At 39.7% G+C, this 279,137-nt stretch overlaps 21 protein-coding genes and 1 long non-coding RNA gene across 48 annotated transcripts; 12 read left to right on the top strand and 10 right to left on the bottom strand.

Moving 5' to 3' along the window:
• The first annotated feature begins 9,881 nt into the window (after positions 1-9,881).
• Positions 9,882-26,089, top strand: LOC103696139 (CDP-diacylglycerol--serine O-phosphatidyltransferase 1). Of its 8 annotated transcripts, none has more exons than XM_026800971.2 (15): positions 9,882-10,049; positions 11,466-11,655; positions 14,246-14,311; positions 14,603-14,662; positions 15,371-15,461; positions 15,962-16,016; positions 16,117-16,196; positions 16,318-16,434; positions 16,527-16,611; positions 23,044-23,135; positions 23,836-23,912; positions 24,024-24,089; positions 24,328-24,416; positions 24,580-24,700; positions 25,256-26,089. In XM_026800971.2, exons 2-15 carry the CDS (start codon positions 11,492-11,494, stop codon positions 25,263-25,265), a joined length of 1,173 nt encoding a protein of 390 aa, XP_026656772.1. In that variant the 5' UTR covers positions 9,882-10,049; positions 11,466-11,491; the 3' UTR covers positions 25,266-26,089. The 8 variants fall into 8 exon arrangements, with proteins under 8 accessions (XP_026656772.1, XP_008775898.1, XP_026656775.1 ...); XM_026800979.2 differs by lacking the exon at positions 9,882-10,049 and adding exons at positions 12,047-12,187; positions 12,400-12,493 and having other exon boundaries at positions 11,480-11,655; positions 23,836-24,089; XM_008777676.4 differs by having other exon boundaries at positions 23,836-24,089.
• Positions 26,090-29,468: 3,379 nt separating this feature from the next.
• On the top strand, positions 29,469-31,742 carry LOC103696170 (alpha-1,3-arabinosyltransferase XAT3-like). The gene is made up of 3 exons (XM_008777713.4): positions 29,469-29,762; positions 29,850-29,921; positions 30,312-31,742. The coding sequence occupies exons 1-3, from the start codon at positions 29,588-29,590 to the stop codon at positions 31,517-31,519; spliced, it is 1,455 nt and encodes a 484-aa protein (XP_008775935.1). The 5' UTR covers positions 29,469-29,587; the 3' UTR covers positions 31,520-31,742.
• Positions 31,743-34,557: 2,815 nt separating this feature from the next.
• On the bottom strand, positions 34,558-37,388 carry LOC103696188 (alpha-1,3-arabinosyltransferase XAT3-like). The gene is made up of 3 exons (XM_008777727.4): positions 36,640-37,388; positions 36,470-36,544; positions 34,558-36,051 (listed from the first exon to the last, which is right to left on the bottom strand). The coding sequence occupies exons 1-3, from the start codon at positions 36,779-36,781 to the stop codon at positions 34,889-34,891; spliced, it is 1,380 nt and encodes a 459-aa protein (XP_008775949.2). The 5' UTR covers positions 36,782-37,388; the 3' UTR covers positions 34,558-34,888.
• A 5,501-nt stretch (positions 37,389-42,889) lies between these two features.
• LOC103696198 (alpha-1,3-arabinosyltransferase XAT3-like) lies at positions 42,890-46,400 on the bottom strand. Of its 2 annotated transcripts, XM_008777736.4 has the most exons (7): positions 45,975-46,400; positions 45,752-45,826; positions 45,580-45,630; positions 45,163-45,285; positions 44,878-45,033; positions 44,647-44,787; positions 42,890-44,323 (listed from the first exon to the last, which is right to left on the bottom strand). In XM_008777736.4, exons 1-7 carry the CDS (start codon positions 46,114-46,116, stop codon positions 43,152-43,154), a joined length of 1,860 nt encoding a protein of 619 aa, XP_008775958.2. In that variant the 5' UTR covers positions 46,117-46,400; the 3' UTR covers positions 42,890-43,151. The 2 variants fall into 2 exon arrangements, with proteins under 2 accessions (XP_008775958.2, XP_008775964.2); XM_008777742.4 differs by lacking the exons at positions 44,647-44,787; positions 44,878-45,033 and having other exon boundaries at positions 45,975-46,390.
• A 2,725-nt stretch (positions 46,401-49,125) lies between these two features.
• LOC113461232 (beta-1,2-xylosyltransferase XYXT1-like) lies at positions 49,126-52,541 on the bottom strand. Its single transcript, XM_039128650.1, has 5 exons — positions 51,939-52,541; positions 51,704-51,784; positions 51,100-51,273; positions 50,746-50,895; positions 49,126-50,492 (listed from the first exon to the last, which is right to left on the bottom strand). The coding sequence occupies exons 1-5, from the start codon at positions 52,078-52,080 to the stop codon at positions 49,306-49,308; spliced, it is 1,734 nt and encodes a 577-aa protein (XP_038984578.1). The 5' UTR covers positions 52,081-52,541; the 3' UTR covers positions 49,126-49,305.
• A 9,218-nt stretch (positions 52,542-61,759) lies between these two features.
• LOC103696231 (beta-1,2-xylosyltransferase XYXT1-like) lies at positions 61,760-64,843 on the bottom strand. Its single transcript, XM_008777777.4, has 5 exons — positions 64,389-64,843; positions 64,190-64,267; positions 63,785-63,949; positions 63,430-63,555; positions 61,760-63,190 (listed from the first exon to the last, which is right to left on the bottom strand). The coding sequence occupies exons 1-5, from the start codon at positions 64,516-64,518 to the stop codon at positions 62,004-62,006; spliced, it is 1,686 nt and encodes a 561-aa protein (XP_008775999.2). The 5' UTR covers positions 64,519-64,843; the 3' UTR covers positions 61,760-62,003.
• A 3,080-nt stretch (positions 64,844-67,923) lies between these two features.
• LOC103696210 (alpha-1,3-arabinosyltransferase XAT3-like) lies at positions 67,924-71,235 on the bottom strand. 3 transcript variants are annotated; one of them, XM_026800597.2, is made up of 5 exons: positions 70,880-71,230; positions 70,636-70,731; positions 70,236-70,400; positions 69,446-69,568; positions 67,924-69,275 (listed from the first exon to the last, which is right to left on the bottom strand). In XM_026800597.2, exons 1-5 carry the CDS (start codon positions 71,019-71,021, stop codon positions 68,092-68,094), a joined length of 1,710 nt encoding a protein of 569 aa, XP_026656398.2. In that variant the 5' UTR covers positions 71,022-71,230; the 3' UTR covers positions 67,924-68,091. The 3 variants fall into 3 exon arrangements, with proteins under 3 accessions (XP_026656398.2, XP_008775973.2, XP_026656403.2); XM_008777751.4 differs by having other exon boundaries at positions 70,236-70,406; positions 70,880-71,226; XM_026800602.2 differs by lacking the exon at positions 70,236-70,400 and having other exon boundaries at positions 70,880-71,235.
• A 6,038-nt stretch (positions 71,236-77,273) lies between these two features.
• On the bottom strand, positions 77,274-80,636 carry LOC103697726 (alpha-1,3-arabinosyltransferase XAT3-like). 2 transcript variants are annotated; one of them, XM_017840514.2, is made up of 3 exons: positions 80,360-80,636; positions 80,090-80,167; positions 77,274-78,594 (listed from the first exon to the last, which is right to left on the bottom strand). In XM_017840514.2, exons 1-3 carry the CDS (start codon positions 80,499-80,501, stop codon positions 77,399-77,401), a joined length of 1,416 nt encoding a protein of 471 aa, XP_017696003.2. In that variant the 5' UTR covers positions 80,502-80,636; the 3' UTR covers positions 77,274-77,398. The 2 variants fall into 2 exon arrangements, with proteins under 2 accessions (XP_017696003.2, XP_008777867.2); XM_008779645.3 differs by having other exon boundaries at positions 80,090-80,164.
• A 7,444-nt stretch (positions 80,637-88,080) lies between these two features.
• On the top strand, positions 88,081-95,826 carry LOC103696248 (beta-1,2-xylosyltransferase XYXT1-like). The gene is made up of 10 exons (XM_039128508.1): positions 88,081-88,430; positions 88,541-88,615; positions 93,030-93,098; positions 93,185-93,250; positions 93,343-93,405; positions 93,499-93,564; positions 93,828-93,884; positions 93,964-94,035; positions 94,129-94,191; positions 94,649-95,826. The coding sequence occupies exons 1-10, from the start codon at positions 88,301-88,303 to the stop codon at positions 95,824-95,826; spliced, it is 1,839 nt and encodes a 612-aa protein (XP_038984436.1). The 5' UTR covers positions 88,081-88,300.
• A 56-nt stretch (positions 95,827-95,882) lies between these two features.
• LOC103696254 (leucine--tRNA ligase, chloroplastic/mitochondrial) lies at positions 95,883-127,048 on the bottom strand. Of its 2 annotated transcripts, XM_026801006.2 has the most exons (20): positions 126,667-127,048; positions 124,108-124,252; positions 123,974-124,030; positions 122,101-122,220; positions 121,770-121,874; positions 121,386-121,609; positions 121,196-121,262; positions 120,973-121,127; positions 119,163-119,424; positions 118,867-119,061; positions 113,435-113,514; positions 108,547-108,609; positions 108,370-108,451; positions 106,851-106,928; positions 106,676-106,777; positions 106,394-106,566; positions 106,122-106,299; positions 102,956-103,033; positions 99,197-99,328; positions 95,883-96,237 (listed from the first exon to the last, which is right to left on the bottom strand). In XM_026801006.2, the coding sequence occupies exons 1-20, from the start codon at positions 126,987-126,989 to the stop codon at positions 96,004-96,006; spliced, it is 2,853 nt and encodes a 950-aa protein (XP_026656807.2). In that variant the 5' UTR covers positions 126,990-127,048; the 3' UTR covers positions 95,883-96,003. The 2 variants fall into 2 exon arrangements, with proteins under 2 accessions (XP_026656807.2, XP_026656809.2); XM_026801008.2 differs by lacking the exons at positions 95,883-96,237; positions 99,197-99,328 and adding an exon at positions 100,535-100,792.
• A 2,519-nt stretch (positions 127,049-129,567) lies between these two features.
• On the top strand, positions 129,568-137,086 carry LOC103696267 (protein DETOXIFICATION 16-like). Of its 2 annotated transcripts, none has more exons than XM_039128649.1 (9): positions 129,568-129,993; positions 131,289-131,833; positions 133,029-133,115; positions 134,174-134,230; positions 134,308-134,546; positions 135,291-135,409; positions 135,506-135,592; positions 135,915-136,559; positions 136,687-137,086. In XM_039128649.1, exons 1-8 carry the CDS (start codon positions 129,652-129,654, stop codon positions 135,969-135,971), a joined length of 1,533 nt encoding a protein of 510 aa, XP_038984577.1. In that variant the 5' UTR covers positions 129,568-129,651; the 3' UTR covers positions 135,972-136,559; positions 136,687-137,086. The 2 variants fall into 2 exon arrangements, with proteins under 2 accessions (XP_038984577.1, XP_008776058.2); XM_008777836.3 differs by having other exon boundaries at positions 136,652-137,086.
• A 1,169-nt stretch (positions 137,087-138,255) lies between these two features.
• On the top strand, positions 138,256-151,476 carry LOC113461235. 7 transcript variants are annotated; one of them, XR_005512677.1, is made up of 6 exons: positions 138,883-140,721; positions 140,806-140,952; positions 141,024-141,152; positions 148,773-148,944; positions 149,303-149,407; positions 149,492-151,270. XR_005512677.1 is itself a non-coding variant. In XM_039128648.1 (4 exons), the coding sequence occupies exons 1-4, from the start codon at positions 139,789-139,791 to the stop codon at positions 148,797-148,799; spliced, it is 1,236 nt and encodes a 411-aa protein (XP_038984576.1). In that variant the 5' UTR covers positions 138,883-139,788; the 3' UTR covers positions 148,800-149,208. The 7 variants fall into 7 exon arrangements, 3 of the variants coding, with proteins under 3 accessions (XP_038984576.1, XP_038984574.1, XP_038984575.1); XR_005512678.1 differs by lacking the exons at positions 138,883-140,721; positions 148,773-148,944; positions 149,303-149,407; positions 149,492-151,270 and adding exons at positions 138,256-138,491; positions 138,806-138,876; positions 146,921-147,316; XR_005512676.1 differs by lacking the exons at positions 149,303-149,407; positions 149,492-151,270 and adding an exon at positions 151,281-151,476.
• A 1,091-nt stretch (positions 151,477-152,567) lies between these two features.
• LOC103722859 (protein DETOXIFICATION 16-like) lies at positions 152,568-158,399 on the top strand. Of its 2 annotated transcripts, XM_039128644.1 has the most exons (8): positions 152,568-153,316; positions 154,479-155,023; positions 155,181-155,267; positions 155,480-155,536; positions 155,615-155,853; positions 156,014-156,132; positions 156,275-156,361; positions 157,680-158,398. In XM_039128644.1, exons 1-8 carry the CDS (start codon positions 152,822-152,824, stop codon positions 157,737-157,739), a joined length of 1,689 nt encoding a protein of 562 aa, XP_038984572.1. In that variant the 5' UTR covers positions 152,568-152,821; the 3' UTR covers positions 157,740-158,398. The 2 variants fall into 2 exon arrangements, with proteins under 2 accessions (XP_038984572.1, XP_038984573.1); XM_039128645.1 differs by lacking the exon at positions 155,181-155,267 and having other exon boundaries at positions 157,680-158,399.
• Positions 158,400-162,349: 3,950 nt separating this feature from the next.
• Positions 162,350-175,410, top strand: LOC103722860. Of its 5 annotated transcripts, XR_003382799.2 has the most exons (9): positions 162,365-162,588; positions 162,903-162,974; positions 170,374-171,101; positions 171,188-171,334; positions 171,406-171,529; positions 172,328-172,579; positions 172,663-172,749; positions 172,829-173,128; positions 175,013-175,410. XR_003382799.2 is itself a non-coding variant. In XM_026799877.2 (8 exons), the coding sequence occupies exons 5-8, from the start codon at positions 171,512-171,514 to the stop codon at positions 172,991-172,993; spliced, it is 522 nt and encodes a 173-aa protein (XP_026655678.2). In that variant the 5' UTR covers positions 162,365-162,588; positions 162,903-162,974; positions 171,007-171,101; positions 171,188-171,334; positions 171,406-171,511; the 3' UTR covers positions 172,994-173,232. The 5 variants fall into 5 exon arrangements, 3 of the variants coding, with proteins under 3 accessions (XP_026655678.2, XP_008811780.2, XP_008811781.2); XR_003382800.2 differs by lacking the exon at positions 175,013-175,410 and having other exon boundaries at positions 162,350-162,588; positions 171,406-171,509; positions 172,829-173,232; XM_026799877.2 differs by lacking the exon at positions 175,013-175,410 and having other exon boundaries at positions 171,007-171,101; positions 172,829-173,232.
• Positions 175,411-182,634: 7,224 nt separating this feature from the next.
• Positions 182,635-189,867, top strand: LOC103722862 (protein DETOXIFICATION 16-like). The gene is made up of 6 exons (XM_039128507.1): positions 182,635-182,783; positions 182,889-182,999; positions 188,894-189,022; positions 189,158-189,244; positions 189,486-189,542; positions 189,621-189,867. The coding sequence occupies exons 1-6, from the start codon at positions 182,635-182,637 to the stop codon at positions 189,865-189,867; spliced, it is 780 nt and encodes a 259-aa protein (XP_038984435.1).
• Positions 189,868-193,261: 3,394 nt separating this feature from the next.
• LOC103722861 (protein DETOXIFICATION 16-like) lies at positions 193,262-197,930 on the top strand. The gene is given in 9 exon segments (XM_008813561.4): positions 193,262-193,563; positions 194,524-195,068; positions 195,228-195,314; positions 195,531-195,587; positions 195,666-195,904; positions 196,062-196,180; positions 196,317-196,381; positions 196,383-196,401; positions 197,752-197,930. Coding segments are annotated over 9 exon segments (1,428 nt in total). The 5' UTR covers positions 193,262-193,326; the 3' UTR covers positions 197,812-197,930.
• Positions 197,931-212,309: 14,379 nt separating this feature from the next.
• LOC103722864 (protein DETOXIFICATION 16-like) lies at positions 212,310-219,777 on the top strand. 2 transcript variants are annotated; one of them, XM_039128642.1, is made up of 8 exons: positions 212,310-212,513; positions 217,370-217,914; positions 218,188-218,274; positions 218,422-218,478; positions 218,577-218,815; positions 218,980-219,098; positions 219,209-219,295; positions 219,630-219,777. In XM_039128642.1, exons 1-8 carry the CDS (start codon positions 212,322-212,324, stop codon positions 219,696-219,698), a joined length of 1,395 nt encoding a protein of 464 aa, XP_038984570.1. In that variant the 5' UTR covers positions 212,310-212,321; the 3' UTR covers positions 219,699-219,777. The 2 variants fall into 2 exon arrangements, with proteins under 2 accessions (XP_038984570.1, XP_038984571.1); XM_039128643.1 differs by lacking the exons at positions 218,188-218,274; positions 218,422-218,478.
• A 917-nt stretch (positions 219,778-220,694) lies between these two features.
• LOC103722863 lies at positions 220,695-224,275 on the bottom strand. The gene is made up of 4 exons (XM_008813562.3): positions 224,016-224,275; positions 223,758-223,940; positions 223,613-223,672; positions 220,695-221,277 (listed from the first exon to the last, which is right to left on the bottom strand). Exons 1-4 carry the CDS (start codon positions 224,217-224,219, stop codon positions 220,996-220,998), a joined length of 729 nt encoding a protein of 242 aa, XP_008811784.2. The 5' UTR covers positions 224,220-224,275; the 3' UTR covers positions 220,695-220,995.
• Positions 224,276-234,643: 10,368 nt separating this feature from the next.
• Positions 234,644-238,979, top strand: LOC103722866 (ATP synthase subunit beta, mitochondrial-like). Its single transcript, XM_008813564.4, has 9 exons — positions 234,644-235,257; positions 236,015-236,090; positions 236,210-236,298; positions 236,475-236,592; positions 236,677-236,780; positions 236,883-237,041; positions 237,140-237,364; positions 237,465-237,776; positions 238,574-238,979. Exons 1-9 carry the CDS (start codon positions 234,790-234,792, stop codon positions 238,685-238,687), a joined length of 1,665 nt encoding a protein of 554 aa, XP_008811786.2. The 5' UTR covers positions 234,644-234,789; the 3' UTR covers positions 238,688-238,979.
• Positions 238,980-242,043: 3,064 nt separating this feature from the next.
• Positions 242,044-253,611, top strand: LOC103722867 (fruit protein pKIWI502). The gene is made up of 5 exons (XM_008813565.4): positions 242,044-242,737; positions 250,153-250,252; positions 250,373-250,468; positions 250,564-250,644; positions 253,274-253,611. Exons 1-5 carry the CDS (start codon positions 242,181-242,183, stop codon positions 253,334-253,336), a joined length of 897 nt encoding a protein of 298 aa, XP_008811787.2. The 5' UTR covers positions 242,044-242,180; the 3' UTR covers positions 253,337-253,611.
• LOC120111509 lies at positions 248,378-249,464 on the bottom strand. Its single transcript, XR_005512672.1, has 2 exons — positions 249,298-249,464; positions 248,378-248,828 (listed from the first exon to the last, which is right to left on the bottom strand). It is a non-coding gene; the product is annotated as an uncharacterized LOC120111509 (long non-coding RNA).
• Positions 253,612-256,241: 2,630 nt separating the features above from the next.
• On the bottom strand, positions 256,242-266,289 carry LOC103722868 (NKAP family protein UM04995). Of its 2 annotated transcripts, none has more exons than XM_008813566.4 (3): positions 266,189-266,289; positions 262,053-262,132; positions 256,242-257,703 (listed from the first exon to the last, which is right to left on the bottom strand). In XM_008813566.4, the coding sequence occupies exon 3, from the start codon at positions 257,639-257,641 to the stop codon at positions 256,784-256,786; it is 858 nt and encodes a 285-aa protein (XP_008811788.1). In that variant the 5' UTR covers positions 257,642-257,703; positions 262,053-262,132; positions 266,189-266,289; the 3' UTR covers positions 256,242-256,783. The 2 variants fall into 2 exon arrangements, with proteins under 2 accessions (XP_008811788.1, XP_008811789.1); XM_008813567.4 differs by having other exon boundaries at positions 256,242-257,669.
• Positions 266,290-279,137: the final 12,848 nt, after the last annotated feature.

Below are 279,137 nucleotides of genomic sequence, written 5' to 3'. Positions count from 1 at the left end.
AATCAACTGCTATAGCCATTGGTTTAAAGTTCATTGATTGACCACAATTTTTATTTTATTCCATAAAATAGGAAACCTCTCAACTTTAGGCAATATAACGATAGAGGAATATTTTGAATGATTGAAATCAAAAATTCCTTTTGATACGTTGGTAACTTAATCATGACAGATATTATTCAAACGCGAGCTTCTCAAATTTTACTTGACATAAGTGTAAAGGAAAAGATCAGAAAGTCGTAAATATACTTTTATATTCAGTTAGGAACGATGATTTCAGCAGTAATCATGGACAATGAGAATAGAATCCGAGCTTTATGCCTTAGATATGCCTCGTTAGTTATGCCTCATTCCCAAATGCTGTATGGTGGACATAAAAGTTAATACACGCTTTACGCCTGCGGTATGCTGAACCAAATGCGGCAAACTTTTTGATTAATATTTTTGAGTTACTAAGGCATTTATTCAAACTAATATGAAAATATCAACTCAGACATTTTATATTAAGTGTTACATCACCAAAAGAGAGTAAATTATATAATCTAGAGTAAGTAAAACTTGTTATCGTGAGCAAATCTTACTTTGCCAGAGTTAGAACCAGAATCCTTGGCAGAGTTAGAAGTGAAATCGGCATGAGAAGCTGAGGCCAAGGCAGAGACTCAGCCAGAGGCAGAGCCATCAGAGTCCGGGAGCTATCACATTTAAGATTATCTCCTATTCTTCTTCTCCCGCTCGACCTCTTAGTCTTCTTCACTGCCTTCTTGTTTTTCTTCTTTTCTCCATCAGAGCTGTCATCACCACTCGTCCGCATCCAAGTAAAACAACAGTGGCTAATTCAGAATAGCTTCAACCCTGATATATAGTGAACAGTAGGATAACATATTCCCACTATATACCCATCTTGTAACAAGTGAATTCTCGTTGAGTCTCTCAGAGCCAGAGCTGGAGTTGGAGTTAGAGCTGTTACATTTGAACTTATCAGGAATACTATCTTTCTTATCCTAAACGAGTGGCCGTTTCTTGGCCCCCCTTATTATCAAAAAAACAAAAAATCAAAAAAATCCTTCTTATCCTAAGCTTGTTCTACAGGCTTGTGCATGATGTCCCTTGCTGCCCCGTCAACCGACGCGGCAGGGCAGCCCCGCCAGTGATGATGGGCATTAGCTCTGCCATGGAAGTTCGTCACCTTCCAAAACATTAGCAAAAAGGACGGTGATGATGTGAATAACTCTTCAGAACTTGTGATATCGTGTGGTGGGGCACCAATATCCAAGGTTACTTGTAGTAGGCTAGCTTGTGTTTCGAACATTCACGGACTTCGTGTGGAGACACGCTGGTTGTAAGTAGGTGTCATAAATTAATGAGCTAGTACAGTAATTAACAGGAAGAAGGACAGTGCAAAAGTAGGATGGTTTAGATAACCAAGTGGAGGAGAATTATTGATAGGAAGAAGGAAAAACGTACGTAACAATTATGTCTAATGGCTGATATAGGAGCCGGTGTTGTCGAGGGTGTTGCCTCAGTATCCATATCCCTTGAGAGATGAGAGAAGACTGAGGTTATGACAGACACCACCATTCATCAGAGGGAGAGAGGTATCCAAAATTATCTCAGTGATCAAAGCAATGTACGTAAAGTTTAAGATTCATGAATCAAGATTAATGTTATACTCCCTAGCATGAATTTTAGACCCTGCTGGTCCTACCAGGATAGCATAGTTTAGAAACATTGATCTCCTAAACATGATAGGGATGCTACCACCATTCCCTAATCAATAACTCCTCGTCCAAAGTGTGGAATACATTATTGTGTTCAGTTTTTTCATGGGATGCAGTCTAGTTATGTCTATTCAGCAACCCAAACTTTCTTTTCAATGGCATATTCTGCTGAGCTACCAGCATCTCAGCCTCTGATGGTGGAAGGTGGATCACACTCTGCAAGTTTGGACCACATTTGTTTTCCTCCAAATAATTAATGATCACAGATCATATATGTATCGTATGTAGTTAAAGTTCAAAAAAAAAGTGGGATCAGGTACTGTTTCTTTATCTTTCTTTGTAAAGAAAACTTGGTGCTCCAGCTAGAACTTAATCGGTACACTCCCGAGTGACCTCCCAGCTCACGTTGGTCGGCCGGTGGCCTCCTCCGTCCATGCCATGACGAGGGGAAAAGTGCTGGGAATCACTTGGGCTACGTTGCATGTGCCATCCAATTATCTTTGTTGCGAGGGAGCATTGTAAGTTGACTCGAAGATCTATGGAACGTACACTGGACCGGTGATTCCACCGATCATTTGCTTCATGGCTTAAATGATGGCAGGGAACAGAGTGCATCATTGAAACGTTGACTTGTTATTTATCCTGGGGTCGCTGGACCAGAGTCATCGTGTCGGATGGGCCTGTAGATCCGGCACCTTTTTGACTGGGTCCGTGTGCTGTTCCAGGCTGTGCACCGTCGTCCGTCGTCGACATCCGACAGGCGAGCACCTTCCGATGGAGATCCGTCGTTACAAAAATGGTCCTAAGCACGCACCAAGTCCTTGCATGCACCACTGAACTCTCTTTTTTTCAGAGTAGTGAAATCTTTCGCCCTCGCCAACAAACAAGCAGGTCTGGATAAAGCAGCGAAATCCTTCGCCCCCGCCAGCAAACAAGCAGGTCCGGCCATTTTCAGCTGCGAATGTTGCGCTTCCCTCTGGCTATCAATAATTCCATCAGAGCCATATTAACCTAACTAAGGGTGGCAACAATTGGATCGGATTGGGTCGAACGTGGATTGGAAACAAAGCAGAGATAAATTAAGTAGGTTTCAAACAGATTAAACAAGTTTTAAATAGGTTCAATGGGTCATATTATGATCCGACCCAATTATTAAATGAGTCAAAATAGATGAAACAGGCTGAAGATTTAAATATGAACCCAATCATTTAAATAGGCAAGTCTAGACGAGTTGATCGTTTTATGATCCAAATTCATTTATGTCCAACCCAAACCCACTTAAAGCGGGTCGTTCGTGGGTCGAGTCATACTCCTAAACCTAACCCGTTCATTAGCAACAGTTTGGCCATTATAAAGTTAAGATGATGGTCAATAATTGAATGATCAAGTAGTGACTTAATTATGACCGTTAACCAACAAGGAAAACAAAGCAAGAGAGAGAGGTGTACATTCCAATAGATGAATGAAGCTCTTCCCAAGAACTTCTAGAAACCCTAACAAAGTTGCAGCCCCCTATACGTACTAGGGTTGGCAGCTTTACACGTTGGCGATTCTTCTCTCAAGTTGTAAGTGGACCTCCTCCATCTACCAACATCTAAGGTAAGATGCATGATGCCCAAATAATTAGCAATGATTTTATTTTATATATATAAAAGGAAACTCTAAGACCAGTTTGCAAACGAGAAGGGGGGCTTTTATCCCCATATATTCCTAGAATAACGCTCAAATAGGCATTTTATATTTGGTATCCACTCGACTAATTTGCACCTTTTATGAGGAGCACGAAGGGCCCAGGTTATGTTTGAAAATAATTTAAAGAAGGAAAAATTCGACCACCTTTACGAAGTGGGCGCTGCGATTCGAGTACGACTGGAGACTCTGCTTTTCATACATACACACGTGTAGGGGCAAATCTCATGATGCAGGCACGACATGCATGGGTGCACGAATGCCATAATAATGATGTTTGGTGGCTTACGGGCCCCGTTTTCTTCTATGGCTCGCACGTGCCGCTGGACCACCGTGCGGAGGCAGTATGAAGAGTTAAAACCATCCCCAGCTCAGAACATCTCATACGTAACTCTCAATCAAATACTATAATAACTAAAACGACAACGAGAACAATACAATATGATGCTATATAACTACACAACAAACATACCCAGCTTCTAATCTTTGGGACCCATCAGCCTGATCTAGAGGTCACTTTCTTGGGTCCCCAGTTAGGTCTGCAACCTCAGAAAAAAAAAGAGAGGAGGGGGAGGGGGGGCTTTTTGTCGCCGGGTGGCCGCTTTGTCCTCTTGTGGGGGTGTTTGGGCGGGCTAACATTTGACACCACTTTTTGGCCCTGCGTCCTTTTTGTCGTCCTTTTTTACCCCTTCGCTGACCAACCCAACTCCGTCACCCAATTGATTTTTTCCCCTCGTAACATCTAGAATTTTATACCTTATAGTTTATTTATGTGACATATATATATATATATATAGATATGCTAAATTTAGTTAATATCTTTATGGGTGGGCCTCAAGATGGCAAATCGCCAGTTGCCTTTTATGGAAGTATACGTCTCTCTGCCGAGCTCGGCTACCCGTCGGGATAAAGTTTTTATTCTTTCTCCCGATTTTTGGATACCAACAGGATATTGGATCTGAAGTGGATATTCGACCACGTACGTCTTTTCGCCATCTTCTCTCTCTCTCTCTCTCTCTCTCTCTCTCTCTCTCTCTCTCTCTATCTTCTCCTGCAACGATATTATGAGAAACGGGAACCGCGAGCAGAACCCGGGACTTCATTCAGAAGGGGCAAAGTAATAGTAATATCCCTTCTTTTATATTCCACTGTTATTATATTATAGTGGAATGGTTTAGGGATCATTTCCTAGCTTAGATTTTAACCAGATTTTTGGAATAAAAGAGTAGTTAATTATTTGATATTTTCGATAGCAAAGGTAACGAATATGATCCGATGATGCTCGGATGTTAGCTAGAACAAACTAATAATGTTAATAAAGTAATAAAATTCGGTTCAACTATAGCCAAGGTGGACCAAGATTTTAGATAACTACTAGATCTTGTTGGTACCTATTTGTCATGTTCTAGACTTTATAATTGATCCGTCTTTGGCTCAAAAGCTTGAGTGTAATGTCGTGGTCAACAAAAATTTTAATAATTCTCATGTATTGTCACTTTCATGATTTGTTGTATTCTCATGCATCTTGCGACTATAAAATAAATTAATTCACTTTATGTACCAAAACAACTAAAATATAAGCCAACATCTAGATAATGCATGAAATATTGAATAACAATACTCAATTAATTATATGAATTGGAGTTTATCCTGATGGTCATAGCCTGAGCAACCAAAGGTTTAGATGGCCCATCTATATTTGAATTCAAGTAAGTATAATACATATAGATATCTCTCCATTTCTAAAAAAAAATAATAATTATTATTTTTGATAAATGTATGCTAATTTATAATTATAATATAGATTATATATTTGATAAAGTGTATTAACAAGCAAACAAATTAATATATATGAATAATAAAAATATAATAAAATAAAAATAGGTGTGGTTCATGTCCATCACACCAATATAACATTCCGTTAATTTTTTGTAAAAAAAAAATTGTCCAAACCTTGGTGTTTATTTTCCTTTTTTTTCCGAAGTTACCAAATAATAGAACTGATATGGAATATTGAAAAACATATATAGTGAAACGTCTGCCTCCGAGAAAACGAATTTGTGAAACGGGAAACGAAGAGTGGGCCGAATAAAGAGAGGGAGATAGAGATGAGGAGGTTCGTGCGTCAGCTGGCATTGGGTGGCGGGCCGCCGTTTCGCTGGAGTTTCCCGTGCGGTGCACTTGGCGCCGATACACGTGAAGGCGGTTGGGCCCCGCCAGTGCCTCGCCAAAACTACGGAAATATCCCCACATAATTCTACGATTCACAAAATCGCCATTCCCTTTATTTCTCCCCTCCAGTGCATTCATTCCCCAGGTGTTCAAAAGCAAATTGTACTAATCCAGTCATTACATCTCTGCAATGAAAAAAAAGGGCCAATATAAATGGGCAGAAGATTTGGATTAGATATTTCTATTTTTTTCTTTTTTCTTTTTTATTACATGGCATATCCTTTAAATTTTTCAATATCGATAAAGATGTTAGCTTGTTGGCTTGATGGTTGCAATCAAGAGCTAGAATTTTTCTAACGATCGTATCTCTATACCTAGCCGAAAAAAAAGAAAGAAAAATTGAAGTTCTTAATGGCATATCGTCGAGTAATGGGAACTATATAATTAGAATAAATAGATCATCTTCTATTTGCCTGAAAATTAATACTTAACCTAATTATGAATATTCAAAAATATTTATTCACTTAATATGGTTTTAGCTTTTATATCAATACTTGCACATATTTAGTTAATGTTCTACAACGATAATACTTTGTTACATAAATAGTGAATCAATTAAATAATTTATTTTGTAGTATTTTCTGAGGGTGGGGTGGCTTGAAAATTTTATCTTGTAACCGTGATCACAACTGAAAGATATTAAGCTCATAAAATCAACTGACATAATTATTTACATTAATAGAACTACTGATTTAGTATCTTTGAGTATTTTTTAAGATTATATATACACACACATATACATATTTGCTATATTTATTTATAAGGTGCTGGGAAGATGATGAGGATTTTGCAATTGTTATAGTTGTCCTTTAGTTAAACAATGATAGAAACTAACAAAGGTCACTAGCTTCCCAGAACTAAATTATTCAAATTCTTATCTTAATCCGGCTAATAATCCAAAATTTTGTAATATTTTTAAATAACTTGCTCTAAGTTCATGAAGAATTGCTCAAATTGCTGTTATGGTAGCTCGGAGGCTAAAATAGAGTAGTTATCTGTGTTCATGTTTTTGTCGATGCGAAGCAGATGAACGCTTTACTTATTGATGTGTGAGTTAATTTATAGAAAATAAGGAATTATGTTTTATAATATAGGGATGAAGGAAAATATATTTTGTACTATTATTTGATATCCTAATAAACAAGTTGCTGTGTGCGCGGCCGTGCAGCTCTACAATGGGAAGATCAATACTTCCTCGTTAAATTATTTAATAGTAAAGTACGGTTGAAACATCCTCCATCACATCCCGAAGCCATCAACTCTGCTTTCGTTTATCGAGAAAGCCCAGCCATGATGTTATGGCCATCGAAATGCTCCGTGCCTCTCAAGCTCTTGGCCATTTAAAGCTGTTCGAACGTTTATGGGCTTGGATAATATAAGGAAAATTCTGCTTAAGATTGGACGAGGTCAGGTCAATTCCATGATATGATGGCATGCCGGCGACGCACTTAATCCTCCATGACTGCAATCAATCTCACATCGGAGCATTCATGGAGTCCGTGGGGGTATTTCTGGGAGGAAAGTTATCGTTTGAACAGCTTTGGAGCGAAGCTGTACTTTAAGGGATTGTGAAGTGTTTGGTGTCAGGAGCGTGGAAAGATAGGACGGCCTCACGGCCTCACGGCCTCCCTCTCTTTCATTTAATGACCCTCCTCTTTCTGTCTCCCTCCCTCCAAGCTCAACAGACTTCCCAAAATGGCCTCACTGCTTTCTGCCAGTTCGTCGGCCACCCTACGTTGCACCACCGGCTGCTAAAAGTTTATTACTTTCAGAATCATGTATGATTAGTCAATATTTGTTAACTAAATCATGGTTAATAAAGAGAGTAATGTTAGGGGGCTTGAACATGGTGGTAGATAAAAATAAAAAAAAAAGCTTTATGCCCTGAGGTATAAAAGTATTGGTGTGATTCATAGGGTTGCCGTGGTACATTAGGAATAATCCTCGTGTAACAAATAGGAATGGAGATTTTTTAGCACCAAGGTTGGGGTTCAAATATAAAGCATATCTTTTTCTCTTACGTAGGAGTAGAGATCATACAAGAATGATGGATGATATTTTATCTATCTAATATTGCTTTTGGTTTGATAGTGATAGAAACATTTACTTGGTGCTTTTGCTATTTTTAGACGCTTTGTAATCAATCTTTATTGATGAAATATTTGATGACATTCAAGAATATAATTATTCATAATTGATTTGAAGTTTTAAAGTGGCTGCGTGTTATTGTATGCTTAATTTTGTAATAGTACGGCAGTGTCATGATCCGAATTCGGAGCGTGACATTTAAATGGTATTAGAGCGGACCTAGCCTATAATCTATGTGGACTAGAGGATACTGCACCATAGTTCTATTGGGGCTGACCACGGGCCGATCGTGGTGTTTGTGATTAGATTTGAATGGATTTGAACCCTTAGTCCGACGAAGACGTCAGGGCTTAAAACGGAGGAAGTATGTGAGGATCCATACGGGCGTGTGTTTAGTCCCACATCGGTTATTTGCTGGGTAGATCTTGAGTACTTATACAGGATCAAGGAACCTAAATAATATTTTCTGGCTAGCTATTTTGGGTGAGGTCCTGTATTGTAACAATAATTATCCATATTTATGTTTAACGTGCAACACATTGGTCAAATTCTACTTCTAGTATAACCATAATGCTCTATAGATGATATTGACCATTAGTCTTGAATATTTATATTACTCACCAATACCAACCTTTTCATTGTTTCACGTAATATCTTTGAACATCACGTGCTAACAATATTATATCTCTTCTTCAACTGTGCGTATACCTTTATCATAACCAATCTCTTACTATTGTGCCCTAGTACACAACTTGCTGTGTTGATGTTATTTTAACTATCATATCATCCAAAACAACTACAACCATATAATTTTTTATTGGAATACTCTTGCAAGTAATGTTAGTCAATTCTCAACCACAAGCAATGACATCAATGATTGACTCTTCTTGGTCTTTTAAAAAAAGTTTATTATTCTTTTCCTCTTTGATTATTTTTTGCAATTATAATAACTTGACAATGAAGAAAAGGAAGTAATGCATGTCATCCCATTATTTAAACATGTGACCATAACGCTATCAAGTAGTGCATGAGGTATTCTTTGGCATAAAATTTAGAATAAATAGAAAAAATAATAGCGAGTTGGAAGCATGTTTTGCAAACCTTCTTCTCCTCGTGCTTGTCACATCTTCCTCATTCCAAATTCTATGTAATTCCATAATTCATTTGATTCACTTCTGCTGCCACATACGAAACTTGCTACGATTTGGTAGCCCATATTTGTAATTATAATCTTTATTCTTGCTTGAAGATACAAAATAGACGATTAGTCTTGTCAACAATCTTAAATATCACTTTCTTGTCATGCCAAAATATTTTGAAGAGATCATTGAAACGAGTTTGAGAGGACCCTTTGGTGCATAATAGGTTCAGTTAAGTCTGAATAATATGACAATATGGAAAAATAGGGTGATATTGGCTTATTGTCTAAGCGCCCTCTCCTACATATATCTCTTTTTTTCTAATAAGGTACATATTGGCATTTTATTTCAATATATAATTCTATTCTATTGATTACTGATCTTTATATACACCGTTCAATAAGATATAAATTAAATCCTATAAAATTTACCATCTATAATATATGTGATGGCAAATAGAGTACATAAAGTTGCCATCGATCATCATTGATCCATCACCATAAAAGTTTGTAAATCGACATTTAGCAAGTGTAGGTTGTATGAGAATATGCAATCACATAATGTATATTATTTTATTTTTTATCTATTTTTATTCATATTAGATTTTTTTTTCCTGCACCACAGTGCTTGAATTTTTATTTTTTAACACACCTAAAAAATGTCTCCCCACTTTTAGATACACAAGACTAATTGGGTGAGTGATGATGAGAGTATGCGTCGAAAGTTCCACAATTATGTAACATCTAAATTTTCTCCATGTCATCTATGCATGCGAGAGTAATTATAATTTTTTATATCACGTCAGCCACCAACGTGACCACCTTGGTCATGCATGTAACATGTTAGTAGAAGCAAACCACCCCACAAATTAAAAATAGTTAAAGAAAATAAATAAAGTGGTCTCTCATGTAAATACACAAACCTTCAGGGGTAGTTACCTACCCTCTTCTTCCTCTTTTGACCGTCGTACTCTCTTTCTCTGCGCTTTTGGCCTTATAAGCCTCCTGGCACTCGATTTTCTATCCCTCTCCTTCTCTCTCTCGCAAGCGGCGAGGAGGAAAAAAAAAAAAAAACCGAAAGAAAAGAAAAAAAAGTGACGACTTTGATCGAGTAGCACGGTTTCGGCGGCCACGATCTCCACGTCTCGTGATCGTACGGCCAGGACGTGATTGTCGGCTACGTCTATGTGAGTAATTACGAAAGAAATCGGAAAAAAGAACCGCCTTTCCTTCGCTTCTCGTCATTTGATTCATTATTTTTTTTCTTTTTCGCACTTATTATTTTCTCGAATTATAACGTTTTCTCTGCGACCCACTGTTTGTAATCAATTTTCCGTATTTTTTTCCTCAATATTTTGAACTTTTTTTCTACCCTGCCGGTTTTGTCTTGTTAAGCCACTATATGCGATTAGTTCGACTTGTTTTAAGTATTTTTTTCAGTAAAGATTGGTTTTTCCTGATATATTTTCGTTTTTTGAATGGCCGCAGATTTATTTTTGAAGTTTTCTTGGAAAGATCTGTAAAACGATCATATTTTCTTTTTCTTGCGATTGGAAGTTAGACTTTTTTCCCTTGAAGATTGAATCTTTATGGGTTTTTTGTTTGATGCTCTGTTCGTAGATTAGTTTTTGACGAAACCTGGGTGGTTTTCGGTCGTTCTTGTTCGAATGGGCATTCTGGCCTCTGGGTTAGAAGGCTGATGGATAATTAATCTGATCAGTTATGGTTTTGAGGTTTCGATGGGGGAGTGATCAGTTCTTGCTGTAATGATTTAATATTTTCTTTATCTGGTTACTTGCACTCCAATTTGTGCTTTGAATTCTTATGCAGGGTTATGAAACCAAGAATTTCTCTATTGGGTATTTTGTTTCTGGTCACCTGCATTGGTTTTGCTTATAAATCTGCTCAATTTTTCGCGACTAATATTTTTTTTCTTGATTGTCCTTTTATACTTTCATTTTTATTTTGGTGGTTGATTGGTACCCATGACGGCATTTCTTTAGTAGATATTCTTTTTTGCTCAGAATATCTTCTGTGTTGTGCTAAGTATGCTTGCCAAATCTTTGCTCCGAGTCCTGTTGTTATCTTATATTGGATGGTTTGATGTTCCCAGATGCCAAAATTTTCTCACGACTTGAATTAAGTTGTAAACATATGTTTCACCTGCTATTCAGCCGTTAATTTGGTTAACATGCGCTGCTTTTAGTGGATTTCACGGCCTACTTTTTTGGTTATCTACTTAGAGTGCTATGTTGTTGCCCAAATCAGTTGAAATTGTTCTGATGCTCCTCCGCGATCGATTCATCTACCTAGTCAATTTTCTTAATTTTTCATTCATTTTTGGGGTCTTTTAAGCCATCATGGTGTTCATTTAAGATTTCTATTTAATAATTCACGCCCGATTATTGGGATCATCATCATCATCATTATTTCTATTTTTTATTCTTTGAGAAAAGTGATTGTGATACAGATAGTTGGCCAGCATATACTATCATACATGCAGAAAACTTGAACCTACTATAATGGTCCTCGACTTGGAAAATGATCTGTTTCTTGTACCATTCAATGATCAAATTTTCTGTCTCATATCTTACTATTTTCAGAGAGCAGTAGGAAGCGACTGGTGCTCATGGAGGTTAATGGCCAGAGAAAAGCGAGGAGAAAAGACTATATTTCCCGAGAAGATAATAATGCAAATTGTCTGAATGATTTTGGCGAATTTGATCCATGGACAGCATGGGCATACAAGCCTCGCACAATTTCTTTGCTACTTATTGGAACCTGTCTTTTAGTGTTAGTCCCAATTCTTGTTTAGTTGTCAAATTCATTGGGTATTGATATACTGGTGTATCATTTCCTTGACTTATGATTCATGTCCTGTACCCCTCCGATGCTTTTATATTGCTATATGACTTATATGATTCTTGTTAAATATGTGATATTTTTTCTCAAAAAGTTTAATGTGCAATAATTTTAGTGGTTCTTTTTTTTCCTTTTTGTAAAGCCAGTTAAGAACTTGTCAGATGGGTAATGGACCACCACATGCGTAACTGATAGAAGGAAAAATGAACAGTAGTATAACTTTAGAGAGTTAACACAGTGGTTAACTTAATACATGCTTGTTTATGTGCATAACAGAAAATTAATTATACTGACATAGCACAGATATAGCACAGATCTCCAGGAAATATTGGGGACTGCAACTTAGTTTCTGCTGCTTTTTATGAATGAGATGATGGAAGCAAAACCACCATTCTAGTGAAGTGTACAATCTTTTTGAATTGGTGTGCTGCTTCTTCTGTGACTTCAAAATTTCCAGTTTAAGGTGACACACCCACTCCAAAATCTAAGTCTTGCATGAGCATTTGCCGCCCGAGGCTTCCAAACTACTCTTTTATCAACCATTTTTCATTTTTCAACATCATATTGAAGTCCCTATTTCTGCATTCTCTGGGATAACCTTTCAGTTTACTTAGAGAATCATCAAGTAATAAATTTTATATCTTGTTATAATGTATAACACTCGTATATTTGCAGATGATCCTACTTCCTAAAGTCTCTACTTCCCTGATTTTAGATCCAAATATGTTCTTGGAGCAACATCTGATCTTGCTTCTGCTAATGATCCAGGGTACTTATCATCTTATGATGCATGATGTGATATTCTATTATATATATGTACATTGCTTGCATGCATGAACTTATGCATGTGTACATGTATGTTCATGCATGCTTCTATGTATGCATGTATATTTTTAGCTTTTGACTTTCACTTCTCATCCACTTGGTCTTGAGGTGAGGATAAAAGTATCTAGATGGAGAAACCTTTTTGTTTTCTTTCTTCAGATAGACGTGATGGTTTTGAGAATTAAGTGAGGGCACATCTCAGGGCCAAGCAAACAGGTCAGTCATTCAAGTGGCATTGTGACAATGGATTATGATAATTTAACCTTTCTTTTAAGAAAAAAGAAAATTCCCTAAAGGGCAAAAGACATAGGTCACCAAGCAAATGGAACAAATCTTTTGATTTAAAAGGTAAGGTGGATGAATATAATTTGATGATAAGTTTGTGATGATTAACTGTCAGAAAGTGTGCACTTGATATAAAATAGAGCGAAAATGGTAGTGCTTTCAAAACTGTGTCGGCACAAAAAGGACAAGAGAAAGGAGCAAGTTGTCTCAAGAAAATGTGCCCATGCTTGCTCTCAGCAAAACCATCTTGCTGAGCTGTATGAGGGAAGTTTGCTAAGGCAGGTTTACTTGAAAAGATAATAAAATGATCATATTTAGTGAGATTGAATTGAACTCCAAAATTTGATATACAGACTTGATGATTTCTGAAAGTTGATCGTGAATTGTGGTGAGGTCTCTCTTAACCTGTGAAACTTAAAACAGGATGCATGAGACAAAGCTAGGTGAAGCGAGAAAATTACTAACATATAATTACTAATTATACATGTAATCTATTTATACAATATAAATTTGACTTGGCCTATAGTATCTTGCACTCTAGATATACTAATGAAACCCTGATTGGATCATGCTTATGGTATGCTGTACCGATCGGTACCGGACGTACCGTACCCGTACCGATGGATACCGGTATCGGTACGCCAGTGTCGGTACGCCTAGCATACCCCATACGTACCGTACCGACACTCGGTACGCCTATGCTAGTGCGGCACCGGTACGAGGTTCGGTACCGGTACGACGAACCTTGTTCATGCTTGGTGTCCAAAATATGAAACAAGGCAGACTTGGCAACACTCATGATATTATGTCTATATATATATTTTTCGATGGTTTTTTCTAACACTAGTGATATATTTTTGCTTTATAGTGGGCATCTTTTGCGTTCCTCCATCCAGGAGGTCAAATGTGCTGCAGTTGGTGGAGTCTTTTAGTTTTAGGTTTATATAACTTAGTGGAACTGCCTTTCTTTTAATACTCTTATGTCTTGAAGAAGGTTTTACTTTAGCATATCTTGTACAACTAGTTTATTAAATGCTTTTATAGCTTGTGCAAGATTGCTACTCATCATTCTATTTTTCTCTGTTTTAGCTTTTATACATAAGTATCTCATTAACCTCAGCAAGATACATTGTATGACAAACGTTCAACTTGTTATAGTATATTTGCTGAAGTGTATGGAGTGGAAATAAGTTGTCTCTTTGAATTTTCTATTTTTCATTTACTTGAAGGGCTACAAGATTCTTTTTTTTTTTTTTCTTTTGGCTGGTTTTGTTACCTATAATATATTTTTAGGTATAATAAATTAATTTTGTAAAAAATCCTGACAGTTAGTTCATATTTGTTTTCAACTATAAAAATTATTTTTTATAAGAGAAATTGTTGTATCAGTGTTTGCTCCATGTTTTCTCAGTTGGGCAAGTGGAGCACTTGATCCGGAAAGCACTGCATCTGATGATGTTGTTACATCTGTAAAGAGGTATGCTAATTATTTTTCGGCAAAAACTTGGTAATTTCTATGGGAAGTTTAACTTTATTACCTGGATATTCCTATTATATTGATCAGAAACATCTATGAATCATGTGGTTGATCTTTTCTCTCAACTTGCTTGTTCCTCTTCTTTTTAGATTTATATCATCTTCTATTTCATTGATAGACATAGTACTCCCGTATTATCTGTTTTCATGCTTTCTTGTTTTACTATAGAAGATTTTTATCTGCTCTGAGCAAAAGGAAGCCTTGCTGATCCCTCATCTTTGTTCCCTTTAGGGGTGTCTGGGCAATGATTGCAGTCTTTCTAGCTTATTCGTTGCTTCAAGCGCCCTCAACGTGAGTTACAACTTTTCTATTGTTGATTCTAATGATCTGGTCTTTTTTCATAGCCATGATAGGTACTTTCTTAAATGTTTCCTCTGGAGTAGTATATTGTGGAGAAGTTTTACCATGCTTAATGAAGATGGAAAAATATGAAATCAATCTATATGCCTTTTTCTCACTGTCATGTCAATTCTTTGGAAGAATCCACTGTATATATGAGTGCAAAATATGACTTGTGTACTTTCTTTTTAAAAATTTTATTTCCAATATTTGATTTTAAAATGTGAACTAATGCTACTAACGTATGGAAGCAATCATTGGGGTGATTTGATAACTCATGTTAACTAATTGTTATTTTAGGTTTCTTATCTGAGTCAAATTCTGGTTTATGTCTACATTTCTGTCTTAAATTACAGCTCATTTGTGTTTTTCTGTTGGCGGTTACACACTAATATCATAAGATGGTTATGGTTATGGCAGACACAGGCACCATGGGATGTTTGCTTAAATCTGGCAATTGGCTGTTGACATTATTTTCTATCGTATAATATTTGAATTGATCAGGAAAAATTTTTGATTGTGAAAAGGAATAGGAAAACAACTTAAGTATTAGAAAATCTTCCTAGTGTGGCAAAATATGCACGTAAACATTTGGTTTTAGCTATATAACTGGGCCACAAACTGAATTTCTGCCTGGTTAATTACTATTGTGATTTGCAGGGTACTTATCAGGCCGCATCCTGCCATTTGGCGTCTGGTTCATGGGATGGCTGTTGTTTACCTCGTCGCTCTTACCTTTTTGCTTTTCCAGGTTTGTTTCTAGTCATTTAAGCTTACAATCTTGAAGGCCAGACCTGATTCTTTGTGGATGCTCATGCATCTTGCTCTTGTATTTAGCATTGTTGATTTGATATAGTATGTCATACAAGCTTGGCAATGTCAATTTGAATGACTTCTGACTGAACTAAAAGATACTAGGGTAATCTTCTGTTTTTTCTTTTTTCCTTAACTTTTTTCCCTTCACTTTTTTCATTCGCACATACTCATGCCAATTAATACCCCATGTATTGTTACACAATCTATTTTCTATTCTAGAAATCATTATTCCATGTTTAACATTATGCTGCCTCTAGAACGCTTATATTTTATACTATTTTACTAGAAACTATATTACTTTCTCTGACTTCTTGGTAGCTGTTATATTGTGTTTCATTTGCAAGATTATCATTTATTGAACAATGGCTAGTTATTTTGCCTCTGTCCTTATTGAAAAGGTCATTCATTCTTTGAATATTATCTCCTATATTTCAGAACCGTGATGATGCTCGGCAGTTAATGAAATATCTTCACCCTGATCTAGGAGTCGGTAATGAATATCCTTTATGGGATTTTTTTTTTCTGATATAACTGTTGCTTATTTGCAATAGAAGAAATTTTGAACCCTTCATTCATTTACATTTTTACAGAACTACCTGAAAGATCATATGGAACTGATTGCCGTATATATGTACCTGAGAATCCCAAAAGCAGGTTTAACAATGTTTATGTATGAATTCTTCGTTCACCAATCTAATTTTAATTTTTTACTTTCATATTTCCGAATCTCTTCATATTGACATATACTGGGTTTTTGCAAGTTACTGATTTTGGGTTTTACATTTTGCTAGGAAACATTGTTTGATGAGTTTGTTCCTGCTCATATTTTTGGATGGTGGGGAAAAGCTATAATGATACGAAATCAACCCCTTTTGTGGGTTTTGTCAATTGGCTTCGAATTAATGGAGGTCAGTTTTCAAAATATGTCAAGAATAACTAACGAGTGTTTCTTTTTTGGTGTTGGTTGTTCTAAAAGCACACTTGTGCTAATATTTTGCAGCTAACTTTTCGTCATATGTTGCCAAATTTCAACGAATGTTGGTGGGATAGTATCATTCTGGATATCTTAATCTGCAATTGGTTTGGTGAGACCTGAGCTAGCCAGCTACTGTTACTTTAGTCTTCCTTTAACTTACACATTTATTCTTTGAAGGTTGTACTCATTTTACATCTGTGTTCATTGCATTATATGAACAACGCGAGCTTAAACATGCAAAGGCATCATACATGGATAATTGTGTACATATCTCACGGAGTCTTATTTCCATGTGTTTTATGAGATACTCTGCAATTGCAGTCCCATATTTTGCATCAAGAAGTATGGTATCTGGGTAAATACATTCATGTAAATGAGTATGCATACCCTATCCGCACCCCACTTATTTTGGATGAATACTGCATAACCGCTTGCCGACACCCCTTGATATGCTTTTAGTTCATGCCCCTATTCTCCGGTTTGCTGTTGGCCCTTGATCCTTTTATTCATTCCCTTACCCTCTCTAGCTAGAACAGTTCATCTTTTTGCTCTCCTGCTTCTGTAAATAGGTCCATAGATTATATCTTTGTTCCGCATACCCTTTGAACTAAAGAAAAAAAAAAGAGAAATAGGATTAAGTGGGTCTTTTGTTGGACCTTACCTATAGGATATAAGATTTTCATAAAGTCTCATTAGCTCATCTGTGCACCTCATTTCTTGCGGTCTTCCTCCTTCATCTCTTCTTCTTTTCTTTTGACTCCTCTTCTGAGATCCTCCATTGTCTTGGCCTCTCTCATTCTTGAGAGGCTAGCAAGCCAAGCAAATCTTGAAGGAAGAGAGGAAACCACCATGGTTTGCCCATCGGCCCCATTGCCGAAGCCCACAATCTCTTTCCCACTCTTCCAATTTTAGGTAGTCATATAGGCATGGCAGGCTTGTTCGGCCTTGATATCTCTCTCTCACGGAATTGGAATGTTGGATTTGAAAAACTATTCCAACTATGTATTCTGATTTTTTAAAATCTTCTTCCTTATTTTCCTATTTTATTTCTTTTTGGCATGAGGTCCATTGATTTATGTGCATTTTTGTTTGAGAATTCAGAGAGAAATTCTGAATTTCATTTGTTAAATCAAGTCTCTAAAAAGTGATGGAAGAAGTAGATGAACATAAGTAGTCACGAATTAGTTTATATCTTCTAATGATTACAAAATATTCTCTCACTGAAATATTGCAGCTTTCATTTTAGTTTGCTCCAAATTCTTCTCTAATTGAATATGATTCTTTATACCTAGATAAAATAAGATTGTGACTAAGGTACAATCATGCAATAATTATACCTTGGTTAGCCTTAGATGTAAGGTAATCCTACATTTGCCGCATCATTTGATTCCATTAACACCAACAATGGGCAATTCAATTTGGAGGTGCTTGAATTATGAATGGATCCAAGCCCATTTTTAAATGAAATAAACTTGTGACCTCCAATTAATGAAGGAGAAGAGAGAGAAAAGGCATTGACATTCTCTCTTAATCCCTTCACACTTTTTTTCTTCTTACTTGAACAGATCTTATTTATCTTAATATTTTGTTTGATGGTTTCCTTGATTTTATAGTAAAGTAATTGTTTCAATTAGTTTCGGCAGAATCTTAAATAGCCAACTGATTCTTTTGTAGTATTTAATGACCATTTTTATCACTTCATTTTTGAAATCTTGTACTAGTACTGCAGTCTATTATTTAGACTCCAAAAATGCTGTGCTTGTCCTTGTGGAGTCAATTTGGAACTTGATGATCTGTTGATTCTAATTTGGTTGTGACCTTTTTGAGAGAAAGGGAGGGAGGCAATCTGTGCTAATTATGTAGGTCCTACTACTTGGGATGCACCATCCAAGATTTAAGCCCAGAATATCTGCTTGTTGGTCAAAGCGGTACGATCACCTGGATAATTGCCAGCTTGGAACTTGATGATGCGGCTTTGCTTTGTGCAATCTTTCTTTTGAGAGCCCCATCTTTAACTAAATGAGGCTCCATCCACATTCAACCCATCTAGGGTGGCAATTTTTGACCGGACCTGCCTTGAAATAAATAGGCTTTTGGGTGATGGTTCTTATTAATTGGTTTTGGTATGGCTTAGCTGAAGCCAAATCTATTGTAAATGGGTTCAGATATGGGTTAGGACTTTCCAATTGATGAATCATCATGGGTAGAACAGACCTCTAAGATCCATTCCCAAACCCTTGGGATTGTGGTAATTGTACAATGGTTTATTGCTTGCTCAAGGATAGGTTCAGGTGATTAGGAAGGTTGTATAATTAATGGTCAAAATAATAGAAAATATTGAAAAGAAAAGTTAGGGAAATTGTGCGTTTAACATTTATCATGTTTTCTTCTCCACTTCAATTTTTACTCATTGCTTCTGCACTTTTTCCTTGTTTTAGATGTCAAACCTAAATCTCATATTATTGACAAGCGAAGCGCTATATGGGTTGGCTAGTTGGATATGCATCAATGTAAAATAAATAGATTGGATATGGGCTTATGCGTTTCAACCTGATTATAAATGACTTGGGTCTTGATTGAGGGTTTTCTCTTTTCTGTTTTTTTTGGTCCGAACCTGAGCCAGCGTGCATCTAACACAATTGACTCATTGCCACCGCGACTACCAATTTCTTTGGACTAGACTTCTTTTCTAGATATAATCACCATCTTCTTAAATTGCATATGCCTTTTCCACCCATTTGTTTGTAGGATAGTTCTAGTTTCATATAGTCATCATCGAACACCCAATATAAAGCTGTTGGTCAACTGCTTTTCTTCTGATCTCTGCTGACCAGCAGCTCTTCTCATTGCCTGAATGGCATGGAACTGGTGGCTCGGGTCCACCAGAATTAGCTTTTCTATTTGCCCCCCTTCTCTCTTTTTTCATAGGTGGGGCACGACACTAGAGTGATTAATGTTGCCACCTAATCTAGCAATTCAAACACATTGGCCCTTCTCACTATGGGCCACTAGAGTGATCCAATCTTGCCATGTGAACCAGTGACTAAAATCAATGTCTCCCATGTTATCAAATTATTCTCACCCTTGTTTTCCATCTCACCATTACACCAGTACTTAGGCTGCTCGGATCATTCTATGTACTCAATACTCATAGCCATCCATCCAGGCCTGCATGTGATATACGGATGAATACTTTATTTTTTATTATTTTCTAATTTCTTCTTGTGTTTGGTTGTGGGTATAGAAAAAGTGCACTGACAACCTTCTCTCTATTTTTTTACTTGAAAAATAAACTTCTCTCAATTTTGATAGGAAAATTTTTCTTTTAGGAGTCTGTTGAGCCTAACCCACAGTTTCACTTTGGAAGTAATTTTTTAAAAACCCTAGATAATGACAATATTGGTGGATGACTAACAGTATTAGGAAAAATACTTAGGGCATTTTTGGTTTGGGGGAGATGGACTATGGAATGGGATTGGAAATGAGTGACTTTCATTCTAGCCATTTGGTTGGAGGGAGTCATATAGGGGGGAATGGGAATCCTCAATCCCCTAAAATACAATCCCTACTCTCCCCTAGTATTCAGATCCCATTCTAATTCCGATTCCGATTCCGGTCACGAACTAAATGCATTGGGGTATATGGCCATTCTAATTCTTATTCCAATCCATGCCAATTCTAATTCTGATTTTGAGCCAAACGTGCCCTAAGATGGTTTGAAATCTCATCCAGTATTATAAGAATCAAGCTAATCGAAATCTTTGCCAATATAATAAACTCAATATTAATCATACTATTCTAATATATTTGTTAAGGTATTTAATTATTGAAATTGTTTTGAAATTTTAAAGATTAATTAGCAAATTTTGGCTAATGCAATGATTTTGTGTTGGCCGACATCTTGGGATATATTGATTTATATTGAATGGATACTAAGGGCCAGTGTATCAGCTAATATTAGCGTTAGTAACTGCTCAGCACAGATATATACAGATAACTTTGCCGAGATGAAAATATTTTTTTTGGGACCAACTCTCTTTTATTCTTATTGTGACATGGTGTATCATAATTTGAAATAACAGGAATTGTAATGTCATACATATAGCAGCCAGTTATTTAGTTTCCGAGTTTGTAGAGTAAACCATAATATTTAGAAGACATATAGTTAGTTATATAGTATAATAATTGTTGACTACTATTATTTTCTAAAAAGAATATTTCTATTATACATATGGACGTGCTTTATGACCAAGAAAATAATAATAACTTTGGATGAGCTTTCCTTCTTGTTCACCTGGCTTGTGCTCTTAATTTAAGACTTCATCCTCTTGTACGAGTCTCACCTTGTGCAGGCATTTCTTCATTTAATTTTTCCATCCATGTCTTGGGAACTGGAATACTCTAATATGTTGAGTAATCATTACAACCATTAATAAGTATTTTTGAAGATAATATTTTCGTTTTCATATAAAATAGTGTGAAAATATCCAGTAAGATTAGCATTATTAAACATTATATTGGAAATATATCTCAACCAAATCTAACCTTAAGATGGAAATAGTGGCTGTTATAATGGCCTTTATTAGAGATTATTAGAAGAAAAATTGGATAGCCACTACACCTCTGGAATGCTCAGTAGCAAATTATTAACCATTATGGCAACCTAACACTTATGTTAGATTCTTATGTTAGTACTCTTTCCATAAAATGTTGCAAAACATAAATCAACAATCTTAATTTATTTGTACATTGAATGAGTGCTTGTAGAAGGATTTAGACTTGACAATGGTTTGTAATCACAATAATGAACAAACAGAAAAGAAGATAGTAACTTCTAGAAGGAAATTATTAGGAAAAATATTATTACAAGAACATGTTATTCTTCTTTGCTCTACTAAAGTGAACATTTTTTTTAATTGGTGGAAATCAAAGGGTAAGCTTTTTCTGATTCTGTTGGTAGATTATCCTTTAATTCCTAACTGAGTGGTAAGAGGCAGCAGCTGTGGATAGTGAATTATGAGTGTTCATGGCAGTAGCATGTTCATAAACCAAAGGATTTAGTGACCTTTTGTTTAGAGGATGATGACTTAGCTGGAAAACTATACTAGGTTTCCTTATTTAATTATCTCGAGGAAGGAGGTGGGTCATACATGAAGTGGTCATTGAGATCTGATCTTAGATGGAGATTTCAAATCTTCTCACAAGCCACTGTTCTCCATGATCTCCTTATCTTTGTTTTTAGCTAGAAAGAGCGGAAATGGGAGGGGAATAGAGGAGAAAGAGGTTCCTGATTGTACTTGCATGGTATTACTGGATCTCCTGCATGAATCACCTGTTTTCGGAGCCAGTTGCAGGTGGTACACCTTGAACTACTCAATTCGCAAGCTGTTCCAGGCTTCAAGCACTTTTGGGTTGCTTCACCTGGTTCTAATTCTGAATCAAAGGTAACTGTGCCAAGACCTATTTGGTATGGCATGAACCATTTGTGTCAAACCACTTCAACATTTCGAATTCTGACTACATCATCAGAGTTAGACAACTCAAAGGCTGCACAAAAGTAAGAGTCACTTGATCTAGAACATGAAGGAAAAATGGAAGAAATGGGCTGCACAAATGTTATAGTTACTTAGACTAGAAATAAAAAAATTGGATCTGCTACCTCCATTTTCTATAACAAAAGAAATAAAAAAAAAGGAAGAAACCTAAGAACATGGTGGAAGGAAGATGTTTGTTTTATGTGATTGATGATTTGGATAGGGCTGAGGAGGATGAGCTTAAATGAGAAGCAATTACATGTAAAAACCTCATTAACTTAAATTAAAGAAGTTCGCCACTTGATGTAGCCGTGGATGCACTTTATTCCACTTCAAGGGTTAACAAGTTAAACAGATTAATATTGCTTTTGAACACGTTAAGTTTAATAAGTTGAAGAACCTTTTGGCAACGTCCGGTAGGCAGGGAATTAATATGATTTATGGCACTAAATTGTAAAGATTTTTCAAAAAATCTACAACATGCAAGGCAGGAAATGCCTTTGGAGTGGGACATGCTGGGTAGTGGCTAGCTCAACATGTGCCATATTGTGTCAATCACATGCAGTGCCTCTAGTGAGCAGTATCAGACAAGTGCTGCAAAATGCTGGTATTGGCTTGGCGCAGTATGTTCCTGATGGCATGGGCTGGCATAAGCTGATATTTGAAATCCTAGTGCAAGGGAAACTACGACATGTTAATTGCTTGATAACAGTAGAGGCTTAACATGGGTTATACTTGGTAAAGACTTGGTAATGGAGTTTGAGGAGGTATTTAAAATGACAAGAGTTGAGGTTAGGTGGGTAACTCATATGAGAAAAATAGTAGCTGGAAGTCCTTCTGTGTGATGCCTTACGTGCTTCATTCTGCTAATATGCTTCTCAAGTTCTATTTACTATCTTCTATAATCTAAATTGAGATCTTTCTTTTTTTTAATGTTGTCTTATTTTTATGCACTTCTTGAGATTACTGCTTGTCATGATGGGGTAGCCATTTGCTCCATGGTCCAGGTATATGGGCAGGAATGCGCAGTGTTAGGTACTTTGATGGGAAAACATATGAGTGGGTTGGTATAAGCCGCCAGCCAAATATCATTGGTAAGGTATGTTTTATCATTAGCATTTCACTTCTATTAGGACCTTCATATTTTGTGGTACAACATACGTTCCATTTTGCACCTTGGTTTGTGTAAGATTTGAATGCATATTTTCTCCAGAAAAAGGGAGATAATCTGATGTTGGGGTTTGCCTGAGGTAACACATATTCCAATTTCATTGACCTTCTACCACACTAAAAAGGAATCATGAAAATGTAAAACAAACAGTAAACAATCTACATCAGCATGTTTGCTAGGAAGGCTTAGCTCATGAATTGTGATTGGAATATATATTATATACGTGACAGATCAAGTCCAGCCTGGATCAGGTTGGGATCATTTCCTAACTGTGGTATCGGTGATTAATCTACAAATGGTTCTTATTGAACAATCTCTTATTTTCTTTTGAGATGGCTTGAGGAAATGTAATTCACTTCTCATTTAAATCAAATATTTATTTTGCACTGTTTTCGCTAATCTCTCATGCTTCAGAACATACGGTTTTTAAAAAGGAATGTTTGTGGTGGTTTGTTGAGATTGAGTATCCGTATTTGGTTCATACTCCATCCAACATAGAGTATGAGCTTTTGTTTGCATATCCTGGATCTTCAGAGCTGCAAATATCACGGCAGAACTAAAGCATATGCTATGTATTATATTCCTTTTATCTATTTGGCTGAACTGCATTTTCTTCTTGGCCTTCAAGGTGAAAAGAACACTGGGCCAGTTCACACCTGCACGATGGGACAAAGATGAATGGCACCCTCTGCTCGGGCCTTGGAGGTTCATCCAAGTGCTCAGCCTTTGCATTGTGTTTATGACTGTAGAGCTCAACACCTTTTTTCTCAAATTTTGTCTCTGGATTCCCCCTCGAAATCCTTTGGTTGTGTATAGATTGATTCTGTGGTGGCTAATTGCAATACCAACCATCCGCGAGTATAACACCTACTTGCAAGACAGGTATTCCCATTTCTAACAAATTAGAAGAATGTAGGATTGCAAACTTGAAATTAGTTTGTTTTGTTTGCATATGGATGACAAATAATCTCAAATGTGATTGTATTGGGCTATACTTCAAGGTCCTGGTTTAAATAAACATGAGATATTCTAAAACTATAAAGATTTTTCATCTCTTAGACAAGCATGCTCTCATGTTTTGTGTGGCTGAAAAGCGTTTGTCTTATGATGATGATTTCAGAAAGCCTGTGAAGAAGGTAGGGGCATTCTGTTGGCTTTCCCTAGCAATATGCATAGTGGAGCTTCTTATCTGTATCAAGTTTGGCCATGGTGAGTGCTATCTTCCATATTATTCTTAGTGCATACTTCATTTTGTAGACTGTAGATTTGTTTGAGACTGATTTATTATTATTATTATTGTTGTTGTTGTTGTTCTTATCATTATTTGTTTATTTATTTATTTTGAGGAAACTATTTATTCATTTTTAACCAGGTCTCTTTCCCAACCCAATGCCCCCATGGCTGATAATTTTCTGGACATGTGTGGGTTTGGCCCTCCTGATCTTCCTGCTTGTTTGGTCCTGGCAAATTCGTCGGGCAATGATGAGAAAAAGGTTATGATCACCATTGCAGCGTTCACTTTTATTGATTCTTTTTCCCATCTTCTTCTTAATTTCTCAACGTATATCATGTACATATGAATCACTTTCAAGTTCTGTAAATGCCCTAGTTAGACGGGCAACGAGTCTGGCATGTAGAGGATAAATTTTCCTCTCATTTTCACTTGTGGCAATAGCTTTTTAATGCCAGATTCCTGTCCCTCACCTTTGCTGCTATTTTTTGAAACACTGATTTTGATTTGGTGTAATTTATTTAGTGAAAAACGAGCAAAATGCAAAGTATCTTTTTATGGAATAATCCTTTCATCTTAAATGGTGTCATCATTTCAGTCATCTCTACCTTATGTTCATGCATCCTGCAAGCGCAGTTTATTACTTGAGCTTTGTTCATGATATCTAGTTTAGGCGAAGAAACATTGATTGGTTCATGCTGTTGCATAGCATTTAAAGAAGGCTTATTCTTAAACTTGTGCTATAGCTTACCTGAAACATACAGTCGGTTTTGTTGCGAGGTGTTTCATTTTGAATCAATGATTTGTTCATGTACAGAACATTCTAAAGGGCAGACTTGAGCTCTATTGCCATGACTGATGGAATTTTAGAGTCCATGCTGGTAGCAGCATGTATGCAATTTCTAGAATGTCGGCGAGTGGAGGAATCAAATTTGTAGGGAGGACTGTGTTCAATAATTTAAAAGATATAAATCTTATTCTCTTGTAACTTTTGGTGAAGATATTCTGATGTGCTTTTGGATGAATCATGTTTCAAAAGCATATGGCCTTCGCCGACCTTCTGGAATTTGGTACTTGGAGCGGCTGATGCACTCAAATTGAGTCAGCTTCTGTTCAAGAAAGCAAGATAACCATGTTATGGGAGGACATATGGCTGTGGGAGATGCCTCCCAAGCATATGCTGCAAAGCTTTTCTCAATCAGCAGAGATGAGGTTGTGTCGGCGGCCTGCTTCTTGGAGAAGAATAATGAAAGAGACAGGTGGTATAAATGCACTTTAGATGATTCAACTTGATAGTCCCTTTGTACAGTTCTTCCAGTTACTTTTACTCCTTCAGCATGCATCAACAAGAAGATAATATCAGAGCTGAAAAGGGGGATCTTGAGATCCTCTTCCATCAAAAAAAAGAAAAAAACAAATCTTGGGATGGCTGTTTTCTATGACCATCTTGTTGGCCTTTACATTTTGGCCCAATATTAGAGGATGGCCATTACTAAATGTTGTTTGGAAGGGGATGAATGATGAATTTTATAATTGAAAGCCAGTAGATCCAGTAAAGACCATACTAAATGTTGTGGACAATTGGTTACCATTGTAGCAAAGTTGAAATATTTTAGTAGATCATCATAGCTATTTTTTTTTTTTACCTCAAGAAACTTAGCTATATGTTTCAATCCATCATTTGAACCTTCTTCCCTCTAAAATACAGTTTGGGTTTAGAGAAGAACTGCAAGTTGAGAAACGTTCTGTTGATCCTTCTTCTTTTTTTTTTTTCTTAAACTAGGATGGTGTGAGCCCTGCTAAATATTGCAGGAATCTGGGTCTCTTGTATCTTTATCACCTGCACCTTCAACAAATTTTTTGAAGTTAGATTAAGAAAACATATAGTTTCTGCAGGGAAAAACAGCAACTTGATGTTGAAAACAATGCGTGTCAAGAATTTATATGAATTGCTCATGTAACTCTATGTTTCTACTAATTTACTTGCATTGTTTTAGGATGTCTTTTGTTTCCTTTGTCATCATAATAGACTATTGCATTTTGTCCCCATTCTAAAAATCTAACCATCTGCATCTTATATTGGTTATTCTTACTGTAAGGATCTCTCAAGCTCGACTATTTTGATCTGATGCATACCTGTGTTTGCATTCGAGATAGTCGACAGGGCCGTGGTAAGTGTTTTAACTGGTGAGAGGCTTGGAGTTCATACTCAGTAGGTGCCAATCCGGCTGTTGTTCTCCACAGCAAGGGGAAAAACAAAAAAAATACATTCCAGATGCAAAATTAATAAATTGATCCAGTCTCCGTTAATCAAGATAAGCATGATATTTTCTAGTCTTGACTGCATAATGTTGTTGGGAAATGGGCATTGGACGATGTTTTTTATTGTAATGGGCTTCTATGGGTCTTATTTATGCGAGTTGAAATGCCATTTTCAAAACAAATAATAATAGAGTAAGATCGGATCAAAGCCAAACGGGCATGCACACAATATACTAATATGAGATCAAAAGTTGCCTCTTCATGTGTAACCTTTACTTGTTCTTGGCCAATATAGATAAATATAAAGCCTTTTCATGCTTAGAGAACCTCCTATGTACCATTGCCTTCAGGCAAGTCTAAAGACTTGAAAAACATCTGTAGTTGGAAACGAAGATCATTAATTTGTCCATACTCATCATCATCATCATACTTTGATGCAATCCATGGCGAACCCAGTCATCCATTTCAAGCAGAGAGTGAACAAACACATCACGCAAGCCTGAAAGACTAGAGATTAAAAGTAAGCGGAAAAGGAAGAAGGAAAGCCACTTTCTAAGCACATTTTCCTTCAAGGTTGGCTGCCAGCCGACCTCTACAATTGATTCAGATTGCTAGCTAGTCTTAGCCGTTAACTAATGGTCCCATGGGCCATGGATTAAATGGTAGCAATAATAGCTTGATTCAAGTCATGCTGGAAGGTTGCAATACACACAGCTAATCGTGTTGGCTAAGATGCCAAATACTTAAATAGATTGATGTTTCCATTTTCCAAGTCCTATTTTTTTTTCATGTTTTGCTTTTGATGCAAGTTGGCAAGTCAGCTTCAGTGTCAACATTAATTATAATTTCACAAGTTGTGATGCTTATGCACCGATGGTCATTTTAAACATTTTATATGGATCTCTAGGAAAGCTCATTTTAATTTTCTTTTTCAAGAATGTTAAGGGGTTATATAAATTTCACAAGTTGTGATACTTATGCACCGACAGTCATTTTAAGCATTTATATGGCTCTCTAGGAAAGGTGATTTTAATTTTCTTTTTCTCTTAAAGAAGGTTAGGGGGGTAGACTTATATAAATTTCTCAAGTTGTGATGTTTATGCACCAACGGTCATTTTAAACATTTATATGGCTCTCTAGAAAAGTTCATTTTAATTTTCCTCTTGAGAATTAATGTTAGGGGGTTATATGCAAAAAAAAAAGAGAGGGTAGACTTATATAAATTTCACAAGTTGTAATTCTTATGCAGTATGCACCGACAGCCATTTTAAACATTTATATGGCTCTCTAGGAAAGTTCATTTAAATTTTCTTTTTCTCTTGAGAATTAATATTAGGGGGTTATATGCGAAAAAAAAGGGGAAGTCTACCAGGAATTTGTTAATATTTCAAGACCTTGACATGAGCATTCTCAGTTGCTTCCTATTTTGCAAGCACATGAAAAGTCCATCAAGTTTAGCTGTCCAAGCTTCTACGTGTCAACTCCGCCATCATAATTTGGTTGTTAGAAGACATGGATAAAATAGCGTAGTTCCAAAGGGCCCCTCATCTTTGTATGCCATGTGGTCAAGATGTCTTTATAAGAGATGGCATCGATCGAGCGTCGGCGATGATTTAAAATAAAACTATAGCTAGGTTTGGAAATATCAGGAGCATCTTCCCCTAGTTGATCCTGCATCAATCAAGCTCAGGCTCAATGTTCCAACTTTGAAAATGACAATCCCTTACTTCTGTTAAAAATAGTGTAGTTCCAAAGGGCCCCTCATCTTTGTATGCCATGTGGTCAAGATGTCTTTATAAGAGATGGCATCGATCGAGTGTCGGCGATGATTTAAAATAAAACTATAGCTAGGTTTGGAAATATCAGGAGCATCTTCCCCTAGTTGATCCTGCATCAATCAAGCTCAGGCTCAATGTTCCAACTTTGAAAATGACAATCCCTTACTTCTGTTAAAAATATTTAACAGAATAATAAAAGCCAAACAGCTTATGAATATCACACACGCACTGAATTACTATTGCCATTTAAGTTGAGCTGTCCAAGCTTCTACATGTCAACTCTGCCTAGTTTTTTTAATAGGCAGCATATCTGGAATTCCTATCTAATCTTTCTGAATCTTAATAGGCTGGACTTCATTTTTTTTATAATCTCATTACTTTCTTTAAGCAAAGAACTAGAATTTTCAATAGATTAAACTAACGCTATAATAATATTTATTGATAAAGAAAGATGTTCTTAAAATTCCAGAAGACTAAAACTGTTTCTTTGATAATTTTGTCATTCATAATTAGTGTCCTTGTCAAAGGGTCAAGTCTATCAAAAATGAGACTAAAGTTTTTCGTTTTTGGTTATTCCGAAAATAGTGATGAGAGGACCACGCATTAGAATTACTTGGGTCAACTTGAGCACCCAGGAATCATTACCGAGATATTTGAACTGAAATCTTTCCCTAATGTAAAGCAATGCAATTATTAGACTTAGCCGAATGTCTAAAACGGTAACTAGGTTTTGGACTCTTTCTTCCTTCCTTCCTTTTTCCCCTCCCCCTGTGAGAGAAAGCAGTGGAAACCCACCTCCATTTTACAGAGAGGTTTTGAAACCAGAATGGCAGAATCTATTGCGATCAAAAGAAGTTACAGCTAAGTTAGGGGTAACAAACCTCTTCACTCTTTTGTCTCTTCCTCGTACAAGAGTCTTTTGTTGATTGGACTTAGTTTGTGCAAGAGTTATTAAGAACAATCGGTATGCTATAAACGTTTTGCAACTGGCCTTCACCTTTTCGCCTATGATATGTAGTCTCCTTTCAAAACCAAAAAAAAAAAAACGCCAAAATAAACTAATCGCCTACCTTCCCTTGGTATAAGAACTCCGAAGGTCGAAGACTGCGATGAGGAGGGAGTCGGGAGGAAAAGAGAAACAAGGAGGAAGAGAGATGAAGACTTCAAGGAGTTTTGGCAGGCCAGAGCCCTGGAGGATAGGGAATGCCTTCATCATAGCATCCATGATCCTTTCCCTTTCCATCCTCTCTCTCATCAAGCTTCGCTATTGCTCGTATCCATATGGTCCGTCTCTGTCTCTAGTTCTTTTGAGGGAATTCTTTCTAGTTCTTCTTGAGATCTTTTATATAACTAGAACTATTGCTCTTGCAGGGAAATCACAGGCACCCTCGAAATTAATGGTACCAACAGCAACAAATCTTTTGATGGTCACGGATCTGCAAGGTAGCTTCCATTCCAGATGTACTTAGAGAATGCAATGATATAAGCGCTAGCGCAAGAGAAAGAATGGCAGAGATGACAATAAATACTGACAGTTGACAGCAATCTAAATTTCAACAATTAGCTGCTGTTAGTTGTTCTTTTAGTCAAGGATATTACGTAGACAATCTAATATTTGTCAAAAAGAAGGGTGTGAGTAATTAATCTATGAATTTTTTTTTTTTTTTTGGTGAGGAGTAAATAATCTATGAATTATTCACAAAATCATTGAATTATAACATCCAGCGAAAGGTTCGTCAAAGTTAAGAGACCTTTTCAATAATTCAGACAACCATCGAGAAATGGATGAGGCCTCTTTGTCCTAAAGGTTGTACTGCTAATTTTGATTTGCAGAGGATGAAGATGATGAAGGAAACGGCACCGCGGTCGACATGGGGAAACCGATATGCTACGAGACAAGCAAGAGATCCGATACTTGCGATGCGGAGGGCGATATAAGGGTGCATGGAAGCTCTCGCACTGTGTTTGTCCAACCTATGTCGAGGAGGCAAGAAAGGAAGATCAAGCCTTATGCTCGCAAGAATGATGCCGTAGCCATTGCCAATGTAAAAGAATGGTCATTGAAAGCATCAAACAGCCATCATCTGCCTCCCGAATGCACCACAAACCATACAGTCCCTGCCATGATCTTCTCTGTGGGAGGCTATGCCGGCAACCTCTTCCACGACTTCATCGATGTGTTAGTCCCGCTCTTCATAAGCTCCTATCAGTTCCATGGCGAGGTCCACTTCTTGATCTCCGACTTCAAATCGTGGTGGGTGAGCAAATTCAGCTTGATCTTCAAGCAGCTCTCCAACTACGAGATCATCGACGTGGAGAGCGAGCAAGAGAGTACGGTGCGGTGCTTCCCTCGGGTGATCATGGGGCCGAGCTTCCACAAGGTACTAGGCGTCGATGCTTCGAGGACTCCTACTGGATACTCCATTGTCGATTTCAAAGCGATGCTGAGAGAGGCACTCGGACTGGAACGAGCAACCGCGGCGCCTCCGGAGGATGAATGGGACATAAGGAGGCGGCCAAGGCTGTTGATCCTGTCTCGCCAGAAGACAAGAAAATTCTTGAACGAGAGGGGGATGGCGGACATGGCAATGAGCTTGGGGTTCGACGTGAGGATCGGCCAGCCTGATATTAGCACCGAAGTAGCCAAGTTTGCGAGGCTAGTGAACTCGGCCGATGTGATGATCGGAGTCCATGGCGCCGGGCTCACCAACATGGTTTTCCTCCCTGCAGGGGCTGTGATCATTCAGGTTGTGCCCATGGGCGGCCTGGAATGGCTCGCCAGAGAAACCTTCCAGGATCCCGCAAAGGAATTAGAGCTCAACTACTTCGAGTACAAAATCCAAGCGGATGAGAGCACTCTCAGCGAGCAATACCCCAAGGACCATCCTGTGCTGACGAACCCCTACAAAATCCACAAACAGGGGTGGAATACGCTCAAGTCTGTGTACTTGGACAATCAAAATGTGAGGCCTCACTTGGGCAGGCTTAGGAACACTCTGATGGAAGCTCTCAAGCACCTACCTCACAATGTCACCAGCTAAGTCTTTTGACTGTTGGAACTAGATGATCTCCTCGATCCCCATTCATTTCTCTTTTTTTTCTTCTCTTTTTTTTGGGTTCTTCAATATTGTAATGATTTTGTATTTTCTTGTAAGATGATCGATATGAGTGTATGGTGCAAAGCATCAGAAGATGTTAATTTTACTTTTATACATTATTAGTTAAAAAAATATGGCAAAAGAAGTGATTTCGAGGTTCAATCAACTTTCAATGGTGTAGATAGCCATCAAGCAAAATTTCTTCTGCTTCCATCACTGCCCTGTTTTATTCCTCTCAGACTAATGGAAAAGATACATATTTGTGTCCATGAATGTGGAATATGGGGACTAATACATTTTATGCAGTTGAGACAATATAATTTAAATCTAATTTGAGCAAACAATATGACTAACAATCTAATTCACAATTTTTCATCACTTTCCACCATGAAGGTTATTAATAATGGGATGATATGAACCTACCAAACTAGTAAAAAGAGAATCTGCCTTTAATAAAGGGGATATATTTGGCATCCTTTTCAGTTGGTGTATTGGTGGACATAAACAAAGGATGGTCCAGGAGCATTAACTTACAATAGTTCGCGCATAACTACAAAGAGGAATTGAGATTTGATGCTCAAGCATATAATTTTGAGGGAAGTGATGCTCAAGCATATTTCAAAGTTGATTTCAATATGCTTAACTCGTGCTTAACTGACTTCAATATGATCTGAATTATACACGAACGGCAGATATGTGAAGAATTACAAGTTTTGATTAACATACCAAGGCCGGAGATAAGACTACATATCATGATATGTCACTTTAGAAACAAAGTTGAATGACAAATTTAACCTTTTCTTATATACATATGTATACATAGCGGGAACGGGCTCATTAGGGTTCTAAATGGAGACATCAACCCGAAGGAGAGGAGTGGCAACAATTAACAAGCTGACTGAAGCCGGAGGGGAGTTCAGCTACGGCACTTCATGTTCAAAGGAGCCAAAAGAATTGCAGAACCAATTTTGAGGAAAACATGTAACTGGACATCTTGCATACTTGACATTTGTACAAAACACAAGCTCTAGTCCTTGATTGGTAGAAAAAACCACATCATGGTTCCACATGAACCAACAACCTCATGGTTCACTTTAGACTATTAGGTAACCAAGTTTTCAATAAGCTTATGCCATAAAGCACGATCTAGAATGCAACCACTTGCATGGAATGTTTATCGGTTACCTCAGGTAGGGAGCTTACATCACTTCTACTAGGTGATTGTCGGTGGTTTTGCTTGGACTAACCAAAGATTGCCCATGAAAATATGTTAACTTTTTTTGACTCCAAGAATGGATCATAATGATCTAGTTCTGTCATCCAGAGGGTCGAAAAAGGACATTAAGCATTACCAATAAGCTATTTTGAGCATACAACAAAGCACCATTAATTGCAATATTCTGATCCAATTCTCTCTCTCTCTTATGGCGTAAGCTCTTGGACAAGACGTGCCAACCAACTGATGTAACAATTGTTGCTCTCAACTAATTTTTTTAGCTAAAAATAGTAAATTTCATATTTTTCAAATTAGAGATAAATAAATGATTTTTTTCATGCTTTTAGAAAATAAATTATTGATTGCGACGCACACCATTCTAGTGTCCAAAGTTGATTTGCCCTTCCAACATCACAGCCAGAGGATGCAGAATAATGCAAGATGAGAAAGAATTTAACAGCTGTGCTCTTCAATTTTGCATCCAGCTAATGGAAAGATGCCTTTTGGGCCTTTTGATCTCGTGGTCAAAAGCCCAGCACATTTACACCCCAATATATTACTTCTAAGATTCTTATTGTTTAAAGATGTTCACAAGATTCCATATAGGTATGTATGTATGTATGTATATGCTTCGTGACTTATCCTATATTCTTCTTCTCCAGGAAATCAAAAGCCAAACGACACACGGTGGTTAAAACTCCAGCGGCTGGAGCTACCAATAATTGTCCTGCTACCTAACGGCTTCTGGAAATGACATGCCTTCCCCACCCGGGGATCAATCCTTCTATTTGTCATTATTACACGGTACGGGGGGTGGATCCCAAAAAGTTGACGGCAACCGGCGAGGCGACGCCAAATAACACCGCTCTGCATGGGTGAATCTGCCATGAGGCCACGAAATAAAAAAAAGAATTCAAATAAAGACCGGCCTAATTTTGTGGACTCTAACTTGGCTATTCCATCAAACACTTTTGGAGATGGCCAAGCCAACAACCTGTCTAGTCCCACGCTGGGCGGCCAAGGCTTCCCAGACTTCTCTTTGTTTTATTTTTCCCTTGTTTTTTTCCTCCGTAGAGCCGGGCCTTTAAAGTGTAAAAAAGTACAACCATCATGTTTACATTTGGTTTCCAGCTAAAGATCACCAGTGTAATTGATATTTATTGGTGAGTCGTGTCATTGTGCTGAATGAAATCTATCACCAATGAATTGACTTTTCTTGTGCTTGCCTGGCTATTAGCTAATTTCCCAAGGGAGACTTCAAAGGAAGTGTGTTCATTAAGAAAAGTGGTGTATTATGAAATCCAGAATAACAATATAAACATGCGAGGAGCCCTTTAATGGTTTATTTTTTCAGCTTTGGACCCTTTCTTTCGGAGAGGGATACGGGCTTAACACCTTTTTGTATTTTCTAGGCCGCTTAAGAGTTGAAAGCTAGCCGTAAATTTGCACCTTTCGTAAGCAAGCTTTTAAGTATTATCAAATTTATATCCTTTGCTCTGTTTCGTTCATCAATGCTCTGTTTCAGGATTTTTTATCAGGTTAAATCTCGTAGCTCGGGAAGGTTTAAACTTCATGTGAATGGAGATGGATTGCTTACAATTATTGGCTTGGTCAATCAATCTTTGTCAATGGCCAGCTAATCAAGGAATGGTAGCGGCCATCTCCTTGGTGGGTCAAATTCCGGATGCTTTCAATCATGTTTCCAAGACAGCTAAGCCGACAGCTCATTTGTTCTTGATGGAAAAAGAATCAATAAAAAAAGATGTACAATCTAACCAAGAAATAACCATGCCACTGGATTTATTATTTGTTTCAATTTAAGACAAAAATGTTTCCATCTCTTTTTCCAAAAACACAAAAGAAAAAAGAAAAAAAAACCTCTCAAACATAAAATTTTGTAAGAAGAAAAAGGGTATACATATATAGTGGCGTACTTAGTTCGAGATTCACATTTAGTCCACCACTTTGTAATTTATTGCACCATAGCCTTCTCTCTCTTGCGACACTATTTAAGCACACGACATTCTTGACCACAAAGAATGAATTCAAACATGGAAAAGGGGTTCTCCAAGAGGTTAATGCCACCATGCACTCTTCTACTGCATGAGATTCTCGAGGGCTTTCCACAGAACATCCCTGAACCTGCTCAAATCAAGCTTCACGTTCTGCTTCTCCATGAACGTAGTCTTCACCAGATCCCACCCACGGTTGTGGAATGAGGAGGGGTTCTTGAACACAGGGTGGTTTCTAGGATACAGCTTCATCAGAGTGCTCTCCTGTGCACTAATACTATATTGCAAGTAGTTTAGCTTCATGTCCTTGGCTGGGTCCCCAAAGTCCTTCCTAGCTATTGTTTCCAGCCTGCCCCACGGTACTATTTGGATCACCGTCGCTTGCGGTGGGAGGAACACCATATTGGTGAGCCCAGCTCCATGCACTCCCATCATCACGTCGCAGGAGTTAACTATTTGGGCAAAACGAGTAATATTAGACAGTGAATTGGCCTCGGCAGCAACCACCTCATAGCCCAATTCCTCTGCCATTTGAGCTATCCTCTTAACATTTGTGATCGCCCGTGACTGCTTCCTTGATATGATGAGCAGCCTTGGCTTCTTATGGGGGTATTCTTCAATTCTAGCTACGGTGTCTCTCCCCAACTCGTAGGTGCTTCTCATAAATTGAGTGAAATGGACCATAGAATACCCATGAGGAGCCTTCGTGGGGTCGATGCTTAGCTCCTTGTGGCGTCGGAGACCCACGATCATGTGCTTGAAACAATGAACCTGATCGTCCCTGCCAAATTCGATGAGTTGGTATTTGGAGAGCCCTCGAAACACGGGCAGGTACTTGTCGATCCACCAATGCTTCACGTCGGTCACGATGAATTGGACTTCTCCATTGAATTGGCGAGCAGTTAAGAAGAGGGGAACCAAAAGATCGGTGAAATCATGGAAGAGGTTTCCTGTGTATCCACTGACTGAAAAGACTATAGCAGGGATGCTGTGGTTTATGGTGCATTGTATTGCCTCTTTGCTCGATTTAACCGTCAGTTCTCTAATTTGGTTGAAGTCATTGTCGGCTCCCTTGCGTGGGTAAGGTCTAACTCGCCATAATTCATTTCTTCCACTGGGTTCCACGAGTATAATGGAGGAAGTGTTCTGATGAATTCTAATGTCGCCATCCATTATGCACAGGTCTCCTCGTCGTTCTGAAACATGGCACAATGGCTTCCCTCGATTCATATTCTCTCCCTTCATACCTTCACATGAAGCGAACCAAATTTTTTTTTTTTAAAAAAAAACAAGACATGGGAAGTAATTACTCGAAAAAAAGCTTTGGGGAGCCTAGCATCACCATCCATTTTCGCTCTTTAGAACCTAAATGTTCTGGTTATTTCATCATCATCATTAGGATCATTATGTTTACAGTTGTTGCCATCCGCCACCTTTACCACTATCATCACCACCATTGGCATTTTGTTATCATTATTATCATTGTTACTAGGAATAATGGTTGATATATGTATGCACGACCTCTTTAGATTGCTCGAAAGTGCTTGAAATTTTCTGTTAGATTCATTTGATTTTTCTTATGAGAGTACATAATGAAATCAAACCTCAAGATTGCAACATTAAACACAAAAACCATATGAACAAGTACAGGATTGAGTGGCCTACCCAATTTTGGAGAATCTGCTGTACCTTTGGCTCCAAGATTATTCCGACCTATGGGCTTTAATGGCTCTGAACTCCCTGCAATACCTTTCAGCATTAGCAGCACGCTCAAACAGAGCAATTAAGCAATTGAAAGTAACCCAATGCAGGACCAATGCTGAAGAGAAACTTACTAGTGAGAAAAGGATCTATTTGAGGTTTAGAGACGACAACAAAAGTGGAGAGCACCAAGCATCCGATGATGAACACTGCTAGTCTGAAACTTCGGGACTCGACTCTGCCGGAGCTCCTTGTGGACTTCATCTTGTTTGCCATCTTTGCTGGAGCACCAACCTTCAATCTTCTGAAATATTTTTCCACAATATGTTTACTCTCTGTAGCTATAGGATTCGTTTTCAACTTGTTAATGTCAACAACCTGATTACCATAGTTGACCTACGCACAACCCACACTTCCTTATTCTATAAACTCTTGCTTAGCTTACAGAGAACTGCATGGCTCCTAGGTTTTCCATGAGAGATGATTGCTGGATTCAAGTAGACTAATCCTACCATTTGGGAGGATAAATTCTATGCAGTTAAATTAGGAGGATTCGACCGGTGGATGGATTCAAGTGGATCAGCTGGCCAAGCTTCCCAAAGGTCTAAAGAACATGGGGCCGAAAACTTGGACATAACAACTTCCTGAGTCCTCTAAGCAATCTAGTTGTTAAAGATGATTTTTAGATGAACGTTGGGGAGGACTAATCCTATAATTGATGTTTGAAACACAACAATTCAAAAATATGGAACTCTCTCCGCAATCTCCAGGGTATGATACCCTTTAGCTTCACAGTGACAATGAGAGCACCGGAAAAACCAAATTCAGCTCTACATAAGATAGCCAAAATGATGTATTTGCTCACATTCTAGGCAGGGACAAATTGATAGGAAATACTATTTGCTTCTTAAGAAGAACAAGGTATATGAAATGAAAGAGTTGGAACGTGCGTTGGATATCATTGAAAAATCAAGTAAAAATTAGGATGGTTTCTCTAAGTAACCTAATCATAAAAGATGATTTCGAGTTGTGCATTTGGGAGATTAATCCTATTATTGTTGGCATTTGAAATATAATAATAAAAATTAAAGAAATTTCTCAATTAAGTAAAAATTTAGGTGGTTTTGGTTCGTCAATTATGCTGCCATGCTGGTAAAATGATCTGAGCAAAATAGCAAATCAAGATAATAAATAAATGAGAGTCTAATTTTGCAATGGAGATTGAGGTCCCAAACATCTCTGTCTCATTCATTGGTTTTGTCTCTTTCTGGGAACAACATCACCATCTAATTAATCTGAGGTCTCATCATCTCTTTATGCAATGCAATGATTCCAATATGGGAAAGTCTATCTAATAATTTTCTTATGGCCCTGGAAAAAGGCTGGTGGGGCTCACCCTGTCCTTTGAGATAAGGAGAGAAGAATTCGACCGGAATCAAGCTATAGGGCTGAAAGCCAGAGTATACCCGACAAAGTTAACGGTACCGACAAAGTTAACGGTACCGTCTGAGCGAACTTGCTACGGAATGGAGAAAAGTAAATGGTTGGGAAAGCTTACTGTTAAAATGATGGGATTTTCCCTGGTTACACCTCCAAAAACTAAAAAAGTTTATTTTTTCCCTCTGCAAGGGCCAATGAAGTTGAAACTGCGAGAAATCTTATTGGGATTATGTCTGAATTTAGCCATAGGCACTGGAAGGATGCTTTTCAGAAAGGGAGGGATTTTTTTGCAATTTCTAAAAAGCTAGCTAGAAACATACCTGCGCTTTGAGGATATAGCATGAAAAATGCCGCAAAGAATCTTAAAGTTATTTAGTCTTGTCGTTATTTAAATAATATTAACTTGTTAAGGACTACCGAGATGTTAGAGAATACCGGTTGCTCTCATTATGCAACAAATGTGCATGGTATAACGGTACAATTAAAACTTATTATTTATAACTCCGGTCACGCGCATGCATGTGCATGTGTATGTATGTGTAGGCACATGTATGGATCCATGGAAATAACTTTCCAATCCTTATTCTAATGCTATTTAGCGATCAAGACATAGAGGCCAAAAATATATGCTCCAGTCCCTTGTTTAGGTGGCCATCTATATTTTAGTCCCTCATCCATGTATAAACTAGTGTGCCTAATCAAGAACAGGTGCATATATTTACTTCCTAGAGAGCAGTGAAACCAAAGGTTGCATGTGATGTAATTTTCCTATATACAACTTTTATACTCTTTTTCTAATAAATAAAAATCAAATCTAAAGTCTAAAATCAATAGATTTGGGTTTTACTAGAAAACCGGTCAACTTTTTCTGATAAAATGAGATCTTGATCTATCTAAATAGTTTAGTCCCTTATTGAAATGACTAGTGTCTTCCTATTTACAGATCTAAAAGAATAGCTATCAAGCTACACGTACATGTGATGATGCTTCGAAAAGAAGTCATAGATTAATGATGCATCATGCGATTTATCTTTTTAAAATGATGAATGATTGTTGTATAGACACTATATATGGATGCTAGATCTAGATCTGAATTGGATTCGCGTGGACTTAATCATCCGGCATGCATCGGTGCACCGCTAGATGTGCATGCCTACGAATTTCGTAAGATATTAATAATTATCGCTTGAATTAAATAGACTGCAACCACCAAGTCTGATGGTCGTTCAACTTGTTTGGCAAGGTACCAAACTGGTGGACACCGAGCCACATGACTTGTCCCACATTTTTGCCCTATAACCGGGGCATGTTTCAGGATTTTAATGGATGCCTAACATTTATCTTCAATGGTCCCTGGTTCACCACAGCAAACAAGGACTTGACAGGGATTGAGCCGAGACATGCACATAATTTTATATTGCTTCGAGCTGGAATCTTAGGTGAGGCTTCATTCAACATCTAGATCCAACTCCGGGCCCAGCTAATCTGACAGATCTCCAAAGCAAAGATAGATCCATCGTAAGTCTGTATAAAACTACTGTTCGATAGAAACGCAGTAGAAAGAGTCCATGTGAACGTCGGGTCCTCTACGTCAAGTTGGCAGCTAAACTTCGAATCTTTTCCATACTGTCGACTAGCGAGGAAGGATCGTAAACCCTTTGACGCATATCACGTTCTCTTTGTGATTATAGAAAGAAAACAAGAGAGGGAGAAAGCTCAGTATCTCCTACTGGCATGGGAGAAGAAAGCGACCTAAATTACTGTGGGATACCGAAACACGCAACCAAAGAGCTTCCCCGGGCACAGTCAAGTGGTCCAAATGGAGGAAATGTAGGATTCCTGCAAAAGAGTCCTGTGGAGATGGCGTGAAGACCGTGGCTGGCAAACTAAATACGGCATGTGAAAGCAGTATGAACTTTCGGGGTCCATATTCTTAGAGATCAAATGCTTCTTCTACTGTTTCTTTGGCCAAAAGCAGTAGAGGAATTTCTGGTGTACAGATAAAAAGTGTTGTCTGGTAGCGAGTTGTCGGCAACTGCTTGAACTTGGACAAAATCATTTCAGAAAAACTCATTTTCCAGACGAGTGTGTTCTGGCTCGGCCTAATCTTTACTCGCGATGTTCTTATTATTTCCACAATGACAGGATATATTCTTCGTTTCTGCATTTTTTTGACTTCATGTTTGGCTTGTTAGGGTATCAAGAAACTGCTTGAATGTGGACACAATCATTTAACAAAAGTCATTTTTCTGACACTAGTAATTTGATTTTCAAAGTTGCTTCAATTTCCAAGCCACCGCAATCGGCGGAACATGATAAACAAAGGGAGTAAAAAAAGAGAGTTCTTGGATTGAATTTTTCTGCAGTGTCCATTGCGGACGCTAGGCATGGTCGCCTTTGGTTTGAAAACTTGATGCATGTTATTTGGTCTATATATTACTCCATAAACCAGCACATGAACAGCATGATACTGTCTTGACAAACCAAGCACGGCCTAATATTTACTCGCTATGTTCTTTTTATTTCCACAATGACAAGATTCTTCTTTTCTGCATTCTATTATTGACTTCATGTTTGGCTTGTTAGGGCATCAAAAAAAATTGAAGGGATGCAACTGCTTGAATGTGGACAAAATCATTTAACAAAAGTCATTTTTCAGGCAAGAGTATTTTGAATTCCAAAGTTGTTTCAATTTCAAAGCACCATGGCTAGGAAGCCCCGCAATACGTGGAATATGATAAACAAAGGGAGAAAAAAAAGAGTTTTTGGATTAAATTTTTCTACATTTTTCATTGCGCACACTAGGAATGGTCACTTATTTTTTGAAAACTTGATGCATGCATGCATGTTATTTGGTTTATTACTCCATAAACTAGTGATACCTCAACATGATACTGTATTGACAAACCAATCACAACCTAATATTTACTTGCGATGTTCTTATTATTTCCACAACGGCAAGATTCTTTCTTTTCTGCATTCTATTTTTAAATTCATGTTTGTCTTGTTAGGGCATCAAGAGATTGAAGGGATGCAACTGCTTGAATGCCGACAAAATCATTTAACAAAAGTCATTTTCCAAACAAGAATATTTTGATTTCTAAAGCTACTTCAATTTCAAAGAATTTTGACTAGGAAGCCCCGCAATAAGCGGAACATGATAAACAAAGAGAGCAAAAAAAAATTCTTGAATTGAATTTTTCTACAATGTCATTGCGAACGCTAGGAATAGTTGCTTTTGGTTTGAAAACTTTGATGCATGTTATTTGGTCTATTATTCCATAAACTAGCACATCCTTGACAAATCAATGAAGACCTAATATTTATTTGCGATGTTCTTATCATTTCTACAATGATAAGCTTCTTCTTTCCTACATTCTTTTTTTTTTATTATTTTTACTTCACCTCAAGGCATCCAAGGAATTGAAAGGACACAGCAATAATTGCATATTTTTTACTCCACAAAACTAATAATTATTTGTTACCAAATCGCTTTTGGATGTGATATATGTGTTCTTCCCACATGAAAAATGCCAATATTTCAGCATTTAGTAGTTGGTAGGATGGAGCATCTTCGGAGTTTTTTATGTCAAGAAAAGAGGTAGCTCTCCAGATTTGCCTACAAACGACAAGACCACACCTATCAACACCTCCCCCTCATCGCGTTACGCGTTTGTGAAAGCTTGAAATAAAGGCGTAGCGAGACGCGCCAACCTAAGGGTAGCCTCAACGTGAGAATCCATTCAAAATTATTTCTAGACACTGCCAACCCAACCACCACAACGCGCCTAAAGGCTATGATTGTGCTCATGCTTCCCCTTGGTGGCCAGCTAACATGCACAAATGCAATTAATTGGTGGCATTTGGGGACTACTACTTGCCATGTGATGGGTTCCAATTGCATGTTAACCATAGGAAGGTCCAAATATATAGATACATCCACATGTTATGCAATAGATTATTCGAAGCATATTCTGATACAACGAGCCTTGTCAATTTGCTAATAACCTATGGTTGCACCATCGCAATTCTGGAGAGAAGGGTAAGGTTTGCGACAAAGTTAACAGCAATGTAACCGCACCTCCTAGATGATCCATTTTGCTTGTGTTTATCTGTGTTTTTTTGAAAAAAAAAAATCGATTGAAGAGTTGAATTTGCTCAAAAAAATAAAAGAGTTAGGATTGTTTCTGTTTATCTCCTTTGATTTGTTTTCATTCGCTTGTTTTCTTCCTTTTGTATTCTCTCGTCTTGCTACATCTATCAATGAACTTGAGGTGAATGCTTAAGTAACCAAGGACCATGGTAGGGTCTGTACAACCACCCTGCACTTAAAAATTAATGCGCAGAGAGAGAGAGAGAGAGAGAGAGAGATGGTGCTTTAACTTAAGATAATAATTTAAAACTGCATTATCATGATCTGCCAATAGCAACTGTTTAATTTTCTTTTATTTTTTTTATTTTTTAATCTTTATGATGATGAAACTTGCAGTATTGTAAATCATTCTGGTAGCTAGGGATGCTAATATCAAATTAAAGTATCAAGATTAGAATTACTCGAACCAAACTCATGGAAAACATTTCCAAAGTTCAAACCAAGAATCGTCTCCTAAGACAAAGAGTGGGTGTGATTACTAGGCTGTAACCAAGTTTGCAAATTAAAAATTTTGATTGGATGAAACAATTTTTCATGTCGTCGGCAAACTAATTGAGTAATAATAGAGCGTATCCTATTATTGAATCTGTAATTATACTTCTAAGGAACAACCAAACTGCGGATATGTCGACAAAAGTAAAAAAAAAAAAAATCACCATGCCATGTGATCGAAGAAGACTGAGCCAAAGGAGAGTCGGTGTGTGATCAGAAGGGCATCACCTAATTCAGTCTTGTTAATATAAGACATCAGGATTAATTTATCCCACACCAGAGGCCAAGATTCAAAAAAATAGACAGAAATGAGGAAAAGCTTGCAAAAATATTTTTACAAGGATCATCCAGTATCCTCTACACCTTATTTCTTTAGTTGAATGAAAGGGTGGTCGAACCACCCAGTATCCTCTACAAGAATATTCAAAACAGGAATCATATATCCATCATTACAGCTAAACTTCAAGTTGCAGACATCATCTTTCTTCAGCATAAATGAGAATTAATTGGTGAAAAAAAATATATATGAAGTGAAAGGTGTACAAAGCCTCGAACAAACACCTACTGCATCATGTGCTCGAGGGCCTTCCACAAAACATCCCTGAACCTGTTGACATCCAACTTCACATTCTGTTTGTCCATGAATGTTCCCCTTAGAAGAACCCACCCCTGTTTGTGAAACGATGTGGGGTTCTTGAACACAGGATGGTTTCTTGGATATATCTCTGTCAGGGTGCTCTCTTCTACGCTGATGCTATACTGCACATAGTTCAGCTTCATGGCCTTGGCTCCATGTCCGAAGTCGAACATGGCTATCCCTTCCAGCCCACCCCATGGTACTATCTGGATTATGGTTGCATTCATTGGGAGGAACACCAGATTGGTGAGACCAGCCCCATGCACTCCCATGAGCACATCGCAAGAATTAATGTTTCTTGCAAACTGAGCTACGTTGGTGCTCACACCAGCCTCTTCAACCACCACTTCGTAGCCCAGATCCTGTGCCATTCGAACTATCTCAGGAACATTTGTGAATTTTCGGGTTCGCTGCCTCGATATGATCGTAAGTCTTGGCTTCCTGTGGGGGTGCTCTTCGATCCTGGTCACGGCGTCTCGCTCCAATGAGTAGACGCTTCTCATGAATCGAGCGAAGTCGACCATGGTATAGCCATTAGGATCTTGTGCGGGGTCGATGGTGAACTCCATTTGGGCTCGAAGACCCACAGCCACATGCTTGAAGCAATGAACTCTGTCATCGTTGTCGAAGTCGATGATTTCGTACCGAGAGAGCTTCTGAAACACAGTTAGATACTTCTTCATCCACCAAGGCCTGGTCTCGGTTATGACAAACTGAACCTCCCCATTGAATTCGCTGGCGGTTAAGAAGATGGGGATCATTACATCAGTGAAGTCATGGAAGAGGTTTCCTGTGTACCCACCAACCGAAAACACTAGGGCAGGGACGTTGTGGTTTATGCTGCATTGAGGACCGTCTTTGCTCGATTTTACCATCACTTCTGTGACACGGCTAAGAGCAATCTTGTCTCCCTTGCGAGGGTACGGCCGAATGCGGTATGATTCACTGCTTCTCTCCGTGGATTCCACGGATATAACAGAGGAAGGGTTCCTATGAATTCTGATGTCGCCTTCCAATTCGCATCGGTCTACTCGGTAGTGAGAAAAATCACATAATGGCTTCTTCTCTGAATTCATCATATTCTGACCCCCCACTCCTTCACATTAAGCCAAAAACAAAAAATTAGTCATGATAAGTAATGCTTTCATCTTGATGCAGAAATGGAGCTCCTCAAACCAATGTAAAGTAATGACTTGTTCTATTTTGTGCTAAATTTACATGTTTCTGACCAATGTATTAAATGCTACGAGTTGGTTCTGTTACCCCTCCAAATTGTTTTCTTTTTGGCTTCTATTTTAAGGAGAAAGAGAGGGGCAAAAAAAAAAAAAAACTTGGAGAGCCTAGTAGTTTCCTCCATTTTACGATGGTGCTAGTTATCTTGATTTGAAAGCCAACAAATCTTAATGATGGCCAATGTACCTAATTGCTTGGAATTGCTAGTGTTTTGTTCCTGAGTTGGATCGGCAATGGCAGGATTGGGGTCCCCCTGGGGTCCTGCTTCCCCATCCTTATCACATTCACCAGAATTGGGATCACATGTGGTGGTCTCATTTTCTTTCCCTGTGACATCAAGGAAAAGGTGAGCTATAACAAATAAAAACCACATCGCCTTCAACTTGTCTAGTCCAATGTCAATAGCGATCGATGTACCTAATTGCTCGGCATTGCTAGCATTTTCTACTTGAAGTGAATCATTGATGGTGTAGTTTGAAATTGTTGGGAGTGTAAATTTTCTGTGCAATTCACCTCCATGGGAGTTGGACTCGTCACTTTTCGTGCTTATCTCCTGCATGCTGTTATTGCTCTCTGTAACATGGAGGAGGACAAGGTTCGCTATCATGGTTTAAAAACTTATCATCTCTGGTTTGAGGACTGTGAGCCAAGCTAGACCTATTGAATTCAACAACAATCTAATGTGAGCTGCAAAAGGCATACCTAGTTTATCTGTAGTTCTCAGAGTTTCCTTCTGAGCTGAATTAATTTCACCACCCACTTCATCTTGATGGGCTCTTAAGTCATCACCTTCTATTATTTTCTCCTGAATCTCATTATTGCTCTCTGAAACATGAAAAAAAAAAAAAAATTTAATGGGAGTTCAACATGAGGATTCATCACACAAAACCTCCCTTCATAAAAAAAAAAAAACCCCTCAAAGCCTCCCTAGAGCCATTTAAAATTCACCAGGGAAGCCACATAACTCTCCTCTGTTAATCTATTTCTACATTGAAAATTTCAATTTAAAAGACACAGCTCTGGCAAACAAGCTTAGTCAGACTTAGGCAATCTTTTAAGTTACATATTAATAATTTTTTTTTTGAATGAAAAAAAAAGTATCTAAATGGATTGCCTTACCCATTTCCTGCTTGCTGTGCTCTGTTGCATTGTCTTGTCCTGAAATTTCACCTGAAGAAAGACATCATCGATTCCCAATCTTTGGTAAATCTTAAACATTATTTAATCATCAAACCCCAACAATTCGATGCCAAACATATCATCAGAAGAACTAGTTGTGCAAGCGTCTTACCCAGTCGTTGAGAATGCCCTGTATCTTCGGCCTTGGGGGTGCTTGGAGCCACATGAACACTTGGTTTTGAACCCACTGCAATGTTGTTCAGCATCAAGTAAGTGCTCAAACACAAGAATTTAATCATGGAATTCAACCAAATCCATATCAAAAGCAGCCGATGATATAAAGCTGCGTTCATCAAATTCATAAAGCCATTCATGGCCGAGGTTGAAAAACTTACAGATGGGAAAAGGGATGGATTGAGGTTGAGACACCACAATGAAGGTCATCGAGACGAGGAAGCATCCGATTACAAAAACTACTATTCTGAACCTTTGGGACTCTCGGTTCGAGTTCCTAACCAGCTTGAACTTGTTTGCCATGTTTGGTGTGGCGCGACCTTCAATCTTTCATTACTCGCAGAAAGATGGCAGCGTTTATGAAGAGGGTTAGTGAGGGAGGTGGTGGTTAGGCTGCCGCGTCTACTCTTCTATTCATCTCAGAAGTCGAGTCGTTTCCGCCCTGCTTACTTCATGATTTCCTAATATTTTTTTTTCTTCGTGTTGAAAAGTAATTCGGATTCTTTGGAAACATGGTCATATTGATAAGGACTCCATAATTGACCAATGGAATAACTCGACCACCTACCAACTCTTGCGGTGGCAAGTTATAGATTGGATCCTTGGTTTTCCACCTAGGAGGTGGAATGGAGAGCAGTTGCGAGTCTCATCATTTTATTCTAATATGACCTCCACATGGAATGAATAGCTTGGCATGTGGCTTATACTTGTGAGGAAGAAGACCAAAGTGTTGTCAAGCTCTAAGTTCTTTGTAATTTAGAAGTCCTAACTCCTAAAAATCGGATGGACCCAAGTGGATCACTTGGCCAAGCTTGGCAAAGGCCTCAACATCACTAGCGAATGGAATTAGAGAAGCTAGCTTCTAGGTGCCCTATCTAAACATTTAAGAGGTTCACTTTTCAGAGGACTAATCCTGTCATGTAGCTTTAAAAAGCGGCAAAGTAACAGAATATCTTTATCAGCCATCTGCTATGGCTAATGTGCACAAATTAAGTTGAAGTTCAGATGATTTGGATTGATCAATTGCGCCGGTATGTGACAATCTATATGATCAAAGCAAATGCTCTGTTCCATTTTGGTTATAGTACTATAAGGGTTTACTAAATACAAAATAGTCCGGCAATATATTTTAATTGCCTCACCCATTGGGATGGCTTCTTTTTGTCTCATTGCAGGGGTTTTCTTTTATCCCTAGAGGACCACCAGCTTTCTGTAAGAAAATACCTCTCTCTTTCGTATGATTCCTATGAAGTATAAACTATACCCGGTGCAGTTTCTCTCTAATACTAACAACAGAACTAGTTGTCAAGCATCGCCAGCAAGTTGCAGTACATAGTTGCAATTTTCAATTAAAACTATCAACAAGATGTATAGTCTGAAAATGATCATTATATATTCACATTTGTTTTTGTCATTGTCTATCATCATCATTTTTCTGTCGGGTTGATGATGCCGGGCTTTAATTTATCATAGCCGATCTACAACCGACATATTTATTATATGCATGCTTTGGATCGAAATTACTAGAAAAATTGACTACTTCTTATCTAGGGAGATTGGATGATTAATAAAAAGAATTATTTATGTTGGCCATGTCAAAATAGATGGTATGTCACTTCTTCCATGTCTTAATGTTCAACAAGTGCTTGGCTCAAAAGAGTAAAAAAGTAAAAATAGTACTTCCATTGCAATGCTTTTGCTAGCAATATCTTTGTCATCAATAGGTTGAGTGTGACAACTTATCCTCCCAAGTGCAACAAATGTCTAATAACTACTAGTTGTCATCTTTCATGGTGACACTCCATGCGTTTTGTTGAATAATTTACATATCTCATGAGTTCGGCAAACTGTGGAAAAGTATTGCTATCCTATTTCAACTCCTGCCTGCCATTAAGCTCGAAGGCATCAAATTTTGGGTCTCCATTGGAGACACCCAAAAAGTGGCATGTTTGGTGCTACATGTGGTTAAAACCAATCTTTGCTTCCATCCAGGAATGCTTGCATCGAAACTTAAATGAACAACAAATTACAAATACTATCACTTTAATAATTAGAGAAAGAAATTGAGTTGTATTTTGAGCTAAATACGTACATCTCGAGAGTAACCCAACCTCTCTGTCCTTTTTTTTCTAATTGAAAAAGGACAGGCAAAGTCTCCATCCAGCTTCATCACACAAAGTCCTGGTTGGCAGGCAATTGGACTTAAAAGAGTCCCTTAGCCGACACCCATCCAAGCCTCCAAAACCTACCCCCATAAGGACTCTGAATTTTCCCAGCCAAGTGTCCGTTTGTTTGAAAGGAAGAAGAGTCGGTGCCTAAGGAGGAAAATTTAATGGAAACATGTGCGAAGCCCATCCGGATACAACAAAATTGCGAAAGGTGGTGGGCTCGTTTGTACAGCCAACCCCACACCACGACCTTGGACGTTATCGTAGGAGTCAAAACATGCAGAAAGTTTAAACTAATTCGTTATTCTCTGGCAGTTAAAAGCCATTGCCTACGGTTCCTCCAACACGTCCACATGAATACAAGTAAAAAAAAAAAAAAGTATGTTCTACGTGCATGCCAGGATCCCGAGGAGACAGTTTTACTATCCTTTGTTTAAGGTTTTTCCGGCAACTCTTATGATATTTACTCCATCCACCAACGCACACGTTTGCAATGTGTACGTGGATGCCGCATGATTAGCCACAGATACTGGACTGCCAACCTAGCACAACATGCAATCATGATAATAGAATTCCAATGGCACGTTACAAAGGCTTCCAGCCGTCCGCGTTTCATATAGTGGATCTGCCGATTGCATTGAGTTAGGTAGGAAGTTGACCATTAGATAAATATATAATAAGCTGAATGATGAGAGCTTTATGAATTTTAAACTTGTCAGTTTGTATCTACATGTGGATGGGTTATTCTTCATAATTAGAGTCTCAAAAAGTAATATGTGACAAAAAGAAACTGAAGCTGCTTAATATCATAAAGTACTTAAATCATGATCACCGACACGGGAGAAGGGGTGTAATTGGAACATCACATACAATCAATTAGGCTGTGGCTTCTATTTCTACCCACTTTCTTTCTTTCTACTTTTCTTTCAGAAAAAGGACTTGACCATGTGGCAGCTCCTAAGGACCACTTTATACTGATACATGCATGCCTTATCTCTCCTTTTACTCTCAAAAAGAGTTTTCTTTTTTTTTTTCTTTTTCTTTTTTTTGGATTCCCTCTCTAAATGAGAAAAAGCTCAGTATAGCAACCAATAAGGTCACAGTTAGTGTGGCACCCAGGATTAGACAAACTAACACCAAACAATTGAGGAATTATTTTGTAGTTTCTCAGTATGATTTAGTTCATATATATATAGACTCTCCATGTGCGGCAAGATTACAATTTGTAAATCATCCTTCTTGCCACCCCCTTGGGGAAGAAAAGAATGAGCAGTTGAAGTGAAAACTTTTAAATGTACGATAAACTAAATCTAACTCTTCTGTTCTATCGTTGATGTAGAAGCTTAAGGGCTTTTATCAGAACAGGCCTAAACCTCCTGATATTGAGCTTTACATTTTGCTTCACTAGGTATATTTCCATCATACCATTCCATCCAAGCTTGTGAATTGACGAGGGGTCCTTGAAGACAGCGTGGTCTCTAGGGTACTGATCTATAAGCGTGCTCTCCTCTTCAGTTATATTGTAATCCAAGTACCTCAGTTTCATCTCCTTGGACGGATACTTGAAGTAAGTATTAGCTATCCAATCCAGCCTACCCCAAGGGATTATCTGGATCAGGATTGCGTTCGTCGGAAGGAAGACTAGGTTGGTGAGCCCGGCACCATGAACCCCCATCATCACGTCACATGAGTTCACAACATGCGCAAACCGAGTCACATTGTTGTCGGCCTCCGAGACCACCACCTCAAAGCCCAACTTCTCTGCCATCCGAATTATCTTGTCTAGATTCATGAACTTTCTCGTTCGACTTCTTGCTATGATCAGCAGCCTTGGCTTCTTACCGGGATGTTCACCGATCCTCATCGGGGAACTCCTCTCCAGCGAGTACGCGCTCCTCATAAACCTTGTGAAGTCGACCATGGAATATCCGTTCGGAGCTTTCGAGGGGTCGATGCTCAAGTCGTTGTGGGCTTTCAGACCGACGATCGCATGTTTACAGCAATGCACTCTCTCATCGTTGTCGAAATCAATGATTTCATAGCGAGAGAGCTTCTTTAGTATCGGAAGGTACTTGTAAATCCACCAAACTTTGAAATTGGTCACAACAAGCTGTACTTCTCCATTGTATTGGTAGGAAGTCAGGAAGAGTGGGACGACCACGTCGGTGAAGGCATGGAAGTAGTTTCCAGTGTATCCTGCAATTGAGAAGACGATGGCAGGAACTGTGTGATTAACAGTGCAGCGAGGGGCTGCTTCGTAATTTCCCAATGATTTCACGGATACCTCCCGAACTTCAGCCATGGCCGCCTTGTCTGTCTTGCGACAATAAGGTCTGATCTTCCATGACTCATTTCTTCCCCATGCACCAATTCTAGAGGGTGTCACGTATATCACCGAGGAATTCTTCCCCAAAATCCTCACATCACCGTCCATTTCGCAGACGTCGGATCTCCGGGCCGACGTGTCGCACATCGGCTTCCTCTCAGCCTCCAAATCCTCAATCCGTTCATCTACAAGCAGGAGAAGAAGTCTACAATAGATCAGACAAGGAAGTCATCTTAAAGATCGACAGTCTATACTCCTTGGATACTAAACTCGCCATGAGCGTCTCACTCAGTGAGTCGAGTCGGCTGACTCACTGAGTTCCTCAGCCTTTTTTTCTTTCTTTCTTTCTTTTTTAATATTTCCCCTCCCTCTTTCTTTACAGCAATAATTTGGATCATGGTTCTCGATTAATTGTACTTGAAGGACATAAAAACATACCTTTTTTGATGGAACTGGTGGTAACTGGTCCAGGCAATGAATCAACCATGGTGGTCATGTTCTTCTGGGTCCTACCATCACTATCCGTTTCACAGTGACCTGATTTTGGGTCGCATGGTAAGCTTTTTCCCCATGTCACCTTTTCACCACCTGTAATAATCAACAAGGTCGATCGCAATTGATCTTAGTTACTACAAGCAAGACTTGTTGCATCAGCTAATCAACCCGAGCCGGGTGGTTCACCACGAACAATAATTTTAGCTCAAATGACTTGACCTTTGCAAAATTTTCCATGGTTCGAAAAGAAAAACGGTAGCAGATAAAAGCAAAAAGAAGAAGAGTGGTTTTACTCGCCTAGTTGTTTAGTGCTGTTTGAAAGATCTTCTTTCGCAGGGGGAACATCAGAAGCCGTGGAGGAAGAATTCTGGTGCATCTCGGTAAGATCATTCTTTCCACAAAGACCTGATCTTGGGTTGGCATCGTCGCAGCTTGGCCGGCTCTCATGCGTCGCATTTTCGAGCCCCGCCTCTAAAGATTGAGAGGAAGAAAATGATCACCCAAATTAAGAGACATACATTTCACTAGTTCAATTATTGATTGAGAGGAAAACAATGATCACCCAAATTGAGGACATACATATATACATCTCATTAGTTTAACTCAGACAAGTAAATTTTCAATATTCTTTTTTATTTTATTGTTATCGATATTTTTCAAAAGACCAATTGTGCCCTCTATTGATTCAACACTTTGGGAGCAGAGTCCTCATTGCCAAGTCTAAAAGCTCAGCTGCTTTTGCCTATTCTTTACTCTTCCTCTCCATATTTAGAAATATTTCCACCACGAAGACTTCCTATGAGATCATGCATCCTAATACTACTTTCGTTTAAGCATGCTTAACTGCAATTTTTTTTTCTTAAATTAAAAGAAAAAAAAGAGATATTTGCTTTTATCTTACCTAACTGTGGAGAAGTCATTGCAGTTTCGACCAGAGGGCCGGTTTCCGCTGCATGCTTCGATGATGATTGCCGGGAATTTACTGCAAAAGAGGTTCGAGCGATAAGAACTAAAGATCTGACAATACCACATCTTGTAAGATGCAGATAAATGAGGATCTTTTGCAAGAACAGAGATAAAAAAAATGAAAAGAAAAAAGAGCAAAAAAGCAAAGAGTTGTAGAATGAGAAACTCACAGATGGGAAAATGGACTGCAAAGTTATTGGTCACCGAAATGTAGGTTAACGAGACCAGAAAACACGCGGCGAGCAATCCAAGTCCGAGCTTCTGTGGTTCGAAGCGGCTGAAGCTCCTAACCAGCTTTGCCTCGTACCCCATCTTCCCCTCGCTGCTATCTAGCCTTCAGCAGTCTTCTATCATACACAGAGGAATCCCTTAGTTGCAGTGGAAAAGGCTAGGCTGCAGCAATTCTACGGAGCTCTTAACATGAGTGCGAAGTGGAGCTCACATCTAGCTCTCTTTATTTTTTTAATGGCCGGCAGTCTGATTTATTGATATATAAAGAAGAAAAGGGGTCGCGTCCTATAAACCTCATAATTGATGACCCGGTCCCTGTTTTCCTCTCCCCCCATACGGCTTTCCTAAGGGAAGGCATGGAGCCAAGTGATTCCCTTAGAATGCGTTGGCTGAGAAGAAGCTGCTTCCAAGTTTTCAACTTCTACTTAATTTAATGGCCCCATCGCATGGAAGATATGAACAGCATGTGCCTAAATAGTTCGCAAGGGAAAGGTCCCAAAGGCTTAGAGCTTTGGGGTGGAAAAGCCCGACAAAAAGTAGAACTCACTGCCTCACTAAACGGCCCATAAAGGTTCTAGTGCGTGGAACTCATTTATATCATTAATCAATGTATTTGCTGACTAATTTAAGTCCACAAGATTGACGGTCTATAGTTTCATTGAGATTGTAAGTATTGTACATAGTCAGCTGTTGTTTGTGGAAACAGGGCTTGGCAAAGGACTACGACGAAATTGAAGTCTTTGGCAGGGTAGTTACATAGCTTACTACGAAACGCTGAGGCGGCTTCAAGTTTAGGTGGAGAAAATTAGGCGAGTGTGTTTATCGTGATTGAACTTGCTTGCTCTCTTAGCAAACCTTATGAGCTATTTGCTTATATTCACCAAATATCTTAGTCAAGAGGGGGCGAAGAAATCAAATATTGTCCGAGAAATTCTCTGCTCCTCGATTCTCTTTTTCATGACGGGTTCCGTCTATTCCGCACCCTCGTAATTCAAAGGAGAGAATGCGGATTGGATAGAGAAAACAGTTCAAGCAGAGCTGACCCTAAACAACTATGGGCTGTCACTTTGCGGTGGTGTTCTAGTGTCTTTGGAAAGAAAGAAATGGCCGAACTTCCAAGCTTGAAACTAATTGTCACGTCCTGTGCCTGCCGCGTGGGTCGACTACGTGACACGGCCGCCTGCATCCTGGGGCAGGGCCCTAAAAAATATGATAGGACTAAAAAAACTTATCACAACCTCAATATCTATATACAAAAATAATTTTAATTCATAACAAATAACAAACTTGTACAAAATTATAAGATGCATTCATCCTGCCGGAAACAAGAATGCTATATCTAATCATCTCTTCCACCTATAACAAGTACTACGCAACCTGCAACTCTAAAAAAAATACAATGAAGAATATGAATTTTTCTAGCCCAATAAGAATTCCGAATCACTATACCATAAGTAATAGAAAAATAATCACATGAGTGATACCAGGTAAAATGAATACCATATCAATACTCAGAAAGCTCAAACAATTAACATTCACATAAGCTCTCATTATCATTTTATCAAAGAAGCGCGCGCATGCCCCCGCCCCCCATATATATATATATATATATATATATATATATATATATATATATATATATATATATCAAATATATATCAAATTTAACCAATTGTTCAACAATAATTTCTTATGTCATATCATCCGTTTCTCATTAATTTAATTTTTAAGTTCAATCCAAGACTAACAAAATTCCAACCATAAGCCCGTGAATGCAATCTCACTCATAAGCTCGTGGAGACTATCCCATACGTAAGCCCGTGGAGGCTATCCATGCATAAGCCCATAGACGCTATTTCACGTGTAAGCTTGTGAAGGCCATCCCATGAAAAGGTTAATCCAAACCATATGACACGACCGTATGAGCCCTAGAGATCATGCAAAGCCTAAGATCAACAAAAAAAATCTAAAAACTTCACAATTAATCAATTAATCCAAATAAATAATTCTATCATGTCCAAATAATCAAATTGGTTCAGTTACATGATCTTCAAATGTTCATCGGTATTAAAAAAAAATAAATTAACTAACTAATTGATAACTCTGATACTCGAACTCTATACCTAACCCATCCAAACTATGCATCCTGCGACTCTAAAAAAAAGAGAGGTAGTGTGAGCTTTACAGCCCAGTAAGAATCTCCACACATCTATACCAACACAATAATATAAGTTTAAAAAAATAGCAAAAAATTGTCACACACATCATGAAATCACAAACCAACTATTAATAATACTCGAATAAACAATATACATATGTACATCAAATATCAATAGGAATCCATCCACTTAAGAGTATTATATCATACGTCATCTCATAATTCTTCAATAGTATTTTTAGTGCTTTTCATTTCATTTCTTTTTAACTTGATTTAGATCAATTTTTTTTTTTAATTTTGGGCCAAAGTTCGGTCACATTTTCTACCCGTGCTGGAGCCATCAATAGGTATTACGTTTCTAGCCCATGATGGGACAACTGATAGTATCACATTTTCAGCCTGTGATGGGGCCTTCGATGGTATCAGATTTTTAGCCTATAACAAGGCCTTCAATAGTATCACATTTCTAGCCTATGACGGGGTAACCGATGATAACAAAATTAGCCCAAGTGGAGGAAAGTGTTCGGCGGCGGGCAGCCGCCCATGGTCGGCAACCCCCAGTGATCGACGACCCTTAGCGGTACCAGTGATGCGCCACACCCAGCAATGACCAGCCCAAACAGAAGAAGAAAATACCGAAACAGAGGGGTCTTGTTTATGACTAATCCGGCAACTCGCCGGTCGGATTCAAAGTGGAACAGTGGCCAATGACTGGAAAAAGGAGAGGTAACTCACCTTGTCTCCGGCGAGCTCCTCAGGCCGAATTGATGGTGAAAATCTCAAGTTCCTCCCACAGAATACTTTGAGATTTAAGCCTCTAATGGAGGGACTCATGTTGGTGCATTTTAATATTAAAGTTTAATATTTATATCATTTATGAGGTTCACGTATTTAATGACTCATAAATGGTTTATGTATTTAGGGAGATGAAACGTTTGTGTATTTGGGGAGATGAAGGATTCATGGGAAAATAAATGGAAATAATTTATGAACCGTTTTGAAAAATATATTTGGTGGGGGAGTTATTTTTTGGATTTTTAAGTGCATTTATGTTTATATTATTTTCATAAATTCAGAGTTACAAACTTTCTATATAAACCCTTTTTCTCCTTCATTCCAAAAAATATACAATATCATTTCATTTTACTTAAAAATATTTTAAGAAAGTTCTAGGCAAAGAAGGGTGTTTGTTTGGTGGAGCTTTGGGCTTGACTCACTCCACAAAAAAAGAACATTACCGACTCTTATTTGCCGACGCTTATTCCAAGCGTCGGCAAAAAAATTTTTCCGTCAACATTTGCCGACGCTTTTTAAAAGCGTCGGCTAATGACGACGCTTATAAGCGTCGTCGAAGTTAATATGCAATTGACGACACTTTTAACGACGCTTTTTAGCGTTGTTAAATAACGACGCTTAAAAGCGTCGTCGGAAGCCAAAAAATCACCTCATTTTAGTCCCACATCGGCGGATCTGAAAAAAAAATTTGTTTATATAGCCAAACCCAACCACTCTGCACGGACGGAATGAAGGTACCGATCGGAAAGGTTGTTTGTATTTCTGAATGGAGGAGAAGATGCAGACCGGAAATGGTAATTTTTTTTGCAAATGGAAATTCGCGACGCTTTAAAGCGTCGGGAAAGAGCGACGCTTTAAAGCGTCGCTAAATTGAAATTAGCGACGCTTTTAAAAGCGTCAGAAAATATTTTTTTCCACTGTAGCATAGGCGACGCTTTACCGACGCTTTGAAAAGCGTCGGGAGGGTTTCTACTGACGCTTTTAAGCGTCGTTAATAGCCAAAAAAAAGCGTCGCTAATGTCTAAGTTTCTTGTAGTGACTACTACAGAGTTGTCCTTGCCATATGACGATCATCGGGCTATTGTATCCTGGAGGAGATAAGTCATAGTATTTTCTGTTGCACCGGATTCTAGGCTTTGCCAACTGCAGATGGCTTGAATCTCCTTAAAGAGAGCGAGATATCTGTACCTCAGTTCGATTGGTTTAGTCCTCTTGCTGTATTTCCCCCATCAATTTTAAGAAGATTCAATGGAAATGGAGCTAATCCCTGAGAAGCACAATGGTAATGCTGGAGATCTTAACGAGCCCTTCTGTTTCAAGAGAGCCCACTTCAAGAGATGGAAAAGCAAGGTGCTATTCTATTTGAGTCTTCTCAACGTTTCCTACATTCTCACCGAGAAAAATCCAACCAAGATGTCAACCGATGAGATGACAGATGAAGAGTATCAAGCTCGTCAAAAGAAAGTGGACAAATATACTAGAGATGGGTATTACAAAATTCTCTTGCCGATAATTTCTATGATTATTACAATCCTACTTACTCTTCTGCAAAGAGTATTTGGAAAGCTTTACTGAGCAAGTATGATACTGAAGAACCTAGCGTAAAGAAATATGTAGCAAGTCGATTTTTTTGCTTTCAAATGGTGGATGGAAAATCCATTGCTGAGCAAGCACAAGATTTTCAAATGATCGTTGGAGAGGTTAGATTTGAAGGCATCAAGCTTGGGGATAACCTGATTGTGGCTGGTATTATTGACAAGCTACCACCATCATGGAGAGAATTTCAAAAAACTATATGCCACAAGTACAAGTAGACGTCCTTAGAGACCTTGATCACTCGCATACGAGTGGAGGAAGAAGCTCGAGGCCAAGATGCACTAATTACACAAGAGGGAATGAATATTCCACCACCAAGATAAATTTAATTGCTTCAAATAATGCTCTGCCTAATGATTATTTTCCTAAAAATAGTCATTTGAAGCCAAAGAGAAAAAATATGAAATTTTATGGCAAACCGCATAGTAGGAGAAACCCGAGTCAGAAAAATAGGAACCAAATACCCCCTTCACAAAACCATTCTTTTGGTGCATGTTTTGTTTGTGGCAAAAGTGGGCATATTGCTCGAACTTGCAGATTTTGAAAACATCGGCCTTTTCCTCAGGCTAATGTAGCCGAGGAATCTCTTGTAGCAATGATTATAGACATCTACATGGTTCAATGTGTTGAAGGGTGGTGGGCAGATTCTGGTGCCAATATGCATGTTTGCTATGACTTGGTTCAAAAACTACACTCCCTTCAAGGATGAGAGGACCATTATGCTGGGTGATTCTAGCCAAACAAAAGTCCTTGGAAGTGGTGAGTTTGAGCTGAAATTCACCTCTGGATGTGTGCTACTCTTGAAAGATGTACTTCATGCTCCATCATGAGGAAGAATTTGATGTTGAGTTTTCTACTCAACAAGGTTGGCTTCAAACAAACTATGAAATCTGATCAATATGTAATTAACAAAAATGGGATATTTATGGGCAAAGGATATGCTTGTGATGGTATGTTGAAGTTAAATATTAAGAGTAATAAAGCATCATCTAGTTCCGTTTATATGCTTCCTTCTATAAATTTTTGGCATTCTCATTTATGTCATATAAATAGTAGATACGTGGGAATCATTAGTTTGGGATTAATTCCAAGATTGATAAAAGATTTTGAAAAATGTGAAATTTGTAGTCAAGCAAATATCACAGAGAGGCCTCATAAAAGTGTTGAAAGAAAAACTGAATTGTTAGAACTGGTTCATACTGATTTTTGTGAATTTGAAGAAATTTTAATCCATGAAGAAAATAGATATTTTATCACCTTTATAGATATTTTTTTAAAATATACTTACGTTTACTTATTAAAAAATAAAGGTGATGCTTTTGAAAAATTCAAAGATTTTGTCCAAGAAGTTGAAAATCAATTTGGTCGAAAAATTAAAAAATTTCGAAGTGATAGAGGCTGTGAGTATGAATCTATGCATTTTAACACTTTTGTGCAATCTTTGGAAATTATCCATGAAACTACTCCTCAATACTCTCCTGCATCTAATGGTGCAGCTGAGAGAAAACATAGAACTTTGATTAATTTGACAAATGCCATGTTGATTAACTTAAATGCGCCCTTAAATCTTTAGGGTCAAGCAATTTTGACCGCGTGTTATGTGATGAATAGGGTGCCTCATAAGAAAACCAAACTCACTCCTTTTGAGTTGTGGAAAGGGTATAAGCCAAATTTAGGATATTTGAGGGTCTGGGGCTGTTTGGCTTTTGTAAGGTTAACAGAACCTAAAAGACCAAAACTTGGTGTTAGAGCTATCACTTGTGCTTTTCTTGGATATGCAGCAAACAGTACAGCCTATAAATTTTTGGATATTGAAAATAATGTACTTTTTGAGTCAGGTGATGCTATTTTCAGGAAGATAAATTTTCTTTCAAAACTAAAAATAGTCAGGGTCAATATTTGAGAGAAAATATTTTATATGAGCCTAGTTCTTCTAATTCTTCACAAAACTATGAAAATTTTGAAGTTGAGCTGAGAAGGAGTAAATGAGTTAGAGTTGAAAAAGATTTTGGCCCTGACTATTATGTTTTTAATATGGAGGAAACTCCTTTGACTTTACAAGAAGCTTTAAATTCACCTGATGCTGTGTTTTGGAAAGAGGCTGTTACTAATGAGGTGGATTCTCTAATTTCTAATCAAACTTGGAAATTAGTAGAATTACCACAGGGTTGTATAAATATTGGTTGTAAATGGGTCCTCCAAAAAAAAATTAAAACCTGATGGTTCTATTGACAAATTCAAGGTCAGGCTTGTAGCAAAAGGTTTTAAACAAAAAGCTGATCTTGATTTTTTCGATACATTTTCTCCGGTTACTAGAGATACATCCATTAGTTTATTAATTGTAGTGGCTGCAATTCATAATTGAGTATTCATCAAGTGGATATAAAAACAACTTTTTAAAATATAAAACTAGATGAGAAAATTTACATGGATCAACGTAAAGGCTTTGTAGAGCATAGTCAAGAAAGTAAAGTGTGTAAGCTCAACAAATCCCTATATGGGTTAAAACAAGCTCCTAAGCAGTGACATAAAAAAATTGATTCCTGCATGATTGAAATGACTATAAACCAAATTAATGTGATAAGTGCATATATTATAAATCTTGAGAAAATTCACATGTTATTGTTAGCCTCTATGTGGATGATTTATAAATTTTTGGCTCAAGTTTGCATGTTATAAATGAAACAAAAAATATGCTCAGTAGCTATTTTCAAATGAAAGATTTTGGTGAGGCTAATTTTATTTTGGGAATGAAAATTTCAAAAACTTTTGATGGAATTTTTCTTAATCAGTCACATTATATTGAAAGAATTTTGAAAAAAGTATAACTATTTTGATTGCAAGCATGTTACTACTCCTTTTGATGCAAATATTCATTTATTTCCTATGGAAAATGAGATTGATGTGATTAACCAAAAGGAGTATGCTAGTATTATTGGGAGCTTGCATTATGCGATTGATTGTACTAGACCTGACATTGTATGTACAATGGGAGTACTTAGTAGGTTTACTAGCAAGCCAGGTAGAGAACATTGGCATGTCATTGAGCGAGTTATGAAATATTTATCTGGTACCCAAAATTATGGGTTGTTTTGTAAAAAGTATCATGCTTTACTTCAAGGTTTTAGTGATGAAAATTGGAACACATTATCAGATAATTCTCTCTCTACTAGTAGTTATATTTTTACATTGGGTGGTGGTGCTATATGCTGAAAATCTAAAAAACAAACTATTATTGCTAACTCTACCATGGAGGCTGAACTTATAACTTTAGCTTCAGCAAGTGAGGAAGCAAACTAGTTGAGAGATTTGTTAGATGAAATCCCTTTTTGGGAGAAACTAGTTCCATCTGTGATAATTCATTGTGATAGTACTGCCCCAATTGGTAGAGTGAACAACCGTTATTATAACGATAAATCCAGGCCTATCATGAGAAAATACAGTATTGTGAGATCTTATCTGAGCAGCTGCATAATTAATGTGGATTACATTAAATCTTTTGATAATCTTGCAGATCCACTGACTGAGGCATTGTCAAGAGAAAGGGTTTGGAATATGTCGAGGGGGATGGGGCTGAAGCCTATACAATCAAGAACCACATATGAGGATGCCCAACCTGGAAACCAGAGATCCTGAAAACTAGGTTCAATGGAAAAAAACGAATCATATGGCAGTCGAAAGAAATGCACATTCTTTTTTCATCCCTATGGTGTAGGTGCATTTATCTTGTAATGTTGTGGAGGTTGAGTTTTTCAAAACTTTTAATGAAAATTTGTAGCTCATTTGAGTGGGGTGTCAGTATTACATGAGCACCCTTGACAGATTTCACCTATGTAAGCATGGAAGTGGGGCCGCTTCCTAGGAGACTTGGGCTTATTCTCAAAAATGCTCATGAAACTGGGATAGCATATGGCCATAACATGCTGGCTATTAAAGCTCATGTCAACACCTAGATTATTATGTATGAGCGGTAATTCTTTATATCCCTTAAGTAGCCATAGTTCAAGTCTGAGATCACTACTAGCTCTGGAGTAGAGATTGTTGTTTCACTAAGTGAAGGTTCAATGGAGAGCACACCTTTATGATGCATAATGATCTCTCTTTGCCTAGTAATTTCTCTAAACTTTGGTATTAATATTAAAATGAGTGAGGGAATATCGGTGCATTTTAATATTAAAGTTTAATATTTATATCATTTATGAGGTTCACGTATTTAATGACTCATGAATGGTTTATGTATTTAAGGAGATAAAAGTATTTGGGGAGATGAAGGATTCATGGGGAAATAAATGGGAATAATTCATGAACCGTTTTGAAAAATGTATTTGGTGGGGGAGTTACTTTTAAGATTTTTAAGTGCATTTATGTTTTTATTATTTTCATAAATTCAAAGTTACAAAGTCTCTATATAAACCCTTCTCCCTCTTCATTCCAAAAAATATACAATATCATTTCATTTTACCCATAAAAAAATTTTGAGAGACTTCTTGGAAAAGAAGGGTGTTTCTTTGGTGGAGCTTTGGACTTGACTACTTGCGCAGAGTTGTCCTTGTCATATGACGATCGTCAGGCTATTGTATCCTAGAGGTGATAAGTCATAGTATTTTCTGCTGCATGGGTTTTAGGTTTTGCCAACTGCAGAGGGCTTGAATCTGCTTAAAGAGAGTGAGATATCCGTGCCTTAGTCCGATTGGTTTAGTCCTCTTGTTGTATTTCCCCCATCAACTCCCAAGGATGATGCCAAAGGAGAGGGGAAGGGGATCCCTTAAAAGGATGCAAAAGGGTGACTACTTTCCACTGGGTGTGAAACTGCTTGTGAATTGCTGGGCTTCTAGATTCACGTCATCTAACTCATACGTCCAACTCTAAGCTGTACCACATTTAATACCAGAATGAAAGTATTTTCTTCCATACTGGAACTTGTTCCCTTGCTTAGTGAACCATAACTATCGGATTTGTTTGGAGTGAGAAGGCAAGCTATTTTCTCCTTGTCATCCTCCCTTTTTTAATATATATATAACAGGGTAAGGGGAAGAGAATTAGCCAGGTCTAACACTTGGGAGGACAACCCAGGACTAAAACCTGGACCTTATTTTGTAATTCAAAAGTTCAAGTGCAGGCTGAACCATGTTAGAGAATGCGTGTTGTATCCTGAAAATATGAAACACTTTTGATGACAGCAGAGTCCAATAGATAGTTGAATCAAAATCCTCTGATGAAACGAGAAACCAAAGTTGAAATTGAGAATGTAGCAATACATTTCTTATTGATCAGAAATAAGTGAAGTAGACACCCATCTTTGGTGTAGTTAAAGATGGTCCACGTTCACTCCTGATGCAATTTACAAGCTTTGTCCCTTCTAAAACTTCCCTTCTAGTCAACCTTCTCCTTTGGGACAAATTTGTGGTGAAAAATCAACCGGAAGAAGATATAGTAAAGCTCCAACTTTCCTCTACTATTGATGGAGGAGCTCAAGGGCTTTCAAGAGAACAGGTTTAAACCTCTCCATATCAAGCTTCACATTTTGCTTATATAGGTATATTTCCCCCATAGCTGTCCATCCAAGCTTGTGAACTGACATGGGGTCCTTGAACACAGGGTGGTCCTTAGGATACAGATCTATCAGAGTGCTCTCCTCTTCACTGATACTGTATTCCAAGTACTTCAGCTTCCTGTCCTTGGAAGGGTCCCCATAGTCAATCTTAGCTATCGCTTCCAACCCTCCAAAAGGGACTATTTGGATCAACACCGCATTCGTTGGAAGGAAAATGAGATTGGTGAGCCCAGCCCCATGCACTCCCATCATCACATCACATGAGTTCACAATTTGCGAAAACTGAGCGACGTTCGACTCGAATCTGGCCTCTGCAACCACCACCTCGTAGCCCAACTCTGTGGCCTTCTGAACGATCTCTTCCAGATTGGCGAATCTTCGAGTCAATCCCCTTGATATGACCAGCAGCCTAGGCTTCCTTTCCGGAAGCTCTGCCACCTTTATTGCTAGATCTTTCTTGAGCGAATAAGCACTCCTCAAGAATTCTGAGAAGTCCGACATGGAGTACCCATTTGGAGCTCTCGAGGGGTCGATGCTCAAATCCTTGTGGCTGTGGAGGCCAACGATCGCATGCGGGTAGCAATGCACTCGATCATCGTTGTCGAAATCTATAATTTCATATCTCGAGAGCTTGTTGAGAATCAGGCGATACTTGTTGACCCACCAAAGGTGCATGTGGTTTATGAGGAGTTGAACTTCTCCATCAAATTGTCTCGAAGTTATGAACAGAGGAATCAGCACGTCATTGAAGTCATGGTAGTAGTTTCCGTTGTAGCCACCATTGAAGAACACGATGCCAGGTACGTTATGATAAACCGTGCACCGAGGAGCTTCAAGACCGTTCGATAATTTGACGGAGACCTCCTTGATATTTGCCATTAAGCTGCGGTCTCCTTTGCGAGCATAAGCTTTAATCTGCCATGATTGATTTGATTCCGGATTGTCTCTTTGGTTCGAAGTAACAAACACCACAGAGGAGGACTTTCCATGGATTCTAACATCACCGTTCGCTTCGCAGACATCAGATCTCTGTTCAGAAAAATCACAAATCGGCTTCTTTTGAGGCTCCACATTCTCTCTTCTTCCACCTTGGCACAAGGAAAGCAGCTCATGTTATTATATGCCGAACAAGGCTTAACCATCTAAGATGCTGAATCATATACAGCGTTTCATCGAGTTATTTGACAGTTTTTTCAGTTACCTGGCATGACCAGCCTACTGGTACTGGATATATATATATATATATATATATATATATATATATATAGATAGATAGATATGCATGCGAAAAAGAAGAGTTGCTGGGATCCAATAACTATCAACATACCGAGTTGCTTGGGGTTGATGATGACCTCTTTCTTCATTGGATCACCAATTGTAGGAGATGAATTTTTGTCGGGGACCTTATAATCACCATGCTTTTCATGTCGATCCTCTATCCTGTTTTCGCTCCCTGTAACAGAACATTAGGCTTCTCCTTTTATTTATCTGTCTAATATAAAATTTGATCTATCCATTCAAACTTACAAAACCAACTAGATCGCATACTATGAACTACTTCGAATCCAATCAGATGTCCTGAACATGGATTAAATTTATCACCTGGCTATCCTCCAAGGAGACCCAACTAGCAAATCTTTAAAGCTTTTAAACTAATTATAGGTTCAAATCATTTGGCTCACCTAGTTTTTGAATATTCCTTGCATCTTGTCTTCCAGAGGGAGGATCACTTTTTGCAGGTAACGAGTTCGATTGCGTTCTCGTTACATCATTTTTGTTGCAGAGATTTGATCTCGGGTCTGAAGAACTGCAGCTTGGCTTGTGCTCCTGTCTGGCTTTTCCCGGTCCTGCATACTCCCAATAATCGCTGTAGGATAAGCCATATATGGAAACTAAAAGCCCAACAAATCTAACTACTTAAATCATAACCAGAGCATAACCCATCCAACTTAATGATCAAACCAACAGCTCATTCTGGTTATATATTTATGCTATATCTGCATAAATTTCAAGGCCTATACGAACCGGAGGTTCAATTCGAGCAATGAAAAACAATGATTCCCAAGGAACTCATAAGCTTTTCTTACCTGATTCTCGAGAGCTCATCTTGTCTTCCACCACTGGAGTTTTATGAACTCCATATATTGATGTTAACCGGGAATCAGCTGGAAAACCAATAAGATTTACAAGTTTTAGCTAGTTAAAGACTTCTATATTATTACAACTTATTGATTCAGACTTTGACATTATTAAGTTGAAAACAGAGAGAGAGTGAGAGACGCTTACCATTAAGGAAAGGAATCACAACAGGATCAGACATGGAAATGTAGAATATCAAGGCCACAAAGCATCCAACAAACAGTCCTACACCGAGCTTCTGGGGCTCGACTCGGCTGAAGTTCCTAGAAGACTTCATCTTGAACCCTGTCTTCTGATATCGCTAACTCTTGATCGTTTAGCTGGACAACGCCACCTTTCTCACGGAGGAAGCCGGAGGAAGCTGACACCAGGCTCTCGCTCTTATTGCTTTCGTGCTATTTTTAGGCAAGCTTTCATGGCTTGTTATGGCCTCCTTAAAGGTATATTTTAATAGGAGCCATCAGTTTTTACTTCCACAACGTGTTGTTTGGTTTGGACTTTGGAGGTGGACTGGATCCAAGATAGACCACTTGAGGATGGCTTCGTTATGGATGTAGTTGAAAGTTTTTTCTTCCAGTTGTATATGTTTGGTGGCTTGTGGGAACTCACGAATGAAGCAAATTAATACAGACAGCTTGGCTCTTTAAGCAACATGGCGATGCTTCTTCTCCCTCATTTAAGTATCACTATTTATTATTTACTGATGAGCATCCAAGTGATGGATCTCTTCCTCCCCCGGTCTTTAAATTAAAAATCCTAGCAGGTTACGTGCTTGACCTGTCACTTGTGCTAGCTTGATACAGTAGGGCTTTTCCTTTCTTTTTTTTCTTCTCAAAAAAGGTTTTTTAATTTCATATGAGTTTTTTTATTCTTAAAGCAAGATGGAGTGAAATAATGGCCTAAATTTTTGAAAGTGATTTAGATGGTTCGATGGTTTATTTGTTTGCCTATGGACTGCTGAAGACTTACCCTAGGCACTTCTTAAGATCTATGTCATTTCCAAGATGGTGCTTCTATGTATGTCCCATACATGAGAGTTTTGGGTGTTAATTTGGTAGGGACCAAGATGGATGGACGTCAGGTTCTTGATGCATGACAATGACCATCGGATCAATTCATTGTCCAATTATTGCTTCAGTTAATGTCGATGGACCAACTACTGAAGAGCCCTGTTGTCTTCTTTTCTAAAAACGTTTGAGAGCAAAGCTCCAAGGAAATTAAACCTCGTTGATTCCAAGGCCAACGCCAGGAGCAGAAGCAACCATCTGCCTTCTTTTTCTTGTAATGGATTGTATGCTGTTTCCAACCACTTGATCTTAAATTCTTCGTTGAGTGATAAAGAAAGTAATGAACGGCTCATTATCTGGTCCCAAGCAGCTGTCGAGGTATATATAAATTTGTCGCACATAAAGCCCAGTGTGCGAAAGTACACATGAAATTCTTCTTATGCCGAAGCAACGGATAGGAAAAGTATTACTTGGTTGGCTCGTGACATAGTGCTAATAGTGCTGTTTGGACGCTTAGAGAAAGGAATTATCCAGCTAACGAGCCAAATATCACTCAAAAGGAAGGAATGACTTATTTAATCAATGAACGGGGAAAAAAAAAAAAAAGTACTTAACCAGATTAAAATTATTTTAGAGAAGGATAGCATAATATTAGTATAATTTTAGAAATCACTTAACAACTTGTATCGCGTATAATATTTTTTTTATTAACATAATTCTGTATCAATTTATATTATTTTTTTTATTAACATAATTTTGTTAGAGTAATTTTAGGGATCACATAACAATTTGTATCGGTCACTAATATTTTTCATTGTTAGACTATATTATTTTTTTGTATGGAGCTTCTATACAAATATATATAATTTTTGAGATATACCGAGAAAAAAATAAAATTATTATTATTTTTTATAAATATTTTAATATATAATTTTAACCGTCTAAATTCTCTCTCTCTCTCTCTCTCTCCCCTCTTTTATTTTTTCCACTGCTTCATCGTACCAGAGTGCTAACCAAATAGTAGGGTAGAGTACTAACAATAATTTTTTTTTTTTTTAGGTAGTTAGGAAGTGAATTCCAATAGTTAATGCTGTTCAAGGAATGATTAGGTATTTAGACACAGCCAAAGGAGGTGATGGATCGACGTGCATAAAAAATGGTGCGCGGAGGTCCACACAAGAGGCCTACCATGGGGAGGGAGTGGTTCGTGTTCAGGTGTACGGCGGCTGGAACGAAATGGAAAGGTTTTGGTGGCTCCGCCGGGTAATCGGGCATCCTGTTTGACGAGCACAGCAGCGGAATGGGAAGGCATGTTGTTCGGTGAGCGGCAGGCGACGCAGGGAATGTGTTCGATGAAATGTTCGAGAGAGATGTAACTTCACCGGAGTTCGGTAGTAGTCTTGGCATTTCTCGGTGGCTGGCAGTAGGTTGAGATGGGCCTCGAGCCGGTGGGGGTCATGCCATGACGTACCCAATATTTATACTATGGTGGTAAACCCACACTCCATTCTTGTTCCTATTTGCCTTGAATTTACTTGGTTTTCGTTTGGTAGGATAACCATATAAGCGGACCTTTTGGAATGTGGACGTTTTCCACATGTTGATGTCTCTATATAATGTTAAAAAAAAAGATTTGGTTAAGTTAGGGAGATTAAATAGCTGGGAGGTGAGCCCATCATTTGCCTGTGCGGTGCAACTGCTGCCCCGGCTAGGAACATTGCAATTTATCTTAGAAAGAACTGAGACAACGATAGATTTTTTGGCCCAAAACACCGTTGTTTTTTTCTCTCCACGGATGCCAAACAAACAACAATCGGCAATCGATCCCAGGCCTTCCTGTACCTGCTCTGATCCTTTTCTTTCGCCATGTGGTCCATGAAAAAAGTGCAGTAGGTCGTCTTCAAAATTTGAGGGGCTTCAACTTATGGCAAACCGCATATGAAGTAGAATGGTGGTTTATAGTATCATTACTGCAGTGACAAAAGGGAGCATCCTCCATCATCTCTCAATGTGTAACCTATTTTTTAGAGCCAGCCATAGGAAGAACTTTGTTTTCTCTGGGGCTTCAATGATTCATGGAAAAAAGTCCACTTGATCTCACAAATTTGTACAAAGATTTTATTGTGAACAGTTGATCTGAAGTTAAAACAGCAGTGAGTTAGTTTATGATGAAAGTTGGAGAGGGGAGATCAAAGATAGCAAATTACTGAGTTCTGCTCTCTTTTCATCATTTAGGTTGATTCAAAAAGAGACATCCTGCTTTGTTCTCTTTTTACATTGTGAGGACACTGTGGCATTGGATCTGGTAGTTTCTGATTATAGCTGTGGAAATTGAAGGCAGAGGGGGTATTGTTCACCCAAGAATCCTCCCAAAATCTGCTCATTTCACTGTTGCCTTCCCAGTTTTCTTCTCGAGTAATTTCCTCAACATATCCGCGAATCCTCATTTGACTCTATTACAACATCGTTATGGTGTTTTAGCTATAATTGAGATCTAAACCCTAGGGACATTGGGGGCAGCACATCAAGAAACACAAGTGGTTCACTAGCTAGAAGCTTCAAAAGACCAGGTGAGGGAAGGCATGGGAATTAATGTGACAATTTTTTATTATGACTAACACAAAGTTAAACTTGTGTTTTGTCGGGGAATTTATGATATACAAAAGATATCAATATGTAAGTATGTAAATAAAGATATTTATATTTGCAATTAACCTATAAAAAGAGGGATTGTATATATATAAAAAAAAGAGAGAGAGAAACTCTGTCTTTCTTGAAAACGAACAAAACAGTGAGACAATAATTAAAATACTAAAGATACAGCCGATGCCTTTATTCTATTGTTAATGGAGGAGCTCGAGGGCTTTCAGCAGAACAGGTCTAAACCTTCTCAAATCAAGCTTCACATTTTGTTCAACTAGGTATACTTTCCCCATAGCAAGCCATCCACGCCTGTGAAATGACATGGGATCTTTGAACACAGGGTGGTCTCTAGGGTACAGATCTATAAGAGTGCTCTCTTTTTCACTGATGCTATACTCCATGTACTGCAGCTTCATGTTCCCGGCTGGGTCCCCATAGTCATACCTAGCTATCTTTTCCAACCTACCCCAGGGGACTACCTGGATAAACACTGCACCCATTGGAAGGAACAACATATTTGTGAGCCCGGCCCCATGCACGCCCATCATCACATCGCACGAGTTGATGATGTGTGCAAACTCGGCAACTTGAGTCTCAAACTTGGCCTCTGCTCTCAGCACCTCGTAGCCCAACTCCTCTGCCATTTTAACAACTTCCTCGACATTCGTAAGCCTTCTAGTTCGATGTCTATCTATGATTGCAAGCCTTGGCTTCCTCTCGGGATGTAATCCCATCTTGATGGGCGAGTCTCGATCGAGGGAGTAGGCGCTGCTCACAAATTTTGTGAAGTCGACCATGGAATACCCATTTGGAGCTCTCGAGGGGTCGATGGCCATATCTTCATGGCTTTCGAGGCCGACGATAGCATGGGGGTAGCAGCGAACTTGATCATCGTTGTCGAAATCGATAATCTCATATCGAGTGAGCTTTTGCAGGATATGGCGGTACTTGTGCACCCACCAGAGCTGTGTGTTGGTTATGAGCAACTGGACTTCTCCATTAAATTGTCTCGAAGTTATGAAGAGAGGAATCAGTGCGTCATTGAAGTCGTGGTATACGTTTCCAGTGTACCCACCAACTGCGAATACAATGGCGGGGACGCTGTGATGGAGGGTGCAACGAGGGGCATCGATACTGCTCGACAGTTTAACGGACACTACCCTGATTTTCTCCATTATGGTTTTGTCGAACTTACGAGCGTAAGTCCTGAGTCGCCACGACTCATTTGGTTCTGGATCGCCCATCTGATTGGAAGCAACGAACACCACGGAGGAGGACTTCCCATGAATCCTGACGTCTCCTTCCATTCTACAGATATCAGATCTTGCGCTAGAAAAATCGCACATTGGCTTCCTTTGAGGCTTGACAGCCTCACTGCTTTCACCTTCACAAAGAGAGAGAAGAACCCACATTAGACACTGGCAGTGGGAACCAGAAGTTGTGTTATGACAGCTTCTTCAGCTATTTTCGCTGAAATAGCATATTGGATATTTATAAATGCCAGTTTAAGCAGTTGCGACTCTGAGATTCAATGTAGAAAGGAAACCAACATACCTAGTTGCTTGGGATTCATGATATTTTCTTTCTGAGTTGAATCACCAGTAGTAGAAGAATTTTTGTCTGGGACCCTGCTGCCGCCATCCTTTTCATGCTGATCCTCTCTGATGTTTTCGTTCCCTGTAACAAAGAAGAATAGGTTTCGTGATTAGACACCAGGAGCTCAGGTTGATTGCGGCAGGGAACAACGCATTTTCGATGAGTCTATCCTAGTGGCAGAGCTGCTCGCGGCGTGGGAGGGTCTCGTATATTCTAGTGTATACTTGGGGGCCCAGCGGATATTCTTGGTCAGGTGCGGACGTGCCAGGCCAGATCTACACCCACTAGTCAGGGATGTCTGTCATCTTCTGGGCAGTCTTGATTCTTTTTGGGTCGCACATGTTTTTCGGGAGGCGAACAGTGCAGTGGACTGAGTCATCTCCTCCGCAGCTCATCATTCTGGAGCCTATATATGAGATGGCAGTGGCCCCATCCCACAGAGCCTCAATCGTGTTTTGTCTTTTAATTTCTCATGGCATACTCACATCTATGTGTAAGTGGACCCCCCCTCCAAAAAAAAAAGAAAAAAAGAAAAAAAGAAAAATAAAAATAGAAGAATAGGTTTCCCTTTGAAGCGAGCTACTGGAAAACAGCTAGGGTTGTACGATGCCAACTACTGGAAATCCAAACTGTGTGCTCAATTATTGATTTGCAGCTGGGATTACTTGCTGATGGAGCCTAGTCAACTCGCACATCTTTTAAGTTTTAACCTGTGATATTAGTATGAAAACTCTAATCATTGGCTCACCGAGTTGCTGGGCGCTAATTGCATCTTGCCTTCCAGAGGAAGCATCATGAATCATAGATGATGAATTCCGTCGCACATTAATAGCATCATTCTCCTCGAAGAGATCTGATCCTGGATGCGAAGCATCACTGCTTAGTTTATTCTCCTCTGCAGCATTTCGCGGTCCTGCATCTTCTCAATGATTACAATATGATCGGTCATGTTGTCGATCAAAGAACCCAATAGATCTTAAGAGATGAACAAAGATTGTATAATCTAGTGGAAGGATCAAACTCAAAAAGACTCATCATGGTCATGCTCACTTTTAACTAAACGAGTTTCGAGAGCTATACGAATCAGAGGATCAATTCAGGCAACGATAAATAGTAGTTGCCAATTTCATGTCATATTCTGGTCTTACCTACTTGCGGCGAATTCATCTTGTGCTCCACCATGGGACTAGAAGGAACTCCACGAGCTGGCGCTGCTCGGGGCTCAACTGTAAAGCCAACTGGACCTACAAGAATTTTAACGCAATGCTAAATTTAAATTCTCATGCAGCTTGTTTCATATGGTTTGCAAATCCACCAATCTCGCATAGCTAGCAGCTGCTGAATCCATGGCTACAGACAGTGAGATTATCAGTTTGGTCGAAAGCGACTTACCGGTCGGTAGAGGAGTTACATAACGATCGGACATGGACATGTAGATCATCAAGGCAAGAAAGCATCCAATGAGCAATCCGAAACTAAGCGATCGGGGTTCGATTCGACCTATGTTCCTAACAAACTCCTTCTCATTCCCCATCTTCTAGATATCAGTGGCTCTATGCAATCTCCTCCTTAACACCTTAGTCGCAGACGAAGATAGCAGAAAGCTGGCACCACCCGGCTCTCTTTATTGCTTTCCTTTGTGGCTGCTAAGGCCAACTAGCTAGTATTTCTAATGGGGAAGTGAGGGAAGGAGCATTGCAATTGACTAGAATATTTCCACATTCAATTTTGTCCTTGAGACCTCTTGTTTAGTTTTAGAGAGTGACGGGATCCAAACTCCACGACTTTGGAGTGATTCTCAAGGAATATTAACCAGTTGGCGACTTCAAATGAGACGGCAAGGCTGTCTTGGTCATCCTTGCGTGAAAAAAATTAAGTATGCAGCATTTATACATGCTTCACATGCCACTCGAAAATATGATTGTGGTCTAGGAGTATTTTATTGACTAAAAGCTAGATGACGTGAAGTCACGGCATAAATTGCAGGTTGTACCCATGCAAGATTTATGTGAATGCCGTTTTTTATCCAAAAAAAAAAAAGAAGCGATAGCATAAATTTGAAAACGATTTAGCATGGTTTTATAGCACTCCTCGGACCTATCCCTTCTTAGAAATGAGATAACAGAGCTTTTCATTGTCTTAACGAAGGAGGAAGAGCATGTTTCTTCCTTTTCTCAACGGATAAAAATAATAATAAAAGAATAAGAAAACAGGAACTTTTCGAGTGGTTGGGGTTGCAAGGATGCGGCAAAATCTTGTAGTCAAAAGTCTGAATGAACAGATTGGTTGCATGGTTATGGTCGCAAGTTGCAGCAATTCAATAATTAATTTATAGTAAAGAAGTATAATGATTAGGCACCTTAGACCAATCCAGAAGTCAACTTTTCCCTCGCCGACTTCGCTAGATAATCTACAGAGTTACTTTAAGGCCACCTATGCTTTTAATTTTTATAAAAAAGTACGAGTCATTGACGTCTGAGAATGCCTTCTTAACCTCCCACAGTTTGCAAAACAGAGCTATCGGTCAGCCTTTGCAGCCTTCCGCTATTGAGAGGATGGTTCATTCTCAAACCTTGAAAAAGATACACCATCAACCATGTAAATGAAAAGCCTCTGCTTTTCAACGGTTTCGATCATCTATATCTCATTCTTTATGTAATTGCATATCAGCAGCAGCAGTGCCAGTGTGCCAAACATGCTAAATTTCCAAGATATTGCACCTGTCTTCTGTTGCGAGGTCTTGTTTAAAAGCTCAAGAGGTGCTCCATCACAAAGTCATTCATATAAGTATTCTATGAGATAATTGGTGGGTCTTCCACCATTATTCTCTGAAAAAGAAGGAAGTCATTAAATTTAATTAGAAGAATAATGTTTCTTAGAGTATGCACTCCACAAGCCATATTTCATATTTGATGATGTCCTCAACGAAGAAATTCTACGTTAGCCATGTGGAGTATAGGTGGGTGAAGGAAGGCACGATTCATGAGCTTTTGATTCTTATAACAAGAATTAGTATCCACTAGCTTCTTTTTTATACTTTATATTTATTAATGGTCTTTCCCTAGTGATCTATCAAAGACCCTGTTCTAAGCTACTAGAAAAAACTCTAGATCTCATTGCCCACTGGTTGTGTCCAAGTGTCAGGTTCTAGAAAGCAGTCCTTTAATATGTTACTGTAACAACTATTAAGTGAAAATAGTGCATCAACCCTACAAGTATAGGGTTACCCTCTCCGGGAAGAACACATGGGATGTTCCCTTCTAAGGGAAAGGAAGCTCCATGTTCAAGTTCAACACGTAATCATTCCAAAGACTCGCTCAACGTTAACAAAACTGTGATGATATATTAATGGCATTCTAGATCTTGTGGGAACCTGTCCACAGCCCTCCCTGGACTACACATGTTCAACTTCTCCTTGTTCCCACTAAGATAAGGTTGGAACCATTGACTTTATATGTATGTAAAAAGAATGATTACAGAAAATTAATAATATCTGGCTTTTGGAAGATGTTAGGAGATCTGGTATGATGGTATTTACAAAGCGTCCAATCTCCTCCTCCTCCTCCCCTTGCATTCCTTGCAAACCGTAGATATCTTGTGCTTGCAGCGGATATCCCGGCATGAAATTTCAAATGGTTTCTAAGATAATTATCCAATTGGAAGTTGAAACAGAGTTCTTTTTTCTTATCGATTAATGAACAAGATTGCTTAAAAAGTGGCAAGCACGTAGTCATCATGTAGCGTCCATACCATCTTTTTTCTTTTTATTTTTTCTTTTGACGATGTTGGTAGAATGTAGTGTCAATAACTTATTGAAGAGACATGAAGAGAGATTTTTTTGCCATGAGATTGGCAGAATGATTTGCTTCTTCTAAGACACCTTGGTGATTGGGGTTATACTGGAATAAGTGGTGATGAATTTTATCAACTTATTATGCCAAAGAAATTTTTGTAACTCGCTTTATTCCAAGGGTAGATCGAGGAGATATTTCAGGAAGTTATAGAATTCACTCCTTCCCACTTAATCCGAAAGAAGGATAAAACTATTCCATTGCCAAGGTAGAACAAATGAAGTGCAGGTTAGAAGGGATCTATGGTAGTTTATTTTAAGCTACTTTGCCTCCAATGCATCAATATGCATGCTTGAACCAAATAAAATCTAATAACTCGATACAACTTTCTTCAGATGTCTAATAATTGGTCATGCATTCCCATGGAAAAAATAGGTGTATGCATGCATGTGTGCAGGCACATGGGTGTAGCAAAAAGGGACAAAATTTAACAAAAAAGCAGACAAAAGCGCACATGAAACGGGGATGAATATTTCTTTTTTTTTAAGAGATTAATAGTTTCTTAGCAAATATTAATAGTTAAGTACAATTTCATACATATAGATAGTTACAACGTACACATGCACAGCCAAATGGAACAAAAAATTGGAGAGAAAACTAAGTGTCAGATAAAAAGGCACAAAAGTAGATCTTCTTGAGGGATTAATAAAAAGAAAGAAAGGGAGGGTAGAGGGCTTCAAGGTAGTTACCCATCCAGTAATATTTCGTTAAATATCGGTACTAAAAAAATAAAAGGTACCTAGTAAAAAATGGGAAGCATTGTATTGATTAAAAGATTTTTCTTGTTTGTTTAGAAAAAAGAAATAAACGGGGTTTTTCTAGAGAATATTTAAGGAACCTGCTAGTTGCTCAAAATAATAATAATAAAAAAGATAAGTAAAATTGTTATATTTGATTTTTCATCTACCATTTTAAAGTTATGCTATTTTTTCTATTAAATTGTTAAGATTCTATCAGAAAACCCAAATGTTTAGATAGATGGATCCAAGAGTACGAAAGCACCACAAGAGTTCTTAACCTATCTAATGTGAGACTATTATTCCTCAATACCTCCTCTCATGTGTAGAGCTCGAGACACAAAACTTAGATTAGTAGGTGAGAGTGTGGAAGTTTTGGTAGGCAAAAAGGACCGGTGGGCTCTGATATTATGTTAAGATCCTATCTAAACACCCGTGTTTTTAGATAGGATCTAAACATAAATATCAAAAAAAGAATGATCGGGTAGAGAAACATTTTATTCATGCACACCCATAAGAAAACATTTGATTAATGCTTCAAAATTAAGTTTCTGACGAACTAATACTTCTATGTAAAAATTGCGAGGACCCAATTACTACATTCTATCAAATTTTTAAGTCATGATATCAACCGTTACAAGATTAGGAATAATCGAGTCAGTTCCAATGAAATTAGCATTGGAATGAACAAAATTTGAACCAAGCAATCTCTATCCTCGTTCACTTCCCTGCTGATATGAGAGATCCGAAAAAAGATTAGACCATCATAACCCAAATATCAGCAAGAAGACGGCGACATATTCTATCTATCTTCTACCTTATCCCGGTCATAACTGTTCCAAAGTCACCCTTGAACTGGATATGAAAACCAATACTTTAGTATTTTTTTTTGGACTAAATGGTTGTTAACCAGCATGCACCTAATTGAATTAATAAAATGAGAACATTCTAGATTCTGGTGTTTTTTTTGAGAATCTTTGTAAATGCTCCACTACTTCTTCTTACAAGCATCAATATTTTCTATCCTGATTATTAAACACTTGGTTTGAAACCATTTAGCTTCTTTTTTTTGCATCTGTTCCTCTTATCTCCGGATAATGTAACTTATTTCTGCTCCTCATCTCTATTGTAAATATGATTAATCTTCGGGTGGCTCCTTTTCCCTCCCCTTTACATTAAAATAAAAAATAAAAATAAATTGAGAGAGGGGTGGAACCCACCTAAGAGCCCACCCTGTACAAACAAGTCAGAACAAATTGTAACAGCAATCCTGATAAGCCAAATGGGACCAAAACAAAGCAACTAGATATGAAAACCAATACTTTAGTGTTTTTTTTTTTTGGACTAAGTGGTTGCTAGCCACCGTTCACCTAATTGAATTAATAAAATGAGAGAGGGGTGAACCCAACTAAGAGCCCACCCTGTACAAACAAGTCAGAACAAATTGTAACATCAATCCTCATAAGCCAAATGGGACCAAAACAGAGCAACCCCACTAGAAAACAAGATCCTCTGGTGGATCTGTGGATTTGGGGAATATCGAATTGATCCAAGGTTGTCTCTTTGGAAGAAACTGCAAGGAATCGTTTAGTTGGCTAACAAGATTGGCCTTAAGCAATATTTCATACAGGTTGATGGGACACAAAGCTCCAGTTTGGATTCTGGCGGCATTCGGCATACACCTCATACCCTGGTCCCAGGTCACAAATCTCATGCATGCACTCATTATGCCACTGCAGCGAATCAACAGGGACCAGGCACCAACCACATTTTATTCACTGGCAAGGTGGCGCCAATAAAAAAACCCTACGTGGATGCCATGCATGATAACATGAAAGATGCTCATTTCATACCTCAATGCAATGATGGTAACTCAAAAGGATATAGTGCAAGGTGTTTAGAATCCATGACCTCTAGATGGAGCAAGATACCTATTCCATGAATAGGTGTTTGACATGTCTATACTATTTCTTTTTATATGCAATGTTCAGAGAAAGCATCAATTGTTATGAGAAGTTCAGAATCTCATCGACTTCAGTAGACTGTAGGAAGTTTTCTGAGTTATGCTGATACTGCTGATTTACTAACAATTGCATAATTTGTCTTTCCTATCGTATCGAGAAAAATAATGAGAAAACTAAAAGAGCAATGTAATGGGGCACCAATTCAGTCGCAGGAGGAAAAAAAAAAAGAAGAAGATGATTGGTGCAATAACCCGGTTCTTGGGCTTGTGGGCTGGCCCAGAGTGGCCAGGCCTGAACCGCCCTAACTTGCCAGCCTGGGCTTGTGGGCCGGCCCGAATAGGCTAGGCCCAAAGCCGACCAGTGCTCGGCCTATAGGAAAATTTTATTATTATTAAAATTATATTATTTCTTGCTGTTTTTAAACTTATATTATTATTGTTTGGTGTGGATGCGTATGGATTATTACTATGTTGTAAAGCTCACGACCCCTTTCTCTTTCTCTTTTTCAGAGTTGCAGGTTGCATAATACATGGCTATGGTTGAAATTGTAGGTAGACGGATGATTAGATAGAGCATCACCGATACTGGTTAAAATTTTGTAATTGAATCAATTTTGTTGTTTGGTATGAATTAATATTATTGTTGATTACGAATATTGAGGTTGTACTATATTTTTAGGCATTGCATGCTCTCTAGAGCTCTGTTCTAGAGAATGTGTGGCCGTGTCATGTGCCGGACTTGGGTGCTGAGTTTGGGGCGTGACAATTGGTGTGGCTCACAGTCTAATACATGCGGGGTTGGTTGAGTTTCCAAGCCAACGTCATGAGGGTACGAGGAATATTAATTTTTGTGTGACTGATGGATGTCCTGAAGCATTTTTTCCCTTGATATGTATATAATACTTTCCAACGAGAACTTAATATCATTTACAAAATGGACACATAATTTCTTCTTCAAACCCAACCATGGTTCATGAAGACCTCTCAGATTAGCCAGTCATCACTATAAAAGAACAAAAACAAGCCACTCCTTGCACCATTGAACATATGTGTGTGTAGATGTCAAGGAAGGCCCGGTCCTGAAAGAGACGGAAGCTTTTCAGATATTCAGACAATCGGATTTTGTCACAAAAGAATGTGTTTCTTCTAATACACTGTTCGAACAAACATGATTCCTGATGATCTAAAAGCCAACCCAACTAAGTCATGCCCTCAACATTCATCAGATACCGAGCTAGAAAACGAAGCAATTTAATTTCTTTGTATGCAAACATAGTTCGAATCGGCAAACGATGAGAAACTGTAAGCGAATGGATGAATAAGAAGAGAAAAATATTCTATGACCAATGCGTCCAGATTCTTATTGATGGAGGAAATCAAGAGCTTGCAACAAGACACCCTTGAACCTGACCACATCAAGCTTTACATTTTGTTTGACCAAATATATAGCCCTCAGAGCAAGCCATCCTTGGTTCCGAATTGAGGCAGGGTCTTTAAACACTGCATGGTCTCTAGGATACTGCTGTATAAGTGTGCTCTCCTCTTCACTAATAGTATACTGCAAGTACCTCAGCTTCATGTCCAACGACGGCACTCCAAAATCAGCCCGAGCTATCTTTTCCAATCCACCCAAAGGAACTACTTGAATCACTACTGCATTAGTTGGAAGGAATACAAGGTTCGTAAGTCCAGCTCCATGAACTCCCATCATTACATCGCATGAGTTCACTAGCTGTGCAAAATCAACCAAGCTGGATGATGAATTGGCCTCTGCTACAACTACTTCAAAGCCCAATCCTTCTGCCATTTCAACAATTTCCTTTACATTTGTGAACGACCGCGTCCGCTTCCTTGAGATTATTAGAAGTCTAGGCTTCTTATCTTGATCGGGGCCTAGCTTGATTGCGCTTTGTCTCTCCACTGCAAAAGAACTTCTCATAAATTGTGCAAAGTCAATCATAGTTTGGCCATTTGGAGCTTTCAAGGGATCAATGCTCATCTCCTTGTGAAATCTAAGACCTACGATTGCATGAGGGTAGCAACGAACTGTGTCATCCTTGTTGAAGTCGATGATTTCGTAATGAGAGAGCTGTTTTAGGATTGGTTGGTACTTTGTAATCCAGTTTGGCACAATTTCACTGATAAGAAACTGAACTTCTCCATGGTATTGGCTGGATGTTATGAAAAGAGGAATGAGTACATCAGTGAAGTCATGGAAGGGGTTTCCCATATATCCACCAGTTGAGAAGATGATTGCAGGAACAGTGTGATTGACTGCACATGCAGGGACTTGTTCATAGGCAGCCAAAGATTTCACAGACATTTCACCGACACGAGACAGTATGAAGCCGTCGTGCTTTCGAGCATGAGGCTTTATCCGCCATGATTCATGTGTTTCTGAAGTGTTGCTATTGGAAGATACCAATAAGAAAATGGAGGAAGAATTCCCATGGATCCTAATATCACCATCCATCTCACAAACATCTGATCTTCGGCTAGAAAAGTCACAGAGTGGCATCCTCTCTTGTTTCTTCTTTACATTTTGGTTTCTTGCATCTTCACACAGAAAAAAAAATGATCAAGTCAATCAAACATGCTAATTTGCAGTTTTAAACCATATTTCTCCAATTTAATGGTCAATGAACTGAGTCTACCCCATTTAATTCCATCCGAATTACAATTTGTTGTATTTTCTTCAAAATCCAAGTATCCAGATATCAGTTGAACTTGTCAGACCGCTTAAAAAATTAGTAGATGACTAAAGATACATAACCAATTGTTTTTAAAAGAATAACCAAATGGTGTCCTGAAACAGAAACCAAAGCAGTGCCTACCTGGTGTCCTCTGAGAAATATCACAGACAGGGACTAGTGGTATTTGAGTTAGGTCCCCCTTTCTATGCTCTTAACATCTGAGAAACTGCTTGAATTTGGGAACATTTCGAATAGAACATTTAGTTGGATATATTATAGCTTATTCTATTCTAGCCAATTAAATGATCAGTTTATGAGAGTGACTAATAGATGACCAAGTTCGGGTCCTGACAGGCTAATCCAGTCCAGTTCTCTTAGTGCTGTTTTTTATGGCTCTCTGGTCAAGTCTGAGAAAGTGTCAAGGGATAAGCTGCTTGTGTGGATTCAGTCTTGGTTGAGAAAATCTTGAGTTTCTCTCTTAGGTCACCATTAGGAGAAAGAGTGTAGGTTAGTGTTAGCTGTGATAATAGAAAGCATTTGGCATCTGATCACCAACTCTTACCAATATCTGGCCTAACAACTTTAATTAATCTCTTCTAATACCAAAATGCTCAAAGTATGGGCTTATATAAAATAAAATGATGATTATTACCCCACATCCCAACAATGGTACTCAAAATAAAAATAAAAACTCAAACTCTGTGCCATATGGAACCAGGGGATTAGTTCGATTCGCTGGGTCAATTTGATAAAGCACTAATCACCTCATGAGGCACGGCAATGAACCAGTTTCTTGGTACCTGGTTGGGGCCTCAAAGTGTTTTCCTAATAGAATTGCTTACTCCATAGATATTCTCGCAATCTCTTTTGTTTACCCATCTTTTGCATGAGAAAAAAAAAAAGGAAAACAGGGGAAAAAATCCTCTAATGTTGTCAAAGAAGTTTTATTTGTTATGATTTTTTTTTCTAAATAATTGAAGTCAGCCAACTTTTAAAAGAAATACATACTCCTAAATTTCAGAATCAAAATATTGTGATGTAATGTCATGCTGAAAATTATCATGATATAAGATCACCCGGTAACTTGTAACTTATGTTTTTCATCTTGTCATTAGATAGGCATGCAAATCTTTTCACTACATTTTTTCTTGTAAAAACTATTTTCCATATGAAAGAAAAGAGTGAGTTCTTCAAGCAAGAACTCGAAACATCAAGCTCGACAAGCTTGATTACTCGCTTGGAAACAATTATAATGCATCGATTTCAGTCTTGATGATTGGGAGACTCCATACCTACCAACTTTCAATGTTTTCAGCAAATATCTTCATGGTCTACGAGATATCGAATGATCGGCTTACCTGGCTGATGAAGACCAATTTTATCTTCCTCCATGATATCTGGTGGGACAGCATGAATTGGCCTCCAGAGACTCACTGCTGAACAAAAAGAAAAGGATTAAAAAGATTAATCATGACATGAGTCATTAATTCATATTTAAGGGAGAAATGGTTAGTTATTATTCATGAAAACTTTAACACCACCCAATTTAGCACCTATGACAGTATGACTTCTCATGCCAGGCCACGGGTGTGAGTTGCGAAATATAAAGACAGGCTAGAGGAACTTACAAGAAGGGAAAGGAATAACAAAGAGTTTGGAGACTGCAAAGAGGGTCATCAAGACCAGAAGGCATCCCACGAGCAATGCTAAACCAAGCTTTTGGGGTTCTCTTCGACTGAAGCTTTTTGACAACCTTGTATGGTGCCCCATCTCCTGGGTACTGAGGACTTTAATCTTTCAACCGCTCTTGGAAGTTCTTTGATATTCCTCAGAAAGAGTATATTGAAGCAGAGACAAATGGTCAGGCCTCCAAACCTCGATGCCTATATAACTCAGGTTGTGCCTTTGGCCGGCCTCATAGCAAAACTGAGGAATAGAAGACAACAACAAGGTCTTTTTTGACATTGGGCACTAGTTGCTTACGCTTGTTTCCTAATTATGTTTTTCCTAATTTTGTTTGATTAAGTGAAATGGATGACTAGGACCTTTGTAGTTGACAGGCAGAATCTTCTTTTGAATTCTTGTTTTGCTAAGAGGATGGACAGGATCCAAGGTTCTACAGCAAATGAAGAGCAAGTCCTCAAGATATTTCCGACAGTCGACTAAATAATTGGTGGGATCCAGCCTAAATTATGGTCTCTAAGACATAAGATAAAAAAATTAGAGAATCCATCTGTTGAATGGTTGTGATTGCAATACAGGGTCAGTCAACAGCTAAAGCAGACTTGGGAGTCATATTCAGGTGCTTTCGACCATCCAGCTTGCACCAAAAATTGGATTATGCATTACAGAGATATAAACTAAAACCATGTCAGAGGAAAATGGCACAAGAATCTGATGCAAAAATTATCGCCTACTCGATGGAAATTGGTAGAAAATAGACTATATAGAGCTTTCTAACCATCTAAGTGGTGGGTTTCTTCAGTGTACCATTCAGCAAAATCCAGTCAGCTTTTCCTTAATACAAGGAAAGAAGGAAAGAAGACTTCTTCAGGTTTCAATTTTGGTCTGAAATCATAGCATAGACCTACTGTGAAATTACTTTGTGAGCCAAGTCTAGCTTGTATCCATATTTATGAAACTGTAGGATTTTAATCTATTCAACCAAGAGACCATTTCCACTGTCATGATTTCCGATTAAATTGCTATTAGTAGATTATCTGTTGTTGTCTTAGCACAATAATTAGAATCTGCAAGGGCATTCCAGTTGATGGTGTTCCCACCATTACAAAAGTTCCCCTTCCCCACCCCACCTCCTGCCCCTTCAATGAAATAAAATAAAAAAAGTTTAATGCGGTAAGTCTTCATAAGATTACGTAGATGGGTTGTTTACCCATTCTTCCCCTCATGACTAATCTCCCTCAACAACTCATGCTGAGTTTATTTTCCTCTTCTGCAGTGGAAGATAAACACGACACACAATGACCGACCCACCAACCACTGAATTCTCACCAGAACAACATTTATTTGACATGAAATAGAAATTTTGAGTGAGAAAACTGTATCTATCAGTGTCAGCTATTGGAGATGGTGACATACCAACAGTAATTCAGCCTCCATGTTGTCAGTAGATGTAGAACTGAGAAATCTTGTGGCAGAAGATGAATAATTCACTATTCAATATTTAAAATTCAAAAGAACAAAGATAAAACAAGAAATATTTTCTGTGGACTGATGCATCCACTTATTTTGTACATTGATCAAATTATACACAATCTAGGATCTTAATATGCATCAAATGAAGGCTTAAACATACTCATTTTCATGCATTAGATTCTGAAAGCATGGCTAAGAAAATCAAATATAGAAATTTCTTAAATGAAAATGAAAGAACTTCTGTACTTAACATAATCAAATATAATTAACCGGCCAGGAAACTCTAGCAGATATGAAGTATTAGTGAAAGAAGTTCCAGAATAAAACAGAAATCTGGGTCTAAATGCAATATTAGGTATATGATACTTACAGAATTGACAATACAAGTTATTTCTAATGATGTGACTTTGATCTTCTTCTGATTAGTTTGGTTGTTTTTTATTTGTCTTTTTTGGGGTGGTACCATGGGGAGGCTCTACCTGGAATTAGGTTACCACTCTGCCTTATTTATCTTCACAATCTAATTGGCAATGATCAAGTAACAAGTTCCCATTACCGAAACGCAATAGTGGATGCATGCATCAAGATCTCCCTGGTGTGTAATATTTGATGCATGTCCACCTTAAATACAGGGAAGGATTTGCGATCGGACATCTGCTATAATTTTCTAGCTGCGTTCAGATTAGGTCAGTCCTTTAGCTTAAGAACTTTTTATCATATCTTTCACACCACCTATAGAAAGGATCCACAATAGAGACCTGACTTTAAACACCTGCTTTTACATTTAGACTTGTTCAAGTCTTTCCTACTTGCAATGATGTCATCTGAATAAATTTTAATTGAGAAAAAAAATGTGATGATACTACAATATATAGATTTCAAATATGAGTATCCAATATACACTAAGGTCCTGCCACCTTTTAGGGAACAACCTCCAAAGATTTGAACATGGAACCTCCTCCAAATGGATGGGTACAAAATACTTGGAAATTGCCCAGTTCACATCATTCAGCCCTTCCCATACCTATATCCAAGGATGAGCTCCCACTATATCTAACTTCACTTAGACCACATGTTGGTGGGTGGACAGTGAGCAATGAGGAATAACAGGGTGATGAAATACGATACTCAAAGAAACCCCAAAATATTGCTATGTCCGCGGTCGGCCTTTATATGTATGTAGAATTTCAGTGGAACTTCTTGATGCCTGAGCTATTTTTACAAAATACGAAGGAAAAAAAATTTGACTGCAATCAGAGCCTTTTAGATGCATAACTAACATTAATTATTGCATTGCCTACTCCATCAATGGCCTATGATTTCATGTTTTCTTCTGAAAAATTGTTTTTCGTTTTGGTGCTAAGTATGAAAGAAGCATTTGTCCTGATTTTTTTTTTCATTGGGAATGTAGCACAGCTATAAAACAGTAATAGCACAAGAACCTCAGATTCATTACAGTCGCATCGGTGGAAATTTCTTGCATAACTTTTAAACAGTGGACGTCTGTATCAAAAAGCGCATTTCACAGTGAACTATCCCAATATTTGATTTCAATAGAAAGTTTCATTTCTCCATTGCTTATTATGGAACTGTTCTAAATTGTCAGGTATTCCAAAGAATTTTCACAAGGAGGACCGATGGAAATTTGAACATAATTCCACGATACAACTGTAGGAAAACTAGAAACAGTGGCAGCATGTTCCTCAAATAATTTGCATACAAGTTAAATAATTATAAAGATCAAAGCTGTAAACATACTGATACAAGAACATAGCAGCATATGTAGCAGAGCATAGGAAGAATCCATTTTTACAATGAAGAAAAGTTTACCGTGTGAGAAACAAGTACCTCTTCTTCTTCTACCATAAAAAACAAGTCAAATTTCTTCCCTTTTTGCATACAATTTCCCCTCATTCTTCTTTGATTATATCTCAAATTTCACCATGAGCTCCATTTACTTTGAAACATTCACTAATCTAACCTGAAAAAATAAAAGCAAGCAACACTCCCATCATGAAACTAGGTGTAATACCATAAAAATATCTTTGTTACACCCAAAAAAATGATATTAGATCTCCAAAAACAAGTTCCAGCAGTTTCAATACAGAAAGCAAAATCCATGTTAACTATTAATAATTAACACATGCAAAGCCAATCAGTGAAAGATTAATCGAAACACTTCTTTCTAAATTAGAGAGACAGATCAATAACAATGGCACGTTACTTGTTGTTTAACTTTCCAACATCAGAAAATGGGATAAAAGGTTCAACAACCGAAAAAAGACGCAGAAGAGAATCGAAATTAAAGAGAATTAGGGTTTGGAAATGGGTGAGCGAGACCGGGAGTTGTCCTGAGGAGCATCGAACGGGAAGCTAGGGTTTCCGAGCCTGCCATGGGTTCCATGTTCGGAAGTTGGCGGGACGGGAGAACGCGGACTCTACCAATATACATATAAACTGTAAAAACACGGAGGTATAGCATTTACGTTTAGATAGGGTGTTACGTGCAAAGTTTATACTTCAAGTTCCACGTGCTATCGGCGCAGTGTTCACCGACTTTAGTTCAAACTTATTACACGAACCTTTTTACGAATAACTTTCTGTCGAACATAGATATGACAAAGAAGGCCCTAGTGTAGCACAATCCCGAGCTTTTGTGGCCTCTGCGGTTTTTTAAAGTTTGAACCAGCAAACATGGACCCTTGCCACCCTGCCACCAAAAGGAGGTTGGCAAATTAAGCCATTTAAGTGTTTGTAATATCTGCTGTTAAACACAAACACCTTTGAGTAGACGATGGACTCCAAAAATGGCTGAAGAAATGTCTTTGGTCATCGACTCCATGTGTGATTCACAGAAGAATGCATGATACATGAACTGTCTTGGATGCACTCCTGTCTACCATTGGGAAAACCAACTTTCATAGTTATTGATTGTAATCTAAACATTTTAGTCTTTCTCATACAATATTACTTACCTCGCTTTCATAGTTATATAGAAAGTTCATAAAAGTGTACTTTCTTAAGAAAGCGATGATAAAAGCATGTCATGTAGACATGGAGTCACTACTGGGAGTTGGAACACATACACAGAGTGCAATTGGGTGCAAGGTCATGTCTAATCCCAAAATGTGTCTCCAAAGGAAACCATGATATACTTTGATATAATTTTCTTTTAAAAGCACAGGGACCACTAATTGCAATCTCACAAAGCAGTATGACCACATGCTCTTAGAGACAAGACAATCTTCTCTTTATGACCAGAGGCTTCCATACAGATATCTCCAGCCAACCTCTAGTTGTAGCGCTTAACCTAACGACATCATTGTTTGTTAGCAAAAAATTATGATTCCCATATTAAGATATATTTGTCAAGATGCATTGATTTATTCTTCTTTCTATTGAAGATGATAATGCACAATAAATAAATATTTTTAAAAAAAAACATTTCATACCTTAAATGATAACTATTTTTTATTTGCTTATGTAATCATTTACTTTTTACCTTGATTAAGTCAAACACCTGCAAGTTAAGCGAGCTCAAATCTTGAGTTGTTTATTTCTCAAGGAAGCATTCTGTGAGCTAATTTCGAAGCCAAACATTCCCCTCGCAAACAAACAACTGGCCAGTTTGCCGACCCCAAGATAGCCTGAGCCAATTGGTTACCAGTTGTATCTTTATCACTTGAGTTAATTCCAATAGATTCATCAAGTTAGCTCTTTTTTAAAAAAATGGAAATCATATATGCTTATCATACAGAAAATATTGCATACAACCATGCTTACTTAAATGACGCATGGGCTCTGGATCAGTTCATGAATCATCCTGATTCTACTGCAGTGATTGACTGGATTGATTGCACCCGGTGCTTAAGATCTCAAAATTTCCCACTGCTTAGAGATTTGGCAATTCGAACGAGTTCTATAGATTTGGATGGATGATTCACATCTTCCCCTGCTTGCTCCACAGAAAACAAATCTGTGAGCTCCAACCTAGCATCTCTTCATAAGCTTAGCTCGTGTCAGCAGCTTGTCACTTATCACCAGCCAAAGAAAAATCTTAGCTTTGAGAGAGACTCTGTACTTTCAAATGAGACCAGCAAGCAATTCTTTTCATGTGCCTCGTTTTCCAATTGTCAAGAGCCAGTCTCATAAAACTAAAACTCGCGCTGCAAATATTAATAAGGATGGAAATTAAGAGGGCCATTCAGGTTGGATTGGGTCAAGTCAGGATGGGTCGATTGACTGGACCAGTTTAATCAAGCGGCTTATAAATGCTCCCATACCATATAAAAATATATAAACTAAAGCAAAATAAACTAGGAAGGACGACGTGTGACTATAATTTATATCCTAATTTCAATTAGTTAAACAAATATTAATAAGATTCTGGAAAATGGACACACGTAGCATATGTATATGATATATTTTGTATGGTTTCAACTTTGGGTTGGGTTGGGTTGGGTTTGGCTATCCAATATCTTAGGCAGAGTCCAGCTCGATTTTTGACCGTTTGTAAGAATCCAGTGCTCTCATACCCCACCAAAACGCCGTGGGGGTATGGAGGACTTCTCTCGGAGCCTTGGAGAAGGCACCTTGGGAATCTGGTAGCTTTCCTCTCATTGCACGCATCATCGAATTCAAGTTATTGGTAGGCCGTTAACATCTTCATGACTCCCGCACTTTGGCTTCTTTTCTCTGCATGATTGCGGTTTGCATCAATCCTCTTTTCTTTTCCATCTCTTTTATCTTTCTTCATGTCTATTCCTTGATACAATAAAATAAGGAGGGATTCCACCATGTTCTACATCCTTTCTTTAAGATATAACTCATGCAAGCTTCCCTGCACGATACCTTGGCACTACAAACGGCTGGCATGTATCATTTATATTAATCAAAACCCACGTAGGTAGGAGCCATGTCAAACATGGGCATTTGGATTAGGTTAATGGAATGTATTAGATGGTCTAATTGTAGAATAGAAGGCTGTATCTACAATTAGATTAGATCATTTGTATCAATCGAAGACCACCTAGGGGTTGTCGATCGGCAATCTCGGGCATGTGGATTTGGTTGGGGTTGAAATTTACTTGATGTACCTTAGGTTGCCCCATGGTAGATAAGCATGGGACCTTACTTTTATATATGTGCTTGCATGCAAATGAGATAAAAACTAGACCGATTAGGAGTCAATGTATGCAATTAAACAAATTTATTTGGTAAATTTATCGAGGTATGTAAAAGTAAGGTCAGTTCCAGATTCATTTTATCTAGTTAATTTGATTTGAATTAGCTTCTAATCTAAGATTAACACCCAGATTTAAAATTTTGACTCATCCTTGGTGAGTCTAAGTTGGGTTGGATCTATTTTTAAGTCAAATTCAAATTGCAGCAGAACTAGTCTGACCAAGTTCATTTGGATTACAGGTTCAATTTTATTAGAATCAAATTCAAGTAGCTTGGGGTCCGGGTCTTGAATTCTGACCAACCCAAAAGTCAATGGGTCTTAGCTCTGGATATAGGTTAAGATCAAGATGTGTTTGGCACGAATTAAATCAGAGACTCCCTGACCCTTTTGCCGCCCTAAACGGAGTCAAGTTATAAACACTACCACTCGATTTATATTTACGTCTAAAATTTAGCCACCGGCAACCTAGGACAAGTATGACAAGCTATACCCTACCCTATTTGGCATAGTTGATTGCAGTCATTTCTTTTTATTGGGCATGTATTGAGTTTACAAGCTCGAGAAAGATAAAGAAGAACTCTCTTTTTTTTAGAGTGGAGCTAAGCGTATATAGTGAGCACCCCCACAGGTCAGATTAACCTAATTACAGTAGGACACAAATAAATTAGAGTCCAAATCGATTTACTCTATTATTATATATGTCCCTTATAATCCTAAAAAAAGAGAGCAATTGTGTGTTCTAAAGATATGGTGTACTGGAGCTAGAATTTGATAAAAAAATTTACACTATGTAATTTTCTATTTTTTATAGTAAAATTTTTGCATCATTTTTGCTTGTGAAGCTAAGTTAAAAGATTGAACCATATAAATATTGTATTTTTATTTTTTTTCTTTTTTTATTATTCTTTCCGTCAGTTCGTGACAACATTTTCATGTTCGAATGATTACGAGGGCTTGGATTTATACATGCTAACCAACATCTCTCCGTCTTCTATTTTTTTTCCTTTCTAAACATTGCCAGCCTCTTTAAAAGAACCATGTTTGAGAACCTCGCCACCTCCTGCCGAAAGTCAAGTCCGATGGCGGTCTAAGCAGAGCTGAACAACCGTTATTCTTCAGAAAACGTAGAGCTGAACGAAGGCTTATTCCAATTCCTAGTGCTTATATATAGACCCACAAGGCATCTCAAAGCTTTCAAGACTTGTGGGCGAGGGTGCCGAGTTCAGACATGAAACCATACCAGAGCTTTGGCCGCATCGAACCGAGGAAGCTCGGCTGCACCGTCCTCCTGGGATGCCTTCTCGTCCCCGTTATCCTCATCGCTGTCCTCAAGTCCAACTCCCAATCCTTCGCCATTCGTAAGTCTACAAACTCTCATGCCATTGATCAGAACTTTTTCCCATGAATTTCAGTTGATTAGATCATTTTGTTTAGATAGAGTTTTCATGGAAGTTGCTCCGTTTTGCAGTAAGTTTTCAGCTCTCAATCCGCACATACCTGCCTTTGTCGACTGTGGAGGAATCAAACAGTTCCGAGCAACAAGGTTAGCAATTTATCTTATATTTTTTATGTCTTTGAGACTCCAAATATTTGCCTGATGTGCTTACCATAAACCAAAGAAAGGATATTAGACTGAAAATAATTTGAAGTCAATTCTAGCTATTTAATTCTGCACCAACTGAGAAGGACAGGAATAACGACACACTGATAACAAAAATATCGACAATAATAAATACCAATATAGTTGTTGCTAAAAATTGTGATTAGACGCTAAATGGGATTCATGTGATCGATGTCTTTCCATCCAAGGGCTTGGTTTGCATTGCATGAATCAAACAGGCCAGACGAAAGGGATATAAGCCATGGAATCGTGCTAGCCTTGCCAAGCGTTGGACCATCTCGTTATCTTTATTCTCGGCCAGCAGCAACTTTGAAAAGGATTTGCTCAAAAAAAATAAATAAATAAGCTTGAGAGGGAGTTGATTAGAAAACGATATATATGGAGTCCAGACACTGTTGATGAATATAGAATTCCTCCACAAATGAGTTATGGATGATTTTAAGCAGAGTTTTTGAGGTCGTCCCTGCGAGATGTTGATGGTGCGTCGGCTTGCGCATGGTTGACAAGTACAGGTGATCAGGAACAGTCATTAGATGGTGCAAAAAGATATTAGAATATATTAGTAGACCTAAACTGGCAAAAGCCATAAAAGAAAATGAATTAATAAAAAAATATAATTGTTTAAATTCGGGATACTTTTGCCTCTATTATACAATTAGAATTCTTAATGTAGATGCTGTTTGATACTATATGTTCTTACTGCATAAAGAATTACTCCGCAAATGCTGCTCGCTAAATGCTCGATTCATTGGGTCCACATGGTTCATGTGGTTGGTGAGATTTGTGTTTAGTAATTTATTGTATCATTAGGATTATCTGTAGATTTGGAAATTTACTTACAACATCTTCCTCATGAAAAAATTTAGAATAAGCCAACCTTTATAATAAAGAGTTTACCTACAAATGGGTTAAAGGGTTGGTTAGAAAGTGGATGAAAAAGATGGCTTAGATGGCAGTTGAACTGGAGATTAGGATGAAATATTGATAGAAAAGAATATCTCAGATGATATCCGTGAAATATAAAAAGAATTACTCTAAAACATAAGCTCTCAAAAGGGCCCTATATATATATATATATATATATATATATGTGCGAATCCATGCGACTCTTAAAGCTAACCCTAAGGATAGTTACATGGAAATGCTTTACATAAGAAGAGTGGTGCAGAAGGAGCAGCTCCCATAGTGGAATGGAAAAATTAGCATACCTTTTTGACCTCATTACTATATATATATATATATATATATATATGTGAGAATCCATGTGACTCTTAAAGCTAACCCTAAGAATAGTTAAATGGAAATGCTTTACATAAAAAGAGTGGTGCATAAGGCGAAGCTCCTATAGTAGAATGGGAAAATTAGTATACGTTTTTGACCTCATTACCAATTATATATATATATATATATATATATATATATATATATATATGCGCAAGAATCCATGCGGCTCTTAAAGCTAACCCTAATTAAGAATAGTTACATGGAAATGCTTTACATAAGAAGAGTGGTGCGGAAGGAGAAGCTCCCATAGTGGAATGGGAAAATTAGTATACATGTTTGACCTTATTACCAATTAGATGCGTTGAGGTGATGGGTAACATGATACCATCTTGATACGTGCAAAGTAGGCTCACCAATAGGTACATGACCAAGTTAAAACTGAGACAACTTTATGTAACCTTCTTCGCCAGCACACCGTCCTGAGCTAAGGGATGACCTCTTGTGCGGTATGTCAACTTTGTATTAATGTGAGCACATGAATTCCGGTAAGCACAACAACTAAGCCAAGTGCATGCTTTCTTTTGTCGGGCATGCAAGCAAGCGTTTCCATGTGCCATCCATTTGAGTAACATAGCCCATAGATTATGAGCCTTACTTCCGCGAAACGTCGCTTATTTGAACTGGCTCCATATTGTGAACCTTTAACTGATTTAGAAGAAATCCATGACATAAAGAGCTGCAGCACTCTACTGACTTCAAAAAAAAATTGCATCTAGCATTTAATACACACACACACACACACACACACACACACACACACACCATATTTTGAACCTTTAACTGGTTTAGAAGAAATCCATGACGAAAAGAGCATCTATGACATAAAGAGCTGCAACACTCTATTGACTTCAATTTTTTTTGCATCTAGCATTTAACACACACACAAACACACACACACACACACACACACACACATAGCAAAGATAGGGTGGAATGTCTATATCAAAAATTGCTCAATGTTTTCTTGGTCAGCAGGGGTATATAGCAAAGAAAATATAACAGTGTGAAAGCTGCAAGACGGAAAGCATGTGGCCTTCGTGGCTTATTATTCGAAAAAAAATTTCGGACTAGACTACGGGGTTGTGCCTATATCTTTGCACAGTATTTTGTTTTCTACCTAGATTCGCCACTGGCTTCTCACTCGTGGCAAGGCTTTTGATCGTAAGTAGAAGCAGGGCCGGACGAGGCTAACTTCCCTCCCAATCTCAAGGAAAGGGGCAGCCAATAAAAATTCAAGAGAGAATAGGTGTATACGCGCCTTAAAATAAAATAAAAGACTTTTGGGATTGGTCTGTGCGCTTCTCTTATTACTTTTTTGTATCCCCCTGTTCCTCGGATACAATTCGATCCTTCTACAGCCAAATCTCAATTTGTGGAAAGCCTTCGATGGCTTCCTTATGAAAACATCCGGTCAGGGTCTAGCACTAGACCTAAAAAGATAAGGGCTGCACTTCACGTTGATATCGGCTATGCGCCTTTTGCATCCGATGACTCAGTTCACAGACCTAGTAATCTAAAGGAAGGAGAATGAAGTGCTTCCCACGCACCCGCGCAGAAAGCACTTCCCCCCTTCTAGGTAGACTTATTCACCGGATATCCCCCCGAGGGGGCCACAACAGCAGGGAACAGTCAGACACTGCGCGTAAGAAAAGATATTTATGAAAAATATATAACTAAAATAATGAGACAATCAATATAGAATGAGTTCCTGAGGACTCCTTTCGGCACGAGAAAGAGAGATGTACTCTCGGATAAGGTTATCTCTCTCATTTGGCGAGAGAGAGACTCCTCCTTCTGAAAGTCAATTCTCTGTTCGTTATTGGCTATTTTCACTCATGTGAGCCGCTGATGTTCCAATTTACATCACAAGTAATTGGTAGAAGCAAGATACTATTTACATCGGCTGTCACATAAGCACTTGATGTCCTTGGACAACAACGAATGGTGCTCACAGTCCAGCTAAATCTCTGAGCACACATGCACTGGGGTGCATGAAATCTTTTCGCCCAGGTTTTTTCCACTGCTTGGAAGAAATAGTTGCACTGCAGTTGTCCTTCAACAACAACAACAATATATAACAGCAACGATGATGATGATGATGATAACTTAATCTTCCGTTTAATTAGAACTACTCATGAGCTTTCCAACATAAGATAAAATTAATAAGGAAATGCATGCCTTGACCTTTGGAGGAAAATAAGAATATTATTGCTGGACATTTAAGCAGACAACCTGAGCTTTCCAACGACAATTTAGTTGGCACTCGTCCGGTCAACCCGGTGCAACTTTTTGAAGTCAAGCATGCCCATGCATGCAAGGAACTCAAAACAAAATTCTAATCATAGCAATGTGACAGCAAAGCAACGATATCCATCCATATATAATGATGTGATTCGGAGGCTAGAAAGAAGCGACTACAACATGAAAGGAGTCGGTAGCCTTGGAAGGATTGAGACCAAGAAGCTTGGGTATGTGGCACTGGTGGGGTGCCTGCTGGTTCCTCTCGCTCTCCTGTCAGTGCTCAAACCAACACTACGTCCTACTTCTCTTCTTCGTAAGTCACTCTGATGCTCGGAATAGAGAAAAATCTGGTAGTATAGCATGCACTAAAGTCCATGCAAATAGTCATGTAACTATACGTTCTGCCTATGAGGTGCCAGACCGGGCTTACGTTGGCAATCAGGGGTTCTATCTTCTAAGGAGTCAAATTTATATTCAGTTTCAGATTATCTTATCTTGCTTTCATACTCAACTTTAATCAAATTTCGTTGCAATAGCAAGTTTTAATTGAATTTTACTTACGTAAATTCTGATTACATTTGCTTTTTGGATTACGTTGGTAAGAAGAAAAATTGTTAAGTTCTCGATATTCTAGTGTAGTTCATTGCACAATGGAAAATATGTTTGGCAGAGAGGCAATTATTTTCCCACATATACATGATTAATTAATCAGCGTAAGTCTAACCCAAGCCTAAGATGTGATGCTGCCAGAGAATAAATCGAAACCTTACCATCCGGGCAACTAATTATATCTATGGAACTTTTATTGCAGGTTTGGGAACCACAAGCTTACCACTTGCATCATTGACGGATGAGCACAGGGAAAACCAGTCAATCGAAGGTGAGAAATAAATCTTGGTCACACGATATGTATCCCAAGAAGAGTTCTTATTTTTGGTTATTTGAGCTTGCCAAATTATTTTGCAGGTGAAGAAATAACAAGTTTGCCTCCTCCTTTCAAAGAAGAGCAATTAAAGAATAACTCAAATGCAGGTAAGTTTGGGCTCTTAGCTCCTATGATAATAGGAGACGGCCATGTCTCCATTGTCAAGACAACTCTCTTACCTGTGATGAACTCGATGCAGGCGGCATAACGACTGTACTTAATGCATTGAAGGAGGATCGAGGGAGAGACGAGTCGATCCCAGGTAGGTGCAAACTCTTTTATAACATAGTATGTCATCTGAAAGCATAATTAGGCATGGGCATAAAGAGATTAAACTTGCCGTGTCATCTTGCAGATAAAGAAACAACGGCATTGTCCCTTCCTTCCCAAGGAAAACAAGGAGGGGATAAACCAGATGCAGGTTGGTGTGAGCTCAAAGTTACAAGATCATATAATAATTTACCAATCTTGACTGGATTGTCTCAATTTGAAGGAACCTCCTTCAAATCTCTCTATATTTGATATGCTATGCATCAAGGACTTGCTCAAAAATATTATTTTTAAATGTGTGAAACCACTTCCAGATTAGTCTACTTGTTGAAAGTGGTCCTAATGTTTTAAAAGAGAGATCTGAGGGACCTAATAATAAGCAAAACTGAACTTGTTATGTTGCATCAATTGCAGGTTTCGAAATCACAAGATTGCCATTGAAAGAAAAGCAAGGAGAGAAAGAATTAGCAGGTGGGCTCAAATTATTAACTACAACTATGATCATAAGTATGCAGAGTTTGACAAACGTTTAATGATGCATCTAGTGCAGGAGTTGATATAGCAAAATTACCCCAAAACATTCATTTAAAAGAAAAGCCCGGGGAGAACAGCTCCATGACAGGTGAGTACCACCCCCCTCCCTTCCCTGTTCTCCCACCCATGTGTATGCTATCATGCCAAAAAAAAAAAAATGAAACCTGTGCGATTCTTGCAGATAATGTGATGGAATCATCTCATGCTTCAAATGAGAAACAAGAGCAGAATCTCATAATTGCAGGTAGCTGTAAATCGTTTAGCTGAACTCTTGTATTTCAACAGGAAGACGAATCAAGTGCAAAATTAATGATTGCAAGCAGCTGACAGCAATAACGGGTTTTTTACTAGGATAGGGAGGGGAAAAGAAAGACAAATCAAAAAATATTTATAATATAGCTGCAAAATTAAGAACTTTAGCTGATAAAAAATGTTCAGAAATTTCATTGGAAGTGAAAATAATGAGGACAATAACAAGCATAGCATTTACAAATTGCAATTATATAGTTATCCTAACAAAGTATATAATTTGCGCTAATGTTAAAGAAATTTTCAACATTAAATATATTCAATACTAGACATTTGATTTTCTTGTATCTAAAATATACTAGTTTATTCAGTACTAATGGCTACAAGGATTTGGTTTGCACAGAGGTTATATTTTCATCACTTATCAAACCACTTTGTCTATTAAAATGCAGGGAATCCAATTCAACAGCGCAAATTGATTTGTGATTACTCGGGCCAAAGATCAGATACCTGTATCATGGATGGTGATGTCAAGGTTCTTGGCAAGTCTTCCACCATCATTTTAGTTTCTTCCTCTGGACCTAACACTTCACCAGAAAGCACAACATGGAAGATCAGACCATATGCTCGGAAGTGGGAGGCGCCTCTCATGGCATTGATCACAGAAATCACCCTGAAATCATCAGCAGATACCAAACAAACCCCTCATTGTGCAGTGAACCACAGTATTCCTGCTGTTGTCTTCTCCACTGGAGGGTTTCTTGGTAATTTATTCCATGACTTCATTGATGTGCTGATCCCCCTGTTCATTACCTCTCGCCAGTACAATGGAGAGGTTCAGTTCCTTGCAACCAACTTCAATTCCCAGTGGATCAACAAGTACCAGCCTATACTCAGACACCTCTCCCATTACCAAGTAATCAACATGGACACTGACGAAAGGGTGCACTGCTTCCCCTATGCTCATGTGGGTCTCAAGAGCCACAAAGTTTTGGGCATTGATCCCTCCAAAACTCCAAATGGGTACTCGATGGCTGACTTCAGGGAGTTCCTAAGGTCATGCTTCTCCTTGAAGAGAGAAGTAACCAAAAGAATTAATAAACAATCAAGAAAGAAACCAAGGCTACTGATCCTATTGCGAAAGGGATCAAGGTCATTCATCAATGCAAGAGAAGTGATAGCAACGGCTCGAAGAGTGGGCTACAAAGTGATCACTGCTGGGCCTGAGGAAACAAAGGACCTACACCGATTCTCCCAAATTGTGAACTCCTGCGATGTGATGATGGGAGTTCATGGGGCTGGGCTGGCTAACATGGTCTTCCTCCCAAGTAATGCAACACTTATCCAAATAATTCCATGGGGTCAGCTGACATGGGCTTGCAGACATGACTATGGTGAACCTGCCCCAGATATGGGAATAAGGTATCTGGAGTATGAGATAGGAGAAGAAGAGAGTTCCTTAATAGCACAGTACCCAAGAGATCATGCAGTTTTTAAGGACCCTCTCTCAATTCACAAGCAGGGCTTCACTGCTATCTGGTCTGTATTTCTAAACAAGCAAAAAGTAAAGCTCGACGTTCATAGATTTAGACGTGTGTTGTTAGGAGTTTTTCAGTCACTTAAACTGTAAGAATTTAGAGATTGTTAGAGAAATTATTTCTCTTCACTTCTTGACAAGATCACCACTTGTAAAGAATAATCTTTATTCAATTAAATTGGAAGAATTTATTTATGGTACAGAGAAGATTGACAGCACACACAACATTGGATATGAATAATAAATAAAATATTGACCACAAAAACAATATCAAGACTTTACCTTCTCTTGATCCAATATAACATTCAAAATCCTTCTTGGAACATATATCCTTTTCCTTATTGTCTTTCCAAGCAAATACTTGGAGAGCTTCTCATCCAGTGATGCTACTCTGAAAGCATCATCCTCCGAGCACACTTCATTGACCAAAATGGTACCTCTAGTCTTCCCATTGATCTGAACAGGCAGCACAATGGTTGACTCTTTCAAGTACTTGCTTTTGGCCTGAATTCAATCCAAGTAACGTGAGATTACCATTTAAATGTTTAAATTAGTTATAAACACAATACTTTAATTGTTAGTTTTTGAAGAACTTGGAAAAGAAAAGGCACAAATGCATTTCAGGCACACGTCCCAATATATTATAGGAACACACCAACAAAAGAATCTTCAAGTTGTCTCCTAACTTGCATTTATTTAACAACATGAGGAACACAAACCTTTTCGGAAGTTCTAAAGACAACATACTTCTGTTTCCCTCAATCTACAATTATTCAAATGCATTGGATCTAAAAGTATCGACAACTGTTGAACACATTGATCAAAGTATCATGAGACGAAATGCTAAATTTATTCAGTTTTGTTTATTACCTTTTCATTATATGATGCCTCTTTAGCTTGCACTAAGATGATAAGGCAAAGTATGCTTAGGAGCTCCAGCATTAGAACCACACAGATAAATCTTGAGACTATCTTGCTTAACTCAAGGTAAGATTGAAATGAACTCCAACGAGTTGTTTAATGGTTGTTACAATGTGAAAAATATGATGCCCTTATGCCTTGCAACAAAGTGGCAAGGCATCCATTCTAGAGACCAGGTTTGCCGAATCTACTGGCCGCGCATGCATTTCTCAATTTGAAAAATACAGTTTGTTTACAAAAAAAAAAAAGTAAAAACAATTGGAGTGCAAAGTTTTATGGGTCAAGGGGAGGCACGATCTAAGTTCCATAATTTGTCCTTGGAGACAAGGATCACACTGCTTCATTGTAGGCTAGTATCAGAATCTTTCTTTTTTGGTGATGCCTTTGCATGAATATTCTTCCAAAATAACTCATTTTTCTAATCTCAAAAAGCAAAAAGTGCATACATCCCATACAAGTAGATGGCAACCTTCAAATGAGAAGTAGAGTGATCATATTTAACATTTTATACTTTCAATGTTTTTTCACATATTCATTCAATATATGCTTAATTCCTTAACTTACACATCAACAAGTGAAAAATTACGTATAAATTATTAGTACAAAATTTTTAGATATTTTCCTTCAAATTCTAAAAACTTTAGCACAATTAAGGGCGAAATAATCAGTGGACAAGCTAAGGTTACCTTTAACCTAGGCAAACTAAGGTTAAATGACAAAAAATAAAGCAAATTCTAAAGATCTGGAAGGCCATATATGTAATATCCTCTTTTTGAAGGGTGACTACCCAAGGGAAAGGGGGTATCTATGCAAAAATCCCTTCTCTCTTCTTTTTACTTTTTTATTGGGGGAGGGGTGTGGTGGGAAGTTAGCAAAAGAATTAGATAATTTTAGAATTATATCATTTGACTGAAAAACCCAGAGGTTCCATTTCCTGTTTTGAAGAGTTATAGTATATAGCAAAGGTCCGAAGCAAGGTCCGCCGTATCGGTACCGGTTGGCGTACCGGTGGCGGGCCGGACCGGTACGGTACCGGTCCGGTCCGGTACGTACCGGCCGGTATCGGTACAGTACCGGCCGGTACCGCGAGCCAAAAACCACAGCGCCTCGCGCTGTGGTTCATAAAAAAAAAATTCGTACCGGTTCGCACAAGAAAACCGGAGATACCGGTTTTCTTGTGGTTCCGGTACCGGCTTAGGACCGGACCGGTACGTACCGGCCGGTACGGACCAGTACGGCATTCCATGGTCCGAAGAAGAAGTGAAGATCGGGATTTGATGTGGTTTTCAGAGTCTTTATATTTAGGCCGTATGGAAGTCGGAACTTAATTACCTTATTTCTTCAATAACTTCAAAGATTTCAACCAGAAACTAACAAGACATGCTATTTAGAAGAAATAAGCTAAGAAAGATAGATCATCAGCAGAAAACTTTTATACTGATTTCTGTCTGCTATAATTTGATTCATGGGAATGAATTTGCAACTGCATGAAGCACAAATCTTGTAAATGCCTGGATCATGCAACATCAATGTCTATGCCCCAACAATCTATATGCTTGATAAGGATTAGTAACATTTGAAGTCAGAAAGGAATAATCATCAAATAACGTTGAATCTTCACAAAATTTCCGAACTAATTTTTTTAATAATATAAATGCATCAAGAAAAATCCCTCTCAAAGTACCGCGTCATGCAATGGTGCCTTACTGGAAGAATTTAAAATCATACAATGTCCAAAAAAAAAAAAATCTCAAAGACGGTGGATTGAGAGTTACACATACATTGCCAAATGATCTGTATAGCCTTAATTTATTTCCAAGCAGTTGAAAAAAAACAGGGGCATTATTGTAATCTAATTTGGAACCAAATGCATCTAAAAAAGTTAATCAATGAGAAAATGATGACAACTTATTTGCCTGGTTAAATTAGAAGAACATCCTTATCTTTTGTGAAATTATGTGAAAAAGGAAGGTCATTTAGAAATTTGGCAATGTGTATAAGCCCTTCTCTTACCACCTTTTTCTTTCTTCTTTGAGGGAGAGAGAGAAGGAAACCCCCCAACCCCCGCCGCACTAGGAAGTCTAGAATTACGCAGGTCCCAATGTTTTGGAGATGTACCATCCAAGAATCATACCCAGAACATCTGGTTGCTAGGTGAGGAATGTGATCACTAGGGCAAGCCCTAGTTCACCTTTCTCAAATTACAACTCTATCCTATATGTTTAGGCACATGGATATATGCATTTTAGAAACAAAAACTGCACTGTATTTAACCTTTTTGTTCCCTTAATGAATAGGGTGATAGATCAACACCATGTAATTAAGCAAAAAAAAGGGAAAAAAAGAGTTGTAGACAGGGCTTTCAGGTTTTGAAAGATTGGTAATGTTCCCTTTTGCATGAAACAGTCTTACATACAAGTCTTGCAACTTTTAGAACTCAGCATATATAAATTATTTAGTTAAGCAGTAATGTACAGAGTGCAAAAATCAACTACTCTAGACGAGCCACACCTCTCAGCATCAAAGAATGGTAAAATCATACCTCTGGAAAATGTTCATAGGCCAATGTATTTGAGTGTCCCAGTCGAAACCAGAGCTCCTCAGCCATGTGTGGTGCAAAAGGAGAAAGCAACAAGACAAACGGCTCGATAATTGATTTTGGACAAGTATCCCACTAAAGCGTATACAAAGCAATGAATATATTAGATAATTGTAGCTGCCGCCTAAAAATAGGATCTTACAACGAGCTAAATCTTGCAACAAGCTTAATGAAGCATTTCTAAAATATGACATGGCAGGTGTGCATCTAATAAATACATGAAAATACAATAATTTATAATATCAACTAGTATTCATAAAAAGCAGCATGGAGATATGTACTGGATAAAACAAGAAATTTATAAGCAACTAGAACTAAAGAAGTAAACTGATGAATCGCCTAGAGAAGCAAACTGATGAATCGCTTATCTTAGCATGATGTGGAACCTGATAAATATATGAATTCTCAACATACGAGAATAACACAATGCCAAACTGTCGTATGGAACAAATGTCCGGTCAAGATGTGCTTTATTAAGTTGTAGCGTATTATGTCATGCAGCATATGAGTTACTATTGTTATCAGATTCCAAAATTAACAAAGTACTAACTTCTATCTGATACTTCACTAAGCATAAGCTCAGGTTAGATTTCAATTACAAACTTATGAACAGTAATAATAGTGCAGACCATCCATTTCACTAGTGTTGAATGGTTAAAGAACCCTATTCAGCATTTAAACAACCAAAGTTGAAATCTGGTAGGATATTTTTCATTAGGATTAGATATTGTACTTGCTCAGATTATCATAATGGATCATCTATAAACAGATAGTGGCTGCAATAGTTTAGAAACTATATCTTTAATGTTTAGTCATGTAAACCACCAACAGAGCGATTGATCAGCTGTCTGGCAGCGAACACTGACTGGCCAACTTTTGAACTCAACAACAAACAACCTGAACACAAGCTAGGCCCAGCTTGCTCTCACTCAGCTTGATACAGCTTGAGATAAAAATAATATTATACACAAATAATATTTACAGAAAAACTTATATTTTCATTATGTACTATTATCTATTTCCTTAAGACATATATCACCCGTTAGATCTTAGTCTACATGCCTAAATGTTCACTAATTTTAAACACTGCACTTATCAAATTAACAGCAAGACTAGTAGGGCCTCTAAATGCCCTGATCCTCCCATTTTTTTTCCCTTTTGGAACACTCCACAGTGGCAGCAGCACAAATCTTCCTCCATCCTCTGACCCTTCATGGCCTCCAACCTCCATCTTGATACCATCTATCTCTTCCTCTTGTCACCTCTAAACCCCATTTCTCACCTCTAAACCCCATTTCCACAGCTTCATTTCCTTACCATAAAATCCCAAATCGCTTTTTAGGTTTGAAATTTGCCTCCATTTCAGCTTCCGCTCTTTGCGACTCCACGATCCAAGCCTTGAGGAGTACAACTCCATGATCTTGGTTCTATCTGTAAGGTCTTCAATGCATTTTGCTTCTCCTACTGCCACCCATTATAGTGGCCCACGAAGGTCTCCATCGCCTAGGGTCCTAGACAGCGTCCTATGCCCAACTTTTACCGCATCAGGTCATTCTTTGGTTATGAGAACTAAAGAACCAACATCAAGTTGCATGAGTAAAGAAGAGCGGCATGGGATGAAGCCACAATAGGTTCAATGAGAATCTAAAGAAGCGGCGAATATGAGCTGGAATTCAAGATTAACCTAGCCAAGCTCAAGCTAGCTCGATATCAGATGAGCCAAGCTCAAGCTTCATCTTCTCAGCTTGACTCTAGCTTGAGTTGAGCTCAAGCTGGCCATCTTATTTTTCGAGCTGAGACCGAGCTAGACACATGTTGAATATGTTCAGCTTGTTAACACCCCTTCTGGCAACCCATCAGTAGTTTGTGTTAACCAGAAGTAGCAATGGCTCCAGAAGGCTGAAAAATAATGAGTCAAAAGACTACTCCATCCTATATTTGTTAATGACTGTGAAGTCTAGTTGTTTAAATCAATAGATCATGCTGAAGATTGAAAAGTTACATAAATATCATGGGATTCACATGAAATCCTCCCAACTGTGTTTTTTTGGGAAAATTTAATTTTAGCTTCTTGTGTCACCAATAGTTTTTCAGAAGAAACAAATGAACCAATGAAATTTTCAATTTTTCAGTATATGGACTTGTATATGTATAAATTATTCATATATTAGTCTAATTCAAGCAGCACAGAGTCAAATAATTAAATGCTCATTATGCAAGACCTTCTAAAGACCTTCAGTTGCAGTCAGATCATTCAAGATAGAAAAAGCGTTCACAAATATGCAAACAATCAGTAAAGCCATGTGCAATATAAACTGTAACTAGCAAGGATTGAAATACCAATACTGAGGCAATACTGAGGGTGGTACGGGTTCTTCCCAAGAATGGTACATTACCGGCCACTACTGTACTAACCCTTGGGATGGTGTAATTTTTCTGTTTGTGGTTTTGATATGTAATATAGATATCAAGTCAATCGTGTTCTGTTTTTCTAATGTACAATATGGATATGGATTGAATGTTGCATCATGGCCTACTATACCAATATAATTGGCATTTGTTGTCTTTTAGCACCAATCAACTATGGGAGCAAATTGCCTCTAGCACTAGAAATTTTGTTAGTTAGTCTCTATCACTCACGATCAAAACTTATGAACTATGTAGATAGATAGCTGCAAAGTCTAGAGGATCTGCAACCAAAAATTTTGACAACTCAACATTTGACTTTTATTCCATACAATAAGTGAGCATGCAAGCGATCAGGATTCAAAGGTTTCCGATTAAAAGTCCTATGAAGTTTCCATAGAGTCAACATTAACCATTACATTCCACTAGATTTCAATATTTCTATGTTTGAATAATTTTTGGCATGTTTTATTTTATTATTAAGTCAGAAAATTCTATTCTTAGTATGATTTAATGCCCAATCATTTGTCTTTCACACTTCATTCTGGGTCAGCCAACATGGCCCTCCAGCTTAAAAAAAAAACAAATTGCCATCCCGACCAAGATGGGCTTGTTACTAGCTCATATAAATAGAAACCAATTGGGGCGACCGGTTCATCCCATTCCCATGCTTTAAAAATAAAAAGATTATCATCCCAATCAGGACGGGCCTTGTACTAGGTGTACTGCCTTGGTGTCAGTTGGTATTGATGAGGATGAGCGGTACGTCCTAGCTTCACCTATTTTGGCGACCCGGCACTCATCTTAGTGTCATTTTTGCACCATAACAAAACAATACTAATGGTACTGTTCCGTTTCAATGTATTCAAATCCATGGTAATTACAATGTAACAATTAAGAGATCATTAACTGGGGAAACATTTAACCGAAAGAATCATGACCAGATCGTAACATGAACTATATGTAGACACAAGAAACAGCAAGAAAAAAAAAAGTAATAATTGCTTACAAAGATGCAGAAGAAGAACCTTAAAAAAAGGTTGCTTCAAATAAATGAAAAGTGTGAAACAGATATCTTGAGTCATATCATCATGAAAGAAGACAAGTCAAATGGCTTTTTGGTCAATTCTTACAAATTGTAAAGATAAATAGAAAAACAAAATGGCCTCTTATGATAATATTAAGAATGAAATTTATGCAGTAAGCCAGAACCATAAGTTTTCATTCTGAACTGCCCACAAAAACCTATGCATGTGATCTCATGCTTAAGCTAATGCCTCAAAGTATATGTGGCACCTTATATGCAGAATTGACAAATTCCATCATTGCAGAAATTCCTGTATTAAATCTTGTTTCTTCAATCTCTTCCACTACCTGAATAAGATGAGCATAAACTTATTGACATTTGACAACCAAGAACAAATGATAAATGAATATGGATTATCGCACAAGTACTATTTTACAACTACAATTTTAAACGTGACACCAAACATGCATGCATACATACACAGATGCATGCATGCATATGTGTATGCATGCATGCATACCTGCACATGTGTGTGCATGCACACAATAGAGCTAGACCACACTTTAACTCCATATCTTGTAAAAGGAGTTAATGATTTTAAAATCAGTGACAGGCTGTCCAAATTGAGGATCCAAATTGTTGAACTTGATTTGCACCATAAAAAAAAGTAAAGAAACAAAAAATCATATACTTTGGTGGTCTCTAACCTATGCATGAAGTTGGTGCAAAAATAAACGGTATCAATTATACTAATGTAGTAAAATACATGATCGTGCACATAAATCAAAAATTCACCTTATGGATCATGATATAAACATCTTAAAATATGGATAGATTTAAATTCCCTTGGTTTTGATGATTAGATCATAGTGAAACAAAGTATCATACTATTAAAAATGTCCATTTTGGCATCTATTTGATAATTAAATTAGGTACCATCAAAACAGAACATTTAGTTTCTCAAGCATCTTTTGTAGTACAAATCACGTTGCTAATGATACAAATAATTGAAAAAAGTAGAAGAAAAGAGCTCACATGTTATCCATGAATTACAACACCGAACTTTCAAGGAAAAAAGTATAGATACTGAGGAGAATGTAAATTAAATGTCATGATCCAATAAGTTTTTGAGTGGAGAAAACCTATACATAAGATATTCCATTGAGAAGAGTGCTTGAATTGAATGTATCAAGGAAGGAATAATAAAAGCACACTGCTCAGGGCAATGCAGGTCAACACTTCAGAGCATGTCTTTTTATGGAAGGAGGGGTCAGGACCCACCTCCAACCCCAAATTAAAATGAGGAAAATAGTTTGCAACACATCATCTCCAACTACCATACTGTGAACAGAATTTTCACACTAAGATGTGGGACAGATAAACTAAGTCAAAGTTCACCAAGCTGGCTGTTTTGTCAAGAAAGAAATTTTACCAAGTAACCAACATTAAAAAACAAAAAAAAAAAGACAGTCTTGAAAAATATAATCATGTCATTCGGCGGCTATCCATCAATTAGCTAACTTAGTAACTTACAGAAAGTTTGCCAAGGAACCAATAATATGAAAGAGAGAGACAATCTTGAAAAACATAACCATGTCATTGGGAGGACTCCACCAAGTAGCAAACAAACTTTATTGACAAATCCTGCAGCTCTAGGCCCACTGCAGATAGAGACAACAAGCAAGTTGTCCTTTCAAAGCTTTGAAGGGGTATACTTATAACATGGATTTGGGAGGCAGTTGATGGAGGCAACATGTTAAGGAAATAGTGAAAGGAGATGGAACTGGGATGAAACTTGAATAAAGTTTGACATTGATTAGATATACATCAGGTTTATGCAAGTTACTCTACATGGAGAAACCAACTCAAAAGCATATAGTTGTATATAAAAGGATTTGTGTGCACGCAGATTTCCACAAGCCTATTGTAATTCATCCAAACAGCAAGCCTTATCCTATCTACATGGGTTCAGCTTCAGGGGTCAAAATACGGTCCATCAAAGTTTGAGAAAGTATTACAGTACGAGAAAGTATTACAACCAGCTCTCAACCCAAGATCAAGCCTCTAAAGATTGGCGCTAATTTCCTAGCCAAGGCAATTCAGGCTAAAGAGTGCTAGTGGCAAAACCTGTAAGGTGAAACCTGGGAGCTCTCAACCCAGAGCTAGAGATTCCAGTAATTTCAATAAGGTTAGCAACTAAATATTTCCATTTCTTCCATTTCTATGCTCTAGTTGGTTTGCAATATCCCATTTGCCCACATTCTTAGTCAGCTGTTACGAGGTTTTATAGATTTTTCTTTGTTTTAATTCACAACTTGTTCCTCCTTCCCCCAAGTTGTCATCCTTTTAGATCCAAAACCATTCGTTTAATATTGATTAAATAAAGAACTTCTTACACTCATTATATTGCAGTTTTCTCGGAGCTCCTTTGGCAACATTATGACCATTCCCCTATTGGTTTTTTCTAGGCTTCTACAGTTTGTGGCAGCTTTAAATTCCATGTCTGCAGCTGCTACTCCACTTTTAGCTGAATTTAAACTATCAAGACTCACTCCCACAATGAAGTTTCAAACTGCAGCATCTTCAGTATGGATGTTAAGCTGGTTGACAGTGGACATAAGTAAATTGGTGGATTGTTTTGTAGGCATCAGTTACCTAGCAAGCTAATAAAGGAATGAGAAAGTATGCATCAATCATTGTGCTAACAATATTATCCAAGCAAGAATCAACCAGAAAAAAAAATGCAAATCGCCTCATATCAAGGTCGGAGGAACCGGTACCAGGCTCCATACCGGTTCGCCGGTGGAACGACTCGGTACGGACCATGCCGGGCCCGTACCGAGGGAAGAACCGTGGGCGAGAGGAAGAGAGAGAGAGAGCACGGGGGACAGACGCCAGCGGAGCGCCCTCTCTCTCCCTCCCTCCCCGCTAGCTCTCTCCTTCCTTCTCCTTTTTTGGCTCCGGCAATGCATTCCGTTTTCATTGCCAGAACCATACCGGCGAGCCACCAGTACAGCTCGAGACAGCTGGAACCGTCCAGTTCGGGACGGTTCCGCCGACCCTGCCTTATATGCATTGGCAACTTCCATGGGATTGTTTCAGGTGCTTGTGTGAATATCGGTGTAATTTGAAGCCTCTACGGCATGGCACACACATGTGCATCCAAGCAGCCAAGTCAAAAGTGTATCTACCAAATATATTTAAATGATTCAGAAGCATCCCACTAGCCACTGGGATAACCTAAATCCTAAATATATATGAAATAATAAATCATTAAATGTTGACCTCAACATCTTTTGACAATATTATACTACCATATTGCTCTTTATTAAATAGTAATAAGATACAAGAAATATGATGAGCAAGATCGACAATTTCAATAAAGCCACTTTCTGATATCTCTAGAATTTAAATCAAAATTGAGAAGAATTTGACCTTCTCAATGCATTTGTGAAGAGTATGGAGCTGTTCGAAAGTTGGCTCATCATCAGTGGCAACTGTTCCATCCTTATACATTCCATCTGGTAAGGGAGGGCCCACAATCAGCCTCCAAGTCCTCCCGAGAAACCGATGAACACCTTCAATCCCACCAGTACTCCATGTTTTTGAATCTCTAAAGGGAAAAGACAGATAATAATTGGAGTCCACATCTATGTCATGGGAATGATTTTATTTTCATTTAGAATTAACAAAGAACATAAGACTACCTTAATGGTCCCATGAACATTTCATACAAGCGAAGAGAATCTGCACCATATTCAGAAACAACATCATCGGGATTGATGACATTTCCTCTACTCTTACTCATTTTGTAGGCTCTAGCAACTAAACGAATGTCCGGATTATCTTTTAGGACATAAAAATCACCAATCTTTGTAACCTGGATGATAGTTCTATACATATTAGAGGGTGAAGGATTGCAAAAGAAAATTGTAAAATAAAAAAATTGTGATTTTACAGCTTCACAAAGATAAAAATTGTCAGCAAACCTTGTCCACAGGTATCTTTTCTTGATGATGATTGCCTGTGATGCTGATGGACTCAGCAGAAACCAATCTCCCTTCTTGGTCTCTCCATGCCGTATATTCAACCTGTTCCTAAATTCATTAGAAATAAACAATGATAAACTTAGCAACTGTGCTTCAGGAAAGCAATTTTACTTACCTCTCCAAGTATTAGCCCTTGATTTATAAGGCACTGGAAAGGTTCCTTCGTGGAAACTACACCTATATCATAGAGGACCTGAGAATTGAAAGATTTAAGGTGAGCTACAAGCATGACAAACCAAAGATAGATAATTCAGCAAGATGCATGCAGCAGCAAAAATGCATGTGTATATATATGCACCCATAAACATATTCAGACATACACCAGGTTTCATGACACAGGAAAAATGAAAAAAATGCAGAACTTAACAATAATTAAGATGCAAAAGGTCCAGATGTGCCCTGAAATACATGAAAATGATCTAAGTGTTGCCAGATAAAAAGGAAAAAAAAATATATTAACAGTATATACATTAATTATTTGGAGGACCACGGTTAAAGCAGAAGGAAAGTAATTGCAGAACTAACCCATAAGTGGGCTCTATCTCACCACAAAATGTACTATTATAGTCTCGGCTAACTGAAACCCCAAAACATTTTCACTTGTCAGGTCAAGCATACTAACACAATAAAAAAGAAAGGTAATTCCCAATTAAAAAATATACCCTCCAAAAATCCAATTAGACTCTGCTTTCAGATCTCTAACTAAAATTTTGTAAAGAAATTAATGTGCCATGAGAAAGCCTTCCAGGATATAAGTTCCAATGAAAAGGCATTTTGGTATAAAAACCTGTCTTACCATGAAGTATTTGCAAGCCAAGATTTTCTCTATTAATATATAGTCATTGGGCTGACCAAAGCTTTTAAGTACTGATACATACTGGACGGTACATGGTATACTGTCCTGACTACTGACCCAGTATGCTATAGGTACAGTACAGGGAGGCTTGGTACTTTCCTGTGCAAACACATGTGCAGCCTTACAGGAGCTGTGCTGACTCCAGAACTGTATTGCATGTTTTGGTACTGGGGACAGTACTGCTACCATACCATGCCTGTAAGGAACAAATATGGGGTCCGTTACTAAGACCTAAAAACTGGTTTGACAGACTAAGAGGGCAGAATTCTTGACACTAATACAGCCACTTTTTGACTTCATGTGATCAAAGCCCGATTAAACTTTTGATAATTCATATTACGTCCCAGGATACCATCAAACACCAATATGGTTTTCCCTTATGGACCCTTGACCATCTCTGCTATGTCCTTCAAAAAGAAAATGCTAGTAAGTCTCTGATATCCTTTCTTCCATTAAGTAAAAGGTCAGTCCCGCTCTTCCTTAGTCAGAAGGGACTCGAAACCATAAAGCCTAACTAACATCAGCACGTAGTTCAAATATAACAGAATGGTACATAATATCTGCAAAAAATGAATTCCAAGCATCTAGATTTCAAACAATTACAAGTGAAGTATGAGATATTGAATTGAACTTCAAGAAGCGTTTCTTATACTTTTAAACACCCAATGATAACAAGTTCATCTAAAAAGTGCACCATTTTCACATTATGATGAGAAAATAAAAAACCTACCAAATTATCATGCATTAGGATGTTTATTATATATGGTTTGAGAGAAACCTTGTGCCAAAACCTGGCATAAAGCAAGTGCAGGACAGAATGCTCAGCACCACCAACATAGATATCGACGGGGCCCCAATACCTAGATAAATCCAATGAAGGAATGCTTTGCGGTATCATACTTAACGCAAAAAAATCCTTTCATAAAGCAAAAAAAAAAAAAAGGAGTTTGCTTACCTTTCTTTTGCCCTATCAACCAATGCAGTTGAATTTTTTGGATCCATAAATCTCAAATAGTACCTACATCAGACAGGCAATGAGTTAGTCATTTCATATATTATTAGATTCTCAAAAGTTTTGACATGAAGAATTTCCTTGTTGACAATTTGACACAGAGTATACTTTTTCGCAGCAAGGGAAACATTATCTAACCAATAATGACAGAAAAAATTTGAACTTAGTATTTATGCTATTACAATTATGCTTGATGCATAATCTGCTCAGTTCATTCATTAAGCCTTCTCAAGTTTGAGTTTGTTCTATGGCCGACCCCACAATTTATAGAAAAGGATTAGATGATGATGAGGATGATATTTAGTTTAATTTAAATCTACATAAAAATATGCATGATCAGTAAATATTAAAAATAAATTAAAAATATCCAACTAAACATTTTCTGGTTTTATAAATAGAATATATCTCTGCTGCCAAAACTTCAGTTTCGGACCACAAGAAGAGGCTATAAAGCATGACCTGATTTCTGGCAAAGATCTGTCTTGAGTAGACAAAACCACGTTTAAAGCTTAAATGTAAAACTTGTCCATGAAGCAAGATGATAAGACTAGTAATGTTGAGTAATAGTCCGAAGGGCAGAAGGTTGATTTCAGCAAAAGCTGCATCAATCAATGATGTCATAGTTTTTGTGCATTATAGAATAGATTCTATGGAATAGCTACCGTGATTCACCTTCTTAAAGTGATTGGTTCGGTATGGAAAATAGTATCAACAATGGTAAACAACTTCATGGATTACTTTCAAAAATGAGGCCTAGATCAAGAGCATGATGAGCTGCATGCCAGCTAGTAAAATGGAATTAGTAATTGCCATGCACTTTTCAGCCCAAAAAGGGCATCATCTAAAAGTCCGGTTGACAAAATCTGCACTAATTATGGGCCAGACCATACAGCACAAGGGTGCACAAATTTATACCCGAGAATTGATAGGCGAACCCAAAGAGAATCCGCTGATAACTTGCAGATATATTAAATCTCAATAACTTGCACACTTTATTTTACTCTGGCATATCATACATATTCTTTGACAGAAGACTGATCATCTAAGCCTCTAAGGATGCAGAGCTTCAAAGCCCAAACTAGATATGTCAGGGTCAAATTTAGTGTTCAAGGGACACATTGTCAATACAATGGAACTGAGCATCTAGTAATACATTATTTAAAAGCAATCATCTGTTACAAATGCTTAAGGCTTGCACAATGTTGACATTTTTATGACCATTAAACACTTGCAGGGATCATTTTTTGCATGATTAGATATTCTAAAATATTTGGGAGAAACAACGATTAAAGTATTTATTAAGCTGGACATATTATTCTTCTTTGACCATAAAATAGAGAGATGAGTCACTACCATCTATCCTCAAAGTTAGCATGAATTCAATGTTGTGAAAGCCAATTAGGGACCATAGGGCCAGTGTTCCTGAGGTGCATGGGAATTCTGTTGTGAAAATGGAGACTTCTGGAGCTTCAAAACAAAGACGCTACCCTTTTGCCCTAGTACTATAATGACCAATCTCTGCCCTTCATGCTAAACAGAAATGTCAAGCATTTCTTTTTTTCTTTTTTGATAGGATGGATGGATCATATTCGTCTAGTATGAATATATCCAACAAAATCAGAAAATAATATGTCGTGAAGGGAACCGGAACAGCCAACGAGACAATCCACAATACTTCACTAGAATGCTCTACCACATACGAGGCCACCCAGTCCGCAGCCTTATTCGCCTCCTGGTAGACATGCCTAGCACACAAGGAGACACACTCCCTCGACATCCTCCAAATGACTTGCAAGAGGGGCTGTACCTATGCCACCCCTGACTGCTCTCTTCTTAAATCCTTGGATGAACCAAAAGCAAGAGTGAAACTTGTCAGAAAGCTAGAAACTATGGTTTGCCTAACTAAGCTGAATCGGGCAGTTTGGCCTGTACCGAGGCCACCCAGCAGGGGACTGGGTTGGCTAACCACTTGTTTTTGGAACCGGCTCTGAATAGGCGGAATCAGCTTCGAACCTATTAGAACCGGTTCCGAACCGCACAAACTCGGTCCGAACCGGTAGTCGGACTAGTTTTGAATCGCTCACTTTCTTCTTTTGGTTTTTAAAGATCCTAACGTATCTAAACAACCTCCCGGGCCAAAAGCGCATCGATTCAGCACGATTCAAGGAAGATTCAACCCAAAATAAGGCATGTTTTCTCTTCCCCACCTCATTTTCTCTCTTATTTTTTTTGGACACAGAAAAAATTTCTTAAAATTGCAAAATAAGAAAAAAACATGCCAAAATTTTTAATTTTGGTATAATTTCATGATAGGTTATATATCTATGGATGATTTACACGATCCCACAAAAAATTTTAATTTTCGGATTATCTAAATTTTAAAATTAAAAAATATATATTTGGATAAAAAATAAAATAAAATAAAAAATGTAAAATCAAAAGCGTATTTATAGGCATGCAAGCTACTCCGGCTAAATTTAGTATCAATTTATTCAAATTTTGATGCAATCATGCGCATAGTGGCTTAGGCCTAAATTTTAAAAAAATGAGAAATAAGTAAGCTTTTGATGCATGCCCATGAGTATAGAAAAATATATATAGCATTCATGGTAGGGTTCTACATTGATCTGAGCTCAAATTAATTTTTTAAAATATTTATATTTAATTATTTTAAATTTAAAAAAGATTAAAACATATACTTAATACTGAAAATTATAAAAAAAAGTAGTACGTATTACATATTTCATAAGTATTTTATGAAGTAAAAAACATATTTTTCTCAATTTATGGTATTAACCATTTTTTAAATTTAAAAATTATTAAAAAATATAAATAAATAAAAAATATAAAAAATTAGTACTATATTAGATAATTTGGATGTGTTTTTTGAAATAAAAAATATATTTTTAATCATAACGTAATATTGCTATTTTTAAATAATTGATAAACTGACGTACTTGATAAACTTACAAGAATGGAATCATAAAAAAAAAAGAAGCCAGAGTGTGACGTTGGTTGGGATCATAGGTAAATGCTTTTGGATCGGCACCATTGGAAGTGTAACTAGTGCAACACAAAGTTCAAGGAAGGAGGGATAACCGGATTGAAGCAGCACTTAGCTAGTGGTTATTCCGATATATCTATAAGCCGGAAATAGCTACAGGAGGTCCGACAGCTGATGAATAAGCATTTTGCTGATTTCAGAGTAGCGAAGGAAAGGGTTGCTAAGAAGAAGACGAAGGCGGATCGCCGAGCGGCAAAGCCACCTTCCTATTACTTCAGAAAGCCAGATGAGGCGTCTGCTTCAGATGACGAGGAGGCACAAATCTGAGCTACCATTCAGGCGAACCTATATGATAAGTGGCAATAGGATGAGGGTGGCTAGGTATAGGGCTCAATTTGGGCCCTTACACTATGAGTCAAATTTTGATTCTGTGAGCAGCAGGGTTGATCCAGAGTTCAGAAGGATTTCCTCAGTTAGGAAGGCCGTTAGCAGGGGCGGTGGCCATATTACATCTATGCTGGAGACTTTTGATCGTAGAAACAAGTCCTCCAGGGAGATTCCATCAGGAGCCACCATCCATGATGGAGGTCCACATGCCTTTTCCAGCAAGGATTCGAAGGAGCATAGGGTTGATACAATGCAAAAGAAGGATGAGAAGAAGGATATGTGGCAAGCTATTGGATCTTGGTTTCACTTCAGCTACATCCCAATGAATACAACAGACTATACATACTATAGGTCTGCCATTTTCTTCATATAGGCTGCTGGTCCCGTTGTAGATTCTCCAGGATCGAAGGACATCTATGGTGTGTTTCTTGGCAACAATGAGCTAGAGAAATAGATTGCCTCATACAAAAACAAGTGACCCACATATTTGTTAATTTTAGGATTTTCATGTTGCTTCTTGTAGCATGTAACATTTCACTGATCATTTTATATTTTGTATCACTTTAAAATAATAAGATTCATTATTTAGGTTATACTGGGGTCATAGAAACATCAAAAAACATCAAGAAATATCAAATTATGCTTAAAATCATTGAAAAAATTGACTACTAGTAAATCAAAGCTAAAAAGCTTTTTGTTTTTAAAAAAAGGGCGAAATCGGCATGCCTAAGCGTACCATGTGTTGGTACGGTACCGAATAAGTACCGTACCGAACCGCCTGCTGACCGGTATGGGTCTTGATATCGGTACGGCGGATTTTGCTAGAAACAATATCCAATCTGATGTATTTTGATTATAGCTGGGTTGATGGGACGTGGATTATGATTTTTTTCTTCTATATGGATCTAGTAATCTACTTGCTTTTCAAATGATAATATGGCAGGTATATGGTAATTTAGATAGTGTATGAGACATTATGTACATGATAATTATGCATGCTTCTAAGTTTAGCATGCATAGAAAACCATAATATTAGCTAAGAACCTGGACCATCTTCCTTGCAAAAATATGGCATTTAGACAAATAACATGATAAGCAAACAAAAATAGAGAGTTTGGAAGGCTAGAAAAAGCCATATTGAGGGTGCTTAGGGCGTATCTATGCATACCCATCAATATCCTTCATCAATACAATCCTCGGTTTTGCACATACTAAACCCACCCTTGGTTGGGATGGGTTCAATCCTTGACATATAAGAAATTTTTTTATATTGATAAAAGAAGAGAGGGAGGAGAGAGAGGGGGGGAGGGAAGAAAGAAAATGGTTTCATTGAAAGCATTGTTAAATGACAGACTGAATAACAAAAACATTTATATACACAAAGAGAACAACCAAGTATACAGAAAATATTTCTTCAAAGCTGTAGCATAACTTTTTTACCAGCAGGAGCCAGCCCATTGTGGCATTGTACTCATTTCACGTTTTGCAGGTTTCCCAGATGTAGGATCCAAGGTTTTAACCTGAATATAGAGATGCACTTAGTATAATTTTCATCATATGGGTTGTGCAGAAGGATGTTACAATTAACAATAACACAGATTATAACTAATTCTTATCTTTGATGAACAAAACTAGCAAGTAAATTAATTGTGCAGTACAAGTGAGGTTGTAAAAAAAATGTTCAACTAATTAGAATTATGAAATGATTCTCTCCATGTATATAGGCACCCTTTCTTTTATTCACCACAATTCTGTACTTCTATTCAACTCTTTGGAAATGGGTATACTGACTGAGATGGTAATCAGAAGTCGGCATCAACTTGATGACTTCAAACCAAATGTGCTTATTTCATTGAGGAGAGTATTTGAGCTTCATTAGAAGTTCTAAGAGAAAGAGAAAGATCAACTGAAACCAGGATAGAAATAGGTAAAATTAGGAGTTTAAAGAAGTCAACCCAGCAAATGATATAAGCATATCTAGAGTTGCATGTAGAAAGAGCTAGTGATGTGTCGTTGTAGAAAGTATGTTTGATGAGAACAGTGGGAGATGTGGTCCACAAGATCTATAAAAAATTATGGCCTGCAGAGAAATACGATGAGTTGCTCTGACCTCAAACATCATGTCTTTATTGTTTTTCTTTTCCTTTTTTTTATTTGTGGCGGTGGAAATTGAGGTGAACTGCCGTGTGGGAGGCCACAACTGACATGAAGATGTAGAGAGAGAGAGGAGTGAAACTTTTCTTGTTGGCATTTGGTGAAATGAAATGGTGTGATTAAAGAACCAAGTCCTCGACAATACTCCCTTCAGTGCTGGCCCTTGCATATCTACTTTTATGCTACTCGAGACTGATAAACATCTGACATGGAGCTATTTTTCTCTCAAAAAAGCTATCAAGTGCAACGTAGTTGATAGCAAATCGTCTGACTCCTGGTCTTAAGATCTCTCCCTCTTCATACCTCCTCATTAGTGAAAAGATCCATGTATGGTTATAAATATATCTGGTGATAGTTTGAGCTATCTCCACTGGCTGTTGCATCCTATGAATCTTCGCAATGTCCATCAACATGAGGTCAATACAATGTGCGGCACATAGGGTCCAAAAAAATGTGGTTGCTGCTCCATTAAGATCTCTCTAACGACCTATATTGTGGCCCATTATCAGTGATGACCTGCACGACATTCTTCTCGCCTACTTGATCAATCACCTTCTTCATTAATTTGAGGATGTACGTGGTGACGTCCACCTTATCGGAAGCATCAACTAACTTATGGAAGAAAGTCTTCGTATCACAATACATCAAAAAGTTGATAATGCTCCGCTTAGTAGGACCGGTCCATCACACATCGCCATCAGTCCATATGTGGGCTACTTGATTTTGTATGAGGCAATCCTCTTTTCTAGCTCCTCATTATTGTCAAGAAGCTCGTCGTATATGTTCTTCGGTCCTAAAAAATCTACACCGGGACCGGCAGCCTGTATGGAGAAAATGGCAGACCTATAATACGTATTGTCTGCCACATTCACTGAGATATGATTGAAATGGAACCAAGATCCAATAACTCGCCACATATCCTTCTTCTCGTGCTTCTTAGGCATTGTATCAATCCTCTGCTACTTCGAATATCCGCTAGAAAAGGCATATGGATCTAAATCATGGATGATTGCTTCTGGTGGAATCTTTCTAGATGACTTTTTTTGCTACCAAAAGTCTCCAGCATAGATGCAATACGGCCACCGTCTCTGAGACGGCCTCCCTAACTGAGGAGATCATCCTGAACTATAAATCTGCCCTACTACTCGATCCTTATACCTGGCCACCTCATTCTATTGTCACTGATCATCCAGATTCGCCTGCATATAAGCCTAGATCTGTGCCTCCTTATCATCTGGAACATTTGCCTCCTCTGACTTCCTAAAGTGATAAAAAGATAGCTCTGTCGCTCGGCGGCCCACCTTCGTCTTTCTTCTTGAAAACCCTCTTCTTCGCCGCTTTAAAATCGGCGAAGTGCTTCTTCATCAATTGTCGAACCTCCTATGGGTATTTCGAACGCAGATACATCAGGATAACCACCAGCTAGGTGCTGCTTCAACCTAGTTACCCCTTCTTTAAACTTTGTGTTGCACTAGTTGCACTTCTAATGATGCCGACCCGAAAGTATTTTCCCATGATCCCCACTAATGTCACGCTCTAGCTTTTTTTTCTTTGATTCCATTTCTGCAGGTTTATCAAGTACGTCAATTTATTAATTATTTAAAAATAGCAAAATTTCGTTATGATGAAGATATTTTTTTATCTCAAAAAATACATCTAATTTATCTAATACTTAATACTATTTTTTCATATTTTTTATTTATCTATATATTTTTAATAATTTTTAAATTTAAAAATATGTTTAAACATCATAAATTCAGAAAAATATATTTTCTACTTCAGAAAATACTTCTGAATTATGTAATATGTACTACTAATTTTTCATAATTTTTGGTATTAATTATATATTTTAAAAAAATATAATTTAAAAATAATTTTAAAATATAAATATTTTAAAAAAATTAATTTTAGCTCAGATAGATGTAGAATCCAACAATAGATGTTATATATATTTTTCTAGGCCCGTGGGCATGCATCAAAGGCTATTTATTTCTCTATTTTTTTCAAATTTAGGCCTAAGCCACTATACGCACAATCGCATCAAAACTTGAATAAGTAAACACCAAATTTTGCTTGAGAGCTTGCATGCCCCTAAATACGCTTCTGATTTTATTTTTTTTTGAATTTTATTTTTTTATTTTTTTATGTCATTGTGTAGATCATTCGTAGATCTACAATATATCATAAAATCAAGCCCAAATTGAAAATTTTGGCATAATTTCTTCTTATTTTGCAAATTGTGAGCTATTTTTTTTAGCCCAAAAAATAGAGAAAATGAGATAGGGGAGAAAAGGCACACCTAATTTAGGCTGGGATCTTCCTTCAATTGCACTGAATCGGTCTGATTTTGCAAATTGGAAAAAAAAAGGAGAGTCGTTTAAGCCTTAAGACTCTAAACAAAATAGAGAAGAAGGTATCAGAAAGGCCCTTTAACAAAAGAAGGAAAGGGGAGGGGGCTCGATTCCCAACCAGGTCGACTGGGTGCAAACCGGATGGTTCCCACCGAGTTCAAATGGAACCGGCCAGTTCGGTCCGGTTCAGGCCTTTTTCGGTCAGTTCGGAACCCGTTCCGACCGGTTCAGGGCCAGAACCGAATTTAATGGACGAACCAACCCAGTTCCCTACCAGGTCAACTCAGTGTAGGCCAACCCGAGCGGTTCAGTCCAGTTCGGCCTACCTTGCTTCAGCCTTAGTCCAAGGGTCCCTCCTTATTCTTGTGGCACGTGCTACAAATGAAAAGACCTTACTTATTTTCAAAAAGCTATCTTCCTTGGTTTTATGACATCAACTTTAACAAATAGTCTCTAGTCCACCCATGCAATGCTCACTAACCTTCTTCACTGCAAAACATTTTAATCATAAACAAAGTTTAACCGATAATCATCATATTATCTTTTTTATTAGTTCTTTATCGTATTTCACAAATGCATAACACTCTTGCACAGCATCATCACTTGATCTATCATTCATGATCTTGTTTGAGACATCCTCATTAATATTTTTGTCCTCTTGTAAAAATGGAAACCAAGGTAGTGACCTTTGTCCCTCAATCCTTACTAATTACCAACAAAAGAACTGAGTCACATGGTTATGCATACATCAGTTTATCCGAACAAATTTTCAAACCTTTGCATTCTAGAATTTCCTCCCATCAGTCAATCTAAACTCTAGCAGTTATCTAATACAATTAGCCATTACATAAAATATCTCATAAATTATTTTCCCCTAGTGTATATATATATATATATTTGCTTGACGGGTTCTTTATACAATGCGTATACGAATACACCCAATAAAATCAGAAAACATAAGCTCACGGAGTGCCTGTGACAGCTCCTCCTCCTGATCATAGAGTGTATCCTGAGTGGTGGGCCGCGTAGGCAGCCACCCAGTCAGCCGCCCCGTTGGCTTCTCTGAATATATGCTTGGCCTTGAAGGCCACCCCATCCCTCATCATCATCCCTATGTCCCGGTTCAGATGGTGGTCCGTGCTCTCTCCACTCCCCCCCCCCCGAATCCACCCGATGACCGTGGTCGAATCGCCCCCCAGGATGATCGAACTGACTTGCAGCACCTGCCGTGCATGTCGAAGATCTGCACAGGTAGCTCGCAACTCCGCCCCCGGAACCGACGTGTCAAACAAAAATATATTTTTTTCTTACAGTTTTCGGTGAATTGTATAGCAACATGAAGTCTTCACTCTTCAAAATCATTTCACTGCTTTAAATGAATGTCAAATTTTGGGAAATTTTTTGTTTCTTCATGAAAATTTAAAACTAAACTTCTGCAAATATATATATATATATATATATATATATTACTTCATGATTAAACATATAAACATTTTGTTTTGACATGTATTATTAGGGGAACTCTCATTTTTCACACAATCACCTAAAGTTTAACCACAGATTAGATATTAATATAAGGTACTTCTTGGCTCTCACAGTAAGAAAATTAAAAAGGTACAACAATACAAAATTGAACTGCTTTATATCCTCTTGCACACACTTATCATGGTATACAAATGCCCTAATTAAGATGCCTCCTTTGTTCTCCTTTAATTTCTTCAAATTTGCCTTTATGCACACATAGAACTCTAATCAGAATTACTCCTACACAAATATTGAAAAAATCAACATGCATGGCCATCTCTATTACAATTATCCACGGAAGCAAGTAAAATTGTAAATTTAAGTTAGTCTCTTCACTTTGTGAAAGAAGTATGCAACTTTTTTTCAGAAAGAATCCAGATAAGCAGATCTTTCTCATTTTTTTTGAAAAATGAAAAATGTTTTCTAGACAAATATTGCATAGAAGTACTGATTATTATGAGGCAACTGCAACTGCAAAGGACTAACTTGATTGAGATAACCAGCAATTTAAAACTCAAGCAATGACCCACCTCTAGGTATCCCAGCATATTCAAATGAAGAATATCTTAGCATTAACAGTTGTTGCATTGAAACATGTACTTGTTGACTACTCTAGCTAACGTTGAACTTGCTAAATGAAATGGTTGAATAATTGAAAAATTTGATTTTTCAGGCTAAAATATTTCTGGATAAGATTACATATGGGTTTCCAATCAACCAGGAAAGTCATAAACTCACAGATGTCTAATTATAGTTGCACAAACCAGAAGTAACTGTGAAAATATAGTAACAAATTGGCATGTCAATTATAAGAAAGCTTATGTTTATCTTTGCTGAACATACCCAAGATGTTGCTTTCGCCAATGGGGGTTCCCCTGTTCCAGTAGGAGTGAAGTCATCCAATTCGGGCAGAGTAAGGGGCAGCTCATTTTCTGGAAGAGGGACAACTTCACCAGTATCATCCAGGTACATCACTGGAAAAGGTTCTCCCCAATAGCGTTGTCTTGCAAAAAGCCAATCCCTCAGCTTGTAGTTCACCTAACAAGATAATATGTTTGAGTTCACATGCAACGTGTCGTGCACGATGTGCTGGAGAAAAACAATGTTGCCACAATAAATTTACAATAAATAAAAGACACCTTTTTCTTCCCATAACCAGTTCTCTCAAGCCAATTTATGACTTCTGAAGCAGCATCTTTGCATGACAAGCCATTGATATTCAGTCCAGATAATGAATTAGATGAGTTCACCATGACACCATCACCTAGATATGGTTCACCAAGGTTGCAACTTTCATCAAATGGGCTTACAACCCGAATGATTGGGATATTATATTTTAACGCAAACTTATGGTCACGAGAATCATGTGCAGGTACAGCCATAATTGCCCCGGTGCCATAACTGCATATAAAGTATGAACAAAAATATCAGCTGTGTTGCACAACTAGGAGATAATACAGTATAAAAAAAATCAAAAATGATAACAATAATCTGTTCACCACCTGAAAAAGAAAATTGTATTGGAATTACAGATGCGGATTAACTTGAATATACCAAATGCACATAATAAAATATGCTTCATAGCTGATATAGTAAGCATGTACATCCCTCTATAAGACGCATGAAAGAACAACAGTACCATAAATCATTTGTCAACCAAAATCAAAAACAACTAGTAGAATACTTGGAGAACAGTATTCTACCAACATGATGGAACCAAATAGTTGCCTTATATGTCGTATGGCGGAAGAAGCAACCACCTCCTAGATTCCGAGATGTTTTGCCAATATGGTTAGTGTAGACTGTTTCTAACAAAATAACTTGTTCAATGCCTCTAACCGATGATCCATTGAAAATTCAGGATGTAAGTGAAGATACAGAATATACCAACCTACAAACAGTGAAATGTTTCAAACAAAACAAGGTAAGAAGAAGAAGATGATGATGATGAATAAAACATTCTCTTTGTTGGAAAGAATAAAAATATTATATTCTTTAAGATGGGCTAAGATGACAGAAACAGTTTGACAAGAGAATTGTATTGAAACATGCATGTGAATTGCACCAACAGGCTGGTTCTACGTATAAAATTTTGACGAATGATAATGGACTCCATGCCCGCTGAAGAATAACTTCAGCATGAACATTTGAGCAACGAAGAGTATCTTACCAAAATCAAATATGTTGAGCTGAATAGGAAAAAAAAGTCTAGATTACTGGTTAATTAAAAAAGCTAGCCTGTAGAATCCAACAATAGCTGCAAATCAAAAGATAAGAGGTGGAGATAAGTGAGTCAGATGGGTACACCCATCAATGAAGATAAGATTGTGAATAACAATGGGTGACTTAACATGTACACACAAGGGAGTTATTTTAGGTCGGTCTATTCATGTTATCTTAGACCTTCCTACTCTCTTTGCTAGCACTTCCATGAAAATTTGAGCACCCCATTTTACCAAGTTCCTTCAAATCCTTGTTCACATGACCATACCACCTTAATCAGTTCTCCTCAATTCTTACGACTCCTGCATCATTCTTCCATTTCATCCTTCCTGGTTCTATATTTGCCATATATCTACCCTAGCATCCTTTATCATACAACAGTAATCTTCCATGTTTGTATCTTCTATATCACCAACATTCTGAATCATAATATATTACAGGCACTATTGTTGTTTTGAAAGTAGCTAATGTATTATTCTGGTTTCAAGCTTGACTTTGTAAAGCTCCCTGCCGGGTACCCATCAGCATAAGGTCAGCCATGAAGCTTCAAGTTCACCAGCTCTTGAACAAGGTAAACAGATGTTCAGGCAGTATCTTAAATAATGAAATACTATAGTTGATCGTTAGCATGTGCAACAACATTAGCCCAATATGGAAAATTATTTAAAATCAACGATCACTTGAAATTAAAATTTTAAATTTTGTTAAGAGCTAGTCCAGGTAAACCTTCCTAAAACATAATCTGCTACCCATATTGGAATGACTTCTCCAGTAGCTGGATTCTTAGCATACGAACCACTAAAAACACCAGATTTTTCTTTTTGAAGATCAGTTCTTTCAAGTTCACTTTTTCTCGCTGCAAGCTCTCTGTACTCCTCTACCTGCATTGACAAATTAATTCCCTTCATGTTGATGCAAAATAATCGAACAAAGAATCTAATGAACATACACTTTCATGTTGGGCCTCAGATATTAATGATGGCAATAGATGATGCTCAGGAGCCACGACAAGATATCTGCAAGGAAAGAGCAAAGGTCACAAAATTAATCCTGCAAAATATAGACAAGATTCCATGAAGTTCATAAAAAAATATTTAATAGTTTTGTAGGTAATGATAAACAGAATGAATATAACATACGTGGCACCAAAAATGGTGTCCGGTCTGGTTGTATAGACAGGTAGCTCTACACCTTGTTCCCATCCACGTGTACTAACAACATTAAATTTTAGCTCGGCACCTTCTGATCGACTTATCCAATTCTGTTGCATTTCTTTAATGCTTTCTGGCCAATCAAGTTCATCCAGATCTTCAAGAAGACGATCAGCATAAGCAGTAATCTTGAGCATCCATTGCCGCATTGGCTGGACAGGGAACCAGGAAGGCATTATATTTTATTATTAATAAATATGCATCATTCAAATATCCGAAGAGCTTAGAACACAACTAACACAGATGCTAAAGAAAATAAAAGCACAAAAAATTAGGTTGCTTTGGATGGTTATATAATTTTTCGGAGAGTACCTTCCTTATTACAGGATAACCCCCTCGTTCACTAACACCATTCACAACCTCTTCATTTGCCAAAACAGTGCCAAGAGCAGGGCACCAATTAACAGGTACTTCAGCCTGAATATACATAATTAAAAAGCAGTGTTAGCTTGACTTACTAGAAATATCACAGGAATGACAGTACGAAAGGAACAAAATAAATCTAAAATGTGCATAAACAAAATCCCATAAGAGAAAACAAATAGAGAATGCAATGATCCAACCAACAGATTGTCAGTCACATGATCCATGCATGAAGAACTGAAGGATTCCAAGGTGAAAAAGAAAATTGAGTGTTCAAGACCTGGTATGCAAGTCCTTTCTTCAACATTTGAAGAAAAATCCATTGTGTCCACTTATAGTATTCTGGTTCAGTCGTAGATATTTCACGATCCCAATCATATGAAAAACCTAATGATTTGAGCTGCAAAACAATAAAATAATTTGTTGAACAAATGAAAATGAGAACATGGATATGAGCAGGAGTATTTGGATATAACTGCACTTTAGACTCGTTTATAACTTAAACCATAATCAGGATATTACATGGAACTCTTAGGATAAATTATGTGTTATCTGATTGAGGCATCATTACATGGGGAAAAAAACCATCTTGATTTTTTTAATGACCAAAAAGGTGTCAATATAATTGTAATGCTAGCTACCCACTCAAAGAAGCAAATGGTAGAATATCAACATGGTCTGATTGTAGTATCTTACTACTGATTTCTCATGAAGGGGTAGTATGAATTTGCTTCCTTCACTAAGACATAACAATAATTAAAAGTTGGGACTGCATTGCAGAATCATGAAATTGGAAAAGATTCCAAGCCAGTAGTTTCAACTTTCAAGCATATAAATTATGAGGAAAAACTGCAATATGTAATGCATCAAGATAGTTTGGAACTGCTACTTTTCTTTCCTGCATATGACAACAGAGCTCTTTTGCAAGATTTGCGACTATTTCCCATTCTGATCATGAAACTACATCGGTGATTCATTGCAATAAACATGAATCAAGATGTTGTGTGTCCCTAGCAAATCTTGACCCAATCTCACAGCACTGTGTGGAGCTAGTTGACTCTTACTCTTAGTTCATCGTATAGTTTGACTACCTGATCTCCTACTATCATAAATAAAGCTCCTCATGAGGCCATGAAGTGTATCATAATGAAGTTGCAGTGAACCTCATGTGGGAGAGTGATAAAGAAAATATAACAATCATGCTCTTTTTTTCTAATATATGTACTAGCCACATTTTGTGCAACTAGTTATAATGCATGTGCGGCTGCCCGTGGCTGCTCAAGATTTTAGATTTGGGATAATTTTAAATGTAAATTTAACTCTAAAAATATCAGAATATAGTTAATTTATAACTAACTTTTTAAATCTCTTTTCCTTTTCCTTTAAAAGTACTTAAGTTCAAAGATACTTTTTAAGTCTTTCTGTGTTGCTGAATCAGATTTCCTCTCAAAGTCCGTTTACATTAGAATCCCTTGTTGTATATTAATTTTTAACATATTTTAAGCTTTTTAAGAGAGTGATCTAACTAGAGTTATTATAGTAAATATTTCAATTTTTAATAGAATAATCTGATTAGGGTTATTTTTGGAATTGAAAATTGGGACATTAAGCCTCTTTTATACAATTTAAGGACATAAAAGGCTGTCTATTTATCAAAAAAATGATCTGAACTATTCCAACGTCTAAAATTTGGCCATATGAGTACTTGATTATTGAACTGATACATACCTCTTAGTTGGGCAAAGCAAGTTATGCATGGAGCACTTCCAAAACACTGGATAATCATTTAACCACAACAAAATGAAACTCAAGGTGCAAACATACAAGGTACTTGTCCTTGATATCAGTTTGCTAACAGTTCATTAAATGTCAAATACAAATGATCAAAATTCACTTAGAAGAGACATTTCCCACCCATTTTACACTTAGAGGTATTTCTTGACTAGTTATCTGACAAATAAAGCACTCATGTCTAAAATTTTATAGAATATTGGCAAAGAATTTCAGTGCCACTTGGTTGGCTATCTATTGTTTTGAAAGGAAAGTCATAACTAAAACCTTGCTTTTTCTAGGTTAAAGTGAGTATATGACAGGATTCATACTTGTGTAGTCCTTCTTAGGACAGAATGAAAGTAAATATTCTTTTTAAGTACCTGTGACCTGAAGCGTTCAATATTTCGCTTTGTTGTGATCTTCGGATGAGTCCCTGTCTGTGCATGAAGAATAAAATTAGTGAAGGGCAAGTAAACAGAATAAATTATTTGTCACAGAAAAATGGCTAGCAAACCTCGATAGCATATTGTTCAGCAGGAAGACCAAATGCATCCCATCCCATTGGATGTAAGACATTGAAACCTTGCATGCGCTTGTATCTTGATAGAATGTCAGTGGCAGTATAACCCAGGGGATGGCCCACATGTAATCCAGCTCCACTACACAAGATAACGTACAAACTCAATGTAAACAAAGATTCTATATGCAATAAAATCACCATTAAAATTATCAACATAGCAGAGTTTGAAAACTTAAGGACTTCAAGGACATATACTATATAATACAGACAAAGTGAAAATATAACAAAGCCATTGAAGGAGCACCATATATGTTGCCTGAAAGCTTTCACGCGGTCTCTGATTCCACCTAGCACAAAAGGCAAGAAAAAAGCCGAAAAAACCATTGTCTTGCTGATAATGAATGGAGACTTTCTTTATTTTTTAACATTTTTAGCTTAGAAAAATATTGAAAAAGAATTTTATTAACAAAGAAGGAAAATTTTGCATATATTTAGATGAGGAAGGCAACAGTCCTAAGAGTATTTAGGTTTCCAATTCAATTTGGAAAAAAAAAAATGTAGTCTAAAAACATCTAACAAACAAAAAAAAACTCTAAAAAAATTAATTTCAAAAAAAGCACAAGATGTAGCATTCTACCATCAAACTGCTGAACAACTACTTTCCAACATATTTTACCATTCTATTATCCTTTTCCTACTGAATATGGGGAAAAAACAAATAGGGAACATAATACCCATGCCATACTTACACTAAAAATGGGCCTGCAATCCCAAACACTGAAAATTCTCAATCTTGTAACAGTCATACCATGCTAAAATTTGATAACATTTTCTTCCAAATTACAATGCATTAAGATATGAAGAAAAGGGGGTATGCCGTCTTCTTTTCTCCTTTATAAGGAATCAATATATCTCTAACGGTTTAGAGAATCCAAATCTCATCACTAGGGCACCATCTTGTTTTACGTCCTAATTTACCTTAAGCAACTCTTTTGAAAAGACTAGGCTACAGCATTTGACAGCAAATTTCTCCATCATTTCATCTTTAGCAGATTTTACTTTCCTTAACAGAACAAAAAGACAAACAAGCTCAAGAAACTCAAAGCCACTACCCACTCAAGAACCTCCAAAGGGATAGCACTCCTATCATCCTGTGTGGATCTTAGTTTTACCTTCAGTTTTCTAAGCTTCTAAAACCAAGAAAGAAGCAGAAACCTTTCTGACCTGTCCTTGTTGTCTGTGCTCTTCTTCACATTCAAGATAACCCAGTGTAAAGAGAAGTGCCTGAGCTTCTAATATCTTACCAAAGAGCTTTACGTGATACCAGCACAACTCAATTGAAAGTTTGAAACCCTACTTACCTCTATACTCCAACCCCCCCCCCCACCCCGAGAAATTTTGATGAAGGAAGCCTGCATTCAAAATCCTTATTACAGGTGCCCTTTGCTTCCAATGTACTTGAAATTTTGTAATCAAATCTCACTCTCCTCCCCCGTCCCCCTTAACAGCGTAACATGTCCTTGAATTTATTTAAAATAAATATAACAAAAAAGGTGCCAAAAAAATGTTACTCAGCATGGCAGCTGACAGGGATAGAAACAGCTTTTCCTTCAATATTACCTTCTGGGACTATAATTTTGGCATTTAATCTTAGAGATTTGTTTTATTTGCTGGTACATAATGTTCTTTGTGATTGATTCACCTAGTTTCATAAATCATTTTTAATTTTTCTTTCTGCATACAATAAAAATGATTTGCATGTCAAGTTGCGTTTGGATTTAGTAAAAATAAGAACATGGATTGGTCAAGATATGGTCTTCTTGGAGTCCAAATTCGGACAAAACTGAAACAGAAAAATTTGAAAATTAAATTTGTCTTCTTTTTTTTTTCAGGATGGATTCCAACAAGCACATCTGTTCAGGTTAAATTCACTTATAATTATTGAGTATAGATAAACTGTCTTCGTGCAAAGCATAAAGACATCAGGCTATATCCTTTCTCTTTATTATTCTTCTCCTGTGGATATGATGTCTGTAAAATAATTAATTACTAACCAATTTATGAACCAAATCTTTCAATGAAGCCTTCATCTTTTTGACAAAACAGCTATCAAACATTTAACACCTAGTCTTTGTTATAGCATTTACTACATATTCTTGGCAATGCACAATCCCAACCATTATACTCGGCTCATGAATTTTTTTTCTTCAAAAAAAAAAAAAATCAAAACAAGCTCATCAAAAATAAAACAAAATATAGAATCTAACTAGGTATAAATAGGAAGCAAGAACCTTTGTTTCTTCAAAAAAGAAACCATCTTTCTTGTTTCGACCGCAAATAGGAAAGAAGAACGCTATCTTTTTCAAAAAAAAAAAGTTTTTCTTGTTCCTCTCGACTCAAAGGTCACTAATATCAACCCAAGATCAAATCTTTTCACAAGATACCCTGTAGGCTCTCATAATTCCCATCAAAGCTAATAAAATCAACTCAAGATCAAATCTTTTCGCAAGGTAACAAATTGTCTCTCAACGTTACCATGACCGAAGACGTTACCTGGGGTAGGGAAACATGTCAAGGATGTAGCACTTGGGCTTGGAGGTGTCGACCTCGTCGGGAGTCCGGAACGTGCAGTTCTCCTCCCAGTACCGCTGCCACCGCGGCTCTATCTCATCGAATGGGTACGACCTCCGCTGCTTCTGCGCCGGCGGCCGCGGATTGTTGCCATTGCCGCCACCGCCGGCGGCGCAGCACCGGGCTCTAACCGGCCGGCGGTTGGTACGGGGGAGGACCACGAATGGAAGGGGAAATCGGAGAGTGGAAGCGAAGGGGAGCGCTTGGATTCGCAGCGGAGCCTGCGTTTGCATCGGAGCTTGCATTCTTGGCTCAAGAAAACGGAGGGAGGAGAGAGAGAGGGAATTGTGGTGGGGTGGTAGTGAGGTTTGCATCGGATAAACGAGCCCTGGCGGAAATAAATCGCGTGCGCTGCGCGTGCTAAAATTTACCGTAATATTACCGCGGTTTGTAAAGCAAGGATTTTAAAAATATATAGATCCTTCTAAATTTCCGATTTTACCCGCACACGCGCACACCCACATATAAACAGCTACTTAGATTTGTATTTTACACAAAAGCCATCCACGTACTTTTTTTTTTTACAGACATTCCTGGCGTTAGTTATCAGTCCAATTCGGGATTACATTCATAATTCATTTAACTGACATAGATTTCATTTATTTTTTTAAAAAATAAAAATAAAAAAGGTCAACTTAACATGTTAATTGTCCGCAAAATATGGAAACAAAGCCCATTTTGTTCTTCCAAGGGAGAATTGATGTAACACGATATTATTGCTGATCACAGTCGGGCCCTCAGCCCAAGCTCTATTTACTTTTAATCAGGCTTTTGGCCAGACCTATTTAAAATTAGACATTTTTTGAGTCCAAGCCCGGCTCATAATGAGCTCTACACGGGATACAGCTAGCCCATATCATGGTCAGCTAAACCATGCCAGACATTGTAGAAGCCTACGGATTTGTAAACAAGTACTACAGCAAATTCTTAGGTAGATTCAATAGATTTTCTTGTAAATTTTTTTATTTCGAATATTATCAAATTTAGCCAAGTTTTCATATTTTTAGTATAATAATTCTAGCATGTTTTCTTACTATCAAGTCTTTTTTGAGTATGATTCTATATTGGATTAATTCTCAAGTTAGAATTTGATGCATATATATATATATATATATATATATATATATATATATATATATATATATATATATATATATATATATATATATATATATATTATATGCGCTAGTGTTTTAAATTATTAACAAGATTTTTTTTTGGAGAATTTTCTTCACCAAGCGAATAATTCTTCAATCCAGTTTATATCTATATTGATTTTCAAAGTGTAACCTTATTGATCAAATTGTTTATTTTGTTTTCCCTGCCGCATTGTAAATAATAAAATGTTGTATTCTTGACCTTTACATTATTTCGCTAGCTTCTTTTTTTTTTTGACAAAGCTAGTAAAATTTCCACCTCACGTTGTATACCGTCATTATTTTCGTCACAACTATCAGTATTTTTATCATAGCCAGTCACAAGGAAAGCTATCATGCTCCATTTCTATTGTACCATCCTTCTAAACTGAGAAATAATGTGTGACAGTGTGTGTGTAGAGGTGTGCGTGCGTGAGAGAGAGAGATATGGATATTACTCCTCTAAAAAAATATATTTAGCCCTTTTAAATTTAAAATCAATAGTAAAATATTTAAATTAAATATGTATATTATTAATAATAGAATATATTGCTAATAATATTTATAAATAAAATATTGCATGTTTTGATAGTCTCTAAAATACATCTTAAGTGGATGGAAAAAATGAATGATTAAAATAATATGAGACAATGTGTTGTTATAATTTAATTATTAATATATATATATATATATATGTAGGTCATGATCAATAAAATATATACATATCAGCATACGTAGATCATGATCAATGAAATAAATTCTCAATTTAAATATTTTATTATATATTTTGGCTCGTTAGCACAATGATAATTGTTTATTTTTGTGTCCACATAATGCGTGGGTTAAAGCTTACCAAAATATGCAATATTTGATTTCTACATATTTTTAATCGCACAAATTATGGCCAATAGTATAAAGCCTTGATTTAAATATTTTATTATTAATTTTAGAATTGAGAAAAATAGATATTCTCTCATTTAAAAAGAAATATAATCTCTTTCTCTAGATTTTATTTAGAAGTTTGGAAAAAAATGACAAAAACTTTATTAAACAAATCATTGGTTATGTCTTATTCTTCCCTTTTTGTTAAAAAGTTATCAAAATTAGCACTATATCCTCCCTAATGCAAATCTTATCCTCATTTCTGTCACGTTCAACATAGATTATTGGGTTTCAAAAATTAGACAAGTGGATTAATAAAAAACCGGTAAATGAACCAACAACATGAAAATAGTTTTTGTTTTTTTTTTGTGTTGGAGGTGGTTTGAGACAATCAGATTTCATACGATAATAAATTTTATAATCGTATAGATGAGGCTAAAATTCAGTTTACTATAATAATTTTTAGTAACTTAATCAACCAAACTGGTTACCACGACGAGAATGAAAAGATGGTAACTAAAAACTCAGATTAAAGTATAGATAAGATTAGAATTTTGTTTACCATAATAATTCTTAGTAACCTTATCGAGCAAATCGGCTGGCAACCACGATAACAAAAAACGATGGCAACAAAAAATCATGCAGGGTCTCGCTTAACTAGATTTTTGCTCTATCAAATTAGATTCGTTTGCGACCGTACAATCGGGCTTCCACTCGGTTGTACTGTTGCTACACAATATTATATATATATATATATATATATATATATATATATATATATATATATATATAGGCGGATGTTGGCGGCTATGCTGAGCCAAACGGCAGCAAAATCTCTTGTCGTGCTGTTCCGGAAGCTCCGTTGACCGTCGTAATAGACAGCGGAGAAATGGGAGGAAAAGAAGGGGCAGGAGGTCCATCTCTCGACTCCTCCCCGTTGCTTCCAACCTTAATCCCCGAGAGAGGAGGATCTGGCTCCAGTGGAGCAGTAGGAGGAGGAGGAGAGAAGGATCTCTTCTGCTCACTCTGCACTCGGAGCGACGACGCCAGCGGGATCCTCGCCGAGGTGAGGAGGCAGCTGTGGCTGGCGGGGCCTCTGATCGCGGTGAGCCTTCTCCACTACTCCATCCAGGTGATCTCGGTCATGTTCGTAGGCCACCTTGGAGAGCTCCCCCTCTCCGGCGCATCCATGGCCACCTCCTTCGCCAACGTCACTGGCTTCAGTGTTCTGGTATGTGGATTCCTCGCTTCCTTCTCATTTTCCGCCTTGGATGACGATTAGAATGCTGAGACTCCATCAGCTACTAGAATTTGAGATATTTTGTCTCTGTTGGGTGCTTGGATTCGTTTTTTACAATTTCTGGTAGTCCCACGATGCCTCTTATGGCTTGCTGCTTCTTTGCTACTTGCTAGCATAAAAATGAGATCCTTTCCCCCCCTTATTTTATGGTTGAGATTAGGTAGTGTAAAAATTTGGAATTTTGCTTGTGAGTTGAGAAAAAAACATGAAGGAGAATCGATTAAGTATATAAAATATACGCTTTTGATGCAGTTTGTGGGGCAAAAGAAAGAAAGAAAGAAAGAAAGAAAGAAAGAAATAATTATTTGCATCTCTATACTCTGAAAAAATTCTGATTATCTATATTACATGTTTGCGGCTGATCATCCATCAAGGAGTTGGCCCCTGCCTTATATAACCAGTGCTCAATTATTCTTCTCTGTAGCTACATAATTAGCTTGATTAGTCTAAACACACAATAACTGGGCTTTATGAAGAAGAATACTGATTGTGTTTCAGAAGGAAAAGAACAAATTATCTCCTTGATCCAAAACACAAAGTGACCAAGCTGGAAGGGATAAAACTTTTAGGGTCAGGGAGAAATGCAAATACCTCAAAATATAAATAGGGACAAAGGAAATTAAGTTATTGCATTTAATAGCAACTGTCTAACCGAGAAATTTGGCCCTCTACCTGCCGATTGGCCTTCGACGTTTCATTTTCTCTCCTTCTCCTGTCCAAAGATTGTCTGGCTGGGCTCTTAATACCGGTTCAAAGGGCTGGCTTCAGGTTGAGAGCCAATCCTAAAAAATTTCCAAATACTGATGAAGCATACCCTAATCCTCAAAAGTGAGACCATGTAGATGGCATGATTTCCATCAGCTAAAGATGATTCAAGTCCAATTGTTCATGCCTTTCTGAACTGCAGTGAATTGTTGAATACAAGGGTCTTTGGCTCGATCAAACTCAAACAAATTGCTATATTATGCAGTAACCGGAAACTGTAAGTAATAATACAATATCTGGTAAACTAGCTGCCAGTTTCAAAACTTAATTGCTAACCTTTCTTTTTCAACTTGTTTTAGCCATTCTTGTGAAGCTTGTTTCCTTCTGCTCATTAAAGTTTAAAAATTCTTTTGGGTAATTGTTCGCAATTCAATATCATATGTAATTCTTTCCTTATTAGCAATATATTTTAAACTGGTACAGTTAATAAAGTTTTCTTCCTTCTTTTCACTCATAACTAGTTGGGAATGGCAAGTGCATTGGATCCCCTATGTGGGCAGGGATATGGTGCAAAACAATATCATATGCTTGGTATACATATGCAAAGGGCTATGCTTGTTCTTCTCCTTGCAAGTATTCCTCTGGCTTTTATCCTGGCCTACACCAGCCAAATTCTCATGGCTGTTGGTCAAAATCCAGAGATTTCAATGGAAGCAGGACTATATGCTTGTTGGTTGATTCCTGGCCTTTTTGCCTATGGTTTGCTTCAATGTCATGTCAGGTTTCTGCAAACCCAAAACATTGTGTTTCCAATGTTGTTAACATCCGGAATAACTGTATTGTTCCACATTATTGTGTGCTGGATTCTAGTGTACAAGTCTGACCTTGGCAACAAGGGTGCTGCTATGGCGACCACCATATCATATTGGATCAATGTGTTTCTGTTAGCAACTTATGTCAAGTTTTCTCAAGCTTGCAAGGAGACTTGGACAGGTCTATCAGTGGAGGCATTACATGATGTCCTCAACTTCCTAAGACTTGCTGTTCCTTCGGCATTTATGACTTGGTAAGTCCCCTTTATAGTAGCTATTGTGTAAGTTTCTATTGCAAACTGTGACACTGATTCTTGGTAGTGTAGGTCTCATAGGAACTGGTGCAGTGAACTAGATTGAGTCACATGTAGGGGGATTTCGAATAATGGAAATGAATAAAAGCATGTTCAGAGGCACATAAATAATAGACATGCAGAAGTCTCATGTTTCCCTTTTTCCATTCCAGTGAAACATGCTTAGCTTGCAGAGATCTCAAACAGTTAACCACATAACCTGTGAATACACATGGATATTGGGCTTTCCTTACTGTGAGCTGTAGACTTCAATGTTCAAGCATGTTAAATTATAACTTTGTATAATTATAGAATTTGTGATGTTTGATTCTTAAACAAATGTTATGCAACTATCTTTACTTTATGGTTGAGCATCTAAAATGCGCATAGTAAGATAATAAAATATGCCTTATTATCCTATACTTTTGATACTGAATGTGACTACATCTGTCTCTATGCTCTGTTGCCGATTCTTCCCTGTGCACCTTGTGGTTTACACCTGCAGGTGCAGGCTCCATCATTTTTGTCCCTTTGAAACTACTGCCTGTGCTTGAGTCTAGTAAATTATGAATGAAATGTGAGTTTCATATGATAAATTATATAATTTATTACCCTTCTATATGTAAGTATGATACTAGAACATGCATATGATAATATGGACTGAACTATCAATGCCCTTTTTTTACCCTTTTTTGAAAGCAAAGAGGGGAGACCCATCTTTATTATAATTAACCAAGTCCAAATTCCCGTGGATTCACTGCCAAAGACTCAAACCTGGAACCGTTGGTTTTTAAGCAAAGTTGTGTGTCTATTGGGGTAAGCCTCAGTTTACTGTACAATCAATATTTTAACAATGAAATGTGCAAGATAGGGACATGTTTTGAATTCTCTGATAATTGACAATGGCACCTGGTATTGCTCTGCCTCTTTTAGTGACAGATTTAAAATTTTTCCTCTACCATATTGATTTCTTTGATGTTGTTGACTTGGCTGCCTAGAGTCCACATTGCTTAGTGGGGTTGTTTTGAAATTTAACCTTGCTTATTAAACTATTTTCAGTTTAACTTGATTAAGTTGTGGAAACATCTTGTTCCTAATTATGCTGTAACAAACTACCCGACATCTAAAAATTGATTACTTCTCTGTATTAATACAGTTTGGAGTATTGGTCATTCGAGATGGTGGTTCTCTTGGCTGGCCTACTTCCCAATCCAAAGCTAGAGACTTCAGTACTTTCAATCAGGTTAGCAATTAAAATTTCCATTTTTCCAATAGTTTGTAATGAGGTTGTCAAGCTGGCGGAGCAGTAGCCACATGCCACAACCCCTCATGTCTCCAGATATGGTTTGTATACGTAGATTGACTATTTAACATCTTACCCTAGAACAATTCTGGGAAGAGAAAATACATATAGACTTTTCTTTTTATTTTATATAAGAAAACGTTACATGTTTATGAGAAAGACTTGTTTAAGCAAATATACAACATTGTTAAGTTTCCTTGCTCATATTGATTTGACAGAAAATGGATACAAATAGGTAGATAGTGCATAACATTTATATATCATGCAGACATGGTAAACATAGTGCCTCGACCATGTATCTAGATTTCTAAAAGTTGTATGAAAGCTCAGATGACTTACAATCTAACCAATTTAAGTTAAAAATGTCTAGATGTCTGAATCCATTAGCTGTCAGTATAGTTTAATCTGTTTACGGCAAGACTTTCTAACCATGCTTGTCAGAGAGGCCCCCATTCCAATATAGTTGCAGTAATATTGGTACCCTGTTTTGAAGGAAGTCGATGGCAGGCATGTTGGCATGCTTGGGTATAGTTTTAGTGCTGTGTGCTGTTTATTGGTGTTTTCTTTTGTTTTGTATCCATGCATGAATTTTATGTGGTATATTTGTACATGCTATGACTAGGTCTTTTGTCTTGCGTTTAGGTGTAAATCTTGTAGCAAGTGATATCTGCTTCATTTTCCAGTTGAAGTTTAGATTCAATACAGAACTTGCTCCCCATTTTTCAGTTTTAGGATTTGTCAGCTTACTTCTTTAATGTGGATCCATTAACCTATCTGACAATTACAGAATCCTTTATTCTCCCTTCTTTTGTGTCCAGCTTTTTAACATTTCCAACTTATATTGGGACTTTCAGTCAAATTTTAAACATCCCTTTCTTCTCAGGCAGTCCTCTATCATGCTCACCCCTTAAAGTTATCTATCTATCAGTGTGCTTTTAAAATAGTTTGCCATTTTAGTATGAAGGTGTTGCCAGATAACTCTTAACTTATTTTGCCAGCCTCAACACTATGTGGATTGTTTATATGATTCCAACTGGTCTCAGCAGTGCAGTGAGGTTAGTTGAGTTAACTGTTTTTGTAATTTGTCAATGCAACTTGGCTTTTAATTGATATTTATGTACCTTTTTTGCAGTATAAGAGTTTCAAATGAATTGGGTGCTGGAAACCCACAAGCTGCATGCTTATCAGTGTATGCTGCACTTATCATGGCTATCACAGAGGGTTTGATGGTAGCTTTGATCACCATTCTAGTACGCCATGTCTGGGGCTACTTATATAGCAATGAAGAAGAAGTAGCAAAATATATATCAATAATGATGCCAATTCTTGCAACCTCTGACTTTATGGATGGAATACAATGCACACTATCAGGTTTGAACAACAAATTATATCCAGTTTCTCCAGTTAAGGTTTCTCAATTTACTGATATAAGAATAAGTCTCCAAACCATGCTTTAAAATTTTTCTGATTCGATCTATAACTTGGCCAAGTGAACCTTTTGGACCCTTAATTGTTCTAACAATTTGCAGTGCCCAACAGACCAACCATCCATGATTACCTAATAGGACAGTCTGATGTGGCATGATGGGGTTTAACTTGGACTAGACTCAGTCAAAGATTTTATATGATCCATAAGTGGGTTCACAAAATTGTATTATTCTTTTTTTGAATTTACTTAATTGCATATGTACCACAAAATTGATCTGCTAAAAAATTAACATATTACTCAGTCATAGTCTCGTTCCTTTGATTTGGCTTGTTAGGGTTTTGACTTGGATACAATCTCAAGCTTGACTTGCCGACAAAGTCATATGATTATTAAGTTGAATTTATTCATCATATCTATCTTTTATTTTAAATCATGCAACATAATCAGCTCAGACGGATGCTACATTATTCTTGTTTTTGTCGGTCCTTTTTCAATTACCAACACTGTTCTAAATTGTTTTTCATATTCTTTATAATAGAGGTTGTATCTGCTTTTTTCCCCTTTAAGTAAAAGAAGAGCCTCATTTAGTCTATGTAGTTTTCATATATCTTTTGAAAAATTATTTTATCAAACTGCACACCATGATTTTTTTGGGTGTCTGTGCATACTGAACCTTGAAACTTTAGGTGCTGCTAGAGGATGTGGCATGCAGAAGATATGTTCTTTAGTCAATCTTGGAGCTTATTATGTTGTCGGTATTCCTTCTGCTATCCTATTTGCTTTTGTCTTGCATGTTGGTGGCCAGGTGGGTCTTATCTATAACTGTATATTATTTGAACTCTCTCTTTGATGCGAGACTTCTTCTAGACTTGATTTTCTAATTGTAGAATTGTTGCACCAGGGACTTTGGATGGGAATCATATGTGCGCTGATTGTACAAGTTTCGATTCTTGTTGTCATGATGCTTTGTATCAATTGGAATCAAGAAGTAAGTGATTTACATGTGACTTGCCAGATGTATACATAAATATGTCTTGGTATCCCTTTTAGTATTTGCAGAGGATCTGGTTTTTCTGTGACTGGATGCCTTTGAAGAACTCACAACACACACACACACACACACACACTGTTTGAGAGAGTATGATTCTTTCCTGCAACTGTGTTCCTCATATTTGTAGTGAATTCACTGTTTTCTGTGCAGCAATGTGAGTGCATGTACTTTGACTTGCATAATTCTTTAAGATTTTTCTTCTCAAATTTGTAGAGAATTCATGGTTTTCTTGCCCCCCATTGTATGCTTTCTTCTGCAGGCAAGGAAGGCCAAGGACAGAGCTCACAACTTTGCTATTGCTGCAGAAGCTATATGATGATACTTGACAGTCTGGTCTCTTAGCATTCCTTTCAATTAATCTCTCATGGATGCAGAGGTGATTTTTGAAGATTCATTTTGGAAATATCGAGACTTGAAGATATGAAACATATGCCTTTTCTCTACCTATCTCCTATACGACCTTTCTTTAATTCAAGGGAAAAGCCGGTGCTTCATGTGATGGTTCCGCACATGCTGCAAGTACTAGAACTGAGAATTTTGATAACAGCTCCAAGTTATAGCTGCAGTCTGAAAGTGTGCATAAGGTCCTTTCATTCTGAGCCTTGACAACTATAGACTGAATCCACGAATAGTTGCATCTCTTGGCACTACTGGAGGGAGTCATGGGCGCAGGTGCAAGTAAAGAAAAATTAGAATTACAATTCTGTAAAGAAAGATTTCAGTTATTTAATTTGCTATTTTATGAACTGGAAATAAATGCTTGCAAAACTTGTTGAAGTTTCTCTCAAAGTCGGTAGCTTTGACGCGATGGGGATGCATTTCTTGAGGCACTGCTATTATTATCTCCTTCTCAGTGGCATCAAATTTTGGCATCCGATATCATCGCCACTGAACATCATGGCAGGTTCTTATTTTTGCTTTCCTTTGTTTTTATAAAGCACATTTGCTGTTGCATTACCAATGCAAAATGCAAAACAATTAGCTAATTTTTGACAGGTCATATGAAACTCACTTGTATTGGCCACTAAAAGGAGTAAATTGGAGCGTGCCTCGGGAGTCAGGACTACTAACTTTTGGCCTGCAAAAGCCATGGCAAGGATAAAATACCACAAAATGGTATTCATCAACCATACAAAAAGGCTCTGTAGATGAACACAAAGGCTCTGTGCATGAACATGAAGAACGTTAGATTTGATTTAAGCAGTGAGAGCTTACCAAAGAGGATTGAATTGTATTTTGAGGGAGAGCAATTTTAACCATCTGAACGCTTCTCATAAAACTTATTTGCAAGTGTTCTAAGCTCTAATCTATTGATTTTTAGAGTGAGTACCTCAGGAGAAAACACATCAGGATTTAGCGGGATTGTGTTTTTCTTTTTTCCATAAATAGTAGGATCTGGAGATAAGGGTCACTTTATTTTGGACCTGTTAATATTCACTTGTGAGATATGGATACTCTTGGTGACATTAATACTCACAGAGGTTATCTTATAGGATCTCCACTTGTCTCTTCCTTCTTCTCTATTTTGTAGGCTGATTCTTATGGATGTATTTATACATGTTATGTGTAGCATATCTATCTTACTAATAAAAAAAAGGTACAAATAGATGCCAGAATCATATAAAAGATATGATCAGCTGATTACAAACGACATTTCTAAATGTTTCATGCAGAGAGAGTTTCTCAGCGTGGGTCAGCTACGTATAAAACTTGCGAGCGTACCAAAAAAATTCTGAGCTTATGGCTAATAATGGCAGTGGCGAAAGCAAGCCCTTGCATCAAAATTTAGGATTATGATGGCATGGAAAAACAAAGTAATAAAGATTTATACGTATACAAGGTTTGCAAAAGATGTTAAATAGAAATAGATTTGCAATACCGATCAAGTGGCAAGTGGGTTCCCATTTATAGGTAATGCTGACTTACCAAAAAAGAGAAATATACAAATAAGAAGAGAATTTATGGGTGTTATTTTCTTGAGAAATGTACCAAATGAAAAGAACTCCTCTCAGCCAACGAGGGCTCGTTTGGTTCGCAGGAAAACGAGGGGGGAAAGTGTGGTCAACGGGAAAGTAATGAAATGCCTCTTGTTTGGTTGGAGTTTTCAAAGGAGAGAGATGGGAAAGTGGTATTCCCATAGGAATATGATTCCCACATTTCATGGGAAAGTCTTTCCCATGAGAAACATGGGAAAATTACTTTCCCATGAGGTGGGAATCACTCTTTTTTTATTTTTTTCCCAAAAAGACCCTTCAGCATTAAAGAAGCATTAAAGAGGCATTAAAGACCTAATTTTTATTAAGGGCATAATAGGAATTATACATAACTTTCCTAAGAAAGTGGATGGTCAACCAAACATAAGCACTTTGGAAATTAGTCACTTTCCCATGGTTAACCAAACATGTCAAAAGTACTTTCCTAGGTATCCTCTTCCTAGGAATCTGATTCCCAGGAATCATATTCCTAGGAGGGAAAATACTTCCCGCGAACCAAACGAGCCCCGATAGTTTTAGAGGGGATGTGGCTGCCTTGTGTTATGGGCTGGGCTGAGTAGTCTCCGCGAGCTACTCAGTCCAATGAAACTGTAACGGCGTGAGAATGCCGCTGCCGGCCGTTACACGGTATGCAAAACAAACAGTAGAAAAAGAGGACGCTAGGTTAAAAAGTGATGCCAGCCAGAAATTAGGGTTTTATGTACGTCGATGTTCCTCTTCGCCCTCTTCTTCACCCTAAACTCGCAAAAGAACTCCCGGGCGCCGGCTCGTCTCTCACTTTCCCTCTTCCAAACCAAAGAAATTTTCCAGCCACCGGCAGATCCACCGCCGTCCGACACCAGGTAGGGCTCTCCGCCTCAGCCCCTCACAAGCCCTAGCTCTGCTAGCTGATCTGTTAAGTTCGACAAAGACCTGGACTGGGATTCGAAAGATCCTAACGATCTATCGAATATCAGCTTGTGTTTTTGCCCCCAAACTAACGGATCAGATTTGGATGGTTCTTGATATGTCTATTTCTAGGCAGTATCCTCTTCCCTTCCTCCTCTATTCTATCCTATTTCTTCTCTTTCCGTCTCCCATGGTCTCACCTTGTTTTTACGAAGCCCAAGGTTTCATGCCAGTGCTGATGACTATGGATCTGATTTTCCAATGGCAGGTTCGCCCACCACAGCAGAAACTTCGAATTAGCTGCTACTTGATTTGGCTTGGGAGGTATTGGAAAAAAAGGTATGTATGATTTTCTTTTTCAATTTTGTGATATATTTTAGGGACATGTGTTTGTAACTTTGACTTTATGACAAAAGATAATGATAATACAAAACAAAATGATGAAACTAAAAAAATATAGGGGTAATTAATGGCCGGTCCAGTGTTGGACCAGACTATAATTTTTAGTCCCTGTTTACTCTATTTGTAACAGCCGGTCCATCCCGTTTGTGCCGTTATGTTTGAGACGAAAATAACCCTGAGGTACATACCGAAACAGCCGGTCCATCTCGTTTCTCTCTTTCTGTTTGAGACGATAATAGCCCTGAAGTTCCCTATGGATTCGGCTTCATCTCGACCCATTTTTCACTTATCTTCACACGTAAATAGCTCTCATCGTTAAGGATTCATATTTCCCCCATTTTGCAATCCTATCTCCCCACGAAAATTTCCATCTTCCTCACCGATTCCGGTTGATCTGGTGTCCCCCGTTTCAAACCCTAAGACCGTAAACAAGTTCCCACCGGGAAATCACTCTTGCTCCCGACCGAGAGTTCCTCTGTCGAGTCTATTTTCCGGCCGGTCTCCGACTGAGAGCTCTGAGACGACGGCATTTTGTCGACTCCCACACCTGAAGCTTTCCTTGACGCTCGCGTCTTCGCCCTGATCGTTGGTCGACGGCGCTTCGTTCGACCTCGCTTCCCAAACCCTCTCCGAGGCATATTGCCGGTTCTTCGACGGTTTGTAAACCCTGGATCATAATTTCTCGATTTGGTTTTCGTAGCAACAAACTGTAATATAGTATTGTTGGGCATTTATTTTCATAATGTGCGAATGCTTAGGATTTAATTTCTTTCGTCCTCTTTTTTAATATATGACAACAACTCAAAACAGTCCCTCCTAAAGGAAAATGTGCCAAGGTAGCCCATATGCATGTCTTCCTCTTCCAGAAGACAGGGACGGTGTGATATCAAAATTAAGATTTTTGTCTTAAAAAAGCTTGTTTATTTGGGAAACATTTCTGTTCGTTGTTATAGTTTATTAAAATCATTCATTATCCCGTCTATGTTTTACTCAATTATATGTTTCTATTTTTCAGTTGATTTTATTCACAATTTGTGTTTGAATATATTTGTGTTGCAGACAATTTTCATGGCTCCAATTAAGACTAAACGCAGAGCACATGCTGTTGGCCCTAAAAATATGGTCAATGGTAGGTGCTACTTCAGCCATTTTGTTAATTTTATGGTCACCCTAGTTCCGTTATTGTCTCATGAGCAAAAGGTTAGGATCACCGGCACACCTTTTGGCCATTTGCTAGGTCTGCCATATATTAAACAGAGTAGGCCTGTCCTGGACACTCAGCTCTCCTTCTGGGATGACGAGGAGGAGGGTTTTTGGTTTGGTAAGGTTTTAGTTCCTTTTGTAGGGAGCGATTTTGCACTAATTCTTGGTTTAAGTGCGACGGGCGATGAGGTAGAACTGCATAGTAAGGGGAGGGTCACGTCTGACCTCATCATCCGTTTTTTTGAGGGGGACCATAAAAAAGCCAATAGAAATGCAGTAAAGAATAGATTACAATTTCTTGGTGGAAAGAGCGGACAACAAGATGTAGAGGATTTCACAAAGTTATGGGTTCTATATGTCTTTGTGACTATCCTCTTTCCAACTATACACTATTATGTTCCTAAGGCATTATGTTCATATCTTGATGATTTAGACCGCTTAGGTTCATATAGTTGGGGTCTTGCTGTTTTTACTTTTCTTCGCCAACAAATACCTAGTGTAGCCGATAGTGTGCGGTCAAGGAATATCACTGGCAAAGGATCGGCTAAATATATGGACGGCTGCACGGTCGCTTTGGTGGTAAGCATCTTAATATCTATTTTTAATTTCATTGTTAAGATATGTATTTACTTTTAATTTTATGTTTACATTGATTTTTTGCAGGCATGGGCTGTTGAGCATGCGAACAGCCTTGTTGGAAGCCAACGACCCACCTTCATGTATCCACGTCTCCTGCGTTGGAGCAATGTCTCATTTCCTCGCAAGGTGGACGTGATTTCTGAAATCATGAAGAACTTAAAACGATATCAGGTTTGACTTATTATTTCTTACATCGAAAATAATTTGAGTTGATGCCAAACTTAAGTTTTCGCTTGCATCAGGTGATCGAGAAGCTAGAGCCTAGAGAGGAGGAGTTGCACATTCTCTCGCGAGGAAGGCCACGAGACGTTGCTTCCATAGAGATGCGAAGAGATGATGCATTGCAAAAGGGTTTACAAAAAATTTTCAATGTTTGTACAGAAATTTTACAATCATTCTAGACTTTCGCACGTATCTTTCAATTGGCGGCACACACTTATGTACATATGGCACACACGCACACACTAACAACCACTACGCACACATCTTTCATGACTTGGCACACTACTATAAATTGATGAAAAATGTTATTTCTATATGGCACACACTTATGTACATAAAGCACACACCACTCTTGAATCTAGACATCATTATTTCTTGGCAGCACACACTGACAACCACTCGGCACACATCTTTCTTGACTTGGAACACTCCTTTAAATTGATGGAAAGTTCTTATTTCTATATGGCACACACTTATGTACATATGGCGCACACCACTCTTGCATTTAGACATCAATATTTATTGGCAGCACACACTAACAACCACTCGGCACACATCTTTATTGACTTGGAACACTCCTGTAAATTGATGGGAAGTTTTTATTTCTATATGGCACACACTTATGTACATATGGCGCACACCACTCTTGCATCTAGACATCAATATTTATTGGCAGCACACACTAACAACCACTCGGCACACATCTTTCTTGACTTGGAACACTCCTGTAAAGAGACACAATCATCTGAATTTCTTGACGCTTCTGTCTTATATTTCTCCAATAACATCAACAGTAAGAGTGTGCCGGGGGAACCAGAGAACAATGCAATTCATTTCATTGACATCAATTGTTTCTGCAAAATTCTTCCACAACAAAATAAGAAGCAAATGACTACGACAAAAATAAAAAATTCAGATCTCCATACATTACACCTAATCTCCAAAATATTTAGTCGATGGCCACATTACAAGTTCTTCTGTTGTGCCCAAGCTTTCCGCAGCGTCCACATTTTATATGACGTACTAACTCCCCTTGCGAAGGTCTTCTCTTTTTTTTTGGCCTACATGGTCGAGTCTTTCTGATTGGGGGTAAAATATGAATCTCATCTGAGGCACTATAGGGCTCCTCGATATCAGGAATTGGACTAATAGCTTCGGCATATGTTGCTCTGTACATTTCAGTTTTGAAACAATTATCAATGAAGTGGTACAGTGATCTACCAGCCTTCTCAATGCATGCACATGCATGCTTACATGGCATGCGGAATATGTGCCACTCGCCGCAAGAGCATTTGTTATTCTGGAGGTCAACTTCGCAAGAGTAGTTTGTATCCTTTACGTCATATATCATTATGTTTGACGTAAATACGGATAATCTCCGACCGTCTTCTGCATTTCTATGCAATACTTTCTCTGCATCTGGGCATAGATTTGTTTAGATTTGTTTGAATATTGTAACCTCGATTACGCCGTTCATGCATCAATGTCATTATTTGAATCCTAATATGGTCAACCAACTGAGGCACGGGAAGATGGCGAGCCTCCAAGATCCAACTGTTGAAACACTCTGCCACGTTAGATGTCATAATACTCCATCGTGGACCTGGAAATACTGCATTTGCCCAATGCTTCGGATTTGCATGCAGGAGAAAAGTTCTACTCCCTGGAGCATCTAATGTAAGCTTGCTAATTATTTTGTGGAAAACATTCAGCCTTGGAGTATAAGCAGCAGCATTTAGTAAATCGAGCAGCCTTTTTCTCTCACTTGCACAATAATGGACAAGCACCTGCATTAACAATAATAAAAGGATGAGATCATCAACATCCTAAATTAGTTAGATATATTCTATGCTGAAAATTAAAAATATGACTATACATACCTGATTCTTGAAGTTGTCTTTCACATGACGGAAACAATATGAGTGGTAACTACCAGGAAAGTACTTCGGCACTGATTTAATAATTCCTTGATGTCTATCCGTCATAAATGTGATCTGCTCACTTCGCCACTCAATGCAACTATAAATTGCTTCTTTCAAATTCCGACAAAACCAGTCCCAATTGTCATCAGTCTCCGTATCGACCACACCGTAAGCAATAGGAAACATATCGTCGTTCGCATCTTTGGAAGTCACACCAAGAACTACTCCATCCTTATGCTTTATAAATGTTCCATCCATAAAAATCAAAGGTCTACAACCTCTTATGAAACCCACTACTGAAGCATGAAATGAAATGAATAGGCGTCTGAATCGACCTTCAATAGTTTCATACTCCGCTATGCTGCCAGGGTTGGTCTCAAGAATGGCATCGCAATACCAGCGTATCCGGTCATAAGATTTTGATCTGTGACCATAAAGGTCCTTCATAGCCACCTCCTTGCCATGCCAAGCTTGATGATACGGCAATTCAACACCATATTCTCGACGAATATCCTTTACGATATCAGTCGGCCTATATAACGGCATATCTTGAAGTTTTTTTTAACTATGTTTGAAACCCAACGTTTCGAAGCCTTAGGATGCGACCGGACTTGCAACCCTCCGCCACATGTATGCTGACTATTCATTTTTTTAATTGCAAAACTTTCTTGATTTCCAAGTCGGGAAGCATGGATACGCCATTCACATCCTTCGTATGCACATTCCACGGTCAGTCGCAGGCGATCGTTCTTCACAAATACAAAATCTCTACAATTTGCAATGCAAAAGTTGCGAATCGTGTCGCGAAGAGTTTCCACATCATTGAACTCCTGACCAACACCCTCAATAGAAGTTTTCCAAGCATCCAAAAATTTTCTTTGACTAGGTTGCTCTTCGATTGCCGCTCTTGTTTCTTCAACAACTCGACCGAAATTACTTGAGCTACCTTTTGAAAAAAATTTTGATCGGCAACTGCACTCAACATTTTGGGCTGGGCCACTATCCCTACAATAAGTTTAACAAAAATTCAGCATACTAATTATTAAATTAGTGATTAACATGAAAAAACTAATATGTGAAATATGCAATACAACAAAGAGTTAAACTAAGATTACCAAAATAGAAAAAGATGCAATTAACTACTGCATTACCTCATATCAATTACGACATCGGCTGCTTCGATCAAGCATGGAATATGACTAACAACCAACTCGATCACCGGCGCATTTAAGTTGACGTGTATTTGATGCATTTTTCGAACATCCTTATCCCCCAGGAGCGAAACAACCATTCTAGACTTGTTTGGAATAAAATATTTAACTTCTACCATTGTATCAGACAGATGTCTCCACCTATCCACTATTTCTTTGTAAATTTGATCGAGATTTGTGTCCTCGGAGATGGAAATAATAAGAGCTTCGCCACCATAAGAACAAATAGCCATGAAAACAGGGCTACTTGTTTTTTTGGAAGCCATGACAATAGAAAAATGAAAAAAGGGGAAATGATTGAAGTTCCGAATGCTATTACAACAATGAAGCGAAGGGAATGCTGACACAGCAACTATTTCTCGAATATGATATCAGCAATGAGAGTCACACGTTTAGGTCTCCAAACAGTATATGAGCAATGGCAGAAAAACATCAAGATAATCCAGCAGCTAAAACAGGGTTTTCATTCGATCAAAGTTGGGAAACAGAGGAGAAAAGAGGGATAGCAACTTTATTTGGAATATAAAATCAGCAATGGAAGTCACACGTTTATGTCTCTAAACACTATATGAGCAATGGCAGACACACAACAAGATATGCCGGCTAAAACAGGGTTTTCGTCCAATATAATTCGGGAAACATAGGAGAACAGAGGGATGCCTCAGTCAATTAACAGAAATTGGAGTAGCAATTTAACCTCTATTACTATTGTGCAATGAAACCATTGCCGCTAAATATCGAAAGGGACTCTAAGCAAACAAAAAAGGAGGAACCTGAATTTTCCGAAAATCAAAGAATAGTATTTCAACCGGAATTTTCCACTTGATTATTTTTGGTAGAAGAAATATCCCTGAACAATCTGAACTGTAGTTTCTTCCGCTTCAAAGTCTCCCCTTTCCGCTTGATTCTTCCGGATTCAAGAAGCAAAATCGAAGAATCCGAGCCATATCCCATGCGAATGATCTCCCCGACTCGCTGCCAATGGAGAAATCCTGTTTCTCCACGATTCCAATGGAGAATCCGAGCCATATTCCCCTCTTTGCGGTCGATTTCCCAACTGATTCCACATTTTCAACCTTAACGGCAACGAAAGGGCAGCTTCGGGGAAAAAAAAAACAAACCTCTGTTATGGACCGGTAATTAAGATTATCCCTAATCTTGGACCGGTAAACATGGTTTGGGTCAACAGGGACTTAGCATTATATAGTAGTCAAGGGGAGGGTCGGGAATTAATTTACGCAAAAATATATTTGTTCGACGGAAAGAAGATGCTTCTATCTCAGGCTTCTTGTAGCTTGAAAGTGTTTACAGGAGATCCATTATAAATGAATGAAAATATTGAGAAAAAAATTAGGGGAATTAACAGCCGGTCCATCCTTGGACCGGACTCTAATTTTTAGTCTCTGTTGACCCGTTGGTTTTATAACAACGGGTCCAGCATTGTGCCAATATGTAACCAACTTTATTCTTGAGATGAAAATACCCCTTCATCTTCTGCCCTTTCGCTCTTCCTCTCTTTCCTTGTTTCCAACCCTAAGTCCGACTCTCTAACCCATCGGCAATCCATTCTCTATTTTTCCACCATTAATCTGTTCCCCTAATCGGAAGAGAAAACCCTTCCGCTCTCCTGCTCATCTGCTTTTCCACTCTTCCTGCATTTCCTAGTTTCCCACCCTGATTTTGTGAGTTCGACTCTATTTTCCCACCGTTGTCCAATTGAGAATTAGAACTCTATGGCATTTCGTCGACGACTGTTCCATAAGTTTTCCTAACGCTCCTTACTTCGCCCGACTTAATAGTAGCCGAAGCTTCGCTCGATATTACTTCCTAAACCGTCCCTAAGTCATCTCTGGAGCCCTCCAATAGGTTTGTTAACCATTGCAGCATAATTTCTTCAATTTTTTATTGAACACCAAACTGTTATATAGTATTCTAGGGCATTTGTTTTTAAATTGCAGGAATGGTTAGGATTTGAGAAATTAATAGATAGAGAGGTTAAGATACCACATTTGACATATTTGTCATGGAAAAATCATGAATATCCTTCATTGATAGCTATTCAGTTCTATTTTTGTTCTTTATTATAGTTTTTAAGATCATTTACTAGCACAAGATGTTTTACTCAATTATGTGTTTTTAATTTTGAGTTGATATTATTGAAAATTATTGTTTGAATATATTTGTGATGCAGACATCCTAGATGGCACCAATTCACTTACGTCTATATCATTTGCTATTTTAACATGTTTTATTAAGTACAAGTCATGAACGTATACTTTTGTATCATGGAGCTTTTTCATCGAGAGTATACTGAGAGAGCGTTGAAAATCCAGCTTTATTCTTGCGCTGCGAGATACAAAATCTGAATTATTATGAATCATGAATTTTGTTAACTGTGTTCAGAAAAAATGTTAATTGTGTGCCATAATAAATTGTGTAGGATGCTGTGTTTCAACGTCTATCGTGCGTTCTTGAGGTAACCGCTGATGTTACCAAACATATTCTAGATTCATTCCAGCCTAGTATTCAGAAATAGTTAGGGGATATACAAGTTGCCGATCTCAAACATTGTAGATATCTATTCATTCCGATGAATACGGGATGACATTGGTATCCAATTGCTTTGGACTTGAAGGAGTAGTGTTTTGAATGCTATAACTCAATGTGGAGCTTCAATGTTGCAGACAACGCTATTAAATATATGGGTATCACTTGTATAATATGTTACATTATTTTTTTAATCATAGGTACACCAAAAATAATCTATTCTGAACATTCATGCAGGCATCATTTGTGCGATTTTGGCTAAACTGCGTCGGATACTATATCTCTAAATGTGTCGTTCGTGAAATTCGTGAGTGTGCACAACAGACGCCCGATAGTATGGACTACGGGGCATTTATGCTCATGTTTGCAGAGGTACCGACACGAGGCACATCAAGACCATTGTAGGAAGAGTTCAAGGATCCTTCTTTATGCAGGAGCTGGATTGCAGACAATATTTTGTTAAATGACCGTCGCATTACAAATGATAGGTTCTGGTCATGGTACAACGAGAAGTTATGTAGGAAGAGAGATTAGGGCATGTAATGTAAAATAGCTTTCGAGCATTTTTTTCTGTAATATAACATTGAAACAAATAAGATGATTACATTGATTTTTTTGAGATGATTGACCAAATTATGTCTTTGATATTGCTCTTAACTGGATGCCATGCTATATCAATTGTGTACTTTGCTAAATTAACTGTACCAGGCTAAATTAGACTTCAAAATATATAGATGTTTGCCCAGTTACTGGGGATATTAACTGTGTTTAAACAATCTTTAACAACATCCATGACACTAGTAGGCTCGCGCGCAGCCCAACGTCCATAGGCTAGTGCGCGTCCAGCAGATCCGCATGTAGACCAGCATTTTGTGCTGGGTTAACTTAACTGTGTACAGAAAAGATTTAACTGTGTGCCAGAGTCACTTAACTGTGTGTCAATTTTACTTAATTGTGTATCAGGGTCATTATATTACCTGTGTACCAAACTTAATTACCTAATTGCAATGGTGAGTTAACTGTGTTTGAGGCTAAATTAAAACATGAGCAACGAGAACATATCTTAAATGAACCACAAATTAAAAAAAAGGGTTCGTATCGGACCACTGCTTCAGATATTCCAACGTGTCGGTGGAATAGTTTACTCCATTTATAACTTCATAAACAGAAACCTAAAATGTTTACTTGTTGGGAGTTGAGTTAGGAAATTTGTTTCAAAGCTAATGCAATCTTTAGAAGTGTACACTAGCGAGAAAAACAAGGACATATGCATTCAACAAGCTATATTTAGTGTGCACTACGTTTTATTAACTATTTTCAAACCTTTTATAACATTGTGCCAGGGTTATATAACTGTGTACCAAGCTGAATTGACTAATTGCAATGGTAACTAATGATCGGTATAGAGACAGGGTAACATCTGCGGAGAATTTATTACGAAGCCATTGTTATCTTATTAAAGGTACGCCACATCAGACGTATATATGATCTCTGAAGATCTGTATGATTGTGGCTTCCTGCCTGCAGCAATAGCAAGAATAAGAACACAACTATTGTAGATTATGCTTTTTCAACTGCTGATGCTCTTATTTCTTGAGACAACTTGGGGTCGCTAGAGGTGGCTGTGCTTCCATCTGGTTTTCTCCTAAATTCAAAAATCGGAGCATTAGTGTTGTTAATTTGGTGAGAATAACAGTTACCTAAGCATACATTTATTTGAAGTTAAAATATTAGTTAAATAATTTGAATTGTTTAGTAGATAGGAGATTAGAACTTTGGATCATAGAAGTACAACTCAGAAATCAATCAGGCCATATTTGATGCATCTTGATTCTTGAGTTAGCATTTTCTATATAGTTTCTATAGAAAATTTTGTTCTATTTTCTCAGCCTCAATACCACATCAATGGCACACAGGGTCCATTTTGGACATTGTACTGCCATCAGGTGTGTTGAGCCAAGATTTGCCCTTCTGTGCCCTTTTATCATAAGAGTCTTACTGTTTCTTGTATTTCGTTGCCGTACACGAGGCTCAAATGAACTAGATCCTGGATATACAAGAGCTGCTGATTTTGTAGTTTGTGTTGCAGTTTCTTTCCTTATTCTTAAAGGAATAATAGGAGGAACAGCAAAGATCTTGGTTCGAGGTATCTGGAGACATGCCTTCAGCGCTAGAAAGATGTTGGGACATATGTGGCAGTTATGATGCCACTTCTTGCAGCATCCAACTTTCCTCAACGGAATCCAATGAGTGCTTTTCAGGTACAATCTTGAACAGAAGCAGTTTATGTTTCAGTTCCTTGGTTATCCTTGAAGTGTTAATAGCAGGAACAATGATGTCCTTGGTCTGAGGTGTTTGAGGACGTGCTTTCAGCAATGAGAGGGCTGTTGTGATGTGGCAGCTATGATGCCACATTTTGTAGCATTCAACTTCATGGAATCCAATTTGTTCTTTCAAATACAAACTTCCCATTCAACCTTTTTTTTTTAAGAGAAAATCTTTCATGAGCTATTATCTTTTTATAAAAATTAATTTGTTGTTTATTAGACCTTCTCCACTGTCAATATCTTGTTTAAATACTCTTCAGCCATTGATATTTGAACATGTGGGAATTGCTAGACGATGTGGTTGGCAGAAGATTGGTGCTTGTAACCTTGGTGTTTATGATATTGAGGCATTCCCACTGATGCTATCTTACCTTTTCTCCTCCATGTTGGAGGGAAGGTGGGTTTTCTACTCCCCTTTTTGTGTAGTCTTGTGTCAATGGTGATATTTGTCCAAGCGAATTTGACTCTGATTAAAAACCAGGTATTTGGATTGGGTTAATATGCCACCCTTTTGTACGAGAATTGTTTATTATAATCATTACCCTACAGACTGACCACTCCCTCTGAGAGGTAAGTGCTTCATTGTTAATGAAAATGGATTACTTCTAAAAAATCCTATTTTTCACAGTGAAACTGTATGTCATCCCATTGCATTACATGAGTTCGATTAAGACATTTATAAGCCAAAAACATGGAACTTTTAGCTAGAAGCATGATTTTAGAGTATCGCACCAAATTAAGAGATCTTACACCCTTGCTTGCATGTGGTTCTTGATGCTTCTGACATAATCTTGAATCAAGAACCTTTGATGCTATCATATTTCATTGTTTGCTTCAACTAAAGCTATAGTATGTGTTATTGCCAATTTTAAAATATTATCATATAATGTAACCAGTGACCACTTCCGAGTTTCTATTACCAAATTCTAACCGCAGGTTTGACATTGATGCCTATCTCGTCAACTGTTGCCCCGAAGCACACAGGACATTGGAAGGTTGATGTCCCTGCCATCCCTCGAACCAAGCATTTTGCAAAGTCGCATTCCTAAAAAAGAATCAAGAGCTACTTTAGAAGCTATGTTATAAGCTAATGAAGATAAACAACACTTAGAATAAGCAAAAGTCTTTATGTAATAAAATTTGATAATATGTATGACTGTATATGTATATACGCACAAACACACACTTCTATGCATTTAATAGACATTTAATGGTTAATTTTTGAGAAGATGCTATCTTTCTTCGTGCTTTACACTTTGAATGCATGAACACCTTGTTTAACATCTATTTCTGGTGTACATGATTTATAGCAACAAAATTTTGTATCTGATTTGAAACCTTCTCATCCATTCACTGATTGGTGAATTAGTTAATTTTAATGCTAACTAGTTTCTGTCCCTCATAATCTCCAGCAACTTAATTGTGTTCAGTGTCTCATCAAAAAAAAAAAAAAAATGTGTTCAGTGTCTTAATTTCTAGCACCTAATGAATTCTTGGTGAATATAATGTTTCATATTCTGCTGTATGATTATCACAGGAAGAATCCTATCGTAGCTTCAAGGCAGCTGAGTTGGATTTGATGTAAACTGTAGGAAGGATTCTGAACATGATTTGTTAATGCCCTTTCAGATTATTTCCGGCAATCATTGTCCCATGAATTTGGGGACAACTGGTCATTCTTAATGAGAACTATACCCTGTGGCAGTGTCATTTTTCTAAACCATTATCCAGCTACTTTCCCCCACTCATTTTGTGCATAAGACCTCTATTTTCTACAACTATTAAGTTGTCTAAAGGAAATAATGGAGCTAGCCCTAAACAGGAATACTTGGTGAATAAGGATTCATAAAGCCGATCTGGTGATGGTGATGGTAATGATGAATTATCTAGAAACTCGGAATACTGATTCCCCCACAAGCACTTTGAAATTTAATGAATTCATTATTGTCAATGCAAGCAGGCAACTTGATATGTATTTTTTACTCTTTTAATGTTATCATAAGCGCTCTTCTAGTTAAGTGCCTAACTGAATAGGTCTGAGACATATGCATTCCTTACCTCCATTAATGTGTAAACGCACAGTTCTATCTGAAGGAAGCTAAGTTTGATTTGCACCAAACATGGGAATTGGAATTAGGAATTACAATCTCCAGCCATATCCTCCTCTTTTCTGTCTTGGCTCAATCGGTTGCTTCCATAGCTCCAATCTTAAGTAAGCTTCCAGTTTCTTCAACTATTTGCTAATATCTTTGGTATATTTTCTTTTGCAGGCAATTAGAAAGAGGATGGAGATCACAGCAGAGCTATCGCTGTGGAAACATCTAATGATGATACTTGACCAACCAGCCGCCTGTGGTCCTCCATATTATTGCCCCAATTGCTTCAGCGAGCAATATACAGCAGGCTTTTGTAGCCATACTCTTGACTGCAACTGGACTCTTCATGCAGCTGGATTTTAGTATATATATACACTGCCGGCTCGAGCCTTAGGCGACTGAGGCGGTCGCCTAAGGCCCCCGGCCCAAGGAAGGCCCCCAACCCAGCCACTTTTTTTTTTTTTATTCCTCCATAAAGCTCTGCAGACGGGAAGTGGGTTTGGGCGGCGACGTGAAAGGCTGCAGACGGGCTGACGGGGAGTGGGCGGTGGCGTCTGTGGTCTGGCAGATGGGGTCTGGCAGAGGGTTTTCCTCCCCGGCTCCCCCCTTCTCTCCCCCCTTCTCTGCCTTTTTAATGCCGGAACCTTCTCCGGTTCTCGGCAGAATCAGCTTGCAGAGTGAGACTGTGAGAGCGGCGAGCGCAAAACCCTCTCTTCCTCGCCGACGTCGCCGTCCTTGGCTCCGAGCTCCGGTCCACCGTGCGTCCGTGACTCCGTGCAGTTCGTGCTGCCTCCTCCTCGGCTCCGAGCTCCGGCCTCAGCTCCGACCCTCCGGCCTCCCGTCCTCTCCTCGTCGACTCCGAGTCGCCGTCCTCAGCTCCTCCGACCTCCGGGCTCCGCGACGACCGAGGCGGCGAGGCCTTCCGAGTTCCGAGTCCCGACTCCGGAGTTCCGACTTCCGACTTCCTCCTCAGGCTCCTCGGCTCTTCCGACTTTCGAGTCTCCGACCGACTCCCGAGTCCCGGCCCAGGGAAGCCCCCACCCACGGTCCTCCGCCGCTCCGACCTCCTCCCGTGACCCCGTCCTCTACTCCTCTCCTCAGCTCCTCCGCCGCTCCGGCCTCCTCGGCTCCTCGGGGTTCCCAGTTCCCGAGTCCCGACATCCTCCCACGGTCCCACCTCCCGACCTCCTCCCCTGTTCCCACTTCCCAAATCCCACTGGCCATTGATCGCGGCTCCCACTAATCCGGACCCCGGTTCGAATCGGCGGTTCACCGTGAGTGTGATTGTGTGAGGCAGGTGAGTTAGTAAGTAACTGTAGTTACTTAGTTTATTAACAAAAAAATTTATTATTTAAATAATAATAAAAAAAAAAGCCTCTTCTAATGAGTTCGCCTAGGGCCTCTAAATGTATTGGGCCGCCCCTGTATATATATATATATATATATATATATATATATATATATATATATATATATATATATATACATACATACATACATACATATTCTTATTCGGGCAAGAGGTAAGGATAGAGGTGCTAGCTGGTTGGCAGGCAAAAATCTTGGCGTGCGTTCTTACTTTTGGTGCAAGTCAAGAAAATGTCGGGTACTTGCACAGAAATTTCCATGTGGGTCATGGGACGGATGCACGTTGATGGGCACACTTAACATCTTCAGTTATAAACATATTACAAGTTCCTTTAAACTAGTGTCGCATGACGACAAATTCCTTATTCCAACGTCAACGATGTCATCGATCCAGAAAGTGGGAGCCAGATTTGAAGTCAAAAGAAATGCCCAAGAACATATACTCAAAACCAAGGCTACGTCATCTTCTCAAAAATTTCCTAGCCTACCATCTATTTGGCCATATCAAGCCTCCTTCCTATTTAACATGCATGTCCATTTGTGGACGACCCTCTCTCTCTCTTCTCATATATCCCATCTCATTAGCAAAGGGAGGTGAGGAAGAGATGGAGAAACCAAGCGTGGAGTCTCCTCTGCTCCTAAGTTCTGAAAAGGGAGGAGGAGAGGTCTTGGCCGAGGTTAAGAAGCAGCTATGGTTGGCAGGGCCTTTGATAGCAACAAACTTGTTACAGAAGAGCCTCCAAATGATATCAGTGATGTTTGTTGGCCATCTTGGAGAGCTTGCTCTCTCTGGTGCCTCCATGGCCACTTCCTTTGCTGGGGTTACCGGTTTCAGCTTGTTGGTATGTGGTTTCTTTCTCTCTGTTCTCTTGCTCACACGTGTGCATTGAGAACTAACCATCTTATTGGAATCAGTCAGTGTATCTTGTACCATTGTACTTAGTTCTGTTCTTCGGATGATTAAAGGTTATCTTCACTATCTCTTCTGTTTCTTATTACCTATTCTGTTCCTCCTGCAATTATCTTCGTGACCTCACCATATAATTTGGGGTTCATTATATTTAGCATCTCAAGCATCATTTAGTAAAAGACGAAAAAAAAAGGACAAAATTACAAGGCTGAGATATGTTTGAATGCTGGTTTATATTTTTACAAATTACGAGAGTAGCAGAATGGGAAGACTCGCGTTCCGTGTTTTATAGGCTAAGGAGAGTGGTTGTGTATTTGGACCCTGTTAGCTCCACTAATCTTTAACTTGGTGCAACGAGGCTTATTCTATTTGGTTATCACAAGCCATGGTGGAAGAATGGCAATACCATTAGATCAGACTACAAATGGGACTATATCTCCTAATGCTTAAACAAAGGTGCAGTCATGGAAGTTAAAAGGGCAGGGAAGAGGAGGGAGGGTGAAGTGGGGTAAGTGGTAGAATTAGGGGTGGCAATTTATGATCCGACCCACGAACGATCCGCTTTAAATAGGTTTAGGTTTTGCATAAATGGATTTGGGTCATGAACAGGTTAACCAATTTAGACCTATTTATTAAATAGGTTGGGATCATGTTTAGACCTTTGACCCGTTTAACCCGTTTTAATCCGTTTAATAAATGGGTCGGATCATAACACAACCCATTTAACTTGTTTAAAACCTGTTTAACTTGTTTAAAACTTGCTTAATTTGTTTCTAACTTGTTTAACCGGACATGTTTAACCTATTTAATTTATTTAAATCTATTTAATCTGTTAAAAATCTATTTAACCGGACCTGCTTACCTATCCTCCTGTGATTACCTTCAGGACCGGTCACCATATACTTTGGGGTTCAATGTATTTAGCATCTCATCTTAAGTATCAAAAGATAAAGACAGAATTACAAGGCTGCAATTTGTTTGAGTGCTGGCTTATGTTGTTATAAATTTGGCACTCTGTATTGCCAATGCTTCCTATTCCTCAAGACTCTGGCAATAATACGATAAACTTATTCTTACTTTTGCCCTCTAACTAGTTGGGAATGAGCAGCGCACTTGATACCTTGTGCGGACAAGCCTTTGGAGCAAGATCATATCGTATGCTCGGTATACATATGCAAAGAGCTATGCTGGTCCTCATGCTTACAAGTATTCCACTTGCTGCTGTCTGGGCCTATACAGGCCAAATTCTTATGCTCTGTGGGCAAGACAGAGCGATAGCAACAGAAGCTGGAGTATATGCTCGATGGATGATCCCAAGCCTTTTTGCATATGGCCTCATCCAATGCCATGTTAGATTCCTCCAGACTCAAAATATAGTCTTCCCAATGATGCTTGCTTCTGGATTTGCAGCATTGCTTCACATCCTCGTCTGTTGGATTCTAGTATTCAAGTCCGGCCTTGGCAGTAGAGGTGCTGCCTTGGCCAATTCTTTCTCTTACTGGTTGAATGCGTTGCTGTTGGCACTTTTTGTGAAGCTATCCCCTGATTGCAAGAAGACTTGGACTGGCTTTTCAAAAGAAGCCTTGCATGACATCATCAACTTCATTAGACTAGCTGTTCCATCAGCGGTGATGCTTTGGTAAGCGCAGTGTTCTCGCTTAGCAATTCTAAAATATCTGTATACTTTTTTCTTGCTTTGCGTTTGGTAATTGAAGTACCTCTCCCATTAGAAGGTCTTTTATTGCTTTCATTGTGCAATTTTTTTTTTAACTACCAAGTACTTAATATCCGAACAGCTTGGAATTCTGGTCGTTCGAATTGCTTGTACTTCTTTCTGGTCTTCTTCCAAATCCACAGCTAGAGACATCAGTGTTGTCAATCAGGTGAGCATAGGTTTCAAGCTTTTGAACTAGGATTTATTGGATAGTGTTGAAACATTGAATCGATATTTGAGAGCAAACAAGAGAGACTAAGAATCAAGTGGTCGATGATATCATATAGAATTTGTGTACCAGCAGTCTAGCACATGTGGTTTTGCTCTTTATAAACTTTCTAATATTCTGCATATCAACACTGAAAAATTTCATTTCCTCAGCCTCAACACAGTCTCAATGACATTCATGGTTCCTCTCGGCTTCGGTGCTGCAGTAAGGTTCGTTGAGCCCAGAGTTTATTCTATCCCCCCATGCATCATCACCTGCATCATTAACTTGCTCTAATTTCCTAATAGCACACGCGTTTCCAATGAACTTGGGGCTGGGCGTCCACAGGCTGCTCGGTTAGCAGTACGTGTGGTGGTTTTTATGGCCATTGCACAAGGCTTGGTTGTAGGATCGACCATGGTCTTTGTGCGAAAGCTCTGGGGGTATGCATATAGCAATGAAGAGGAAGTGGTGAACTACGTGGCAGTTATGCTGCCCATTCTTGCAGCCTCCAACATCATGGATGGGGTGCAATGCGTGCTCTCAGGTACATATTTTTTTTGTTCAATATCTATAATCGGATTTCTTTCTTTTTAATTCTGTGTTATTTTGGCTCCTTCAAATATTTCGAGTCCTATTTACGCTTCTAGCTAGTTTTATTTGATGTTAAACGCATGATATTTGGAAGCAATGTTGGTAACATGTAGGGGTTGCCAGAGGATGCGGTTGGCAGAAGATTGGTGCTCTTGTTAACCTTGGAGCCTATAACTTGGTTGGCATTCCTTCAGCTATTCTTCTAGCATTCGTCCTCCATGTTGGAGGAAAGGTGGGCTTTTCCTCTTCCTTTTGCCCTTTTCTATTCTTACTATGCTAACTGCGGCCAAAGAAAAAAAAAAAATGGTGGCGTAAATGTTCTTAGCTCAGCTGCTCATATGTGTATATATGTATGTATGTATGACAAATGACAGGGTCTCTGGATGGGAATCATATGTGGCGTCACTGTGCAAGCATTGTTGCTTTCGACAATTACTCTCTGCACCAACTGGGAAAAAGAGGTAATGCTGAGGATACCAATCATTGTATATACATATGCATTCATCAAGATAGAATTCTGATAAGCTATGCCCTCCCATATGTAGTATTGCACCAGCCACGAAATCCTATAGCACCAACCCTAGTATCAACTAATTGACACTTCTAACTTGCTCTTCAATTGAGTATCTTCAAGTTCTACCATGTTCTAATTCCCTGTTTAAAGTAAATTTAGCTGTTGATTGCCGAATGTCTGCCTACTTCACACTGACCCCTATTTCATAGCAACCCATACTTCGGCTTACCAAGCTAGAAGACCAAGGAACCACAATAGAAGTGAACCTCCATAGCCCGGAAGAAGAAATATAACCCGATGTAGGCGAACTCTGCTAGGTGTTAATATTTGATATCCACTTAGAGTCATTTCAATACATAATTCCAACTAGTTTTGATCTTGCTTTACAATTTCTATTTTGAGTGCAGTAGAAACATTCTGATGTCTACTTTGCTCTTCATTGCCCCGGCAACTAAGCCTATTTCAAAAAGGAAGTGTATTTCCCCCTCTCAATTACTAGGATATGAAAAAAGATAAATATGAAGCTGCATATAGAAGGAACTCCATTATATTTTTCCTACAACTTAATTTAATGATGAAAGTTGGAGAGATGACGAGGAAAATTGTTCTCCGAATGTGTTTTATTATGGCACTTTCAGCTGACAAATCAAAACCATTCCTCAGAAGCCCTGTCGCAACAAGTCCAGACATGAGTTTTCTAAAAAGTACCTTTATTTATGTGACAACACAATCGGGCGTATGTTTAGTCCTACATCGGCTATGCATTACTAGATCTTGGGTACTTATATGCGACCAAGAAATCTAAATAATATCTTTCGACTAGTCTTTTTTGGATGAGATATTGGATTGTGATAAATGGTATTAGAGTGGATCCGGCCTATAATCTATATAGATTAGGAGATACTGCAATATGTGTTTATGGAGACTGACCATGGACCAATCGTAGAATTAGTAATTAGATTTGAATTGATTTGGATCCTTAGCCTGACAAGGGGAAGTATGCGAGGATCCGTGCCACATCAGCTATGCACCAGGTAGCTTTTGAGTAATTATAAAAGAGCAAGAAACTCAAATAATATCTTTTGGCTAGCTTTTTTTTTGGATTAAATCTTAAGTTGAGATAATTTAAGATTTAATTAATGAAGGACTGAATTCTTTAGCCTACCAGCTTTTTCAAACATTTTCCAGCTAAATGGCGCTAATATAATTCATTCTGCATATGATTCCAACTGCCGCCGCCTAATATCGTTTCATGTTGTTTTCAGGCAAGAAAAGCCAGGGATCGAGTGTACAACTCCACCATTCCCATCGACATGGAGACATGAATTATATATTTCTGTTCCCGTCATCGTATTGTTCCCTCATATTTCTGCCACCAACTATTATATATTTTGGCGAAAATCTAAATTTTTTTGTATCCAGACCTTTTGGTCATGACCCGGATTCTGACATAATTTGTCACGCCCTAGATTCAGCCCATGACACGACTGTGCTACTGTAGGATGTTGCCCACAATAATACGAAGCCCGTGATAACAGTAATTCTTTCATGTAATAAATTCAAATCGGATCATTTTTATTTGCAATTCAAAAGAAAGCAAGTATAGAGCATCTAAATCAAATATTTGAGTTTGCAAAATTACAATCCAAACTTATTAATATGGTTACATGTATGAAATCTTGTATTTATGCTTCAAATCCCATTTTCTTTTGAGTAAAAGTGAACGGAATAATATTTTTCGATCTATTTTTTATTTGAATCTATAGGATATGGGTAGAAATTTGATCATTTGATTAATATCTATATTCATATCCATAAAAAAAATTGAATATAAATTTGGATAGATAACTACTTGATCTGTATCCAAATATTCGATTCTATTTATAATTCTATTTAATCTTATAAAGTATTCACGAACTTTTAAAAAAAATAAATGATAATATTATTATGCTATTAACTTATTTTATCTCCTACTCCGTAATATTTTTGATTTTTATGGTTATAAAATTTAATTATCTGATTTATATCAGTACTTATGTCTATACTTTTAGTATATGATTTATATTTATATTTGTTTAAAATAAATATAGATATAAATTTTTGTTTCCAACTAACATATGCATTCTGTATTCATTAAATAAAATAAATATAGATTTTGATATCGCATTTTGATTCTTGCTTTCAATTTTGATTAGAGTTCGATAGATGCCCAGATAAGTGTACTCTCTCTCTCTCTCTCTCTCTCTCTCTCTCTCTCTCTCATCTCATATATCCCATCTCATCAGCAAAGGGAGGTGAGGAAGAGATGGAGAAACCAAGCGTGGAGTCTCCTCTGCTCCTAAGTTCTGAAAAGGGAGGAGGAGAGGTCTTGGCTGAGGTTAAGAAGCAGCTATGGTTGGCAGGGCCTTTGATAGCAACAAGCTTGTTACAGATGATCCTCCAAGTGATTTCAGTGAGGTTTGTTGGCCATCTTGGAGAGCTTGCTCTCTCTGGTGCCTCCATGGCCACTTCCTTTGCTGGGGTTACCGGTTTCAGCTTATTGGTATGTGGTCTCTTCCTCTCTGTTTTCTTGCTCACACGTGTACATCAAGAACTAGCCATCTTATTGGAATCAGTCAGTCTATCTTGTACCATTGTACTTAGTTCTGTTCTTCGGATGATATAAGGTTATCTTCACTATCTCTTCAGTTTCTCATTACCTATTCTGTTCCTCCTGCAATTATCTTCGTGACCTCACCATAAAATTTGGGGTTCATTATATTTAGCATCTCAAGCATCATTTAGTAAAAGACAAAATTACATGGCTGAGATATGTTTGAATGCTGGTTTATATTTTCACAAATTACGAGGGTAGCAGAATGGGAAGACTCTCGTTCCGTGTTTTGTACGCTAAGGAGAGTGGCTGTGTATTGGGACCCTTTTAGCTCCACCAATCTTTAAATTGGTGCTTCGAGGGTTATTCTATTTGGTTGTCACAAGCCATGGTGGAAGAATGGCAATATCGTTAGATCAGAATACAAATGGGACTAGATCTCCTAATGCTTAAACAAAGATGTAGTCATATAAGTTAGAAGGGAAGAGAAGAGGAGGGAGGGTGAAGCGGGGGAATTAGGGTTGGTAATTTATAATCTGATCCACAAACAATCTGCTTTAAGCAGATTTGGGTTTCGCAAAAATGGGTTTGGGTCATGAACGGGTCAACCCATATAGACCTATTTATTAAATGGGTTGGGTTCAGATTTAGACCTTTGACCTGTTTAGTCCGTTTTAATCCATTTAATAATTGGGTCGAATCATAATCCGACCCATTTAACTTGTTTAAAAGTTGTTTAACTTGTTGAAAACCTACTTAATTTGTTTCTGACTTATTTAACCGAACCTGCTTAACCTATTTAATCTGTTTAAATTTATTTAATCCATTAAAAATCTATTTAACTCGTTTAACCTGACTTGATATGTTCAATAAATGAATATATGGGTCAAACCGGATTACCTGTTTAATAAACATGTTGAATTCAAATCTAAAAATTTAATATGTTTAATAAACAGGTCGAATTCAGATTGACGAATTTTTGTTGTGATCCACATCCAACCCGACTCATATTTGACCCGTCTGATCTGGTAGTCACCCCTAAGTGCAATCCATCTCCATGTGGTTTTTGCCTCATGATGTGGGTGAATGCAGTTTGACTTTCGAACAGAAGGGAGTGGGTGGTGGTGGTGGAGGAGGCATGACTTAGATGACTTCTTTTGATGTTAAAAAAAAAAAAAAAATTGAAGGCATGTGGCTTAGATGACTTTGAAGGTATTAATGATAGAAGTTTCTGCACGAAAGCTCAACTTGTTTAGAGTCTTCCATACACCATGAAGGCACTGCTATTAATAGTGTCGATATTAGTTAGGGGTGGCAATCGAATCAGATCGGGTTGGGTTAAAAATTTGTCAACCCGAATCCAATCTATTTATTAAATAGGTTAAAATTTCAAATTTGAATCCGACCTGTTTCTTAAATAGGCAATCTGACCCAACTCATATAACCCATTTATTAAACATGCTAAGTTATGTTTAAATAGTTCTTTAATGGATTAAATGGATTTAAATAGGTTAAACGGGTCGGGTTAGACATGTCAAAATAAATAAAGCAAGTTTTAAAGAAGTTAAATAGATTTTAAACAGGCTAAATGGGTTGGGTTATTATTAAACGTGTCAAAATGGGTTAAACGGATCAAAGAGAGGAGGAGACTTGGTTTCTCCATCATACCGCGTGCATCATGCATATTATATGCTAGTTCTATTTAACATCAATGTCTATTTGTAGAGAACTGCTCTCTCTCTCTCTCTCTCTCTCTCTCTCTCTCTCTCTCTCTCCTCTCATCGATCCCATCTCATCCTTGGGAGAGAGCAAAGGGAGGTGAGGAAGATGGAGAAACCAAGCCTGGAGAGGTCTTAGCTGAGGTTAAGCTGCCACCATGGTTATTACTAATGATTCTCCAAGTGATACAGTGATGTTTGTTGGACATTTTGGAAAGCTTACTCTCTCGGGTACCTCCATGGCCACTTCCTTTGCCAGGGTCACCGGTTTCAACTTCTTGGTGTGTGGTTTCTTCCTCGCTGTTCTCTTACTTACAAGTGTGCATTAAGAACTAACCATCTTATTGGAATTTGTCAGTGTATCACGTACCATTGTATGTAGTTCTGTCCTTGAGGTGACAAAAGGTTTTTGTCATTATTTGTATATTGTCCGGTGTTGGTGCTCCTTTCGAGTTGTCCGAGCATACCATGGGATCTATTGGCAGAGCCTCATCTAAGTATGGTAGAAAAGAGTGGTGACAAGCCAACTAGTAAAAATAAATGTGCGCGAGCGTGCCACCAATGTTGAATCAATCGGAGAGGTGATGATGATCAAAGGATGGACAGTAGTGTAGATCCAGGTGCTTTAATTTTCAAGAACTTTCGTCACTATTATACCACCATTCAAAGGAGATAGATAGTGGTATAGCACTGAGCTACAGTAGAGAGGTATAATGCTAAGCTACAATAGGAATATAGCATCAGGCTATGATCATAAAAGTTAAGTTACTCCTACTTTTAAGGTACAAATTATGGTAGACTAAGATAAGATAAAATTCATTGAATTGATTGTTGAAAGATCCTCTTATTTATACTAAGATAAGATAAAATATAATTTTTTATTTATTTACACTAACAGATAATAACTGCATACTTTGGTAGTCGCCACCATATCCGGCCTTTATTCTTGATAGTTTTGATATACTGATGCCAATTATCCTCTATCATACACGATCATCAGTTAGATTGCTTTGCATTTGTCGCCGATACTTGCAACCGGTCATAACAATCTTTAAAAATTTTGTAAATCTGGTCACTTAATGTGAATGGAGCTTAATCATAACAATCTTTAAACATTTCAGGAGGTACAAATAGATGCCAGAATCATATAAAAGATGCGATCAACTGATTACAAACGACATATCTAAATGTTTCACGCAGAGAGAGTTTCTCAGCTTGGGTCAGCTACGTATGAAACTTGCGAGCGTACCAAGAAAATTGTGAGCTTATGGCTAATAATGGCAGTGGCGAATGCAAGCCCTTGCATCAAAATTTAGGATTATGATGGCATGGGGAAACAAAGTAATAAAGATTTATACGTATACAAGGTTTGCAAAAGATGTTAAATAGAATTAGATTTGCAATACCGATCAAGTGGCAAGTGGGTTCCCATTTATAGGTAATGCTGGCTTACAAAAAAAGAGAAATATACAAATAAAAAGAGAATTTATGGATGTTATTTTCTTCAGAAATGTACCAAATGAAAGGAACTCCTCTTAGCAGCCTTGTGCTCATATGGGCTGGGCTGAGTAGTCTCCGCGAGCTACTCAGTCCAATGAAACTGTAACGGCGTGAGAATGCCGCTGCTGGCCGTTACACGGTATTCAAAACAAAAAGTAGAAAAAGAGGAGGCTAGGTTAAAAAGTGATGCCAGCCAGAAATTAGGGTTTTACGTACGTCGATGTTTCTCTTTGCCCTCTTCTTCGCCCTAACCTCGCAAAAGAACTCCCGGGCGCCGGCTCGTCTCTCACTTTCCCTCTTCCAAACCAAAGAAATTTTCCAGCCACCGGAAGATCCGCCGCCGTCCGACACCATGTCGTACAGGTAGGGCTCTCCGCCTCTGCCCCTCACAAGCCCTAGCTCTGCTAGCTGATCTGTTCAGTTCGACAAAGATCTGGACTGGGATTCGAGAGATCCTAACGATCTATCGAATATCAGCTTGTCTTTTTGCCCCCAAACTAACGGCTCAGATTTGGATGGTTCTTGATATGTCTATTTCTAGCCGGTATCCTCTTCCCTTCCTCCTCTATTCCATCCCATTTCTTCTCTTTCCATCTCCCATGGTCTCACCTTGTTTGTACGAAGCCCAAGGTTTCATGCCAGTGCTGATGACCATGGATCTGGTTTTTCAATGGCAGGTTCGCCCACCACAGGAGAAACTTCGAATTAGCTACTACTTGATTTGGCTTGGGAGGTATTGGAAAAAAAAGGTATGGTTGATTTTCTTTTTCAATTTTGTGATATATTTTAGGGAACTTTATGAGAAAAGATAAAGATAATGCAAAACAAAATGATGAAAGTAAAAAGTTTTTTTTGTTCAACGGAAAGAAGATGTTCATATCTCAGGCTTCTTGTGGCTTGAATGTGTTTACAGAAGATCCATTATAAATGAATGAAAATATTGAGAAAAAAGTTAGGGGAAATTAACGGCCGGTCCATCCTTGAACCGGACTCTAATTTGGGGAAATTACTGGACGGTCATGGACTCTAATTTGGGGAAATTACTGGATGGTCCAAACTTAGACCCGGCTGTAACGTTTAGTCCCTGTTGACTGCTTTTATAACAAGCGGTTCAGTGGGGTGGTTCTATATACACCCCCCCCTATTGCTCAGGACACCCCCCAAAAATTAAAAAAAAATTAAATACTCTCTACACCCCCCCATTTGCTAAGGACACCCCTAAAAAATTAAAAATTCCTAAATTACCCCCCACCCTCCCCACCCCCTCACCTAAATTGCTCTCTACACCCCCCAACCCCCCCCCACCCCGCTCTTCCCCTCCAAAACACCCGCCGGCTTCTCCCTTCCGCCCAAAAAACCTCGCCTCAAGCACCTCGCCGGCGGCCAAACCCCCTCCGTCTCCCTTTGAACTGTTCCGCCCAAAGCACCTCGCCAACGCCCAAAACCCCCCCGTTTCCCCTTCTCCCTCTCGTCGCCGGCATTCTCCCGATCTCCGACCACCTCCCCGGCCATCTCCCGAGCAACGAGCACCTCGCCGGCGCCTCTACGACCACCTCGAGGTAGCTCCCCCCCGCCTCCCCAAATCGTTCGGCACTGGTTCTTTGAACCAGTGCCTTTGGTTCGGCCCCATGGGGCCGACCAAAATACATTGGTTCGGCCCCATGGGGCCGACCCAATGTATCTTGGTCCCCATGGGGCCGAATCCAATTTTTTTTTTTTTTTCTGTTGCTAGACTAAGAATTATTTTTATTCCCAAATTTTAGCCTAGATCACGTCCTTAGGGTGAATTGGATACCCAACATCAAGGACAAGTTTTTCATTACTAGATTAGATAGTAATTTGAGAAGTAGGGATAATTTAGAATCATTATCATATAGCATTAACATGGTGCATCCAAATATGATGATCTTGTTACCTTCATCGATGTCATTCTTGATCTTGGAATGATTATCTCATATCAAATGCTCTATCAAATAATAAAACCACAACATTAGTTAACGAACAAAAACTAAAAACAAAAACTAAGAACTGCGGCATAGTTTTAGGTAAAGTCTATTATTGAGTTATGTCTTGAGTTTACGAGTCGTATACTTTTGAATTATCATTTATGTATGCAATTGAAGTAACATTGAATTATTTATCACAAAACCCAATCATGTAGATTCCAAGAAGTAACTTGTTTCTTTTTTGGCTTGTTTTATCATTTATCATTTATGTATGCAATTGAATTATTTTCTTTGATATAGCCTAACATTGAATTTCTATATTTTCAGACATGGATCCCGGTCCCTCCAGAGTTAGACCTACGGCGTCAGCTAGGAGACGTCGTGCTAGGATTGCTTCTCCCGAGCCTGCTCATATGCCATCGCCCTCTCCTGAGTCAGAGCATGATGATATGCCCGCTAGGGGCGAAGACGATGAGTCCGTTAGACCATGTCCAGGAGGTCCAGAGGATGAGTCCGTCCTGATCAGTTTCAGGACGCATATAGCAGCTTCCATCTGGAGGCAACAGGTATTGTTTATTTGTTATAGCATTATATTTTGTTTATTGATGTTTTATAAAGTAGTAGTAATTATACATTTATATTACAGGAACGGGCTCCACTAAAGTGCATGAACCATACTGCTAAGGTTGGTGAATGGAAGTGGTGGTCTTCAAACCAACCAAATACCAGGTTCAAAGCACTATTGAGGCAGTCGGGCCTCATAGAGTTAGTACAGTGCTCTTATCGATTCACCGATAAGATTCTGATTTCGGGCTTCGTAGAGAGATGGCAGCCCGAGACGAACAGGAGCAGGAGCGGTGGGAGGACCACGTGCTGAGCCAGGCGAGCAGGAGCCACCCAGTTACCCGGCCATCAGACAGCATACCGGGATACATGGAGTGGTATCTCCGTATCACGCACGTTGCAGTTCAGCCTCCTCATCTGCGCTCGAGTACTCATTCTGGAGCTAGGGGAGGTCATGATGATGCTGACATGCACCGGCGGCGTATTGCAGATGCGCTCGGTATCAGTACCGACATTGTACGGATGGGTCCCTCAGAGGCTACGTCACTAGGTGCCGGGCACCTATTTCATGCTATTTGTCAGATGCATCAGTTACTTCTGGGTGATGAGCCTGGCCCGAGTACAGCACCCTCTCATTCGGACGTACAGCAGTACACGCGTCGACGACGGCGTCATAGGGATTGATGATGGAGCCTTTATTTTGATTATGTAGCTTCGACTTTTTTTTTGTGTAATTTGAAACTGTTGATATTAATGAAAAATATATATTTTTGGTACATTTACGTGTAATCTTTGTAAAGCCTGACCCGTTCTATTTTACACAAATATAACAGTGCACATAACAATCAATCTAACAATGCGAAGACAGATATTTTTTGATTTATATTGATAATGGAGTTTCACAGTACATGACTCTAAGAGCCCAAAAAAATTTACAACTTTCAAAAATTGTACATATATAAACAATCAATCTAACTCTACTATCTCGCTAATTATAACATTAGGTGAAGTGCTCTCTTTGAACTGTTGAATCCGGGCTTCATATGAATTTTCCCATCCGGTAGCACAAGGAAGATGATATTTTCGCCAGTTGGTCGCTACTGGCGGAACGGGATGTCCCGGCAACAAGAATACCTTCAAAATTAGAAATAAGAAAATATTAATAGCTACAAAATTATAAATAAGCAAAATTAAATAAGCAAAATTAAATATTCGCAAGTGTTGTGAACGTAGTACCTCAACAAAATGATTTCCATTTACGAATCCGATAGCGATATCTTTGCGGGATAGAAGAGGTACTGGCACAGAACGGAGAGGTAGGAAGGTCAGACATTGTTGCAACGAGAGATGGTATAGGACAACATTATAGCAGGATGCTATAAGATGACCCATGTCCGGCATAGTCATCCATCTGTCATATGGTGGACAATCATCATAATATGATAATGCATGAGTGATCTCAGCAATCGTCCCTTCCACACCATATAATGTGCGATAGTGGTCCGAATGACATTGCAACTCTTGCAATAAATCCTTCCTAACACGCACCCAGTCATCTTCTCCAAATCCCAGTAAGTCAGCTATTGCCCTAAATCCGCAATTCCCATCAGCTTTTACATCCTTGATATGCTGGATGTATGGTCTCAAGGCAGAAGGAATAGCATCAATATAGATAATGGGCGTATGTGACTGGGCTCTAGTACGAAAAACCTGCAAATAATATCAAATGATAGAAAATATGTAACAATGGCAGAAATATCCAAATAGTTATCCGTCTCAGCACATCCCGTACCGGCACGGCACGGCACGTCCCGACATGTCCCGTATCGGCACATCTCGGCACGGCACGTACCGACATGTCCCGTATCGGCACATCTCGGCACGGCACATCCCGTATCGGCACATCTCGGCACGGCACATCCCGTATCGGCACATCTCGGCACGGCACGTCCCGACATGTCCCGTATCGGCACATCTCGGCACGGCACGTCCCGACATGTCCCGTATCGGCACATCACATACCGGCACGGCACGGACCGTCCCGTAGACGTTGTGATACCTATTGTAAGGAAATAAATATTTGGTACTTACCTTTTGCTTGGGCCGCCTCTTTTGAATCTGAGTAGATGGATTGCGGATGGTAACTTTCTCAACACCAGGTGAATAACTATCCTGTCCAGATAGAACCAACTCAAACGCAGACGGGTCACGTCGAGTAGACGTATCAACCTTCATTGAAGCGCGCCCACGTGAACCGGTCTTCCGTTTTGCAGGCTCTAAAAGAGGTGTACTATCTGGACTTGCAATCTCTCGTAACTTCTTGATCATCTGCAATTGAGAAGCCCCATCTAACTTCTTGAATCGTAGCGCAATCAAATCTAACTCTGCATCACAACTCAACTGAATTGGCTGCACGGGGGGGGGGGGGGTGTAGGCACAATATCAAGTTTCCTCCAATGAGGATCTATGCAGTCGAGAGGAATGGGCCGACCTTCCACCCTGTACCGCGCAATCTGGTGAGCACATGGTATACCATGTGTGCGTCGAATAGCGCACCCACAATTTGAATCATCAAACCCAACTGAATTGGCTCGTTTCGATTGGGCGAGGACATGATTTAACGCACTTATAGATATGAAACCTCGCAACTCTTTGAATTCAGCTGGCTTGAAGTTGTGCTGCACTACCAATAAACTCTTCTCCAATGAGGCTTTAACGGAGCTGTGCTGCAACTCAATCAATCCATGTATTCTAGTCCAAGATGACTCGAAACTTCCTTGGCTTGATCCAAGCTGCTTTTTGAGCTTTGCATGTGCACTCTCGACCCTAGTAAACAAATGAAAGTTAGATATAACAATTGAGGCAAATTAAAATTAAATGAGTCTTTATTTGTGATACCTATTTGTCGTCACATTTCCGTAGTGCCTGCATGTATCCGTCCACGCCGCAACAAATCTTTCCTTGTATTTGCTCAGCCAAGTATCTGACACATACTGTAGTGCATCTGGATAGGTACCGAACTCTCTCTGCAGTGCACTCCAGCGATCATTATACTCGTCTTCCGTGGAGGACAGCACTAGTACATTCCAACTCATAATAAATTTATCCCATTTCTCCTTCAATTCGAAAATTTTTTTGCACTTGGCCAAAACATTCCTACTAATATGTCATCTACATAATAAATGTCTAGCAGTAGGAAATACTCTATGAATTGCATTCATCAAAGCCAAGTCTCTATCTGTAACAATCAACTCAGGCAAAACATCATCAGCTATGACACTGCGCAATCTCTCTAATGCCCAAGTATAGCTTTCTTCCCGCTCAGAATTTAAGTATACAAAAGCAATTGAAAATGTCATGTCAGTAGATGTCACCCCCACAATCTCTAAGAGCGGAAGACGATACCTATTCGTCTTGTACGTGCAATCCATTATCAACACACGGGGAAATGCACGGAACAAATCAATGCTGCCAGGGTGTGCCCAAAATAAGTCATGCACAACATCCGTATTAGTACAATTCCTATGCCACTCAATATATTTAGCCTCTAATAATTTACCTAATAGATGTTGCATTTCAGACCTCCCGGCTTTCTCTACAACCTTAAACCGTTGACGTACATTGTAGATAGTCTTGATAGTCGTAACATTGAGGGCATCTCTTTCCTTCAATGTGGATAATATGTCCTTTGGACGAACCAAACTCTTCGACATATCCACTAACAATTTCGTCTCCTGCTCAGATAATCTCCCTGCATATGAGTGCCCCTCCAGATTCTCTGCAGCGGGATGATTGTGCACTCCACATACGACCAGTAATATCCAATCATCCGCAGTATCCAATTTCTTTCCTCTTAATGCAAAAGGGCATCTACACTTCTTTGTCCCACAGGCAGTCTTTATTCGCTTTTCTTTTTTGGTTCGGTACGTCCCACCCCTCTCACAACCTAACGTAATTCTAGGTTTCTTAGAAATGGTACCTGCATCGGATGATTTGATTACAACAACAAAACCATTTCGCCTCCCAGCTTCACGACACCAATTACACAAGTCCTCTCTACTCTTGAAGATCTATACATTAAACAATTTATGTAAGTACACAGTTGTAAAAATAGCTCGCTAAACTAATACAAAATTGCACAATACATTATAATACCTCGTAAGTTGTAAATTCGCTTGTGTAATCCAGTACAAATTCTGATCCAATTATACTCGATTCGGTTGTAGCATAGCCCTACATATAAAATAATTTATCACCAAGAATTAATGAATCAGAGGATCTGTTCGGCACAAAATTCAGCACGGCACGCGATTTGGCACCAGAAGCCTTCTGTTCGGCTGCACAGTGCCGAACAGAAGGCTTCTGTTCGGCTGCACAGAGCCGGACAGAACCCTTCTGTTCGGCTGCACAGTGCCGGACAGAAGCCTTCTGTTCGGCACTGTGCAGCCGAACAGAAGGCTTCTGTTCGGTTGAGGGTTGCCGAACAGAAGGCTTCTGTTCGGCACTGTTCAGCCGAACAGAAGCCTTTTGTTCGGCGATCCAGTGCCGAACGGAGCACGAACCGTGAAAAAAAAAAATTCGAAACAAGGTGGAACACGTACCTTTGCGGCCGATTCTTCGTCCCAAATCACTAGTTGCTTGTCCATGCTTCGAATGGGGCTTAAATCTCCTTCAAAGATCGCCTAAACGATGTAAATGGATCGAGGGGTTTAAGGGGGGTTTGAGGGGTGTTTTTTTTTTTCTTTTCAAAACGAAACGGAGGAGGAGGAAGGGGGGGTGTACTGAGAAAATTTCAAGGGCAATATGGTAATTACACTAAAGGTTAGTTTGGGTATTTTTTTTTTGGTTTTTGGGGGGTGTCCTTAGCAATAGGGGGGTGTATATAGAACCCCCCGGTTCAGTGACATTTCGAAATGTCATTATGAGACCAAAATACCCCTGACCTTTTCGCTCTTTCGCTTGGATGATTTCGCTTACTCTGTTCATTTGAACAAAAATCCTATTTCTTTTCATCTATTCTGGCCCTTGTTTTGTCTCAAAAGTTCTTTTTGTAATCCTCTCTTAGAACGAAAAAAATCCTCTTCTTCTTGCTCGATTCCGCTTGATTTTTACTCCCCTGTTTCAAACCCTACAACTGCAAACCGTATCCCACCGATATTCGATCTTCCTTTCTTCCCCAGTTAAGTCGTTATCCTCATCAAAAAAGAGAACTCTTCTTACCTAATTTTTCAGAGCAAGCAGATATTTTCTGTCCGACCTCGGAGTCGACTTTCGAATCGACTTCGCCCTGTTCGTTTGTAGCGGAAACTTCGGTCGACATTGCTCTTTCCATCCTTCCTTGAGGCTTCTCTACATTCCTTCAACAGATTTGTCAACCGTTGCCGCATATTTTGTTCAATTATTTTTTTAAACACCAACATGTTATGTAGTATTGTTGGGCATTAGTTTTTAAATTGTAGGAATGGTTAGGATTTGCTCAATTAATGGACAGAGAGGTTGTGCTAGCACATTTGAGATATTTGTTATGGAAAAAATATGACAATTCTATGCTAATTGTGTTCTTTGTTATAGTTTTTAAGATTATTCATTTTGAGTTGATATTATTCAAATTTTTTTTGTGAATATATTTGTGATGCAGATAGCTTAGATGGCCCCAAAGCAGAGTAGAGACAAAGCACCTGCTGTTGGCCCTACTAATATGGTCAACGGAAGGTGTTACTTCAGCCACTTTGTCAATTTTATGGTCACCTTAATCCGGTCTACGTATCGTGATCAGAAAGAAAGGATTAGTGGTACTCCTTTTGAGCATATGCTAGGTCTACCATATATAAAACAAAGTAGGCCTGTGTTGGACACATTGCTCTCCTTTTGGGATGATGTTGAGAAGGATTTTTGGTTTGGTAGAGTTCTAGTGCCTTTTATAGGGATTGATTTGGCACTGATCCTTGGTTTGAGTGCGTCGGGTGATGGGGTCGAATTGCATAGAAAGGGGAGGGTTACGTCTGACCTCATCATCCGATTTTTTGAGGGTGACCACAAAAAGGCCGATAGAGATGTAGTTAAAAATAGATTGCAATTCCTTGTTGGTAAGTCTGGATGACAAGATGTAGAGGATTTCATGAAATTATGGGTTCTATATCTCTTTGGGACTATCCTCTTTCCAACCGTACAATACTATGTTCCTAAGGCATTATGTTCATATTTTGATGATTTAGACTGCTTAGGTTCATATAGTTGGAGTTTTGTCGTTTTCTCTTTTCTTCGCCAGCAGATATCTAGTCTAGCCGACTGTTTGAGGACAAGAAACATCACCGGCGAAAGATAAGATCTGATAGATATATGGATGACTGCACGGTCGCTCTGGTGGTAAGCATCTTAATGTTTTTTTTAAATTTCATTATTACGATATATATATTTACTTGTAATTTGATGTTTATAATGGTTTTTGTCAGGTATGGGCTGTTAAGCATGCGAATAGTATTGTTGGAAGCCACCGGCCACCGTTTATGTATCCACGTCTCCTACGTTGGAACAATACCCCATTCCCTCGCAAGGTGGATGTGATTGCCGATGTTACGAAGAACTTAAAACGATTTGAGGTTTGAATGTTAATTTCCTGGATTGCAAATATTTTAACTTATTGCAAAACTTAAGTGTTCGCTTGCTTTAGGTGATCGAGAAGCTACAACCTAGAAAGGAGGAGTTGCACCTTCTCTCGCAAGGAAGGCTACAACTAGTTCGTCCGATAGAGAAGAGTTAAAGAACTGCAAAAAGGTATGCATGTTGGAACTCAGGTATCCGCATACTGTGACTTAGCATTTCTGAAACTTACAACCACTTTTGATTTGGCATGCACTTTTCACATTTTTTTTTTGCTACGCAACTTTCACTTGCCGGCACATAGTTAACTCCATATGACACATTCCTATCTACTATGTACACTTTATCAGTTCATGGTAGAACACATTAACAAGCAATTGGCACACATTTATTCTCATTTGCCACGCACCTATTAGGAACACACTTATTAAATCATGGCACACATTTAGGTATTATCCAGTCACACATTTCAGACTTATTTTTACACAATAAGCTGTGCTTGGAACACACTTTCAGTTATTATCTACACACAGTTAAGTATGTTTCGAAGACACTTTATAAATCCTAGCACACATTTCAAAGTTCTATGCATACATTTCACACAATAGAGTATGCTCCGAACACACTTCTTAAAGCATGGCACACATTTAGTTATAGACTGCACACAGTAAAGTATGCTTGGAACATACTTGTTATAGTTTGGCACACATTTAGTTCTGATCTGCACACAGTTAAGTATGCTTCGAAGACAATATAAATCCAGAGCTGGGTTTCATACTTCTATGCACACATTTCACACAATATAGAATGCTTCGAAGACACCTATGATTTCTTGGCAGCATACATTTACAACTACTTGGCACACACATATCATATATCCACACTAATGGAATTTTTGCTAGCACACACATTTAGTTCTTATCTACACACAGTTAAGTATGCCTACACTTAGTTAAATGCATACACGAAGTTGGATAATTGTGTTGTTTTAGGTTCCGTCATCCAGCTATAGTGATCGACATCCAATGGAAAGCGTACAGACACGTATCACAGTGCTTGAGAGGTGTTTGATAGAACATGACTTTAGTTTACCAGACCCTCAAACTTTTGGGGATGTCGAAGGGAAGGACGATAGTTGCATAGAACTGATCAATAAAAGGGTGTCGCGAATAGAGAAGGTCCTACGAGATAAAAGCCTTCTGGTGGATGACAAACCTAGTGAGCATGCTACAGTTTCCGTTGAGGTAAGTAAAGTTGGACGAATTATTAAATGAACTATCAGTTCAAGTATGTAGTAATGTATGAATTAAATACGACAAATTATTAGGTGAAGGAGCATACTGCAGCTGGTGAAGCTATGGACCAAGCTGCTGTTGAGAAAGATGATATGCAGCATAGTGCAGATTCAGTAGAGGTATGTAATTATTTGGTTTGTATTGTATATGCTTTTAGAATGGTAGTATAAATCGTTATAAAATGCATTTTTCTATTAGGTTATTTGGTCTACTGATGCTGAGGCCAAGAAGGAACATGGAGCTCTGACCAAATATGTTTCCTCCGTATGCAAGCGCGTCAAGTTGGGAGCATGCAAGCGGAAGGCAACAGAAAAAGCTAGGGCCATATCAGAGCTTCCAAAGGCTTATTGGCAAAATAGGTGAAGGTAGTATGACAATTACCATTAAAAAGGAGGATTTGCCCGCTCGGTCAAGTAACTTATTGGAGCCTATCACTATTGCATTAATGGAGCTCCACAAGTCAATTCCAGCAAGGGAGGAAACATCCTCCTGAGAGCGGTATAGAAATGTCGTCTCGTCCTTACGTGATTTTGTGTCCGTATGCAATTTGGTTCCTCTATAAAGTTAACTTTGCTAACTAATAAGTTACTTGTCTTCACCATTTATTCAACTTAGCATTTAGCACTATTCACTAAAGTGGTAGATGTTAAGAGACCAGTGTCGCTAGAGAGGCCAAGAGTGGCACCAAAATATACCTATCACGAAGAGGGGGAAGGTATAGTCCTTATTTACTACGAAGAAGCTATTAATTTTTTCCTTCAAGAATCAGTTTGCGTAAGTTAATTATATTAACTTTTAATACCTCACATTTATCACATTGAAACTAGCTTAAACATTTGAATTATGTAGGGACATAATTGGAAGGACGAAGATACTACCAAACCATCGTGCATCGGTGATGCCTTAGTGCAGCTCCTACATGACAAGCCACTATGCAGTAGGTCTGTTAATGAGCCAAGCCCGAGCCTGGGAGGTGCGGGCTCGGCTCGTTTCACAGAATCTCGGGCTTGGTATCGAGCTCTGCTCGGTCTTGCTTGACAAAGCAAAAGCTCGGGCTTGAGCTTGTAAAGCTCGTTTCAGTTACGAGCCTGAGTCCGGGTTTGCTCTTCCTCCTGTTTCAAATAAAAAGCCTTTCCAGTTAACTGCTTTTGTTTGCGGACACTGTGCTTCTTGAGGCCGCCCTGTATCACTAAGAAAGTTCTCTGATAGGGCTATGAGCAACAAAAATCAAAGAAAAGTATAGGTGCTAATACTAGTACTAGTATTAGTAGTAGTAGGTAGGTAGGGACTGCAAAAGATATAATGGAGGCCCTTTGGGACCAGCCGTATCTGGATCTGGATCTAGAGATAGAGAGAGCGGCTGTGGTGACAACCCCCACAAGAAATGAACAGTCACGTCGCTGTCGCCACTGCCTTTTTTGTGCTTACGGCCTTCGCCTCCCTGCGCCTTTTTCGTTTCGGCCGGGTGGTGACGCCGTCGCATGTTAGGAAGGAGAAACAGAGTTGCTTTGGTTTTCGCTGTGTTCGTCTTTTAAGAGGGGGTTTGATTGCTTTTTGCTACGGCGAGTAACAGTGGCAGATCTTTTGCTTGTGGAAAGAGAAGAGCGCCCGAGTTTCCATCAACATGAATATTGAAGCACTTGTCCTATACGGCAACTGGGTGTGAAAAAAAGCTGGCAAGTGCGCGAGGGGGGAGAGAAGGGGAAAAAAAAGGCAAGGTCCAATGCCAGAACCAAATTCAAAGCGGTGGGACACTGGCTCGGCCTGCACCATGCTTGATACTAGAGAGTTTTAACTTCTACCTCACATAACAGTATATAATTTGGTATTTTGATATGTTTTATTACGTACAGGTAATGAATGTCTACTTTCGCATGTTGGAACTTTTTTCTCGAGCGTATACTGAGATCATTGACAATCCGTGTTTATTTTTCGCTGCGAGATTCAGGTTTTGACTTACTGCTCATCATGAATTTTGTTTATTTTGTTGAAAAAATTCATATACATTTTCCGCCCTAATAAATTGTGCCGGCTGCTGTGGTTCAGCATTTACCGTTGGATTTAGGGATAACCACTGATGTTACGAAAACTATCGTAGATTCATTGCAACCTAGTCTTCAAAAATGGTTACGTGAATTCAGTGTTGCCGATCTCGAAAGGTGTAGATATCTATTCATTCTGATGAATACGGGATGACATTGGTATCTACTTTCTTTTGATTTGAAGGAGCAGCGTTTTGATTGCTACAACTCATTGTGGAGTTTCGACGTTGGGGATGATGCTGTTAGATATGTTGGTATCACTTGTACAATATGTTACACTGATTTTTTTTTTGTAATCATGGGTTTTCCTAAAAATAATCTATTCTTGACATTATTGCAGGCATCTTTTGTGCGATCATGGCTAAACGACTGCGTCGGATACCATATCCTTGAATTAACCTATTATGAAATTTGAGAATGCGCACAACAAAAGCTCGATAGTGTCGATTGCGGGGCATACGTGCTTATGTTTGCAGAGGCATTGACGCGAGGCACCTCGAGACCATTGCAGGAACAATTCAAGGATCCTTTTTTATACAAGAGTTGGTTTGTAGGGACTATTCTGTTAAATTTCCGCTGCATTGCATTTGATAGGTTTTGGTCAATGTACGGACTGAAGTCAAGTAGAAAGAGAGGTTAGACTATATGTTGTAAAAGATGATTGTAAGATGAGTGCATTTTCATTTTTTATGTAATATAACATTTTAACAGAAAAGATGATTATGTTAATTATGTTCATATGATTGGCCAAATTTTCTGCTTCATGTTGTGCTCATTGCTGAAATGCTGAAATGGTAACTTATTATAGGTTCTGAAACAATGACTAAACTGTGCCGGCACACACTTTCAATAGTGTGCCGGTTAACTTTAAACGTAGTTATGCCTTCATAAACTAAAAAAAGTGATTAAATTGTTTCAATACTATTGCGGTAAACTTGAATGTGTGCAGTGTGCCATTTTGGAAATTTAGTTAGGTCCCGCTATCATTTTGGAAATCAATAATTATAGTTTTAGAATTTTAGAAATTGCAGCGTGCCATTTTGCTTAAAAGTGTACCTGAGTTTCATAAAATTCAGCATGCCAATTTTGGTCCATTTCTAAATTTTTGAAATTTCTGAATTTCTAAATTTTGGTCCAATTAACAGTGTTCCGAAATTTCTTAATAATAATCTAGTACAAAAATTTCTGAATAACAATCTTTTACAACAATTTGGGGAATTACATTAAATTTAGTGTGCACAGTTTAATTAACTGTGTTCGCAGTTAATTTAACTGTGTTCTCAAATAAATAAACTGTGTATAGAGTAGGATAAAATGTGTGTACAGTTGAACTGTGTTTCAGGGTAGAATAACAGTCTTCAAACATTGCAATTTTCAAACTTCAACATTTCGAAGCCTTAGGATGAGACCGCACTTGCTTGCAAGCCTCCTCCACATGTATGGTTACGGTGCATTTTTTTAATTGCAAACTTTTTACCATTCCTAAGTCGAGAAGCATCGATACGTCATTCGTAATCTTCATATGCACATTCTACAGTAACTCGCTCACGATCATTCTTCACGAACACAAAATCTTTGCAATTTGCGATGCAGTAGTTGCGAATGGTGTCACGAAAAGTTTCCATATTCATGAACTCTTGACCAACGCCCTCTATACAGCTTTTTCAAGCATCCAACGAATTTGTTTGACTTGGTTCTTCTTCAATTGCAGCTCTTGTTTCTTCAACAACTTGACCAAAATTACTTGAGCTACCCCTGGAAAAATTTTTAGATCTCCAACTAATTTCAGCACAATAGAATGAGCCATTGTCCATACAATAGGATAAATATAATTTTAGCACACTTATTAAAGTCCTTTGTGCTTAAATTGCACAAAATAAAATTTCAAATAGGGAATACTTTTCGATTACCACAACATCACCTTCGATCAAGGTTGGAGAATGAGTAAAAATCATCTCGATCACCGCCGCATTTAAGTTGACGGGTATTTGATGCATGTTACGAACATCCTTATCGCTCATTATCGTAACACGCATTCTAGACTTGTTTAGAATATAAAACTTAATTTCTATCATTGTAGAAGATAAATGTCTCCAGCTTTCAACTATTTTCTTAAAAATTTGATCAAGAATTGTGTCCTCTGAGATGGAAATAATAACAGCTTCGCTACCATAATCAAATGGCCATGAAAATAGGGCTAGTAGTGTTCTTTGAAGCCATGACAATGGAAAAAAGAGGGGGCAATGAACAAGTGATTCCGAATTGCAAACAGAGTTAGGATAGAGTGGAGCAGAGTCTCACAGCACAGAGGAAGAGGGACTCTCAGCGTTCTGTCACATAGGGAACAGGTGGACTCTCAACATTTTTAGGTCAACACAAAGGCTTAACATGCTCTCTCCCTATCCCTCTAGCATCCATCTTAATGGGTGTCTGTCTCTTCCTTGATCAAAGAATCTCCCATGGCAAGGATAAAACAGAGAAGAATAGAGACAAAATGAATAAGATATGCGGGCTATTTTTTCCCCTGTTTTTCCACTTCAAAATCTTCTCCCAAAGGCATCTTTAGTAAACACCTTCCGTGGGATCACCTGGGGGCATCTTCGGTTAACACCTTCTGTTGGGGTCACCTGGGAGCATCTTCGGTAGAGAAGAAACGAGAGAAAACGGATAGGTGGGCTATTTTTTCTCCTGTTTTTCTGCTTCAAACATCTTCTATTTTAAGATCTTCAGTAAATACCTACCGTGGGGTCACTTGGGGGCATTTTCGATACTGTATTTTAAAAGAAATGGTGACTCAGGGACCGAAAATTAAAGAACCCTTTAGTCCTAGACTGGAAGTGCTACATTTGGTCAACGGGGACTTCCTGTTACAAGAGTCATTTGAAGGATGGGGAAGTAATTTCCCTCTCTAATTTTAAGTCTTTGTTGACCAGTTGGTTTTATAACAACCGGTCCAGCATTGTGCCAATATGTAACTAGCTTTATTCTTGAGATGAAAATACCCCTTCATCTTGTGCCCTTCTGGTCTTCCTCTCTTTTCTTGTTTCCAACCCTAAGTCTGACTCTCTAACCCATCGGCAATCCGTTCTCTATTTTTCCACCGTTAATCTGTTTCCCTAATTGGAAGAGAAAACTCTTTCCTAATCAGAAGAGAAAATCCTTCCACTCTCCCGCACATCTACTCTTCCACTCTTCTCGTATTTTCTAGTTTCCAACCCCAATTTTGTGAGTTCGACTCTATTTTTTCTTCATTGTCCGACTGAGAATTAGGACTATATGGCATTCCATCGATGGCTGTTCTAGAAGCTTTCCTTAACGTTCTCGACTTCGCCCGACTCGGTGGTAGCCGAAGCTTCACTCGATATTACTTCCAATTTCGTCCCTGAGTCGTCTCTAGAGCCCTTCAATAGGTTTGTCAACCGTTGTAGCATAATTTTTCCAATTTTTTATCGAACACCAAACTGTTATATAGTATTCTAGGGCATTTGTTTTTAAATTGCAGGAATGGTTAGGATTTGAGAAATTAATAGATAGAGAGGTTAAGATAACATATTTGACATATTTGTGATGGAAAAATCATGAATATCTTTCATTGATAGCTATTCAGTGCTATTTCTATTCTTTGTTATAGTTTTTAAAATCATTCACTAATGCAAGATGGTTTACTCAATTCTGTGTTTCTAATTTTGAGTTGATATTATTAAAAATTATTGTTTGAATATATTTGTGATGCAGACATCTTAGATGACACCAATTCACTTAAGTCTATATCATTTTCTATTTTAACATGTTGTTTCATTAAGTACAGGTCATGAACGTATACTTTCGTATCACAGAGCTTTTTTAGCTAGAGTATACTGAGGCCATTGAGAATCCAGCTTTATTCTTGCGTTGCGAGTTACAGGTTCTGAATTATTGTGAATCATGAAGTTTGTTAACTGTGTTCAAAAAAATGTTAATTGTGTGCCATTATAAATTGTGTAGGCTACTGTGCTTCCACGTCTATCGTGCATTCTTGAGGTAACCATTGATGTTACCAAACGTATTCTAGATTCATTCCTGCCTAGTATTCAGAAATGGTTAGGGGATATACAAGTTGCCGATCTTGAACATTGTAGATATCTATTCATTCTGATGAATATGGAATGACATTGGTATCGAATTGCTTTGGACTTGAAGGAGCAGCGTTTTGAATGCTACAATTCAATGTGGAGTTTTAATGTTGCAAACAACGCTATTAGATATGTGGGTATCACTTGTACAATATGTTACATTATTTTTTTTAATCATAGATACACAAAAAATAATCTATTCTCGACATTCATGCAGGCATCATTTGTGCGATATTGGCTAAACGACTGCGCCGGATACTATATCCCTAAATGTGTCGTTCGTGAAATTCGAGAGTGTGCACAATAGACGCCCGATAGTATGGACTACGGGGCATACGTGTTCATGTTTGCAAAAGTACTGACACTAGGCACATCAGGACCATTGTAGGAAGAGTTCAAGGATCCCTCTTTATACAGGAGCTGGATTGTAGGCAATATTTTGTTAAATGACCTCTGCATTACATATGATAGGTTCTGGTCATGGTACGATGAGAAGTTATATAGGAAGGGAGATTAGAGCATGTAATGTAAAATAGCTTTCTAACATTTTTATTTTGTGTGATATAACATTGAAACAAATAAGATGATTACATTGATTTTTTTGAGATGATCGGCCAAATTATGTCTTTGATGTCGTGCTCTTAACTGGATGTCATGTTGTATCAACTGTGTACTTTGCTAAATTAACTACACCAGGCTAAATTAGACTTCAAAATATATAGATGCTTGCCCTACTGGGGATATTAATTGTGGTTAAACAATCTTTAACAACATCCATGGCACTAGCAGGCCCGCGCGCAGCTCAGCGTCCATGGGCCAGTGCACATCTAGCAGACCCACACATAGGCCAGCATTGAGTGCTGAGTTAACTTAACTGTGTGCAGAGAAGACTTAATTGTGTACCAGTTTCATTTAATTGTATGTAGGTTAACTTAAATATGTGCTATGCTATATTACCTATATACCAAGCTTACTTACCTAATTGCAATGGTGAGTTAACTATGTTCGAGGCTAAATTAGAATATGAGCAACGAGAACACATCTCAAATGAACCACAAATTAAAAAAAAAAGGTTTGTATCGGACCATAGCTTTAGATATTCCAACATGTCGGTGGAACAGTTTACTCCATTTATAACTTCAGCAACAGAAACTTAAAATGTTTACTTGTTGGGAGTTGAGTTTGGAAATTTGTTTCAAAGCCAATGCAATCTTCAGAATTGTACACCAGCGAGGAAAACAAGAACATATGCTTACGTCAAGCTATATTAAGTATGCACCACGTTTTATTAACTGTTTTTAAACCTTTTATAACATTGTGTAGGGTTACATAACTATGTACCAAGCTGAATTGACTAATTGCAATAGTAACTAATAATTGGTATAGAGATAATGTAACATCTGCAGAGAATTTATTATGAAGCTATTGTTATCTTATTAAAGGTACGCCATATCAGACATATATATATGATCCCTAAAGTTCTGTATGATTGTGGCTTCCTACCTGCACCAACAGCAAGAATAAAAACACAAGTATTCCTATTGGTACACGAAAACGATACACCTAAATCTGATGGGAAGAAAGAGAGATAAAGGATAAGTGAGAGGGTGCATGGAAACATAAGCAGCACGCGGACTTCAAAATATGCGGCAGGCTTTTGGCTTTTGTAGCCATACTCTTGACTGCAACTGGACTCTTTTTTTTTTTTTTTTGCTGAAAACGGATGCTTCATACAGTACGGGTACGAATACACCTAATAAGATCAAAATACAATACCTCACGGAGTGCCAATGGCAGCTCCGCCTCCTCCGACCAGAGGGCATACCCCGAGTGGTGGGCTGCATGGGCAGCCACCCAATTGGCTGCCCCATTGGCCTCCCTGAATACATGCTTGGCCAGAAAGGCCCCCTCCTCACACATCATCACAATATCGCGAATCAAGGGATGGTCTGTGCCCTCACCCCCCAATCCCCTCTGTATCCACCGGACGACAGTGGCCGAGTCACCCTCCAAAATAATCGAGCTGGCTCGCAATACTATCCGCGCATGTCGAAGGCCTGCCCAGGCTGCACGCAGCTCTGCTCCAGGAACTGCAACTGGACTCTTTTTTTTTTTGCTAAAACAGGTGATTCATATTAGACGGGTACGAATACACCCAGAAGCGTCTGCAAACAAAATGTCCCGAAAAGCACCGGGTAAGTCATCCTCACCAACCCATAGGGTATCTCCCGAGTGGCGAGCCACATATGCCGCCACCCAGTCCACGGCCCCATTGGCCTCCCGATATATATGCATAGCCCGAAAGGTGATCCCCTCCCCTACTATCGACCCTATATCACGAAGCAGAGGATGCACCCCTCCTCCGTCCCTGTGAGGGCCCTGCTGGGCCCATCTGATGACCGTGGACGAGTCGCCCTCCAGAAGGATAGCGTTCGCCCGAAGCACACGCCGCGCATGTCGCAATCCCAGCCAAGCCGCTCGCAGCTCAGCCCCTGGTACCGAAGTATCAAAGATCTGACACCCCCCTGCTGCCACCATGGTAGAGCTCGGCCCTCTGATAATAAAACCTGCCCCTCCTCTCCTGCCTCCATCCAGGACCGAACCGTCGAAGTTGACCTTGAGGAAACTCGGGGGTGGGGGCTCCCAGGTGAAAAACACCGTATGAGAAGCTGCCGTAGCAGTATGGGGGCCCCAGATGTCCCGGGCTATCAAAGGTCTATCATCCAACCCTGCAGAGAGAAGCTCTGCTGCCTGTGTCCGAGCCCGCTCCATCACGAATCGTGGGGACGGGCGGAGCTCGCCAAATACTCGAGCGTTCCTGGCCAGCCAGATCTGGTACGCTGTGCAGGACGCTCGAATAGCCGCAAGGCGCATCTGAGGGGAGCTAGACCACTGCCGAACCTCCTCCAAAAAACAATCCCTCCGGCTCCAGGCACTCTCCGGAATCTCGGACAGCCTCCAAGTCCGCCTCGCCCAAACGCACTGGAATAGAGCATGATCCACTGACTCGTCCACCTCACAAGATAGGCACACAGGTGGAATGCTGACCCCACGTCGGCTCAAAATCCAGCTCGTCGGTAGACGATCCCAGGCTACCTTCCAGAGAAAAAGTGCAACTCTCTGGTGTAGCCCAAATCTCCAGACCCAGCCACAGTCCCTGCCCCGCTCTGATCCCTGCTGAAGGACCCGAGCAACATCGCCCACCCTGACTCTGACACTGCAGGTGGTGCTCCATACCCTGACATCTGGCCCTGCTGATCCCGGAACAGGAAGGGCCTGTACTCGCTCGGCTAGGTGCTCCCCAAATAACTGGCCCAGCCTATCCACATCCCACTCTGCCTCCCCCGGCATCATAAGGTCGCAGACCCGTAGTCCCTCCGCCCCCTCACCGCTGATCATCGTCGGCCACAAACTCAATGGAAGTGCATCCACCCATGGCTCCTCCATCACGTCAATGCTCCGACCGTCACCAATCAGCCATCTAGTGTGCGCCAGGGCCATAGGCAGATACCTCCCAACCTCCCGCCACATAACAGAGGTCCTACGTCTCCCCACCGCCGGGCCAGCAGGGCCTGCCCGGCCATATCTCGCTATCATAACCTGACTCCACAGTCCCTGGGGCTCCAGAACAATCTGCACTGCCCGCCGCGCCAGGAGCGCCTCCCGCCTCACCAGCAGTGACTGCACCCCCAAGCCACCCTCGCCCAGAGGCGAACAAACTCTCCCCCAGGCCACCAAATGTACCCCATGGCCTCTCCCCAAGGAGCCCCACAGGAAGCCACGCATAAGCCGCTCTATCCCCATCAAAATCGTCTTCGGCACAACAGTATGGGCCATAAGGTAAATAGGCATGGAAGAGAGAACAGACCTGACCAGCGTCAGCCTACCCATCATAGAAAGTGATGAGGCCCTCCAGCCCTCAAGTCTGCTCTGCATCCTCTGCACCAAAGTAGAGCACTCCGCCACTCGCAATCTCCTCCCAGTGATGGGGACCCCAAGGTAGTCCAGAGCTCCCTCCTGCTCCTGCATCCCCAATATCACCCTGATCTCTCGGCGTACCCTCCGCTCCGTGCGTGGGCTGAAATGTATAGATGACTTCCGGAGATTGATCCTCTGTCCGGACGCCCCACAGTACTCAGTCAATACTCTCTGGAGAGCTCGTGCATCCCTCACCCTTGCCCTGGCAAGTAGCAGGCAATCATCTGCAAAAAGCAAGTGAGAAATGGGGCGAGCAGCCGGGGCTGGACTATAGGCATCCAACTCCCGGTTCTCGCAAGCTACACGTAGTGCACGGGAAAGGGCATCAGAGCATAGGATAAAAAGATATGGGGACAAAGGGCATCCCTGGCGGAGCCCCATAGTGGCCCGAAAAAAAGGCGAAGGCGTACCATTGACCAATATGGAGAACCTAGGTCCCTGCACAACGCCAGAAACCCAGTCAATCCAGGTCGGGTGGAAGCCAAAACTCTCCAGTGCCCATCTAAGGAAGGCCCAGCGGATCCGGTCATAGGCACGCTCCATGTCCACTTTCACTGCCATCAAACCCCTCCTCCTCGGGGCTCTCTGTAGGTCACCCATCATCTCCTGTGCCAACAAGATGTTATCTGATATGCTTCTCCCTCCCACAAATGCTCCCTGCTCCTGACTAATAATGCTAGGCAACACAGTCTTCATTCTCCCAACCATAAGCCTCGTCACTATCTTATACAAAGTGGTGCACAAGCTAATGGGCCTATAGTGGCCCGGTTCCGATGCATCCTGACGCTTCGGTATCAGAGTGATATAAGTAGCCTGCCAGTCATCTGTCATCACCGCCCGACTGAAAAATAGCTGCACTGCCTCTACCACCGACCTCCGTATAATACTCCAATATCTCCGAAAAAAGAAGGGTGGAAACCCGTCCGGACCTGGGGCCTTATCCTCTGCTAGAGCCCATACCACCTCTTGTACTTCTTTATCAGACACAGGTCGAATCAATGCTTCATTTTCTGCCTCCTCAACTCTGACCGCCGGCCTGGGAAGCCGGCCAAGCTCCAAGGGCTCCTCTACCTCCGTCCATCTAGTCCTGAAGAAATCAAACAACAACTGTCTCACTGCAGAGTCCTCCTCCACCCGCTGTCCCACTCCCACTCTCAGTGATCGTATCATATTCCTTTGCCTCCTGATGACCGTCGATCGGTGGAAAAAGCTGGTGTTTCGATCTCCCTCTTTGACCCACTGAACTCTCGACTTCTGCCTCCAGAAAATCTCCTGCTGATGCAACAATGAGTGATGGGATGACAGATGTCGTCGTAAGTCTGCCATCTCCTCCTCCTCCAGCTCCCCCTCACGATCCTCCCTTCCTTGGAGATTCGCAATCAACCCCTCCACCTCCTCCAATCTCCGGAACACATTACCCACAACATCCCGATTCCATCTTCGAAGGCGACGCTTAGTAAGCTCCAAACTACGCGACACCCTCTGCATAGCATTTTCCTGTACTGGCACTCCCCAAGCCCCCCTGACCACTTCCCAAGATTGTGGGTATGACAACCACAGCTTCTCGAACCGGAAAGGGCTATAATGACTGGATGTCGAAGCTGTAGAAATCAAAAGAGGGCAGTGATCTGAAGCAATACGAGGAAGATGACTAACCTGGTAAGATGGAAAACGCTGAATCCAATCCGGGGATGCAATAGCTCTGTCAAGTCGCTCCCATACTCTCCCTCCTCCAGACTGATTGTTGCACCAAGTGAACCGCGATCCGGTGAAGCCGAGGTCCACCAATCCATTTGCATCCAGAAACTCCCGAAACTCCCTCCTATCCACTGAGTCAGAGTAGGTCCTCCCACCTCGTTTCTCATTAGGGCCTAATACACAGTTAAAATCACCCACTACCAATGTCGGCACCCCTTGAGTCAGTAAACATGACAGCTCACCCCAAAGGACTCTCCTAGTCCGGTAATCAGTGCTGGCATAGACACCACACAAGACCCACGGGGGTTCATTTGGTTCCGATATAACCATCACCACCTGCTGAGTACAATGGCGGAAAACATCAATAGAGGCAACACCTCGCTTCCACAACATCAAAATTCCTCCAGACAATCCCTGGGATTCAACCTCAAATGAATCCCAATCAGCTGCTAAACGTCGCTGCACCCGACGTAGCCCATCTCCGGACACCCGTGTCTCACATAGGAAGCAAATATCGGGGCAATGAAGCTGAGCTAGTCTTTTGAAGGACGACAAAAAAGAAGGCTTGGCCGCCCCCCCTGCAATTCCATGCTATTATCTTCATTTAACACTAACAGTTAAAGTTTGGCCCAGGCCTCGTGGGCTGCTCACTGGCCACTTCCCCTAGCTTCTCCACCCCTTCCTGAATCACCGCCCGCAGCAGACTCACAACCCGCCCATGATCCTGTATAGGGGAATTAGGACCCTGTCCCGAGCCCCCATGAACTCCTCTCATCACCACAGGGGAGTTTCTGGTAGTCGCTGGCAGGGAACCTTCCCCCATTTCCGATTTCCCCAACCTTCTCAGGCCTGCTGAGGGGTCCTCCACATGTGCCAAGACCACCTCCCGCGGTTGAAAGGTAGACGTCTGCACCTCCTTCGGTCCCTTTCCCTTGGCCAGAGCCGGCTCGCCGCCAGTGGCCACGGCCACCCCCGACCGCTGGGTCCCGCCCTCCGTCACCAGCCTGCACGGCCTGTCTGCACCGCCCTCAACAAGCGGAACCCCGGCCGTCCGGTCAGCAGCGTGAGCACGGCCTGCCCCGGGCCGGGTGGGGGCTCTCGCCGGCGGCAAGGATGCACTCCGGAAGTGCCGTCGTCCCTCCTCTCGCCGGCGTAGATGCGAATCCTCGAGTGAAGCCGACGACGCCGAACGGAGGAGCTGAGTCGGCTCAGTCACCCCCGAGCCCCGTCTCGCCTTGGCCGGGCTTCTGGCCCTCTTCATCGGGCTAGAGCCCAGTCCATGGGCCGTCCCCTTGGCCCCAGTCAGGCCCGTTCCCTCTTGGCCCGGCCCTCGTTGGGATATAAGGTTCGGGCTTGGGCCCGGATCCATTCCCACCGTCTTGGCCCGCCCTGGCACGGCCCGATCCAGCTGGCCCACCTGCACTGTCTGGCCCATTCCCTCAGCAGACACCGTGTCCGACCCGGCGTCTGCTCCGAGTTGAGCCTTCCCAGCGTTCACCGCCGATGAAACTTGCTCCGGTGACCTCCTCCTTGCCAACTTGGTTGGCTTCTGCCATCCATCCGTGTCTAACGGCGACACGGAAGGATTCGGTGAAGCCTTGGGAGATCGCGGCCCCGACCCGCCAGGCTCCCGCACCGGCGTGTGATCAGCCTTCACCTCGACCGGCTTCTTCACCGGTTTGTTGACCTTGGGAGGCCGAATCTTGGTAGTCGACAGCCATGGACCAAAAGGGAGTCGGCACCCCGACGCATTCTCCTCCTCCGACTCAGAGATCGGTGCCTGGGAAGATGCATCCCCTTCGGTCCGCTGGACTTCGGACATCGCCGGAGTCGTGGGGTAGGGACAGGTCCCCTCCCCGTGCCCCAGCCGAGCACATTTGAAGCAAAACCCAGGTAGGTTTTCATCGCGAAATATTTGCCAGTGGAGTTCAGAACTTACTTGGATGAAAGTCCCAGGTCTGATCGGGCTGCCGGCGTCCAGCTCCACCTTGACGCGAGCATATCCCAGCTTCCGGCCCTGGTCGGTGACCGTGTCCAGAGCCAGAGGTCGCCCAGCTTTTGCTGCTATCTCCCAAATTAGTTCCTTTTTCCAGTATTCCGTCGGAAGATTGGGCAGCCTCAACCACACAACAGCTCGGCGTAGTTGGTTGGTCCCCGGAACGAAATTCGGCCGCCAGCGCTCCATGGCTAGGAGCTGGCCAGCCACCAGCCACGGACCAGCCTCCATTACCGCCTCCCGATCCCTCTCACTCTGGAATCGAAACACAACCGTCTCCTCTGCCAACAGGAAGTCCTCAGCATCATAATCAAGTTTCCCGGCCACCCGCAGCTCCTTCTTGATCCAGTCCACCGGCACGCGGCGGCCCAAACTCCGCATGATAACTGCCGTATCTCGCCACGCCGCCCTGGCCGCTTCCATCTTCTCCGGCGAGAACTCCACCACGTCCGTGAACCGCCGCTTCAGGGCCTCGAGCTCCGCCGCCGAGATCTGGTGATTTGTCCAGGACGGCACCCTCGACGGGCCCTTTGCCACATCCGCCCATGTCCGGGCCTTCTCGGCCGCCTTCAGGTGAGGTTGCGTCCCTTTCTCCCCCATCCCCACCTCCGTCGTCTCCGATTCAGCAGGGCCCCGTGCCGCCATACTCCACTGTCACCAAGGTTAACAAGTAACAATTGCAACTGGACTCTTCATGCAGCTGGATTTTAATATATAGATATATATAATTTAGTGTGCTAAAGTTTCATCATTGATCCGACACTATCTCTTTGGCTACGTTTTTTGGCTTATCTCTTGAGTTACCCTTTTTTGTTTTTAGTTTATTTCTTTTAAGCTCGTTGAGTTTAAAGGAAAGCTATAAAAAAGCTGCTACATTTGCACGAAAGTCTCCCCGAACGGGTGTAAACCCTGTAGCACCATGCACCTAGTTAATTAGGGGATAAAATACCAATTATACCCCTCATGGATTAGAGCAAATGCGGCTAAGCATGTCTTGGAAAGATTTTGCAGTAGGATAAAAGTGAACGGGATAATATTTTTTGATCTATTTTTCTATTCAAATTTATTGAATATAAGTAAAAATTTGATCATTCAATTAATATTCATATTCATATTCGTAAAAAAAAAGAGATATAAATTTGGATAGATAACTACTTGATCCGAATTTATTTATAATCCTATTTAATCTTATATAGTATTCATAATTTTTTTAAAAAAAATAAATAATCACATTAATATATTATTAACTTATTTTATCTCATGCTCAGTAATATTTTTGATTTTTATGATTATAAAGTATTTATATCTATATTTTTAGTATTTAATTTGTATAAGAAAATATAAAATATATAAATAAATCTACCTCATCCTATTAGCTTAAGCTTTTAGGACAAGTGGTGATTTCAACATGGTATCAGAGCAAAAGTTCTGAGTTCTAACTCTATCTCTGCACTCTTTAACCCTATTATTAAAAAAATTTTATATGTTGGGCTCATCCATTAAAAGAAAAGTCCGGTCCACATATGAGGAAGAGTGTGAAAAAGAATAAATATATAAATAAATCTACCTTATTTTATTAGCTTAAGCTTTTAGGACAAGTGGTGATTTCAACTATTTGTATATTCATATCCATTTAAAATAAATATGGATATAAATTTTTATGTTTAACTAACATATATATACTATGTGTTTATTAAACAAAATAAATATAAATATTAATATACTAGACAAAGCATTTTGATTCATGCCTCCAATTGAATATAGATATTCAAGTTTGATTGCTCGGATTAGTGTGCTCTCTCTCTCTATATATATATATATATATATTCTCATTCGGGCAAGCGCCAGGGAGGTAAGGACAAGGTGCAAGTTGGCAGGCCAAAATCTTGGCGTCTTACTTGTGGTCCAAGTCGAGAAAATGTCAGGTACATGCGCAGAAAATTCCATGCCGGCCATGGGACTGATGCACGTTCATGGGCACAATTACATCTTCAATTATAAACATATTACAAGTTCCTTTAAACTAGTGTCGCATGACGACAAATTCCTTATTCCAACATGTCATCGATTCAAAAAGTGGGAGTCAGATTTGAAGTCAAAGAAGTGCCTAAGAACGTATACTCAAAACAAAGGCTACGTCATTTTCTCAAAAATTTCCTAGCCTACCATCTATTTGGCCAAATCAAGCCTCCTTCCTATTTAACGTGCACATCCATTTGTGGACGACTCTCTCTCTCTCTCTCATCTCATGCATCCCATCTCATCAGCAAAGGGAGGTGAGAAAGAGATGGAGAAACCAAGTGTGGGGTCTCCTCTGCTCCTAAGTTCTGAAAAGGGAGGAGGAGAGGTCTTGGCTGAGGTTAAGAAGCAGCTATGGTTGGCAGGGCCTTTGATAGCAACAAACTTGTTACAGAAGAGCCTCCAAGTGACATCAGTGATGTTCGTTGGCACTTTTTGTGAAGCTATCCCCTGATTGCAAGAAGACTTGGACTGGCTTTTCAAAAGAAGCCTTGCATGACATCATCAACTTCATTAGACTAGCTGTTCCATCAGCGGTGATGGTTTGGTAAGCGCAGCGTTCTCGCTTAGCAATTCTAAAATATCTGTATACCTTTTTCTTGCTTTGCGTTTGGTAATTGAAATACCTCTCCCATTAGAAGGTCTTTTATTGCTTTCATTATGCAATTTTTTTTTCGAACAGCTTGGAATTGTGGTCAGTCGAATTGGTTGTACTTCTTTCTGGTCTTCTTCCAAATCCACAGCTAGAGACATCAGTGTTGTCAATCAGGTGAGCATAGGTTTCAAGCTTTTGCATGTTCTTTTTCATTGATGGCACAGACTTATTTGAACTAGGATATTTATTGCATAGTGTTGAAACATTGAATCGATATTTGAGAGCAAACAAGATAGACTAAGAATCAAGTGGTCGATGATAACATATAGAATTTATCTACTAGCACATGTGGCTTTGCTCTTTATAAACTCTCTAATATTCTGCATATCAATACTGAAAAATTTCATTTCCTCAGCCTCAACACTATCTCAATAGTATTCATGGTTCCTTTCGGCTGCGGTGCTGCAGTAAGGTTCGTTGAGCCCAGAGTTTATTCTATCCCCCCATGCATTATCACCTGCATCGTTAGCTTGCTCTAATTTCCTAATAGCACACGCGTTTCCAATGAACTTGGGGCTGGGCGTCCACAAGCTGCTCGGTTAGCAGTACGTGTGGTGGTGTTTATGGCCATTGCACAAGGCTTGGTTGTAGGATCGACCATGGTCTTTGTGCGCAAGCTCTGGGGGTATGCATATAGCAATGAAGAGGAAGTGGTGAACTACGTGGCAGTTATGATGCCAATTCTTGCAGCCTCCAACATCATGGATGGGGTGCAATGCGTGCTCTCAGGTACATAATTTTTCTTGTTCAACATCTATAATCGGTTTTCTTTCTTTTTAATTCTGTGTTACTTGGGCTCCTTCAAAAATTATCGACTCATATTTACACTCCTAGTTTTATATGATGTTAAATGCATGATATTTGGAGGCAATGCTGGTAACATGTAGGGGTTGCTTAGAGGATGCGGTTGGCAGAAGATTGGTGCTGTTGTTAACCTTGGAGCCTATACGTTGGTTTGCATTCCTTCAGCTATTCTTCTAGCATTTGTCCTCCATGTTGGAGGAAAGGTGGGCTTTTCCTCTTCCTCTTCCCCTTTGTTATTCTTACCAGCATAACTGTGGCCAAAGAAAAAGAAAAAAAAAAGGTGCTGTAAATGTTCTCAGCTTATATATGAATGGATGTATGTATGACAAATGACAGGGTCTCTGGATGGGAATCATATGTGGCATCACTGTGCAAGCATTGTTGCTTTCGACAATTACTCTCTGCACCAACTGGGAAAAAGAGGTAATGCTGAGGATACCAATCATCATGAAAATGTGCTTCTTCCAGCAAATTCTCGTTGTATATACAAATGCATTCATCAAGATAGAATTCTGATAAGATATGCCCTCCAATATGTAGTATTGCACCAGCCACGAAATCCTATAGCACCAAGCCTAGTATCAACTAATTGACCCTTCTAACTTGCTCTTCAATTGAGTATCTTCAAGTTCTACCATGTTCTAATTCCCTGTTTAAAGTAAATTTAGCTGTTGATTGCCGAATGTCTGCCTACTTCACACTGACCCCTATTTCATAGAAACCCATACTTCTGCTACCAAGCTAGAAGACCAGGGAACCATAATAGAAGTGAACCTCTATAGCTCGGAAGAAGAAACATAATCCGATGTAGGCAAACTCTGTTAGGTGTTAATATTTGATATCCACTTAGAGTCATTTCAATACATAATTCCAGCTAGTTTTTATCTTGCTTTACAATTTCTATTTTGAGTGCAGTAGAAACATTCTGATATCTACTTTGCTCTTCATTGCCCCGGCAACTAAGCCGATTTTAAAAAGGAAGTGTATTTCCCTCTCTCAAGTACCAGGATATGAAAAAAGATAAATATGAAGCTGCCTATAGAAGGAACTTCATTATATTTTTCCTACAACTTAATTTAATGATGAAAGTTGGAGAGATGACGAGGAAAATTGTTGTCTGAATGTGTTTTATTATGGCACTTTCAGCTTATAAATCAAAACTATTCCCCAGAAGAGTCGCAACAATTCCATATATACGTTTCCTAAAAAGTATCTATATTATGTGAGGACGTATGCGGGCGTATGTTTAGTCCCACATCAGCTATGCATTGATAGATCTTGGATACTTATGTAGGACCAATGAACCTAAAAAAAACCTTTCGACTAGTCTTTATTGGGTGAAGTTTTGAATTGTGACAAGTGGTATCAGAGTGGATCCGGCCCATGATTTATATAGATTAGGGGATACTGTAATATAGGTTCATGGAGGCTGACCAGAAGCTAATCGTAGTGTTAGTGACTAGAGTTGAATTGATTTGGATACTTAGTCTGGCAAAAGGAAAGTATGTGAGGACCCGTGCCACGTCGGCTATACACTGGGTAGATCTTGAGTACTTATAGAAAAGCAAGAAACTAAAATAATATTTTTTTGCTAGCTTTTTTTTTTTGGATGAGATCTATGGTTGTGATAATTTAAGATTTAATTCATCAAGGACTGAATTCTTTAGCCTGCCAGCTTTTACAAACCTTTTTTTTTTGGCTAAATGACGCTAACATATATAATTCATTCTGCATGTGATTCCAACTGTTGTTGTCTGATATCGTTTCAGGCAAGGAAAGCCAGGGATAGAGTGTACAACTCCACCATTCCCATCAACATGGAGACATGATACATCAAGTTGCATAGTATTCTAGATGTAAAATCCCGTCATCGTAAGACAAAGTTGTACTGTTCCCTCATTTTGGCACCAACAATTATATATTTTGGTGAAAATCTCAATTTTTGTATTCAGGTCTTTTTGTCACGATCCGAATTCGGATATAATTTGTCGCGCCCTACATGCGGCCCGTGACACGGCCATGTTCCCACAATAATGCAAAACCTGTGATAACGGTAATTTTTTTATGTAACAAATTAAAATCTGATCATTTTCATTTGCAATTCAAAAGGAAGCAGGTACAAAGCATCTAAATTAAATATTTCAATTTGCAAGATTACAACCCAAAGTTATTAATATGGTTATATCTATGACATTTTATATCTATGCTTCAAATCCTATTTTCTTTTACTTTTTTCGAGCTCCTAGCAACCTTAGTTATAGAAAATAAAATACCAATTATACCCCTGATGGTTTTGAGAAAATATGACCTAGCATGTTTTGGAAAGATTTTGCAGTAGAGTAAAAGTGAACAGAATAATATTTTACCATCTATTTTTCTATTCGAATCTATCAGATATGGTAAGAAATTTAATCATTCGATTAACATCTATATTCATATCCGTTTGGATTTGGATTGATAATTACTTAATCTGTATCTAAATATTCGATTCTTTTTATAATCCTATTTAATCTTATAGTATTCATCATTTTTTAAGAAAAATAGATGACCATATTAATATGTTATAACTTATTTTACCACATGCCCAGTAATATTTTTGATCTTTATGATTATAAAATTTAACTATCTAATTATATCTGTATTTATATCAATATTTGTAGTATCTATTTTGTGTTTATATCTGTTTAAAATAAATATAGATATAAATTATTGTATCCAACTTGTATATGTATTCTGTATTTATTAAATAAAATAAATATAGATATTAATATAGCATTTTTATCCTTGCTTTCAATTTTGATTAGAGTTGGATTGCTCGTGCTCTCTCTCTCTCTCTCTCTCTCTCTCTCTCTCTCTCTATATATATATATATATATATATATATATATATATATATATATATATATATATATATATATTCTCATTCGGGCAAGCGTCAAGGAGGTGAGGACAGAGGTGCCATTTGGCAGGCAAAACTCTCGGCGCGTGTTCTTACTTTTGGTCCAAGTTAAGACAATGTCAGGTGCTTGCACCGAAATTTCCATGTGGGCCATGGGACTGATGCACGTTAATGGGCACACTTACATCTTCAATTATATACATATGACGAGTTCCTTTAAACTAGCGTCACACACTCGCATGAGGACAAATTCCTTATCCCAACATCAACGATGTCATCAATTCAGAAAGTGGGAGCCGGGTTTGTTGAAGTCAAAGAAATGCCTAAAGAACATGCACTCAAAACAAAGGCTACGTCGTCTTCTCAAAAATTTCTTTAGCCTACCATCTATTTGGCCCTATTTAACATGCACATCCATTTGTGGACGACTCTGTCTCTCTCTCTCTCTCATCTCATATATTCCATCTTATCGGCAAAGGGAGGTGAGGAAGAGATGGAGAAACCAAGCGTGGAGTCTCCTCTGCTCCTAAGTTCTGAAAAGAGAGGAGGAGAGGTCTTGGCTGAGGTTAAGAAGCAGCTATGGTTGGCAGGGCCTTTGATAGCAACAAGCTTGTTACAGATGATCCTCCAAGTGATTTCAGTGATGTTTGTTGGCCATCTTGGAGAGCTTGCTCTCTCTGGTGCCTCCATGGCCACTTCCTTTGCTGGGGTTACCGGTTTCAGCTTGTTGGTATGTGGTTTCTTCCTCTATGTTCTCTTACTCACATGTGTGCATTGAGAACTAACCATCTTATTGGAATCAGTCAATCTTGTACCGTTGTACTTAGTTCTGTTCTTCGGATGATAAAAGGTTATCTTCACTATCTCTTCAGTTTCTTATTACCTATTCTGTTCCTCCTGCAATTATCTTCGTGACCTCACCATATAATTCGGGGTTCATTATATTTACCATCTCAAGCATCATTTAGTAAAAGACAAAATTACATGGCTGAGATATGTTTGAATGCTGGTTTATATTTTCACAAATTACGAGGGTAGCAGAATGGGAAGACTCTCGTTCCGTGTTTTGTAGGCTAAGGAGAGAGGCTGTGTATTGGGACCCTTTTAGCTCCACCAATCCTTAAATTGGTGCTTCGAGGGTTATTCTATTTGGTTGTCACAAGCCATCGTGGAAGAATGGCAATACCATTAGATCAGAATACAAATGGGACTAGATCTCCTAATGCTTAGACAAAGATGTAGTCATGTAAGTTAAAAGGGAAGGGAAGAGGAGGGAGGGTGAAGTGGGGTAAGTGGTGGAATTAAGGGTGGTAATTTATAATCCGGTCCGCGAACAATCCACTTTAAGCAGATTTGGTTTCCATTTCCTACTTCCAAATAATATCCTCAGGTTAGAGACAAAATGTAATCCTTCAAATTAGGATCACTATCTTCACTCTCTTTTCAGATTCTTATTACCTATCCTCCTGTGATTACCTTCATGACCGATCACCATATACTTTGGGGTTCAATGTATTTAGCTTCTCATCTTACGTATCAAAAGATAAAAACAGAATTACAAGGCCGCAATTTGTTTGAGTGCTGGCTTATGTTGTTATAAATTTGGCACTCTGTATTGCCAATGCTTCCTATTCCTCAAGACTCTGGCAATAATACGATAATCTTTTTCTTACTTTTGCCCTCTAACTAGTTGGGAATGAGCAGCGCACTTGATACCTTGTGCGGACAAGCCTTTGGAGCAAAATCATATCGTATGCTCGGTATACATATGCAAAGAGCTATGCTGGTCCTCATGCTTGTAAGTATTCCACTTGCTGCTGTCTGGGCCTATACAGGCCAAATTCTTATGCTCTGTGGGCAAGACACAGAGATAGCAACAGAAGCTGGATTGTATGCTCGATGGATGATCCCAAGCCTTTTTGCATATGGCCTCATCCAATGCCATGTTAGATTCCTCCAGACTCAAAATATAGTCTTCCCAATGATGCTTGCTTCTGGGTTTGCAGCATTGCTTCACATCCTCGTCTGTTGGCTTCTAGTATTCAAGTCCGGCCTCGGCAGCAGAGGCGCTGCCTTGGCCAATTCTTTCTCTTACTGGATGAATGTGTTGCTGTTGGCACTTTTTGTGAAGCTATCCCCTGACTGCAAGAAGACTTGGACTGGCTTTTCAAAAGAAGCCTTGCATGACATCATCAACTTCATTAGACTAGCTATTCCATCAGCAGTGATGGTTTGGTAAGCGCAGTGTTCTCGCTCAGCAATTCTAAAACATCTGTATACTTTTTTCTTGCTTTGCGTCTGGTAATTGAAATACCTCTCCCATTAGAAGGCCTTTTACTGCTATCATTGTGCATTTTTTTTTTTTAACTGCCAAGTACTTATATATCTGAACAGCTTGGAATTCTGGTCGTTCGAATTGCTTGTACTTCTTTCTGGTCTTCTTCCAAATCCACAGCTAGAGACATCAGTGTTGTCAATAAGGTGAGCATAGGTTCAAGCTTTTGCATGCTCTTTTTCATTGATGGCACAGACTTATTTGAACAAACACTGAATCGATATTTGAGGGCAAACAAGATAGACAAAGAATCAAGTGGTCGATGATATCATATAGAACTTATCTACTAGCACCTGTGGTTTTGCTCTTTATAAACTTTCTAATATTCTGCATATCAATACTGAAAAATTTCATTTCCTCAGCCTCAACACTACCTCAATTGTATTCATGGTTCCTTTCGGCCTCGGTGCTGCAGTAAGGTTCGTTGAGCCCAGAGTTTTTTCTATCCCCCCATGCATTGTCCCCTGCATCATTAACTTGCTCTAATTTCCTAATAGCACACGCGTTTCCAATGAACTTGGGGCTGGGCGTCCACAAGCTGCTCGGTTAGCAGTACGTGTGGTGGTGTTTATGGCCATTGCCCAAGGCTTGGTTGTAGGATCGACCATGGTCTTTGTGCGCAAGCTCTGGGGGTATGCATATAGCAATGAAGAGGAAGTGGTGAACTATGTGGCAGTTATGCTGCCAATTCTTGCAACCTCCAACATGATGGATGGGGTGCAATGCGTGCTCTCAGGTACATATTTTTTTTGTTCAACATCTAGAATCAGATTTCTTTCTTTTTAGTTCTGTGTTACTTTGGCTCCATCAAATATTCTCGACTCGTATTTACACTCCTAGTTTTATATGATGTTAAACGCTTGATATTTGGAGGCAATGCTGGTAACATGTAGGGGTTGCCAGAGGATGCGGTTGGCAGAAGATTGGTGCTGTTGTTAACCTTGGAGCTTATTACTTGGTTGGCATTCCTTCAGCTATTCTTCTAGCATTTGTCCTCCATGTTGGAGGAAAGGTGGGTTGTTCCTCTTCCTTTTCCCCTTTTCTATTCTTACCATGCTAACTGTGGCCAAAGTAAAAAAAAAAGAAAGATGGTGTAAATGTTCTTAGCTCATATATGTATATATGTATGTATGTATGACAAATGACAGGGTCTCTGGATGGGAATCATATGTGGCCTCATTGTCCAAGCTTTGTCGCTTTCGACAATTACTCTGCACCAACTGGGAAAAAGAGGTATGCTGATGATACCAATCATCATGAAAATGTGCTTTTCCAGCAAATTCTCGTTGTATATACAAATGCATTCATCAAGATAGAATTATGATAAGAAATGCCCTCCCATATGTAGTATTGCACCGGCCACGAAATCCTATAGCACCAACCCTAGTATCAACTAATTGACACTTCTAACTTGCTCTTCAATTGAGTATCTTCGAGTTCTACCATGTTCTAATTCCCTGTTTAAAGGAAATTTAGCTGTTGATTGCCGAATATCTGCCTACTTCACACTGACCCCTATTTCATAGCAACCCATACTTCTGCTTACCAAGCTAGAAGACCAAGGAACCACAATAGAAGTTAACCTCCATAGCTCGGAAGAAGAAATATAACCCGATGTAGGCGAACTCTGTTAGGTGTTAATATTTGATATCCACGTAGAGTCATTTCAATGCATAATTCCAACTAGTTTTTATCTTGCTTTACTATTTCTATTTTGAGTGCAGTAGAAACATTCTGATGTCTACTTTGCTCTTCATTGCCCCGGCAACTAAGCCGTTTTCAAAAAGGAAGTGTTATTTCCCTCTCTCAATTACCAGGATATGAAAAAAGAAAAATATGAAGCTGCATATTGAAGGAACTCCATTATATTTTTCCTACAACTTAATTTAATGATGAAAGTTGAAGAGATCACAAGGAAAATTGTTGTCTGAATGGGTTTTATTATGGCATTGTCAGCTTATAAATCAAAACCATTCCCCAGAAGCCTTGTCACAACAATTCCATATATAAGTTTTCTAAAAGGTATCTATATTTATGTGACAACACATGCGGGTGTATGTTTAGTCCCACATCAGCTACACATTGGCAGATCCTGAATGCTTTTACGGGATCAAGTAACCTAAATAATACTTTCCGACTAGTCTTTTTTAGTGAAGTCTTGAATTGTGACAAAGGGTATCAGATTGGATCTAGCCCATGATCTATATGGATTAGAAAATATTATAATATGGGTTTATGGAGGCTGACCACGGCCTAATTATAGTGTTAGTGATTAGATTTAAATTGATTTGGATCCTTAGCCTGGCAAGGAAGGAGTATGTGAGACCCATGCCACATCGGCTATGTACTGGATAGTTTTTGAGTGCTTGTACGGGAGCAAAAAAAAACTCGAATAATATTTTTTGACTAGTTTTTTTTGGACGAGATCTTTGATTGGGATGATTTAAGATTTAACTCATCAAGGACTGAATTCTTTAGCCTGCTAGCTTTTTCAAACCTTTTCCAGCTAAATGTCGCTAATATAATTCATTCTGCATGTGATTGCAACTGCTGCCGTCTGATATGGTTTCATGTTGTTTTCAGGCAAGGAAAGCTAGGGATAGAGTGTACAGCTCCACAATTCCCATCGACATGGAGACATGATACATCTAGTTGCATGGTATTGTAGATGTAAAATCCCGTCATCGTAAGACAAAGTCGGACTGTTCCCTCATATTTCAATTCTGCCACCAACTATTAATATATATTATTTTGGTGAAAAACATAATTTTTGTATCCGGGCTTTTTACTCCACGGGGAGGAGGGAACAAGAGAGGCACGGCAGCCCGTCTTCCTCCTCCTCGTCAGAAGGCGGCGCCGCCATCCGATGGCGGAGGAGATGGCGGCGGACACTCGATCTTATAAAAATGTCAACCATCCGATCTTGATCGAGGAGGGACACGGAATCAGCGAGCCCGAGCTCGGATCCACGTTTCGCTCCCCGATGTGGGTACCCGAATATGTTTTCAGAAAGCACGTGCGAGGAGATGCGCATTAAACGACGATACGAGGTTATCTGCGAGCCAATATTTTACTTGCGAACTTACTTCCGCATAAACGTTATATGAGGACAACCTCGATGAAATGCATAAAAAAAATTTTATGCGGATTTCAGGCCGTATGGAAAATGATTATGAGGACAACCTCATGATGACGCATAAAAACTTATATGCGGAAGAAGGCACGAGAGACGCATAAAATGTATATGCGGAAACTATTCCCATACGGATCTAATATGAAGACAACAGCACGCAAAGACGCATAAAAATTTCTCTGAGGAAGATAATCCGCTTAGAATTGACTATGCGGATATATGCACCACCAACGCGCATGAAAATTCTATCTGAAAGTTGATCCGCATAGAATTGACTATGACGGCAATCGTACGGCGGATAGCTTTTTTTTTTTTTTTTTTTTTTGCTAAAAGCGGGTTTTCATACAAAACGTGTACGAATACACCCAATAAAGTCAAAAAATACTAGCTCACGGAGAGCCAGAGGCAGCTCCCCCTCCCCCACCCACAAGGTATATCCTGAATGATGAGCCGCGAAGGCAGCCACCCAGTCGGCTGCCCCATTGGCTTCTCGAAATACGTGCTTCGCCTGAATGGCCACCCCAACCCCACACATCATCCCTATGTCCCGAACCAAGGGGTGGTCTGAGCCCTCACCCCTCAGCCCCTTCTGAATCCAACTGATGACTGTGGCTGAGTCGCCCTCCAAAACAATCGAGCCAGCCTGCAAAGCCTGCCTCGCATATCGAAGACCGGCCCAGGCAGCTCGTAACTCTGCCCCGGGGACCGACGTGCCGAACAGCTGACAGCCCCCTGCTGCCACGACTCTGGAGTGCGGGTCCCGTATCACAAAGCCCGCACCGCCTCGCGCACCTCCATCCAAAACCGAACCATCGAAATTGACCTTAAGGAAACTCGGGGGTGGGGGTTCCCAGGTGAAGAACACCATCTGAGAAGCTGCCGAAGCAGAAAGAGAACCCCAGGTGTCCCGAGCTATCAGAGGTCCATCTGAAGAGGATCTGATCTCCAATGCCTGTACGCGCGCTAGCTCCACCACGAACCTCGGTGACACCCTGCGCTCACCGAGGGTACGAGCGTTCCTTGCCAGCCAGATCTGATGTGCTGTGCAAGTCGCTCGAATAGCCTCCTGACATGTCCGAGGGCGGACCAACCACTGCTGCATCGTCTGTAAAAACTGAGGCCTCCCATGCCAGACCTCCTGCGGGAACCCTGCCCACTGCCATGCCGACCTCGCCCACGAACACTGGAAAAGCATGTGGTCGACCGACTCCTCCACACTGCATGTCCCGCACTCCGCAGGGATCTCACATCCTCGCCTACTCAGCGCTGCTCTCGTCGGGAGACGGTCCCACGCCACCTTCCATAGGAAAAGTGCAGCCCTCGGGTGAAGCCCTGACCTCCAGATCCAAGTGTAGTCCGGCCCTGGCTCATGCTCCTGCTGGATAACACCGGCGAGATCTCCCAGTCGGACCCTGGATCGGCAGGAAGTGCCCCAAACCCTAACATCAGGCCCCCCATAGCCTGGCACCGGAAGAGACCGGATCCTCTCAGCTAGATGTACCCCGAACAGCTGACGTAACCTGGCCACATCCCATGCTGACTCTCCTGGGGCCAGAAGATCAAAAACCCGCAGTCCCTCCGCCGCCGCAGTATCAATCATGGTCGGCCAGCACCTCAGTGGGACAGTGTCCACCCATGGGTCCGCAGTCACATCAATACTCCGCCCATCGCCTACTATCCACCTGGTATTTGCCGACACTGTCGGCACATACCTCCCAATCTCACGCCACATGAAGGAGACTCGCCGCCCACTCCATGCCACCTCTGAGCCGTCACGTCCATATCTGGCGGCCATCACCTGACTCCACAACCCGTGTGGCTCTAGCAGGAACCGAGCTGCATGCCGAGCAATGAAGGCCTCGCGACGCTCCAGCAGGGACTGCACCCCGAGACCGCCCTCGCTGGTAGGCCGGCATACGTGCTCCCAGGCTACCAGATGCACCCCGCGGCCTCCGCCATGTGACCCCCACAGGAAGCACCGCAACAGTCGCTCAATCCTCAGTAAGATCGTCTTCGGAACCACAGTGTTGGCCATGAGATAAACTGGCATGGACCCCAACACTGATCTGATCAAAGTCAGTCTCCCCATCATAGATAGGGAAACTGCTCTCCATCCCTCCAACCTGCTCTCCACCCGCTGCACCAGGCTGGAGCACTCTGCCACTCGTAATCTGCGGCCTGTGATGGGAACTCCCAGGTAGGTCAATGTCTCCTCCTGCTCAGGAATCTGCAAAATCCCACGAATCTCCTGTCTGACCCTGCTCTCCGTACTCGGACTGAAGCGGACAGCTGACTTTTGGAAGTTGGCTCTCTGGCCCGACGCCATACAGTAGTCTGCTACCACCCTACGAAGGACCCGTGCATCAGAAACCCGCGCTCTGGCCAAAAGAAGACAATCGTCAGCGAAGAGTAAGTGGGAAAGAGGACTAGCCCCCGGGGCGGGAATATAGGCCTCCAGCTCCCTACGGGCACACACCCTCTGCAAATCACGAGACAAAATATCAGCACAAAGAATAAACAAGTAAGGAGATAAAGGGCATCCCTGACGCAGCCCCATCGTAGACTCAAAGAAAGGAGAAGGTGTGCCATTGACCAAAATCGAAAACTTTGGCCCCCTGACACACCCCAGCACCCAGTCGATCCACTGCCTATGGAATCCGTACGCCTCCAGTGTCTGCTGAAGAAATCTCCATCTGATCCTGTCATAAGCTCTCTCCATATCCAGCTTAATAGCCATCAGGCTATGTCGCTTCGATGCTCGCTGAAGGTCCCACATCATCTCCTGAGCCAGCAGAACATTATGGGAAATGTTTCTGCCACATCATCTCCTGAGCTAGCGGGGCCAGCCTCAGGTACGATGCCTGGGCCCATCCCCTGCTCGTCAGGAGTGGACTGCATGACTGCCGCCCTGATACGCTGCACGGTAGTCATGTGGTCCGTACCCTCTCCTGGTCTCGGTGGCGCGGCCTGACACCCCTCCGGAAAAGGCCTGAGGTGATCCCTGGCCCTGCTCCCGCTAGAGGAGGCTTCCCCCTGCTCATCCGCAACCAGGGGCAGAGGGCCAAACCGGAAGACTCCATCGGGGCCAGTACCACCCTGCACAGCCCATGGCTGTACCTCACTCAGGGGGGCGTGGCCACCGTGCTCTCCTCGAGAGGGGGGCTGTACCGAAAAGGCCCAGCAGACTCCTCGCCCAGGCCCTGCACCGCGAGTACGGCGCAACTCCCCGGGCCCGAAGCTGGCTGGGCCGTTGGGCCAGCATCAGCTTGGCCCAAGGATGCAACCGCGGGCTGGGCCGGAAGGCCCACCACCCGCGGTTCCACAGCAGACCGCGCGGCCTGCTGGCCGCGCGTAACGTCGCGCGGGCCCAGCGGAACCTGGGCCCTCGCGACCACAGCACCGGGCGGTGCGTCCCTGGATGTGGACGCGCCGATGGCGCGCGGCGCGACAGCGGCGCGTGGCGCGCCAACGGCGTCAGCCGCGCCGAGCGCACGGCCCCCATCTTGGGCCGCCCCCACCGGCCCACGGCCCCGGCCCCGACGCCCGGCCCTCTGGGCCCGGGCGCGCTGGGCTGGCCCGTGATGTTGGCCCCGGCCCACAACGGTAAGGGCCAGTTGGGCTCCCTGCCAAGACTCCCCAGCTGGGCCAAGGCCCGCCAGCGGCCTCGGCCGCTTCTGGGTTAGGACGCGGGCCGCAGCCGCCCGGCTGGACTCCGGATCGGCCCGACTCGGGCCTTCGCCGAGACACAGACTCGGCCCCGGATCCCCCAACTCGGACAGGAGATCGTCCGAGTCAGCTTGGAGGGGGCCGAAGGAGAGCGCCGGGAGCCCATCCCCCCCCCGGCGAGCGGAGACCGGCGGCGTGCCACCTTCGCTGGCTTTTGCCAGCCGTCGGTGTCCGCCGGGGACACTGGCGAAGTTGGGCGAGCCACCGGGGGCGGCGGCCGAGTCGAAGACGAACCGGGCCCCGAGTGCGGCTCACTCGTCTTCCCCGGTCGCGGCGGGGGCTCCCGATGGGGTCTCTATCGTGACGCCATCATCCAGGGACCATAGATCGGTCCCTGCGCCTCCTCCCCACTGCCCGAAGATGGTTGAGCAGGCCCACCCCCCTGGTTCGCCTCCGCCGGGGACGAACTCGAAGCCCCAGTAGCGCAAGGGGTCGCCGGAAAGCGGCAAGTCCCTGCCTGGTGGCCCATTCGCCCGCACCGGGAGCACAGGGCCGAGACACTTTCGAAGACGAAAGGCTGCCATCGCACTTTCGTCTTCCCCTGGATCAGCACTCCCGGTAGCAGAGGCTTGGTCGTGTCGACCACCACCTTCACACGGGCGAATCCCATCGCCTGGCGTTGCTCCGTGACGCTGTCCACGGCGACCGGCCGGCCCGCCCGAGCGGCAATATGGAATATGGTTGACGTAGACCAGTACTCCGGCGGCAGACGGGGCAAGCGGAGCCACACGGTGGCCGTCTGCACAGCCTCCTCCCCTGGTTCGAAATCGGGAACCCATGGGGTCATGGCGAGCAGTTGCCCGGCCACCACCCACGGGCCGTCGCTCAACGCCCGGTCCCGGTCCTCCGTCGACCGGAACCTCAGGGCCAGGTAGCCGTCCGCAAGCGGGATGGCCACCACCTCCTTCAACTTTGAGCAGGCGGCGACATCTTTCGCCACCCACTCTGCTGGGACGCGGCGGCCGAAGCTACGGGCCACCGCCGCCCTCCCTTCCCACTCGAGCCGGGCCGCCGCAATCGGTTCCTCCGGAGGAGTCAAGACCTCCGGGAAGCAGCGGCTCAGCCGCTCCACCTCCGCAGCCGTGGGCCACTGAGTCACCCACGGCCCCGGCCTCGTCCAAGCGTTAGGGCCCTTACTTTTTCCTCTCGCCGGTCCTTCCGTTGCCGTCCCCGCCGGTTGCTTCCCCTTCGGATCCATCGGAGGCCCTGCAAGGAAGAGGAGAGTAAGTAGTAGCAGCCCAGGGATCGCCGAGGTGTTTGTGTCGTTCGCCCCGCCGCCCGAAGACCTTGGGTGGCTGGCCTCCCGCGACACCAGAGAACCCCCGTCGCCTAGCACACCGCCGAGGGGTTCGCCGGTTTCTCAGTGCCCCTGGTCCGCTGCGCCGGCCTCGTCTCAGGGCCACTTTCTCAGAGCCAAGCAGTCGTGTCGCTCGCCCCGCCGCCCGGAGACCTTAGGCGGCTGGCCTCTCGCAACACCGGGGAGACCCCGTCGCCTAGCACACCGCCGGAAGGTGCTCCGGCGGGATACTAGCCGTTGTGAACGTCGGTAACCTGTCAACAGCGGGATAGCCGTTGGCGCTTTCTCAGAGTTTCGTCAGTACAAACAAACCTTCTACGGCGGATAGCTTCACCGTGACGCGTAGAATTGAGGACACCATAGCATCATCATGACGCATAAAACTTCCATACGGACATCGAGGCATACATTAGTTGCATAAAAAATATATGCAGATGTTGATCTGCATAGAATTTACTATGAGGACGACTGTAACATGAGGTGCATTTTATTATTATTTCTACAAGAATATGTAGTCACAACTGTCCCTTAATTACAACCATAAAGCCATTTGTTCCTAAAAGTGGGGAGCGTTCTGATCGTGTGGTTGCAGTTTAAGAGTAGTCAATCCAATGATTGATGGCAAAGAAAAACGTCTTCTCCCTAAATAGAAAGACTATCGAGAAATTTAACTCGCTCTTTAATCTTCTGGTGGTAGTAATACCGAACAATGCTTCTCCTACTGTATAAACAGAACAAGAATGGAGCATTCAGTATGGCATCGTTACATAATTTTATCAATTCTAGGAGTACTTTGTCCGGTCTCCTTAACTCTTTGGAAGACTCCGTCTTTGCTTCAAGAACAAGATAAATTGTAGCCCACAGAAAATTTACCAAAAACTTCAAAAAATGCTTGTCTTGTAAGTTGTAATGAGCCACGGACTTCTGAAAGTTTAGTACATAATTCAGTTTCTTGATGTGGTAGATCTCACTTATGGGTATTCGTTCTCTTAACGTTTGTGGCTCATATGGGAGAGAAGGTGCATGGGTCTCCCTCAATCTAGTTGTTATTATTGTTTTTTTTGTTTCTCATGCAGTTAGTGTCAGATGACGGGATGCATACAAAATCATGATATTCACAATTGTGATGAACAGGGTCATTGAATCGACATAATATGTGCTCTTTTCGTTCAAGACCTTTTCTATGGATTCATTATGATATTTACCAATTGGGAGAAGGAAGTAAGTTTCTTTGCTGCACTGTTTGATTGCCGAATGTCTGCCTACTTCACACTGACCCCTATTTCATAGAAAGCCATACTTCTGCTTACCAAGCTAGAAGACCAAGGAACCATAATAGAAGTGAACCTCTATAGCTCGGCCATTTCTTTCGTTGTACTTTTTTTTTTCAGGCTAGGAAAGGCAGAGATAGAGCGAATAGCACCATGATCCCCATGGACAGAGTTTCATTGCCTGCTTGACATTTTCTTTAGATGATGGAAGCAAATTAAAAATGTTTTCTTTTATGGTAAGGGAGGATGTCAAAGTATCCACCTAGGACTATGTGTATTTTTCATTAATTTAAATTCTGCAAGAGAGCATTCAGTTTTCTCTCACGTATGGTCCATTGAACTTTGTGATTTATTGCATGGAGTAAAGTAAGTTGGGCTGTGATCAGGGCCCGGTCCATTGATCAGCCCACACATAATTTGGGCTGGGTATATATGCAAGGAAAATGAAAAAGAAAAGGTATACCTATAACAAGTGTTTCATGAGGGTTTATATACAAATATTAATTTTGAGAGAGTAATTATGTAAATTCAAATATTTAGGAGGATATATACGTAAAAAAAAAACAAAATTAAATAGAGTCATAAATAGAATCAGATATTCGGATACGGATCGAATATTTATCTATTCATATCCATATTTATTTTTATTTGACGGATATAAATATGGATACGGATATTAGTTGGATGCTCAAATTTTTATCCATATCTAAATAAATTCTGATACAAAAACAAATCCGGACGAATATTAACCGGTCCACTTTCACCCTTATCTTCATATCAGCTTTCTTTTCCGATGGGACAGCTTTTATCCATATCCGGATAGATTCGGATATTAATCTTTTATATATATATATATATATATATATATATATATATATAAAACTAACTCCGCTAGGATTATCCTTTGTGAGCTAAGCTAATATTCTGTCATAAGTAATTTGACTCATGTCATTAACATTATGTTTGTGTATATAAGTGAGCTTAAGTGTATTTGTAAAATTTTTATTTTGTGTTTGTCAAAGATTTTAAGATAGTGCGACTCCCACATAGCCATCCTAACCATGCATAGAGGCATAGGCTATAGACCAAAGTTGGACTACTTTCCACAGCTGACAACTACACCTTCCATAGCAATTCCATCAGGTCATATCATATAGACTTTGTACCAGAGCATGCAGTATTTTGCTGTCCATTTTCATGAACCAATGATCCGAGTCTTATGCCCATTACACTACTATAACAACGATCAAATTAACACCAGTAGCGATGCCCGAGAACGGCTAGCTCTTCATGTTCTAGCAAAAAAAAAACCTTCCATCTCCATGCAAAAGAGGCAGCAGGGCCGGCGGATCGGATGCAAAGAACCGGAGGCCACCAAGATGAGGCTTCCTCCGTCTGTTTGAGTTTTTTCCGTCGTTACGGCGCCATCTCACTTCACTTAGAACTTGTTTACATAAATATTCTCAAAAATTGCTATTTATATCTATACTTTATAAAAAAAATTTGTATGTTTATCTATTAAGAATTTCGTTATTTTAATTTTAAATCACTAATTTTTTTAATGACATGAGTATTATTGGAGGGCGGATAGGGATGCAAATGGATCGGATTATGTTGGGTTCTGAGTGATTTCGACTAGATCCAGTTTTTTGTTTGGATCTGGAAACGGGTCCACACTCTTTATACTTTTGGAAAAGGAATTGGACAAACCTAATTTGGTCATATCATAATTATGAGGTGCTGGGTGACCCATGACTCGAAAGACTTGCAATTGACTTCCAGTCAGAACAGATGACCCATGATTTACAAAGTCGGTCTACAAGCCAAATTTCATATCACACTATTTTTTATCTATATGGCTGATTGGACTGAACTTGGTGTCTCCCAGCTCCCCTCTAGGACAAAAAGATTCTCAGACCATCTTCCAAAATCCAATTCCATTGCAGAAAACTGACAAAAACATACGGATATTAATTGGATGCTCAAATTTTTATCCATATCTAAATAGATTCGGATACAAAAACAGATCCGGACGTATAATATTCGGTCCACTTTTACCTCTCTCTTCATATTAGCTTGCTTTTCTGATGGGACAATCTCTATCCATATCCGGATAGATTCGTATATTAATCGCTTATATATATCATATATATATATATATATATATATATATATATATATATATATATATATATATATATATAACTGACACCACTAGAATTATCCTTTGGGAGCTAAGCTAATATTCCGTCATAAGTAATTTGCCTCATGTCATTAACATTATGTTTGTGTATATAAGTGAGCTTAAGTGCTTTTGTGAAATTTTTATTTTGTATTTGTCAACGATTTTAAGATAGTGCGACGACTCCCACATAGCCATCCTAATCATGCTTATAGGCATAGGTTATAGACCAAAGTTGGACTACTTTCCAAAGCCAACAACTACACCTTCCATAGCAATTCCATCAGGTCATATCATATAGACTTCGTACCAGAGCGTACAGTATTTTCCCGTCCATTTCCATGAACCAATTGTCCGGGTCTTATGCCCATTACAGTTTTTTTCATATCATCATAGCAGCCATCTCATCTTATATGTATATTCTTATAAATTTTTTTTTACATATATATTTATTAAGAGTATTTTTGTTATTTTAATTTTAAACTACTATTTTTTTTAACGGTGTTAAATAACATAAATACATATACGCAAAATATATATATATATATATATAAAATAAGTATTTTATGAGAATATATATATATAAATATAAATTTTAAAAAAATATTTATATAAATTTAAATATTTAGAAGAATATATATGTAAAAAAATTTTAAAATTAAACAAAGTTATCAATAGAAATGGATATTCGAATATGGGTTGGATAATTGTTTACCATATTCATCAACTTTGTTTTTTGCCTAATATTTTTTTGGGCGGCAATGTTAGCAATATATTATCTAAATAAATAAATAAATCTATAAATGTAATTAAAGAAAAATCTTAAAAAAATAATATATACATATATATATATATCATTCGGCATCCAAATAATTCTATTTTAATGCAAAATAAATCTATTCTAGCACAAAATAAATCTATGCATTTAATAAATTTATATCATAAAATTTCAAATCCTACAGATCTACTAATATTAAATTAAAAATAAAGTTAGAAGAAAGTAGCCTGATTGAAGACAGATCGAAGCGCGTAGACGTTGTCCCAAAGAAGTATTTGCCCCCCACGTACGGGTCTCCCGGCAATCCTCCTCTGAGCTACAACGACTTTACAACTTCTTCTTCGGCACGTCTTGAAAGAAGTCAAAGCGAACCCGATTGGACTTGCAGATCCAGCAAAGAACGAAAGTAAAAGAATAAAATAAAATATAAAAGAGCAAGAATAAAAATCACAAGTGGCTAGAAGGAGGAAGAACTTTTCTCCAATTTTTTTTTCATATTTTTTCCTAATTTTTCGTGTTCTGAAAGAGATGAAATTGAAGGGTATACATCGGGATATATGATTAGGGGCAAAATTACCATTTTGCCCCAGTGAAATGCTGTTCTCAAATGCGCACGTGCATGACCGGCCAATTAGAGCCACGAGATGCATGGTCCCCGGCTCAAATCCAAATAACCTGATTTTAAACGCGGAAGCCTACTGGAGTTTCCTTTTTCTCAAATGCGCATGCGGCCCGAGATTTGGCCGCGTGCGCATTTAAGTTTTTTCCAACAGGCGCAGCCTCTGCCGTCTACTGACACGCCTTTTGCTCAGCTCTGTGGTTGAAGTTTTTGTTCCAGTCCTTGCATTCGGGTCGCGTGCGCATTTAAGTTTTTTCCAACAGGCACAGCCTCTGCCGTCTACTGACACGCCTTTTGCTCAACCCTGTGGTTGAAGTTTTTGTTCCAGTCCTTGCATGCTCCTTGACTCGTGTCTAGAGCTGATCAAAATCCGGGCCAGGCCGAGCTCGGGCCGGGCTCTACAGCAGAAATTAGGCCCGATGGCTATGCCCCGGCCCGGCCCGACTGTCGGGCTTAAATTTTTGTCCAAATCCGACCCGACTTTATAAATCTGGTTCTAGGCCCGTCTAGCCCGGCCCGACCCGACAAGCCCGATTTTTTCTTTATTTGGAATCAGAAAATTGGCCAGAATGGCCCAACCAGGCCCGGCCCGATTTTTTTGGTCGGGCCGCTTTTCTTGCCCAGGCTCGACCCATGAGCCTTTTTTTAATGCCCAAGCCCGAAAAATTCCGGGCCGGGCTGGACGGGCTGGACGGGCTGGGCGGGCCAGAAGGCTCGTGATCAGCTCTACTCGTGTCCAAGCCCAACCAAAAGTCCTCTTGGTTACAACCCAACCCCCCCAGTGAAACGCTGTTCTCAAACGCGCACGTGCATGACCGGCCAATTAGAGCCACGAGGCGCATGGTCCCCGGCTCAAATCCAAATAACCCGATTTTAAACGCGGAAGCCTGCTGGAGTTTCCTTTTTCTCAAACGCGCATGCGGCCCGAGATTTGGCCGCATGCGCATTTAAGTTTTTCCCAACAGGTGCAGCCTCTGCCGTCTACTGACACGCCTTTTGCTCAGCTCTGTGGTTGAAGTTTTTGTTCCAGTCCTTGCATTCGGGCCGCGTGCGCATTTAAGTTTTTTCCAACAGGCACAGCCTCTGCCGTCTACTGACACGCCTTTTGCTCAACTCTGTGGTTGAAGTTTTTGTTCCAGTCCTTGCATGCTCCTTGACTCATGTCTCGAGGTGATCAAAATCCGGGCCGGGCCGAGCTCGGGCCGAGCTCTACAGCAGAAATTAGGCCCGATGGCTATGCCCCGGCCCGGCCCGACTGTCGGGCTTAAATTTTTGTCCAAACCCGACCCGACTTTATAAATCTGGTTCTAGGCCCGTCTAGCCCGGCCCGACCCGATAGGCCCGACCCGACAAGCCCGATTTTTTCTTTGTTTGGAATCAGGAAATTGGCCAGAATGGCCCGACCAGGCCCGGCCCGATTTTTTTGGTCGGGCCGCTTTTCTTGCCCAGGCCCGACCCATGGGCCTTTTTTTAATGCCCAAGCCCGAAAATTCCGGGCCGGGCTGGACGGGCTGGGCGGGCCAGAAGGCTCGTGATCAGCTCTACTCGTGTCCAAGCCCAACCAAAAGTCCTCTTGGTTACAACCCCCCCCCCCAGTGAAACGCTGTTCTCAAACGCGCACGTGCATGACCGGCCAATTAGAGCCACGAGGCGCATGGCCCCCGGCTCAAATCCAAATAACCCGATTTTAAACGCGGAAGCCTGCTGGAGTTTCCTTTTTCTCAAACGCGCATGCGGCCCGAGATTTGGCCGCGTGCGCATTTAAGTTTTTCCCAACAGGTGCAGCCTCTGCCGTCTACTGACACGCCTTTTGCTCAGCTCTGTGGTTGAAGTTTTTGTTCCAGTCCTTGTATTCGGACCGCGTGCGCATTTAAGTTTTTCCCAACAGGCACAGCCTCTGCCGTCTACTGACACCCCTTTTCTCAACTCTGTGGTTGAAGTTTTTGTTCCAGTCCTTGCATGCTCCTTGACTCATGTCTCGAGCTGATCAAAATCCGGGCCGGGCCGAGCTCGGGCCGAGCTCTACAGCAGAAATTAGGCCCGATGGCTATGCCCCGGCCCGGCCCGACTGTCGGGCTTAAATTTTTGTCCAAATCCGACCCGACTTTATAAATCTGGTTCTAGGCCCGTCTAGCCCGGCCCGACCCGATAGGCCCGACCCGACAAGCCCGATTTTTTCTTTGTTTGGAATCAGGAAATTGGCCAGAATGGCCCGACCAGGCCCGGCCCGATTTTTTTGGTCGGGCCGCTTTTCTTGCCCAAGCCCGACCCATGGGCCTTTTTTTAATGCCCAAGCCCGAAAAATTCCGGGCCGGGCTGGACGGGCTGGGCGGGCCAGAAGGCTCGTGATCAGCTCTACTCGTGTCCAAGCCCAACCAAAAGTCCTTTTGGTTACGACCCCCCCCCCCCCAGTGAAACGCTGTTCTCAAATGCGCACGTGCATGACCGGCCAATTAGAGCCACGAGGCGCATGGTCCCCGGCTCAAATCCAAATAACCCGATTTTAAACGCGGAAGCCTGCTGGAGTTTCCTTTTTCTCAAACGCGCATGCGGCCCGAGATTTGGCCGCGTGCGCATTTAAGTTTTTCCCAACAGGTGCAGCCTCTGCCGTCTACTGACACGCCTTTTGCTCAGCTCTGTGGTTGAAGTTTTTGTTCCAGTCCTTGCATTCGGGCCGCGTGCGCATTTAAGTTTTTCCCAATAGGCACAGCCTCTGCCGTCTACTGACACGCCTTTTGCTCAACTCTGTGGTTGAAGTTTTTGTTCCAGTCCTTGCATGCTCCTTGACTCGTGTCTCGAGCTGATCAAAATCCGGGCCGGGCCGAGCTCGGGCCGAGCTCTACAGCAGAAATTAGGCCCGATGGCTATGCCCCGGCCCGGCCCGACTATCGGGCTTAAATTTTTGTCCAAACCCGACCCGACTTTATAAATCTGGTTCTAGGCCCGTCTAGCCCGGCCCGACCCGATAGGCCCGACCCGACAAGCCCGATTTTTTCTTTGTTTGGAATCAGGAAATTGGCCAGAATGGCCCGACCAGGCCCGGCCCGATTTTTTTGGTCGGGCCGCTTTTCTTGCCCAGGCCCGACCCATGGGCCTTTTTTTAATGCCCAAGCCCGAAAATTCTGGGCTGGGCTGGACGGGCCAGAAGGCTCGTGATCAGCTCTACTCGTGTCCAAGCCCAACCAAAAGTCCTTTTGGTTACGACCCACCCCCCCCAAGTGAAACGCTGTTCTCAAATGCGCACGTGCATGACCGGCCAATTAGAGCCACGAGGCGCATGGTCCCCGGCTCAAATCCAAATAACCCGATTTTAAACGCGGAAGCCTGCTGGAGTTTCCTTTTTCTCAAACGCGCACGCGGCCCGAGATTTGGCCGCGTGCACATTTAAGTTTTTTCCAACAGGCGCAGCCTCTGCCGTCTACTGACACGCCTTTTGCTTAGCTCTGTGGTTAAAGTTTTTGTTCCAGTCCTTGCGTTCATGCCGCGTGCGCATTTAAGTTTTTTCCAACAGGCACAGCCTCTGCCGTCTACTGACACGCCTTTTGCTCAACTCTGTGGTTGAAGTTTTTGTTCCAGTCCTTGCATGCTCCTTGACTCGTGTCTAGAGCTGATCAAAATCCGGGCCGGGCCGAGCTCGGGTCGGGCTCTACAGCAGAAATTACGCCCGATGGCTATGCCCAGGCCCGGCCCGGCCCGGCCCGACTGTCGGGCTTAAATTTTTGTCCAAACCCGATCCGACTTTATAAATCTGGTTCTAGGCCCGTCTAGCCCGACCCGACCCGATAGGCCCGACCCGACAAGCCCGATTTTTTTTTGTTTGGAATCAGAAAATTGGCCAGAATGGCCCGACCAGGCCCAGCCCGATTTTTTTGGTCAAGCCGTTTTTCTTGCCCAGGCCCGACCCATGGGCCTTTTTTTAATGCCCAAGCCCGAAAAATTTTGGGCCGGGCTGGACGGGCTGGGCGGGCCAGAAGACTCGTGATCAGCTCTACTCGTGTCCAAGCCCAACCAAAAGTCCTCTTGGTTACAACCCCCCCGCCCCCTCGCTTTGGTGAGATTTTTGAGGGTGCCCTCTCTCTCTCTCTCTCTCTCTCTAGCTTTGGTGAGAGTTTGGAGGAGGGTGGTGGAGCGGGGATAGAAGGCAACAATGGGGAGGGAAGAGGTGGTGGCAGAATTGACGAAGCAACTATCGTTGGCAGGACCTCTCATTGGGACCAACCTCATGCAGTACGTTCTTCAAGCGATATCAGTGATGTTTGTAGGCCATCTTGGGGAGCTGCCCCTCGCCGGTACCTCCATGGCTGCTTCTTTCACTTCGGTTACTGGATTCTGCCTCATGGTATATGGGACTCCCTCCCTCCCTCCCTCCCTCTCTTGAAAGATTTCTATTTTATCTATCATAGCATTGGCTTTGTTCTATCCGATTGGTAAGAAAGGGACTCAAACTGCACTTCTTTGATAGGAGAATGTTCTTTGGGTAACCATGATTGGGCTACACGTATCACCACATTGCTGCATGTCTACATACATTTTATGATGAATTTTCGTATTCCATTTCATATTTGTTTGCCATTTCTAATGTTCGACCTTTTGCTTGTGATTCTTGAAACATTTATTTGAGGAAGAGCGTCACTGTCATTTCCATTACATCAAAATGGAAATGGCTTCTCTTGGCCTTCAACAATCTTTGAGAAACTCATTGGAAATAATCCAGCAAATGACTTCTGTTTAATATGTTTCATTATGTCCCCGTCAATTAATCAATCCAACTCGATATGCATAAACTCAGGCTACTTAATTCGGTTCAAAATATCTATGAAAAGATTTAGTCCATAAAACACTAATTATTTCCTTTTGAAGGTTTAGATATTAATCTGATGATATATATGCAGCCACAAGTTTTAATCTCCTCTGAGATTCTGTGCGTGGTTTGTCCCTGAGGATTTTACTTTGTAAAACCAACTACTTCATCGATTAACCATTTTGGTATTTTTTTATTAACTTAATATTTCGCAATAGAAAGAAGTTAAATTCTAAATTGTCCTTGGGTTTTCTAGCTTATTCATCAACTAATTAATTATGAAAGATTGTAATGCTAAAATCTCATCACCCTGAGTTCTTTAGTTCACTTATATGCGATGCATCAGGGATGAGAGCATTTTGATTTGTTTCATTAATTTGGAAATTTAAGATATTTCATTGATTGAGTTCTATCTAAAGAATGAACAACTAAAATCATATAGGCACCTAATTAGCTGAACTGATAAAGACAATTTTTTTTTCAGTTTTGAAACTCAAATAAAACCCATCAGTGTTCTTCTTTTCCCTACAACAACATGGTTAACTTTACAAGACCAAGTTGTCACTAGCCATCAGTTTTTGATATATGCTTCATTATCAGCGCCTGATGTTGTCGCAGTGGTGCAGCACACCAAAATATTATATGTGCATCAACCTTTTGTCAATGTGGAAGGACCCTTTAAATTGGAACTTGCCCACTAGATATCATCCTTAAATAGAAAATTCGTCTTACATGACCAACATAACTTTACCATCCTTTGAATTTGTCTGTCCTTATTCTCCACCCTTCTGTTTGTATTGACGGTGTAATTACACATGGTTTCTTATTCTTTGGGGTCCATCCTAATTTAAAAATAGAAATTTACTTGTCACCTAAGAAATTCAGGATTTCTCTCGACTAGATTGCATATTAATTTTGTAATTCAGAACTATACCGAAAAAGATTAGCCGAAATGTATTATTTAAATTTCTTGACCTCAAATAAGTTTCCAAGATAAACCTATAGTGTACAGCTGATGTGGGACTAAACATATACCCGCATTAGTCGTCATATGCTCTTTCCATATAAGCCATATATAGTATCCTCACCAGGCTAAAGATCCAAACCTGTTCAAATCCAATCATTCAATCATAAATACCTTGATTAGCTCGTGGTCTGTCTAAATGAGCTCATGCAGCAGTGTCCCCAGTCCATATGGGGATAGGTTGGATCTGCTCTGATATTATTTGTAACAATTTAAGACCTCACTAAAAAAAACTAGCCGGAATATATTATTTGGATTCTTTGGTCTGTATAAATACCTAAGATCTATGCAGTGCATAGCTGATGTGGAACTAAATATACACCGAGCTCGATAGTGTAGGCTTGTAACCCAAGTAGGGACGGCAAGGTGACGACGGTTGTGCCATGCTTAATATTTTATATCCCAAATGGGATGAGTTCATGCTACATGTGAATTGTATATTCCCCATACATGAAGCTAGGAGGATTTGAAAGGCATTATGGCATCTTCCGTGGATCTCCGAAAATATTGGAAAGTGTCCCTCCCAAGATTCCGTATAGGCGAGAAGGAGCCCGAGCTAGCTTTAGCCGAGAACCTATATCTATACTATAGCCGGTCCTAAAGAAAAACGTCCTTCACATTCGGGTGGGCAAGGCTCCAGGCCCGGGGGGGCAAGCTTCCATCAACAACTGATAAAGGAGAGAGCTCAGGGAGCTTCCCTTCATTCGCTTCGCGGGAGTCGCATGAAGAGGAAGTCCCAAACTGGGATCAGAGCTTTTTTCGTCAAACAATCATGACATAGGTCTGGGAGGAAATTTCATATTCGAATGCAACCCTGCCAAAAAGTAGGCATTGGAAAAGAAGCAATCTACACCATTTAGGACGGTCATGGATGTCACTTTCTTTGAAAATCTTTCTTATTTCTTTAAAATGATCAAACTGCCTATAACTTGTCATGGACTCATCGCCTAAAAGCTTAAACCGTTGGGAGCAGGATAAGCCTAGGCTAATAAACCTATGAGGCACCCCTTTGATTAGTCAATGTGGGACTATGACAATCTCTCCCACTCAATCTTGTGACATCTTTATCATTATTGGCTCCTACTTAAGAAAGGAGGGCCCATCCATGGCCCGGGTCCTACTTGACCCAACCAATCCTCCTCAATCCTGCTATCCCTCAATAAAGAGGCCAAAAGCTTAAGCTATTGGGAGGAGGACTGGCCTAAGTTAACAAACTAATGATAATAGAAAGTGATGGTTGTCGAGTTGGGTGCTGTGAATGGCCTCGAAATGGTTCAAGCTGTGAAAGCTAGGTCCCATCCATTTAAAGCGGACCTATGCAGTGAGTTGTGAGGACCCATGTAGGTATGTATTTAGTCTTACATTGACCATACACTAGATAGACCTTAGATACCTATATAACGCTATTGAATACAAATAATACTTTTTGACTAGTCTTTTTAGGTAAAATTCTGAATTGTTACAAATGGTATCAGAGCGGATACAACATATGGCTTATATGGATAAGGGGATAATATAGCATAGCCCCATTTTGGCTTACCACGAGTTGATCGTGGCATTTGTAATTAAATTTGAATAGATTTGAACCTTTAAATTAGTGAAGATGTCAGAATTTAAATGGGGAAGTTTGTGAGGACCGTGCGAGCATGTGTTTAATCCCATATAACGTACGCACTGGGTAGCCCTTGGGTACTTACTTATATAGGACCAATGAACCCAAATAACACTTTCTGGCTAGCTTTTTTGGATGAGATTCTAGATTGTTATAAATTCTATATAATATTTTTTGCTCACCTTTTGACTATATATATATATATATATATATATATATATATATATATATCCTCTTGTTTACTTGAACAATCTGAATTTTTTTCTTATATATATATATTTTGGTGAAAGCTCAAGGGAGCATGATAACATCAAATTACAGAATGTTACAGTTCAACAAGTCTAGTATACAACCTCTAAGCATAAGAAGAAAAACTAGAGCATAACAAAGATATACATAGTCGTAAAGGCTTGGCTTCTAACAAAATCCCATCCTCAGCACCTTCAAAGTTCACCAAAAGGACTCCAATGGGATTATGGGAGGGGGCAGCCAGGAGATACAATGTTGAGATGAAGATTGCTGATAACACAGCATATGCCTACCCCAGATCCTTGATCGAGCGTCTTTAACTTGTGAATTAAGAAGCGAAGAGTTGGAGAACATATCTTGCAGAAAATTCAAACAGAATCTGACCAAAGCAAATGGTGTCGAATGCTGCTGTTGTAAACACTCTCATATTCCTATCATTCCAATTAAGTCAACCCATATAAGCAGTAGCTGCTTGAGACCAATTCTCCACCATGGAATTTGCTAAAGAATTAGGCTGACAAGTAGAATCAGCCAAAAGTGACCAACACTGGACGGCAAAACTGCAGCTGATAATAGCATGTTGATCATCCTCCTCACAGTCGATACAAATATCACAATCAATAGATGAACTAGGTAAATTACCTCTTCTGACCAATAGGTCTTTGCAAGGTAGCTTCAACCATTGAAGCTTCCAGCAAAAATATTTAACCCTTATTGGTACAGTCAACCTCCAAAGCCATGTAAACCGAGCAGCAGAAGAAGTGAACACCTTCCCTTGGATTACATGACCAAAATCCTTAGTTAAAACAGATTGAGATCTAGTAAATGCTCAATCGAGCTTATAGGACCAATCATCATGCGCTACAGGAACTGAAGTTATCTTGGTCATCCTGGCAACATTACAAAATTTTTTTCCGAAAGCCCACTGTTCCGAGTGGAAGCAGATTCAATAAAATCAGCCATAGAGAAACGGTCAAGATCAAATGTAGTATTTGTAAGAGAAGGATAGAGACCCAAAGGAATGTTAGAAATTCAAGGGTCGGTCCAAACATTTATGGATAAACCATTATCCACCAGCCAGGAAAACTGAAATTGAATTTTTTTACCTTGAATACAGATTTTGTTCCAAATAGCAGAGCATCCTTTAGGCCTTATATAATTGGCCCAGAAACCTGAAAATTTATACTTGGAAGAATTTCTAATTTTTAGTTTGACCTACGGGTTGCTTTCACCATTGCCACCACTGATCCGGAGCTCACATCCTAGTTCATTATGGTTGTTAACCCCCTAACATCCACCACCATCCCACAAAGAGAGATTAGTTATCTCCAAAATGCAATGCATGCCGAGTTTCTTACATGGTTACCCAAAAAGAGATTGTCTTGAATATCTAAAAATTACATTTGTAGGATAAACAGAGAGACATCCCTCTCCCTTCACAGATGGACTCTGCAATGCAGATTTTTTTTATGAGATTCTAACCACTACTTCCTCTTTGTCATTGACTAGTTTGGAATGGTGAGTGCGCTTGATACCTTATGTGGCCAAGCTTTTGGAGCAAAGCAGAATTATATGCTTGGCATACATAAGCAGGCAGCTATGCTGGTTGTTATGCTTGTAGGCATTCCCATTGCATTCATGTGGAACTACACAAGCCACATTCTTATAGCACTGAGGCAAGACCCAGAGATATCAAAGGAAGCTGGATTATATGCTCAGTGGTTGATCCCAGCTCTTTTTGGATACGGCCTCCTTCAGTGCCATGTTAAGTTCCTGCAAAACCAAAACATCGTCTACCCCCAAATGTTAAGCTCAGGGCTCATAGCTTTGCTTCACATTCTTCTTTGCTGGGCTCTGGTGATCAAAATCGGCCTCGGCACCAAAGGTGCAGCTTTGGCAATTTCTATATCTTACGGGTTTAATGTGATGCTACTGGCAGTTTATATCAGGTTATCCCCTGCCTGTCAAACGACTTGGACCGGCTTCTCGAGAAAGGTGGTGCATAATATTTGCAACTTCATAAAACTAGCTATTCCACCAGCTATTATGATTTGGTAAGCGTAAGTTTTCTTCTGAAGCATTTATACTAAACATAAGATATTCTTTTTTATGCACTCATCAAGTCAGTATTATCTTCTCAAGACTGCCTTCAGTATTTTAAATCCATGTCTCAGACTGCAAAGCAGAAAACATTGTTCTTTAAAGTTAGCAGTAGGCCTATTAAAATCATGGCTCTTTTTTTGTTTTTGGTACATAAAATCATTGTTCTTTGAGCAACATGGAAGCTTACCCTCAATTAATTTTAGTGCTTTGTTGATTTGCGGCAGCTTGGAGTTTTGGTCATTTGAGATGCTTGTAATTCTTTCTGGGATTTTACCAAATCCAAAGCTAGAAACGTCGGTTCTATCTATTTGGTGAGTGTAGAATTTCTTCTATCTATTTTTAAGGTATCATAGAAAATGATTACTTTAAGATCTACCACTGATTACTAACTACTCAAATTTTAAATAGATATCAATGTTAAACATATTTTTGAAACTAAACGTATTCAATGTCCTCAGCCTCAATACTTCCTCAATTGTATTCATGATCTCTCTCGGTCTCAGTAATGCTATAAGGTTGGTTGTTTTGATTATGTCTTGAAAATAGTCGCTTTGATTATTTCATGTATTATTATGGAAGGAAAATCCTTACGTGTTCTCATATGTCTTTGCAGCACACGTGTATCAAATGAATTGGGTGCCAATCATCCACAGGCTGCACGCTTGGCAGTACGTGTCATGTTATGCCTTGTCACTGCAGAAAGTTTGATAACAGGATTAGCTATTATTTTGGTGCGTAATGTTTGGGGAAAAGTATATAGCAATGAACAGGAAGTTGTGAAAAGTGTGGCATCTATGATGCCATTGCTTGCATTAAGCCACTTGATTGATGGTGCCCAATGTGTGCTTTCAGGTACGAACTTTGCATTTAGATGTCGCCTAGCTTACATTTACATCTAATATATATTTTTACTAAAGAAGTCAGTAGTCCAAATTTTTGGTATTTCTTCACTATAAGATATCTATATCTTTTGAGCATCTTAAAACAGTTCTTTTGATGAAGATTTGAGTTTTTAGGTACTACCAGAGGCTGTGGTTGGCAGAAAATTGGTGCTGTTATTAATCTTGGAGCTTTCTATATTGTGGGCATCCCTACTTCTGTTCTTTTAGCTTTTGTGGTTCATATGGGGGGGAAGGTGGATCTCCTTCAATTTAGTTGTTATTATTGTTTTTTTATTTCCCATGCAGTTAGTGTCAGAAGATGGGGTGTATACAAAATCATGATATTCACAATTGTGATGAACAGGGCCTTTGGATCGGAATAATATGTGCTCTTTTCGTTCAAGACCTTTTCTATGGACTCATTATGATATTTACCAATTGGGAGAAGGAAGTAAGTTTCTTTGCTGCACTAACTTTACATGGAGATGCTTAGTTTTAGCTAATTTTGAATGGAATTCAAATGCATGCATTCAACAAGGGGGGAAGAAGAAAAATTTTGAAGTTGTATGTTGAGCTAAAAGATGCATATATATATGTGATGAAATTAACTAATGTTGAAATATAGCCTGCTATTCTACATGAATGTTTCTAGATATTTGTTCCTAGAAATGGCTAGAATTCTATCAGTGTCACTTTTTTTCCCCTCCGTCTCGATCCTCTTACAGTTTTATTCTGCATGTTATTTTCATTAGCAGCATCTAAGTTTGTTGTACTTTTTTTTTCAGGCTAGAAAAGCCGGAGATAGAGTGAATAGCACCATGATCCCCATGGACGGGGTTTCCTTGCCTGCTTGACATTTACTTTAGATAATGGAAGCAAATTAACAATGGATATTTTTCATTACTTTAAATTCTGCAAGTGAGCAATCAGTTATCTCTCGTGTATGGTCCATTAAACTTTGTGATTTACTGCATGGAGTAGAATAAGCTGGGCTGTAACCATTAAATTATTGAACTGGTCGATTATACAAGTAGTTAATGCCTAACAATGTCCAAGAAGTCCTAAGTCACATTATTTGTGCATTAATATTATCTGAATGTTAGATTACCTCAGTAGCCAAGAAAATTTCAATCTGCAGCATGCGAAACTAATTCTACCACTAAAGATGAAACTAGCCTTCTACTGCCAATAACTGTGATCCATTATGCATTTTTCATTTGATCTAAGGCTTTATGACATGTTAATTATATTCTTAGTAGTTTGTCTTTGGATGTTAATCAGGCTGCATAAATGCACTCGTGAAAGTAGTCAAAAAGCTCTTTGGTTTTATCATTTAGGTTTGGCATTTTAATTCACTAATCAAAGCCCTTGGTTTAAGTAAACTAGATTCTGTAAGAGAAGGGTCAGATAATTTGGTATCTTGGTTCAAAACAGTGCTTTATTGTAATTTCCTCATATCAACACTGCAGTGAAGCCATGTCGTCTGTCTGTCCGTCCCTCCTCCCTCCTCCCTCAGCACCCTCATTATGGGTACTAGCGAACAGATGTCCAAATGTATACATGTGTTGGGATCAAGGACATCTAATCTAATTACTCGCATTGGGTACCTTTTCTACATATTTATGCATTATGCATGTCATACAGATGCACAATAAATCCATGCAGAGATATCTTGCAAACATACATCTCAAACACATAATCTGGAATCAAGATATACGGTCCGCTAGAAGCATGCAGGCACCCAATTCAGTGTAGATATTGCCAATGGAAGGTGCATGAGGGCAGATAATAATGATTTTCAGACATGCATGAGTACAAACAAAAGAGGAATTTGAATTAATGCACATGAATTAATTCTATTTAAAGTATGTAATGCTAAGTTGCTTGAGAATTAAAAGTTTGCTGAAAAGTTGATACATCACAAGGAAAAAACAAGGATAAAGAACAGGACAGATGCCTCATGTCTTGTGAAAGGATGGAGGTGGAACTACATTTGGATAAAGCACCTTTACTTATCCCTTCTCATATCTATATTGCAATACACCACTGAGGTCCTTTGTCATTTTTCACACAAGGCTCTGAATAAAACCAATATACAAGCACTACGTGATGTCCTCACCATGAGAATTTAATTGAATTTTTTTGTAGGAATTATGTGACACGGCGACATCGACACCAGAATGCAATGCCTCCACCTCTGCCTTGAGCAACAGCAATTTCCTCGTCTACATAAAACCAGATGAAGAAGGGATCCTTGGTGCTAGGCTCCCTCTCTCCTCCTCCCAGACTAATTTGCAAAGGACCAAATGGTCCAACCTTTATACGAACACACTCAAAAATGAATGCCAGTATCCTGTCCTTCCACGAAAATTTGCCTTCAAAGGTTAGACAGCCAATGGGCCCTAAATAGACTCCGTTCTCAATCCTCTTTGCCTGATAATCCAAATCAATATTACCAAATCTATCCAAATTCATTGTATCATTTTGCCTCAATGAATAACAATTTCACTCTTGCACCTTACAAAGATAATAATAAAGCCAAAGAAATTAATATGCCGGTTATTGCAAAAATCTGCACCTATTAGTTAAAAATCAAGGTGATCAAGTTTTTGAGCACCTATTAAGTTTTGAGAAACCTCCACAAGCTACCTCAAGGTTGTTGGTTGCTCAAAACTTAATACTCTTACAGATACCTTGATAGATAAAATCAAGGTGTTACACTAAGACCTTGTGTCCGTGGCATGTTCAGAAGTCTTATATGCAACAATATGATTTACCATTTACAGCATGATTCTGGTGTTATGTTCTGATCATCAGGAATGGAAGCCCTAAGCCATCCACTTGATGTAAATGCCATTCAAATGGATCATAGTTCCTGGAAAACAATTGCTTGGAAATGATTGGCATTTGCATCTACAGCAGCTGGAGACAACGTCACAAGAAGGGCATTCTATAACAATTCAAAATTTATTTTTAATCAACTAGTTTTAATCAATGTGCTGTTTTCAGGTGAATATGCCATATAGCTTGAACCTTTTCGAATTGTCAATACATTCATTTTTTGCTAGAGATGCCATGAGAAATTCTAGTTACTGGAGGTTTGAGTAGTCATTGAGGCCGGTCACACTCTCGTACAGTTACAACTTTTAACTTGTAAATCTATCCAAAATGCTTTTATTAACCATTCACTGGAATTATACCAAGATATACCTTAAACAATCTCAACCAGGAAAACAAATCAGATGCCTCGCTTTTTATATTCACATTAAGATGTTTCACGGAATCTCAAATCAACCAGTCATCAGATCACTTATCAGAGAAGTAAATAGACAGATGAGCCGAGCTGCCCAGTTGAATGTTTTAGCGGACAGTAAAAGGTTGTCAAAAATAATGGCAGACAATATTTTTAGAGATTATCCACTGACGTGGAGATTTGGTTTATGGCCCAATCATCTTGAAACAAAGTTTCCTAATGCTATATTTGGTTTTTGCTTAAGTGGATGCAAGAAAATGGAAATGGGGCAGGAAAGATGTTAATCTGCACTTACCATTTCCTTTCCTTAGCTTTCTTAACAAGCAAGGATGACATTTATTTTACTATGGTAAAACCAGACAAGACAATGTGACATTCATTCTCTACATCACATTCTAATAGAAACTGCCTTTTTTTTATTAAAAAGAAAAAAGTAGAAGACTCTACAACAAAGCATTAGGACTTGCTTTTCTCGATTAACACATTAATGGGTTGATCCTCTTTGCTTTGTTACTCAACCTTTCACAACCAGCTTCCTTATTAAACTTCCTGACATAACCAATTCTTATTGCTCAAAGGTGCATGCATATCACATCTGCTGAGACAAAATCAAGCAACTAATGGTTGGTCATGGTAAATTTTCCGTCTATGAGACATTCACAAGTACAAAAAAATAGTAAACTATTGAAAGCTTCAAGGATATAAAGTTGTTATTTTCCAACCCATTTCATCGTTGTTCTACTGATGATGCTGTTATTTGGAACAACACCAACTCCTCAAAGATTTTGGTTTGAAATGCTTTCTCTACCCTTATGCCTCTGCTTGTTGCCGTGTTGAACCATGGGGAATTATATGGAAGCTCAAAGTACTGGCCAAGAACAAACTCTTTATTTGGATTGCATCTGTCTTTCTAATAACTCTCCATTCCACAACCCAATTTTCATGACTCTCACAATCTTTTTAGATCCTTTATTCCTGATAAGTCCAAACATGTACATAGAGAGAGGCCAATCAGGATGCTGATTGGCTTTTCGAACAGGCCATCTTTGATCAGAGTCCAGGATTTTGGATTGGTCCTTTCCCCCAAGGTACTTGTAACTACTGACAATAGCTTGTGATTTAGGCTTTGTCCTTGAGCAGGACCGAAAAAAAAAGAGCCTCATATTGTTTAAAGAAAGCCACTTTGGAATTCTATTTCAATGAGTTTATGATTACCACACTTATACTGAATCTAATCTTCAGTAATGAAGATCATCTTCTTGTACAAATGTAAGTAATGTTTTTTTTATCATACTCATATTTAACTTCCTCTCATCTCATTGCTTTTTTTTTTTTTTTGGTTTTCTCAAATTCATTTAAATTAACAAACTTTATTTATTCTGCATGATCCAAGCTATAAGAGTCACATTGAGAATCAATTGTAAGCCAATCAAAAATTAAACTTTTCCACAGTAAATCAACACCGAGACATCTCTTTTATGAGAAAATAAAGGAAGAAGAACGGAATTAGCTCACCGCAGCATCAAATCGCTGAACAGCAGTAAGAGGGAAATACCGGCCCTTCTCCAACTTACCCTAAAAAGCCCAGAGACCAAATCTCAGTAAGAAATAGAGCTAATAAGCAGGCAAAAAAGAAGCAGCAATAGAGAGCTGCGCTCACCTGAGCGGTGAAGATAAGCATCCAGGTCCTCCCCGGAGACTCCGTCCCGCCGAGGGTCTCGAGGAACGACGAAGACTCCGCCTTGGCCTTCTTGATCGCGGCCAGAGCGTCGAGGACCTCCGCCGCCGGGACCCGCCGCGTCTTGGCGGCGGCCTTCAGCACCTTCACGCTCTCCGCCACGCCCTATGAAGACCACCAGCCGCAAAAAGAGTCAGAAAAGAAAGGCAAAGCGAAAGGGAACGCTAGAATTATACCCACCGGTTCGGGGCTGGATGATGGGCGCTTCTGGTCCCTCTCCAGGGCTCCGAGCTCCGGCGGCGCCGCCGCCGTGGAGAGGAATCGGCGAGCGCGAGTGTCAGGGGTTTGGGGAGTAGCGGGGATTGGTGGTTTAGCGAAGGGATGGCGTTTGGTTGCAAGGAGAGATAGAGAGGGGGAGGGCGGAGAAATGGAAAAAAAAGCCATTTTTGGGGGGCGGCGGCTCCGTTTGGTACTGCCGTCGTGCTCATCCTTACGCTTAGTTAGATGCCGTTGTGGTTGAGAAATTTTGGAGGGACGTAGAGGATAAAATCACTGTTTCAAGTAACGGCTGCTTTACTGTCATACCAGCCATTAAAAACTTAAAATATTATTTGAACATTTTGGTAATGTTATGAATCATTTGCGGAACAAGCTAAATGCTATAATGGCTGTTATATATGGTTTAGGCTGTGTTATTGTGACCGTTATGAAATAGTATATTGCAGTCATTGTATTTGCAGCCCTTTATTTGATATTTTTATTATCTATTTAAAAATAAAAATAAAATAAAAATATTTTCCATATATATCCAGAAACATAATTTTATATTGAATGGAAATAATTTTGTCAAATATTTATTATATTTTGATGTTATTTCCAGCAATGCCAACCATATCAAATAGTTGCAGTTATTATAATAAACTTTCTCCTTGAGCGGTAATAGCCACCATAATATACTTTGCTCTGATGGAAAATGCTAGAGAGGTCATACTCGAGGACCAATTTTCTTGCCGGAGAATATTTTTAAAAATTATTGCATCAATGCAATCTTTTGATAAAACTAATGATGTTAGTATAGTAAAATTATTTAGCAGAAACAAACATGTTTCACATCGAAAAATAAGCAACTCTAGAAATATTCTAAAATGCATGAAGCAATAAGATTCAATAAGATGTCTACGTATGCTTTATTTTTGCAATTATAACCTAATGGCATAGGTTATATGCTACCTAGATGGTATGGTTTGATGATACTACTTCTATGAAAATATTGCCAATTGGAAATGATATTGCTCCAATTATTGGCACTTGATTGTCAAAATTTAGAAAACTAATTAAATATGGTCAGCCTGTAATTTAGGGGACATATGTCATGTTAGTGCTACCTAGATAGTACCCAAACTTCACCCATAATCTAAATTAACATTGAGAAAATTAATGTGTAAGCATTAAAATTCGAGATTCTATTATCCGGCTTGTTTGATCAAGATGTAATTGTAGCATTTGCATATCATCCTCTACAGTATGGACTTAGACCTTGGGAACCATATTTGGTAGGAAAAAAATGATACATGATTGAATTAATTATCGGCAAATTCTCCATCACCATTATTTGTGTTGCGTTGGATTTTTTCAGATATACATAAATTTAAATTAAATTTGTTTTAATACTCAATGTAAAATGCGTTAGTTGTAATAACAAAAATATTAGTTCTCTCTATCTCTCCCTCCCTCCCTCTCCCTCCTTCTCCCTTCCTCTCCTTCCTTCCCTTGGTTTTAGTACTCCTCAAGGTGGTATAGTATGTACCAATATCATACCGAATCAATAGCTAGCCAATATGTCTCCTAATATTAGTTCAGCAAAATTCTGACCTTGACACGAAAAATGAAATACTTTTCATCTTAGAGAACATTATATATATAAAGAAACTTAATGTCTTTCTCATAAATAAAATTTATCTTCCTGGCATATATTGTTATTAATATTCATTCCATTTTAATGTCACAAAGATATTCATATGATATAGCACAAAAGTTACTTTAATGTAGTGACTGATTCAGAATTCCAAACCAATGATTATTTATTTTAGAGAGCAAGAATTAACTTTATAGGTTCATTGAGTGTCCCCTCACCATGGTTTACTGATACTTAACTTTATTACGATCAAGTTATGTATGCTCGAGCTAGACTATTCCATGCTACTTCAGTTCCTACGGCAGAATTGAAAGCGGCTTGGGAGGGTTTTATAGCGACTTTCTTCACTTTGAAATATAGAAATATTATACTTGAAGGTGATTCTAACACAATTATAAGTTGGATACAAGATAGTGCTCTGTTAGGAAAGACCCCTTCACTAGATGAAAACTTTCCTATCTTTGTGTGAGTAGAATGAGAATACCACAATAATTAATCAATGTAAGAACCACCAAAAAAAACAAACCACAAGAAAGAGACAAGAATTTTTAGGTGGAAAACCCTCCAATATGAGGAGAAAAAACCACCGGACCTAAGTCCACCACAAACCTCCACTATCAACAATAATGGGCTTACAAAGTATCTTCTCTAGGCTAAGCTAGAGGATCACATACATCAAGGATCTCTTCCTTGGATCACAAACAAAGAGTTTATATGAAAAAGAGTTTAGGCTCCAATAATAAAATGAGAACAATCTCACCGAGTGTAGGTTTGCACAAGGTTCTTCTTCCTCTTGAAATGCCTTGAATAAGATCTTCACCTCCTCCTTGAGATGGATTCCACAAGCACTTCTCCCAAGACGGCTACCCACTTTTGTTTTCTTCTCATCCACCCTCTAATAGAATAATTAACCCTAACCCCTCTTTTCCCTCTTTTTGTTTCCTTTTTTTTTTCTTTTTTTTTTTATTTAAATTGCTGGGTCCCACCTCACATAAGGTGGGACTCGGCCAACAATTCTCCCCCTCCCATCTTATGTGAGAGGCTCCACCAAGCTTGCCTTAAGCATACAAATATCATGCTTCTTCTTAAGCAAAATTTTAGTCATCATATCCGACCCATTCTCATCGGTATGGATTTTCTCTAGATGCAAAAGCTTTTCTTCCAACACATCCCGAATCCAATGATACCTCACATCAATGTGCTTCGACCTTGAATGAAAGCTGGGATTCTTGCTAAGATGAATGGCACTCTGATTATCACAAAAGAGAGTATACTTTTCTTGTTTCAAGCCCAATTCTTGGAGGAATCTTTTCATCCACAACATTTCCTTACATGCCTCTGTCACCGCAATATATTCGGCCTCTGTAGTGGACAAAGCAACACATTTCTGCAATTTGGACTGCCATGAAACAGCTCCCCCTGCAAAAGTCATCATGTATCCCGATGTAGACTTTCGAGTATCAATATCACCAGCCATATCTGCATCTGTGAATCCTTCTAGCATAGTTTTTCCATTTCCAAAGCATAAGCAAGCTTTGGAAGTACCTCTAAGGTATCTAAGTATCCATTTGACTGCAGCCCAATGTTCTTTGCCAGGATTCGAGAGAAATCTGCTCACAACACCAACTGCATATGCTATGTCTGGTCTTGTACACACCATGGCATACATCAAACTTCCTACTGCTGAAGCATAGGGTACATTTTGCATCTCCTCTTTCTCCCTTTCATTTGTAGGACATTGCTTGTTTGTGAGTTTGAAATGATTTGCAAGTGGAGAGGAAATCGGTTTAGCCTTTTCCATATTAAACCGCTCGAGCATCCTTTCAATATACTTTTCTTGTGATAGCCAAAGCTTCTTGATCTTTCTATCACGAGAAATTCTCATGCCAAGCATTTGCTTTACGGGCCCCATATCTTTCATGGCAAACGATTTGCTTAAGTCTTTCTTCAACCTATCAATTTTGTTAGTATCACGGCCAATAATCAACATATCATCTACATAAAGCAATAGAATGATAAAATCACCATCACTAAACCTTTGCACATAGACGCAATGATCAGATTTTGTCCTCTTGTAGTCGTGGCCCATCATGAAAGAATCGAACTTTTTATACCATTGCCTTGGTGCTTGTTTAAGCCCATATAAGCTTTTCTTCAACTTGCAAACAAGATGTTCTTTGCCCTTAGTTTTAAACCCCTCAGGTTGCTCCATATAAATTTCTTCCTCTAGGTCTCCATGCAAGAAGGCTGTCTTCACATCAAGTTGTTCAATCTCAAGGTCCATACTAGCTGCCAAACCCAATATAATCCGAAGAGATGACATTTTCACAACCGGAGCAAAAATTTCATCAAAATCTATACCTTTCTTCTGACCAAAGCCCTTCACAACTAATCTTGCTTTGTACTTAGGTTTTAAGCCGCTCTCATCCTCCTTTAATCTGTATACCCATTTGTTCTTGAGTGGTCTCTTACCCTTAGGAAGCTTTACCAAATCAAAAGTATGATTTTCATATAAGGATTTTATTTCTTCTTGCATAGCTTGAAACCATTTATCCTTGTCCTTATGATTCTGCACTTCTAGGATGCATTCTGGCTCCCCCTCATCTGTAAGAAAAACATACTCTGAAGCAGGATATCTAGATGATGCTCTGTGCTGTCTAGTAGACCTTCTGACCTCTGGTTCTGTCATTTCAGACTGACTTGATAGTTCACCATGTTCTGAAGCTTCACTGTGACCATTATCACCTGTAGAACCCTCACTAGCACCTGTATCACTATGCTCACTGTCATCCTACACATCTCCCCTATCATCATCATGGACCATAGGTGGAGGAACTGGATCAAGATTAATTGGAGAACTGTTCAAATACTTCGGCTTCTCTTGCTTTCCAAAGTCTTCAATAAATTGATCTTCAAAGAAGACAACATCTCTACTCCTGATCACCTTTTTGTCTTTTGGATCCCACAACCTGTATCCAAATTCTTCATGGCCATAACCTAAGAAAATACATTCTTTAGACTTTCCATCAAGCTTAGACCTTTCATCTTTTGGAATGTGAACAAATGTCTTGCATCCAAACACCTTCAAATGACTGTAGGATACATCTTTTCCTGTCCAAACTCTTTCTGGCACATCACCATCCAAAGGAGCCGATGGAGAAAGGTTGATCAAATCCACTGCAGTCCTCATAGCTTCACCCCAAAATGGTTTTGGCAACTTTGCATGAGAGAGCATACATCTGATTCTCTCTACAATTGTTCTATTCATTCTCTCTGCAACTCCATTTTCTTGCGGTGTTTTAGGAACTGTCTTTTGGAGCTTAATGCCATAGTCTTTGCAATATTTTTCAAATGGCCCTCTATACTCACCTCCATTATCTGCCCTGATGCACTTTAGCTTCTTGCCTGTCTCTCTTTCAACCATGACATGAAAGTGTTTAAATATATCCAAGACTTGATCCTTGGATTTCAAAGCAAAAGCCCATACCTTTCTAGAATGATCATCAATAAAAGTAACAAAATAAAGTGCACCACCAAGAGTTCTGCTATCCATCATGCATACATCACTATGTATCAAATCTAGAATGTTAATTTTTCTAGATATAGGTGTTCTATGAAATGCAACTCTATGTTGTTTTCCGGCTAAACAATCAACACAAGTTTTCAAAGACACACCTTTAGTATTTGGTAGCAACTCCTTCTTGGCTAGAATTTGAAGTCCTTTCTCACTCATGTGCCCAAGCCTTTTGTGCCAAAGCTTTGTAGAGAAATCATCATCAATTGTATTCACCTCTCCTTTCTTTAGCTTTGCTTGCATCATGTAGAGAGTATTATTTTTCTTTCCTCTTGCTATCAACAAAGAGCCTTTTGTGAGCTTCCATTTTCCTTCACCAAAATGATTGCTATAACCTTCATCATCAAGCTTGCCGGTGGAGATTAAATTGAGGCGGATATCCGGAACATGTCTAACATCTTTGAGTAGCAACTTGCACCCTGTATTGGTCTCTAAACATACACTCCCCATGCCAACAATTTTGGATAAACCATCATTTTCCATCCTAACACAACCAAAATCACCAGAAGTATAGGATGTGAAGAAACCACCATGTGGAGTGATATGAAAAGAAGCACCAGAATCAATCACCCAGTTACTATCTTCATATGCAAGGTTGACACAACCATCACTAACAACAATGACATCTGCATCAGCTGCAACTGCTGTAACATCCTTTTCCTCTGTCTTTGCTTCACCTTTTTCTGTGTTCTGCTCTCTTTTCAATGCTCTGCACTCTCTTTTCATGTGTCCTAGTTTGCCACAATGATAGCATTTTATGCCTTTCCTTGACTTTGACCTGCCCCTGGATTTATCTCTATTGTAAGGATACTTGCTTTTGCTTCTACCTCTTCTTTCTGTCACAAGAGCCTCAGCTTCAGGAGATATTCCCTGTTCCTTTCTTCTAACCTCTTCATTTAGCATGCTATCCTTTACCATATCCAAAGTGACCTTGCCGTCAGGTGCAGAATTGCTTAGAGACACCACAAGAGTCTCCTAACTGTCTGGCAAAGAACTAAGAAGTAACAAAGCCTGCAACTCCTCATCTAGGACAAGCTTCATAGTAGTCAACTGATTCACCAAGCCTTGGAAGTCATTCAAGTGTTCTGTCACACTTTTCCCATCTTTATACTTCAAGTTGACAAGCCTCCTAATCAAAGAGGCTTTATTCTGTGCAGTCTTTCTCTCATACATGGCCTCTAATTTCTTCCACAAAGAGAAGGCATTGGTTTCTTGAGCAACATGATGAAACACAGTCTGATCAACCCATTGTCTCATTTGTGCAACTGTCTTTCTGTTCATTATATCCCATTCCTTGTCAGTCTTCTCTTTTGGCCTAGCCTCATCTCCATGGATAGGTTCATACAAATCCTTACAATAAAGGATATCCTCCATCCTAGGTTTCCAAATGGCATAGTTGGAAGATGTCAATTTAATCATGCCTCCCATAGAATCCTCCATTCGAGTCACACAAGAATTTTATCAAACACCTTGTAGGCACAAAACCTTGCTCTGATACCACTTGTTAGGAAAGACCCCTTCACTAGATGAAAACTTTCCTATCTTTGTGTGAGTAGAATGAGAATACCACAATAATTAATCAATGTAAGAACCACCAAAAAAAACAAACCACAAGAAAGAGACAAGAATTTTTAGGTGGAAAACCCTCCAATATGAGGGGAAAAAACCACCGGACCTAAGTCTACCACAAACCTCCACTATCAACAATAATGGGCTTACAAAGTATCTTCTCTAGGCTAAGCTAGAGGATCACATACATCAAGGATCTCTTCCTTGGATCACAAACAAAGAGTTTATATGAAAAAGAGTTTAGGCTCCAATAATAAAATGAGAACAATCTCACCGAGTGTAGGTTTGCACAAGGTTCTTCTTCCTCTTGAAATGCCTTGAATAAGATCTTCACCTCCTCCTTGAGATGGATTCCACAAGCACTTCTCCCAAGACGGCTACCCACTTTTGTTTTCTTCTCATCCACCCTCTAATAGAATAATTAACCCTAACCCCTCTTTTCCCTCTTTTTGTTTCCTTTTTTTTTTCTTTTTTTTTTATTTAAATTGCTGGGTCCCACCTCACATAAGGTGGGACTCGGCCAACATGCTCATCCTAATCTTAATCCATTGTCGTGGACATTCGGCATTTTGCATCAACTTTGGACTTCTTCAAACCTGAACATGCTTTCAGGAAAGCCAATTACCTTGCTGATTGGCTAGGAGTATTTAGATAGATTTCAGGATGATGATATTTTGCCTCCTGAACTGGCACTTCTCCTAGAGATAGATTCCATGGGCTTCCACTATCTTCGGCCTCTTTGATTTGTTCTTCACTTTGTACTCTGGTTTTAATTTTTATATTGTTCTCCCTATGTGGATCTACAAATAAAAAAAAAAGAAAGAGAATTCAAATGGGTGATAATACTAGAAGACATCATTGTAATCTTTCTAATCAACATTAATTAGATATACACGCCATGCATAAAACCAACATTAATGATTGAATTATTGCTAATTGTCTTCTAGGCATAAATTCTTCCAGCAAAACACGATCCTAGCAGTGGCACAGTGACAATACAAAAGGTTAAGTTTATGAATTTACACAGATATTGTATTATAAGACAAGTGTATGTGCACCACAACTTTTGATTCCAAAAGGCTTCAGACTTTCCAATGAAATTATGAAAAATAGGACCAACATGCATGAGCTTATCATAACTTATCAATAGCAAATGTTATAAGTCCTTAGAGTGGTCTAAGATCGTCTTTCGGGCTTATTTGGTTAGGTGTAAAGTGAGCCGAGAGAAAGATTACTTCACTTAAATGGCCTCGGTTCTCCTTGAGCCAAGATCACTTCAAACTTATTATTATTATTATTTTACCAAATTCGTGAATCATTTCATAAACCACTTGCATCTCTATTTCAAACTAACCAAACATCTTAACTAAGTTCTAATTTGACTTAACTCAGTCTAAATATCCAGTTAAACATGATAGTCACTTGAGGGATGGTAACTTTCACATTCGGCCGCATGGAGAATCAAACATGCCGTAACCATGGCTTTGGTCCTTGTCGCAGAACAAAAAAAAAAAAAAAGCCAATTTTGCACGTACTCTTGCAACATTTGCAAAACTCCAACCGGGGGTATAATCCAGGGTTCATGAATTTTTTTAGATTTTTCGTAGGTATATTTTTGTAAATATCTGAAATTGTATGAATATTTTTGCAAATTTACTATTTTTATGTGTGCTATTATTAATTATTCTTTTTGCATGTATACTCTTATAAATATCTAAAGCATGTATATAGCCTCACAAGTTTACTATTTATATGTATACACTTATAAATTATTTATTTTTGCAAATACACCTTTGCAATTTACTTCATTCTGCATGTATACCCTAAACTTTTAAAAAATATATATGGCAAAAGAAATAATTTATAAGGATATACAACAAACAGTAAATTTGTGAGAGTATATACGCAAAAAGAAAAACTTTATAAGAGTATATGTGTAAATAAAAAAATTATGAGTGTATACATGTAATTTTAGATATTTATATTAGCATATGCATAAAATGAATAATCTATATATATATAGTAAATTTTCAAGGGTATGCAAATAACATTAGATATTTATAAAAATATATACACAAAAAACCCTAATTTTTTTAACAAGTCTAGCACTGTATATTTTTTGGGATGTCAATGAGGATGGATACCCAAATATTTTATCCATCCTTGTGCCGAACCGGATGGTTTTAATCAAAATTAAATGGGATTGGCTTCGATGATAGGTTTAAAAATTAAAAATCATTCAATTTGGATTTTAGTTATGATGTTGGTGATTCCTCAACTCAAAACTGAATCAACCCAAAATTGAACCTAAAACCAAACCCAATACTGAACATGAAACCAAATATATCTGATATTTAATACCTTTTATATCTAGTGTAAATTCGAATTACTAACTCGATTAGACTGGCCATTCTTAACTACATACTCAATCTGGAATATCCATAACTACACTGCCACAAACCCTAGCACGAAAAAAGGAAGGTTTTTCTGATGCTCCACCTCTCTTCAGCTCTTCATCTTTGAGTTTCCATCCGTGGCTCCGCCTCTCAAAAAATCCTAGCCCCTCTTTCACCTTGATCTAGACCTCTCTTCACCTCGCAACCGTGACCTCTCATCGCTAGTTAGCTTGCCTACCTTCTCCCTCGGACCTCCACTTCAATCCAAGGACGGTGCCACTTGTTTCTATTGAGATTGTCGTCGTTGCTACTGCTGCTTCTAGTTCTTATTCCCCACCAGAAAAATCATGGGCCCACCAGGCAATCCACCTCCATTGCCTTCCTCCTCCTCCTACCTAGCAACTCCTCTACCCATTTAAAAAAAATTAAATGATTTTTAGTTTTTTAGTTATGATTTTGGTTTTGTAGGTTTTCTCCGGTTCTGATTTTTCATTTCAAAAACTATTCGGTTTCATTTTTGGTTTAAATTTCGATTTTTTTACTAGCCGCATTAAATTCTCCCCATTGACATCCTTATATATTCCAAATTACGGAAAAACCATTTCAACCTCCCTCGACACCCACCTAAATCCTTTTGCTGAGCTTATAAATGCTCGATAAGGGATAAAAAATGATATATTTCGATTTCAGGCTTCACAATTATGGTTAGAAGATGATTTAGCTAAAGTAATTGCTTCGATTATATACACCAGTGTCATTGAAAATTCAAGCTAATCCTCTTCTGGATGATATTGTGAAAAGAAGCTTGTTTACATTTTTAAGCCACCCACATCCATGGAAAAGGTAATAGCGCAGCGCATTGGGCAGCTATCAAGTCGAGTGTTTGTGGTAGATGGATAGCATCAAGTTTTTTTGATTTTTGTTGTATTGTGTTTGCAGATGTATATGATGTATTTTATAATTAAAGTTGATCATAAACTGGATTTGAGCATATAAATTATCAAATTTCACATAGATCCAGCCTGAAATTTGATTATAAATAAATAAATGTAGGTCCGAGACCTGGCCATCATCAGCTCTATTTATGATAGACCGTAGCTAAGTTGAACCTCCTGCTTGTACAAATGAAAAAACGCAACAGGGTGCTCCAAATCCGGACTCAGAATCCTCCCAGAACTCCAGCGGATAAGATCGTCGACGTCCGCGTCCGCCCCCTCCCGGCTCCCCCACACAGCAACCAATCATTGAACGTCCCGCATATAAAAGTCCTATACGGAGCCTTCATCCGCCGTCCCACTTCCTCATGGAATACATCTCGTCCTTCCATATGTATTTGGACGGTCCAGATCTTCTTCCGCATAAACAGTTATATAAACTTCGTCCCAAGATTAACGTTGTCTCCGCCCCCTCCTTTCCTATTTCTCTCCACCTCCAATAAAAGAAGTCCGAGGAACTGCAATCCGGATTCTTCCCCAATAACGATAAAAACCCTAGCTTTCCTCAAACCCTAGGTCCCATTGCCGCTCTCGGTCCCCAAACCCTAGCCCCCTGATCGGCCCCATGGCCTCCCGCCGGGTCCTGTCCTCCCTCCTCCGCTCCTCCGCCCGCCGCTCCCCGGCGGCGCGGGCCGCCCTCTTCTCACCCCGCCCCCCGATCTCCTCTCCGCGTCCTTCCCCCATTGGCTTCCTCCTCTCCCGCGCCGTCGAGTACGCCACCGCCGCCGCCTCCTCGCCGGCCCCGCCGCCGACATCTCCTACCGCCGGCGGTACTGGAAAGATCACGGACGAGTTCACCGGGAAAGGCGCGATCGGCCAGGTCTGCCAGGTGATCGGTGCCGTCGTCGACGTCCGGTTCGATAACGGGCTGCCGCCGATCTTGACGGCCCTGGAGGTTTTGGACAACTCTATCCGGCTCGTGCTGGAGGTGGCCCAGCACCTGGGGGAGAACATGGTGAGGACGATTGCCATGGATGGGACTGAGGGGCTGGTTCGTGGACAGAGGGTCTTGAACACTGGCTCTCCTATCACTGTAGGTTTCTCGCCCTTGCTATTCTCTCATCTCTGTTCAAAATGAACTGCTTTGTTATTGAGTTGAGAAGAAGATTTCTTTACGCGAGATTTGTTGTAGGTTCACCTAGGTTTTCTGGATTTGGATCTGGTATAAAAACCGATGATGTTGGAAATTCCTTTTCAAAGTTTTGGGACATAAGGCAGCTAGAAGACAAGCTTTTAAATCTCATATTCTGGACAAGCTGGTTCGCATCCAGCACTATCTAATAATCAAAGGTTTAATTTTGATGGTCATGAGCGTGAGTGAATAATCTAAACTTTATGTTTTGGCTTTCGAGATTATAGTTTAGTATGCAATAGTTTTGTGGGTTATTGATGTTTATAAATCCTTTGAGTCCGTATGTCTTAAATTCCAATGTCTCATTTGCGTTATTCATTGTCATTTTTTTTAAGTTCATCAGTATAATTGAGGTCCCAAATATTTTTTTTTTACCATCTAGAATATATATTATTCGAGTAACACTTTCTACTCTCATAACTTAGAGGCAAGGACATAGGTGTAGAATTTAGGGAAATTGTTCTATTTGTGTTTGATTTGACGGTCATCAACCCAATTGGTTATATTAGAATTTCTTAATGAGTTGATGGACCTGTTTTCCTGTCACGATCGTTTCAGCAGTGAGTTGAATTACTAAGTTTATTGTGTTTGTTTGTTCATTGCCTTTGCTTCTTCTTTTGTTTGATTGACTTGATTGTTATGCTCGTTTATATATTAGGTGCCTGTCGGTAGGGCTACTCTTGGACGCATCATCAATGTTATTGGAGAGCCCATTGATGAGAAGGGTGAATTAAGTAAGTTTACTGTGCTTATTTTCCATATCACATCGAGTTTAGCTGATGATTTTGCTTTAAATTTAGTAAATTTTTCCAGTTTATTTTTTATTTTGGTTTCATTTTTTCCCCCTCAACAGAGACAAATCACTACCTTCCCATCCATCGTGAGGCCCCTGCTTTTGTTGATCAGGCAACAGAACAACAAATTCTTGTTACGGGTATCAAGGTACAATAATTGATTTTGTACCATCTAGAAAGTTCAGTCCATAGTTTATATTGGTTGTCGACTCAAATTACATGTTTAAGAACTGAATTATGCTCTTCTTAAGTTTGCAATGTTTTACAAACATTTCAGTGAGTTCCATTGCACATTACTGAGATGGCATATGCTTCTATCTACAGGTCGTGGACCTTCTGGCACCATACCAAAGGGGTGGAAAGATTGGACTTTTTGGTGGTGCTGGTGTGGGGAAAACCGTGCTTATTATGGAGCTGATTAACAATGTTGCTAAAGCCCATGGTTGGTCATGAGGAGAGATTAATAATTATATATATTTTTTGAATTCTTATTGGTCCTTCTGTTCATTGTTTTTCTACCTGCCAGGTGGTTTCTCTGTCTTCGCTGGTGTCGGAGAACGTACTCGTGAAGGCAATGATTTGTACAGGGAAATGATTGAGAGTGGTGTCATCAAGCTTGGTGATAAACAGGTTCAAGTTTAAGTTTTTTTCTCTCCTTTTATTTTGTTGCCACTGTCATTGGGGTCTTTTTCCCCCAATCTTAGGTCTCACCCCAATGGAATCATCTTGCAGGCTGAGAGCAAGTGTGCACTTGTCTATGGGCAAATGAACGAGCCTCCTGGTGCTCGTGCTCGTGTTGGTCTGACTGGGTTAACGGTGGCTGAGCACTTCCGAGATGCTGAAGGGCAAGATGTGCTTCTTTTCATTGACAACATTTTCCGTTTCACCCAAGTGAGCTCTCAGGAGTCATATTGTTTTTTCAATATAGTGAGAAATAGCAATATATTTCCTAGTTGCTTATTTTTTTAACATTTTTCTGCATTTTCTAGGCAAATTCTGAAGTGTCGGCGTTGCTTGGTCGTATCCCATCTGCTGTTGGTTACCAACCAACTTTGGCCACTGATCTTGGTGGGCTTCAAGAGCGTATCACAACAACGAAGAAGGGTTCTATCACCTCCGTCCAAGCTATTTATGTGCCAGCTGATGACTTGACAGATCCTGCACCTGCAACTACCTTTGCCCATCTTGATGCCACAACTGTGTTGTCACGACAGGTGTGCTTTGACCTGGTTATGTCCTTTAATACGTTACAAATTAAATTATTTTCTTTTTCTATGTTTCTTTTTGCTAAGATGGAATTGTTTTCTTTATTAGATCTCTGAACTTGGTATATATCCTGCTGTTGATCCTCTTGATTCAACATCTAGAATGCTTTCTCCTCATGTATTGGGAGAAGAGCATTACAACACTGCTCGTGGTGTTCAAAAGGTTCTTCAGAACTACAAGAATCTTCAAGATATTATTGCAATTTTGGGAATGGATGAGCTCAGTGAAGATGACAAATTGACTGTGGCTCGTGCTCGAAAGATACAACGGTTCCTGAGCCAACCTTTCCATGTTGCTGAAGTGTTCACTGGTGCACCTGGAAAATATGTGGAGCTGAAGGAGAGTGTTGACAGCTTCCAGGTGAGTAAAATCTTTCTTTTTTCTATTCAGGAAAAAAATTGACCTTATGATGTATTTCTCGTATTTTATAGCATTTAAGTAATTTTATTTATAATGTACTAAAAGGTCCTGTCTGTGGAGTATCGTTTACACAAATTCCTTGTACCAATTTATTGCATGCTACTTCTACTTTCATCTTCTTGAATCGTCAAATTATGTTTCAAATGAGCAAGTTGTATATAATGAAGTGAACTTACAAAGGCTTGTTGAAATGCTGTGAGCTCATTCTTTCCTCACTCTTTAGCAGCAGTTTAATTATTTTGTGCAGTCCCTTTTTCTGTTATCTTCATCTAGTTGAGAAATAGCATTGCCACATTTATTGTATGGTTTGCTTCCGTTACCATCATCAATTTGAGAAATACCTTTGTTGCATTTATGGTCAGCCTTGGGGATCATGGAGCAGCATGCCTCTTTATCATCTGTTGCACTTTGTTGATAAGAATGAAGCATAAGCCCACTTTGATGAAACAATTTGTTGTTGATATTGAAATAGTTGTTGCTAACCTTTTCTGAGTTTTTCTGTAGTTGGGTTAAAGTAGCAATGATATCTTACAGTATATTGACTTGTGCTTTAATTTAATTGTACATTTGACTGTCCATTGTAGAATAATGTACTATCACTTTTATATCTTTTCTGCTTGTTTTTTTCTTTTTGGCTGAGGTGCTCTGATAATGGAATGTCAGTTTAACCTCAATCTAGTTTGATCTTTTATGTGCACTGTTGATGAACACTGAGTTATTTTTCTCCATGGTTGCAGGGTGTTTTGGATGGGAAGTATGATGACCTTCCTGAGCAGTCATTTTACATGGTAGGAGGGATTGATGAAGTTATTGCCAAGGCTGAGAAGATTGCGAAGGAATCTGCCTCTTGAGCACAAATTTAACTTTATTTATAATAATCTGAAAGATGCAGTTAATGATCCCTGCATCTGAAAAAACACATTTTTGGAAGTCAACAATGTTTTATGCCAACTCTTGGCTGGAGAATTTCTGTAGGTTTTAGGAAAGAGCAAGTGTTCTTTTTAACGGAATAAACAGTGTTGAACATTTGTTTAATCTCTTGCAGTTGGATACAAGCCATTTCTACTCAATATTCGACTTGTTTTTGTGGACTATTTACACCATTATCACTTGTTTTGAACATGGAATTTATGCTTTGCAACATGTGTCTGCCATCCTAATCTCTTTGCCCAATGTCATCCATATTGGATTCAGTGTAGATTTATGCCTTCCAGTGGCAAAGCAAACCATGTTTATGTTGGAGGCTGTTCAAATGATGCTGTGATTTTGCATTTCTTTTCAAGGTTTACAATGTTTATGACTTTATGTAATTTCCTTTATTTTAGAGTGTAAAGATTGCATGACTACCCTCATTTGTATCTGGAAGGCAAACATCTTCAAGCAGTTTTCTTTGCCTCCAGTTTTCCTGCTCCTTGGTATGATTTTCTTTTTTCCTCTGAGCCTCAAATTAAGGAGGCAAATGAAGTGGTGGATTCCCTCATGATTGGTGCTTGATATATCACCTAGTCCCCTCAATCTAGTAGTCTCTTGCTACTTTGAGCTTCTCCATGTTAAAGTAAATGTTTGTTTCACGACATTAAGTAGATGCCTCATCTTATCCTTTTGCTTGTCAAAGGATCTCCTGATGTCTTTCCTTTCTAATTTTATCTTCATCTGTAAACTTAAATTCTGCCATTATGCATTGCCCTTATCTGGGATTTGGTCTCTGGCAGGTAGATGCTGATAAAATTTGGTTGGGCATCTTATTATTAGGCTCTTTGCTTATGGCTTTCAGTTTCTCGTTATGCCATCTCTTATAATGCTCGGTCCTCAGCATCATGTGATTTCAGAGTTTGTTTTATGGGACATTTTATTTGAGAACTTGCTAAAGAGATGTTTGTATAAATAGTAATCATTATTATATTGATGTTAGATAAGAATGTTCTTTTATATGATTATCTTTAGAAGCTTCTAACGATTATCACATTGATGGAAGTCTCTTTCTTTTTGGTGGTTAATGGAATCCATATTTGCTTGGTCTCGTCTTATATTTTCTTTGACATTGATTTCTGGCTTCTAAAATTAGACATGCCAGTTATCCTTAAAAAAATTTACTTGCCAGTAGGAGAGCACATAGCAAGACACAAGAAACTTGCTCCATTTAGCAGTTCTGTTAAATTGGTTTTTAAACTTTGCCATTTGTGTTTAGCTTTGGACAGCTTGGGTGTTGAGTTTGGTCTTCGCTTTTTGTGCTTGTTTGATTGGTACGAGTTCGGCTCGTTATAATCATGCTATATTTACCTTCTTTCTCAATTTCCTGCTGCTCTACATTTTATATTTTAGTTTTTTGTCAGTTTCATTAGGTTATTCTCGAATTTGTCAGTTTATGATTGTTCAATATTCAATATATTGGCAAGCTATCAGATGCTCTCTATTTGATTCCTGCTACAAGCTTCCTTTTATTTTGTACTTTCAGGCTTTACTCAGCTCATAAACTGTTTTTAAGTTATTAACATGCCGGAGCTGCTTCTCTGGCATTCTACTCAACCATATAGTGCTTTTTTGCCCTTCCGTAACAGCGACTCTTCTAGGTATCAATGGTTTTACATGATTAATCTATAGCTGTCAATTTTAGACCATAACTTTGATTTGCCCTGGTGGGCGTCGGCTATCTTCAGGACACCATGTTATCTTATGTGGAGTAAAATCTATCCTTCTGATTGGCCTTGCAAAACCAAATTTCTCAAGTTGAAATCTTACACAGGTGAATGGAATACGTTTGTCATGGAGGAAGTCGGCCTAGGCTGGCACCACCTGGCTATCTGGTGATTGTGATCATGGCCGTGTTTTCTTGGAGGGAGATCCTGAGATTTGTGAATGAAAGCTATCAGGCATCTTTCATGGTCACATATTCGACAACAACCAATTATTACAGTGTGGCATCTTAAGCACCTTGTTTGGTCTTGCTAATAATATTGAACTGTCTATTAACTTTCTACATGCTGGTCATCTCATCTTGAATTATTAATTACATCAATGCTATGTTGAACAAGTGAAGCTTATTTATTCCCGATCTTATATTCTCCAACTATACCATAAGCTATGTTGATATATTAATCTCATGCCAACATATGTTTGTGCTGATACTGTAAGACTACCAGCGGACGAGGTTGGGATTCCAAATATGAAATCAATATCTAATATTCAAGATTAAATAATGTATTTAGATTGGATTCTTTATTATAGGGAAATTGCACCTCATTATTTAGAGATCCATATGAAAACTCGACTGTAATAGTATATGCTACTGTGTATTTATGTATTGTATTTTTTGTGTAGACAAGCATTGTATGTAAATGAAGTTCTATTATGATTCTATCATTAATGATAATAATAACAAGCTGAACACTAATGTTAAATTTTTAATATTTCGTTTCAACATTTTTAACAAATTTCAATTGAACTTTGATTTTGGAGACTTAAATTTTGACTCTACAAAATGTCCATGATGATATACATAGTAAAGTCATTTCTTGGCGAATAGGAGAGAGCCAAAATCTTCTGAAATAAACATCATTCAGAATCTCACACCCTGCTAGGACTAACGCTCGGGTAGGAAGATCATTTCGAAGCATTCAGATTAGGCCCCCTCCATCATATTCAACCAATATATTCTAAATCCATATTAGAAATTTTATAGGATTAAAGCCATAAATACATGCTCTGGTGCACATCATGCATTAGACATCTCAAATAATTCATAAAATTGACTAGGATCTGATAGCAAAATGGGTGCTCCCAAACATTTTTCCATGCATAGGATCACAATGAAATACTCCTTGAATATAGATTATACTAGGTAATAAATAGTTGATGGTATGCAACTATTTTCTCTTTTATAATTGTACATGACAAATAATTTATCAGACTAAAAATGATCACCATTTATGAGATAAGAGTTATCCATTGCTACACGTATGCAGAAAAAGTTGTCCTAAAACAATTTCCTAGCAAGAGTTTTTTCTGTTTTTTGGGAAAATTTCGTAGCCAGATTCGGTTATTGAGGCTCGAACTTTTGTTCATATGCCAACGGAGAACCTTGGAACTCTTATTCTCATGCACCCCAAATAGATAAAATAAGAGTAGCACAAAACAGAGAAAAGTATAGCCACACGTATATCACTTTATATCTCCCAAACAATATATATTCTGAAAAGAAGAAATACCTAATCTGATACTTTTCCGGTGCTTTCTAAGCCGCGACTCTCTCCCCGTTTGGCGGCTGCGACGACCGATCCCTGCTCCCCTCCAACCTTTTCGCGTTCTCTTTCTTGAAATAAAAGGCGAAGCAGTAGAGGAGAAGAGATGGTTGCCGTCGCCCTGTCTTCCCCTCCACCTCCTCTGCTCCGCCTCCCGCCTCATGCCCCCTCCCTCATGTCCCCTCTCCCCCTCCCCCGCCTCCGCCCCCTTCGCCTTGGCCGCCGCCACCTCTCCTCCCTCGCCGCCGTCGCCGCCGCCGTTCGGCAGGACTCTGCCACCTGGACCCAGGCACCGCTGACGCTCATCGCCCCGGCCTCCCGCGACGCATCCCTCTTCCACGTCTCCATCGACGTCTCCGACGCCCCCGACCTCGCCGCCGCCCACACCGCCCCCGGTCAGTACCTCCAGCTCCGCCTCCCCGCTGCCCCCAAGCCCGTCTTCCTCGCCATCGCCTCTCCGCCCGCCCTCGCCGCCGCCCGTGGCGAGTTCGAGTTTCTCGTCAAGCGCGTTGCCGGCTCCACGACCGACCTCCTCTGCGGTCTTAGAAGAGGGGAAGTCGTCGAGCTCAGCGCCGTCATGGGGAGGGGCTTCGAGGTGGAGCGGATCTCGCCACCCGAAGCCTTCCCGACCGTGCTCATCTTCGCCACTGGATCTGGGATCAGGTACTCTTCTCCCTCCCCTCTAATTCCCGTCTTCCCTCTAAATTATATTTATTTATTGTAATCTAGGATTCTTTTTTTTGCGTAAAAAGTCAAATTAATTTGTTGATTTTTATTTTAAGTTGAGAATTTAAGTGAGATGAAGGATTTATAATGACTAAAATCGTAGCTATTCATTGATGGAGATGGAAAAATTACTGGACTAATTATCGAACATCCTGTGGGCTATCCTTTGTTGTCGATAAAACTGATACCGACCGAGTTCTAGCTTCCACCTGGGACAATCTTTGAGAGTGATCGCAACATTATATTGTTTCTTTCTTAATATCTGCATATATGTTAACTGATGACAAATTGGCGAATCTAAAACTTGCATCATAGACCTCTTCTTACTTATCTCTTTTTCTTATTACCCAAATAATGCAGAATTGTGGGTTGATCATAATTTTGGAGTGTTTCTAAGAACTGCCTGTTTTTGGCTTCAGCAAGTGGGCTAGGTGAATTTTTTGCGGTTTTGAGGTTTTAAAAGCTTATTGAGACTCTGCTAACATTATATAATCATAGTTTGCAGCAAAACTCCAGGAGGAAAAAGAAGAGGCTTCTCTTTTAATTGGTTAGCATCCAATTAAGATATGCTAATGCATGTACTGACACTAACTTTGCTAGAGTAAGACTACAGACAATAAAATAGATTATGTAAAGAATATGGGTAGAAAATTGCACAATACATAAGCTAATCTGTTTGCTAGTTGCTCGACTATTTGAGATTGATGGCAATGTCCATATTTACTTACATTTATAAATGGCAAAAAGGAAATGCTGCATGTCTCTCACATAATAAGTAAATGTGTGTTTTCTTTCTTAATAGCTGTGTGGTAATCTATATCATTGAATGAATCTTTGTCATAGAATTGCCAAATGTGGAACTTAAGAGAATTTTGAACCTTATAAGGGCCTTGTTATGGGAATGCTATTGATAGGTTTTTCCATGAATGGTCAAAAATTTGCAGATAACACCATCATTGGTGATCTATGCTGAAAGGAAGATTTCTAACCATTTGGAACATTTTTAACCTGAAAGTTTCACGCATCTTATCCTAATGGTTGGCAATGACTATCAACTGACTATGCCCATGGACTGAATTAAGACTATGGACTGACCATGGACTGCATGAGCTATACATTTAGTTTCATGTTTCACTATAAAGCCCAAAAATACTTAGAGATACATGGACTAGTGAATCCACCTAGCTTATTAGCCTCATTCTTTGACGTTAGGATCATTAAGCAGTTTGCCAGCTGCTTAAATAAGGATTCCATGAAGTTCTTTTATAGATTTTTACCTAAAGGTGACTATGCCGTTTTTGTTCCTTCTAGATAGCATAATCATTCAAACTTTGCATTAAGGAGAATTCTAATAAGCATGGTATGATGAACCGACCGGTTCCGGTCGGTTCAACCGGCACCGGTACGGTACGGCGTATTATTTTGGTTCCAACCTCTTCTGAGTCGAAACTGAATGGTTCCGTACCCGTACCGGTGCGCACCAGCCCGATTCGCACTGGCCCAAGTGCGGGTGCCCCGCGTGCAGAGAAGAGCGGCCGCACGGTTTTCCGCACTGGGAACCGCGCCTGCGAGCTGCCCGGCACGGGATATTCAATGCCACAATTAACACGCGCGCGTCTGCGCGGATTTTTTTTTCTTTTGGTCTTCGCCGGTACAGTATTGGTTCGGTTCGGTACTGTACCGATACCGTATCGGTACCGACCTCCACCAGTAAATCGGTACAATCGGTATGGCGAACCTTACTAATAAGCTTCATAGTCATACTAAAAATTGACCAAACCATGCAAGCTCGTAATTTGACATGATTGAGAAGCATGATGGACAAGTGTGCCCAATGTATGGGAAGTGTGCGCGCGCGCGCATAAGTGTTAAGTCAAAACACAATTAAGCACTTCCCATGGAGTGATGGTTTTGGCGAGTATGGCTTGTAGCAAGACTATCATCTTATTGCACTTCAACCATATGTTCTTCCAAATACTTCAACTTGTTTTCACAAATATCTTATCTTTTAAAGCCGACATATAAAGGAAGATTCTTACATGTTATATCGCATTAATCAACTTTGAAAACCTTAAATGACATGATCTATCATCAAGGGCATGTTCTAGCATCCAATATTAGAATATTGTTGTCGTCCCCTCCAATCAAGTGGATTAGATGAATTGAGGATGTATCACTGATAAAAGACCACAGACGCTTCTTTGAAGATACATCATAACCAAGAAATGCCGAACCGGACCGTACCTTCTGGTTTAGGCCGCGCCGAGCCGACCCGGTCTCTGACCAAGTTGGTTCGAGCATATAAAATGGTTCCAGCCCCTACGGGGCCGGAATCGGTCAGTACAAGAGCAAACGGGATGCAATCAGATCGGTTCGGCCAGGACTCGGTGTCACAATGCGCGCTGTGGCATTTTTGGTGACCGGTTTGGTACCGATTCGGTCCGATCCGAACCAGTACCGAACCGGACCGGGTGCCGATTGGTACGGCACCCAATACCAGTTCGGCAATTCTTGATCAAAACCATCTAAGACTGTGGTCTCTTCTTGGAGAAATTGAAGGATGCGATTACCAAGGATAGGACATGCGTCTAGCTGCTTTGCTATAGGGACCAACAAGTTATGTATACATAGGTTTAGAGAGGAGATGTGAGTCTCGTGTCTTAATTATGCTAACAACTGATTACTATCAATTCCAACAAGATCTTTAAATGGAAAATTAGATTAGTTGAAAAGCATTTTAAGTACATTCATGTTGAATCCTTCTGCCAAATCTTGCCCTTTAGTGATGTTACGGATAACGACAAAGGTACTGCCCAACCTATAACAATTACTAAATCATGGCCATTAAAACCCCACATCCAACAATATGATCCTCAAAGGAAAAACCATGATAAATCCTTTTACAGTATTCTATAATAATGTACATTCCTATGGGATTGTTTAAGCTGATAAAATACATAAATCCAGACAATTACTTTTCTATCCTAATGTGAACAAATGCTGAAAATAGATACCTTATTGGATATCATACTACCTCTAGAGTATTGCATGGCTACTTTCTGTTCCATTTATTTTACGATAGTTAATATCATGACACACCCAAAAGTTACTTGTTTAGAACATTACTAGATAGCAGTGTTCTTAGGTCAATAAAGTGGTACAAGTTCATGAAGGAACGAGTTCTACACCTCATTTTACTAACTATTGCACCTACTAGTTGCAAGGTTCTTCATCAGTAGTTTTAGGAGTAACTACTCTGGTTGCAAAAAACATCATTCTAGCAATCATATAAAAGCAACGGCCAGCTTACCGATGGCTTTGAAGACTGTCGTCTCAGCCTGAAGCTAATTGGTCATTCCAGGCATCAAAATTTACATACTCTTTTATGACTCTAGATCAATGTATGGTAAGAAACCTCATATTTTTATTGATCCATAATCATGAAAAATATTGTGAATAGTGGTTTATAATTTCATTGATAAAATTTGCTTTTATTGCTAATCAAATATTTTCATACATAAATGGTCTTTGTCATTACTTTTTGTTTAACCAGATCATGTATCCATTGTCTGCCTATTTAGATTATTTGAATAAGTTTCCGGTTCTGCTTATGTCTTTCCCCAAATGTTATTATTTTTCTTACTTGAAGCAAAATTTGAGTATAGGAGTCCTAATAAAATGAGTACAGTGCTGATCAAGATTTTGGCTAATTTGTCGAAGTGATGGTTTCTTTGTATCAAGGACATAGACTGTTAGTATGAGACTGACATTCATAAGAACTATGGGTTCTCTGTCTATTCATTAGATTTGTTTTAGTTTTTGATAATTTTTCTTCTGTCTATTTTTTTGATAATTGTTAGTTCTTATAACATTAGTATTAAGTTGGCCCACATTATTTAAAATCAAATAATTTCAGCCATTTTAAGAGAGAAGGTGTCTGTCAACAATGTTAAGAAAGACATGCAAAAAGTTTTCGAACTGTATCTTTCTGAGCATTTTGAGGTTATAAATCCAGCCACTTAACTTGTTAAAAAAAGGGCCTAGTAACTTCTACTTATAATATGTTAAAAGAAAGGGCTCAGTTAGAATGAGTATTTGCACACATCCCTTTGGATTTTTTTCCCTCCTTTTTTGTAATTGTTTATAGCTAGGCACATGCAATGCATGTAAAAAAAGATGTTCTAGAGGAACAGGAGGCGCGAAGTCATATTCTTTGAGAAGGATAATTTTGAAATATTAGCAAAAGTGGAATTGCTCAAAAAGCATAGTGTTTGTAGCATAGATATTTTACATACAAACGCACACACACATATCCATTTTTGCACCCACAAGATGCACATAGAGCCCATAAAATTTTTGTACCCACTTTATGCGCGGGTTAGAGACTGCCAAAACTTATGATTTTTACATACAAACGCACACAGATATTTTACATACAAACGCACATAGATATTTTACATACAAACGCACACACACATATCCATTTTTGCACCCACAAGATGCACATAGAGCCCATAAAATTTTTGTACCCACTTTATGCGCAGGTTAGAGACTGCCAAAACTTATGATTTTTGGTTTCTAGGTATTTTCAGTTCTATAGATTATGACTAGTAGTGTGGATCTCCAATATGAAGAGTCCATTATTGATTCTGGATCATTAATTTATTGATTTAACATTTAATGTATACATGCATGTATGAAGTTGAGGTCAAGAAGGAACAAAAAGAGATTTGCACAGACTGAAGTATGTTAGGGGCAGTTTAGGAATTAAAGAAAGCAGAGTCAATTTTAGGGGGCCGGTGTTGCACCTCCCAAAGTTTGTATTATATATAGAGAAGTTTTGAAGGAGTTTAAAAAGCTGCCTAAGCACCGCATGGGTGTTTACGTGTAGTTGGGTATCACAAAATAAGTGGCAATATCAACTATCTCGTGAGTGTTGTTTGTCGTATCTCGAGTACTGTTTTCCAGCCATCACAAGGATAGAAAAAACCTTCCGATTGGTACGATATTTGGTTTCTAGGTATTCTCAGTGGTATAGATCATGACTAATAGTGTGGATCTCCAAGTTGGAGAGTTCATTATTGGTTTTGCATCATTGGTTTATTGATTTAGCATTTAGCGCATGCATGCATGTATGTAGTTGAGGTCAAGAAGAAACAGAAATGATTTGCACAGACCAGTATATGAAAGGCAGTTTAGGAATTAAAGAAAGCAGAGTCGAAGGGGGGGGGGACGGTGTTGCACCTTCCATTGCTTTCATTATATATAGAGAAGAAGTTCTGACAGAGTCCAAAAAGCTGCCTAAGCATTGCATAGGTGTTTATTAGAGGTGATCAAAATCCGGGCCGGGCCGGGCTCGGGCCGGGCTCTACAGCAAAAATTAGGCCCGATAGCTATGCCCAAACCCGGCCCGGCCCGACTGTCGGGCTTAAATTTTTGTCCAGGCCCGACCCAACCTTATAAATCTGGTCCCAGGCCCGACCCGACAGACCCGACCCGACAGGCCCGACCCGATAGGCCCGACCCGACAGGCCCGACCCGACAGGCCCGATTTTTTTTTTTTTTTTGGGAATCTAGAAATGGGCCAAAATGGCCCAACAGCTTAATGGGCTCTCTAAAACTGGATGTATTTTTCTACCTTTATTTTATTTCTCCAATTATTAATTGGTTAATGTTAAGCATATAACTAGCCTATTTCAAATAGATAGTGTTGGTGGTGGTTTCAAACTTTGGAATTTGGATATATCTACAAACATTAAAAAAGAAAAAATTTGCATCTTCAAGCCAATAGAAAGAAAATAAAATGTATGAAACATTATTGTCCAGCTGAAAATTACAACCCAACAATAAAAACTACAAACTTAAACAATTACATATTTAGACAAAATACAAATTACATTGTCCCATTAACATTATAACAAACATCCATCTTTGTGCATTCAAAAGTAAATGTAATCATAATTCTTGAAGCCACTTCCATAATAGAAAACTGTAGAAGAACATCCTTGCATCTTCTAACTCTCAAAACCTACAAATACAAAATTGAAACATTAGCAATTGGGCTGGTAGTATTTATCATAATAAAAATAAAGCCCCATCCAACCGGCAAAAAAAAAAAAAAACAAAAAAGGGAGATCAGGAGCCCATCTCAGCCTGATAGCCGCTCCCTGAGATTCTCAGGTCAGGGGAGAAGAAACCGAGAGGAGAAGATTAAAAGAATCTCCACCCTCAAGAAGTCCATCTCCAATCCCCCGATCTTTCTTCCTGATGGCCCAGCTGGAACCGGAGCAATGTGAGGGAAGGAAAACCAAGACCAAAACCAAAAAAGAGAAGGGATGAAAGATCACTCCCTTCCTCATAGTTCAGACGTGTGTATCAACTATCAAGCCAACCAAATCCCTCCTCCCTCTTTCTCTCCAGTCTCCACCGGTCCACCCAAAACAAAATCCATCCGGGATCGAGCTCGAAGAGGAGGAGGAGGAGGAGAAAAATCTTACCGGTGACTGTGAGTCGGTGACCGGAGCCGCGGAGGTTGCCGTCCGGGGGAGAAGGACGCGAAGAGCCGCTGGTCGGTCGTTGAAGAGGCGACGATACCGAGAGGAGGCGGCGGCTACAGGGAAACCGGCTACAGGGAGCGGCTATCAGGCTCTCAGCGAGGGAAGGGGGGGGGGGGTCTCTCAGCGAGGGAAAGGGAGGGGGGGGTTTGGGGGGGCGGCGGCTCTCAGCGAGGGAGGGGGGGGGGTGTTTGGGGGGGGGGGCGGCGGCTCTCAGCGAGGGAAGGGGGAGGGGGGGGGTTTGGGGCTTTAGTTTTAGGGTTTCTTAAATTTTTTTAATATATTATATTTTATATCAGTGTTTTATAGCCGGGCCGGGCCGAATCGGGCCATTTTTAAAAGTGTCCAGGCCCGGCCCGATTTTTTTGGTCGGGCCATTTTTCCTGCCCAGGCCCGACCAATGGGCCTTTTTTCAATGCCCAAGCCCGAAAAATTTCGGGCCGGGCTGGGCGGGCTGGGCGGGCCAGAAGGCCCGTGATCACCTCTAGTGTTTATGTATAGTTGAGTAATGCATAATAAAGTGGCAATATCTAACATCTCCTAATTGTGGTTAGCTGTATCTTGAGTATTGTCTTCCAACCATCACAAGGATAGAAAAAGCCTTCCAATCAATGTGTTTTGAAGAAAATATCCTGCACTTCTTTTTCTCTGAAATTTTGAGAGCGCTTCAAGATGAAGTTGTGTTTTAGGATACTGGCACATGCTGTTTAGAATCTCATCATAATATTTGTCAATAATCTAATAAAATTTACTCACTCTTATCAACTTGTTTGCTTCCCTCTTACTTTTCCATGGCAGTCCAATTCGCTCGCTTATTGAGTCCGGAATCAATGCAAATAAAAGATCGGATGTGAGGCTTTATTATGGAGTGAGAAATCTTCAGAGAATGGCTTATCAGGTCTGCAAGATAGAATTCATATGCATTACAATTTATTGTATTACAGCTCTGTTTGCTGTAATGGTCTGATCAATTAAGCAGAAACCTTGTAACCTTTATAGTTCTCTTTTACTTCTTTAGGATAGGTTCAAGGATTGGGAGTCTACTGGTGTTAAACTTGTACCTGTTTTGTCACGGCCAGATGATAGATGGAAAGGTGAACAAGGCTACGTACAGGTAATGCTTTAATTTTTTTAAAAATGTCATAATTTGTTAGAAAATTCAATATTTCATATATTTTTAGCTTACTAATTTCCATGAACTTCTTGTAGGCTGCATTTTCTAGAGCCAAACAAGTGCTAAATGCTTCATCGACTGGGGCAGTGCTCTGCGGGCACAAACAGATGACTGAGGTATGACATATTTCTGATATACTAGCAATTATGCTGTTTATATTCCCTGAGCAGCTGCAGCAATTTCCTATTCTCCTGCTATCTTCGCGGCAGAAGATGTTGATTAAGGGCCTGTTTGGATGCCCATACAATTTATATGATGAATATTTCCATTTATTGATAAGGTTCTGAGGAACATGGCCAAGCGGAGAGTCCCTTTTTTTCCCCTTTGCTCTAGGAAATCCTGGGCTCTTAAATCCTATAATTTAGGAATAGTGAAAGCCACCTTCTGAGGGGAATCGATTATCCTAAAAGATCGAGATTGTGGGTGATCAAAGAAATCATAACTAGAAATATTCTTTCTTTTGCTCTCATTTTAGAGATGGCGACAGTCAGTCCTTTCTTTCCCTTGCAGTTTTATGATGGCGACAGCTAGAAATCATTACTTCTCTGGAGACTAATTATCCATGCATCCAAACTGGCCCTAAGAGCAATTATTAGTGGGATCTATACTTCGTATCTGAGTAACAGCACTGGAACTATTTCCCTTTATGATTTTTAGAGTGTGCTATTTGCATCTGCTATGCTATATATATGCTCTCTCTCTCTCTCTAAAGGTGTCTCTGCAGAAAACCAATTATTCAGTAAATCATCAACAAGGGTTTCTCCATAAAACATCAGGAACTGTGGTCCTAGAGTTACCCAAATTCTGTAATCATAGTTGTCTTGAATTGGAGATCTCAGTGAAACCACTAAGCATGGTCAATCCTGTGCCTCTCAGGTATTCTCCACCCTAACCAAAATGTTTATAGCTTTCAAATATCCAAGGTTCCTTCTTAACAATACTTCTTGCCCCTTGGAAAAAAAAAAACCTTTATCCATCCTCATGATCTGATCCTCCAACCTTACTCTCTAAATTTCTGTTTGTTCCATTTTCTGTGATCATTTGGTCTTCTAAAGCTAAGGTTTATGAAATCACCAATCTTTAGATCCTTGCCTTACACAGCTCCATCTACTCTATTTTTGCAGATCTGTCACAAGGTAATAGCCACCTCAATCTGTGCTTAAATCTCTCTCTGAAACACCTCAGTTCATTCCCTGAAGCTTTTTCAGGAAACAGTCGATAGCAAATAGCAAAACCTTCTTGACATGCTCTGAGCATGGTGTGAGATCAGCATCACCATGGGATGTTCGCATCAAATGTGCCTAATTTCCTATACCCTAAAATCTGTTCCACAGTTATCTGTGGACATTTAAGCATGCTCTTGGTGTATTGTTGGTAATTCTGACCTGAACCTTCTCATATATGTATTCCGATACCCTTAAGAGTAGTTAAATTTTCTTCCATTATCACCACAATTCCATCCAACTGCTAAAGCCTGGAGCAGACAGATGCAATTAGTGCTTTCAGGACCAGAATTGAATCTCTTCTTCCCAAAGCTCATACAAGTGCATCATTCCGCTTCACAATCATCTGTGCGCATTTCAACATTCACCTGGTGCAATTGCTTGCTAACTCCGGCCTGAACCTGCTCGCGTGTATATAGTCTTAAAGGTAGTGTAATATTCTATCATAATCACCATAATTTTGCACAACTGCATAACCCAGAAGTTGAATACTGTTGAAGGTTTTGAGAACCAGAGTTGCAGTCATCTGATTAACTTATTCAGCTTGCAGCTTTTAATGCTACGCTGCTTAATGGATCATGGTGAAAGAAGGATGAGCACTAGGACTGCAGCAATATCGGGCTTTAGTTTTTGGACTTCTGTTCTAAATAAAAATTTATGAATATACTTGGAATGAGCTTTGTGGTTACCGGGTTTTGTTCTCTCATGAACACTGAATAGTTCTTTGCCCAAAGGTTAGTGAAACATTGATAGGGAAGTGAGAACATGCAAGAGAAAGGAGCTTGAGCATAACATTTAATGGTTGAAGTCAGCCTGTCCGTCCAAGATGGATAAGGTACTTAGATTACACTAGAAAACAAAATCAGGATATCAGGAAAAGCATCATAAATGAGGCAAGGTGCTTCAGAACAAAACAAGTATGTTTTGGATAAGAAATTTAATGGTTGAATTTCAAAAAACAGAAAAAACAAATTGAGAAGAAATATAACTCTTTCAACCTTACAGAATTAGCTTTGAGGTTGCAGATTTATCTGATGAATAGTCAATACTGGCAGAATAGTGCTCCATGAATGCTGAAAGATATTATTATCAGCTTAAAATTGAAATTTTTGCTGATTGCTTCATGTTGACTTAACAAGTTCAGCAACATTTTAGGTTCTTATTTGATGTTGGATTTTGTGCCTTTTTACATAGAAATAAAGCTCTAATTATAGAAGACATGGTAGTATTTATGTAGTGACCAGTCTAAATTTGTAATTTTTTTTTGCAAATTCTAACAGCTATAATGGTAGAACCACTCGAGGTCACTATTGCTCCTATGAAATAGCCTTATTTATATGTTCTATGTTGCATTTGTAGACTACTTCACACACGTCTGCTAAATTTTTTTTTTGACACTACATTAAAGACTTTGTAGTAATAGGCATTAGGGATTGGTATTATTTTTGGTATGTAATAGTAGTCTGGCTTAATTTAGACAATGTAGAACTGATGTTAACTGACGTCTATGATCACATGGCAGGATGTTACAACTGTGCTTGTGGCTGATGGTGTGCCAAAAGATAAAATTCTGAAGAATTTCTAATGGTGGACATGGACTCCTGTTTTGTTGTAACATTTTTGACAAAAAACCATCAGTTATTCTTTAATCACTAAGCCACAATCATTTGATTGAGCTTGGATAGATTAGGAGCTAATAATTTATCAAATTTTGACATTTTTCCTATGTCGTAGCATATAATACCATAGTAAGTTTGAAATATTTAATGATTTAATATCACTCAGAGAACCAGGGAACTGCATACGCAAACACAACCTTTTCATGGTTGTCAAGAGTAAACTACTTGTTTGAAGATTCAATGACTGCCTCTGTTTTTAACTATGATTAAGCCAATGATGTTTTAGGTTATCCTGCCCATTTCTGTTATTAAGTTTGCAGCTGAATAAATTATTATTAGGCTCAAATTTACCCCTTGAGAACTTGGAAACTACCTCAATTTTGGCCTGCTTTGCATCTTTGGTTGAATTTTTGGCCCTCTCTCAGCTTGATGAAGAATATATGAAATAAAGGAGGTAATGGCGGCTATCAAACATTCTGATCAGTGTTAAAGGGCTCCAGATGTGTGAGATGATGATTCAAATGACCAAGGGATATAGGATGACCTTGGTACAGGCATCTAACATCTAGTTGGAGCATGCTTTCCGGTGTTTGCTGCTTGGAATTCTTATGATGCTCATTGGATCGCTTAACACCATTTGATCACTCCTGAATTCCAAACACAGAAACACTAGGATTATGCTTCATACAAAGGATGGTGCTCCCAGAGATCAGATGGATGATTAGTGATGGACGATCTATTGATGTACTAGAGGATGCTTGGATAACTGAGCAGCCATGGGGGAGGATGCCGATGATAGTGGATTCGGTGAGGTTGTCAGGGTGCAGGATCAGCAAGCTGATTAGTGCTAGCAGATGGAACGAGGTGCTGGTCCGGGATGTGTTTGTGGAGCAGCTTGCCGAGAGGGTTTTGGAGCTCCCGATCCTTGGTGGGGAGTCGGTGGACAGGTTGGTCTAGACTCCGACAAGGAGGACGATGTTGCGTGCTAGGGATCTGCAGGCATTGATGGGGAGGGAGACCACCCGATGGATAGAGGGTGGGTAGATCTGGAGGTTGTGCGTCCATCCTCGAGTGGCGTTATTTTTATAGAAAGTGGCTTGGGGCTGTCTTCTGACTTGGAGCGTATTGGCTAGGCGGAGCGTCAGGACTATCCCCATGTGTGAGGACTGCCCTGATGAGGAGGAGACCATCACTCATGCTCTTCTTTACTGCCCTCAGGCTATACAGGCATGGAGGAGTGCAGCACCATCCTTGTCGCGGGATTGGGGTTCGGCAGAGGACTTGTTACATCATCTGAGGGTATCCATAAGGAGACCAGAGTTGGTGGAGTGGGGTGTTACTTGTGCCTACCTAGCTTACCACGTATGGTTAGACCAAAATGCTGGCATCTTCGAGGGGAGGAGGGCACCCCCGCGAGCTGTGGTGGACAGAGCCTTCCGACATGCGGCCAAGTTCATCTACTTTATCAGGAAGTCTTCACTTGGAGGTACTAGGGATACCTGGGGTTTCCACATCGCTGTCACAGCGCCCAGAGTCACTTTTGTCATCTGGGAACCCCCAACCCCGAGGTGAACTTCGACGGTAGTGTGCTAGCTGGAGGAGATAGAGAAAGGACGGGATTTGTGATCCGTGATCACAATTTTAGATTGATTGCCGCAGGAGGGTGACACATCGGCGGCACGACAGTCTTAGGAGCAGAGCTCAGGGCGGCATGAGAAGGCATCACCTATATGAGGAGCGTCCTAGAGGTTGGTGAGATCACCTTGGAAGGAGATTCCACTATGATGATCGATTGGCTTCGGGATGCTGAGCGACATGTAAATGACCATTCTTTTCTTAGTAATATATAGCAGATGGTGAGAGACTGTGACTCTTTTCAGGTTGCTCATGTGTATCGGGAGGCAAATAGGGCTGCTGATTGGGTTGCTTTCTTTGCTGCCCATCACTCCGGAGAGGTCTTAGGGACAGTTTGAGATTGTACCCTCATTTTTATGCAACGTATTGTATCTTGACTCAGTTGGTTGCACTCACGCCAGATTAATGTAAGCAATCGTTTTATCAAAAAAAAAAAGAAGAAGAAGAAGAAGAAGAGAGAGATCACATAAAAAAAACATCAACAAATTTGTAGGCGATTCAAATATGATAAAATCTTTGTGCGCTCTAAATCCAATTATTCAGATGCTCAGAGGCCTTGAAAAAAAGGTTGAATATATAATTTCTAGTTAGCGAACACTCTTTTTTCCTATTATTTTGAAGAGATGCATATCATTTTCGTGCAGCATGATGTATGAAATGCATATTTACCTCCACCTCCAGACATATGTTTGTACCCAGTTCACGTGGACCTCCTCTACTTGATGGGAGTATTCATCACGACCATTCATTTCAGACCTTCGAATCAAAATGCAACATGAGGTCCAGAGTTACATGAACGATGTTTAACAAAGCACCGGTTTTACTGGTCATCCGGTCACCTCGCTTGTTTCTATAATAATGATAGCTGACATGGAGATGCATATTTCGCCTAATTAGAGCCTGTAATTAACATCCTTGTATTTACATGTTTAAGAGCACCGTCAGAACTATAGCTAGCTATTCTGGAGATCCCAGCTTAACAAATAGGAGTTCGATTACTGCAAACTGCGAAAAAACTAAACAAAGTCACCGTATCGTTCCATTTCAAAGTATCAGTTGGACCCGGCAAAATTTACTTTCAAATTCAAATCAAGGACACCAAAAATTTGCTAGCAAAACCCTTTTTTAGATGCATACACTGCTAGTAAAACTTGCTAAGAGTGGTGAAGTACAACCTTTTTCTCGTCATCACATCAGGATCCACAGAACCAACATTTCAACCACGGGATGAAGAACTTTATCCCAAATGTTTATCACCCTACGAATCTTAAATTAAAATATTAGAAATTCCGAGACACGGTTGAGGCATATACCAGGTGCCATCGTCCCCCAAAAATCAAAGGTTACTGCCTCCAAAGTTTAATAACAAGCCAATAACAGAAGATTTCATATGCAACTTGAAAAATAAGAAGTTCCGCTTAATACAGTTGCAACGGTTGATTGGTTCTAGCCACATCAGTCTGGAATAACCAAATTAAACATTTGAGAAAACATAATTTGAATGGAGTCATCCAAGGCCACCCAAGTTGTGTCAGAAGCAACAATAGAAGTTCCAGGCATGCAGGGCACCAAAGAACAGAAACCAAAAACAGTCACAAGTTTACTCATGCAAAACATGTGTTATGTGAACATGCCCAAATCATCAAGTAAACCATTCTAAATCAGGTCTTGTCATCCCCTGCCCACCTTGAACTCGTAGGTACTGTAGCCTTCCACGTCCAGCATCCAATCACTTCCCAAGCAAAAAGAATGATGGATGGTTGGTACTAAAACCAATCTCAACTCCTGTCACCTGCATCAGGAGATTGCTCTCTTTCATTCTCTCCCTGCTTTCCATTTGAATCCACTGAATTACGATGATGATCGTGGTGGCGATGGTTGTGATGGCGATAGTGGTGGTGGTGCTCGTGCTTGTGATGAGGCTGCTTGGGATCTTTTTGCTTCCCAACCTCCTCCCAGTTGTCATCTGATGACTTCCCCACAGAGTGGCTCCTATCATGCCTGTGATCATCAGAATCCGACATGGAATCATCAGTACTTGACCTATGATGGTGCTTCCGCTTCAAGTGAGTCTTCCTCTGTTCAGAGTCTGATGCTGAGTCATCATCTTTTGATCTGTGGTGGCGCTTATGGTGCCTAGAGCGGCCCTTTCGTACTCCTCTGACTTCTTCACTACTTGATCCAGAGCTGCTGGACTCTGTTCTCGAAGAACGACGTCCGTGCCTCCTCTTCTTGGAGCATCTCTTCCTCTGATGATCTTCCTCAGATCCACTATCATATTCATCACTGCCGCTCTCACCACTTGAGCTTGTGTTCCTTTTCTTAGATCTGTGTCTACGTCTCCCAGTGTCTTCCGAGGAGTCAGAGTGACCATGTTTCCGGGGTTTTTTGTGAGTCTTCTTCTTCCTGTGCTTCCTGTCAACGTCACTGTCATCAGAATCACTGTCATAATCAGATGCTGAATTAGTCTTCCTCTTGTGCTTTGTGGCCTTCAGCTTCCTCTCCTTCGTTTCGGCATCAGCTTTTGCCTTGGCTGCAGCTTCTAGCTTCTGTTCCCATTTTAAAGGGGCTTCTTTCTTCTCCAGGATTCTCTTTTTCTTCTCTTCAACCAACTGCAAAAACTTCTTGCTATCCATTTAATATTATAAAAATCTGACCTGACACCTGCATATCGGTGAGATGATGCAAGGAAGTGCATCTCACAAAAGAGAAAAATCAATGTTAGTTCTTCATGCATCCAATAGTTGGTAAGTTCTGATATATATTTCTGAACTCTAAAGAAAATACTAACAAGTCACACACTCAGCATAGCAATTATATCAAGTGGTCAATCAAATTTTTATTCAACCTTTTAGAATTATAATTGCTCATTTTTGTTTGATTTAACAGAAAAAAGAATATGAATTGATAATATTACATTCAATTCCTTCCTGAAACCTCCTAAGGAAAATCTCGAATTGGATCCAAAACTGACAGGTTGGTATGAGCTTATCCCAAGTAGGAATCAATTTTCTTAGCTCTTTCTATCCAATATACCCCCTTTGGCCTTTCCCATGACACAAAAACAGATTCTTTGGCGGCAGTGGCACTTTCAAAAATCGGATTCCCATCCACAATGGATAGGGATAGGCGAGCACTTAAAGATAGGCATACCATCAACGTAGAAGGAAGAGATCCATTTTTTACAAAGATAGTCGGGCCTAGCTAATCCACTCACTTAGAATAAGAAAGAGCAGCCGAACCAAAATCTGTTGAAAAAAAATGATATATACACATATAGATACGTGTATGTATGTGTGTGTGTATATATATATGTGTGTGTGTATGTATGTATGTGTATGTATATGTATATGTGTGTGTATATACATGTGTGTGTGTGTACATATGTAGGCACATACACATATTATGTATATATATACATATACACATACACATTATATGTATGTATTATATAGAAGTCCATCTAGGCAGTTTCTGACACCAAAAATGTTAATAGGAAAATTAACAGCAGTTGATGATATCTTCAATCTTAGTTGCTGCAGAATAATTAATGGACAGGAGGTATCACAACAAGTGGCAATAACGCATGAGAATCTGAAACCAGTCACCTCCAAAGCACATGAAAAAAGAGGCAACATCATGTACAGTCGTCTGCCAAAAGTTACTTGCCAACCCAGGAGTAAATGGACAGATTTTAAATGCCAAGATGTGGAAAAATGACAAAGGGGTGGCAAATGTGTGTGGGAAAGCAGTTGCGTGAGAGGTGTAAGATGAAGCAAGACTCAACCACTCAATACTCATAGCATTGTCCACCAAGTATAATGTAATGCCAACTAGATCATGTAACCAAAAAGATTCTAAGGGTCAGACAATCACATGACGTGAACTTACTGCCTAGCATCTAACACAGTAATGAGACATTTTTCTTTCAACCACAGTACTCTAAGCAGAGTGAGAACTGATAAGCCATCTGTGCAGCACAGAAATATAAAACAAATGCAAGATGTAGGCATACAGCTTAACACCATAATTTAGTGGTGCCTACTTTTAAGGACTGCATAATATAGGCTTACCGCTTGGCATCCAACAGAACACAAATGAAGCTATTAACAATTATGACCACTGTTCATGCAAGTGAAAAGCCATCTAGACAGCACAACCAAAACATCTGAAACAAATCTAGGTGGGGCTACTGGTTAGCATCTGAAAGAAACTGCCAGCAACCACCTTTCGTCTAGAATCTATACAAGATAGATAAAATTTTTAAGATGCTCGTGGCCTACAGATCATTAACCAGCAGATCATTAACCAGCGGTGAGAGAACTCAGATCCTGGACCCTCTACACATGTAGGTTACAATAAGAATGCACAGGTAAAAGGTCGAAGGATCTAGAAAAAAAAAAGGACAGAACTGTTTCAGGACACCTGGCCTCCAATAGGAACCTATGAACAACATATCTTGGATTTCACTCAAGCGGCTAATAGTTTTTTTCACAGAAGCAAAGAATAATGTACTTCACCATTCTATGTACAATTCCTAGAACACGCACTCAATCGGGAACTGCACCTCGCACGGCGCCAGCGGAGACGGCAGCAGCGAGCTCAGGAAACTGAACAACAAGGAAAGGGAAGAGAAGGATGGACGCAGGAAAGGACACGCAATAGAAAAATACTAAATGAAGAAACCTTGGCTAGACAAAGAAAAGACAGAAGATAAAAAGCTAGGAGCCGGACTCCCGCCAAATAGCTTGCCCTGGTTTTCAGCATGTTACCTCGCAGTGGATCGAAGCTGCCAATCTTCACATGAATAGCTAAGGATCAAAAAAGTCCAACATTGATTCCTTTCGACGTGTCAATTGTACAAATACTGGTGGCTAAGATGGGTATATCGTATTCAATAACTAGCAGTTCACCCCATCAATCCTCCAGGACCCAAGAAGGCAATGAGTTAATGGGATTTCTATAGTTCTACCAACTGCAGATGAATGGGAAGATGCACACAATGAAAAGAGAAAGGATGTGACTTTGCACCATTAATGAATATTCTTAATAATTGGAAGGATGTCAATGAACAAACACATTTCAACTAGACAGACGAAGCTTATACTTGCATTATGCCAAATGATTTTGTACTTGTGTTATTACAATCTAAACTAAAAACATAGTTAATGGTGATAGCATAAGAATATCAAATCATATCATGTAATAACAATAATTTTATATTCAAAGGCCTATCATGCCATTTCTAGTAAAGTAGTACAGCAATAAAGACCAAAGCATATGTTCAAAAATGCAGGAGTAATGCTAATAAGGGACTGACTAATGGACTAACAAGAGCCTATTAATTCCACTCCCTTGTCTCTTACAATGTTTTAAGATGCACATCATTTGTCGTAACAGAATGACAGGTAAGAAAAAACCCATGCAACTATAAGTGGCACTTGTGAATAACTCCGTGCAACCAAAAGAAAGCCCCAAAAATTTGACCTGCTTCAAAAAGTTATGAGCTCGATGTGTTTAGGCAATGATATCATATAGTACATAGTGAATAATTATCTGAGTTGGTTCCCTTCGACGATTCTCTAGAGGTCCAAAGAATTATTCCATGAATCATCACTTCAAAACCATATGTTTACGATGAGGAGTTTACCACTCTCTGTCTGCACATCAATAAACCATGTTGCAGAGAATTTTTATTTACACCAGTGATTGTCTCATACCAATTATGTATCTTTATCAAAGGGTACATACCTATGATTCTAGTACAGCATGACAACCAAATGCAGATGGAGCAAGAAAAGAAAAGGATAAAACATGACTAGATACAATTTCCATCTAGAACCACAGCTTGACAAACTTTCGTGACCAATAAAATGATCAGTAGTTGGTAATCCTGGGAACTGGTCCAGCTGATTTAGCGCTTCCACAAAACGCAGGTGTGAATGCTTGTCCCCAACTCCTAAACAACAAACATTTATGCTGGCATTCACAAAATCAGGTGAAAAATTCTATGGTTAATCCAGGCAATGAGAGCCCTCCCTCTTTTTTAAAAAAATAAAATATGGCAGCATTGGATCTTCTGCTTCTAGTTCTAAGAAGCTAGTCCGAAGCATTTTCATGGCTCTAAAATGCAATGCATATGCGGCCGCATATGCTGATATCATCCCTTGACTAAACCAAATTACCTATATGCAGTTACTATTTCCAGCCATATCCATGAGGGCCAAAAAGGCAGTCCACTTAACATTGTGCGACTAGATATGTGTTGGACAGGATGTTTGTATTAATAATGTTTATTAATTATGCTATCACTACTAACTATTAGGTATCAAGTAGTCAACACCAATTGTTAGCTATTATTGCCATTAACATTGCTATTATTTATCAAAAAATCACAATTGTCGTTTTGTTGTATCCGATATTAATTTATCTTTAAAAGGTCAAAAAAAGTTACTAATCATATATCCATCTGCATACGCAACCTGTCCATCGGCATATGCAACCTGTGTACTGCGCATGTGCTACATGGTCCCTTGACTGCCCGCATACTGCATCTGTCTATTAAAGCACTTGGCATGGTTTCTAAAGAAATTTTCCTTAAGGTAAATGCACAGATAAATCAGTTCTACAGATAAGCAGAACAGCAAAATTAAAATGAATTGAAGTGGTTCAGAAATAATAATACATATTAATCTTAGCTTTCTTTTAAGTGGCAGATTTGTTGATTTCCTTGGTTCCTGTACATTTTACTTACCTACGGTCAGGCTCAGTTCTTGTAGTCAAGGTTGATTTTTATGTATGAGCTAATTCGCATATCCTGTAGAATAAACATGGTGCATGATGCTTCTGCAAAGGCTGGTACTCTCCTATGAAAACTCTCGATCACTAAGAATTCATGTGTGGTTCGGATACATTATGTTCAACTTTTCAATAATAATGATGGGGTGGTCTGGATCATTAGAATATGAAAAAAAAAAATACAACCAAAAAATTGTAGTGTCGAGAATGAAAAAACAGGAGGAAGAACCACATGATCAACATTCTTACCTTATGCAAAGGCTTCTGGAAAGCAGGCTCAAAAACCTTAAATCAACAGGAAGGAATCTTTTCTCCTTTCCAATTGGAATCTGAGAAAGGAAAAGAAAATTTAAAGTCAATAACCATAATGATTATATCTAAAAAGATATTTTTTTAAAAAAAATGAATGGGAAAAAACTGATGCAAAAAGAAAGGACAACCAAACTTTCAACCCAATAGGCTAAAATGGCAGAGTGCTGAAAATAGGGGAAAAAGGAAATGAGGGAGGGGGTAGTTTTTGGCAGTTTCAATTCATAACAAGGGCGTAAAAGTAATGAAGAACTACTTAATCACATCAACATTAGATATAAGTCAGACACTGCAATCACAAAATTACATGTTACAAAGAAGCTGAATCACCATGCATTTAACTCAAAAGGCTCAAATCAGATCATGCATAAATGCCGTTGACAATCCAACAAATAAAGAAGGACTAGGCGAGACATATTTATACAGTGGAATGTGCTCCACTATATGTGCTTCTGCAAACTACGCAAGACATGTTCCAAAATCACATATGTTTGAGTTTAAGGCGAGGTTCACAACTTATCATCTCATTGCCACTTTCCTCATAAAGCTAGACTTCTATATTGTACCTCCCCATCCTACAATCTTTAAAAAGAACAACGGGACATCCATCGACAAAAGCACTCTGCAAGGACATCAAAAATTCAGGCTAATCATCATAGCTTCATGAGGCTCAAGTTCATATTAGACAGAGATAAGCCTTCTTACTGCTGTATATGCCTAAATTTAAGTTAGAATTTTAACCCAAGTGTGAGGGTAAAACTCGCACGTTATCAAATTCTAGTCGCAACTTAGGACCCACAAGCTTCAACCTAGGGTGCATTTGCTCTGATGCATAATCATATATAACAACTCAAGAAGCATCAAAATAAGAAAGCAAGAAATAAACATCAGCATCTTTAAATACTAGGTGATTCTACCTCTACAAGATTAAATAGAAAGTAGAAAATAAATAACCATATAAGAGTACTAACGTATAGACAAAAATAAAAAATAATAACTCCAAAATAAAAAAAAATGAACATTAGAAAAAATGTAAGATTCAAAAAGCGAGACAACACATATAAATAAGCAAAATAAAATATAAAGCAAATACAGAATGAGAATGAAAACAGAATATGTGGAACTAAATGTAGAAAGCAGAACATGCAAAATGGAGACCACAAGAGAAAAAATAAAAGCAATACATGAAAACAGAAACAAAAAATAAAGAAAAAAACATTTAATAGAATGCACAAACTGAACAAAAAACAAAAAAAAAAAAATACAACATAAAAATAACTGAAAAATACAAAGCATGCATTAAAACAAGATATGGAAGTGCAAAGCAGAACAATAATAAAACAAGTGAACTAAAACACCACACAGATCAAAACAGAAAATGCAATAAAAAATATGTTAAAAAAATCAATAGAGATACAAAAGACAGAATGAACTAAAAATCAAATATATATACATATTTATAGAGAGAGAGAGAGAGAATAGAATGCAGCACAGAATATACAAAACACGAAAGATTAAGCAACCAGAATTGATAAATGATAAGTTAAACATACAACAGATGATTAAATACATATAATATGAAGAAAAATAAAAACTAAATAAAAACATCAACTGAACAAACAAAATAGACAAAAAAATAAAATAACATAGATTCTAAAACTTTAAAATATAGAAATAAAAGAAAAAATACCCAGCATTCACAACCGATCTAAAAAAAAGGTGTAAAGCAAAATATAAAAAACATAAAAGTTGAGGTTAAGATTAATTAATATATAAGACAAAGAACAAGAGAACAAAATTAAAACAAAAATGAAAAATATAAAAACAGAATGTGCAAAGCAGAAAGTGCAGAACTATATGTGCAAATAATAGACATACAACACACAGTCCACAGAAAATAAAGATAAAATTAAAATGAGCAGAAAAGTCAAAATACAAAAACAAGAAAAAATCATAAATCAGAAATAGAGGAAAGAAATATGATAGGCTACAAATATCATAAACCACAAACGTACAACAGAAAATCAAAATCATCACAAACCTCATAAAAAATACCAAAAGTATAAGCGAATCCTCTCAAAATAAAGTACAAAAGAATAAAAATAAGTTAAATAAAAACTACAGAACATAAATAAAAGCACAAAATATAGAACTAACAAAAGAAAAATTGCAAAATATAATAAATTATGTCAAACAAAAAAAATGCAAAATCAGAAATATAAAAAGTAAAATAAGCAAATTACAGAACAAGAATTTAAAATTTTAATAATTGTATATATGTCAGATACAAATGAATAGGGGCGAGCCTTGGCGCAACGGTAAGATTGCTTCATTATAAACTTAGTGTCACCGGTACGACATGCAGAAACCCGCATGCAAGGGTAAGGCTGCATATATCTGACCCTTCACCAATCTTGCAATGGCAGGATCCTCATGCAATGGTCTACCCTTTTTTATCATATGTAGATGGGTATAATCATGAGTGTGAATAGTATTTGTTGGTTATCTATTAAGCTTGCAATTTGGATTAGCAATTCAGTCTAACTTAACCTTCAACAACATCAATAATGACATATTTAAGGGAGGATTCTTTCCAAGCTTCACTAATATGATTCATACTCTTTCTCCAAATTTGCTCCCAAAGAAAGAATATAATAAACAAGAAAAAGGAACCAGCCGAAATAACTTCAAGAATGAGTCTATTTTCCCACATACTTTCAACAGAAGAAACAGAGGAATCTCGAATTAAGGTAATACTATATCAATTCCCCAAGATCCACGATATAAAAAAAAACTACTGATCAAAAAATCAACCCAGAACCTCTGTAGAGACAAGGCATTGACAACTTAAGGACCACATCCAAAAAAGATATTTTCCAAAGATTCAATAGAATTGATGCCCATAATTTGTTCCAACTGTTAATGTATCAAACAGCATATATTTTGTAAGCAGAGTAAGTTAGTTACCAGGTCATACTGCTAGGAGATTATAAAAACAAATTATGCAGTTCATTCTGCCAGTATGAAAAATTCTATATGCTGCTGCAATATAAAAACGTCACCAGTGTGATCATAGTCTGACCTAAGAAGTTAATGGCGATGCCATAGTTTCCAAGTACAAGAGTCATCAATATAAGTACTTCAGAATAAACTCAGGGAACAACAAAAGAATCAAAAATAAGGATAGTAGTACTGCAGGTCAAACACAATCTATCCTGGCAAATAAGGATCAGCAGGACACAAAATTGCCCCATCATGATCAAATACAATAAACAAGAATCACCTTATGCCAGGACCAAATACACCAATTCAAAGTTGCTTAAAACCCAAACAAGAAAGCTTCTTTACTCTCCAGAAACTTGATATGGGAGAATCTAGACCAAAATTTATAATTACAAACAAATAAATACAATAAAAAGATAAGCATATCAGAAAAGCAACATTAATTATTGAAAATTAAAACTAATTAGGTGGAATCAAACACATTACAAGACAACAAAAAAAATGTTAATCATCCAAAATTTCATTATCATCCAAAATCTTCACAGGTGAAGATGCAAGAACAAACAGATCTTGGTCAGGCAACATACCTTTAAAGGGGGAAAAACCCTTAAAAGAAACACAAAATGAAATACAGCAGAGAAAAAGGCAATACGATCTAAGATTCAAGCCTAAAAGCACGTATCCAGAGAAAAGTGGGGAAAACCCCTAAAAATCATGGTTCCAATTTAAACACACAACTAAATATAAGGAGAAGAACCAGTTGAAATAACACCAAACCCTAAACAAGCCCCACGACAATGACGCCAAAACCCTAAACCCCGAACTCCGCGAAGAAAACCCTAAAGAAGGGCAAAACCCAGCGCAAAACAAGGATAACACCTCCCTAAATTCCAAGATCCGGACTCCACTACAAAGAAAACGGATGAAATAAAAAATAAACGACATCCCAACCAAAAAAACCCTAAAAATAACAAAGGAAAGGAAAGAGAAATAGGAATCCGAGATCTACAAGGCCCTCGATCAAAAGAAAGCGAAGATTAGAGGGAAAAGCAATTAAAGCCCTAATATCTTACCAGACGGACAAGAAGAGAAGCAGGAGGAGCAGACGCGACGAGGACGCGACGAGAGAGACGAAGACTCCTCCCACCCACCTCCTCCGATAATGCGAAGGGCGCCATAGCCCGGGCGGGCCCGTATTTATAGAGACGTGTATATACGGTGTTAGACTGTACATACTGTCGGGTCGTGTGTAGACTATGATCCACGGCCGTCCAAACCAATATTGGGCGGTGGTGAGTCTTTGCGTGTGCGCTTCACACTGGAATGCCGTGTACCCGCCCATCTGGTTCTTGACTGCCGCGTTAAGATTCGCAACGAAGCATCTGGTGAACGGCTCTTATCCTCTTAGTTTTTCAACAAAGAGTTTTTTTTTATTTATTTTGTAAATAGCTTTGTAAACGTTGACATGATTAAATAGCACCATATTTTTTTTCTTTTTATGCTACATAAAGTTTTGCTGTAACAGTTAATTAACGGGTCTTAGGACATTTATTATTTGATTCCAAGGTAATCTTGGTCCAACACAAAAAGAAAAAGGCATATAATAGTAATCAATCTTATAATGGAAAATCCTAATTTAATTTGATGTGGGGTTTGGTATAGGAGAGACACTAGCCTCGTTAGGTATTTTAAAAATGGATCAAATTTAGAGGCATCATCCAAGGCTTCATGATAAATCAAATAGAAATAAAAAAAAATCATACAAAAGCATGAATATTATACTAAAGTTAGCTAATCAAGTTGTTAAAACTCCTCATAGTTAGATCTAGTGATTTGGAATCATCTAATTATTTTTTGAAAAAATGTTAAACTTACATAAGCATGCATTCTTTATGCGTGCCTTTCTCATGTGGCATGAGAGCCGAGTTATGAGTAATTGATATTTATGAAAAAAAGAACATGTAAGTTGCATGGTACAAGGCAAGCTAGGGTTCTTATCCAGCAAATAAGTTATAATTCATAGCTTTCTTGGTATCTAATCCATGGTATATATTCTCGATGTTCATATATCTCTAAATAATATATATTGAGAGTGAACCCTTAAAAAAGAAAGTGCAGTTAAAAATACTTTTTCTGCTTTTCATCTCAATATAATTTTGAAGATCATATAGTTGAATAGGATCCAATGGGAAATAACTTTGTTGAAGAAACTAGGGTTATAAATTAAAGCTAAATATAGATCGAATATTATCCAACCGAATCTATTTCAATTTAGATTTGAATAGATATTCTTATGTTCTAATATAACATGCATACTTTTCTAGTTAAACAAGTCCACAAACACCTATAATAAAGAAAAAAAATTTTAATATAGATCTATACAAATAATCAAGCTGAAATCCTCCCAGATTGTTGCCTATTATTTAGACACTATAACAACATTAACTTCTTGTATATAATTATGCTTTATTATACTTATTCAAAATTTATTCACATTGTAAAATATGGGGATTTCAAATATATTGTGATATTTCATGTTTTAATAAATAATTATTTTTATAAAACATTCAATCCTATTCCTTTTATCAAAAATAAAAATTAATAAATTCAACTTATTATTTATACTACTTTGAATTTTTTTATTAAAATTTAAAAAATATCAATAATTTCAATATATTCCTATATCTGTATATATTTTTTGTGAAGTTCTTAAGAATATATAATTCATGATTCTTTTTATTCGTATTGCTACTAAAAAGTAATTAGGGTATTTAATATAGAAAACTTTTAATACTTTATATTATATTTTTTATCTAAATAATTTTAATTTTTAAAATATTTTTAATACAAATCATGTTGTATTAGAGATCCATCACCCTTAGTCAAATTGGTGTTTTTGCAAGTTTAATAATGCATCTTAAACCATTATTTGATTAGGGTGCATTAATTGCAATCTTGACAGTGGTTTTTCTATATATCCATCCGTTATGATTATATCATTTATTTAGTTTTCATAATTACATTTAACTTGATATCCGACTTATATCCAAATAATATCCAATTTATATCAATATTTAAATAGAGAAAATATGGATATGTCTAACATTCGCCTTGTATCTATTTCCATTTAGAATAAACATGAATACTATATATTGGTATCCATTTAATATCCATATCCAAATCTGTATTTATTGAAAAATATGGATATAGTGGTATCTATTCATACCTGATTTGTTTTCAGCACTAGTATAGATTGATTATTCACGATAAAAATGTCATGCTAAAGAAGAAACTTATGCAAGTTATGTCAAATAAGTTGGTAGAAGAAACGGCATAAGATATTCAATGCCATTCAAAATCTACATGAAGCAATGACAAAAAAAATAAAGAAATGACAAATAAAAATTTCTCCCGCTATTCCTCCTCCCCTTCTGCTCATCTTTATTTACACTTAATGAGGTATGATCTCTATGCTTTCTTTCTTCATTTGATAGGATGACTATAGTGGCAATTAGGGACGAAGCTGTATTATGATGGTAGTTATTATGCTCATACTGGAACATAGAATAACAGAGTTAGATGAGAGTATTTGTCCACATTTCACATTATAGGTGTGTATAATTCTTTGAAAGAAGTTGGTTTAAAAAAAGCAATTGAAATCAAAATGAATAGAAAATAGCCAAATACTATATGCATGAAAAAAAAGAAGAGAAGGTGGGAGCAAACACGTGAGGATCATTTTAGAACTTTGCGGGATGTTGAATTAATCTATAACACAAATTTTTTGATTATGTGGACATAAAGTAAGAATTACCTCGTTTCATGAATTGCATAAAAGCGGGTAAATGACACTTTGCTCATGGTTTCAGTTTGGTCCTTTGCCTTTCTCATCAGCTCTTTTTCTGCAAAAGAGCATGTTGTGGTGATATCAGTTATAGTCTAATATCATGACCTTCTAGTACACCTCAAGTGCGAAAGTGACGCATGAAAAGAATACAAGGCTGTACAATTCTAAACAACATCATTTGTAAGAAGAAAGAAACACTTTGATCTACATTGTTCCCTGAGGTAGCAAAACAAGACATAACTTTTTAAGGGCATTCTCAAACTCTAGAATCTCTCCTTGTTATTTCCTTGCTCTCCAATATGCTCTTCTTCTTTTTTTTCTCTCTCTTCTTTTCTTGCTCGAGTTCAAGCAATGTTCATACTGTCTTCATATTTGGAGACTCCACTCTGGATGCTGGAAAATTTCCATTGATCAAAAACTGCTCAGTGCAAGCAAATTTCCCTTTGTATGGGCAAAATTTCTTTCATCATCCCACAGGAAGATTCACCAATGGAAGAGTGTTTGTCGACTTCATTGGCGAGTCTTTTTTATGCTCTCTCCCTCTCTCTCTCTCTCTCTACATCCTAACATTTTATAGAAATGCTGTCCTATATACAATTGATTGCAGCAGAGGCTCTCAACATAGACTTACAAAAGTCATATCTAGAAGTAGAGCTGTTGGTGAGGAGTAGGAAGTTGAAACCCAACAAATGGCATCAACTTTGCAAGTGCCAGAAGTAGAATGCTGAGAGAACAAATGAACTGATTGTAGGCAATGATCTCTTACAAGTACTGTGTCACTTAATATTTAGTGCAAGGTATCTAATTTCTTATTTCGAGAAGAATGGCATCTAATTCTTTAGTTTATAAGTTGACTTGGACTAACAAAAGAATATTATTGCTTAGTTATTGGCTTTTTAGAGTATGTGAGTTGTTGAATCATGATCTTGTAACTCTTGTTGTGTATATTCAACAAGTACACTTTAAAACATTTGCAATCTAATATTAACTGCCATGGATGTCTGGAACCCATCTCTCTTCATTTTTTTATAAGTTTGGCACTAAATATTTTTTAGGCAATTAATGATGCTACGTTAAGTCAATCTTCATTTGGACAAGTAACATATTATTTCATGCTTTATTCTCTTAAAATATTCGGTGCTCCTTAGGGCATAAGACTGCTGCAAATCCAAGTATAACTATTGGAGATCCTTGTGAAGGAAAACAAGATCAGCAAGAAACCTGTTCCTGATGGTTTCATCAACATCATGCTATCAGTGTTCAGAGGGGTAGTTCAGCAAGTTCATGAACTGGGAGCATGCCGAATAGCTATTTCTGGCTAGGTCCATTGGCCTGCATTCCAGTGAGGATTACTTTGCCTGGGACAACTGCTGAGCAATGTTGTGAAGATGAATGAGAGGGTGGGTTGGAGTTTATGGGGCAACAATTAACATTGACAAACTTTTCACCAAACAAAAGAAAAAATTGTCGAACTCTTTCTTTTCTCTCCTCAATGATACAGTAAGTTAAAAATATTAAGAAAATAACATATGATGCCCTGCTCAGTATAATTACTGCTTAATTCATTCTTGGAGTAGCAAGGCAGACCTGGTTTGCTGTTAACATAGCAATGTTCAGACACAGACATCCTTCCATAACGGCTAAAAAGAAGCGATTATGTGTCCTTGAAGTCCTCCGTGGACCAGCACTATTTTTGTCTTGATTTTCATCAAGGATGCTCATAAGACATCTAGGAAGTTGGTAACTGACTGAAAGTTTTCATGGCTATGAAATCTTATAAACAATTATTGTTATCATCCTTAATATTAAGATTCAGACTTGAATGACACCATGATACCTTTTTTTTTTCAAAAAAAAAAAAAGCTGTTACTAGGGATGGGGATAATATACCTAGGGGTGGGGGTTTAATTTGTATCACAGTGATTGTACACCCAGAAACTGAAAGACTCAACCTAGAATATTTCATATGAATCCTATCTAAAAAAAAAAAAAAAAAGAGTTAGGTCATAAACTTATTTTTAATAATTTTAGAATATAGTTCCATAGTTTATACTATATAAATAATGATATTTTGACAAATTTGATAAATTAAAGAGATGCTTCATTAGACCTAGATATGGGACTTGAATCGGCTCAAAGCTACGTACGTTAAGCTACGCAATTGAAAATCATAGCAAATATAATGAACTTCCTTGGAGGAGCAAGTCAAACCAACGCACCTAAGTATGTCATTTGCTTTGTGATTTTTAACCGAGTGATCATATTCTAAAGTTCATCTTCAATTGATGACTATATCTGAAACACCTAATCCTTTGATTCCTGGTCATACTATCAGTAGATTAATATTCTAGTTTATTTGACAGGTGGGATAGAGCTAGGGAACTGAATGTTTTATACCATTCTAAAGGTCCTGGAAGATTGAAAACTCTATTGTTACTTTTTTCCAAGTGCTTGTGGAAGCTTAACTAATGGCTCCTTTTAGTTACTTTTGTCTTTCCTCCAGACTACATTAATGTTTAAAGTGCTTGTTGTGGTGGTGAGGGTACGCTTAAGAGGAACAGCACAGTGTGGAAAAGGGAAATATGAGTCATGCAGCAACCCTGGTCAATACATATTTTGGGATTATATCCATCCAATAGAGCATGCCTATGAACTCATTTTTAAGGCATTTAGGAATGGCAAAAGTTTAAAAACTTCTCGTTAAAAATACACTTGCTTTAGTTTTGTTTTTGATTGAAGGGGAAATGACTTCAATTGGTCATTCAAAAAAAAAAAAAAGACTTCTATTGCAAAAGTCTTGCAAGGATGTCCATAGTATTGCAGGTGCTTTTTTTTGGGTACAAACAGTATTACAGGTGTTTATGAGCTTATTGATGTCATGTTTCCCTGTTATGTGTAGGAGATATGTTCCAAACAGGGCAAAAAAAAAAAAAGATTTAGTTTTTAGTCATTAATTCTCTTTAAGCAAATTTGCATATATAAAAGGGAAAATTTTAGCATCTTATTGTGCAAATAATTTCAATCTCGAAAGTAATTAAGCTGGACGGCTCATGGGAAAGATTCCTTTGGGAAAAGGTCTCTCTTTCTCTAGTTTTTTTTAATAATATATTAAGAAAACATGTAAGCAATGATTATATAAAGAATACACAGTTGCTAGACTCAAACTAAGAGCTTCCCTTTTTAATGCTAATCAAACTTAGATGATATTCTTATTAGATATTCCTTCGTAATGTGGTATCTTTTTTCTGTGATGACATTATTCGTAAAACTCTTATTTTTTATGGTGGAGGCTTAGAAAATATTTCAGGAGTTGGCTTCTTTTACACTGCTGCAGGTTGTGCAGGACTGTAAAAGAGGGAAAATTGCCAACATATGCTGCTGTGATCATAATTATAGTTGTACTTCCATAGCCAATCTGAAATACAGTACTGTTACGGGGGAACTTAGCCACCATGCCCCACGTGACCGGCACGCGCGCCCAGGAAGACTACGGCTGCCCCTTGATCCAGCAATCCGACCTCGGGTCGGATATCTTCGGCTCCGCAGCCCGACCCCAAGTCGGCTGCCCCTTGATCCAGCAATCCGACCTCGGGTCGGATATCTTCGGCTCCGCAGCCCGACCCCGAGTCGGCTGCCCCTTGATCCAGCAATCCGACCTCGGGTCGGACATCTTCGGCTCCGCAGCCCGACCCCGAGTCGGCTGCCCCTTGATCCAGCAATCCGACCCCGAGTCGACAATCTCTCGACAACAACAGACTGTTCCTCTGAGGCACGCCGCGGCCCCCTGCTCCACTACTCCCTGCAACGGCCGTATCCGGCGCTGCCCCACGATCCCCTGTAACAGCCGTACAAAGCGGAGCTCCACTATGCCCTGCCATGGCTGTACCCAGCGCTGCCCCACGACGCCCTGTAACGGCCATGTCAGTGGCAGCCCCATCGTGCCACACGATGACGAATCCCCGGAAAAACCCCCCAGCCTGATATATATGAGGCTGGGGGGGAAGGGGGAGGGTAAGATATATCTTCCAGAGTATCATCTCACCTGCTACCTTCTCCTTCTCCTTCTCCTTCGATCTCCTCTGACTTGATTGTCGGAGGGCCCCCACTACCCCGGTGGTGGTGCGAGGCTTGCTTGCAGGTTTCACGACGGAGGGCGGAGCGCAACCAAAGCAACTCAAAGGGAACCCCGTTCACACCGCTGTGCCAATCGTTCTCGGTTTGGACCACCAGCAACAGTTGGCGCTAGAGGAAGGGCCGGATCTCAGAGCGATCATAATGGCACGGCGAGGTGGTCGTGGAGCTTCCAATGCTTCTGGTCGCGGGGCCTCTCGCGCCTCCGGCCGGGAGGCCGCTGCATCTCCAACACACTCTCAGCAACACTCCACCACCCCACCGCCCATTCAGACGGTTGAAGCCGCCCAGTTCGACCAGCTAGCCCAGCAGGTTCGCACCCTCGCGGAGGCGGTGCAGAATCTGCAGGGTGCGATGTCCCGGGCGCCGCAGCGGGCTCAGGAGCCACTGCTCCCTGAGCGCTCGCCTGTCCTCCTCAACCCGCGCTCCTTCCTCTCCCATGGGGAGGAGCGCCGGCGCGAGGAGGATTCTCGAGCACGGTCTATTCTGCCGGGACCTTCCCATCGGAGCTGCGCGGGGTACGAGAGGCGGGCCCGGGCGCGTTCCCAGACCCCCCAGTCCTCGAGGAACCCGCGCTCCAGTCGGTCCCCCACTCGCCGCTCCTTGTCTCCCACCCACCGGTCGCGCTCCCTGGACCGGCGGGTGGACGATCTCCACCGACAACTCCAGGTCCTGAAGGGCCATTCCAAAGATCCCTTCGCCGACTTAGAGATCTCCTCCCAGCCGGCGCTTGCCTCGAGGATCCTGCGGACTCCGAATCCGCCGGAGTTCAAAATGCCGGCGATCGAGCCCTATGACGGGGCGGCGGACCCGCGGGATCACGTCGAGAGTTTCAGGACCCTTATGCTCCTCCACGGAGCATCAGATCCCCTTCTCTGCAAGGCTTTCCCGGCAACCCTCCGTGGCCCGGCGAGGGCATGGTTCGCCGGGCTGGAGGCTGACTCAATCCGGTCCTTCGACCAGTTCACTCGCCTCTTCATCACTCATTTCGCCGTCAGTAGCCGGCGGCGACTGGTCTCCGACTCCCTCTTTGATGTCCGACAAAACGAGGGAGAAAGCCTGCGGGATTATCTTACCCGCTTCAACAGGGCTACGCTGGAGGTCCGGAACCTGAGTCAGGAGGTAGCTCTTTCAGCCCTGAAGCGTGGCTTCCGGAAGGGCAGACTCACCTTCTCCCTGGACAAACGCCTGCCGCGGAGCTTCCCAGAGCTGTTGTCCCGGGCGAACCAGTATGCGGACGCCGAGGAGGCGGCCGCCCACCGGAGCAAGGAGGCCGCCGAGATCCCACAAAAGCTTGGGAAGAAAAGGCGGAAAGAGGCACGCCAGAGGAGGAGCCCGACGCCCCAGCGTCGGTGCAGAAGCCCGTCGCCGGCGAAGAACCACGGCGCCCCACGCCCTCGTTCTCCGCCCCGACGTTTCAACCGGTACACCCCTCTCCTGACTCCCCGGGCCCAGATTCTTATGGAGATCAAGGGGCGGGAGGACCTCCCGGCCCCGAGACAGATACGAAGGATCCCTGGAAAGAGGCCCTCCCGGGCGTACTGTGAGTACCACCGAGACCACGGCCACGACACAGAGGACTGCTTCCAGCTTCGAGACGAGATCGAGGCTCTTATCCGTCGGGGGCGTCTCGGTCGATATGTGAGCGACCGACGTCCCCCCGCAGACCCGCGTCCGGCCGACCCGGCTCCTCCGGAGCCTCGGGAGCAGAATCGACCCGTTGCGGGCGTGATCCACACTATCACTGGGGGCTGCTCTCGGCCCGTGAGGAACGCAGGGGGCTCGACGGAAGCATCAGGGACGGCCGTCGTAAAGAGGCAGAGGGTCGGCAATGTAATCACCTTTTCTGATGAGGATGTAAAGGGGGTTCAGACTCCCCACGATGACGCCATGGTGATCTCCCTCACTATGGCAAACTATGATGTAAGGCGTGTTCTTGTGGATAGTGGAAGCTCAGCTGATATTTTGTTTTACGAGGCCTTCCAAAAGATGAGCTTGTCCAGACAGTTGTTGCACAAAATGTCCACCCCCCTCGTAGGATTCACTGGTGACGCTGTCCCGGCGGAAGGTGTCGTTGAGCTGCTTGTGACTGCGGGCGTCGCACCCGCAGAAGCCACGGTGCGACTCGGGTTCTTGGTCGTCCGTGTTCCCTCGGCCTACAACGCTATCCTCGGGCGACCCGGGCTGAACGCCCTTCGCGCGGTGGTCTCCACGTACCACTTGCTCATGCGGTTCCCCACGGCGGTCGGGATCGGAGAGGTCCGAGGTGACCAACCGACCGCACGGCAATGTTTTCTAGCAACCCTCAAAAGGAAGAAGCCCGTGGAAGCCCTAAGCGTCGAGTCCCTTGATGCCAGAGACGAGGTGGCCTTGCGGCAGGGGGAGCCGGCCGAAGGTGTGGTCGAAGTCCCCCTTGAGGAAGGCCGCCCCGACCGGGCGGTCCGGGTCGGCGCCAATCTCGACCCGGGAGCTCGGGCCCGGTTGGTGGAATTCCTCCGAGCCAATGCCGATGTATTTGTCTGGTCGGCGGCCGATGTACCTGGGATCGACCCGGAGGTCATTTCTCACGCCCTCAACGTCGACCCGACCCACCGACCAATAAAGCAGAAGAAGAGACACTGTGCCCCGGATCGGATCCGGGTGGTCGACCAGGAGGTAGACAAGCTCTTGGAGGCAGGATTCATAAGGGAGGTAAGCTACCCCGAGTGGCTGGCAAATGTTGTACTTGTCCGGAAGGCGAGCGGGAAGTGGAGGATGTGCGTCGACTATACCGACCTGAACAAGGCGTGCCCTAAGGATAGCTTTCCGCTTCCGCGAATAGACCAACTGGTCGACGCGACTTCCGGATATCAGCTGCTGTCTTTCATGGACGCCTTCTCCGGTTACAACCAGATAATGATGGCCCCACAGGACGAGGAGAAAACTGCCTTTATAACAGACCGGGGGCTGTACTGCTATAAGGTAATGCCCTTCGGTCTGAAGAATGCTGGCGCCACTTACCAGCGCCTCGTCAACAAAATCTTCAAAGAGCAAATCGGCCGGAACATGGAGGTGTACGTGGACGATATGCTGGTGAAGAGCCGCCATGCAGACCAGCACATCGCGGATTTGGAGGAGACTTTCACCACCTTGCGGAAGTTTCGCATGAAGCTGAACCCAGCGAAGTGCGCCTTCGGCGCTTCGGCCGGGAGGTTCCTCGGTTTCATTGTCAACCAGCGGAGTATCGAAGCCAACCCGGACAAAATCAAGGCCATCCAAGGTATGTCCCCTCCGACCAAAGTAAAGGAGGTTTAGGAGCTCGCTGGAAGGGTCGCCGCGCTTGGACGATTTGTGGCAAAATCGGCCGAACGCTGCCAACCATTCTTCAAGGTGTTAAAACGCCCGAAAGACTTCCTCTGGACGGCCGAATGTCAAGCAGCATTCGACCAGCTCAAGGAATACCTGGCGTCTCCTCCCCTACTGTCCAAGCCGCAAGAAGGGGAGATGCTCTACCTCTATCTGGCGGTCTCCCCAACCGCGGTCAGTGCGGTGCTGGTTCGGAAAGAGGCAAAGCTCCAGAAGCCTGTGTACTACATCAGCCGGGTCCTACGGGATGCCGAGACGCGGTACACGAAGGCTGAAAAGATCGCCTTCGCGCTGCTGACCGCGACCAGGAGGCTTCGCCCCTATTTCCAGGCTCATTCGGTCACCCTCTTAACCGATCAACCACTACGGCAGATCCTCAGCAACCCCGAGAATGCGGGACGACTGGTGAAGTGGGCAGTAGAACTCGGTGAGTTCGACATCCGCTACCAGCCTCGACCCGCCATCAAGGCCCAGGTGCTCGCGGACTTCCTCGCTGAGTGCACGGTGCAGGAGGCGGAACCTAGACCGCCAGAAATGCCCAGCCTCGACCTCCCGATCTGGACGCTTCACATCGATGGGTCGTCGAACCCCGAGGGTGGAGGGGCCGGGCTGGTCCTTACCAGTCCTGATGGAGTGATAGCCGAGTATGCCTTGAGGTTTGGATTTCCAGTGACCAACAACGAGGCGGAGTACGAGGCCCTAGTCACGGGACTCAAACTCACCAGGGAGCTCGGCATTCGGCGTTTGAAGGTCTTCACCGACTCCCAGCTGGTGGTCGGGCAGGTTCGTGGGGAGTTCGAGGCCCGGAGCCCGACCATGCAGAACTACGTCCGAAAGGTGCAAGCACTCATTCCCGACCTCGGCAGTGTCGACATCCAGCAGGTCCCCAGAAGCGAAAATGCCAGGGCCGACAGGTTGTCCCGCTTGGTGGGCACAGAGGCGCACAACTTGTCGAGGGCAATCTACCTGGAGACCCTGGATGCCCCGAGCATCGGCGAGGCTGGAGCGGTGATGGCGATTGATCCGGAGCCGTCTTGGATGGACCCGCTCGTCGCCTACCTCGCCGAAGGGATCCTCCCTGAAGACGAAGATCAAGCTCGGCGACTTGTCAAGAAGTCCGCCCACTACGTACTCTATGAAGGGAGGCTGTATCGGACCTCGTTCACCGCCCCCCTCTTAAGGTGCCTCCGCCCCTCGGAGGCGGCCTACGTCCTCGGCGAAGTCCATGAGGGCGTCTGCGGATCGCACTTGGGGGCTAGGTCCTTAGCGCACAAGATCATGAGGCAAGGCTATTATTGGCCTACCTTGTTGGAGGACTCGAAGGATCACGTACGGAAATGCGACGCCTGCCAGCGCCACGCCAACGTCCAGAGAGTCCCTTCTGTCCCCTTGGCACCAATCACCGCGCCCTGGCCCTTCGCACAGTGGGGAATGGATATCCTCGGACCATTCCCCGTCGCTTCAGCCCAGCGGAAATTTTTGATTGTTGCAATCGACTACTTCACCAAGTGGGTGGAGGCAGAGCCGCTGGCCACTATCACGGAGGCGCAAGTCCGGAAGTTCGTGAAGAAAAACATCATTGTCCGATTTGGGGTACCTCGGGTCCTCATCTCGGATAATGGTCGACAGTTCGACAACAAGCATTTTCGTGACTTCTGCGAGGAGTTCGGGATCGAGCATCGGTTCACATCTGTGTCGCATCCCCAAACCAACGGTGAGGCTGAGGTCACAAATCGGACAATCCTCCAAGGAATTAAGGCGCGAATCGGTCGGACGGGGCAAGCTTGGGTCGAAGAACTCGAGAATGTCCTTTGGGCGTATCGGACCACGCATCGGACCCCTACCGGGGAGACGCCTTTCAGCCTAACTTATGGCACGGAAGCGGTTGTTCCCGTGGAGCTCGGACTCCCCTCGCCCCGGATGGCCGCGCACCGATCCGAGGCCAATTCGGAGCAACTCCGAGGGAACCTGGACCTCTTGGAAGAAGCAAGAGGAATGGCACAGGTTCGAATGGCGATGTATCAGCGGAGGGTGGCCCGATATTATAACTCCAAGGTCCGACCGAAACTTTTCAGAATCGGAGATCTGGTGCTAAGGCGAGCCAAAGCATCTCAACCCGCGGAAGGTGGGAAGCTGGCGCCAAATTGGGAAGGCCCGTATAGGGTTCGCTGGGTAAACCGACCTGGCTCCTACCAGTTGGAGGCCCTAGATGGTCGAGAAATTCCGAGGAGCTGGAATTCCGCTAACCTGCGGGTGTATCACCAGTAGAACGACAAAGCCAGGAAGACAGTTCGAAAAATGTACAATTCTTTTCATTTCAATAATGCCTGGTTACAACGGTGTGTTCGTGTGATTACAAAGAATTCCCAGAGGAAAATTGGGGAGTAAAGAAAACAAGGAAGAGGTGGAGACTCCGTGGAGCTGAAGATCTGGGATTCCGAACCCTCCATCCGAAGCAGCTGCAATCCCACCGGGCGTGGGCGCTTCTCCCCGGAGGCGCCATCGACGCCTCACGCAAAAGACGAAGAGCCGGCGCAGACGAAGAAGGAGTTCACACTGCTCCTAGAGGAACGCCACCTCCAAAGGATATTCCGGCCCTCCCCAAGAGAAGGGGAGGGAAGGAATACAAGGGAGAAGAGCGCGAGGAGGCGCGATCCCGGATGAAGCGTCTGGCGCAAAGCTCAATCGGGAGGTGGGAC

The sequence above is a fragment of the Phoenix dactylifera genome, chromosome 8, assembly GCF_009389715.1.
Source record: "Phoenix dactylifera cultivar Barhee BC4 chromosome 8, palm_55x_up_171113_PBpolish2nd_filt_p, whole genome shotgun sequence".
Classification (NCBI taxonomy): Eukaryota; Viridiplantae; Streptophyta; class Magnoliopsida; order Arecales; family Arecaceae; genus Phoenix; species Phoenix dactylifera.
This window is presented reverse-complemented; position numbering and strand designations above follow the sequence as displayed.

What these genes read in the sequence shown, in the direction of transcription:
- LOC103696139 (XM_008777676.4), top strand. Translation starts at nt 11,492, where the DNA reads ATGGAGGTTAATGGCCAGAGAAAAGCGAGGAGAAAAGACTATATTTCC. An exon ending in TTGCTTCAAGCGCCCTCAAC is followed by an intron (nt 14,663 to 15,370) that starts GTGAGTTACAAC and finishes TGTGATTTGCAG; the next exon opens with GGTACTTATCAGGCCGCATC. An exon ending in AGCCAAATATCATTGGTAAG is followed by an intron (nt 23,136 to 23,835) that starts GTATGTTTTATC and finishes TTGGCCTTCAAG; the next exon opens with GTGAAAAGAACACTGGGCCA.
- LOC103696170 (XM_008777713.4), top strand. Translation starts at nt 29,588, where the DNA reads ATGAGGAGGGAGTCGGGAGGAAAAGAGAAACAAGGAGGAAGAGAGATG. An exon ending in CTATTGCTCGTATCCATATG is followed by an intron (nt 29,763 to 29,849) that starts GTCCGTCTCTGT and finishes TTGCTCTTGCAG; the next exon opens with GGAAATCACAGGCACCCTCG. An exon ending in GATGGTCACGGATCTGCAAG is followed by an intron (nt 29,922 to 30,311) that starts GTAGCTTCCATT and finishes TTTGATTTGCAG; the next exon opens with AGGATGAAGATGATGAAGGA.
- LOC103696188 (XM_008777727.4), bottom strand. Translation starts at nt 36,781, where the DNA reads ATGGCAAACAAGATGAAGTCCACAAGGAGCTCCGGCAGAGTCGAGTCC. An exon ending in AATAGATCCTTTTCTCACTA is followed by an intron (nt 36,545 to 36,639) that starts GTAAGTTTCTCT and finishes AAGGTATTGCAG; the next exon opens with GGAGTTCAGAGCCATTAAAG. An exon ending in AGCAGATTCTCCAAAATTGG is followed by an intron (nt 36,052 to 36,469) that starts GTAGGCCACTCA and finishes CTTCATGTGAAG; the next exon opens with GTATGAAGGGAGAGAATATG.
- LOC103696198 (XM_008777736.4), bottom strand. Translation starts at nt 46,116, where the DNA reads ATGGCAAACAAGTTCAAGCTGGTTAGGAACTCGAACCGAGAGTCCCAA. An exon ending in ATCCATCCCTTTTCCCATCT is followed by an intron (nt 45,827 to 45,974) that starts GTAAGTTTTTCA and finishes ACAACATTGCAG; the next exon opens with TGGGTTCAAAACCAAGTGTT. An exon ending in GAGAACTACAGATAAACTAG is followed by an intron (nt 45,034 to 45,162) that starts GTATGCCTTTTG and finishes TCCATGTTACAG; the next exon opens with AGAGCAATAACAGCATGCAG.
- LOC113461232 (XM_039128650.1), bottom strand. Translation starts at nt 52,080, where the DNA reads ATGGGGTACGAGGCAAAGCTGGTTAGGAGCTTCAGCCGCTTCGAACCA. An exon ending in AATGACTTCTCCACAGTTAG is followed by an intron (nt 51,274 to 51,703) that starts GTAAGATAAAAG and finishes CTCAATCTTTAG; the next exon opens with AGGCGGGGCTCGAAAATGCG. An exon ending in AAACAGCACTAAACAACTAG is followed by an intron (nt 50,896 to 51,099) that starts GCGAGTAAAACC and finishes TGATTATTACAG; the next exon opens with GTGGTGAAAAGGTGACATGG.
- LOC103696231 (XM_008777777.4), bottom strand. Translation starts at nt 64,518, where the DNA reads ATGAAGTCTTCTAGGAACTTCAGCCGAGTCGAGCCCCAGAAGCTCGGT. An exon ending in TGTGATTCCTTTCCTTAATG is followed by an intron (nt 64,268 to 64,388) that starts GTAAGCGTCTCT and finishes TTGGTTTTCCAG; the next exon opens with CTGATTCCCGGTTAACATCA. An exon ending in GATGAGCTCTCGAGAATCAG is followed by an intron (nt 63,950 to 64,189) that starts GTAAGAAAAGCT and finishes GGGAGTATGCAG; the next exon opens with GACCGGGAAAAGCCAGACAG.
- LOC103696210 (XM_008777751.4), bottom strand. Translation starts at nt 71,021, where the DNA reads ATGGGGAATGAGAAGGAGTTTGTTAGGAACATAGGTCGAATCGAACCC. An exon ending in AATTAGCGCCCAGCAACTCG is followed by an intron (nt 69,569 to 70,235) that starts GTGAGCCAATGA and finishes TCTTTGTTACAG; the next exon opens with GGAACGAAAACATCAGAGAG. An exon ending in CATGAATCCCAAGCAACTAG is followed by an intron (nt 69,276 to 69,445) that starts GTATGTTGGTTT and finishes CTCTTTGTGAAG; the next exon opens with GTGAAAGCAGTGAGGCTGTC.
- LOC103697726 (XM_017840514.2), bottom strand. Translation starts at nt 80,501, where the DNA reads ATGGGGCACCATACAAGGTTGTCAAAAAGCTTCAGTCGAAGAGAACCC. An exon ending in TGTTATTCCTTTCCCTTCTT is followed by an intron (nt 80,168 to 80,359) that starts GTAAGTTCCTCT and finishes CTTTTTGTTCAG; the next exon opens with CAGTGAGTCTCTGGAGGCCA. An exon ending in AATTGGTCTTCATCAGCCAG is followed by an intron (nt 78,595 to 80,089) that starts GTAAGCCGATCA and finishes TTCTGTGTGAAG; the next exon opens with ATGCAAGAAACCAAAATGTA.
- LOC103696248 (XM_039128508.1), top strand. Translation starts at nt 88,301, where the DNA reads ATGAAACCATACCAGAGCTTTGGCCGCATCGAACCGAGGAAGCTCGGC. An exon ending in AAAGAATAACTCAAATGCAG is followed by an intron (nt 93,251 to 93,342) that starts GTAAGTTTGGGC and finishes AACTCGATGCAG; the next exon opens with GCGGCATAACGACTGTACTT. An exon ending in GGAGAACAGCTCCATGACAG is followed by an intron (nt 94,036 to 94,128) that starts GTGAGTACCACC and finishes CGATTCTTGCAG; the next exon opens with ATAATGTGATGGAATCATCT.
- LOC103696254 (XM_026801006.2), bottom strand. Translation starts at nt 126,989, where the DNA reads ATGCAAGCTCCGATGCAAACGCAGGCTCCGCTGCGAATCCAAGCGCTC. An exon ending in AGAAAGGACTTGCATACCAG is followed by an intron (nt 121,875 to 122,100) that starts GTCTTGAACACT and finishes ATGTATATTCAG; the next exon opens with GCTGAAGTACCTGTTAATTG. An exon ending in ATGTTCATGGGACCATTAAG is followed by an intron (nt 106,300 to 106,393) that starts GTAGTCTTATGT and finishes TTTTCCCTTTAG; the next exon opens with AGATTCAAAAACATGGAGTA.
- LOC103696267 (XM_039128649.1), top strand. Translation starts at nt 129,652, where the DNA reads ATGGGAGGAAAAGAAGGGGCAGGAGGTCCATCTCTCGACTCCTCCCCG. An exon ending in GGTCTCAGCAGTGCAGTGAG is followed by an intron (nt 134,231 to 134,307) that starts GTTAGTTGAGTT and finishes CCTTTTTTGCAG; the next exon opens with TATAAGAGTTTCAAATGAAT. An exon ending in AATACAATGCACACTATCAG is followed by an intron (nt 134,547 to 135,290) that starts GTTTGAACAACA and finishes TTGAAACTTTAG; the next exon opens with GTGCTGCTAGAGGATGTGGC.
- LOC113461235 (XM_039128646.1), top strand. Translation starts at nt 139,789, where the DNA reads ATGTCTTCCTCTTCCAGAAGACAGGGACGGTGTGATATCAAAATTAAG. An exon ending in GCTGCACGGTCGCTTTGGTG is followed by an intron (nt 140,722 to 140,805) that starts GTAAGCATCTTA and finishes GATTTTTTGCAG; the next exon opens with GCATGGGCTGTTGAGCATGC. An exon ending in AGAACTTAAAACGATATCAG is followed by an intron (nt 140,953 to 141,023) that starts GTTTGACTTATT and finishes CGCTTGCATCAG; the next exon opens with GTGATCGAGAAGCTAGAGCC.
- LOC103722859 (XM_039128644.1), top strand. Translation starts at nt 152,822, where the DNA reads ATGACGACAAATTCCTTATTCCAACGTCAACGATGTCATCGATCCAGA. An exon ending in ACATCAGTGTTGTCAATCAG is followed by an intron (nt 155,268 to 155,479) that starts GTGAGCATAGGT and finishes TCATTTCCTCAG; the next exon opens with CCTCAACACAGTCTCAATGA. An exon ending in GGCTTCGGTGCTGCAGTAAG is followed by an intron (nt 155,537 to 155,614) that starts GTTCGTTGAGCC and finishes ATTTCCTAATAG; the next exon opens with CACACGCGTTTCCAATGAAC.
- LOC103722860 (XM_026799877.2), top strand. An exon ending in ATGCTACAGTTTCCGTTGAG is followed by an intron (nt 172,580 to 172,662) that starts GTAAGTAAAGTT and finishes ACAAATTATTAG; the next exon opens with GTGAAGGAGCATACTGCAGC. An exon ending in ATAGTGCAGATTCAGTAGAG is followed by an intron (nt 172,750 to 172,828) that starts GTATGTAATTAT and finishes TTTTTCTATTAG; the next exon opens with GTTATTTGGTCTACTGATGC.
- LOC103722862 (XM_039128507.1), top strand. Translation starts at nt 182,635, where the DNA reads ATGGAAGAGAGAACAGACCTGACCAGCGTCAGCCTACCCATCATAGAA. An exon ending in CAATCATCTGCAAAAAGCAA is followed by an intron (nt 183,000 to 188,893) that starts GTGAGAAATGGG and finishes GTGACATCAGTG; the next exon opens with ATGTTCGTTGGCACTTTTTG. An exon ending in GGCTGCGGTGCTGCAGTAAG is followed by an intron (nt 189,543 to 189,620) that starts GTTCGTTGAGCC and finishes ATTTCCTAATAG; the next exon opens with CACACGCGTTTCCAATGAAC.
- LOC103722864 (XM_039128642.1), top strand. Translation starts at nt 212,322, where the DNA reads ATGGGGAGGGAAGAGGTGGTGGCAGAATTGACGAAGCAACTATCGTTG. An exon ending in ACGTCGGTTCTATCTATTTG is followed by an intron (nt 218,275 to 218,421) that starts GTGAGTGTAGAA and finishes CAATGTCCTCAG; the next exon opens with CCTCAATACTTCCTCAATTG. An exon ending in TTACCAATTGGGAGAAGGAA is followed by an intron (nt 219,296 to 219,629) that starts GTAAGTTTCTTT and finishes TTTTTTTTTCAG; the next exon opens with GCTAGAAAAGCCGGAGATAG.
- LOC103722863 (XM_008813562.3), bottom strand. Translation starts at nt 224,219, where the DNA reads ATGGCTTTTTTTTCCATTTCTCCGCCCTCCCCCTCTCTATCTCTCCTT. An exon ending in CATCATCCAGCCCCGAACCG is followed by an intron (nt 223,941 to 224,015) that starts GTGGGTATAATT and finishes TGGTCTTCATAG; the next exon opens with GGCGTGGCGGAGAGCGTGAA. An exon ending in TGCTTATCTTCACCGCTCAG is followed by an intron (nt 223,673 to 223,757) that starts GTGAGCGCAGCT and finishes TGGGCTTTTTAG; the next exon opens with GGTAAGTTGGAGAAGGGCCG.
- LOC103722866 (XM_008813564.4), top strand. Translation starts at nt 234,790, where the DNA reads ATGGCCTCCCGCCGGGTCCTGTCCTCCCTCCTCCGCTCCTCCGCCCGC. An exon ending in TTCTTGTTACGGGTATCAAG is followed by an intron (nt 236,299 to 236,474) that starts GTACAATAATTG and finishes TTCTATCTACAG; the next exon opens with GTCGTGGACCTTCTGGCACC. An exon ending in CAATGTTGCTAAAGCCCATG is followed by an intron (nt 236,593 to 236,676) that starts GTTGGTCATGAG and finishes TCTACCTGCCAG; the next exon opens with GTGGTTTCTCTGTCTTCGCT.
- LOC103722867 (XM_008813565.4), top strand. Translation starts at nt 242,181, where the DNA reads ATGGTTGCCGTCGCCCTGTCTTCCCCTCCACCTCCTCTGCTCCGCCTC. An exon ending in GTGAACAAGGCTACGTACAG is followed by an intron (nt 250,469 to 250,563) that starts GTAATGCTTTAA and finishes AACTTCTTGTAG; the next exon opens with GCTGCATTTTCTAGAGCCAA. An exon ending in GGCACAAACAGATGACTGAG is followed by an intron (nt 250,645 to 253,273) that starts GTATGACATATT and finishes ATCACATGGCAG; the next exon opens with GATGTTACAACTGTGCTTGT.
- LOC103722868 (XM_008813566.4), bottom strand. Translation starts at nt 257,641, where the DNA reads ATGGATAGCAAGAAGTTTTTGCAGTTGGTTGAAGAGAAGAAAAAGAGA.